General features: G+C 43.6%; 2 protein-coding genes across 14 annotated transcripts; both read left to right on the forward strand.

Moving 5' to 3' along the window:
* Positions 1-397: 397 nt before the first annotated feature.
* On the forward strand, positions 398-36,703 carry GPATCH2L (G-patch domain containing 2 like). 5 transcript variants are annotated; one of them, XM_054067438.1, is made up of 10 exons: positions 398-536; positions 1,349-2,019; positions 8,172-8,236; positions 11,551-11,727; positions 12,098-12,177; positions 14,269-14,336; positions 15,224-15,278; positions 17,287-17,372; positions 26,967-27,058; positions 31,177-36,703. In XM_054067438.1, the coding sequence occupies exons 2-10, from the start codon at positions 1,361-1,363 to the stop codon at positions 31,347-31,349; spliced, it is 1,455 nt and encodes a 484-aa protein (XP_053923413.1). In that variant the 5' UTR covers positions 398-536; positions 1,349-1,360; the 3' UTR covers positions 31,350-36,703. The 5 variants fall into 5 exon arrangements, with proteins under 5 accessions (XP_053923413.1, XP_053923411.1, XP_053923410.1 ...); XM_054067435.1 differs by lacking the exons at positions 14,269-14,336; positions 15,224-15,278; positions 17,287-17,372; positions 26,967-27,058; positions 31,177-36,703 and adding an exon at positions 921-1,239 and having other exon boundaries at positions 482-536; positions 12,098-12,245; XM_054067436.1 differs by lacking the exons at positions 14,269-14,336; positions 15,224-15,278; positions 17,287-17,372; positions 26,967-27,058; positions 31,177-36,703 and having other exon boundaries at positions 431-536; positions 1,352-2,019; positions 12,098-12,245.
* Positions 36,704-43,069: 6,366 nt separating this feature from the next.
* ESRRB (estrogen related receptor beta) lies at positions 43,070-210,810 on the forward strand. Of its 9 annotated transcripts, XM_009556837.2 has the most exons (9): positions 73,444-73,650; positions 82,092-82,259; positions 110,302-110,402; positions 170,751-171,160; positions 182,673-182,789; positions 194,332-194,442; positions 195,085-195,246; positions 201,140-201,409; positions 207,857-210,810. In XM_009556837.2, exons 4-9 carry the CDS (start codon positions 170,764-170,766, stop codon positions 208,099-208,101), a joined length of 1,302 nt encoding a protein of 433 aa, XP_009555132.1. In that variant the 5' UTR covers positions 73,444-73,650; positions 82,092-82,259; positions 110,302-110,402; positions 170,751-170,763; the 3' UTR covers positions 208,102-210,810. The 9 variants fall into 9 exon arrangements, with proteins under 9 accessions (XP_053923419.1, XP_009555132.1, XP_053923422.1 ...); XM_054067447.1 differs by lacking the exons at positions 110,302-110,402; positions 170,751-171,160 and adding an exon at positions 75,501-75,755; XM_054067443.1 differs by lacking the exon at positions 110,302-110,402.
* The last annotated feature ends 77,548 nt before the right edge of the window (positions 210,811-288,358 follow it).

Here is a 288,358-nt window from a genome sequence, read left to right on the forward strand (position 1 = left end):
CCCATCGCTCACTGCTTTCGCCCCAATGGAACCGTTTTGGCGGAATGTATAACGAGGGGCGGGGAGCGTGGCCCCGGCTGCGCCCCGCGCTGCGTCCCTTGCTTTGCTGACTTTACTCCACAAAATAAAGAGATACTTTATGCTCTCGGAATCTTAAGTTTCCGGAGTGTGTTTATAACAATGGGGCTCTGAGCCGCCTGATGGAGCGCGAGGTGTCCCTGTCCCCATGGCGGGGGGTGGGAACTGTATGATCTTTAAGGTCCCTTCCAACCCCAACCGTTCTGTGGTCTATAACACCGACGCCACTACCGGGCGGGGCCGCCCCGCGGGCAGATAACCGCGCCGCAAGGGCTCCAGCAGCGGCGCGGAGAGGGGCCCTGAGGCCGATCCGGCGCCACAGCAGCCTCCCGGCCGGGCCAACCCCCGCTCCCCGCCGCCACCGCCCCCAGACCCGCCCCCAGGCGGGGCGGGCGAGGAGGAAGTGGCCCGGGGAGGCCGGAAGCGCCGCCGGGGAGGGGCTGGCGGGGCGCTGCCCGGTGAGTGGGGCCGCGGCCGAGGCGGGAGGCCGGGCGGGTGGGCTGTGTGCTACAGCGGCGGCTTCTCGTCGGGGGAGGGCGAGGAGGGGTCGGTAGGGCGCTCGGCCTGCGGCGGCAGGTGCCGGGGACGGGTGGGGTGCGCGTCTCTGAGCCCGGTAGGAGAGGGGAGAGAGATCCCACGTCTCCGAGGCGCGGGTGGGGAGAGGGGTTTGGACAGGACTTTGGCGGCCCTGAGGCGGAAGGGGTGGGACTGTCTTAGCAGTAGGAGTTGGGGCTCAGTCTCGTTCACGCTGTTCTGAGGAGCGCAGGGTCCCGCGCGCTTGTTTTGTTGTTGAAGTGATGTTGGCTCGCAGACTCTCTGTTTACCGTCTGTTTTACTCTCAGCTTTGCTGCTTGTCTACTTTTTGGAAGGCTCGATCTGTTTGCTGAGAGGGCTAATCCTTCTCTGGGGCTTACCGACACCAGGTAGCAAACTAGCTGCAGGCTGTCATGCCCTTAAGATGCACAATAGAGCATGTTGCTTCGACGCAAAAGATGCAGCCTTAAGGCCTTTTCAGACACCGCGCTTGACTCAACTGCTGCAGCAGTGAGCTCTCTGCTGCCATGGTTAGAAGAGGGATTTAACCCTTGCAGAAGGAAGGAGTGAGCTTTAGCCCAAGAAGCAACAGTTGTCCTGCATTGGGTTTTCCCAGGCTACTCCAAAGTAAGTGTGTAACGTGGTTAATGTTACAAAGGCTGTAGCATACTGTAGTCTAGTGATGTGTTGGTAGCAGCATTTATATCTGGTGCTTATTGTTTATTTTCATTTTTAGTAGGCGTTGCCGATGGATGAACTAGTGCATGACTTGGCCTCAGCCTTGGAGCAGACTTCAGAACAAAACAAGCTCGATGAGCTGTGGGAAGAGATGGCCCTGAGCCCGCGGCTGCAGCGGCGTCAGCTTCGCAAAAGACGGGGTCGTAAACGACGCTCAGACTTCGCGCATCAGGCAGAGCATGCCCGCTGTTACAGCGAGGCCTCAGAGTCAAGCTTGGACGAAGCTGTTAAGGATTGCCGTGAGGTGCTGACAGCCAATTTCAGTGACTCTGATGACATGGCAGTGGTCAAACGACACCCAGCGCTTAGTGCCACTCTGAGGAGCAAGCAACACGCATGGCATGAGTCAGACTCTTTTACAGAGAATGCACCTTGTCGACCTCTCAGGCGCCGTCGGAAAGTCAAACGTGTGACATCAGAGGTGGCTGCCAGTCTCCAGCAAAAGCTCAGGGTGTCAGAGTGGAACTGTGAGAGGGGCTGCAGGTTCAAGTCAGCCAAGAAACAACGTCTTTCACGTTGGAAAGAAAATGCTCCTTGGCCATCATCCAGTCATGGCCTTTGTGAATCAGGAGAGAACAGGCCCTTCCTCAGCAAAGGGGGAAGGAAGGAGCGGATGGAGTGTGAAGCTGATGAACAGAAACAGGGCTCAGATGAAAACATGTCAGAATGGTGAGATTAGTTTCTTCCCTGTGCTAGTCAGATGGCCGCCTTGCTTGCAGCTGCTTGTAAATCCCATTTCTTGCTTTTCTTACCAAAATGATTCAGTGCTGTGCACTCTTTGAAGAGGAGAAATATCTCAGCTACTTCTAAACCGTAGATTTTTTCCAAGTCTTTCGTGTCAGTGCTGTATTGATGACCCAAAACACTTCCTTGAAAAGTTGGCAAGCTGATATGTTTCTGGTTTCTGTTACACAAGGAATCCTCTGAAATGTCTGTGGCCTTCCAGCTACAAAGTGTCATGCTTGTGGCCTGAGGTTTGGAATGTATGGGCCCTGGGCACTTGTGTTGTGTGATTGATGCGAATTGATGTCAGTTTCTTGTTTTCCATGAGTAGTAATAGAAAACGGTTCAGATCTCCCTGCTGTCATGACTGCTAGCCCTCTGTGCAGGTACTGTGTGAACCTTAGTCAAAACATCTTGTCTGCAGTTCTGCATCTCCACTCTGGGTGCGGAATAAGGTCCTGAAAGGCTAGCTTTGGGGAAAATGTAGCAAAATGATGAAATTGGGGGAAACTGAATTAGTATTTACAGGATAAGCCTGTGTAAACAGTAGAATCTGGCATATCTTTGTGTCCAGTTTTGGAGAACTTTGATGAATTTGTGGCAAAATCTCATATAAGAGATGAAAATGAGAAGTGTAAATGTGATGGTCTGAATTTGTTCGTGTGCCACTCTTAGGAGGTGCTTCCCTTGAGTGTGAATTATTCTTTCTGTAGAAGGTTCGGGGTTATAAAACTACTTCGGTATGAAGAGATTTTTCAGGTTAGACAAGAAACAACTGCTGAGAATTAAATAGAGGAGATTTCTTAGTGGCATAAAAAACTGTATAGGGTTGTTTATTTGCTAATTGTCATTGTGGGAGAAGCAGAAGACATCGAGGAAACATTTGAAACCAAAAAATTACTATTCTTTTTGTAAAACATGAGGTTTGGAACTCTGCTGTGGGATGTTTTGGAGGTCAAAAAGTTAAATGCATCCATAGATTTTTTTCAGGGGCTGTTAAGCATTACAGCCCAGATGGAAGATCCGGCACAGGAAGTCCTTAAACTGCTGACTGCTGGAAGCTGGAGGAATATACAGAGGAAATGTTTGGTCTGTATTTGTCAAGTTCTCATAGTCTTTCCTCAAGCATACACTGTAATAGGTGCTATCAGACAGAGGACAGTGGATTTGGAGAGTATAATTCCTCATATATTAAAGTTTGTTTAAGTGTTCTGGATGTCTAGCTCCTGCAGTTTGTCAGAGTGGACAAGTGGCACTTGTCTTTTGAGGGCTTTGTGGACAATAGCTGGAAGTGCAAACTTCTCAGTTGTATTTTCTGGGAGACTGTGAAAGCGAAGGTTGTAATATGCCCTCACTGTCCTGATCCAGGGGACTACTATTGCTTTTTCACTGAATTGGTGTGGTTTGTATGTAACCGTTACAGGGTGGAAGTAGCAAAAAAGTGGTCATTTTATTTTCCTTAAAAAGTGTCTATTGGTTGCTTAAGAAGTTGGTGCAAAGTGGGCCTTTGCTACTAATTGTTAAAAGCACTTTTTATCTTTTCAGAGCTATTTCCAGGTAGCCCAGGGAAGGGAATGTGCTGAGTAGCCCCTGAATGTTGCATGTCTGTGGTGATGGACTGAGAGGTACCCTTACTTGATGTGGCAGAGATGGACAGTGTTCCTTGAGGGTTTTTTTCCACCAGTCAGAGCCTGTTCCATCATGTCAAACTTGAACTTAAACCAGCAGGCTTTCAGCCAGCCTTTGTTTGTGCCAGCCTTTGAAAGAGTAAATAAACAGCTTTGTCTGTTACTTCAGGACCATGCTGGGAGATCACTTTGTTCTGTCTCAGTTGTCCCTTGCTCTCAAACTAATTATTGTGCAAGTGTCTGGATCAAATGACATTTACCATCTGCTGCCAAATCCTTGGGATTCTATTTGGGAAGCTGGGGATTGGAATATTTGACCTCTCCAACACCATATGTGTCATCTGTGCAATGACTCACGAGGGTCAAAGTTGGGGGGAGAAATACATACAACCCTCTTCACTGCAGAGTATCCCTCGTGGCAGCGAAGGGTTATGCTTTGGTCTCTGCTGTTCTAAATATAGCACTTTGCTGCTAACAGCAGAATGAAACTGGCTGTGCTTACGTCACTCTCACTCTGCTCTAGCAAGAGAAGTGCTTTGCACAGATGTATAACAAGGACATATCCTGAGGAAGGGAGAAGAAAATTAGATGCCTAGGGGAGCAGATGATACTGTTGTCATTGCAAGCTGATGGGAGGGAAAGGGACTGATGCAGCTTGTGGAATTTGGAAGCAGTCTGTGGTGATGTGGTGGTGATATATGAAACTCGCTCATACTGAATTGGTTCCACTACTGTTTACTCATGTAACAGTGGGGAGTGTCAAAAAAATTAAGTTTTTTTAAGAAACTAAGTTGTAGATTCAGAACTGATTTTTTTTTCCACCTTCTTTTTCCTCCAGTCCACTGACACTTGCTTTTCTTTGTTACGTAGGAATGAATCTCTGTAAATGCTAAAATATCCAGCATTTTCTTTGCTTTATAGAAGGCTCCTTATCCTAAGTCAGATCCAAATCTACTGTATTCAGTAGATAAACTCCCATTCACTGAGAAAGCTCTAGATAACGGACCCTTAACAAGGAGGTAGGTTTTTTTGCATGTGGCACTTCCCCCAGTCTTTTCTTGGAGGAAGATGTGCTGCAGTGGTGTGATTCAAAGTGTGCGTGAAATGAAATCTTTGAAATTGTTTGCCGAACGCGGCAAAAGGTGAACACAAATTGAGAGGAGGAAGGATGTGCAGCAACATGATCAGGGAACACTGATGGTTCTAAATCAGGTGATGACATGACTCAAATCCTGATGTGTAGATTGTAGTGGAAAGGACAGAGGAAACAAGTGGTCTTAGTTTAAGTAGCCATTTGTATATTTGTCTAAAAGCGACCATTAACTGCTAAGACTGTTAGAAGTAAAATGCCATTCTGTCCCTTAATGCTTTGAGATTCTCTGCAGCCATAATAAAGCAAAGGCAGATTATATATTGAGTGCTAAAGTTCCTTCTCTTGCTGTTCTAAGCTGAGTACTTCCAGATTGGTTTGGGTTTGACTTCAGGACAAAACAAACCACAGTACAAGAGCTGTCTGAAAAATCACTTTGAATGATGAGATTACTAGTGAGAGATGTGCAGTTTGTCTAATCTACTCTCAAGTACTCTCTTAACGTGACTTTTTAAAACTGGAAATTGCACTGACTCGCCCCTGTGGTGTGACTTCACTGGCTTGATGCTGATGTGTTTGTTGTGTTGCATAGGCAGCTAAGCCCTACACAGCCACACACTCACTCCCTCACAGTGGGATTTGAGAGAGAAACAGGAGAGTGAGAAAACTTTTGGGTTGAGATAAAGTTGGTTTAATAGTTAAAGTAGAAGCTGCATGTGCAAGCATCGCAAAACAAGGAATTAATTCACTACTTCCCATTGGCAAGCAGATGTATCACCATTTCCAGGAAAGCAGGTTTTAACAGTTACTTGGAAAGGCAAGTGCTCTAACTCCAAATGTCCCCCCTTCCTCTTTCTTTCCGCCAGCTTTTATTGCTAAGCATGATGTTATGTGGTGTGGGATATCCTTGTGGTCAGCTGGGGTCTGCTGACCTGGCTGTGTCCCCTCTCAACTTCTTGTGAACTATTAGTCTGCTCGCTGGTGGGACGGTAAGAAACAGAGAGAGCCATGGCACTGTTCAAGCACTGTTCAGTGATAACTAAAACATCACTGTATTATCAACGCTGTTTTGGTCACAAATCCAAAACATAGCATTATAGAGCTACTATGAGGAGAATTTAAGCCTACTCCAGCCAAAACCAGAACAGTATTCTGGCCTGGGAGTGTGCGCAGTGCTCATCCTCAGTGTGCAGTACAGTCGCTTTGCCCTTTGGAAGGGAGCCGTTTCGATGACAGCCTGCAGTGGCAGTCAAGAACCCAGCTAAGCTAATGAGTTGGAGGCCAATCTCTGTAAAGAAAAAATTCCTCTCTCTTGGAAGGCAAGTGACAAAGACAGAGTGTTCAGCTTCCCCTCCTTCTCTAGCCCAGCCTGACCTTCTGCAGCCCCTCGGTGCCTCTTGTTTTCTTATTTTTATAGAAAATCAATATCCCTCCTGACACAAACAATAGCTCAGGCGAAAGAATAAATGGAGGAAACCTGAGATCTCTGTCCATCACCTCTCACTTTAACTCCCCCAAACTATTTAATTATAAGTGTGCCTTGCTTCAGGTGTTTGCGACAGTGAAATTGCTAAATGAGGACCATTTTAACGAAAGATTGGGTGATCAATAACACTCTATAGCAGTAGCTTGTCGGATCAATAGCATTCATTATTTCATGGTTAAGGTAAGTAGCCTCCTTTGCAAGTGGAGGTCATTAATCAGTGCTTACTGGACCTGCAGAAAGGCTGGTGTAGGAGTCTGGTTTGTGTTTAGACCTGAAGTGTAAAAGGGGTGGTGAAGAGGGTAAGATCTGTGAAAGTTCATTCCAGTAAAGCACTGGCAGTAATGTGTAGCTATAAGGAACTAAAGAGCTCTCACTACAGCAGGATGCCTTAAGTACTGTTAATATGATCTCAGACTTTTCCTCTGAGGATGCTAAAACCCTTATGAAGCAGTCACTCAGTCCTCACATCTGCTGCTTGTGAGGACTATTAATCCAGGCTTTCAAAAGGGAAAGCAGACATGCTAAGAGATTTGACCGGGGTCATGCAGTGAGTTGGTAAGAGAGCTGGGAATGAAACAAAAGACTTGTGGTTCTCTGTCATTGGCCTAAGTGCTATGGTGTTTATGTGGGAGGGAGTTTGGATGGCGAAACTTTGTAATGGATCAATTTGGTATTAACTTGCAAGCTAAAATTTGGGAATGAAGTACACACAGCTTATCCGTTAAGTTTAAACAGCCTTTATACAATGATGAAGATGGGGAGTTTGTAGATACTCAGCACGATGAGTCAATTTGGCTGTACATTAGAGTGCGTATTCTAAGACCAATGATATGCTCACAGAATGGGGTTTTATTATGTGCCTGCAGTTCTTTTGGGTGACACATCTTGTGGCCCCTCATCCTTCAGGCTTTTGAATCAAGGGGTATCCACTTGTTACTGCTGTCTATTATGATATAATTTTGCTGGAAAAGAGAGACCTAGAGATGCTTTCTTACAGCGTGCCCTGACTGGAGTTGGATTCTAATGCCGAGTTATACCTGACGCTGGCATCTAAGGCCTTAGTGCTAAGGGGCTGGGCAGTAAATAGTTTCTAGTTGTTCTGCTATCTCTCAGCTAAATCAAAGGAAGTACTGCTTGAAGTGTCCAAGGGTTGATTTGATTTAATATCAGCAGTAAAGCCATCAGATACTGGGGACTGGCCTAACCATGTATTTCTGCTACAAATATTCATCCAGCTTTACAGTCAATTAATGGCTGTCTACACATTAATTTCTAGTTTAATTCTTTGGTTCAAGAATTAAGTCTCCTGTAACTGCTTCAGCAAATGCAAAGCGTGCTTTAACAAGGTTGCATTCAGCAGCAGCAAGTCATGCTGTGTTAAAGTATTCAGCTGAAGAGTTGCAAATGTGCCAGCTGCTCTTCTCTCCAAATAAAATAAAATTGCTAAAGATTGAAGGGGGGGTTATGTACCTGTATAACATTTTTGGAAAAAAGGAGTCTGAAATATAAGGGGGTTTTCAGTAGCTGTTAAGTGACCTAAGGACAGAGTTTTTTAACTGCACTTCATTGCCTAGTAAGTATTCCAGACAGTGTCATAGTTAGGTTATTAACTCTAGTACCTGAGGCAAAAGCCATTGTATTAATTACTTTTTGATAACTTAGAACTAGACTAGATACAGGATTCTGCTGTTTTTCAAGTAATGCAGCAGTGCGAGGTTTCAACAGGAGGCAATCATGTCCCATACTAGAGCCAGCCATGTGTCTGAAATGCAATTTCTGTGAGATGTGTAAGGTATTTCTGGGCTCGGAGAAGCTAGTAAAATGTAATAAGGTGTGGTTTTGGTTTGTGTCTGCTGCAATTGTAACAGTGAGTTTTTTTGGTTTTTTGTTCCAGTGAAACCAGCAGTGTATGCAGCAGCAGTGATACTGGCCTGTTTACCAATGATGAGGGCCGCCAAGGTAACAATTGTCCTGTAATTTTCCTCCTGTGTTGCTTGGGAATTTCTATTACTTTCTTTACAAACCCAAAGGAAGATCGATGTTTGATGAGGGACAGAGAGGGAGGTGTGGGAGAAAGGCCGGTGACTGTGAGGGGCTAGAAGTTGATACATGAGCTGAGGGCTACAAAAGTATGATTTTCTTAACAGTACATTCTCCCTGGTGAAATACTTTGTATATCAGATCCATCACACTGGAAATATAAGAAGCTATTATGGAAAAGCACAGAAAATACAAGAGGAGTTTTAGAGCTCTCCATAACAAAAGAGCAGCTCTTACGGTTTGTTTCTATAAGTGTTTTAATTTTGTCTACATACCATCGGGGCCTGAATCTGTTAGCCGTTTTCTTTATGGGCAAGAAGAGATAATGTTAAAAAAAAAACTGGTTAATACTGACAAGTCACCTAACAGACTGTTCTGAGAAGAAGACAGCAATTTGTGATTGATTTCTTTAAATACCCATTGCTGCCTTGCTCTTGTGCGCGTTAGTAGAACCTAATACTTTCAATGTCTGTTGTAGAAATAGTTTCTTAGGAGTTTTGAGTGTGGAGCGTAATCTGGGTTTATTTATCAGTGACAGCACTGTGCCCAGTTTATGGGGGATAAGGCAGAAGCAAGTGTGAGAGACATTGCAGTAAGCACATAGGCACTCAGGACTGTTATCTTTGGAGCAGGTGGAATGTGACCCTAGAGACCTGTGATTCCGCACAGCTTCTGCTGGTGTGTACTCTGATTCTGTCACATTTCACAAGCTAAGATTTGGATGAAATCTCTTCTGGGAATATGAGTGCTAAAGGAAGCAGTATCAGTCACTCACTAGGAAATGCTGCTTCCACTAGCTTGCTACTGACCCTGGTATCTGTGTGTGAGGCCGCACAGTGATAGCGTGTATGCTTTATGCATTTTCTGATGATATGCTAGGCTGTAGGGTCGATCTCTTGTGTTCTTAGGTGGCTATAATACTTTCTCTAAGAGTAGAGTTTTCAAGTATCGGCTTTGACCTTTGCTGAAAAGTAACTGTTTCCAGCATCTCATCCTTCAAAAGCAACAGAAAAGTTAAATCTTTTATCCCTTCTTTTTAGTGATGAGTGTTCCAGGGGGAGCTGAAATTAGTGAGTACTTGCAGGGTGGTGACTGAAGTGTTGAATTTTTACTTCATCACCTGAGGCAAGATTAATGTAGATGGGATAAGTATATGTATACTTGTCTGTGTGCTTTATACCTTGTTTTAGACATTAACTTTTGGCTGCTACTAGAAGTAGGATACCCAGTATACTAGACCATGTAGAATACACTACTTAATTAGTAAAATCCAACTACAGCCTTCCCTTTCTAGGTACTAAAAGAGATTTGACATTCTAGTTATCAGGCCTCTATTTGTTCAAACAGTTTGCACTATAATAGCTTTCTGGCCAACATATTTCAGCTTACAGTTATGCTTAAAAGGGTTAAAAAAATGTTGTTGCACTTTCAGTTTAAATAATATCTCTCTTTCCTTTTCTTAGACAATTTCAACTCATAAAGTAAATAATAAACAAGAGCTCTCCATCAGTGAGATGGAGAGAGCAGAAAACTTTTTTATTTTTGTTAGGTATCATAATCTTAGAAACATCTTTCTAGTACAATTCCAAACTGAATACCAGGAAATTTAAAACAGCAGTGTACTTAAATTGAATGTGTTTTTTTACCTCCTTCTTTTGAGGTTCTATCATGTAATATTTGTGCTAATGCCATTTAAATAGGTTGTCTTTTCAATTCCAGCTGCCAGTGCACTTCTGTGAGCAGAGAATGGTTCTTGTTCATAATTTGATTGTAAGATTTTGGGGTTTTTTTGGTTAAATGCATTGGGATCTCTCATGATGATTGTTACTGTGGTATTAGCATATGATCCCAATCGTTAAAGTTTGTCTTATGAAAGTAGTGGGTTGAGATGGGACAGTGCACTATGCTCATAGAGGCAGAACTGTAGGGATATTTTTATGCAAATTATGATCACTTAGAAAAACTATACAACATTATTTTGATTTATTTAATTTGTAAACATTAACTTAATATAAGGTAGGTAGGGACATTTGTATATTAAAATATATTTGTCACAAGCATGCTCAGTCAACCAACATATTGCAGAAATAATGTCAGAACTTTGAGATGAAGTGTCCGACCTTTTGCTGATGGGAGGTGGTTTTTTTGTATTCTTTTTTTATGTGCAGGATTGCGGCATTCTTACTAGGATGAGTTGTTGTTTTTTTTCCTTTTTTGTATTCTTTTTTTCTTTTTGTGGCACGATGTGTGGGTAGGCATAGTAAACTTCAGTGGGGGACAGTGGAACTTGGTGAGGACAGGAGAGCCAGTGAGGATGCTTGATTCGAGACTTAATGGAGGCAAATGAGAGTTTTCCCTGAGTCAGGTGTGTTCATTTTTTAATGCAAGTTGAAGTACCTTGCAATTACAAGGACATGTTTGTTAGTTGGGCTCCTGAAAGGCTGCCTGCTAGGTTCTTTGCCCTCTTCCTGCTTTTTTCCTATGCTGCTCACATGCTACTTCTCTCAGGGGATTTCTGGCCAGGCTGATTTACCATGAATGGTATCTCATGCAGTTCAGTTTTAGACTGCAACTGCATTCATTACAATAACTTTGCTTTAGGGAGGCTTTGGTCACGACTTCTGTTGCTGTTGCTCTAGTTTTGCACAGAGTTTATAGGTCTAAGAAACTTTGAGGTCTAAGAAACTAAGAAACTCACAGCATGGTTAGTTCTTACGCTCAGAGTGCCCATTTTTAATAGTTGTGTGTTTTCCTCTTAGACGCTGTCTTAGGAAACTAAGGAACTCTCGTTAGTGAGTGTGTTCCTTTTGCTTACTCCGTGAGCCCGGTCTTCTGTTGTGAAATGACTGCTGTGGCAGTCTGTAGTGTGGCTTCTACCTCTGTCACAGTAATTACTTCAGACAAAGAGTTGTGCATGAGACATTACACAACATTGAACTAAGGTTGATCAGTTGCAGTTGTAACAGTGCTAAAGCTGCCCTAGGCAGGTCTCTGACAAGGGCTTTGTTCTATAGAGAAATTCTGTAGACTGGTAAGTTGGATAAAGTATTTAGTGAGGCCTCGTAGTTACTGCAGATCATTGAAACAGAATACAAATACAAGGCTCTTCAGGAAGGAGTTCACAATGAGATTTCAGCTGTTTAACATCCAGAAGCACCTCCCTATAGTATTTTTTGGGACTCTCACAGGGCACGTTGTTGTTACTTGTGGCTAATACCATGCTATTTCTTTAGGAGATGATGAGCAGAGTGATTGGTTTTATGAAGGAGAATGTGTTCCTGGATTCACTGTTCCCAACCTTCTTCCCAAGTGGGGAGCCGACCACCGATCTGAAGTGGAACGGATTGACTCAGGCCTGGACAAGCTCTCAGATTCCACATTTCTCTTGCCTTCGCGGCCAGCTCAGAGAGGTGAGGTCCATAAGGACTGTCATATGTTTGAGAACTTCTGATGTGACGGCAAGAGTAGATTCTGTTCATAGGTGCTGCAATTTAAACTGGTGTTAGCAATCTGGTTTTCTAGTGATCCAATTAAAAATAGCCTTACTCCTGGAGAAGATACTAAAATACTCATAGCAGCTGCCCACATTCTTGAGTTTTATTTTTTATAAATGGTGATTTTATATGATCTGTGAGTGAACAGGCATATCTGCTTCTTTTAGATTGAGAAACAAGAGACAGAGGATCTGATTTGACCACTGAACTCATTATTTTTCCTGGTGGTTTTGTCAGGAAGAATCTTCTGTAGTCATTGCTAAGTTTTTCTGGGTTTTGTTTTCAGGGTTTCATGCTCGCCTGAATCGCCTTCCAGGAGCTGCAGCCCGGTGTCTCCGAAAAGGTCGGAGGAGGCTTGTTGGCAAGGTATTCCCTTTTTGCAAGATAATAATTTTGTCTTTTCAGTGCTGATCAGTCCTGAAGTACTATTCTAACGTGCAATTCACATGAGTTCTTTTCTGCAGAAAGGTGCCCTGTACAGTCATTTTTTTGTGTATTGTTTGATTTGTTTAACTGCTTTGACTGTTGATTCGGTGACTGAGTGAACTGTAAGGCAGGTTTGGAGCAGCAGTTGGAAAACAGTTGATCGGTGCTAAAAGCAGTAAGAAAGGAAGTCTGAAGGTGAATGACAGGATAAATATGACGATGCTGTGAGACTTGTGCATGCTCATAATCTGAGACTACGAGGGCAGAGAGGTGACTCAAAGGTGAAGGACAGCCAAATTTTAGATAGGGAGGGAGACCCATATGAATAACAGCAAGGGAAGATGATTTTAGCAGTTGCATTTTTAGTGGGGAGACAGAATAATAAAAGGGTATATGCAATAATGCAGAAAAAGTTACCCAAACCAATTGACTACATGTACATATATATGCATTATACATACACATACGCACTATGCATATACACGTATACATATGCATGATACATTATACACATAGGGCAAACAACAAACAAAATGTTAGTCCTGTTTCTAAATGAATAAGCAAAACTTTGCAGGCACATGTCTAAAAGAAAGATGGGTGTACCTGATTGGATCTGGATCTTGGAAGTGTTAAATGCTATTGTCTCTGATACAAGATGTTTCTGAGAAGGAAGGTGTAGGCTGTGTTTGGCTTTACTTTTATCGGGGTGTGCTTGGTGCTTTTGAAAATATTGGTATATATTCTGAGCTAACTGTCTTTAGGAGCCTCTTAGCAAGGTGCGTTTGAGGGGCCTGGAGTCTAATCAAGTAAGACTTCATCCTTCTGTTCAGTCACACTCAGAAGATCCTTATTTGCCCCTTCTTTCTTCTATTCACCTTGCTTAGTTTTAACCAGCATTTAAAATATGAATCCTCAGCTGGCAAGAGACTGGCTTTAGGTCGGATTCCTCAGGCCACCTGCAAGTGGCTGGGCCTATTGGCAGCACCTCTAATGATCCAAATGAGAAGGATAATATTTACTTGTTTAATTCATCTTCATCACCTTAAAGGGATCTTTGTCATTTGCAGCGGAGGTCACTGCTCCCCCTTCCCCATCTCTCTCTAAATGTAATCATAAATAATGAGTTTCATTCAGAGCTCCCCGCCAGCGAGCTGCTAATTACCAAAAGTATGGCTTGTAATTTACACAGTAATAAACCGTAAATTTAAACATTACGGCACTTTAACTTAATAATTTTCCTGCTGTAACAAATAGCCCATCTTTCACCCCTGCTGCTACAACTCCTCCCAAACTTTGAGTGCGTTTTGCCTGTGTACGTGGCACAAACTGCGATGAATCTTACCTGTGAAAGCCTTTTACCCTCATCTTCAGACCATCATTGCAGACTATATTCCTTTCTTGGAGGTAGCTGCTATGCAGCTTGCTTCAGGCTGTGTGTGTACACATATGGCAGCGTCAAGCCCATACACAGGGCAGTGTCTCGCAGGGAGAAATGTGTTCCCAGAGAAAGACTTTCTCCTAAGAACTACCATTTCTTTAGTTGCTAGAAGTTCTGCTGCTGAATTGCTGCTTTCGGAAAGGGCAAAAGCTTCATGCATACTCCCAGTGCTTGGTGAATTGCATCGTTAGTGGGATAGCGTGATGCCCTGTCTCTCAGCCTGTTTCTGGCCCTGCTGATGTTGGCAACCCAGAAATAAGCACTTCTCAGCCATTTCCCATTCTTAACTGTATCCTTGTGCTGCATACTTTGGTCTGGTACTTGGTGTGCCTTTGTGCAAGTAGATATCATCACTAGAATAATAAAAACAAAGCCCCATAAATAAAATAGAATTATTTTCTGCAGTTCTAATTAGTTAAATCAGCTCAGTTGTGGCTCTAAAAAGAGGGAATGAATGTGTTTACCTGACAGTGGGTTGGGAAGGAAAGGATGTGGCCCAGGGGTGCAAGATTTGTTCATATTGGCAGCAGCAAACTACTACGTCTGCTCACTGTGTGGGAGTCTGCAACTTTTTACCTGTCTTTGTGTTTCAGGAGACCTCCATGAGCACTCTGGGCACCGAGAGGCTAGGTCATATTGTTAGTGATCCGCGCCAGAAAGAGTAAGGCCCTTAACAGCTGTTGTGTAGATCTTTGGGAGGGGAGGGAAAACTATAGAGTCCTCTTCCCTCTTGAAACTGAAGAGAATGAAGAACTGGGTATTAACTTAAGCATGCAGTGACCTGTGGAATGACAGACAGTTCTCTAATGATGGCTCCTCTATTTTCTTATTTGCAATTGCTGACTTCCCTTTTGTTTATAAGACTGCCTCAGTGTATGAACACTGCTCAAATGCCCTTTTGGTTACAGGCAGCTTTTTCTTTCCCCATCCCTTATAATGTGCCATTGCAATAACTGCAGATCTTCTGCACAGTATGAGAAGACGGAGTCCTATGTGTTAGTTTTTGTGTAGAGTCATGCTATGGGTGCCTACCCAGACTACAGAAATGATGCTGACAAGGCAGCCGCGAAATTGCTTTTTCTTTCTTTGGTGTTCTGTTCCTTCCCCAATTAGTGTATTTAAATTGCAGTCAGCACTGGAGATAGTCATAGTCCTTTGGCATCGCTCTAATGCTATTCTTGTTGGGAAGTGGATGGGTAAGAGTGGCACCTCTTGACTGTGTGGTGCGGTGGGCCCAGCTTTCACCACCTGTTAGTATTTTGTTTTCTTCTTTGGATCTGAAATTTGTGTTTTTAATGAGTCCTGCTGATGTTTAATCTTTCTCCTTCTTCCTCTATCTTTATTCTTTTCTTCCCCTTCTCTCCTTACCCTCAACCCTCCTTCACCCCTGCCCCTCTGTGTTCGTCTCTTCCTTGGCATTGCTTCCACCTGTCCTTCTGACTCTGCTTCCTGCCAGTTTTTGGTTACCATCCACGGGGAGGAGAGATCGCAAGCAGGTAAGCTGACTCTGCTCTACCTTTTTTATTTTTTTGGTTTCCTTCTCTCTAGAAAGAACAAAGTGCTGGCTTCTGATTTCCCCCCCACTGTGGCCTGTGCACATGAGGTAAGGCAGCCCTGTCCCTTCTCATTTTGGTAACTAATGCCTTCTGGGCTTTGAACACAACCTGTCTCAGACATTATGTTGTCTATTTAAACTGAATAGTTCAGGAACTCTTTTTGTTTATCTCCCTGTTTCAGGTTAGCGTAAGCCTTGCTCTCTGACATCAAGTGGGAGGGAAAATGCCTCTTGACAGGAGGAGCTTTGGCCTCTCAAAATTCCATAGGAATTAGAACATTTTTCTCTTTGTAAATGCTTTGTTTTGCCTTATTTGGCTCAGGCTTCTACCTGATAGTCTCATCAATAGAAAAGGAGTAAAAAATGGTGAGCTGAAAGTGGTTAAATAGTAGCCATAACAGGAAAGTGTAAAAAGTGGTAAGCAAGAGAAATAGACATTCTTGTAACTGAAACTCCTGTGTAGGCACTTTTATATTCTCCAGTAGGTCTTTTGTAGCTTCAGTGCTAGGCTTTTTTGCTTAAGCTATAAGAGCTTGGGTTCTTGATAGCAGAAAGCAAAAGGGATCTTCCATTTGAGCAGTCATGTAACAATGTTCCTAGCTATACACACTCCCTTCTATTCCTTTGTGAGTTGGTTTTTGGTTGGTGGGCAGTTTGGTTTTTGGTTGGTGGGCAGTTTGGTTTTTGGTTGGTGGGCAGTAGGATTGAAATCAGTTGTACCCTTCAGGTGATTAAATATATATACGGTAATAAATAATTTTCAGGCCTTCGTGCAATTGTGTTTTTTCAGTTAATGAGAACGTTTCACATACCACTTTTCTGTTGCTAAAGATAAGAAAGATAACTACATGAGCTTAAAAATGACCAAAATAAATTACTTTTTCTTAAATGAACTTGAATCAGCTGCAGAGGGTTACTGTGATTCTCCCCCTACTGTGCAGCTGCAGTGTAACTTCACGGACAGTGAACTAACAGTGCAGCTTAAGGAGGAGCTCCATGATAGCAGCAGCTTTGTGGTGCATAGTGCCCCTTCTTTCTAAGAAAGGTTGAAGGCAATGGCCTAGTACTGAGTTCTAGACTTGTTGATGGCTTTTAGGTGAGTCCTGCTACAGCTGTAGTTTATTCATTTGTCCTTATTTAAAAATACCTCAGTAATCCTAGTAAAATAAAGAAAGCATTCTGGACATTGTACAGCACTTTGCAAAGCAGATGAAAATTAATTTCCTGCTTGTGGTGTGAATTATAAATAAAGAGGAGATACTGAAGGGAGGTGTAATGCAGGTACCCCAGAGAAACTACCAGTCTAAATCTTCTGTTTGCATATTGACCAAAGTTTGCTTCGTGCATTGATTGACTAAGTTATTCCATTTCTGTCCTGACATTTAAAAAAATTGTAGTTGCGTCTTCTACAGCAAGCTGTCTTGTACTGGTTTGATACCTTAAAGATTGATCTAGTATATGTCTAACAAAGGATCTAAGTTTAGCCTAACCACGCAGCGTTTCAGAAATTTGTTTTAAGAAGTTTGCAAAGAAAGCTTGAGAAGTGTGTTGGGAATGGGAGGAGCTTGCTTTGGAATGAATTGGGAGCTCATTGTGAACTGAACCTGGTGGGGCTGAGTCTTCTAGCAGTCTGTTTCAGTGATACATACTACCATGGAGAATATTGGAACTGCTCTGTGGGAAGTTCTGTGCTTGTACCATTCATAACAGTGACTTTTCTCTCTACAGTGTAAAGGTAGACAAGAGGCTTCCCAGAAGGGAGGCAGACTTTTTGTGCATGCCATGCAACAGTAAAGCTCTTTGAGTATCCTCTTAATCAACCAGCATTTTTAAGGAGTGTGCTTATAAGGCTGGCTGTTCTGAGGAGATGGTGATGAGGTTTGCTGTTGCATCACGTACTCGCCTGTTGTCTGCAGTGAGAGTCAGTTCTCACCTAGTCTCAGCCCTTGATGTGTTGGAAAGGTCTCCTTAAACTGTTGGAACAACTATAGGGAATATATGTCTGGAGACTATTTCTTTTACTGCTTTGCTTAAATAAAATCTCTTGACTTTCCAGTTCAATCCATTATCTCCTCTGTACTCTCTGGATGTGCTTACTGATGCTTCCCACCGAAGATGCTCACCAGCACACTGCACTGCCAGGTAACTCTCTTGCTCTGCTCTGTTGGGGTTGTCTCACTTCCGTGCCGTGGTTATCTTCACTAGTACTGTGTGGCCTGAACAATACTCAGGGACTCGGTAGTTAACACACTTTTCCCTAGGAGGCCTGTGTTCAAACTTAGCATAAAACATACCGATGCAGATTATTTGAGAGTCTCAATACACTAAGCACTTCGAGTGTATGAAACAGCGTGTGACACACTGGCTGAGTATACTGTGCTTACAGAAATAAATGTGATCTGTTCTGGGCTGTGCAGTGAGTTGTTGCAGGTTTGTTGTATAGGTACAAATGGGCATAGTATTGTTGCCCCCTATTAAAATTGGAACAAGATGAGAGGGGAAGTGCTGACAGGCTCATGTGGGTGAGATGCTGAGGCATTTTGCTATCCTGAGTGCTTAAAATAAACCTGAGCAGATTCAGAACTAACCTGAGGTGACCTCTAATGACTTGATGTGGCCTCTCTATCGCTGTTGCTGAAATTTGGATCTGGTCTGGCCAAACACTGAGGTATATTTGAGTATGCGTAGTTGGGGTTAATATGCTGTTCAGGTACCTTCTGCTGACTAATCCTAAATTAATTTCAAGTATTGGTCTTGTAGCTGACTCCTGTTCTTGTGCTGCAGGTGACTACCTAAAGGTAAGGTGCCCTTGAGCTCTTTCCTTGTGCAAGGAGACAAAGACTTGCCCAGGACACGGTTCTGCTTGTGTGCTCATTTGAAGGACCAAATCTGAAAGAAATGTCTGGACTTTCAGCTTCATGGCTTTCTTTCCCTTGTTAATTAGCAAATAGAGCATGAAAAATGTACTGAGGTTGTATGTGTCTGAATGGAAGCTTGGCACTCACCCAGCAAAGCCTCTCCTCCCACTGGCTTCTGCAGGGAATTTTGTGATGTTGCACCATGACCTCATGCTGCTGTAGCCAGTGTGTTAAAGCCAGAAAAGGGGAGGGAGGAAGAAATTAGCTCTTAAATGTGCAACTGGATGAAAATAAAAAGAATTCAGAAGATTGTGCACCAGCAAATTGGTTCCTTTCTGTGCTTTTGCCCCACTCTGGGGATGTTTTGTGCCTGTGAAGCAAGAAGATCGATTGATCTCTTTATTTACAGCTAGGATAACCTTTCTTGTGCCTGAGATTTTTTTACTTAGTGCTGTACAGAAGCTTGTCTTCCAGAATGGAGAGCTAGGCAAATCATGCTCTCAAATTCAAACAGGGCAAAGTCACTACCTTTGTGATGATCGGTGAAGGCCCTTTCAAAGCCACTGATTATGGCAAGGAGTTTCTAAACTTGGAGGGATCATGTTAGCTTGGTTTTGCCTATGTACTCTGGATAACCAATGAATATATGCTTGGTTCCTTCCTCTAATGAACAGGTGATTGGTGTCCTGACAAATGTAATCCCCGATGAATTGTTACTGAGTGTTGGCAGAGAAGTTGTCCCGTCCTAGATGCAGCTGAGTTTTTAAGTGCCTGTAGTTTGAACGAGTAGTTCCTATTTTAGTGTGAAATGTGCTCAAGAATCTTTATAGGAGAAAGAAATATGGAAAGAATTAATGTGTTATGTAGCCCTGTGTCTGTGGCAGGGATTGAAATCTTTGATGTAAGGTGCTTTGCTTTATGTAAAGATGCTACCAAGGGCTCAGAAGGAAATTGTTCCTTCACAGAAATGTTTTCTTGACAATAGTTGTTCTTTGGGTACTTCAAAAGCCAAGCCAATTAGTAGTCCATTCTCTTACAGAAGTTTCGGTGATCTCTGTAAGCACTGTTCAGTCATTGCTGCAGTTAACATCTTCCTCCTTTACCATGGATGGAGTAAATTGCAGGAGTTTGTGCTATAGGAAGCTTCTAACAGCTTGCACCTCGTCTTGGAGAGACTCTACTCAGGAATTTGTCAGAATGGTATATGTGTGTAAGGAAGGTAATCCTCTGAGAATGATATAAAAAGTATAAGAGAAGAAACTGTCTTGGTGTTGTGGACATACACTTTCTTCAACCTGATGTCCACCGTGATATGCAAAGTTACCTCTCTTGGCTTAATCACAAATGTGTCCTATGGAGTATCGTTACCAGCTGGAGTCTTTTCTCTGCCGTGGAAATGTTTTCTTTGTCTCAGTGGTGGATTTTGGCGCGGTTCACCTAGAAGTGCAGTTCATCAGGAAGACGGGTAACCCAGTGCTTTGTTTAAGCAGAGCTGAAGGCCGGAATAGTGAGTGCAGTTGAAGAAGAGCTTTTCACTGTCAAGGAGGAGGTTCTATGTAGAGGGTTCCTTGAGAGGTCTTATTTGAAAGGCTGTATAAATGTACACTACTAAGATTACCTTTCTTGCTTTATGTCTGTGATAAGAAGAGATTTCATTCAAAGTGTATGCACAGCACTGGGAATTTCACACCCATCATTAGAAGCAGTTTTGTGTGTGTGGTGACTGTTATCATTAGTGGTATAATTTTATTTTGTGAAGCGAGGAGAGTTTCCTGCTTTCTTGCAGTCCTCCCGAGGGACAGCTGGTGTATTAATTTGCTGTATTGCCTCCTGGCTGTTCCCAGGCTGTTTTTCCTCTTCATCATGGAATTTTTAATGGCCCTGCTGCCTCATGGGAGTCATGCAAGGAAGAGTACCTCAGGGATCTCTTCCTCTTTTCACATACCTATAATTACTCTCCTTTAAGAGCACAAAGCGTTTGCTAATCATGTCTTGTCTGTTAAGGTTTCAGCTTCATGATACAGGCTACTAAAAGCAGGCAAGTAGAGACATGCATGGACAGCCCATGTGATCTTTCCCCTCTTTTCCCTCTGCCCATTTACCTCTCTGGAAGAAAGGAGTTGTCTGAACAGAATATTCTTCTTGAAGTCCTTCTACTTCAGGGGATTTTGTACAGGCTTAAGCAGAATATCTTGTTAGATTTTGGTTATTCAATAGCTTTATCAGTGGGAAGATACTGTAGGTTGTTGGTTGGTGGAATGTTATTCCCTTGAGGCAGGATAAGAGTTTCAGAAGAGCCTAGAGTCAGTGTTTCCTTCAATTTGAGTTTGAATAGCAGGTAGAAGATAAATTGTCCCTAATGCCATTTATTTTTTGCCTGCCCTTGAAAATAGGATTGTGGGTGAAAAACTCAATTAAATGTTCCTACTAGAGGTCATAGGAAAACTGGACCTCAGATGGCAAGTGGATTTCGGAGGTGGAGATTTGAAGAGTTATGTTACAGAGACCTCTGAATTGAAGAAAATAGCTCTGCATGTACTCTCAGTAAATATTAACAGTAGAGCTAGAGTTAATTTGAGTTTAGAAGCAAGTATCTCACCTTGCCTGGAACGCAGGGTAAAGATGTAAAGGTGTGAGTGACCATCTCCTAGTAAACTGACAGTTGCTCCGTACCCTTGATTTGGTGGTGCTGTTAGAGTGAAAAGACTTGAGTGTCTCATGATTCTAGTTCCAGCTCTAGAAATATGCTTGTGAAAGTAGATCTTGTTCTTTCTTTTCTATATCTGTGCAGAGATTTTGACATTTCCACCTCTTACCCAAGCCTGTGGATATGCAGGCAATCACTATAACGTCAAACCTTCCTCAGGGACCTGAAGGAGTGAATGAATGTTCATAACTTCATGCATTCCCTCTTGAGCAGGACAGTATCCAGCTCATTCCATGCAGCCTATCCACATACCATCATCTTCATGGAATTGCCTTTATGTAAAAATGTCTCCTGTCAGCTGCTTTAGGCATCTTTCTCCCTAGTTTTTTTAAAACCCTTTTCCGTTTAGCTGGACCACTTTCATGTTTTCCTTTGCAAAAGCCTGGCTAATGTTCCAGTTGGGGATATAACTGAATTCTTCTGACAGGCATGCAGTGAATAGCAGCTATCAACCTAGTGTCACATGCAGTCGTCTGAGGCCTAATGCTCCCATTTTGGTGAATCCCGATTCTCTGGAGTGAAACATAAATTCCCCTTGGCTTCAGAATTTTGTTTACTTGCTATCACTTTCTTTGCCTATAAAGCGCGTTGCCAGTATCGAATCTGTGCACTCAGCAGGTGGCAAATTTAAGACTCTCCAGCAGATATCATGTGATTCAGTATGAAAATAGAGAATGTAATATATGGGATGACATTGTCTCTGCTTAGAATGCTTACATGGAAAACTGGAAGAAAAAGTGTCCACTTGCATTTGCCACACACAGACTTAGGAATGAAATTGGTATTTCATTAGAATGCTTATTTGGGGAACAAACTGCTGCTGCATGAAGACCTATGAGATCTGGATAATTTAAGAAGTGAGCTGACCTGTTCATTGTTTTGGAACCTGAAAATGTGCTCTAGAAGCTCTCCCATGAGGCTCTACAGGGCAGAAGAGACTCCTATGCACAGGAAATATCTGCACTGTGATGTGATAGCAAGAACAACTTGCATACGGGGGAGCTTTGAGTGCAGATTGGATGAGCAACTTGTATTTATTTACACTTGTTATGTGCAGATCAGGCTTTGGTGCCCACCTGTCTCTATAGTCAAAGAGGAGGAAGAATTCTGCTTTTGCTATTAATTTTGTGAAGCCATCATCAACAGCCTCAGGTAACACCTCAGGGCTTGGAGAAAACCTTTTATTTGGCCTATGTTTGCTGGGAATAATAGCATCACAACAGCAACAGCTGGGTTGTGTCGAGTCTTAGTAGCAATATCCTTTTTAGAAGGTTGTCTCTGGTGAACATTTACTTTAACATGAGGATTACAGCACCCCATGTCTGTATGGCAGTAGATTTAAGGACTGCTCTCTCTTTCACTGCATAATCCAAGTGCTTTGCTTCCTCCAAGGATAGGGTTACAATAAAGACAGTCAGCAGAGAAGCTGGATAATGTGAGGTTACAGGAAGAGGCATACGCCGCTAGGTGTGTGATATGCCCTCTGCCTCCAAGAAGGCCACAGACTGTCACAGCTCTGTAGGTTTTGCTCAGACACTGCTGTTGTGAGAGTGAGGTGTTTTTTTACCCTGGATTTTGAGACAGTGGACATCACTTCACAATCTAGACTTTTCTTCTCAGATAGTGAAGGTTTCAGGGGCCTGATGCTGTTCAGTAAGTTTCTTTGTGGGCTGCTGTCTGCGCTCTGTGTTGTCTTCTGCAGATTGTACTGCCAATCCTAGTTTTCTGTTGAAACCCTGTGGTAGATGTAAAATAAAGGCAAGCTCCTGTGGCTGTGTGGTCCGGCAGATAGTCACCTTGAACTGTAGGAGTGAGATGAGAGTCCAGTGTATGCAATTATAGTTCGTTTAAAAAAATATAGATGAAGTCACAAAAGCGATATGTGGAAAAGAAAAGAAAGGAAGCATTCCTTCTGACACGTTAGAGACAGCAGTGAATCTCAACTTCCTATGTTAAGAACAAGAGACACATCCATATTTCCTGGATAATTCCTTTAGCTTGTCATTAAAAAAAAGAAAATCATCGCTGTCAGAAAGACACTGTAGATTTTTTCATATAGAAAAAATGGTTTTATATGTATATAATATTTCATTCACTTAACTCCTGGCAGTGAGAGGCTGCAGCGTGAGATGGTTATATTGCAGCCATCAGCATAGCCGCACTTTCAATCCTGCTTTTTCTCTCCAGATGCATCCTGGTTTTTCTCTTCCCAGGTTAGAATTTCAGTCCTCTTTAGACTGTAAGCTGTTTTCACATTAGTGTTTGGTCACCTAGCAGATCCAACTGACTGTGCACTGCGACTTTTTTTTTTCTTATGATCATAGAATGATTTGAGTTAGAAGGGACCTTAAAGCCCAGCCCGTTCCACTCCCCTTGCCATGGGCAGGGACATCTCCCACTACATCACACCACCCAAGGGCCCGTCCAGCCTGGCCTTGAACACCTCCAGGGATGGGGCATCCACAACTTCCCTGGGCAACCTGAGCCAGTGCCTCACCACCCTCATCATGAAAAATTTCTTCCTAATGTCTAAGCTAAATCTTCCCCCCCTCGCCTCCAATTTAAAGTCATTCCTCCTTGTTCTTTCACTACATGCCTTTGAAAAAAGTTCTTCCCCAGCTTTCTTGTAGGTCCCCTTCCGGTACTGGAAAGCTGGACCCTTCTCTTCTCCAGGCTGAACAGCCACAGCTCTCTCAGCCTGTCCTCATAGCAAAGGTTCTCCATCCCTCTGATCATCTTTGTGGCCCTCCTCTGTTCCAACGTTTCAGTATCCTCCTTATATTGAGGATTCCAGAAATGGGCGCAACACTCCAGGTGGGATCTCAGAAGTGTGGAATAGAGAGGCAGAATCACCTCCCTCAACCTGCTGGCTGTGCTTCTTCTGATGTAGCCCAGGATACAATTGGCCTCTTGGTCTCCAGCGTGCATTGGTGGCTCATGTTATGTTTCTCATCAGTGAGCACCCCAAGTCCTTCTCTGCAGGGCTGCTCTCAATCACATCATCCCCCATCCTGTACTGAAACTGCAGATTACCCCAACCCATGTGTAGGACCTTGCACTTGGCCTCGTTGAACCTCATGAATTTCACACAGGCCCACTTTCTCCACTTGTTCAGGTCCCTCTGCATGGTATCCTGTCCTTCCGGTGTGACAGTTGCATCACTCGGCTTGGTGTGATCTGCAGACTGGCTGAGGGTGCACTGGATCTCGCTGTCTATATCATCGATAAAGATACTAAACAGCACTGGTCCCTGTGTGGACCCCTGAGCGACATCACTTGTTGTGATCAAGCAGCCATAGTCCAAAAGTAACCAAGCAATTACTTTCTCATTACTGTTTATGCAACATTGAAGAAAGTATATAGAAGTCTAGCAGAAGAGATTGAAAGCCAGTAAAGACAGAGTAAGTAACATTCTAGTTTTTCAGTTTAGGCCCAGATCTTTCATCCCACAAAGCTCTGTGCCTCAGACTTCTTCACAGATGGGCTTGTGACAATGCACAAATGCGCATTTTCTGTCAGCCTTTCCTCTCAGCCCTGTTCCATTCCACTTCAGAGTCATTTTTAACTGTTCAGAAGGATTGTTAAAATTCAACTTTGGCAGAAAAACTAATTCACGGTTGCAGACTGTCAGTGAGATTTTTGCAATTTATAGTTCTGCCTGTCCACTGCAATGTTGTGTGCTGTGCATACCCATGACCTGACTTTCCTGGTGGTGGTGTTCCTAGGAGTCTGCTGTTAAACTGGGTTTCACCAGTTCTAGTCTCTTACCCATATAGCACCTGTATGCAAGCTAGTGATTAAAAATTTAGATTGAAAAGTATAGTATCTACCAAAAATGCATATTCTGCAAATTATACCTGTGTTTCCATAAGGTCTATCATCCCTGCATGCATCCTTCTGCTCCTTTCTCTATCAAGTTACCTACCACCTGGAGATTCTCTGTATTCGGATTTATGGTGCCCATAAAGTGCACCAGACACTTGAAACTGACACTTATACCACCAGGTCAGTCAGAGCTAGTGAGTAATCAATAGGTTTCTGATTTACTAACTGAAGCTTGGGTGATCAATAAGGGATAAACCTGAATGAAATACATGTTACAGAGACAATTTATGACCTCTGAGCCTTTGTGTGTTAGAGGCAGGGCTGCTAGATGCAGCGTCCTTGCTATTAGTCTCCAGCTGGAGTATGGTTTGTCTTTACTTTCATTACAAGAAGAGATTTTGAGATTATCGTAGTCTGTTTTTATATTTCTTCTTTTTAACCCCTACAATTGTGGGGTAAAGGTAGGTTTGGTTTGAGCGTGGAGCTGGGGGCCAGGAGCTTTTGTTCAAAATCTAGCTGTAACATTTGTGACATGGGAAAAATTCCATAAAGTCTCTTGGAAATGGTAGTGCATACTTCTTTCCCTGTTCATAGTGATACTTCACCAAAGATAAGCTGATTAATGTTCGTGTAAGTTCATAAAATGAGAAACGGGACGTTATTATTATTATGTGATAAAACGAGTTGGATTTATAGATATAATTCTGTAGTCATCTAGTTAGTAATCTATTACTATGTCACTGATACAAAACAAAAACCCTTAAGTTCCACTTAAGACTGTTTCCTTGAGCTAAGTGTGCCTAGATATTTCAGAACACATGGTAGAACTGTGCTAAAATAATATATAGCCACTATCACCATCATGTACTAAAGCAGGTTTTAACATATGTGAAGTCACTTAGAGGTTAGTCACTTATGTGTGAAAACACACAGTTTGAATATGCAGTCTATAGGTGTGCTGGTGTTTTTGAAAGCCTTTAGTTTGTGTTTTCAGGAGACTTCTGTTTCTGGTTGCATTAATATGCATTCTGAGATTTGAAAAATTGGCTATCAGTGAAACGTATGCCAATTTAAAAATGTTCAAAACTATTCGTTAATATCCAACTTAGATGAGTTTTGTGTGAGTTCAATATCTAAAATTGTATGTATTAAAAATCTGCTGCTTTTTTTTTGGACATAGAATTTGACATGGAAATATGAAGTCATGAACTTCTCCTTTTGTTACATGTAAAACATTTCAGTACTTGATAAATGCGTTTGTTAAACTTTCAGCTCTTTTTTTTTATTTAAATCACAATAAGCTTTAAAGACACAGAAGCTTTTTATCACTTAATCATCAGAATTTATGTGGTTCCAGTCTTTGCACCATATAAGCACCTCACAACCCTTAATGGATTTTATTTGCACTGAGTTTTGCATGTCAGATCCGATACAGAGAGTAGACCAAGGAAATTGCCAAAGAAACTGTTATCTCAGACAAAGCAGAGATTTGAACCCAACATCATTGCTAATTTATGCATTTGAGAAAGTTCTCTGGTTTGCTGCCAAGACTGTCTTTTGTGAATTAAACTTCTCTTCTGACGTCTAGAACTTGGAGGAGCTCTTAGTTCAAATCAGTACCAATTGTGCAGGTTTCTCTTTAATTGGCAAATGGTTAAACTGAAGTGGTTGTCAGTAGGCTTCAGACTTAATAGTCGATATGACCGGGACGAATTGTTCCTTTTCAGCCAGTTTACAGGAGCAGCAAGGCTTTATTACCGTAAACCAGATTCAGCTGTTTTCACAGCACTTTGATAAGGAAATCGTGATTTTGAAAATGCATGAGACAGTATTGCATTCCAAACTTTATGAACTTGATGCTGTAGTGGAAACACTATGCATGGACATTCGGAATATAGGTATATTCTAAGATGACCCTGCAACGCTAAATAGGTTGCAAGATAGTTTCTGAATAAAGGAGCAAATAGGCAATTTCTTTGAACAGCAGTCTCGCAGGCATTTGTTATGCTTGTACAGAAGTAATGGTAGGACACGGGCCGTATCACCGCTCAATCACGTATTTACTTATGCAGAGAGTTATTTTGAAGTTAATACAAAACCAGATCATTTAAAGGCTAAGAAATAATTATTCTTCTGTGCAGTTTGTGTGCATGAACTCTTAAAAGAAGTGGAAGCATAATGATGTATTAATGAAGAATGTGAGTAACACTTCTCTGAGAAGATCTGGTTTGCAGTGCCTGCTAGTTAAGGAGCTGATGGAAAAGCGGGATTTGGAGGGTCTTTGGCCACAGTCTTACGGGAAGGCAAAACCAGAACAGAGTTTAATTTGTTTGAATTTCTCTGTAGGCAAGCACATGTACACCTGGGAACACTGTGCTCAAGGGACATCAAGAGGAAACGAAAGCCAGCTGCAGCTTCCATGTCCAGCCCAGCATCAGGTAACATGGATTTATCTATGTGCCACCATTTCTAAAGTCATGTCCCTCTTGAGTAAAGTGCCACAGTCACAGAAGTAAAAAATAACATTACCTTGATTTGAAACAAAAGTAATTCGTGTGAGAGAGAATATCATGTGGTTCTGCTTAGCATCAAAAGCTACCCAGTGAGCAAATCTTTGATGATGCAGCTGTGACGAGTTAATATGTGTCATCTTTTATTGACTGTTTATTTACTATATTCCTTACTGACTTTTGAGCATTCTGTGCTAGGATATTCAAACTTCTGTCGTGAAAGGGTTAGTAAAATCAAATTGTATAGTGCAGACTTCTTGAAGAGTCGAATCTGCATCTGGAGTGGAACTCAATACTGGAAAATAGCACAGAGGTTTGAAAGGTTTTGTTTGTGGTTGGTGTTTTTGGTTTTTGTTTTTTTAGGGAAAAGGGAGAGAAAATTAGATTACGTATTACAGAATAAGGAAGAAGAGTTACTGGAATCCAGACAGGATGCTTATGCTGATCAGCAAGAGGTCTGCAAGGTCAGAAATGGTAAAGATCTCTTCCTTAGAACCTGTTCAGAAATATCCCCAGCAACATTAACAGCTATGGGCAGGGTTTGCTACAATACTGACTTGTGGAAAGAAACTTTTATGGTCGGGTAACTGAAGCTGTGTCTTCACTGACTTTCTACTGCAGTCTCCCACTTGTAGCTGGAGCACAGCCTTGACATAGAACTTGGAAACTTCTGAAATCTAACATTATTTCTGTCAAAGGTGATTTGACTGTGGAATTACTAATGCCTAAAGAAATATGTAGGATTACTCTGCAATAATGTAGAATTAACTGAAGACTCTCATGCTTGTTAGACATTGATGAGATAGAAACAGATGTTTGTCCCATGCCATGCATCTACTCGCCCCTACATAAATGTTTTATGCTGGTGTTCCCCTGTACCTGATGAATCATGGTAGCCTCATTTTCTCACTACAGAGATTTTTTGTTTGTGGCGTTTTGCTGCTTCTGTAAAAGATGAAACACAAGTGAATCGGAGCGCAGGCCCATGCATGTTACTGCAGGCACACAGAGTGCTGGATTTCTTCACCTTTAAATAGCTCCTTAGCTGAGTCCAACTGCTCTCGTCTCACTTGTTGACCGGGTCCTGCTTCAGTGATCTCCTTTTTTGCAACCTGAGTGCCCCATGGAGGTGAAGGACACAGCCTGAGCTGGCTCCATCAGTCAGCAGAACAAATGGGCTTGCTCTGCCGAACATCGGGCCATCTCGGATTCCACCTCTTTTATAGAGATGAGTGATGAAGAGGGGCTCGTTCCGCTTTGCCGCTGTATTAATACACATCAGGGGCCAGCTCCCGGCACTAAATCACGCTACTGCATACATCTGTTATCGGACTCCTCACCAGTGTGATGAACAAGACTGCAGATAGAGGCTTCCTCATGTCATTCTTTATAGGATTTTCCTAAAAGAATAAATAGCTCAAATCTCTGCCAACACTCTCCCCTGTCATTGTGATGAATTTAGCTTCTCTCTTAAACATGCAGCTACAAATCTTCCCCTGTCACCTCACCCCCACCATCCACAGAAAGTTTTGAGTTGAATTTGGCTGAAATCAGAAGATGCTAATAAAAGGCATGTGAGATGCAGATGCTATCTCCCTTCTAGCTGTAGGAATGAGAGAAAGGAGCTAAACATCTGTTTATTTGGGAGCTAAGCAAACCAAGTTTATTCCACGTCTTCTCACCTACTTTCGTGAGTATGAATATTTATGGGTGCTGGTAAAGCATCTTTTGTCAGAGACCCTGATACAGAGATGCTTTGTATGACCATCAAAAAACATGCATTACTGTAGCAGAAGTTTGTAGGTCTCTATTGTATTGTTGTAGCGTCGAACTGCTGGTATTAGTCCTGCCCTTTGAGGCTAACCTGACTTAAATACTATAACTGACATAGCTGTCAAAGAGTAGCCTTTTGGAAAAAGGCCTGGCTGTTGAGAGCAACAAAGAGTGGGTAGGAATTTCAGAATTCATTTGCACTTCAGGAAGTGACTGTCATCAGAATTAAGTTGGACAAATTTATGCAAATGTTGAGAGACTGAAAATGAAAGTTGGTGCTTTCCACACTACACAGTTGAGCAGTGTGTGAGCCCTAAAGAATGAGGCTTTCACCAGGTTAGAACAAAAGTCTGGCTGGTGTAGTTTGGCAGTAGAATAAGGAAATCTGGAGGACGTAAGACTGGCTGCGCTGGAAGTTCATACAACTCGGTGACCAACAGCCAGTACGTAGGGAGAAAGAAGGTCTGTAGTGATAGAGAACTTTGAACTTTCAGTGATCTAAGACTGAATGTACGGGTAATGTGCTTGTGTTTAGTTACTTTCTGTTGCAGTGCAATAGATGTAGAATAGTGTCCTCAGTGGCATAGTAGAGCTTATCTGAAAAACACTGTATAATAGTCATGTCTGTCTTCTGTTTGTCAGAATAAGTCATAAGTATGGATGGTTGTTAAAAAAGCGGTGAACAGTTATGCAGCTTTGCATTCATGTTTTTGATGTTTATGTGGTCCAGTCCCCTATATACGTAGCTGTACACATGGTAACTGGCATGTTATTCAAGGTATTGCAGTGAGCCCGGGGTAAAATTCACATAAATAGATTTTTGTCTGCCTTGGCATGCATTCACACTTAGCTTGTGAAAAATAATTTCTAAAAGGTGCCAGTTAGCAGCCTCTGAAACAGTCGGATGACTATTAGCAATTTGATGAATTTTCCTTCTCTTATTTCTTGCTAATGCATTCACTCTTTGTCTTGGCATGATGGTACCCAGCAGCAAGCAGCCTGTTTCAGTCCTTTGTGTTTTTTCCTTTTATGAGCAAAGATGGAGAGCCTGAGTGGGGAGGCTGCTAGCAAGGGGGCCGTAGTGTGGTACTGGTGGTGATTATTAGTCTAAGGACTTTAACATAAGCTTTTTTTTTTTTCACATTTCGTATGACCTTCAGACGGTCAAAGAAAGTTGATGTGCTAGAGGTAAAATATGCAGTGTACTGTTATCAGCCATGTTGTTGTGGTTGCATGGGAATGACTTACTGTTTTGGAAGCAGAATCATTGGGGTTCCATATCTACTGAGTGTGGAACCTCAAGCATTGAACCAGCTGTTTATTTATATTTCAAAGCAATCAGTTTTCTAGTTGAGGCTTGTTATGGCCTCTTTATCCTTCATCCACTACAGAGCAGCTGGTGGGACTTGTAATAAAAACACACAAACAGCTATTATCTGTTAGGAGAATACAATGAAAAAGAGATGTGTTTTGTACTGGGGCAGTTACTTGTTCAAAATATTCTGGTTGCCGTGAAGACTTCTGTGGCAATTACACTCTTTTTATCCTGCCCTGTTCTGCTTGTAAAGATTGAGAATGAGAGTAAACTCTCCTATCTCTTGGTTTCCAACAGTCCTTTTGGGTGACTGTTGGATTGAGATATGGATCTGCATATCCCTCTTGCTCATTGTAGCCTGTCCTATTTTGAAGCAGCGATTTTATTGAGAAAATGAGAACGGATTCCAAGCTAGCCTAGCAAGTAGCTTCTTGATATAATATTCTGATTTACCGTATTGGTTATCTGTGGAGATTCATGGTAGTTCACTGCCTTCACTGGGTAAGGAGATGCGCTTTAACTGAGCTTCACAATCTGAAGATTTCCCAAATCTTCAGACACTTTGAAATTCTCAGACACAGCATTAATTAAGTCTTTGAAGAAATCAAGTTATCTTCAGTGGAGTGATTATGAATTGATTTGATTTAAGTATGGGACAGGTAAAGTCCTTGATTTTCAGCGGGAGCTTTGACTAATGGAACTAGTTTGTGGACTGGGAACTTGGAGTTCTGAAAGTGAGAATTGTTGGGGCAGAGATGTTAATGCTGTCAAGAATGTGTATTTCAAAGGAATTTGGCAGGGGATGAATGTATGAATTCAGTAAATAGCACCTTATTATTATAAGAAATCATATATATGAGGCATTTGCTATCCAGCCACTTGTTCTAACGTTTTTTTTTAATTGCTCTTTCCTGCTTTTCTTCCTATATTCCCCCTTTCCTGCAATTTTATATTCCAGCAACTTTATCTATCCACATGGATGCAGCAGAGTCAGAGCTACCAGCAACACCATCCGTGAGATCCCAGAACTCTGAGTGGACAGGAAAAACACCAACAGCCGAGAAAGCCACTATTGCTGCCTCCAGTAACTTTTTTAAAATGCCACCAGAGAAGAGTCCTGGATACAGCTAAAAGGAAGCACTGCAACTGTAGAAGCTTGCTGGATTTTAAAAGTGTTTGACTCTGGTGTGTGTCTTCAGTGTTGGGACCGCAGTGGCTTTTAAAAATGTTCTTGTTTTACTGCTCTATTTATTATGCATTCATCTCTTTTCCCTGATGCCAACTCCTATACGCTGGGTCATGTACAGATTCTTTTGGGTTTTCAGATCTTTATTCACCCCCTGGACACGTTGCTTGTTTGTGCATTTGGCGTTTTTTCAGGTGAAAGTCCCACTGCTTCTCAGGCAGGTGAAAGTCTCCCCCTGCATTCTTCCAGGCCAGGAGAATTTCTTGGCTGGGGAATGAGGAGGGAGTGCAAACAAGCTGAAACACAGAACCTGAATCCTGTATTAGCAGAATGTTTTCAGGCTGTGTACTAATGGACTCGAATGATGTTGCTTTTAGCAAAGCAAATATGGTGCTTGTCCGTTCAGAAATTGCCATTGGCTCACTGGCAGCATGGTCCATTAGACCTTTTCCTTCTCCCTTCTTCTGAATGTCTCTAATCCTGCTTGTGTATTGCATGTTCTTTCCTAAATATCCTACTGGATAAGGAATTGGGAGAGCTACTTGAACATAGATGTGCAAGCTGGTGTCCTGGAAAGGAACCCGGGCCCTTGAATATTCTTGGGGTATGGTAGAGGATATACAAAACTTCCATTTCTCAGTGTATAAATTAAGAAATGACTGTCAGTGTTTCTAAAGGAGATTTATTGTTGAAGTTAACATGCCATTGAATAAAAAAAGCCATTTAAAGTATCACCTCAATTCAGAGCATTCTGAGAATCTATCAGACCACTTCTGTCTCATGTTTTCCCTACCTTCAAAAAGTATTGTCTACTCTATCTACTGGAGGTGTCTCCACCTACTGATGATTGTACTTTACTTTGCAGCGTGCATGCTTCATAGCACTTCCACTTGGTCCCTTGTTGCCTTCTATGTTGCAGAATATACGGATAGTGATTTCTTCCCTCTCTTTTCTTGAATTTTTATCACACTTTGCTTACTTTTCATGAATTAGTCTGTCTAGAGCTTATTTTGGACTATGTTTTTAGAATATATACCTGCATAGTGTGTGTCAAGGAACAGATGGCCTTGTGGCTTATTAAGCCCTTTAAAAACAGGATATATTTGCGTGCATAGAACTCTTTTTGCTTTCTTCACCGAGTGAAGCTTTCAGACAGGACCATTTAAGCTTGTAAAATTAATTTTGAATGTGGAGGTGCAGTTAGCACTCCTAAGTAGGTAACAAAATTTGCATGGCTTTGGTGGTTTTGCAGTGTTCTGCTCTCCCTTATATAGCTGAGGGACAGATTTCATTGTGAGGATATAAAGCAGTGATTTATATATAACTCTGTATTAAAATGTTAAATGGTCATAACATACACAAAACAAAAATTGAATGACTCACTAAATCATGATTGACAAATACAGTTATACTACAGACACACTGTCCATGTCTGATCCCCTAATATCTACTTATTCTTGGGGAGAGATCCAAATTGGATTTGTATTTCGCCGCCCAAGCAAACTGTCAGATCTGTCATTGTAAATCCTTCTCAAAACCTCTTTTTTTTTTTTTTTTGTGATGATACATTTTAGAACTAATTAGAACAGGGAAGGACTTTTTACCGTGCTGAAAGAATAAGTGAGAAGCTGTAAGGGTTTTGTGGGGAGAGGAGTGTTCGTTATTTAAAGTAGTCATCAAATTGCCTTATTTTGCAGTTATTTTGAGCAATGGTGCTTAAGAGGTAGTACAGGAAGTCTCAGCACTGGAAGGCCTGTAATCTAGAGCTAATAAAGAGAAGTTAAATCTGAAGGCAGTAGCTTGACTATCTAGTACCCATGAACGGTGAAGGGAAAAGGTGATCATGTTCTTCTGACATCCTGCAGATAAATTTTAGGATTAGAGGGCTTGTAACCTAACTTGCAGGCTGTTTCGGTGACAAGGAGCAATTCCCTAGAAGAGCGTTTTTGCAGCTGACTGGTTTTGACCTTGTGAAGGATCCTCCCTTGGTTTGGGTCTCAGCCTTGCTCGGATTAATGATCATTCAGCTAAAATTTTAAATTTTGGTGTTCATGTCCCTCTTTTTAAAACCGATTCTGATATATCTTGCTACATTCCAGTAGCTGAAGGGTGCATACAAGAGAGCTGTGGAGGGACTTTTTACAAAGGCATGTAGTGATAGGACTAGGGGGAATGGCTATAAATTAGAGAGGGGCAGATTTAGACTGGACATAAGGAGGAAATTCTTCACCATGAGGGTGGGGAGGCCCTGACCCAGGTTGCCCAGAGCAGTGGGGGCTGCCCCATCCCTGGAGAGGTTCCAGGCCAGGTTGGATGGGGCTTGGAGCCCCTGATCCAGTGGGAGGTGTCCCTGTCTATGGCAGGGGGTGGGACTGGGCTTTGAGGTCTCTTCCACCCCAAACTATTCTATGATTCTGAGTATTGTTCAGAGTAGTTCCGTTTCTTCTGTGTTATCAGGACAGTTTTGAAACTTATATGAGCAAGATGTTTGAAGTGTTAGGGAATCAACAGCCTTCATCTTGCTCATTGCAGGGGGTGTTGCCAGACTTCACATTTTCCTCTGAGGGCAAGGAAAGATAATTTATCAGATTTTCTTATTGAGGTCAGTAGCTTTTGTTCATCTGGTTAAGCCCTTACTTAGGTTGTAAGCTCCTAGGAGGTCTTCTTTGCTTTTAAAGGTTGAATGCACTTGTTGCATTACTAAAGGGTAACTATGTAAGGCCTTGTCTTGGTAAGCCATACTTCCTGCCACGGCAACTTTCTGGAAGTGCCAGGAGACTCAAATTCTTGCAGTCTTTCCTCTTTCTAGGTTAGAATCCATCTGCAGGTCGGTCAGGCTCTCAACCAAATAAGAGTCTCCTGTGTGATAGACAAGCTAAATGAATCATGTATCTTGTTACTCCAGGGTATTTATCAAAAGTTATCTTCAGACTTCAGTAGCTTGATACAGATTTGAATATCTACAGCATTCTTAGATGAATGAACTAGGAGCATTTTTTGGTCTCTTTTCCTCTAAGGGAGATTCCTTTGAACTCAGACTGCACTCACGCAGTACTTGCAATGAAGGACACAGTGCTTCAGATGTGAATTCCTAGGGTAGAAAGGAATAATACTGGGCCTTCATTTGGTTGCTGTGCTTCTACTAAAGGCAGTCCAGTATGTGGTTATTGCTTCGAAGATATGCAACTCACTCACATTCCGCTTCTTGTCTACCAGAACTCCTCATTTTTTTTCCAGGTTTGTTTTCTCTCCGATTGTCTTCTGTCCTCGTCCTTACAGGAGACTTCAACTTCCCATACATCAACTGGAAATACCGTACTGCTATGGCAAACAAGTCTGGGTAATTCTTAAAGTATGTCAAAGATAATTTCTTGTCACAAGTACTCAGTGACCCAACTAGGAAAGGCGCCGTCTTAGACTTGTTTTTTGTGAATAGAGAAGACCTTGTGGGAGATGCGATGGTAGGCGGCTGTCTTGACTACAGAGATCACAAAATGGTCAGCAGAGTTGCTGCCCTGGATTTTGAAAGGGCTAACTTCAAGCTGCTCAGCAAGCTAGCTAGCATATCCCCGGGAATTCTACTTTTTGAGGGTTTAGGGGTACCTGACTGCTGCTCAGTTTTCATCTTCTAAAAGCCCAAGAGCAGGCAATCCCTTCGTGCTTAATGTCGAGCAGGTGCTGCAAGAGACCAGTTTGGCTGAACATGGAACTCTTCTTGTAACTCAGGAGGAAAAAGAAATTGTACAGTCTCTGGACGCAAGGTCAGGATTCACAGTAAGATTGCAGAGCTTGGTTTGCATATGCAGGGACAGCATGGAAAAGGGCAAAGCTTAACTGACATTGAAGGTGGCCAGTATTGTGTCAGACAAGCAGAGAGGCTTCTTGAAATGCGTTAATAGCAAGAGAAAGTCTAAGGAAAACATGGGACTGATAGTTGTTGGAGATGACCTGAAAAATCGTGATGAAATAAAACTGGAGATATTCAGTGGGGGTTTTTTTGCCTCAGTCTTTAATACCACTGGCAGACCTTTTTCATAGATGACAGAGATCAATTTTATAAGGACATACATTTGCAAACAGGGCTTTATTTATGTCCAGGGAGAAGGTGGATATTCAGTGAAAGAAATCAAGAGCTGGGAGGAGGACATTTACTAGTTGTTCTTTGCACATTTTCACTGAGCTCAGTGAGGCTTAATGTCCAGTTCGGTAGGTACTGGAGAAGCGTGAATTAAAGGGATGTGGTTTCTGGCCTGATGGATTTATGGTTTTAAGCTAAGCTATGATAAAGTGTGAAGAAGGCAACAAAACAGTAGCTGGAGAAGAGGCTGGGACTAGTGCTACTGAATGATAGATTAGCTTCATGATTGTGGTATGCAGAGGTGTGTCTTGCCAGCGCTCCTGAGTAATGACATTGAGATGGTTCGTGCTGCCTTTCGAACTGTAGAAGCTCATGCTGTTACTTCGTGGATATTGCAGAGACCTGCTCAGTGCCTCTTTTATTGTAACCACTTACGTACTGAAGAAAGTAGATGCTACAAAACCCAGTATCTGTGCCTGGATATTGGAAAGGAATTATGTAAAATGGATAAGAGCTTTGCTTTGTTGTCTTGAGGAATAGTTTCATGACCAGATAGTGTTTCAATGAAGAAGAAGTAAAGGATGTCAACAGTCATTTTTTTCAGAAAATGCATTTTAATAGTCTGTTAGGAGACTATCAGAGGAGGATAAACTTCTTGTCCCTTGCAATTTGTTCCAATTTGTGTTTTGTGCTTCGAGACATCCTTCTCTTGTACCATCAAATATGGGAGAGATACTTTACATCAGTCCTTCTTAAGGCATAAAGCGTAAGGGGCCATTCTGTACAGAAGGCAAGACAATTACCTTAGGCAATTTTTTTTTTCAATCCTAACAAGGATTGAACTCAGCATAGAGAACATAATGTCTTAATTATAGCAGAGCATCTTATTCTTAAGAAAGTAAACTGTGCTATAAGTAAGTGCAGGGAGGCTAAAGCGTCACCAGTGCCTGGAGACCGGTGCGTGACTGGCCCTCATTCAGGTGACGCGCAGGCTTATGTTCTGGACACAGGGGAGACTTTCAACATCCTTCTCAGCTTTGATGTAGGTAAAATGCCTTCCAAACTGCAAACGTGGCAGTTAGTGTGACTCCAGTGAGTTGACAAAGGTGTGTTAACTGCCATACCTGCAAAAGCAAATGCTTGTACCAACTCAAAGAATTGCTAAAAGTGGAAAATGGACTGGCACAACCTGTTATATCAGAGAAAGATGAGATATATATATATATATATGTGCATATATACAGATATATATACATCTGCAGACAATAATCAGAAAAAGTACTACTGAGCCCTGCAGGTATGACCTAGAGCATTCATTGTCTTAAAGCAGAGTTACCGGCATTATGAGGATGATCAGGGTTTTGCAAAGCTGCTCTCTTTTCCTTGTAACCTCTGAAGGAAATGGGATGACCATCATAAGAAAGACTGCACTGGGTCAGACCAAAGGCCTGTCTGGCTTGGTAGTCTGTCTCTCGCAGTGGCTGGATTTGGATGCCTAGAGGTTACTGTAAAGACAAAGTAGTTACATGGTGATAGTGCCTTTTATGTTCTCACAGCTCAGTTTAAAAAATTTTAAGAAATCTTTCTTCAAGGCTGGAGAGAATTTTTGTGAACCTTTTGGCTACAGTATTATCCTGCAACTGAATTTAATATTTTTAGAAGGACAAGTATCTGACTTCAAAATTATCAAGTAAGGATTAGCTCATCTCTCTTGGTAATCGGTTTTCTTGTTAATTACTCTCTTTATAAAGAAATTGCATCTTCTCTTGGAACAGAGTTTTCCTAATATCAACATCCTGACATTGCTTCTTGATGTGCTTTTTTTTCAGCAAGGTTGAAAAGTCCCGTTCATCCTTTACAATTAGGTGTGTTTGTTGTGTGTAACTATCTGTACCGAGTCCACAAGTCTCTGTCATCCACTAACCCGCATAAGTAATTTTTCATAAGCTTTGTGCTGTTGAACTTATCACTTAACTTTTAGTTATGCTCCTGCAGGCAAATTCCCAGTATTCCACATCCACCTGCATTCAGTTCTAGCGTCTACACTTAAAGTATTCTTTACAGGAGGAGGAACGCTGCTTTCCTGTTGCTGTTGAGGCTTCGTATAATCGCATATCCAAACATCATGCTAACCCTTACTGAACAGACACTGCTGTAACACTACCATAAAGGTGATATTCGGGCAATTGACTCCAAATATAAAGTTCTTACCACTGCTTTTCCATGCGTAAGATCCTAGAAAGTACGAATAATCCTTTTTTTCTTTTATTCCAAAAGGCACTGGATTTCCTTTAGCAGTATTACAGGCCGATTTTAGACTGGCAGTTTTTATAATTCGGAATACCTAAGAGCTCAGTCTGTTTAGTTTTATCAGGAGACGATCAGATGTGTCTTGCTTGTGTGGTAGGAAGTCCTTTGTAGAAAAGGAAATATTAGGTAATAAAGCATCTGTTGTCTTGTGCAGATGGGCATAAAGATGGACTTGAAGGTAAAGCCAGAGGAACTCAAGTTAGAAATGGTGTGTGAGCTTTTTACAGTGATGACAGATTAACCATTGGAACAAAGTGCTGTAGGAAACTGTAGCTTCTCCATATCTTCAGATATCAAATTGAAGACAGCAGTTTTATGGAAGAAGTGCTAAAGCCAAATAAAAGCCATTGAAATAAATACAGAAGCATCTAAAAGACATCGAATGGTCAGTCTAATAGTGAAGACCAGTCTACACGAAAAGGTAGTTACTTCTGGTTTAGAACCTTAGAGAAGACGGAAGACTTCTACAGTATAGAGATCTATTGAAAAATGGGGGGCATTTTGGCAAACACAGGGAAAAGTCATGCTGATGGAAGTTTTATGCTGTTACCAAAAGATTGTAATGAAATTTGCGTGGCAAACTGAGGTGAGAAAAAAAATGTAATCTGTGCCAACTGAAATGAAGCATCATTTCTGTGTGCCAGTTTATTTGTGAGTAGTATAATCACGTATGAGTGTGCAATCTTCAGAACTTGTGCGATCACTCAGTTGAGAGGCATCTTTGTTGACAATTGCCCCTTCCATGCTTTGCTGGCAGGCAGAGTTCTGCTGTCTTAGGGTAGTGTTCCCTGTGTACGCGCTCAGCTTCAGCGGTTCTGTCTCGATTCCTTTGCTCAGCTGTGTGAACTGCCTGCACGTTGCGCTGAAATCAGAAACGAATGAGAGCATCAGTGGGCCCTACTGCCTTGATAGGATACTTGCCAAAAAGGTATGCAATATCTTTCTTAATCTGTATAGCAGATGCTTTTGCTTTTCTCTCTCATGGCATATAAGGAAGACACCTCCATGTAGGAGTGCCCTTTGGGTACCCCGTAGCCTTCACTCTTGGGCCGAAGGAGCAGGCGGTAGGTTTCTCCAAGTGAAAGAGCTCTTCTGCACTCATCTGAGAGAAGGTGGTGTGACTGGAGGAAGCAATTTTCTGTTAGTGCGTCCTCTAATATTAGAGAGCAATGACTTGTTCAGCTTTTTCGGCTTTAAAATACATTATGCTGTACTTCTGTTTCAAAATGAATGTAAAATTCCATTGATGGAATAGTGCCACATTTAAATTGTTGCTTCAGATCTCTGTGTCCTGGACATAGCATCAATGTCCCGTGCTTGCCTTTGGTTTTATTGCCCACGTTGTTGTATGTGAGACTTCATTGCTGGAAGCTCTTCTAAGAGTGCCCTGAGCTGAGGGTGCTCCAGCCTTCCCGGAGCACCTCCAGCCTTCCCGGAGCACCTCCAGCCTTCCCGGAGCGCCTGGCGGCTGCTGAACCTCTCCAGTTTTCTCTGAAGCTCAGCGACACCAACCAGTTACCCAGAGCTGTCATTGCTTGCGTTGTATCTTCCTTCTTCCGTCCCAGAGGGCTTACCTAGAGCGAGTTCACAAACAGATCTACTCAAAATCTTTATAGATCTGCATTGTACGTGTCCCAAGTGTTTTATGTGGTCGTAAGATTTAATTGTTTGGTAGGAATTAATCCCTAGGACTCTGGTTTTGGGGGTTAACATGCAAATAACGAAGATTTCTTGCTTGTATTCCTCTGTCTTAAACATGATGTGTATTCGCCGAATGAGACTCTTGCAAAATCTTTGTTCTGATTATAGAAACTGGAAATAAATCAATATATGAAAGAAGCGTTTTATCTGATATAAAGCGAACTGAGTTGAGAGTGAGAGAGGAGGCTTGGCTGACATCTGCCTAGATTTACAGTTTTGGAATGTCCATTAATCTGCATGCTTCCTTGACCGTTTCCTTAAGTATAAACTGTAACCTGGAGGTCTATACGGAGTTAAGATGCTTTTCTTCCTTTGAATTGCAAACCGGAGTGAAAGATTTAAGGTAATTTATCATGTCTATTCTTTGGGGTTTTTTTGCGATGATTTTATTTGTTTCCCAGTTTATCATGACTTTGTCTCTAAACAAGAGAGATGCCTCCTGTTTGGAATTTGTAACAATTCCTGAGTTTCTTAAGTAGCCTTTCACTTCCAAGTCACTGCTTCAGATCTGCCCGATCCCAAAAGGGATTTCATTTAAATGCGCAGGTCAGTCTCAATTGTTTAATGGATATCTATTCATTTTGCCAATGCAAACATCCTTTTAAGAGAGATTGGCACCGTCCTTTTTTAGCAGTGGCTTCAAAGATCAAATGAGCAGTGGACTTCGCGTTATTTTTTGCATGTGTTTGTGTTTCAGTATTGATAGCTGCATACTTGCGGAAGGGAAACAGGACTCCCTCTCCACTAACTGTCTCAAGGGATAAATCATAAAAAAATTGATCCCGAGTTGATTGAATGCTTTTAAAAAAAAAAAAAAGAAAAATCAAGATACTTTGAAAATTGCTTCAAGTTCTCAACGCTCTGCTGGGGGGAGAGGGGGTCCCCAAGTTTTTAAGATGATTTTCCTTTCATCTGCAGGCTGCACCTGTGGGAATTGGGAAGTGTTGCTGGTGAAATGTTCTGATTTTTATTGGGAGCAAGGAGAAAAGAGCTCTTAGCAATAGATTCTCTTATGGGAAATACCCAGATTTGGCAAACACGATCAACTATGGGTAATAGTCAAAAATGTCAGAAACCTGAAAATCATTATGAGGTGGTTTAGCCTCCCCCTTAGTAGCATTTTTTTTTTTTCGAGGAACGGAACATTTCATTTGATAACTGGAGGCATTTCTATTTAAAAAAAAAAAGCTGAATTGTTCCTGTTCAGACATCCTTTTATACCCAAAGGCTGAGAATGTTCTCGGTTCAGTTTGAACAGGTGGTGTTAAGTTCAGTAACAGGGCTGACTGTGGTGGCTTTTTACTATTTTGATGGTTTTCAGACCATGCTCACTTCCTACTTTTCCAGCTTAGAGAATCAACTGAAACTGCAAACGAATACAAATAGACTTATAATAGTAAATAGTAATGGAGGATTTATCACATCTACACAAAGGGTAATTCAAATCTAGGGGTACAAGATTTGTTCTCTACTAAAGTAAAGGTATTTCCCAGTAAGAGCAGATACTTGATAATAGATTTTTAATAAAACACAGTGTAGAGTTTCAGAATGCTGAATGACATTAATTTCATTCATTTCTAGTGGGGGAGCAATAGATACCTGGAGGGAGAAAGATGAGAACAAGAGTAGATCTTAGTCAGGAGCGGCTGCCGTTAGGCAGGTGGAGCACACACAGTTTGCAAAACACACTTTAAAAATTGCACCTAGTTGGAGAAATCTTACTTTGAGAAGTGTCATAGCTTCTTCCTCACAGACTGCCTGCAGGGGCAGCGACGGCAAACCAATAGTTCTGCTAAACTGATGCCAGCACTGACACTGATGTTGTTCTAATAATTTTTGACACCAGCTTCGAGAGTTTCCCCATCATTGCCGTAGGGCTCTTCTTCATCCTCCTTTACCACGTAATTTGCAGGTGCTGGGACTCACCCAGACCCCACCATGGGGAGATGTGCGTTCCTGTTTTGAAAGAGCCTGAGGTGAGGACGCTCTTAGTGCTGAGTGTTGTATGGGGAGTGAAAGAAGTCTCGTGTTTTCTTTCCCGCCTATCCAGGGTCACCATGAAAGGAGCTTATACGAACAAGAGCAACAAGGGGAGCTTTCACGAGCCTTTTATCCATTGCTGGTTCCATTACCCCATTCTTTCAGGTACTGGGGAGACGGCAAGGAGTGAGGAATGCGGGGTCTGATTCTCAGGAGGGGGACCATGAGGTGCAGGTGGTGCGCTGCCCTCAAGCCGCGCGGGGGCTGCCGCGAGGCCGTGCTGGGCAGGGGGCATTTCCCACCCTCCTGACCACACTCGTAGGCTGCGTGGCTGTTAAGGCACAGGCTTCCTGGGTTTACCTATTTATTTAGACATTTAAACGAGTACCACCTTTATCACACACATATCCCACCCACCCTTAAATAAAAGGAAACAAACTGGAGAATTTGCTCTCCCTCGGCAATTAAGGCTACAAACCAAGCGGTCAGTGTTGCTGTAATCTGTGCCCTTTTGCACGCACAGCACAATGCAGTCAAGCAGTTGCATGGTTTATTGTTGGGTTTGAGGTTTCTGTGTCCCATCCCATTCCCTTAAAGTCCTTAAAGTCCCCATCTTTCACGCTGGGTTCTGGCCTCAGTCAGCGTAGGAGGGTTGAGACTATCTGAATGTACAGCTGCTTGGGTTTAGGTTTTATTTTTTCCCTCACTTAGACTGACTTCAAGTTTTATTTACTGCACAGCATCCAGATACCACTCTGAAAAGGGAGGAAAAAGTTTCCTTGTTTCCGTGTCTTCAGGGTACCTCCTGCTACGGCAGCTTAGAATGTGAATGAATTTATTTATGTGCTGAGAATTTAGATGTTATTGTCACCCTTATTTATATAGATGGGGACTTTAAGACATAATGATTGAAGCAAAAACCCCAAGTTATCTCTGAATTTGAGGGGCTCAAGATGGGATACGCAGGCACTGGTAATTCGCAGTGGGTTACTTTGTAGCCGTTTTTAGGTTCAAATCAGAGTTCCTACAGAATCCCACAGCAGCTATGAGTGCTCAGAACTTCTGCAGGTCCAGCCACAGTCACCAGTGAGGTGAGGAGCACTCTCCTCATCGCTGAAGTCTCTCTCCAGCTTCTCTGATATTGGAGGGCGGGCAACCAGCAGGAATCTCTCCCCAGGGCTGGTGGTCGATTGCTTTCATTGCAAGAATCTTGCTGTGATAGTTTCCTGCTTTATCCTTTCTGTCTTTAGCAGCAAATTAGTCAGACCCAATCTCCGTTAGCTCTCAGCCCTCCCCTCTCCAGAGGTCCATCGTCTGTGCTCTGTATGAAGCCAGAGTATTGCAGAAAATAAACTCTGTGATCGTTCGATTTGCAATTATTGTAATGTATATGCAAAGGGATAAATTAGGCTGGCAGTTAATTTCTTTACTTTTAAGTAATTTTATCTGTCACCAGATGTGTATGTATGGATAGACAGATTTTATATATTTTTTAGCTAGGGGTTTCTCGTATGTAATAACTTTCCTTATAGAGTATTTTAGCTTCCCAAAATATTCTTTGTCTCTGGAAATGTCTGATTCCTATACTTCAAAGTGGAGGAGCAGCCCCAATACAGAGGATCTGCTGGGAAATAGCTTGGTCTACAACTTGAGAGAGAGCAATAGGTAGGTGAAAACTTGCTCTTGGACAAATACACTTTATATCCTTTACCTGAACATCGTACGATGATGTGACTATTAACACATGTCTTGCACTGATATTTTCAAGTCTTGTCCTCTGATTGTCTTCCCTAAACTCCAAAGTAATGACTATCCGGTACAGAAAACCTGGTTATTATTTAACAAATGACGGGCTGCCTGTTAAAGCCCAATCCAACAGTTTTAAAGAATTGAAAATCTTAGTGTGTATTTTGTGAAGAGTGCCCTTGGGCCAGGGACCCTCTTTGGAACCAGAATCAATCACCTGACTGAGCTGTATGAGAAAGAAGGGGAAAAGGACAAAATAAAAAAATGGTATCAAATTTTGTCTTTATTTTCCTGTGTTTCGTTGTTTCTCCCCATTGACTCTCAGGTGAGGATCTCAAGAAATTAGTGCATCTTTTAAAAAATGAAACCACAACCAGCCTCCCTCTCCAGGTTTCTGTAGGATTCTTGCATCAAAGGTGGGTTGACAGGCTCTGTTCGCAGCTGAATACCCAATTTCTGACGCAAACAGATGCCGTTAACCTGAAAGATGAAAATCAGAATGTGTGAATTTCTACGAATACCATCTCGAGACTGGGCAGGTGGCTGCGGTCGTGGTATCCTCACCCTTGTAGTAAAGTATTGTGGACCACGTTATTCCTCTTTCACACAGTGCATTTTTACACCTGTGCTAAATAGGCATTTTCTAAGCAAAATGCTTTGTTTGCTCAATAGAAGCATAAAAAAAAAGTCGCACGGTGCGCTGCTGTCTACCTCCTCTTCTGCCTGCTAATTGCTGTGGGTAAAGTGATGATTGTGCACTACCATGTGACTCAGAAACAACTTTGCTGCGAACCACAATTTTCTTTTGGGTAAGCTACGTCCCACCTGTATGTATACTTAAATATAACTGTGTATTTGTTCCTAGGAAGGACCCAAACGCGTGTCACAAACCGCTGGCAACTGGAAGCACCAGGACTGGTGTATTTAGAACAGGAGTGCTCTCTACCACTCAACACCTGGAGTGTTTACAATATGGATGAATACAACTTCTGCTGGCGCTGAACTACTGCTGGTAATTGAGAACTGGAGTACAGTGTTCCCGGGAGAGTTTGTCTGTCATGGAGCTCAAGAGGTTAATATGTAGTTATGTGATGATACTATAATTTTATATGCATCCGCAGGTACTGGTAATAGACATTAAAGTGAGCATTTACATCCTTATTATGGGTCAGTACTTGATGTCATAATAAAAAAGTCACATCAGAAAAGTACAGGATAAAAATCTGATTATGCACCTTTTGGAGTATAAATGGCTTTAAAATTCAAATTGTCACCTGATGGGAGGATCAGGAAAGAGTCAGAGCAAGGGCAAAGGGGCAAAGCTGTGAGACACGAGGGGCAGGAGAAAGGTGGGAAAAGAGACAGGCTGGACTAGACCTTTGCTAGGGCAGTTTATATCCATAGGAGCACTATACCCCATTCCTTAGGCAGTTCATGTCATCTCATTAAGCATAAGCCTGAGTGAAAGGTGGACTTGGTGATGGGGTGTGAAGGTCAATAGACTCCAGATCTTCTGTCTTTCCACAGAGTTAAAATCTGCTCAGTGTTTGGAGGGCTAAAACTTCATGTGTCTTAATGCAGGGTGTTCGTTTGGAAAATAACAAACGGCATCAATGCTAATAATGTTTCTAAGGCAAAGGAACAGCTAAAAATCTCTCATGAGGCTGTAACGCAAGTAACTATGCACCTCCCGGCCCCGGAGACTGAGGAAAGGGCTGAATATTGGGGCGGAGGGGGGAGGAAAGGACTGAGACTCTGAATCGAGAAGGGCTGTGTAGGTTAAAATCAACTGAGAAGCACAGAGAGGATTAGAGGACAATGTACAATTGATGTGTATGAAGAGCACCAGAGGCAGCCCAAGTCCTGAAGGCAGGACTGGGTCTGGGAAGATGGGGGGGGCTGGAAGGAAGTCCTCGGGAATAATGGTCTGAATGAGGGAGACTCACCCAACTGTCAGCACTTTGTTTCAATTGCGTGTGCCCACTGCCCCACGGTCTCCAGGGGTTCAACAGGCTGCGGGAACTCCGCACAGTCCAAGGCTGTAAGAGGTGTTTCTGGGGGTTGTAAAGTCACTTGAAGCAGCCTTGCCAGGCACGGTGTGCGCTCCTCTGCTCCCAGGTGCTCCTTAGGGATTTTGATGCCATCTTTAGCTGAGGTTACATTTCCTGTTAAATAACCATGTATGCTTTCTAAACAGGGACTATGGCTGGAGGGGACTTGCCTGCTCTGGAGAACCCAAAGTGTCTCTTAAGTGGATCTCTTCTGTTCTGGGAGCTGATTTGTTTACCCATATGGAGTAAGGAATGGATGGGGCAAAATGATAGAAAATTCTTAGTGTCTCTGCACCACGTTGCGTGTGATGAGAACCCCTGTTTCTGGCAAATGAGCATGGTATCGAAAAAAAAACATCTATAATTTGCAACAGCTTTCAATAGAAGCACTGAAATATTGAGGCTCACAGACAGCATGCAGCGTAGCCTTCTGGGGTGGGATATATTGTCAGGAAAATAAGAGGCGCAGAGAGAAGTTAAAACTTTGCAGAGGTTATAGGGGAAATCTGTGGCAGGCTGAAAGGCTTTTGAAATTACCTCCCTAAAGGCCTTATATTTCTGTGTCCTTGCGCTAAGGAGGCGCAGATGGAACTCCGAGAGGCTGTCTATGCATTCAGTGGCTCTGTCAGACACCGAGCGGTCTGGTGGCAGCCAGTCAGATAGCGAGCAGGGGGCCTTTCAATGATTAATGGATCCCGGTTTGTGAATGGGCACGTCTCCTGGCTCAGATAGCTTTTGGCTGCTGAAAGAACAAGGATGGAGAACTCCATCCCCCTGTTCACAATTAGTGTTTGTTATTAAATGCTGACAGTGTGTTCTCTCCTCTCATGTATCTGGTCTTTGTTTATGCCCTGGATGTTGGCACAGGCTTCTGTGCTGTAATGCTCTGCATTAGCTGCTGTTGAAAGGAGTCCAAGAAGCAGCGTGCTTCGAGGAGGACAGAAGGGTGCCTTGGCAGCAAAAGAGCAGGAGCGATTCGGAGGGGAGGATGAAAATGTGTTTAGTTAAGTGGGAGGCTGGCAAGGAGCAAGCAGCAATGAGTCCATATACATATCTGCTCTCAAATGTGATACCGAGCACTTTGCTGGGAATGAGGAGTTAGCTGGGAGTTGTAACTGATGGCAAGAGGGTGAGACAGCCTCGGGAATGGTTTGGTAAAGGGCGATTTTAGCAGACGTGATATCCTCAACTGGATAGGCAGTGCCTGAGATAGGAAGCAGGGGACGGACCCAGAGGAGGAAACTGCAGACACTGGAGATCACGGTAGGGGTAGAGGTACATAAAGAAGTGATAGCAGAACTCAAACTCTGTGGAGGAGGAGGAACAGATTAAAAATGGAGAGAAAAATAGACAAAAAATGGAATGTAATCTGTGGACTCCGAGCTAATTTAAAGGGCACAGTAGGTGTGAAGGATAAGAGAGTGGCATCAGTCTTCCTGTCGGGGAGAGGAGACTTATTGCAACGTGCAGGGTTTACACAGCACCTGGAAGGTCCAGGATGCAACGTCAAGGCTAAGGCAGGTACGATGGCCATAGCTCCCTGCTCCTCTCTGCGAGGCTGCAGCAGTGTGTGGCACACCAAGCAGTCCGAGTTGGTCATTTTGGAATTCAAGTCTTTCACCTATTCATACGATGAGAACTTGAAGTTTGGCTCAAGACTAAAAATGTGCCAGGATCTACAAGGAACAAATATAGTGTGGTTATGAGAGGACAGCACTTTAAGAGCTCTGTCTTCTGCAGCCCATCTACTTGGAATGGCTTCAAGGGGTTATTTAAGACCAGAAGTAAATCCAAAGTGAGTTGAAGACCTCTGTCGCTCCTCCTGTTCTATCTTCAACAAGGGGATGAAACATTAAATAGGAATAAATAATGCACTTTCTTGGGGTGCTGATATGAATAAAAGGCTTGTTGTGTTTCTTCATGCAGTGGGAATGTGCAAGGAAGGGAGTCACTCACTGCATCAGCCTGGGGCCTGACTGGTCACAGACTGTCTTTGCCCATGTGAGCCACATTCCCAACAGACAAATGGCTTTAACGGTTGCACGAACTGGAGCTTTGATGTTCACTGGTCACCAGGAGTGGGATGAGCAGCATTATCAAGTACTATTTATTCCTCACTGGGGACTGCCGTGTATAACTGCCTATTTGTGTGTTGCAATTTCATCCTGTGAATATTAATATTTTGCTGGAGTTTCTGCAGACTTTGCTCCAGAGTATCTTTGACAGCGCAACTAACTTCTGCTAGTTGTTTCACATACTTTGGATACATAGCTCTGTTAATCCAGAGCTCATTTGTTGGAGCAAATCGAGGTCCTCATCATCAGAAAAGTACTTTGCTCCGGTCACCACTCATCTATCTATCTATTGGAGTAAGCATCTTTATTTTTTTCCCATCTCTTACATAGTCTTTCCTGGTCTTCCCATCTCTCTGATGCTACTCTGCCACTACTCCTCCCCCATAGCCCACATTCAGGTGTGGCTGTTTAAAAGCAATCTCTGTCAACATTTGTCATTAATCTGTTTCCATTTTTATTTATAAAAGAAAGAGAGAGAGTGAGAACGGAACAGCAGCAGTAGCAGGGCAATTGCAGATGAATAATGAAAGGATTCATCACAGCCATACCAGGATATATATATTTTTTGCAGCCAAGCGAGACGGATTCCCATCACAGCTCGGGGACTCGTTCCACACAACCACTCATCTTTCATGCTGGGGGGAAGGGAAAGGTGGAGACAGTATCATTATGGATATAACAGGGCTCTGAAGTGACTGGTCAAGGTTGCTGCTTCAGTTGCAAGGAATCTGCTTACAGGAATTTTCTCTCCATCCGGTGCTACTGCCTGGTAAAGTGGCCGCCCTCTAGAGCAGACTGCCGCTTGTGAAAGGAGAGAGGCTGAGGGTTGGCTAACGGGGATGCTGCCAAACAGCTGAATCTCTAAAGAAGGACGAGATGGCCAAGTGAGAATGTCACAGTAGTGACAAACTTGTCTCAGAAGGAATGAGGGACACACTGGGCAATGCCGAGGTCACTCTTTCACCTTCTTTTTTGTCTCTGGAGCCCACCCTGAAGTTCTCTGTCATAGCAACAAACAACTCTCAGCTTACTCTGCCCCAATGAGCTTTGCAAACCTGTCTGTGCTGTTGAGAACCTGTAGGGAATGAGGAAGGATTCTGGAGTCCTGAAGGTCTCTGTGAAGTCAGAAGAGAAAGAGCAACTGTTTTTAAAAGGAAGAATTATTTTTTTTTAAAAAAAAGCCCAAAATAGACCCGGTTGATGGAGTTGTGCACTCATATCCAAAAAAGTTTCTGTGTTCTCTCATCTGCCAGGCTCAGGGTAGGCAGGCCACGCACATCCTGTGACCGCAGAGCTAATGCTTCAGTGCTGTTTGAGCTCTGCATGCCTGGTGCACACGGATGCAGTGGTTGTGTTCCCCTACAGCTGAAGACAGAGTCCGACTCTCCGGTCCTCTTGTGCTTGTGGGGAGGTGGGCTGTGCTGAGTGCTTCTCATATGCAGAAGTGCAGTTCCTCCGTCTGTTCCTGGGGTTTGGAGGGTCTGGGTTTGAGGAAAAAGCATGATATTTGATTATGTTTTTCCACCTAGGAATGCACTAAAGGAGGTTGATTTGAAAGGCAGGATGGTCTCATTTTCAGGTGCTGCAATGACCTGTTATTGCTGGCTATCAGTTCCACTTCCAGTTGTGAGAGTGCATCAGCCCGTAAACAGCACAAAATACCTTCTCCTAAGGAACTGTATATTTGTCAGGACTCTTGGCAACCTGGAGTGCTTCATGCACCTCTGGCAAGGTATTAACATTGGGTCATTCCTGTATTAAATCCTTCCTCCTCTCAATTGAAGCGTAAGTGCCGGTTGGATGGGGGGATGCAGTACAGTGCCACAGCTGAAGTGATCCTTGAAAGAATTAGACAAGCAGATATGTTGCTTTTTGTGTCCTTAGGGCTGTCACCTTGGCAGGGGGGGAAAGAGCTGTGATCTTTCCTATTCCAGACACTTCCAGGGCTCTGTTTTTTCCCATATAAAATCACAGCTTTGCGGTAGTAGATGGATCAGGAAAAATGGATCTGTTTCTCAAGCTGCACGTCCGTTTCCCTTTTATACCCAGGGGATGCAATGGTCAGAAACTTAGACTCGGTCTGCTTTTTTTCCATTCCTCCTCCAACATATATCTCCCTTTGGGAAACTGGTCCATTTCCCCATATCCTGGAACAGGTTTATGGCAATATGAAATGGATGTTTTTCAGCTGGCTGCATGACCTTGCTCTATTTATGCATCCTCCTAGGTCTCCATTCCTTCCCCTAGATAAGGATTCTTCGTTGCTCAACATAGAGATGTATTCACAGAAACCCCTTTCCATCATCTACCAGCAGTCCCAGCTAACTGGGCAAGTGCCGCTTGACTGGAGGCTGGCAGACATTACATCCATTTACAAGAAGGGCCAGAAGGAGGATCCAGGAATCTAGAGGCCCACCAGTCCGACCTGGCTGCCAGGGAAGGTCACGGAGCAGCTCATCTTGAGTGCTATCACACAGCACACACGAGACAGATGGGTGATTGGGCCCACTCAGCGTGGGTTTATGAAAAGCAGGTCCTGCCAAACCAGCCTGATTGCCTTCTATGACAGGGTGACCCTCCTGATGGAGGAGGAAAAGGCTGTGGATGTAGTGTACGTGGACTTCTGTAAAGCCTTTGACACCGTTCCTCACAGTATTCACCTTGAGAAACTGGCTTCTGCTGACCTGGACAGGCACACCCTCTGCTGGGTAAAAATCTGGCTGGATGGCCGGACCCAAAGAGTCATGGGAAATGGAGATAAATCCAGTTGGAGGCTGGTCACAAGTGGTGTCCCCAGGGCTCAGTGTTGGGTCCAGTTCTGTTCAATGTCTTTATCAATGACCTGAATGAGGGGATGGAATGTAGCCTTAGGAATGTCGCAGATGACACTAAGCTGGGAGGAAGTGTTGATCTGCTGGAGGGTGGGGAGGCTCTGCAAAGGGATCTGAACAGGCTGGACCGATGGGCTGAGACCGATGGGATGAGGTTTAACAAGGCCAAATGCCGGGTCCTGCGCTTGGGACACAATAACCCCGTGCAGCGCTACAGACTGGGGGAAGAGTGGCTGGAGAGCTGCACGGGGGAGAAGGACCTGGGGGTGTTGATTGACAGCGACTGAACACGAGCCAGCAGCGTGCCCAGGTGCTCAAGAAGGCCAATGGCATGGCCAGCAGGGCCAGGGAGGTGATTCTGCCCCTGGACTCACACTGGTGAGGTGCACCTTGAATACTGTGTTCAGTTTTGGGCCCCTCACCACAAGAAGGATGTTGAGGCTCTGGAGCGTATCCAGAGAAGAGCAACAAAGCTGAGGAAGGGGCTGGAGAACAAATCTTATGAGGAGCAGCTGAATGAACTGGGGTTGTTTAGCCTTGAGGAGGCTGAGGGGAGACCTTATCACTGTCTACAACTACCTGAAAGGAGTGTTGGTCTGTTCGCCCAAGTGAGAGGTGATAGGACGACAGGGAATGGCCTCAAGTTGTGTGAGGGGAGGTTCAGGCTGGATATTAGGAAAACCTTCTTCACTGAAAGGGTTATCAGGCACTGGAACAGGCTGTCCAGGGACATGATTGAGTCACCATCCTTGGAGGTATTTAAAAGACGGGTAGATGAGGTGCTTCAGGATATGATCTAGCAGTGGACAGGTACAGCTGGACTTGAAGGTCTTTTCCAACCTAGGGATTCTATGATTCTGTGAAATGGTCAAGTGTTCAGGAGGTACCATAAGAAGACGTTTCTGTGTAAAGTGCTTGCGCATTCAAAAAAAAAAAAAATATTGTTCTAGCCATGATGGTTCTCATCCTTGAACAACTTCAGAAGTTGATTCACTGGTTAATGGCTTCTCACCTTTCTTCTGGAGGATCTTTCTTTTATATTCCCATAGAGTCAGGTCCCTGAAGCTGGTTTTGCTTCTGTGGAGGCAAGACATGGTTAATGCTAATGGTCATCTCCTGGCCTTCCTCTTCCTCCAAAACTTCCCAACCAAACCAGGAGCTACTCAAACAGTGTTCTTCCATTTTCCATTTCCACTTTTTCTATTTCACATTTAAATAGCAAAGGCAGATTTTCTTTAGTCTCAAACAGTCTGTAAAACGTTGCAAGCAAGAAAATCATTGTTCTTGCTGAAGGCTTGTGATGCAGCAGCATACAGTCTTTTACAGAGGCTGTCTCCTCCCAGCCATGTAGGCTCTTCTCAGTTGGAAATATTTAACACCCTATTAGTTTCTGATGTATTCTTTAATATATTGGTCATCTCAATGTTCCCTGAGAGGCCTCTCATTATGAGGATATAACCAGGCACAGGTTTGTATAACCTGCTTTGAAACTCCATCTGATAATTGAGTTATTTTAGAGTTGCCATGGTGTGAGCAAGATGAAAAATCTGCAGTGTCCAGAGAATGGTGGCTGAAGAGCTTTAAACTTCTCCAGAAAGGGTCACGTGAAGAAAAGTCTCTAGTGGCCTCCTGGAAAAGTATTGCCTCTATCTGGGAGATGTAAGAAGTGTTATTTCAACAAAGCGATCCACAGACCAAGGTGATGCCCTGAACAACTTCTGTAGCTGTGCGATCATTGTAAACTCTGTCTCTCCTCACTTTCTATACTGCCATAGTCTCTAGAAGGTTCTGATTAATACTGAAGCCCAGCTGACCCTGAGGCTTTGACTTGGAATTTGACTTTAGACTTGGAATAGGAACGTTTACTTTCCAGGGGCAAGATGTGGGTGTAGGCCACAAGTAATAAAGGAGAGGAAGAGCAGGATGATACATGATCTGTGATGACATCAGGGTGAAATAAAATGGCAAAAAAGAGACACTTCTGAACTGTTAATTGCTGAATTAATTGTCCTTAATTTTCAAGGCTTGAGCCAGGGTATCTCAGGATAGCAGCTAAAACCTGTTGAAAGGCATCAGGGAAGATACATGTGTGAAGGCACGTGTAGGCAGGAAGAAGAGGAACCAAGATAGGAGGCAGATGTGTCTGGAGTAGAGATCCAGCTGAGGAGCAGAGCCAAAGCTTTGGAGAAGTTCTCAGAATAATATGATTTGGATTGAAGGCTGAGTGAATTATTCCTTATATTTTACCTTATTGCCCACCTTCTTTGGATTTCTTTCGTTTCAAAAGCCAGGTTGCCCTGCTGACTGTGTGCATGCATTTAGTTCTGTGTGTACCCTTCCAAAGCAGTGGGAGCCAGCTGGAGAGTGAGGTCCCAAAGCTTCCTCCTTTGTGGTCTTTGCTCCAGTGAAGAAGTGCAGAACCACCTATTTCAGACAAGTTACCAAAAAAAACTATGAACAACTTTTCTAACACTTTCAACCTGAATACACAACATCAAAGCAATATTAGCACTGCAGTTTCCAAAGTGTGAGGAAGGACTGAAATGCAGCTGTTTGCCCCCAGTTGTTATTAATGGAAGTTGCCATCATTTGTTACTCCTTTCCTCGTGTCCATTGCAGGGGTACTGAGGATGATTCAGTGACAAGGCTCTGGATGTCTCAATAGAACCCACGGCATCATTGGGAATCAGCCTAGGACAAGACTAAGACCTACTTAAAGGTGCCTGTGCTATATCCCTTTTGAGGATAGGTAGAGTTTCACCTTTAGTATTTGGAATTTTTCAGGAGTGCTGATTTTGCATTGAAATTGCAGGGAACAAAAGTGTTTTCCATAAGCTCAGTTAAGTCTTACCAAATACTCCAGCTCTCCTAAATAAAGCTCTTGCCGGTCTGCATCCAGAACCAGAGACTGCAATAAGCATGTGTAAACGCGGTGTCCCAATGAGTTACCTGTCAGTCCCTGTATTTCCATATTTGCCTCAGGAGAGCGATGAGGGGAGGGAGAAAGCTGGGCTGCTTAGTTTGACCTTGCATTTTAGGTTTTTTCCCTGTTGTTGGTTGGTTTGTTTGTTTTTTTTTTTATTCTCTTTGCACGTGCCTCTAATTGATCTTGAAAAGAAGGGGCAGTTAAAGAAGACGTTAAGGTGAAATGAAGCCATAACTGCGACTGGAGACTTTTATTAAGTGTGGCAAAGTTCCCTGGGCTGCGTAGAAATTGTTTATTGATTTTGGTATGGCTGGGTGCTCTGGAGTAATCGCCCGCAGAACCGCTAGAGAAAGAGCAGAGAGGAGAGTGCTTTGCCAGGTCTCTGCTGCCTCCTGCCCCGGCTGCTCTTCCTCCTGCACGTGCTGTTGGTCTCCTCTTTCACCTGTGAGAGAGCAGTCACAGCCGGGGACGCTTGTTGTGGCCATCTCCTGCAGCCCATGAGATGTCCTACTGTGCCCTACTGCTCCAGAAATGCCTGGTGAAGGGATATGGTAAGGGAGGAGGTGACTTTGCAGCATATATCGTACAAGCGAGTGCGGTATTGCTGAGACTTAAACTGCCCTTTGGCTCTTCCCGCTGTTGGTTGTTACAGACAAAAACCTGCCTGTGATGTTCAGCGATGTTAGTCATCTCTGAACCTGCTTAACCATGGGGCAGCTCGGCTTTGTGACAGGGCAGGGATCAACATGTTCATATTTCTCAGTAGCTTCCATGAGGTTTTGGCCCGGTATCCACTGCCTGCTCTCACAAGCCATCCCCCTCTGTGCCAAACGTGCAGGATGCTTGGGAAGGGTTAAATGGCTTTAACCTCCCAGTCTGCCTCCCCTGTGCCTGCTTGTAAGCCCTGGAAAACTTCAGTCCCTCCTGATTTTTTCCTTTGCTTTTTGTGACAGCGTTAGGGTGATCTTAGTGCTGTACATTACTAAACCTCCCTATACAGAGATTTTTCACATCCTATCTGGATGGAATCCCAGGAATAAACTCTTATTCCATTGTCCTGTCAGAAGTGGGATTCCTGCTTTGTTCACTTACCACAGAGGTGCTGCACAGCATCCTTTGCCACATTTCTTTTGCAAAAGGGCAGTTAGTTCTTTTGTTGTTTCTCATCCAGAGTGCTATGACTAAAGTGTGCTCCTAAAACACACTGGCTCTTCAGCTCCAAGGAGGAAATGGAAAGGGAAGAATTTTTATCGGCATTTGATTGGATAAGTGTGTGAATTTTCCGAGATATGTTGCACAGTTCATGGTAGACCCTCTTCTACAGGCAAGGTGCTGGTAATCGGTGGGAAGTTTTATTCTATGTCATTCAGAGAGCTTATTTCTCCCTCCTGGCGGCACAGGTTGGTTTACTCTCCTTCCTTCTATAAAAGACTTCAGAGGCCTAAAGTAGTGCGGACATTATTAGGTGAATGATACTTCGATGTGAATCTTTGTGTGATGAGGAAAATTGGACTTGTCCACCTCTTAGGGCCCCTTTAAAACCTGATGATCTTTACTCAGAAACTCTGTTGTTAGAAGAAGATGAAATAACTAACGGGGTTTCTGAATACTGTGTTCGGTTCTGGACCCCTCACCACAAGAAGGATGTTGAGGCTCTGGAGCGTGTCCAGAGAAGAGCAACAAAGCTGGTGAGGGGGCTGGAGAACAAGGGTTACGAGGAGCGGCTGAGAGAGCTGGGGTTGTTTAGCCTGGAGAAGAGGAGGCTGAGGGGAGACCTTATTGCTCTCTACAACTGCCTGAAAGGAGGTTGTGGAGAGGAGGGAGCTGGGCTCTTCTCCCAAGTGACAGGGGACAGGACAAGAGGGAATGGCCTCAAGCTCCGCCAGGGGAGGGTCAGGTTGGATATCAGAAAAAAATTCTTCACAGTAAGAGTCATTGGGCACTGGAACAGCTGCCCAGGGAGGGGGTCGAGTCGCCTTCCCTGGAGGTGTTTAAGGAATGGGTGGATGAAGTGCTGAGGGACATGGTTTAGGGAGTGTTAGGAATGGTTGGACTCAATGATCCAGTGGGTCCTTTCCAACCTGGTGATTCTGTGATTCTGTGATTCTGTCTTGATCACCTAACGTGTATATGAGAGTGGGAATACGATGCCAGAGTAAAGGTAAGATCCTCTTGTGCGTCATCGGGAAAGACTTTCAGGAGATCATCTAAATGCTATAAAAAAATGTTTTCCGTTTTGCATGTACATTATGGGTTTTTAATGAAAAAGCCAGGTAAATGTGTATCAGTGTAAAATTTAATTTCCTGAAGGGCATAATGTTAATGGAAGGCAAAATACCTCTAAAGTGGTGGCAATTTAACTCCTGTAGAAAAGGTTTTGAAATGATGGAAAATAATATAAATAAAAATTTGCATCTACCTAGAGAGTTCTCTGACAAAAGTGACATGTGGACATTAGTGTTAGGAACAGCACTTACAACTTCAGCTCTGATCTTATTAATTTTTTTTTTTTTAACCCCTGTAATAAATTTTAAAATTTTAACTTACTGTGGAATAGGGACAATGAATTATGCTAATATTGGCCTGTGTGCTTTGGCTAGGAGGTGTGAATGCGGTAATAGAAGCTGTACCAGTCTGCACTGGTACATCAAAGCATTTGCTGTGTATGTACATCACGTAAACTTTTGTAATGCTTAGTTGCTTGAATGAACTAAGACGACTGATTTATTCTCTCTCTCTTAAAAAGGGGAAAAAAAAAAAGTCTTTTAGTTAAAGCTGCAAAACCCTCTGCTGTGGCTTCATGACTGCAAGTTCTTGTTCGTAACTGCTGTAGCTTACTGCTCCTGTTGCTTGGGTTTGGAGTTTTTGAACCCCCACCCTCGGGAAGAACAGGCTGGCTTTAAATTCCTCAGTCCTGAACCTCAGGAGTTATTTTTAACCTGACTTGACCTCTGCCTGAGCAAGAATAAAACAGGGATTGGGCAGAATATGACACAAATCAATAGGTTATCCCAACAGATGTGATCTTTGGCACCGTTTTGCCTTGGACACTTGCTGCAGTAACGAAGATAAATGGTGATTTGTTAACACTGTGATCTTGGGACTGGGTGGCTCAGTGGATCGTGTGGTGGCCTCTGACCTCTGGCTCTCCAGACTCTGAACGTCAAGATGAAATCTCATTCTGGTAGTAGCAAGGGAAAAAAGGCCCACAAGGGTTGGGTGATTTTGGTTCAGTGCTAATCACTGCTCCACAAAACAACCCAACAAGGACCCAGCAGACAGTACCTCCTGGCAAAATGAAGCATGAGAAATAGAATGGGAACTGTAGTGACAGAGAACTAGAGATCAGTTACTGCAGGCTAAGACTTGCAGTGCTTTTATGGAGTGACACTGGAGTACTCAAAGCTACTTTGTCTCTTAGCCTACCTATCAAAGAGGACTTGCACCAGGGATGATTTGTGGGGCCTCTCAGTAGAAGAGAAAATGGTTTTATGAAAACAGCCTCCCTTTCATTTTCTGAGACAGTTTCTGCATGTCTTTTGACCCTTAACTGATTACTGAATGGTGGTGATACAGGGTTTTTTGGGAACTGAGCTATTGGAAACAGCATACACGACTGGGATAGCTGTGAGCCAGTCATGTCTCCATTGACCTTGTGTGATCTGTTCCATATTTCTAGTCCTATTGTGGGTCCTCTGTAGATAGCTGCCTTTTAATACCTTCTCAGATATGCACAATTTGTCTTGCTTGTCCATGATGGTATATTCCACTTAGGGTGAAAACAAATTCCTGCAACAGAATTTCTTCCAGGACTGGTAAACTACATTTGAAGACAATCCCATGTTGTAACTAATCTCATGCAAACAGGCGTAAACTACATTGAGCTCTTGTCTCCCTCGGCTGGTGACGGGAGGCGGTATAGCAGTATCTTATTCTGAAGGTGAACCCTTCAACTTTGCCTTCGTGGCTTTGGATGTCCTTACAGTTCTGCCCACAAGAGTGGCATCCTGCTCTCGGGTGTGTTACCATTGTAAGTACGTCCTCAGTCTTGAAAAATCAAGGGAACTTAAAAGCTTATGTCCACTGGGGAAAACGGATCTAGTAACTGTCTTAGTTATGCATCTTAGTGATGCATGTAAGATGCTTACATATTGCTATTAATCTTTCCCATGTCATAGATCTGAGGGCTACATGAGAGCTGTTGTGCCTCAGATTCCCAATTCTGCTTTTAAGACAATCCCCTGTAGCAGCAGTCCCACTTTGTCCTTTGCACTGGGATGTGCTTTGCTGGGTTATGGGGAATGATGTGAGTCATGTCATTAAGCATAACCCCTTTCCTCGTTTTATCTCATCTCACCCATCTGTATGTTGTATCTATACCAAGAATGAGCCGGAATTGCAGTAGGCCACTGCAAGCTTTTCCTGCTGTCTCTATTTAGTGCTGTATTAGCATTGACAGTTTCTCTTGACTTTCAAACGTGGAGCTAGTTTTTAATCCGTAGATTGCATGCACTATAGGTTGCTTGCAGCATACATTTGTTACTTGAGATGTCACAGAAGGAAGCTTGAGCCAAAGAATGTTGTCCTTCATGTTGCTCTCCTCAGAAGCAGGTGATGGTGGGAAAGATTGCTTACTGAAAACTTTGCACAGTTTCTTCCTTGCCACAGACCGAGGCACATCTCTGTACGCTGCCCAAGTGCCCATTCTGGCTGGGAGTGCCCCAAGCGCCTCATGGCAGCTGTTTCTCCAGAGACAGGGGCTGCAGCCTATCCATACCCGGGAACAGAGCTCGTAGCCTCCAGCTCTAGCCTTCTCCTTCCATGGGGACACAGATCTCACTGCAATTCTTGCCTGCCAGTCCTTGGGCAAAGGTCTGTGTCCTTTCCCCCTGCAGCCAAGCCCTGGCTCCAGGATTTGCAGAGCAGAGCGCGCCGGAAAGACCGAATGAAAGCAGCATGTCCAGCTCTTCGTGCCCCTGCAGTCAGCAGACGGCCACTACCACCACCTTCACACCTCCTGCTTCCTTGCTATATACAGAGGATATTTGGGGCTCAGCTTGTTGCTTGCACTGAGCAAGGGCAGCAGGATGGTTTGTGGGCCAGGAATGCGCACGGACCTGCACAGTGGGTGTGAAATGACACCTAACGTGGCTATGGCCGTAGCAGTGCTATGGATGTGCAGGTGTGCTGCACTAGCGCTGCCGTCTTTACCTTCCAGGACTGTCATCCTTTGAAAAAAAAAAAATGCCACAACAAAAAAAAGAGAAAAGTGCTGGAAAGAGAAGGTAACAGCCTAACAAGACCTACTTTCCACTATATTTTTAGCCGCTGATTTTATTTTTCCCAGTATAATTCTGGATTAACTGTTTCAATGTTTGTCCAGGCTGAGATCAAGTTTAACTGATCTAGAATTCCCAGCCAACATCCCTTTTGTCTTTTTCAAAATAACAAGGATCTCGCTATCGTTGTTTCAGTCTTTGCCCAAGTTTCATGTTGTGGTTTGTTTTTTTTTAAAGAAGATGTTCTGTGACATCACCCGTGAGATCTTTGGAGGCCCTTTGAGGTGTTCCAATGGGAAGGTTTTACATTCAACAGATAGTTCCTCATGTTTCCCTGGATTGTAGAAAGCAAAGGATCTCCTCCATCATAAAATATATGGGAGGAACCCTCCTGTGTCCTTCCTCTTTTGGAGAGAATGACTGGCTTCTGATTTCTGCCTTCTCTCCAGCTATTTAGGCCTAGACAAAGCCATCCCTAAATTTAGTTTTATGAGGAGACAGCTCTGTGCAGGCTACTGGGAAACAACATTCTTTTAAAGATATGAAGACGGAGGGGCAGTAAACCACCTGAACTTCTTTGTGATGCTGCATTGCTCAGAGCCTGCTTTATTTTTCTTCCATGGAAATAGCTTTGCATATTTGCTGGTACAAATCATCTTTTAGGGGTTTTCTTCTAAAGGATTTGTATTCTTATGGAGAGACATGCTGGAGAAGTTGTACTGACCCAGAGTACCACCTTACTCAACCTCCATCCAACTTGCACCAGTTTCTCAATCTCTCTCTTGTACTGGGGCCCCAAATCTCGACAACGTATTCTAGAGAGAGTCCGACAATTGCCGAGTGAATTGGAATAACTACATCTCTTGACCTGCTGGCTATGGTCCCACGGATAGAGCTTAGGGTGCTGCCGGCTGTTTTTGCTGTTAGGGCGTGCTGCTGGCTCATACTCAGCTCATTACCTATCAGCCCTCCAGGTTCTCTGAGAAGACCCGCTACCTAGGCAGGCAGCCTCTACTGTCACAATGGATTATTTCTTCCAAGGTGTGGGACTTTGCATTTGTTTGAAGGGGACTCACTGTGCCGTTTTCCCAAGGACACAGACGAGACTGACTGGCCCTAATTTATTGAATTTTATAAGGTTCATGTTAGCCCAATCCCTACAATCTGTCTCTCTGGATGGTAGCCTTGCGTTAAGCATATTGACTGGTCCCCCCAGTTTGGTGTCAAGTGCAAATTTGATACACGTATACTTCCTTGCAGCCTCTAAGTGATTAATACAGATGTTGAAGAGGACAGGTACCAGGGTATACACCTGCATACATCTTGTTACCGGCCTCGGGGTAGTGTATAAACATTGCCCTCTGAGCTTGATCATCCAATCAGTTTTTAACCCATCTGATAGTCCACTCACAATAGCTTTATATCAAACTTGAGACGTTCTGGGAAAGTATTGAATGCTTTGCTAAAGTTAAGGTAAACGGCTTCCATGCCTCTGCCCTTGTCCACTAGTCCCATTTTTATCACAGAAGAGAATCAGGCTGGTCAGACATGATTTATCCTTGGAACATCCACGCTGACTGTTCCTAATCACAATCTTCTCCTTTTTGTGCCCAAAATATGTTCTAAGGGGACTCACTGCATCATTTTCCCCTGGACACAGGTGAGGCTAACTGGCCCTAATTTATTGATTTTTGGACCTCTTTTGAAAATGGATCAGAAGGAAGTTATAGGTCAGGGAGAAACCCGTAGTCTGTAAGGTCAGATTCTTTCTGCTGCTTTTTTTAGTAAGCTCACAGCCAGCACAGTGTAGTTGGTAGAGTGCATGGATGGGGTGACAGGGCTTTCTGGCTGCCTCAGATTTGCTGCCAAGGGATGTGAGAAGCCAGGAAGGAAAGGCTAAGATGCATGTTAGAGTGGAGGTGGAATCTCAGAGGTGGGGTTTAATTGACATGGAGGTGCTAGCGGAGAGGTGGAATGGAACATTGGACAGAATAACTCATCTGCAATGCTGAAGTACAGAGAGCCCTGTCACAGGCGGGCAGGTCCTGGGAAACCATGGTGGGAACAGAATATGGTGAGTTTTCTCATGAATTGGCCTTTAAGCAATGACTGATGAAGCTGAGGGTTTGCTACTTGCCCCCTAATCATAGGCTCTGGGTGAGTACATGTATTTCACAGAAATACACATGTCTCAGTGATTCAATTAAGGGGCCTTAAAGCCCTTTCCATGCACCTCCATGCAGTGACACTCCGCCTCTCACTGAGGGTGATCTGCTTTCATGCTTGGGCATCTGCCCTCACCTTGTCTGTTCTTTCTCCCTCTCCTTCCTTAGGGAGGAAAATGGACCTGTACTCTAACCCCAGCAAATGTTATGTACAATGGAAGGACAATTTTGCCCTGCCCTCTTCCTTGAGAAAAGTTCAGATAAAAAAAAAGGCAATTGTTTTTTTTGCAAACCTCAGTGTGAGAGAGCTGGAGCATTGGTCTCACTCTCCTGGAGGTGTACCTGTCAGCATCGGGATTAGTGATTCACAAGCAGCCTGAATGCAGCAGTTGCAATTGAAGCTACAACGTTCCTCTGTATGTTGAGAGCTTCCTGTGTCCACTTCCTTCTTGCAAGAAGTCTGGAGAGACAATTCCTGCATCAGCAGGCCAGGAAGAAGGGAGATACAGCCGACAGAGGGGAAGAGGTGGCCATTGGGAGCACCTCTTTTGATCTGCTACTGGCCTCAGAGCAAGAAGGCAGGTTTCAGCCCAGTATCAGATGTTGGTTTATTTTTTGTCAGCTCACTTGCAGTGGCCCCAGGTGAGAGAAGCAGCTCTGCTGAGAAGCTGTCCTATTCATGGTGCTTTTACAGTCTGAAAGGGAGATTTCCATGTGCTCTGTCTTCTAAATGGGAGTATTTGCAGTGAGAGACTTTCTAGGGCACAATGTGACCCCTTGCATCCACTGGCATGACTACATGTGGAAATGAAAGACACTTTTATACAAATATTTATGCTCTTCAGCATGTACCCTTGTATTCCCTACCCGTAGCTTTTGTGTAAGGTAACATCTGTGGGAGAAATGTGCTCAAGGGAGGCTGGAAACAAGGGATAGGGATGGTAGAAACACTGAGTTCCTTGCAGTGGACATACCTCATTGGAAACTGAGGTGGAAAAGAAAGGAATGATTTGGAGGTCTTGAGAGCAGGTAATGACATCTGTAGAGATAGCATGGAGGGCAAACTAGTTTGGGCAAGCGCTCTTGGCTTTCAGTTGCTGTTTCTTATTCTCTTACAATTCCTTTGTCTGATGTTTTACATGAATGTTGGTGAAGCATTTAATTCTTCTATATGAAATCCCATTAACGTTCTGTGTTTGTTGTCCAGGTAGGAAAGGATACAGGGAACTTAAAACTTGTCAAGCTATGATGATTGTGAAAGAATCATATAAGCTTGAGACAGAAACATCTGGTCTTTGCCATTGAAATCTTGGTGTTTAATAGCCTGAAATGGCCAGTGAGGTGGGACAGGGATCAGTGTTCCAGCTGGTATGATTAATCCTTTTCATTAGATATATGGAAGAGGAGGTAAACAGACCATTAATTAAATCTTCAAAGAATACTAAATTGGGAGCACTGTAACCAGTGACTATAGTGTGGAGATGCAAAGGGATTTGAAATTGGAAACAAAGGTAAGAAATAAAGGTCCCTGCCCCCAGGACACATGCAAGTAAAAGAAAACCACATTGCACGTGCTGTGTCAAGAGGAGAAACATAAAAGACTATATAGTACCAGAAGGTGGTGCAACCATTTGGTGTCTGAATTTTGGTGACTTGCTGCCCATTGGGGAAAAAATAAGATTGTGCTCCTTGGAGAGAAGAATTAGTCTGATGCTTTGTTTGTGGAAGTCTATGCAAATCCTCCAAGAGGCTTCAGTGAGGTTTGGATATGGACTATGGACTGTGTCCGATTGCTGATGGATAAGCAGGTGCGAGAGAGGTCAGAAGCACCTCGCTGAGTCAGCAGGCATGCTCTGGAGAAGATGACCCATGACCTCTGTAAGATGCTCCATCTTTAGGATGTCCGCACGCCAGTGTAGCCAATGACAGTGTCAGAAGGCATCACGATGAGGAGCATGGGTGGGAGCAAAAGGATTTTAGTGCATTGCAGGAGCAGGAGAATGACAGGAGAGGAAATGAGTGTAATCAATAACCAATGTAATATAACCAATCTTCTCTGGCTTGCTTTAGTGCTTCCCTCACATGTCTCCAGAGAGCTGCTCAAACATGGCCTCCTGGTCCACACCATCCACAGGAAAACTTCCAGTAGAGAAGCAGGAATGTAATGAGGTTGGTGCCGGGGAGTTGTTAATGTGCCAGCTCAGGCCTGACAGTCCCAGGTTTTTGTTGGGACATTAGACTCCTACTTTGTGTTTTGTCCATTTGAAAGACAGCAGGCAGCAGCAGAGCTCTTGGAGGCTAGCATCCACCCTTGTTGCTGTTGGGGAACCTGCCCTATTGCCATCCTAGAGTGTGTTGGACCACTGCTGCAGGTTGTGCTCAGTTATTCCCGTGACATTCCTGCTCAGCTGGGACATGTGGTAAATATGCCCCCACATCTCCTGCCAGGAGTAGGTGGCAATTCTGGACAGTGAGTGATGTAAGAGGACTCTGAAAATCCATCCCTTGAAGAGCAGTCCTTCATATCTCCCTCAATTTATCTATAAAGCCTATAGGAGGCTCCCTCAGCTGACATCCAGTCACTGACGAGGGGCTGGGTGCACCGTTATTCTCTGATGTTCAGGGTCTTATGAGTTTTGACTGAATCTCTGACTGTCAGAATGATAATTTTATGGGAGGAAGTAGACTATCCCAAGCTACTATGGGGTTTTATGGCAAGTTTTGGCTGCTGTCAGTGAGAGAATAGAGGGCTGGAGAGCCAGTGTAGATCACATCATAATCATATACCTATCTGATCCTATTTTTAATCCTGCTTAATCTGTATCTTCAGTGCTACCATGGGAGGGTTAAGTCCCATAAGCTAATGTGGCTTCATATAGTCTATATTCTTCAAGCACTGTTTTCTCCCAGCTTTGCACTCCTGTTTCTGCTCTCTTCCAGAAGGTATTCAGTGCTAACTGACTATGGAAGCTCTCCTTGAGGGCACGGTTGCCTTGTGCTCTTAGATACTACCATACCTTAGATATGGTGGTATCCAAGGAAGGAAAAGAAGGAGGGCAGAGACATTTCCCCTAAGAGATTCCTCCAGCATACAGAGATAGTGCTACTATAGAGCAAGTAAGGGGACAAAAATTCATATCCATTATCACTCAGTATTTCCTTCCTGGTGTATCTGAATAAGTCTTATTGCTTTTTTTTTACTTGCCACCACTGTAGAGTGAAAGGTCATTTCCATTGAACTGTGTATGTTTCCTGTATTCATCTGGAAATTCCAGCCCTATGGAAGTGCTGTCTGAGGGCAGGCTGCATTGCCTGGCTTTGGCTGAACTGGATTTCAGCCATAATTGTTTGCCTTTCTATCCAACTTTGTCATTCTGAGGTTCTCAGTCCACTTTTACCCCGATCAATTTAAACACAGCTGTCATCTGCGGTTTTCTACCACCTGTTCTTCTCAGTTTCGAGGTGACTTACAAAATACCTCGGTAGTCCTAACATAGACGCTGGGGCGACAGAGCTTTTGACCTGGTCTTGGGCCAAAGACTAGCTGTTCGTTCTTTACTAACATTTTCAGTTTCATCAAGTTTCTCCTTTGTGACAGAACCTTCACTCCGTAGCCGCTGGTTTTCCAAGAGTGTCTCTGAAAAAAAGCGTTACTGGAAGGTGTAGACTGTCAGTTTGTTACCTTGCCGACCTGTGTCAGAGGCACCTTGAAAGGAGTCCATTAAGCAAAGGACCAACCCTTGTTCCAGAGTTTGAGAACTGGCTTAACTGGTAGCTGTAAATTAATTATTTATGTGTAGTTGTATGTAGTTTATATGGTTGTGATTAATTAGGCTTGTAAGTGTAACTCCAGCTTGCACAGGTATAGGGATCAGGCCCTTGAGTGAGGGAACCATGGAGATTCCCTTCAATATGGCATTTTATTCTATCACATCCATCATGGGTGAGCTCAGACTTTTGTAGTAGGGATCCATCCAGGTGCTTACTGTGACATACTGGGAGGAGGCATATTCCTCTTGAGCATCAAGTCACGTTTAGGTGCCCTGACTCCAACCATGAGGAAGTCAAAGGCTGCTACAGTCCCCACCCATGGGAAATGGAAAATGACGCTGGGTGTTTTTGTGGAACACCTCACTCCTGAGTAGTCATTGTGGAACTGAGGTTTCTCCGGGACTTGTGGATGAATGCAGTTGGTGTATCCCACTGCCCGATGCTTGACTCACTCCTTGTCCCAGCGTTCCTAGTTCCCCGGATTACCCAGCCTTACAATACCGCTGCTATTCTCTGCTCATTGGCGTGTTCTTCCCAGGTGCTCATACCCTCCTGCTTCTGAGGCTGACTCTGTGATGACAGCTCCTGGCTGCCTATCAAAGGCTCCATTTAGAGGTAGTCCGAGAGGAGACAGAAAGCTGCAGTGTTAGACCCCGAAATCTGACACAGTGTGGCTTACCTGCATTTCAGTGCGCCCTTGACAGCCTTTCAGCTCATGTCTGTCAGCCCCCCGTGCCAGGCACACAAGTTCACTTCCATCTTGGAAGAAGGGGGAGAGAAGTGACATTTCACCGAGTGGCGGGCACACCGGGGGATGTAGGGAGATAAGGCAGGATCACAGAAGCAGCTGAAATCCCCAGCGGATATTGCGTTGCTGGCTGGATTGACAGGTTAAAAGTATTGCTGGGACAAGTCTCCCTGCTCCCTCAGTCCCAGAGGAGGGGGCAGTGAGAACAGCACTCAATCCTAATGAATCTTTGCCTACACTGGGACAAGTTCTGCCATAGCCTGGCATGAGGATGTCCATGGGGAATTTGTTTCCAACTTTCAACAGGAGCTGCCCATACAATGGCTTTTAAAATAAATAAGTTCACTTAGCAAACAAAAGCATTAAATGAATAGAAACACTGACGTGGCCAAGGATGAAATATTAGCATTTTTCAAATCCGTTTAGTGAAGACAGACCCTGGGCACTGGTTCAGGTCCTTGTGTTAGCGGACTGTTTGCAAAGCACAAAGCTAAGTTACAGCCAAAACCTGTCAGCTTCTTCCTGGACCTCAGGAGGGCAAAATTTGCCTTGGTTGACAAACTAAGTCTGCTCTAAAAACATTATACCTTTGCATTGTTTTCATCCCAAAGTACTTACAACATGTCAGTCAGAGGAGAAGCTTCAGGCAGTGTTTTGGCCTCTCCAGACTGCAGGCAGGGAAAGGAGCAGTTTTCTTCAAGCCTCACAAAAACGATACATAGGCAACTGCAAACTGAGGTGACTTGTTCAAAGAGCACCACTTTGGTGACTACAGATAGTTGTGATACACTGAAAGGGCTTCTTGTCACACCACAGTAGCAAGCAGCGATCTTAAACAGTCCTTGGAGAACCTCCCTGTGCAGTTATGAACTGCATCCTGCCCATGGCTGAGTTTACTGGGGCAGTGATTTGTCCAAATGCTTATCTAGCCTTGTGGGTTGCAGCACAAGATGGCATGGCTGAAGGCTACGATCTGACAGAAGTTTTCCACTCTTGGAAAGATGAGACTATGTCCTTGGGTAAGGAGAATGTTGACTGAAGAGACTGTTCTTCAGGGTTGCTTGATCCAACCCGATCTCCACCAGCAGAGCTGTGCCAGCTGTGGATGCGAGTGGTAGTTTCATCCCAGCATCCACGAGAGAAAATCCCATGTGCAGAAGCTAAGGCTCCTAACCTGGGGAAAGAGGTGTGAAAGCTCAGGAAATGGATATTAGAGTGGGATAAGGGTCTTCCCAAGGAACTTTTCTGTGCACAGTGGGGAAACAGTGACTAACTGTCATGTCACCCAAGCTGCTACCTGTAGGTCCCAGACAACGGCACCTTCTCAGGCAAGTGAGGGGTCCCAGGAGAGGGAGAGTGCTGGAGGATGTGGGGGATAATCAGTCCTTCTGGATTAGCAGAAATGAACTAATCCCATTCACTAGTCAGTGACTGTCTGGGAGAGCAAAGAGCTGTGAAAAGGGTGCCAGAAGCTAGGCAGGTTCCAAGGGCAGGGAGAGGAGGATGCACAATGCCTAGGGATGCAAGGCTACGGAGACAGGGGATACAGACAGCAGCAGAGCAGAGTCATGCTGTCATCCTGCAGCTGGTGGGAAAGCACACAAAGGAGTATGGTGTGCCCTGCTTGCTAACCTCCCCACGTCACTCTCATTCCCTGCCCACTCCTACACATGTCAGATGAAGGCACTGCCTTTGGTTTATCCTGTGACCGGTGTCCTTTCTTCCAGGCACTGTGATTCTGCAGTACCTCCTGCTTGTTGTTAATGTCCAGACTATTCAGCACCAATATCTAGGGCCTGTTGTCCACTTCCTTCCTGTTGTGTAACCACAGTTCCATTCTGTAGCCCTATTGCTCTGTTCTGCATGCAGCAGTGCCCCTTGCAGTCCCTACTGAGAGGTTAATAAAGACCTACTGCCTGAGTTACCTTTAGCTTTTATAAACCGAAAAATACAAACAGCATGTAAGCAGCATTCATTACCTTGCATGCCTTCAGCTGCTTATTGGACACACATCCCCCTCCCTCCAGCATCTCTCTCTTTTTTTAATATGTTTTTTTTAATTTGGTTTGATGAATGAGTGACAGCCCTGACACCCGATTCGCTGAGATTAATAGAAACGACACAATATTTACGTCGCGCCGACGAGCAATTATCCTGCCATCTATCTTTGAGATTATCTTTCTGATTGAAAACTACTCATCCGTGTAATCGGAATTATTTGGAATTAGAAGGGAATTTATGGCCCCTCTCACTCTCCCTCCTATTTGCCTCTGTCTCCATCCTTCTTCGCCTCCTTTAAGAGGGATCTTTTCTTCCTTTATCCCTTCCATCCTTCCTTCTTTCAGCCTTGTGGATGGAAACGTGTGCTTTGCCTTACACAGCTTTGCTGTACAAGGATGGTTGTTCGTAGAGATGGGGGGACCGGGCAAGACTGTGGCTGAGCAGGTACTAGGGACCACGGGGATGCAATGAGGCTTGAGCAGCAGCCAGGGGATAAAAGACTCTTCAGAAAAAGGTTGGCTTGGTTACATGGATTATATGATGCAGTGGAGGCTGTGCAGGTAGTACTTGAGTGAAAATAAGTGGAGGCTCCTCACCTCTCTCCCTTCTTTATTCTGTTTTACAGTTCCTTCCTTATGACTCTGTTTTGAAGACATCTTTCACTGTCCCACTGCTTAGTAAATGTGCTCCTTGTTAATTTATTTTATCTAAATGCTTATCTGAAAGTATTCTTCCACCTCACTCTGTGTGGAAGAAAGACCCATGCTCGTGGGCTGGTTCTTTCTTTCTGTGAACTTCTCTGTAGTTGCTCCTGGTGTTTCAGCTATTTCAGCGGTCCCGGGAGACAGCCTGCTGTCCTCTAACGTGTCAGATTGGGTCTGGCAGCTTCACTTCAATACTGGTGTCCCCTAACACAACGCTGTCTGTATAGGGCTTCTCGGAGGTACTCTTGCTTATTTGTGACAGCTTTAAGGAGCTGATAGATAGTATAGGACCTCTATTGTTTTTCCTCACTGGGAACAGCTCTGACTTTTGCATTTTTTTCAGAAAGACTAGTGTTTCCCACTCTTTATTCATTTTTCATTCTTTTGCTGGGCTCTGATGCTGAAGAAGCAACTAGTTGCATTATCTCAGGTTACCTCTAGAGGCAAGAGGCACAAGTCTCCCCTTTTTTGTGATTCCAAGATAGGATAGCAAAATTCACACATGCTCCCTTTCTTTCCTGGAAGCCCATCTCTGAACACATTCCTCAGTGAAGCATTTCCTACCTTTCCTTTCTCCTATGTAAAGACAGGACAGAAAACATCTGTGCTGTGGATCAGTCAGTACTGAGAACCACTCTTCCTCTGTAGACACGCTACGAAAACAGTGCTTGATTTTTTTATGAGTGGTTGTGGCAGAAACAGTGTAGTGGCTCTCGAGGGATGTCAAGCCACAGAGACATTTTAAATGCATCTGGAAGCATCAGTGTCCTTTGAGAACCACAACATGTAAAGGTCCTTGGGTCACGTGAATCCTGCTGGGGAAGAAAGAAGGGAAGCAGTGTAGGTTTCTGAGCAAGAGCCATGTACTGAGCGAGACAGGAGTTCAGCCTGAGCTCAATTGCAAAGATACCAGCTAACAAACAATCCAGTCTGAGGAAGATGCTTGGTAAAGAGAGCAGTGTAAACAGTTAATGACACATGGATTTGAAAGAGGAAATGTGCTTTGAGGTACAATTGCTCCGTCAGCTCGAGAGATCTAGGCCCAGATGGGATTCCCAGATCCTTCCGCCCAGAAATACCCGATGTTGTTATTAATTAGTATGGAAATATTTTCCTTTCTTGAGAGAGAGCTGTTGAATTGCCAGTGGGATACTGGGGGGATGGGTGTGTGCATGTGTGGGATAGGCTATCAAGGAGCTATTAATTAGGTTACTTCCCACTGCTGTTGACATGCTGGGGAAGGGGATTGTTTGTGGGCCAAAATAAAAAGGAAAGGGAAATGGAAAGACTGGGAACAAGAATGGAAAGCATGAGCTAAAAAAGCAGGTGGGTAGGACAATGCACACAGGCTGAAAGAAGATGTATGTGTAAAAAGACATTCCTAAGATTCCTGAAGAGGAAGAAGGGAAGAATGAGAAACCAGGATATGGTTAGAATGAAAGGGAAAACTCCTTTGAGGCAGCAGCAGCGTGGGCTGGACACAGCCACGTGAGGACTGACTGATCCTCTCCTGCCTTGTCACTGATTTTGTTGTTCATACTTCACAAACTTGGCACCAAAGCCTCCTCATGTCAGAGTAGTGGTATTTTATGCCAACAGTCACTATGAAACAGGAGAAAATTTGGATGAGAAACTTTTTCAGCTGTAGGTTACCTGCCTTTGCTGACTGGATCTATAATCCCATTCCTTTGGAATGGGATCTTTTTCAGCTTTGATGAATCATAAAAATACTAATAGGTATTTTTACATGACTTCCTACATAATCTTTCAACCACTCACTACTTTTTCAAGCTCTCCTTGCAGTCTCTAGTGCTTTACTTCTGGTCAGACACAAAAAACAAGAATAAAGTGATAGTGTAGTCCGGTATCTAAGCAGTAGGTGCTGCATTTACAGTTCTGAGAGAGAGACAACACAAGAAAGAGACAAGGAATGCGTCTGGCAATACGAGTTAGAAGAAATGAAGGATCTATTCACAGAGGGGAGAGAAAACTGAGCAAATGGGTTACCTAAAAATATCAGTCCAGGCTCTAGGCTCCCTTGCAGAGGGAAGAAATCGGTGCGGTGATGATTATTCAGAGAGTGTTTTGGGTTTGTGAAGGGGGAGGAGTGGAGTGATAAGAGAAAGACAGAGCATTGATACCTCATACGGGACCAACACAATCCAGACCTATTTATCCTGAGATCTGACTCTAGAGAACATAGCTGTCTGCTGCTTTTTATTCCAAGAAATCTGTCTAGTAGGAAGTTGGATTCTGATCATGCAGAGGACCTATCCAGCCTCCTTGGAGTAATAAAGGGCAGAAAGAAAAAGGCTGTCCAGGTTGCAGCTTACTATCGTCAATTCAAATCTTGAAGTTCTGTATGAGACCCAGAGTGAACAGAGCTGGGTTGAAACAGAGAAACTGGTAAAAAGAGACACTAAACCTGGAAGGATAACTTGGCTTTCAGTTCCAAGGGTTTATGCACAAAACTGGCAATTTATCAGCATGGGAAATATCGCTGTTAGCCCATGCACACCTGCTGGGCGCCAAGGAAATGGTTGTCCCTAAATCTGCAACTAATCATAGAATCCAGGAGCACTTGTGGAGCCTTTGCCTGCCCTCTTCCTATGCTACATGTAAAGCAGAGCGGGGTCGAGGTGGGACATGCTTGTCGGCGAGGAGGAGTATGGCAGTGCAAGAAGCGTGGAGCAGGATGAAGCTGAGCGCTGCACGGGTGAGGGCTCCAGATTCCATATCCAGCTCTTTTTGGTTTAAAAGCGGGGTGGAATTTTTTTGTTTGGTTAAGGTTTGTTTGTTTGTTAGTTTTAAAGAAAAAGAAATTCAGATTATATCGCAACATTGTGTTCCTTAGAAAAAAGCCTGGTCGGTCTAAGTCAGACTTATCACTAGGCCTGCTTTTCGAAGGCAATACTGCGTGAGTCTGTGTAATTTTTGAGCCCGTTACCTTATTTCCAACACATTTTGCACCCGGTCAGAAGTCTGTCAGGTATTAAGTTCACACAAGTTTCATGAAATAGGTGACAGGTAGAGAAGGAAGACCTTATTATTATACCTTAGGGAAAGACTGCAGAATGAGCTCACTCTTTATTAGAGTCCAGGAAATCCATATGGGACGGGGACTGTCCAAATGCCCCAATTACTAAAGAGTTCAGTTGAGGCTCACATCTTACTGTATGTGCATCAGAGGATCCATTGGCTGGTCAGTGTCTCTTATAGATCCTCTAGGGATGGCATGAGCATCCTTCTTTCTGGATAGTCATAATGCTGCTAATGCATGCGGATTCCCTGGATTTTAAAAAGAGGTGAGTAACATTGCAGCCTCTGTATAACACAGTTAGAAAACCAGTCAGACACAACAGAGAAAGCTATTGAAAACAAGGCATCTTTGTTTCAGGTACCTGAGAAGGCAATGCACACCCAAAATTTTCAGTACAAGATTCTTTCAGGAGGTAAATTGAAGTGCAGATGTGAAATTGCTCAGGTCTGTACTAACTGTATCTTCTGTCCTCTTGCTTATGTGTGCCCCAGTTTTCTTCATCCTAGACTGTGTGAGTACTGGTTTCATTGTGATTTTGGATCCCCGTATAGTTAAACTGGTACAGTTCTGGCATGAATATTACTTCAGTATGACATACTTAGTTCAGCATAGCTTCTTTGGAGATGTAAGCTAGGTTAACATAAATGTGACTATACTTATATAACTTTATTCAGTGCAACATTCTTATAAAATCATTCCTGTGAAGTGGGATAGTTACATTTATAGGAAAATCATGTGGACTAGGCCTCAAATTACAAAGTATTTGCAGTAGAGACCATATTTGCATATTTACATATGCGTGGTGTGTAGTGTCAAAGGGCCCACGTTCTGAACGCTTCTTATAATAATAATAACAATAACATAAAAGGGTTACAAGTCTGGCTGGGGAGTCACCACAGTGTGCCTGTAATTAGTTGTAGTAAAAATTATCATTTATGAGGCATCTGGAAAAACGAACTAACTCTCAGAGGTGAACAGTAACTATGTAGTCATCTCTGTCGTGTCACAGCCTTAATGACTTTTTTGTCAGGGAACTTCCTTACTTTTTGTTTGCTCTGTACCATGAAGTAAAGGTGAACGGCTGAATAGATTTTGTTTGCCATCTTGCCATTATGTGGACCACTGAGGCTGTCCATCTTCACGACTCATTTAACAATGTTTGCAAGGGGAACAGGTAACATTTCCCAAGTATAATGGAACAATACTGAAGCAGTTTCTCCACACAGACTCACGCATTCCAGAGAATGAGGTGAAAAGCATTTGCATTTATGGAGAACATGGCTGAAGAAATCACCTTTGAAAGAGGTACTCAAGGTGCAGGTCAGGGAAGGGGCTGCTTCGTGATATCGTGGCTTTTGGTGTCAAGTCTTGTTAGCTCTTTGATTAAAGTTTTCCAGAGTAAGTAATAATTTCTCCAAATTACCACTGCTCAGAACAATAGTAAGTAATGTAGAAGACTTCAAAATAATTCTTCCAATACTCAGCCTTTTGGTAAATTTCAGGAAAGAGCGACTGAGATTTAAGGAAGTGTTTACTTGGGGAATTTGCCAATACAGCTGAGAAATGTGAAACTTCCCGTGGTTACAACCAGCAGTCCACTTGCCTCCTAATTAGATCTTTGCTTTTTGCCTGGACCCGAGCTAGTGACCAGTGAGAAAGTGAAGAATAAAACAACTTTCTTTAAAACATAAACTGTTTTCTTTGGAAACTTAAGGAGACATGAAAAAAATTCCACAGGCTATAGATTTTCTAACGTTGTGTTCCTACAAATTTAAAAATGTGAATTGTGTTGTCTGGTACTGTGGCAAAAAGAAAATTCTCTGGAGGAACGATGGAGGTGTAGCACAGCAAGCTCTGGAAAACAGGCTTCATTAGAGCAGAAGACAGTCTGTCCTGCAAGTTTCCGTGAGGTTTTGCCAGGCGAATGAATCCCAGGATCTCTTAGCAAAGCACATGATGTATTCAAGAGAGAGCAGTTCTGGTTTGTCTATGCTACTTAAAGGTGTGTTTACAGCACACAGGAGAGCACCATGCAATGATAGCTTAGATACAATCTCACGGTGCTCTCTATCTGAGTTAATAAATCCTGGTTCTCATCTGGATACGAAGTCCATGTGAACGAAGCTATCTTTCTGCCAAAATCCAAACCAGCTCGTTCAGAGCATGCTGAGTTAGCCCTGTACAGCTCTGTTTTGCTAACTTGCTCTTATTTGCTGTGTGACATAAAACCAGAGCTGCTTCTCCTGGAGTTTTTGTTGCTGTGGTGCCACTGCCCCAGCCTTGCAAAGACACAGAGGGCTGAATCCACCACTTATTGCCCAGAGCTTAATGCTGCACAAAGGTCCTGGAGAAAGGTTATGATTTCATGATGAGAGCTCTTTTTTCCCAAGTTTGTGAGCACAGGAGAGCTGTGTGGTATGTGACGTCTTAGGGAAGAAGGTACTGTGATCTCCTTGTCTGTGCTCAGTGGGCAGCCACAGCCTGGCCATGTGTGAGTGAGTATAGGTGAGGCCATGCCCGTGACACATTCCTCAAGGGAGGGGACTGGGAAGGAGCTGGGCCTCCCCTCCCAGCAGCAGCAGGGCCCCAGGCAGAAGCGATGGAAGGGACTGGTTATTCCAGGCAAGGACAGGTCCAGGTGTGGCAAGAGCACGGACTAAAGCGGCAGCGAGGGACTGAGCAACCAAATGTCTGCATCTGAAACGAAAACTCAACCGAGACCTTCCTCAGGCTGCTGTTTCGAAGGGGCTTTGGGTAAATACACTTGAAGTTAAGAATTTGACAGACTTACCCTCCGCCCCCCATCAGTCCTCATTGGATGTGACGTCTTTCTACACGGGGTAAGTGGGGGGTGGAAAGGAGGTGGGGTGGACAGAGGACAATGTAAGTTCTTACAGGCTGTGCTACCTCTGAGCTGCAGCTCAGCTTCCAGCAGATCCGAATATCTGTGATGGATGCAGGGTGCATTTCTGCAGCTTATAGCTCTGCCAGGAGTGTGAGAGGGTGGCTGCTGTGTGCTCCCCATCGGCACCTCAGAGGCATTGCAAAGGGGGATACCGTCTGGTGGTATATGCCAAGGCTGTCAGTAGGGAAAGTGTTGGGATTTTGGCTCTTTCTCAGCCGTGAGGGCTGTTGGCTCCAGCGTGTAGCTCCAGCTGGCTGAGGGGGGCAGTTGCGGTACTCTTGCCTGAGCGCTGGGCACATTATCCTGGCATTCCCTGGCACTGCCACCTCTGTTTGGACCACGCGTGTGGCCTCTCCTTCACGTTCTCTCAGTGCAAAGCGACCTCAGAGCAAACCCTGAGTGACTGAAACTAGCGATGAATCTCAGCAGCACCACAGAGAGACCCCACAGCTCGTTCCCGCACTGTGTGCTGTAACCCTGCTCCTTTACCTGGGATGAGCTCAGTGCCGGGGAGTTTCTGACTGCCTGGGAAGCAGAGGAAGGGAATGCTAATTTCTTTTGCAAACCCCTTCTTTCTTGCAGATATGAGTAACTACTTTTGTAATTACTTTCAAAGAAAAGGCTCCTGCTCTTTCCCCCTTCCTTCTCTCCACTCTCTTGGAGGGGTAATGCTCTGAGTTTTGAGGTACTCCAAACAGCAGGGCGGGAAGGGTCTGGGTCGGGAGAGGTCTCAGAGATGACTGGCAGCACTGAGATGAAGAAGGACTTGAGGGGATGGGGTGAGGTGGCCAAGGAGACTGTGCAGAATCGGAGTGAAGAGGGAGAAACTCCCTCACTTATTGCTAAGGTGAAGCTTAGCCAAAGTTCAGCAGAGCTTGCTATGGTTAGCCTGAAGAGACAAGTGATGAGGGGGATTTTCCTGGGGTCTGTGCCTGTTTGCCACGTTACAAGTGCGTACAGCGCTCTGCCAAGGGCCTGGCAGCCACAGAGTGGGCCCAGAAGTGATCTTAAGATGCCACAGAGTTGAGAGGCATTAGCTGGAAACATAGATCCCAGCCTCGCTTGGGGTGCAATTGAACCTTGCTGTTGCTTTATGTGCTGGAGAGGCTTTTGTGAGGGCAACGTTTTGTCCGCCATTTCATGTTTGATTTACTGACAGTGAGGGAGTGATATTATGGTGGCAGAACTTCACTGCCAGCGAGGGAATTGAGGCAGGCACCCGCAAACACACTGCCATGTCTGCAAAAATCACGTGTGCCCTCAAGTGCCTCCCAAATACCATGGTTTAATGCCCTCATCAGTCAGGAGTTAGCTGTAGGTAGGGTTTTGGTGTGATCTGTGTGGGAGAAAAGTGTCTCTCACAGGAACACAACAGTTTTCTGTACAGTTCAGGGTTATTTTGGTGGCCTGTCTCCTCCTGCCTATTCCTGTGGTGTATCCCGCCTGGAACAGGAGCCCGGGCTGTGTCAGCTGGAGATCACCTGGCTGGGAGCACTTGTTTGGGTCTTGCGTGCACAGGCAGAGCTACTGAACGAAGCAAGTTATTTTATCTCTTGTGAGATGCTGTGGTGGGCTGACCTCGGCTGGCTGCGAGCTGCAGTTCCTTCAGGAAATATCCACCATCTCCACTGTGGTCTTTGCAGCGGCTGCAAGGACTGTCTGCTCCCGCACCTGGAGCACCTCTTCCCCTCCTCCTGCTCCGACCTGGTTGTCCATGGGGTTGTTTCTTGGTCCTCACTGCCCATGTGGCATTATCTGCCCTTTCTTAAACCCATTTTCCCCCAGGTGCTACCACCCTGGCTGTGGGGCTCAGCCACGCCCTGCAGTGAGTCAGTTTGAGCCTGAGGGGAACCAGCTGTGTCCCGGCCGGCAGCTCCAGCCGCTCCGGACGGAGGCCATCCTGCAGCCACCCCACAGCCACCACCTCGCCAGACACCCGATGCAGATACACCGAGAGACACCTGACTGGTGGTATTTTGATGGGGGTGAGAGCTACGCCTTCTCCTTTAGATCAGCAAGAGTCCCAGCTTTGGGGCAGAGGTAAGGGCTCTTCAGACACAATTAGCTTGACTGGGAGATGAGGAAGGACAGGAGATCACTGGTATTACTTTGGGTGGGGGCTCATGAGGCATCTGCTGCAGAATTTCCCTTCTTTCCTCGCTTTAGAGGCTAAGGGCCTTGTGTGGAACCTCGCTTTCCTCTGAGATCTCCGCTGGGTTGTGCTGACCTGCAGGCATGTCCTCAGCGGGGCTGGAGGCAGGTGAGCAGCCCTGAAACCTCTCAGCTTGAGCACAAAGGGCTCCTCCTGGAAAGGCTGATTCTTCACCTGTGTGTCTGCAGCAAGGAACCTCCCCTTCCTTTGAGGAACTTGATCAGTTATTTGCCTTCATTTTCAGTTTGTTGAAAATATCTTTTAATCAAGCAAGACACACCATCAAAGAGAATGGAGCCTCTCCGTTGAGAGGAGAAGAGGGAGCGGTAATAACCCCCATGACACAGGCTTTTGGAAAGCAGGGATGATCTTCTGAGGAGCTGAGCTAACAGTCTGCCTGTAAGGGGTTTCGATTTGGAGCCAAACCTCATCTGTGATTATAACGTAGTCGTTTGAGTTTTGTAGAAGTTGGTAAAGGAATCTGAATTAAAACCAAAACCAAAACATAAACACAAGGGGAACCTGTTTCTGGCAATCCTGGACCCTATGTAATCTGGCACAAAAACTGGTTTAAATCTGACAGTCACCATGCTTCGTCTCCCTCCCCACCCTGGCCAAGGTCACTGAGAACATGAAACAGTATATCTTGCCTGAAGCTGACTGAAGGAGGCTGCAGGGCTGCTTTGAGATTTGTCTGAATGCCCAGCTAATGCCCTGCCAGCACAGGTGTGGACTTGCTGGTACTAAACAAGGTCCTAAACAAGTGGTATAATAACAATGATGAGTTTCTGCAAACCATCTGCAGCAAGTCCAAAGTTCAAAAAGTGCCTGCCCCAAATGATGGAATTGACAGCCCTGTGTTGGTGAAACACATTGCAGCATGTGATTGGAAGAAAATGATGGTGGTTTCCAGAGAGTAAATATGGTTACACAATTTAGGCAAGAGTACATCCAAGAAGTCTTATTCTGTTTTGTTGCTTTTTGTTGTGTGTAAACACAGAAGCCCTTTTAGGCAAAGGCTCTGCAGTAGAAGTGGAAGTTTAGGATGGATCTAGATGACATAGGGGTAGAAGAGACTGTGTACTCTATGTGATAGACTGGCAAAGGTTGCATGTTTAAATGTAATGCAGCATGTAATTGTCCAAGTGCTTGCAGGCTTCAGTTAAATCTTTACAGATTTTATTTCTCTGTGTGCATGTAGAACTGAATGCTCACTCTGGATAGTCTCTGAATGCACCCTGGTATGTGTTTTGTTGCTTAGACCAAGCCATTTTTCATTGGTGCATTGTTATTACTAGTGGACTCAGAAAAACATGGGAGAGTAGCATTCTGTGCTCACTCTTGTTCTCATTAAAGCCTCATTATAACCTCTGCTGAGCAGCCACAAATGGTGCATCTTTGCAGCCTAACTCTACAAATAGCTGTGCCAGGTAAAGACTTTTCCCTGCCCACAGCTCTGAAAATGGAAGAATAGATTTGTGTGCTGCCTGTTGCAGGAAAATTCCTTAGTCCTAACCTGACGTGCTTTGCTTGAAGCTATTCAGAAAGTTTTTGTGGGTTCTCTTCAGCTAGAGAGCTTTTGGAATCCTAATCTCTAGATGGCATGCAGCTGAAGGGTGGTAATGTATTAAGCTAGAATAGCTAAATCTAGTAGAGAACTTCTAGATCTTTCACATTCCTGAAAAATAATTAAATATGTTGGCTAAAGAAGGAGCAAAGTTCACAAGTATATTGACTTTCCCTGGTGATGACAGAGACTTGACATGGCAACATGGCATGCACCATCCTGGAGGGTACATGAAAGAACTGGATGCAGACATATGAACTTCGGATTCAGTGAGTGCCAAAAAATACCCTGTTGTAGATACTGGTATCACACAAAAAGAATGTTGAAGTAATATGAAATTTGCAACATTAAAATCAATTAAGGGAATAAACTAGCTAAACTTCTAGCAATAAATCAGCATTTCTCTCTTGAGCATTTGCTGTTTTCCAGAGGACATGCTTTGTATCAAAGTGCATAGTATACCTAACTACTTATCATAGAATCACTAGGTTGGAAAAGACCTCTTGGATTATCGAGTCCAACCATTCTTATCAACCACTAAACCACGTCCCTGAGCACCTCGTCTACCCGTCTGTTAAACACCTCCAGGGATGGTGATTCCCCCCGTCCCTGGGCAGCCTCTGACAGTGTTCGGTGACCATTTCTGTGAAAAATTTTTTTCTAATGTCCAGCCTGACCCTCCCCTGGTGGAGCTTGAGGCCATTCCCCCTTGTCCTGTCCCCTGACACTGGGGAGAAGAGCTCAGCTCCCTCTTCTCTATAATCTCCCTTCAGGCAGTTGTAGAGAGCGATAAGGTCTCCCCTCAGCCTCCTCTTCTCCAGACTAAACAACTCCAGGTCCCTCAGCCATTCCTCATAAGACTTGTTCTCCAGCCCCCTCACCAGCTTCGTTGCTCTTCTCTACGTGTGCCGAGCATCCAGAAGAAAACTGTTAGTCTAACTTTTTCTTTTGATTATCTTTAATTCCTTATATTGCTGCTTATATTTTTCACGTTCATGGAAGAGGGGTTTTTTGACATTCGTTTCCACAATGCGAAAATCACTTTATATAATCTTCTTTGGTGTTTAAGCAGTCCCTGTTTGAAATCTGAGCAGTTCACACCTCACTAAATCCAGCAGGACACTAAAGCATGTCTGGTTTGTGAGAGTCTTTCAAAGTAACGTGACTCTGCTGAAGAAACTTCTTGTTGTGTGTTACAATTATTCTTCTTAGTTTGTGCCTAGCCTTGGAGACTGTAGAGCTGATTTTCTGTTTATATTTTAAAACTTATATTCATACCTGCATTTCATGGCACATAAAGCAGGTGTGCATAGAAGCATCTTGAGGCTCATGGGAGAAGGGACAAATATTATCCGTGTGGTTTAATATGGGGAATTGGAAGATTCAATTGATTGGACCAATATTTTCAAGCTTCAACTGGTTTTGCTGTGTCCCTGTCTAAAATGGTCAGCTGTGAATTTTTATTTGTTTTCATCATTAGAGGGGAAGTATATTTTGCATTCTTCTGTAATAGCTTGTATGCAGCTGAGCAAATTCTGCCGAGATTTATATGTGCAAAGCTCAAACACTTTGTTTGAAGAAAATTAAGCACTGAAATTTTACCTCCGCCATAGACTTGAAAATCTGAGACTGAAATAGAGGCTTATGATGAGAGTGGTCCTAGCTAGAATCATTTCAAAATATACCTTCTCAAACAACAAGTAGAAAAGACTGTAAAGCTGCACTTGCACTTTACAATGTCTCCTACTTGGGTGCCTCAAGGAAAGAGTTGAGCCTTCATACAGTCTACAAGTCACTGGCGTTTATCTTTTTTGGTTTGCTTTTTTTTAAACTATGTGAGGGTGCTTTTGAAATCTTCTTTCTTTTTGCATTGTTTTGAATTGGGCATTCAGTCTCACGGCCTTTACTGTTGGATTGTTTCCCTGCCTCACTCCGAGTCCGGAGGCTGGAATTAAGGGGTGTTCGTGCACAAGGGTGCTGGCAGTGGGAGTAGGTGGCTTGTGTTTGAAGTTTTACATAAGGCAGATTTTCTCTGGATTGCTGGATACCCTGGTGGGGAGCAAATAAGGTCACACATCCTGGTGTCCAAAGGCAGAGAGGAAGGATGGAGGAATGCTGACTCCATTCAAGGTTCACCCACACTAGCTGACTATGACATGCTGGCAAGTCCCTCCTCCTTCTGTCCTCCAGGCAGAAAGTGGAAGGATAGGGGACTAATGTGTGGATATGAGATGCCAGTGATAATCACTGGACCTGAGTGCTGAATAGAGCTTCCCAGCTATTGGATTGAGATGTGCTGGAAGTGTCCTTGTGATCTAGACTACATTTTGGTGTTTCCCTGGGTCTCAGTTTGGCTTACGGTGATATAATGGGGCAAACATGATGCTGTTGTACACAAGACAAGGCTTGATGGAGTGGTACTTGAAGAACTTCGGATGTCAGCGATATAGAATTGCAAACAACAGTCTGACAGTGGTAACACATTCAGGATCTATGTGACTATGCCTTTGTTAAAGCTGAATGTTTCAAAAGTGACTGTTGGATTTAGGTGCCCTTGTTTTAGGACCTTAATCTGGTGTGCCTGATTATTCTGTGTACTGAGCTTCTAAAATTCCTTCTGATGGCAATGGGAAGTGTAAAATGCTTCACAGCTCTCTGTATTTAATCCCAAAACATCTTCTACTTGCCAGCCAAAATAAGGGGGCAGAAATTCAGACTTTTCTTTGTTTTGTCAGGTAATTTGTTATCTGAGATCTGACTCTACTAGATGAAGGTGAAGGACCAGAAACTGGCAGGGAAGCAAGGGTGTGCTTCTCAGCCTGTCAGATAGTTTTCTTTTCAATGCACAAAGAAGGAGAGGGAAAGCACAACCCCTTCTCATTTGTAGGTCTTCATCTGTAGATATGGAAGTGCTTTGAAGTGCAGTGTTAAGTATTGTTATCTCTGTTTTTTTTAAAGCCGGGGGATATGCAGTAGTAGTAAAGTGAGGAGCCAGCCTTCACACAGGGCAGTAGCTCAACTAAGGAACGTGTGTAAATGTCGTGAGTCTTCGCCCAGTGCTCCATCAAGCCCCTGTCCTGTGAGAAAGACATTTTTTTGAAGAACTTGTTGACTAAATCCTACCAGTGTAGCCACAAAGCATACTGACAAAGGGTGAATTATGCACACAGCAGGATTTGGCCCAAAAATAGGAAATGAGTCTATCTTCCCACATATTCAATATCTGCAGTTTAACTGAGACCTTGGCTATGATGTGGTGGGTCCTTGTCTTGCTGCCTCTGTTGAACCAACCTTACTCCAGCAGCAGCAGTAGCTGCAGTGCAGGGTAGACATGCCTCAACTGGCTTGAATAGTTCAGGTAGTGTTAGCCACGGAGCCAAAGAACCGTGGAGTTCAGCATGGGCTTGGTGCCTAGGGATTTTATTCTGTTCTTTACAAGTTCAGCGTTTCTTTACCATCTCAGTTCAAGCAAGCCTAGCGATATGTTGAAAAGAAGGCAGGTGGATCTGGTACTTTGTCTGCACTCGTACTTTTGCCTGGAGAGCTGAGGATGGTGCTAGAGATGATTGTAGGAAATACTGCCAAAGGTAGCAGTCTAGCAAAAGCTGTTATGCCTCTCACTGCCTGCTGTTCTCCCTCTTCTTCCCCACCCTTCCTCTAGTATTCATGAAGAATTGCCTTGACTTTGAATCCATTTGCTATGAAACTGCATAGCTGTCAAGGTTCTACTGAAGATCATGAATATCTAGGAGTTGGTGAGGGCTCGGAGAACCAGCTGCCTCCTAGAAAAGCTTTTGGCCTTGCCTGATTGTGGCTTTACCATGAGAATCTGTAGAGATGTGGAAAAATCCGGGGCCATTACCCCTACATCTGTTAATGGGGACCAGGACAGAGGCATTCCTGATGGGTTCTCTCAAATCATTGCCCAGATGGTGAGCTCCCAGCTCAGCCTCTGCAGGAGAGCTGTGCTGCTTGCTATCTATAACTCATCAGTTTTCTACTGGCATACAAGGACATGAGCAGGAATGATTGTTCAGGTCCCGGAGAGCTAAGTAACTTCTCCCAAGTCAGTAGGGGAGGTACTATCAATGCCCTAGGTTTTGTTTTCAGGAACAGCTTCATCAAATAGTGTTTGTGGGCAGAGACACTAAGTAGACTGCCGAGCTGTTAAATTGCTAACCTACCCGCTAGCCCGAGTTTATTCTGCAGCAGAAATACAAGCGCGCCTGGACCAATCCCCAGAACTTGACTCTGAACTCCTCTTCCATTCTGTCAGAATCCCCAACTTGTTTTTTAAATGACATTTATTTTTGTTAAATGGCAAAAGAGTTAGATGCAGTCTGCTAGTTGTTCTTTCCCTCTCCTTCTTTGTGCATTGAATTTTGTTCACTTGCTTTAAATGCCTCAAGTTGCTGTAATGCTGCTGGGAAAGTAATTGCCTTGCACTTTCTCTTTCTGATGCCCACGGGTGACTGTGGGGGACTCCTCCCTGGGCACAGTGCTGAGTTAAAAGCTCAGCTTTTGCTGCTTTGCTTAAGACCTGGTTATTTCTTTTATTATTTTTTTTCCTTCCTTACCCCCTCGCCCCCCCTCTTTTTTTTTTTTTTTTTTGTCAGCTGCCTGTTATATCAATCACAGAGCTGGGATCTATTTATAGGTCGGGACTCAGAGTACTGTGTCCTAGTCACAAAGAGAGGCAGAGACGCAGAGGGGACTGTCGGCTGGTGCAGGCGGAACCAAAAGATATTTAATCAGCAATTAGAAACACCTGAGGGCAAGGGAAATTCTACTCCAGCCTCGAGCTTCAGCTCTCAGCCTGCAGCATGTAAGTAGTGAACTTCTACCTTTTATTGCATTTATGGGATTGTTTTTTGTTTTGGGTTTGTGTTTTTTTTTTTTTATTTGATGTTACTCTGTGCCAATCTTTTATCTGGGCTAAAAATTATGGCAGCATCTCAATAGGGTTAAAGGTAATTTTTTTTGTTTTCTATTTTTGTGCTGTCAAAGGAAGGTCAGTGTGACCCACAAGGAGAGGAGTTGGTTCAGAACTTTGTAGAAATCAAGTGGTTTCACTATTTGAGAGTGGCTTTTTCCTCTGGAAATAAGCAAATGAAACTTTGAGTGGAACAGTTTTGTTTTGGGAATAGAAACAGTCAGGTTTGCTGGCATTCCAAAAAGGTCAATGTATAACGTAACTCTGCTTAAGGGCTTACCAAGGACAGGTGCTATTTATCCCATGCTGGTAAAGGCAAACCTGGAAACTTCAGCAGTCCTCTCTTAAAAGAACCAAGTGACACCCTTTCCTCTATTATACCTCCCCCTCCTTCTCCCCCCCAACCTCCGCCAAACCTTCTCTTAGCAGGGCGAGGAAATGAAATTTTGGTTTTACTGAATGCATTTATCATTGAGCAGTTGATGTTTCTTTAATTTTAAAAGTCTAGAAGCATCTGAAGTCTCTTCAATGACAAAAGAGGGGTGCAAGTCTTTGCAAAGTCGGTGCAGAGGCAATCAAAGAGAGAGCTTGCTCTCTCATAGTCAACGAGCTGTTTGCTTTAAAGCAACTGAAAAGCAAAATGTTTGAAAAATTATGTATTTTTGGAATTTTTTTAACAGAAATACGAACAGAGAGAAGACAATAATTAGATTTTTTTTTTTTTATTAACAGCTTGTAACAATGTTTTTGTCAAAACACAAAAAGGTTTTTCTTCTTTCATATTTTTGCCTTAGAGGTTTGGATTATATCTTTCACAAAATTTTGGTTTTATATTTGTTTTTAGCTATAGAAAAACTTTCTTGATTTCTTCTATTTATAATGTCTACTCCCCTAAATGCCTATGTGCATTTGGGTTTTTTAGTATACATTACTCACGAAATACATGTTCTAAAAACTTTTTTTCCCCCACAATTCACCATTTTTGAAAGTAAAAACAAATAAAAGAAAACTAAACTTAAAATAATTTGGAGGAACAAGTGTCTAATAAAAATAGAGTAATAAACCCAGAGCTGTTTCACCGTTAAAGTATCAAGACCTAAGAAATACATGATAACTTAATTGCTTGGATGACTGTAGAAAGGTGACAAATAGGCTTCTTCTTTATTTTGCATTTCTTTTATGTACATTTTCTAAAGCTCAAAGTTTTTATCTTAAGTTCTAGGAACAAACACCACAGACTGCAAATTAATTTTTTCTGTTAATTTATTTTTTCTGTTTAACTATTGATATAAATTCTTCTTTCAGTTAGAATTCTAGATATAAGAAAGGCTTTTAGGACAATATGGGTAAACATGGTGAATTTACATACACAAATAATACCCCAAATGATCGTTACAGTATACTGCTTGCTATGAAACTCCCCTCCCCCCAAATAAAACAAAACTGTCAGCCTGACCATTCTCATCACGGGAAGCTTCATTTTGACTATTAAGTCATTTTGCTTTACTTAAATAATTTAAATGCATTCATTTTTAAGTCCCTTTCCTGTTTGTGTTGGCATGATATTACATTTATTGCTTCTCTGTGACAATGCAACATTATTGTGTAATAAAGGGAGGACAGATTTTTCTGAAAGGCATTAAAGAAATAAAATTGCTGACTCTGTAACTAACAAAGAATCTATCGTATAGGTGGTCTGAGGTACCATAAGAATTGAAAATTAGGGAACATCTTATAGCTTGCAAAATAAAAACTGAATCTTTTTTGTCCCTATACAGAAATATCAGCATGACTACACTTGGGAATTACTGTAAAAACTCATTTACTATATATTTTTGCAGAAATCAAAACATTCCCGAAGAAATTCTTCAATTATAAAGCTACAAAAGATATAGTCTTAAGAATTTGTCAGTCTGTTTAATAGTTGTGTCCACTTAATTGCTAGGCTTTATCCTTCTATTTCAACTGCATGTAGGTCTTTTCCCCTGTTAAAACTGCCTTATCTTTTTTATTACTGCATCTGGAAAAAATTGCCAAGTGTCTACTGTCCTGTAGCAGACCAATCAATAGTTTGTGGGACCACTGCTATTTGGAGGGAGGTAACTGTGGTTAGAGGGCAGACTTCGATGCATTATGTGGAATTCTTTGTTATGTAGTTTCTGCTTTGCTAATTTTTCCTTTTTTGTGGACTAGGCACCTATCAGTCTCCAAACACGCTTATCCTACATAGCACAGTTTGTCATAGGGCTGTTGCATGATTTTTTTCATTCCTTAAAAAGCAAGCAAAAATAATCTTTTGTTTCATCTTGGACTATTTGTTTCTTTGACTGCAAAGTAATGATTGGCATGCAGATTCTCCTATTTACGCCACTCCTTTCATTGCTGAGTATGACATCGCTTGGGAATTATAAATAAAACCTGTGCCAAATCTGCTGCACAGGTGTCTCGAGTACAGCGTACTCAGGTGTCTTGCTGTATATCCCTGAGAATATGGAGTAAATACCAGCAGGAAAAAAAAATACTCTTCTTGAAACAGTTCTGTGGTTTTAGGGGCCTTCTGAATAAAACCCCCAAAGCCAGCAGCCAGTTATTAAAGATTGTGTAGCTATCTCTCTCTCTCGCTCTCTCTTACTTCTTTTATCACTTCACCTGTACATCTGTCCATCTATTTCTCATCTCTCTATTTTTACATTTCATTATGCTGTGCTTGCTCTCCCAGTCTCTTCTTTTCCTTTCCTGAAGACACATTTCTATCTGGCACAGAAAATAAACTCAGATTGCGGGTAGTTATGTTAATCTAATTCAATCCTCTGTGGGTTAGGAGAGAAATTCTAATAGTGGAGCTGTTGAGGGCTTTTTTGTTAATGGCTTGGGGATTACATTGAGTTAAAGGCTCATTTCCTAATCAAACAGAGAGGGAGAGAGTGACTCCGAATATTTATGAGTCTCCCAGCGCGAGTTAAACATTGAACTCCAAAAGCAGGATTGCAGAAAGAGTTAAAACCCCTCAGGGCTGCTGTGAAGAGGAGGGGGAAGGAAACCAGTTAAGCCATCAGCATTTTCAACTGCTGTATAACTTCGGTTTGGTGAGAGAAAATAATCATCTCGCAGAGCTAAAATGGAAACTGTAGTGAGATATTTAAAACAAAGTCAAGTGATGCTTCAAAAAGGCTCCTCTTTAGTGAAGAAGGATACATGCAGTGCATGCAGCAGCCTAATAGAAACCGCAAATAAATACTCTGCTAAATGAGAAGGATTGAAGGGTGGGCTGACTTCTTCTTATTAGTGCTGGGAAGACCCCATTTGATTTTTTAATGCTTTTTATTTTTGGTTCTAATTAACTCTTAGGTAACCTTTTCTTAAAAAAAAAAAAGAAAGAAAAAATGAGTAAGGAGTGTGGATGTGGATGGGTCAACAGCTAAATTGTTCTACTTCTGTTCTGTAGACCGGTATCTTTAAGCCATTTTTTCTGTCCTGCAGTTTAGCTGGAGTCTTGTGTCAAACGGTGTAGTTGGAGAACTGGCTTTGCTGTCATAGGAGTGATTGACCAAATTAATGCCTGATTGCTTTTGTGATGACTTCATCATACATGCTTGAGTAGACCCTGCTGTTGCTGAAAAAGAGCAGGCTGGCCTGCCTGGAGCAAGTAGAGGACCTTTGTGTTGCTAAGGCCCTGCGTGTTGCGTGCTAGCCGGCAGTAGGCTTTCTTTTCACCAACCTTGGACTTAGAAAATCTGTCTGCAGCAGGTCAACTGCACAAAATCAAGACTGCACCATGATCCTGCCTCTCTCCTGTAAAGAGGTCCTGAAAAGGAATGGAGATATAAAGCTGTTGTCTTCTGACACGTAGCCAAGTCATATCCATATTCCTCAGTTTCCCTGCCTGTAAAACAATATGTGGCTGCCATCAAAAGTGCTCCATGATCTAAAGAGAACAATCGTACATAAATCCCAAATGACTGGCTCAGCCACTGCAAATCACTGACACAAAAACATAGCTTGAAACAAGAGGGTTTTGTGCTGGTAATGAGTTTACCCCACTTTGCCTTTTTTTTTCTTTTCTTTTTTTTTTTAAATATGTTTGGTATGGTACAAAAGTTTTTATTATTTTGGTTAAGACAAATAGATGAAAGGCTGACGTACTCTTGGTATAACATTCAATGGCATTGTCCTACACACTAAGTCTGAATTTGGTCTTGGTGACTCTTGTTGAGATACAGTTCCAGGCTTATTACTCAAAAGCGGGAAACTTCGGCTAAAAATGTAATCTACTGTTTGGTTCTGAAGCCATGTGTGTTGATGGTCATCCTGTATACACTGAACTTGACATTTTTGCTGACATGTCTGTCTGGGTGCAGCACCTTGAGGTATGAATTGGCACCTTGCCCTAGTTGAAAAATTATTTAAAACTGCAACCTGATGTGAATGCCTAAGGCTCCTTTCTCTTTGTGCTCTGTGCCTGGACCTGCTGAGGAGAGCACCATCAGCTAGAGTGTACTTTATTAAATGCATTTGAAATACATAATAATTGTGTTCTTTCCCTCTAATATTTGGCACCCAGAGCAGATCAGTCTCAGGTAGGAGCTTTCACTGGCTGAGCTGAACACTATGACATTTTTTCCTGCCTTCCTCTCCTTCCTATCCCAATTTCCTTTCTGTTTCCCACAACCTTTTCCTCTCCTGTACTGTTCTGCTGTGCCCATGGTCTAGCAGTTGATACTCAGATTTGCTCTGCTGACCTTTCAGCCAAAATACTCTTCCTCCTCCTTTGGTCCTTTCCTGTGCTATGCTCAATCCTATGTTGAGCTGCTGCTGTTTACCCTGCATTTCAGTGTGGCATTGCCTGGCACATATACATTTTATAAAGAACTGGGGAATAAAAATAGATTTTCAACTTTTCCAGAAGCTGCATAGAAAGTCACCGTGCTCTTGTCCTCTGTGCATGCCACAAGTACTTAAAAATGATTTTATAGTCGTATAGGTAGTTCAGGGAAGGAAATACTGCAACTTTTTAAGCTTTTAAAGCACAGTTTAGTTGACTTGAAAATAATTACAGTTTTAAGGTCTCCAGACTCCTGAAAGTCTCTAGAAAAAGGGCTGTGTCTTTAGGGGAAATTACCTTTTCTGATGGGTAAAAACTTGCAACTAAATCTTCTTATTTGAGTACTGGAAAGCATATGCCCAGCATGTATAAGAGAGAAGCATAAGTGGCTATTTTTATTCATTAAGGAGTCTCTGCCCTTTCCCTTCCGTCAACTACGTGAGATGTGAATGATCCTGCTCACAAGAGTTTCATGCTGCTCTCAGAATGGATTCTCTTTCTCTTTATAATTGTGTTTGCTGGATCAGCAGGAAATGTACTCCAGAAGTTCTTGTTTACCCAGCCTCCTGTGATCTCCCTTTTGTAGTAGGCCTGAGCAAATGACCGGTAGCCAGATACTAAAACATAGGCATTTCATTGACATCCCTCTAATGCTCACAGGACCTAGAGGGTGACTTTCTGGGTGAGAAGAGAGAGTACGTCTGCCACCAAGCCTGCCAGACAGCTTTCTTTTTGTTTGCTTTGTTCTCCATGCTCAGACCTTTCTGTTCCCACAGGTCTCCTGGGCTTTTTAAAACTGCAGTTACTCTCATTGTAAGATCTTTCTACTGCTTCTCTTTAAATAAGAAGTTCTTCCCTGTTGCATCTCATCCCCATGGCTCGGTACAGGGGATTTCAACCTCTCTCTGTTGGTGATGGGAACTCATGTAGATTGGGGAAGAGCTAATGTGAATATGATTTTCTCAGGTGTACTTTTTGGTCCTAAAGTCTGTAGCAGAGAGTATGGCAGCTCTTAAGTTGTAACCATTGGCTAATTCTGTCTCTGCGTGAGGGAGGACAGAAAGGATTTTGTGAGTAAAACATAGGCTAGGAAAGGATTCCTTGCATCTGCATCCTCCCTAGTGCTTTGCCTGAAAGTCATTCTAGAAGCCTATTGCAAGCCCACTGCTTTTTAGGTGGAAGCTTCAGCTTAAATTTATTCATGGCTGATCTTTATATCACACTCTTTGTTTCACTGTTCTTTAACTCTAACTCTGACACAGACTCCCTGCTCAGTTTAAGGTGAGTCCCTTTGCTGATGTGATGTGTTTTGCCCACCTTAAATGGGGTTCCTGCTTGTCTGTTCTCCATGGTCTATGGAGAATTGCATGATCACAGCAAACCACTTTGTGTTACTGAAGGCTCCGAGTACAGTCCTGTGTTTTGCCTCTGATTAGCCCCTATTATGGTTTTTGCATTGCAAATAACCACGTGATTCTTCCATTTTTCTTGAGCTTTCACCCCATCCCTCTTACTCTCTTTTTGCCATATGGGATTAAACTTCAGGTTTGTGTGTCTTTAAATAGTCTCTCCTCTTGTAGCTCTCTGTAATGACTGCCCATGTCATCTACTGCCAATGCATCCTATACTCCATGCACAGAGAAGTAGTGGGGGATAGAGAGCGATGGTTTCTTTCGGACCCTCTGTCTTGTACAAAGAAATTGGATACAAGATGTTTCCATGCACTCAAAGGGCAGTATATAGACATGTTATTGCTGCGCTGAAGCAATGGGCCATACCTCTCTGCACTACCATGGTCACCTGGTTACATTACTTCCCACTCTGTAGTCTCTTCTGGCACATGGTCTCATGAAATGTGTGTTTAAGGAGAACAGAATTAATGGGGCTGCTGCTATGTTTGTGAAGGGTTAAATGACAGGGGATGAGAGCCACAGCTTCTCCTGGGGAATAAGGACTAGCCAGAAGAATTGATTGTCTTGGCTTATTGATCCTTCAGGAAACAGCACTGAAGTGATAACGCTGTTCCTGCCACTTTGAAGCACTTTGTACCAGCAACATCCTCTGTTTATGTAGGATAGTGCAAAGGAAGAGCTGCTCTGTTGCTAACCCACTCCAGAAAAACCCCATGCTGAACATGTCGAGTTTACTACTTGTCTGTCTGCTCCCAGGGATACGCACATGTGCGGAGAGGTTGCTCAGCAAGTGGTGTTATTGTATAAAGCTTAATGGGCATTGGCTGCAGATGGTAGTTTGTGAGTTATTGTACAGTAACTGTCTTTGCTGGCAGTGTCTTGGTCTGTAGCACCCTGTGAAGTCTCAGGGTTATCGTGTCACAGGGTAACTGTCCCTTGCATTCTTTTACCTCCCTTTTCCTTTTTGGCCAATTGGCAGTCATCCGTCAGTTGCTTGTAAGTTGAAACAGGGTAGTTGAGCGTTTTTCTCCTGTGAACCCAATGCTAACTTCTAGCCACCATGTGGACTGATGGGAGATGGATGATGAAACATCCTACCTGCTTTGCACTGCAACTCCAAACCGACCCTGAGAAGAGAGGCATTTCTTTCTGACCTGAGGCTGGCAGAGAGAGAACCACCACCTGTACACAGGACTTGCTGGAGGAGCTGTGCTTTTTGTTTGCTCTGCTACGCCATTCCTATAGATGGATGAAACGTGTCCAAAGAGCACAACATGCAGAACATCAGCCATAAGGATCTGTTGGGTGCTTCTGCAACCGTGGCCCTGTGACAGGTTTGGGGGCATACATTCCTGCCTGTTTCTGGGCTCTCAGTTGTCCTTGTAGCACTGTGGGCCTGGGAAGACCTCACACTGTTCCCCCTGAGGCACCAGCTGCAATTGGCTGATGGACTGGGCATGGCATACACCCTTAGCTGCACCGTTGCAGATAACCTCAAGATTTGGACTCTCCCCTGTAATAAAATAACAGAACAGCTTGCTTACCATGGCTCCTATCTCCTTTTCTCTCTGCTTTGTACTCGTACGTGCTTTGCACCCTTTCTCTTTCTGGATGTGGTGTTGCGTTTTGAGGAATCTCAGGCAGGTCTCTGCAGCTTCCCGTGGCAAGGTCAGAAGGCTGAGAGAGCTTGGGACCATTTGGAGGGTATTGCAGAATCTTGCACAAAGCCAGGAGGGCTAAAAAGCTGTTGTGAAATGCTTCTTTATTAAGTCAGGCCATTGTACATATAGATACGCAAATAAATTACAGAGCCGTTTAATTACCCTACATATAATTCCTGTGCTTCATCTTCTTTGATGTTGCCAACAACTTTATTGCTGTACTTGATATTTGACTTTGTTTCCACCACGTGAAAGCAAATGATGAGAAAAATTGTGGTTTTGTTTTAAAACAAGGAAAGTGTCTAGACCACAAAATTTCAGGGAAAAACTGAAGAACAATGCCAACTTTTTTTTTTTATTATTATTTAAGGAAAAAGGGATAACTGTCCAATGTATCACCTAGAATATAATTATATTTATTTTGGGACTTGATCAGTAGTTGAACATTTGATCCTCGCAGTACTGGGTTTAATATAGTACACAGCATTCTGCATTATCTAATGTAAAATTATTATCTACTACTTAATAAATCTCATGCTCTGACGGTTCCACTTCTTTTCAACTGGCTCTCAGGCTATGGCTCCAAGTTACATCTTAGGCTGTTGCTTCTGTTTTGCCCACATTGTTTATATCACGACACATTCCCTGCTGCCGGGGCTGCTGCATTTAGCAAGGAGACATCTGTCTGAAGGAGCTTCCAATCCAACTCAAGACAAGAGACTACCAGGGGGTAGGGTCAGTCATGAAGTCTGGGGCTAGAATAAAGATGAGGGTAACTGAGACAGGAATTTGTGGTACTGCATTGCTGCAAGTGTGGCTTGTTTGGAGAACAGGTGGCTTTACTCGCTGCGCACTTTAGTGAAATATAACAAAAAAATAAGCATAGGCCTGTGTAAAACCTGCCTAATTTTTTCCTTTGTGAAGTTATTACCCCTGCTTTCTCAGCTAAGAGAGCTCTGCTAGGCATTCTCGGTATCTTTATACAGGCACCTGTGTTTTCACTCTTTTTTTTCAATGCTGTGGTCATACTTTTAAAAAGTGCTTTAAATAAACCAAAGGAAATATTATTTCACATAACACAAAATTAAAACTGTGGGATTTATTTGTCTCTGCATTCTTCAGTGGCAAAATTATGGATAGATTAAAAAAAGATAACAAGGAATTTCTGGAACATGTGGACTCATCGGTGGCAAGGACACATTATGGTCTAGAGGGAACAACCTAAGATGCTGATTGTGAGGTCTGCAAAGGTGCAGCAAGATGAATGTCAGGGAAAACTCTCCTTTCTTATAGTCTTTCCCCGAGCAAGTGCTAGTGGTTGATATCATAGAATATGGGGCTAGGCTGACTTCTTAACTGGACCTGACATAGCTGTCCTCACAGCTTCTCTTGCAGCTGAAGCCAGTGTTGTCACTCTTTGCAGTCAGCTGAGTTATTTGTATACGTGTTACGCTGTTACCCACATGCAGAATTTGTATTTTGGGGTACCTGATCTTGTTTATGCTGAATGTTTTTCTACTGTTATAAGCAGCAGCTCTAAAGCTGTGGAAGTCACTAGGACAGATAAGTTATGCCACTGTGAAAGTAACACTGAAGACAAGAATGCAGCCAGGGAGCAAGGCTGAGCTAAGCAGAAACGATGCTTCCTGAATTTATCCTTCCTGGTTGGTGCTGTGTTCCTTCCTACTGACTGGGTGACTCTTGCGGTGGAATTTGCAGGGCAGAAGTAGGGCCACAAGGAAAGAGGCACTGGGTTAGAGGATGCTTTCAGGTATTTAAGATCACATTATGAAGCTCTGCAATGCACAGGTCTGCAGAAGGTTTAGTCAGCTGATGGGTTTTGTTTTGGTGGTGTGTTGAGTCAGACGAGCATTGCATTCTTGTAACACCAGTTGGTGAAAGTTTCTTGAAGTAAATGGGCACTACATTATAGCAACCAGCAGGGCCTTTGGCATGTTGGTACTTGTTCCTTGTAACTTTGACAATGACACCTGGCTTCATCTTTCCCACCTGTGAGTCAGGAGGAGTGATGTGCCTGTAGTACCTTCCTTCTGCAGCAGAGCATCGGGAACATCTTCCCAGGTTTTACCTGACAAAGGAGGCATTTGGACAAAACGAAGATATTTTGCTTTTAAGATGAGAGTCCAATGTGAGAAAGAGGAAGGACAACGAACATTTATGCACTCAGTGGTTATATGGAGCAGCCTGCTTCTTGTACAACACTACTACTCTGTGAACTCAAAACGCTGAAAAAGTGCCCTGTTATCTGTTGAAAGTTGTAGATTGATGTTTTGGTCTTTCCCCCCCAGGATTTCATGGGCCTTACCCACTGCAGCCACCTGTAAACCCGCAGCTGTAAACTTGTGTAAACTTGGAAGCTGCCTCGCGTAGTTTTGCTTAACATACTAGTGCCGTGGGTCTTCCAAGTAAATTTGCTTTCGTGGCTCAGAATTCACTTCTGTAGTGAGAGGACAGCTCTGCATTACCTTTTGGGAGCTAGAAGAGACCAGGTAAGGGGCAACAGTGCCTCCTAACTTGCTTTAAATGTAGATTGTAATCTTTCACATGTTTCTTAAGAATTTTGCATTGGCTGTTACTGACCCACATGGGAATCAAACCCCAAATCTCTTACATTGAAGTCCTGATAAGCATTCAGCCCTGAAAAACTCATGACTGGACTGTTGCAAAACCATGCTAGTTTTAGCTCTCCGTCCCAGCCAGAAATATTCCAGATTTTCCTTTTTTTGAGCCCATCAATAATGTGGGGCAATTTTCTGACTGTGGATACTGAGTTGATATTGTACAAACATCTTTTTGTACCATTTTCTATTTAAAAGTGGAGTCATGCAGGAATTTATGCTACTGGGTTCCTTTTCATCTGGGAACTGCTGCAACTTTGGTAAAGGAACGCTTCTGCTCAGAGCGGACTCGAGTTGCTAATTTGACTGCAGGAGTTTTTCTGGAATGCAGCAGTATTTCACCAACAGAGCAGCTGTCCTGGAAGCACTTACCACATGGGGTCATTTTCCTCTCTGTGTAATCGACAAAGCCACCCCAGTTAAACTGAATCCTTTTAAGTCTTCTAAACTAGACCACAGGGAGTGCAAAGAAGTCTACAGGACTCTGACCTCCTTCACTTCCTTCTCTTATCATTAGGGAAGAAAAAAAAAACCTGATGCTTAAATGTCCCTTAAGGGGGAAGCCTATAATCTTTTCTGAGTATGGAAAACTGTTTCTATTGGTATTGTATTACTGATTTGGGGGCAGGGGCGTGTTGGTCTTCCATTTTCTGCAAATATTTTGTGATAGTAGCTATGCCTCTACTAAGTTTACCAGCTAGTCCAGATTGTGGAATCACAGCTGCCAGATGTGGGAAAAGCTTCTCAGTTTATTCAATTCTTTTTGTTCTGTTGGATTTGGTTTGCTTGCACAGCTTTCTTCCATCCCCGTTCCCTTCTGGGGTGGCTGTTCACAGCTCAGTTCCTTCTGCTATGAGAAAAATTTTCCTGGTAATTCAGATTAAATTATTTCTTAATCTCTTTTCTTTCTTTCTCCCTCGTTCTCTCTCATGTTGCTCAGTTCCTTCCTCACAATTTCCACTTTTCAATACTTTTTGGGTATAAGTCCTGTCTCTAAATACTTCTTGCCTCCAGTAAGCTCTACCTTGCATCAGTCTCTTGAACTGCTGTGTAATCTTTATTGTGATTTTATTGAGAAGGTTTTACACTTTCAGTTTAGCAATTCCCTTTTGTCTTAAACTGTTTTCTAGGCCAGGGCTTAAGGCCACTTACAGGTAGCAGTTGTTTGTGGGTAGGAGGACATTCTCTCTCAAGCCTAGAGAAGGCCTTTTCTGAGATGCTACCACATGGCAAGTCCTGCATCTGTGATCTGGGCCAGCCTTATGCAGCCCTCATGGGTGCATTGCTGGAGCTCTGCAATGGCAGTCTGCATCTGCCAGGATCCGCGGACTGCTTCTTCTGGTGGGTACTTAAAACAGAGAAGAGAACACGAATTACTCTGGGTGGCATCTCCTTTTTCCCCAGGGTGTGGTAGCATACATTTTCAGTTGAGTAAGCATGACTGGGACCTCCTAAAACTTAGTGTCATCAAGGATTTTTGCCCCTACTATAAGTTGTTTCAGAAAGTGATTTTAAAAAAAGACACCTCACTGAATTCAGCTGGAATATTTAAGAGTTTAATTTCAGAGTGAATAAAACTCTAGAAAATATTCAGTGGATGTAAAATTTCTTTTTTTAAGCTCTTTGCCTTTCCACATGAGTGATAGGGTGAACATAGTCTTGGGTCAAGACTTGTGGAAAGATAGGATCTGGAAGGTGTAAACTTGGTGTGATCCTTTTAGAGAAAGGACAATTTCCTAGATTTTCCTTAGTGAGAGCCAAGGGGCAGTAAGCTCTAGTAGGGATATGTGTCTTCCTGACATTGTTTTAGAAGTTGAAGCTGAGGTTTAAGGTGTTGTAGAAAGGACAGGTGATCGGGTTTTAACATCAGCCTGCTATAATGCAAATCGGAGAGGGGGTTGAAGAACAGCAGTGTGTGCCTTTTAAGAAGCCCTCAATAGGCAATAAAGAAGTAATGTGACATGTAATGGAGAAGAATAGAAAACAATTTTCCACAATACTATGATAGAGTATCTTCTAATGGAACATGGCTGTATTCACTTTAAATTACATGATGGATTTTTTTTTATCTGCTAAAGCTAGAACAGTGTTTAGTTAGCCAAAGTGTCTGAGAAACTGGAAGAATAAGGATTTTCCTCTCCCATTTATGAGCAGACACTAAAGCAGAGGTCATAATTTGACTTCCAGCTTCCAGTCCACCCATACTGATAATGCGTACTGGAGTAGTGAAGGCAAACTTAGACAGTGAGGCAATATACTGAGGCTGACTGATTGACAAGCAGCTCTCTTCACTCATCTTGTAACCATCATGTACTGGATGTATAGTATTTGTTCTCATTGGCAACTTACTCTATGAAACTTGAATAAGATTTTAAAATCATAAAGGAGATCCTTGAAAAAAAAAAAAAATCTTATTTTCCTCACTTTCACACACCCCAAAGATTACTGAATTTAAGACATGGGCGGATTAAGCTGACTGCTTTGCCTCTTGTTTGATCCATGCACTGCACAGTCCTTGCTTTTAGCCTTTATACATTCTTTATATATGCCTTATACATTCTGGTAGATGAAGGATATGTCCTCTGGCAAAAGTAGGTAGTTTTTCATAGCAAGGTTACTATAACGTATAAGAAATTGTCTTAAAAACCCATATATGACTCTTAATTGAAGTTTATTGGGAGCAAAGAAGTATTGGATAGTAGATACAGTGCAAACACTTCTCAGTGAACGGTTTCAGCAGACCAAAGAAGATGGCACATATTTGTCTTGCTTTCTGCAACTCATAAAGAACCACAAGGAATCTAAGGAGATTTTAAGGCATTCCTACACCACTCCGATGTTTTAGGCCTAACTGCATAGCAAAGGCTAGTAAACCCACCTATTAACTCCTGCACTTATCTGGGCAGCTTCTCAACATCAGTGTCTTCTACAGAGACGTACAACCTTGATTTAAAGACATTGTGATAGATTCAGCGTCCCTCACAGCAAGTTGTCTCATGGCCAACTCCAGCTGTTTAAAAATGTCTTTATGGCTAAGCAAAATTTGTCTAGTTTTGGATACTAGGGATAGTCTTGTTTTATATCCTCTTAAAGCTGCATTAAAGAACTTTTCACTATTAAATCTTCCCCCACTTACAATTAGATCAGGTTACTCCTTAGCCTATACTTGGAATTAAATTTCTTATGCTACTCGGATCTCTCACTGGATAGATTTTGTTTCAAGCAGGTATTAGTCTGACAGCACCATGGTTTTCAGTTCAGTAATTTGTGTCTTACAGTCTCATTTTCTCTCCAACATATCGTCATTTACCTACATGAAAGGAGTAGTTTTCAGAGAAAAATACCTGAGATGTGAATGCTTTTAAGAAACCATTTGAGATTGCTAATTGTTTCACAACTTTTACAATTGCTGTAATGTGATGGTCATACGTGATGTACCGGTATTTGTGTGCACCTGGACTTATAGTAATCCTGCTTGTGGTCACTTTGAATTAAACTAACCTTTTAGCATTCTAACCCAGATCAGCTGCTGAATCCGGGCAGTACAAGCATATGTGTTAACACAAGGGAGGAAGCAGGACAAACGTGGCTTGTGTGGGAAGCATGGTGGGATCTCCTCTTTCAGAAACAGAGGTGGATTAAAAATATTCTGCAGCCTATGTAGAGAGACTTCATTTTTTTTCTAAAATCCAACTTGTAAAAGCTAAATTCCTGACAAACAAATAGGCAAGAACAAGGTACTTTTATGGGTTTTGAATGTAAACACATTTTTGTATCAAATTAAAGGAAAATCTACACTTGTGCAGAGGGGAGGAAGAAATATGATTCTTTCATTGGTAATTCTTAAACAAAAATCTTATACTAAAAACTCCCAGAGAAAAGAAAACTTAATATACTCTAAAAGCCTTTGGCTTTGCCTATACTGTGTGTGGCAGAAGGTGGTTGTGTAGCTATGGGAAGAATTTGGAGCAGAAATCCTGGCTTGGGTGCTTCTACGTTCATGCTTTCCCCACTCTGCACAGGACTTGATGTTAAGAACAAAGTTAATTCAAGGGAGCTGTGCTCTGGAAGAAAGCAAGTTTCACATGAGGCCAGAACTAGTAGCCTGTTAGGGGCATGAGAAGGTCAATCTGAGAGGGAATGGGCTCTTCTTCCTTGCAGCATTTTAGAATGTTTGATTATTTCTTCTGACATCTCCCCTGACCTGCCTGCTATAATGCAATGAGAAGACCACCTCCTTTCATTCTGCTTTGCTAGGATATTGAGGCTAGTCAATATTGGACCCTGTGAATGGATGTAGGACTGAAACCCATTCATCAGTCTCAAATGTAGGTGGTCTGTACATCCATAATTTTACTATGAGTTTTATTCCCTTGCTATTAAATCAGAATTTGATTAAAAAAATAGCAACTTTAAGTGCTTTACCAAAGAATTCTAGAACCAGTTTGTAGATACATTGAATTGCTTGTTCATTCACTATAGCTGTATCCCTAAAAAGAAAATACATGGATTATGATATTAAGGTAATGGGGCTCGTACATCAGAATTGCAGCTGCTGGAGTGAAATGTAGCCTTCTTTGTACTTTCTCTGAATATTGTGCTTCTTTGCAATACGGGCACTCTAAGATTTATGGAAATAGCTTCTCAGCTGGTGTAAATCAGTACACCTGCAGTGAAACCAAACATGCTCTGCCACTGTACCCCACGTTCCAAATCGGCCCTCAGTGTTGTTAGGTAAATGTTTTCTTTCTTTTAGGTGGTCATGATTTGTATGTGAAATACATCACCACAGGATTGTCTTCAACCTAAAACAAACTTAGGTGTGGTTCTAGCAGAGGGTTTTACTTTCAGTCTGTACCTACATGAGGGGAAATGCGAATCAGAGAGTGGGGGAATGGTAGTAATAGCAGGTCTGATCTGAGTTGGCATTGCAGCACGATGGACCAAGGGGACAAAGTGGGCACGTTGATGTTTTTCTGTGAGACTTGATTGTGCTGTATGCAGTTAGGACACCAAGAAGCAATGAGGTAGTGTTCTTGCTTGGTATTGTGCTGGTGAGACTTCCAGCTCTGGGCACTAGCAGCAAAAAATGCAGAGGAAACTTGGAAGGTAGTAAGAAAAGAACAACAAAAATGATGACAGAGCTGGAGGGATTGTTTTTATGAGGGAAGATCAAAAGAACTAAATATGTGGAGCTTGGCTAAGTGATGACTAAGAAGGGAACATGAAAACTACCTACAACTGTTTGAAGGATATAAACACTAGAGGTGAGCAAACAGCAGGGAGAAATAGTCTGTGAATTTGAAAGTCATTTTCAGTTCAACTGTTTCCACCTTTTAGCACTTATTCTCTATGAAGACTTGTGCTTTACTGAAAACATTTTCAGGGAAAAGCGCTCTTGTATATTCAAGTGCTTCAGTATCTGCAAGGGAATTCTGAAATATAAATTCAAGCTTAAAATTGGAAATTTGCTTTAGCTTCCATAAGTCACCCAGTGTGTAGTACATTATGCTAATCAACAGTGTGCAAATTTTCTGTGTGGCAAGTCTAATATGTGGTTGAAAACTGTACTTTCAGTTTTAACACGGTACTTGTGTGCTTCCCTGGTGGAATTGCTTAGTTAACTAAGCAATACAGGATAGGTTCCAACTGCTTTCTAGCAGCTTTGCAGAAAAAGGTGAGGCATTTGCTTTTGCTGATAGAGTGTATTTTATAAATCATATGATTTGCATGTTGATCTGTTGGGGGAGGTATTTTTTCCTTTGACAAGAGTTAAAAGTGACTAGAGCCCAAAACAAGGGCATGCTATGTATATAAAGGCTGTTGGTGTGGTTTTAGGAAGTTGCCCAGATACACACGTGCACTGTGAGATAGATTTTTCTAATTTTTTTGGTGCAAAAATAGTCATGAGAGGACCTCCTGTGACCTTCCCCTGCCCCCCCGGACAGTTAGAGCAATTGAATTAAGAAGAAATTTCAGGATGCGTTTAAGAAAATGTTGTGTTAATAGTGAAATTTTCTCCTCCTGGAGATCCATTTGTCATTTAAAGCACTTGGGCAAAGCAGTGGGAGCGTTGCTGGGCAAGCCTCAGGTCAACTGACTAATTTGGTAAGTCATTTTCAACTTTGGTGATTTGTGAACTCGGGCATTAAAATTCTGTGTTAATACTCGTCAACAGGCTTTCCTCAGTATCTTTCCCTGCTAATGCAGGATTGATGTGAGCTGCCCAGTGAATGACAAGAAATACACGGTCAGCTGTGTAGATATACTCTTTAAGAAAACGCCTCTGGAAAGGACTGTGTGCATGTATGCACGCATGCGCCGATCCATACTGTACACAGAAACTACAGGCATTGACCTATGCAAACACACAGCAAATTATCGCTTCCTATAAACAAATTAGCATGCTTTAAAAGGTGAAAAGCTCTATAAAATTGTCTGCCCTGTTGTTTATGGCGCAAGGAGAGGATGCGCTACATTACAGAGGCGCTCACATTTCTCTCCTTTCCCCCCCTCTCTAAATGGACGTGTGCTCCGTCCGTTTCACCATTGTTCCTGCCAGCCCGATCCCAGCAGGGGTTCCCTAATTAGCAATCTCTTCATTTCCAATCAAAGCACAAAGCGGCCCCAAAAGCCTCTCTTTATGAGGGAGCTGAGCGGTGGCTAGGGACGTGGAGTGGGATAATTGCCTTCGCCACTGGCAGCAGTAAGCAGCCTGGCTAATTCATTATTGTAATAACTTTGCTTGTCCTTGGGGAGGGGGGGGCTAGGGTGAGGAGGACTGAGCCTGGCGGTGCTAGCTGAGGACAGGGGGAAGGGGGAATCCAGCCAGAATCGAGGTAGAAGGTGGGAACAATTGGCAGGAAAGGAGAAACTATTCAGGATTTTTTTTTTTTGCCCGGCCCCCCTAAATAATTTGCAGATCATGTTAATGTGTGGCATGACAGCCAGCACTCCCTGGGCAAGTCTGTAAGAGTACCCCTCTGCTCTGCCCTTGTCATGGTCAGACAGGGCCATCTGGAAACACGTGTAACTTGGCCCCAGGACTGAGGGGCTGGGGCTTGGTGGTAGTTCTTCCTCTTCCTTGAAGGGAAATCTGTGCTGTGACACACTAAATTTATTAGTTTTTTTTGGTTTTAAATAGGTACATAATTTAAGTAGGTAACATGAGTAATATATATTCAGGCTTCCAAGTTGTTCTTTTTTGTTTCTTTGTACTTATCTCAGTTTGGTGTGGCAAGATCTTTGCTACTCCAGCTGACTGATACTGCTCTGTGTCCATTGAGCCCATCCCTCTTTGACTGTCACCATTCCTGTTTCTGCACTAAGATGTGTGGTAATGTAGCTATGCATTTTACTGCCAAAATTTTTTCACTGAAAAGTATTATTTCTGACATAAAACAAAACCAAAGAAATGGTAACAGCAAAGTGCAAGTGTCAGACATACAAATTTGTGTGTAGCAGGAGCAGTGGGAGCAGATTAGCATTAAACTATGCTACTGTATTAGCGAACATTTCATTCTGAACGTATTTGTGTTATGAAGAAGCACATGGAGCAAGTCCTCATCCTGATAGGCGTTTCAATAAAACATAACAGATCCTTTGATGCCCAAAGAGTTTAGCCACTTAAGATGTAAAATGCTTACAGGGAGCAGGTGGTTTTGGGGTAGCTGAATGAGGCAATGGAGAATTAATGTGTGTTTGTAACAGAATTTATAGTTGGCGTTGTCCTGATTCTTGTGACCAGTGCTGTTTTCCCAGCTGCCTTATGCTAGTTGCTGTCTAGCAGGTTTCTCTACCTCTCTCTTCTCCACCTCTCGATCATATGTTCAGCCTCTTGGAGGCTTTGCTGCCTACAGCCAAAGGAATGTCAGCTTAGTGAGCTGACAAGTAAGAACAAACTTCCTCTGCCTGGTACCAATGTGTATGAGCAATCCACAGTGGTGATGCTAAAAATCCCAAGAGAAAATGTCTTATGATTTTAATTTTTCCATGGACAGTGCTGCAGTCCTGGTTGCATTGTGCCTCTTGCTGTCTAATGTAAAAACCATAAAGGGAGGAAGATTCAAACAGTGTGAGTGCACTGAGTGACAATTGTGGGGGATTTCAATCACTTGCTGCATGTCCTACATCATTTCTATGCTTTTGGATCGTTTTTATTGAAGGATCATTGTAGCAGCGATGGGGGAACTGCACATCTCTCACTGAACTGCATCAGTAACAGCACATAGAGTTGAGGTGAGCTCATGTAGGTAACCCTGTCTGCTAGAAATGGAAATATCCCCATTTGAACATTTCTGGGATTCTCCATCATGTGCTAAGTCCTAACCTTGATTTGCATTTATCCCTCCAGCCATCTGAGAGTACGTTGACTGTGTGGAAAGTGTGGTGGCCACGAGTTGGAGCCATGCAGTGGCTAAACTCTTCAAAAAAATTTTCTTTCTCTTTGTTTCCAACTGCTCAGGAATGATGATAATCTTGAATCCCTTTCCTCATGAGTGAAGAGGCTAAAGACCTTTTGGTAGATAAATTGGGGATAGGCAGTTCAAAGGGCTGAAAGATACCTGATATACAGCACACCAGCATAGCGTTGAGGGGATGCTAGGATATGGGCGAGGGTGGATGAATTGGGGTAAAAATAGGCAGTTTGGTCTTGACTTCTCTTCACTTTTAGTTTGAGACCCTCAATCACTGCATTGTTAGCAATTGCTTGTGGAGAGATAAGAAATTGTGGCAATGGGCATGAGAAGGAATATTAATGACCCAATTTCCGCTGGGTTCCACTCCAAGGCCTCGCTGGGTGATGTGCATTTTTAATCATAACAAACCAGAATGAGAAGGAGTTGTTTGCCGCAAAGCAGGCCTGCGTGTGGAGCCATGGAGTGTGACGCCATCCCAGGCCTCCGCCTGCTTCTCAGAGGAGGAAGTTGCAGAAGGATGCTGTGTTTGAGTGCCACCACAAACTAGGTTGGACTGTGACCACAGTAAAACCTGTATCACTGCTAGGATCCAGGGAGGGAGTCTAATAACTTTCCTGAATAGCCTAAAGCTCTTGACCAGAAGAAATCACTGAATTTGACTGGAGCTTTGGATCAAAACTGTCCCTGATCCAGAAAGGTCAGAAATATGATTTCTAAATGATAGAAAGCATTGTGCTGTAGCCACACTCAGTTTTGTGGTAGCTAGTTTTTACAGTCTTGTTGGTTTCTGTGGTAGCGTCTTCTCACTTGTTTGTGTTTTTGGAAAATGATTTCTCCAACTTTCAAGGGCATGCACTCTGGCTGAGTGATGTGCCCAACAGAAGGACTGATTTGATCCTTCTATTCTTAGGGACACAAGGTTTCAGAGATTTTAGGAGAACCCTGGAGGTTTTTGTTACTCTCTGAGATGCTTTTCATTCTGAAGCCAAAGAGGGCTCTTCTATCTCCACCTGTCCACAAAAAGGGAATTGCAGTTTTCTTTGGGAGCCTATCATCCCACAGTTCAAGCGGCCAATAAGAGTTGCTGCTGAGGGACATGAAGCCTCCCTTTCGTGGGGCTAAGTATCCTGCGATCATTTAACAGTGGAGCATTCAGCACTGTGCTTGATACGTGTTTGAGAACACAGCAGCTACATACCCTAACTTACCTGCTAAGCTTCAAGCTCCACGTCTCAGGACAAGTCCTTCTTTACTTGTCCTTCATCTTTTACTCTGTCTTGGTGACTGTGTAACTGCTTTGTTTGATGGGTTAAATGGCTAGTAGTCACACCAGTGTTTTAGTCCCAGACTTGTCTAGTGCATGTCAGAATATGGTGCAGAAGTACAGCCTTTTTTTGGCAGAGATGTCTGATACACCTCTGTAGCAGAAGCAGCAGCAAGCTTAGCTTTCTCAATATGGGACTTAGAGTACACATTAAGTACAGTCATTCTGTCTGGCACAGGGCAGAAGTAGCACAGGTACTTTTTCACTATAATGCAGGAGTTCTAGGAGGAAGAAAATACTTCTCTTGCATCCTTTCAAGTATATATTAAGGCCAGAAGTGTAAGTACTGACTTTTCTCTTGGAGTTCTCGGCAGCCATTCAGTTTCTCCCCTGCGTGTTAGTGGTAACCCAAATTAGGGAAAAGGGCTGAAGTTCTGCATGCCTGGCCTTTGTAGCATCATGCTTTATGTATCTGGCAGATGAAAGGTGTCTGGTGTTTGGTATCCCAGTACTCTTGCTCATTATTTTCAAGTAAACAAGGTGGGGAATCTGGAAGAAACATAAGAAAACTCCTGTCCTGGCTTTCAACCTCTCAAACTGGGAGCTAATGTTCTCTGGGATAGTCTGTGCTGACGCAACCACCTGTATTGTTAGAGAAGGAGTTTCTGGAAGAACACAGACACCTGCAAAATTGGAGCCAGCCGGTCCGCTTGTGTCTGCCCCAGCTCAGGCCTGCCACAGTGCCAGGGGAAATGCCAGCAGCTTTACGACTTCTTTTTGGCTTAGGAACAAAAGTTACATGATTTGTGCAAGAGCTGTTTCACCTCAGGAAGGGAATTCACTGAAGTAGTTAAGGAGGGAGTGGGGAAGGGATGGAGGATTTCTCTTTCAACATCCACAGCAGATGCTTCCTCTGGCGTGAGTGCCATGGTAGGAGGACAGAGTGAGGGATTTGTACATGTTGTGTTTGTGCAGCAAGTCCGGCCCTGACAGAGGCACCTTTCCACTTGGTGAAGCTGACTTGGTGCTGTCACTTGACACTCGAGCAGTTAATATGCCTCCTCCACAAAAGGCTTTGGTTTGAAATGTTGAAAACTGCAATTCCCTGTGTGTGTCTGTTTGTGGAGAGGTGGAGATAGAAGGGGCAGCGCAGTGGTCCCCTGCTGGTGGGGGGAGGAGACTGCCAAATGGGTATAGGTTGCTATGATTTTACAAATGATTTTTTGGGAAGATGGGATGCCGTTTGCTGAGATAGGTGTTTGTTGCCCAGGCAAAACTCCCAGTGTATTTACAGCAGCTCTACACGGTCTCTGTGTGTGGTAGGTATGCATGTGTGCATGTACATGCTTGTGTATGCCTTTATTTCCATGCTCCAGCTGCCTGCCTCTGATTTAAGGGCAGGTTTTATTCCCTAGCTGCCTCAGGGCTCCTCTTTTCTGATTGCATTAAAGTCTCCGTAATTCTCCCCTCATTAATGATTGGCATATTTTTACCTCTCACTAAAGGAGCTTGGAGGCAACTCCCGTGGGGCCCTGCTCGCCAAATGAAACAATTTCATCCTGCTCCAGAAACGCATTAAAAAGGGTTTGTCAGGATCTTATCGCTAGTTAGGGAAAGCTAATCAAATTACTTCTATTTATTAGCTGCTGCAGCAATGTGTCATTCCATCAAGTACAGGTACTGGGACAGGCAGGGATTGCATGGAGAGCTCTGTGCATCCAGCGCTGCTGCCTTGTTCTGCAGAACAGCATGTCTTGCCAAGGGAGGCTGCAGGGGCTAAGAGAGGCTGCAACAGTGCTTCTGCCACCATTCCCACCAGGAACTTCCCTCTGTTGCCCTTCACTCATCTTTTCCATAGTACTCTCCAAAGTTGCTTCTCAGTAGTGCTCCTGATCTTTTACCGTTGGAGCCCGTTGCTTTTGCATTTGATTGATCACTTCTTGCTGTTACTGATAATATTTTGCTATTGACTATTTGTTTTGAGATGGTTTGGGTTTTTTGACAAGTTTAACTCAGTATTAAATGAGTCCAGGAATTTTTTGTTACTTAGTTCATATTTGCACCTGGGCTGAAAAAGATGACAGTGGAGCAGAGTTATGGCAATTTAGAAAATAATAAATACAAGTATTTCTTTGACTTTGAGACTTCTAGGAAACATATTTTTTCAAGCTCTTTTTTTTTTTTGTTTTTTTCTTCTTTAGTCCATGTGGTCTGGAGAAATAATTAAAACTGGGGGAGTGCGAAAGAAAACTGAGGCTTTACTGAATAAACCAGGTCCAAAGGACCTTGCTGGGACTCTGAAAAGAGCACCAGCTATTACTGGACTGATGTTGATTGCATGAGTAATAGTGGTTTGTGAAGAATAGAGGTGTGAATTCAGACAGAGAAATGCTTACTCCTTTATTGATTGCACACATGAAACATGCATTTCCCTCATGCACATATGCAATGCAATTGTGTTTGCAACCATGTATGCACTCCCATTCTTGCACGTGGTCCTAATGCCCAGGGTGACAGTATGTCCTGTGAACTTGCTCAAAAAGGGACATGGAGGCAGGTCCTGAGATGCACTTTGAGACTTTAAAAAGTATAAATCTATTTCCATCTCTTTACTGTTGCTTTCATCTTGAAACTAAGAGCAATGACATCTCTGGTGTTTTGGATAAACATGAGTTTGCCAGTGAAAATGGGCTTGTTTCCATTTAAAGCTGATCTCATATTAGAAAAAAATAAACCCCACAAGAATCAAACCATTTAGTGGATATATTTGCATGAAGTGAAGTGTTTCTAAATTTAGTTATGGTGATTCATGATGATGACATAGCCGTGCACTTCACGGAAACCTTTGCTGTTTCATTTTCTGCATACTAAGATTTTTTCACTTTAGCACAAAATCCTGGGAAAGCAGTGAAACACACCATTCCCATGAATAAGTGTCCACATAAACACAACGGTGTGTGCGCATCTTATGGTGTTGGTTTCATTTAGGGAAGGTTTGTGCTGGCTCTCAGCGTTTTGCAGTGTATTTCCATGCAAGCGCACACTGTGTTCGCACAGAAATGATGGAGTGTTTTAGATGTTTGACAGTATTGTGGCTCTACAAGCAGTGATTTCTGGAGGTGGGGCTGGTGGGGACGGGCTCTTGTAGCCGTGTGAATCGGCTGTGGGGTGTGATGGGGCGCTGGGTGCCGGTGCAGCCGCCCCCGCCCCGCGCGGCTCCAGCATCCTCAGTAGCCGCACAGTTCAAAAGGCAGTCCTGAGCGGTCCATCACGTCCCGCAAAAGGCTGCATCGATTCGTCTGTCGGAGCGTTTCCCGGGGTCCTTTATATCTCTCTGCCTCGTCGCCAGTAATGAAGAGGCCGAGCGCAGGGAGAGCCGGCGGACTCCCAGCTGCTGGGATTTCTTCATCTTCTCATCAGGATTTTAATTAGACACGTCCGAGAGGGCAGCACCGTGTGAGGGCGGGCGGGAGCTTTATCAAGCAGGCCACATCTTTAATTACTGTTTACTGACAGATAACGAGGGAGGGGAGGTGGCAGCAGAGATGGTGGTAGGAGGGAGCGGGGAAAGGACGGCAGAGTCCCCGGAGTGTGCGCTCAGCGAGGAAGGCTTTTGCAGGGGATCCGGTAGCAATCGCTCCCCTCTCCCCATCCTGCCACGCTGTTTACCTGTGGCCAGACAGAGGAAGGTTCCCTCTTGCCTCGGGGGCAGAAGATAGATCTGAAAGGTGTTAAGTGGTAAGGGCCAGAGACACAAGGAAAGAAAAGCATACGTTGGGTCAGAGAAAAATGAGAGAACTGTCTCCTCTAAGCTGCCAGCATCCTCAGCTGAGCTGTCCTGTGCCTTCCCAGCCTTGGGCAGCCCTGTGGGTTTTCTGACACTGCACAGTAGGAAGTAAAATTATTTCCTTCTCCTTCTGTCTAGGATTGGCAGCCCTCCTCCCTCCCACCACCACCACTGCTGTTTTGTCTAAAAGAAACCTTCTGTCTTTCCGTGTGTCCTCAGCATTCGTGGTATGAGAGCAGTCTGGTCTGTACAGACTTGCTCTCTGCTCTCTCATGGGCCAGTGTTCCACCTGCGGGGAATCCTATCTTCAGCCCTCCCTCTTCCTTCTGGCCCTATAATCTACATCTCCCTCCACCTTTTGTCTCCTTCCTCTTAAGGTGCTTTTTGGACAACGTTTGTAACCCAGCGGCTGCATCTTGCTGGACACTGTTCCCCAACTTAAGAAGGATATGGAGCTGTTGGAATGGGTCCAGAGGAGGGCCACAAAGACCAGCAGAGGGCTGGAGCACTTCTGCTATGAGGGCAGGCTGAGAGAGTTGGGCTTGTTCAGCCTGGAGAAGAGAAGGTTCTGGGGAGACTTTATAGCGACCTTCCAGTACCTGAAGGGGGCTACAAGACAGCTGGGGAGGGACTTTTATACAAGGGCATGTAGTGATACGACAAGGGGAATGGCTTCCAGTTGGAGTAGGGAAGATTTAGATTAGACATTAGGAAGAAATTCCTCACAATGAGGGTGGTGAGACACTGGCCCAGGTTGCCCAGGGAAGCTGTGGCTGCTCCACCCCTGGAGGTGTTCAAGGCCAGGCTGGATGAGCCTTGGACAGCCTGGTGTAGTGGGAGGTGTCTCTGCCCAGCAAGGGGGGGGGGGGGGGGGGGGGTTGTAACTGGATGATCTTAGAAGTCTTGTGTCCTTCCAACACAAGCCATTCTATGATAATAGCCCTCATTTTAGTTTCTTGGAGTTACATCCTGATTGGTTTGTATTATCACAGGGGAATTATGTTCACAGTCCCCACCAGATCAAGTGGTTGGGCCCACTGGTGTGGTGGATCACTGCTCCCTGGCTCTGCCAGCCCTTTGGGACATGGGATGCCTGCAGTGGAGCACAGTAATCGTTGTCCACATGAGTGGTCCTTGCGTGAATTGAGCTCAGCAGCCTGTCACTGCAGAGTTCTGCTCTGAAGTTCATGCCACAGTCTTGGCTGTGTTTCTATCTGCTCTAAGTCTGTTGACGCTCCAGCATGGAAGATAGACTGTGCAAGAGCTTGCTTTCCCTTGGTGCCAACAGACTTGCATGTCTCTGAGCAGAACACGATCTGGAGGATGTGCTTGGGATCAGCAAGGACTCAGTAATTGGACTGTTGTTCTTTCATTTTGCTACGCAGTGGCGAGCAGATTATATAGCCCACACATTATAGATTTCCTGTCATCCCTCATGAATCAAGCTCCACTGTCTTATTTACTGTCGGCCAAGGCCTGTGAATAACATCACCAAGGGATGCACTCTCACGCAGTTGTGCAAACACAGTACAGAGCAGTTGCATGTGCCTTTGAGGTGTCAGTTCACCTTGCCCCATTACAACACCTATGATAGAGAAGGGGCCTCTGTTTCCGATCTGCACAGATTGGCTCTTGACTTCCCAAGAGCTCACAGTTCGTAACACTGGTGGCAAATCTGTGTTATCCAATAATGTTAAGTCTCATGTTTTTAACATTATGACAATTCTAGTTACAATGCTGCTCGTTCTGTACAATTTCATACACACATGCACCAAGAATGTGGAGTTCCAGTTTCCTGGGAGCTGTTTCATACAAAATCTGGCAGGTCTTTGTTGCTTGTCAGTGAGAAAAGATTGGTTTGAGCTTAAGGCGCAGCACAGGAAGTCAGGACCATGAGCCCAGCTCTCAGCTTCATCAAAGACAGCTAAGAAAATTTGCTGCTCTAGCTAGTAGCGTAGTGAATGTAACAGATGATAGCCTTGATTTATCAGAAGATATTTCTCATATTTCTCAAGTTTCCCAAATTTCAACTCAAAATTTTGAAAGAGCATGAAAAATTGAATCCACCTGGGGTATTTGCCTCAGCTAAGGGCTAACACTCTCTTTTTTTTCTTTTTTTTTGGGTTTTTTTTTTTTTGGTAACTGCAGTGAGGTGTTACTGCTGAATTAATTAGAGTCCCCTACAAGTGAAGTTTGACTTGTCTACCACAAGACAACCTGCAAGTTGCAACCTTGTTGTAGGTGTGCCTAAAAACCTGTGGCCTCCCAGGTGATAAGCTTGGAGACCCAGGAATAAAGTTAGAGGGACTGAGGTGCTAATATGTGTCTGTTAGGCTGGTTATGTTTTGTCATGGAAATCTAGGTATTGGGCAAGGTCTAGTGAATACCTCTTCAAGTAGTAAGAAGCTTTGTCCAAGAGGGAGTGATTAAGCTATTTGCTCTGTTGGTTGTTGATGGAGCTAGAAGTAAATGGGCTCTGATTGCAATGTGGGAGATTTCAGTTTGATGTTACAAACTTCTATTAGCAATGATGTGACAGCATTAGAAGACACTGTCTGTGAAGGGCTGAAAATTTTTCAGAACAGGCTTGAAACATCTGTCAAAAACAACGCTGCTATAGCTGCTCCTCCGTTGGGACGCAGGGATGCACCAACCACCTGACGTGGTCCTAGTCGTATTTTTCGTGGCTCTGTCAGATGTTAAGGTGTGTATAGTCTTGTGTCCAGCTGATGCAAGCTGGAAATGGCTGCAGGTGCTTATACCAAATAAGTGTTAGCATCTATAAGCTACAAGGATAGTGTACAGATGAGTACAAGCGCTCCAGTTTCCTTCAAAGGCTTGCAATCCAAATGCTGATGTACTCAACCATGATAAGTCTTAAAAAGAGATGCCAGCAGCACTCTTTCTTGCTTAAACAAATTCCTTAATTTTTATCTTCATTTTCACTGCCATGTACAACAGACTTGTTGCACCACCTCTTTTTACTAGTGCTTCCTGTAAAATTTAGTTCCAGTCATTCATACCACTGCCAAGATTTAATCATCACTAGAAACATTTTCTATGCCTCTCATAGACTTTTTTTTTGTGGAAACTTTTATCAAAACCAGAAATTCCTTTTTTTTTTTTTAAAGAGAAAATATAGAGTAGGCCATGTTCTTGAATTATACTTCCTTCCATTTAAAAACGAATCAAGAAGATTCTTCATTGCATGGCTCTAAATCAGCTTGAGTTTTGGAGCCAGACTGCAGGAACAGCTGGGGCTGTGTCAGGGCAAAGGCAGTGTCAGTAAACGGAGCTGCTAAACACTGATGGAAAGACAGGGTAAGAAGAGCTGGGCAAAGACGTGAAGAGGGGAAGCAAATACTTATAAGCAGCTGTTAAACAAGGAGCCTTGGGCTGTGGAGTGTTGGGAAATAGTACTTGAAGGTGTGAGATAAGAGCAAAGGAAAGGGCTGAGGTAAGAAGGCAAAAGTAGCGAAGAGAAGAAAGTGGGCTGTGATGGTCTGGAGAGGAGAGAGCAAGGTACCTGGACTGAATGGTTGAAAGAGCCCCTGAATTGTTATTCCTCAGCAGTCATCAGTATCTAAAATTCACCCAGTGTTTCATGCTCTTTGTGTGAGTCTTCACAAAGGAGATGAGCTACTCTTACAGCCCGTCTACTCCATTACCGTGGTTGTAGTGGTCCACATGATGGATTTGTCTCCTGATAATCCACAGAAGTGTCATCGTGATGCTTCATGAGGGAATCTGTTTGATGTAAAAAATCAAACAAGCAAACACTGTAAAAAGGGCACTTTCAAGAGTGTTAGTGCAAGAACTAGAAGCTGGGGAAAGACCAGGCATCCTCTGCGTGCACTTCTGTCTACCTGACTGTGTGTCTTACATAACTCATGTTTTAGCTACCTCACCATGCACTGTTTCTTCCATAGGACCCCTGCCTCGTTCACTGCATGTGATGGACGTGCTCTGAGATAAATCAGAGTTGCACAGTGAAAGAGACCATCTGTAGGACCCCTGCCTCATTTGTCAGGTGTGTACTGAGTGAGACAAGGGATTGGAAGAGAGGAAGGGAAGCTTTTTATAGCTGAGGCAGTGAAATTCTGACCTGCCAGTTGACTGTTTTTCTGTGACCATTTCTGTGTAACAGTTTTCAGGTTTTATGAAGCAGCTGTTGTGCCAGTGGTTGTTTAATTGTATGTTCCTTATTTTATAGGGACCTTTTTATCCCAAAGGACTGCTTTACAGAAACACAGAGTGTGCATAGATGCAAATTAAGTGAATGGGAGTCCACTGAACCCAAAGTGCAATGCAAGCACAGATCAGTATGGCTATTGGTGTCTCAGACTGGGCAACTAGAATTAGCGAATACCTTTTAATATGCTCTTCAGTCATTCATCTGTAAAATGGGAATAAAAATACCCACTTCTCTCATAGATGTGTGTGAAAATAAGTGATCTTGGGCTGGTGAAGCTCTTGGACAGTGTAATGATAAGCTCATAGACAAATACATAAAGAAATAAATAAATTTCTAGAGTGAGGTTTAAATAATATGCTTTAAATAAGGCCTGAGGCCACACATTGAACAATAAGCAGAAACCAGCATCTCAAATAGATGCTTATTACATGGGAACAATCCCTTCTGAATGCAGTCTGAGAAGGGGTACTGTGGAAAAATATGATCATGTAATTAAGGGCTATAAAATAATGCATATATACGTGGGAGCTAAGAGTATTTCTCACAAGTAAACACGATCATGGCATTTCCTAATTCTTGATTGCATTTGTAGTCTGCCCTATTTAACGTACAGATTTTCTGTTTGTCATTGTTTCATGGGTCCTATCAGGCTTTGCACGTTTATGCGCTGTAAGATGATGCTGTCCCATCCTCTCCATTTGGAATAAGTGATGCCATTTGATGCGGTTGCGGATCAGTTAATTGCAGGTAGTCAAAACCTGCTCATCTTATGTATTCCACAAGCTGTAATCTCCACTGAGGTACAGAGTTGTGTGGGTGAGGTAGATCTGACCCTGCAATTTGCCATTATGAGCAAAACTGACACCCAGATGCTGGTGTTCTTAACAGTGAAGGAACTGGGGATTAAAACAATAAAAACTCCAATAACTTTCTTATGCAAGCAACATGCAAGAGAGGAGAAGGTCATTAGGACTGTGAAATGACTTTAAAAATCTTTGTTGTAATAGATGGAGAAAAAATGGCAAAGCTTAAGCTCCTAGTGAAAGTATGTGGAAATTGTAAGATCAAAAATATTTGATCTTAAGAAACTACTTTTTTGATGACTGATTCTGTGCATGTTTAAGAACAAATATGTAATGACTGTAATGGTAATGGAGTAGTGCTAAAATCTATGGAGTCGAGAAGTTAAGTGTTAATGGTGCTAGGATGATCAGAGTCCAAACCTATTGCTAGTTAACCTTTCTGGTATTCGCTATAGTTCCGTGGAAGAATATTATGAGTAGCACAAGAAGTGGAGCTGTGACGTGTACCCCTAACGTGTTGTTTGTAGGAAACAGAATTGTCTGTTGCAAATGTCTAAGAAACGTACCAAAAAAATCTTTCTCTCCAGTATTTCCTCCTTCCTCATTCAAAATCTCAAATACTGGAAGAAGAATTCATTGGCTTATTTAGGCTGTAGCTTGTGATGCCTCTCTCAAGGATGACTAGTATCACTCTAGGCCAGTTGAAGATTTGGAAAGCAGTGCTTCCCGCGTGTGCTGCAGATAATGGTTCATTCTGGAAATGAAGTAAGGCTGCAGATAATGGTTCATTCTAGGAATGGAGTAAGCCAAACCTGTCAAACACATTTTAATCTGTGTAAGAGACTGAATGATTATCTTTTGTGTAGTGGTTTAACTGCTCAGTTTTAACAGTTTCATCAGACAAATGTACTGTATGGTAAACCAGGACAGACAAAAAGTCATGCCAGAATATCCAAGAGCAGGAACTCTGACAAAAATCCCCTCAGGCAGCGACTGGCACTACTGGCCAAAGGAGAAAGGAAAGAGCAATTAAAAGAATACAACAATCTGTTCTTGTAGTGGTCAGATAGCGATACGTAGCACGCGTGCTGGGTGGGAGCCATCAATGAGAGCTGGTTTCCTCATGGGATACGCAGACCTGGGCTATCAAAGTAAGCTGGGGCTGGGACAAACAGATGTTGTCCCAGACACGTCAGCAGAGCTGGTCTGTTTTGCATAGGTGCCTGATCTTACTTGGCGCGCTTTAAATTCTTTCTTTCCTGAATCTCAGGGTGCAATATAACCATTATGATTTAATCTTAGCTGCTCTATTCTCTGCGTATGATGCAACTCTGGCATATTACTTCTGACCTACACAAATGGGAAGCTGAGGCACAGGGTGGGGTGTTGCCAGGTGCAGAGCTCCTGAGCATTCAACCTTAGCCGCGCACCTCTGCTTCCCTCCCGTTAGAGGAGGAGGAGAGGCTGTGGGGGAGCTACCAACCTGAACAGTCTTTCCCTACAGGTGTCTCATTGTCAGAGTGAGCTAGTGTAAGTGCCTCAAAAGTGATGTTTCAAACCCACCATCCTGAGGCACCTCTGCACAGCAGGCACGGTGCCCTCTGGAAAGTCATCTTGGGACAGGGTGGGGAAAACCCCCCCGGACACGCCGGCTCGTGGCCCCCTCGCCACGGAACGGGGTAAGGTCAGGCCTTGGCCGTGCAAAAAGCGTCTGTGACCGCAGGGTGTGATCCTGACCGTGCTCAGGGGCAGCAAGTCAATGTCTTGCTCTTCACAGACCTGCCAAGTGGAAAATGTTTATTTGCTGCTCTGGATCTGTGATCTAGGAGGAAAAATAAAAGTGATTTAACCTCCAATGTGAGGAAAATCACCTGACTGAGTAGGATGCAGATGATAAATAGGTCAGAGGGCCTTACCTTGCCTGGCCAGGCAGGGTGGGGAGACAGAGGTGAAGCACCGGATCAGATTCGTTTATTATTATTTATTATTAATGTTCTAATTTTTCCCTCGCTCGGATTCCACAATTGCTGGAAATAAAAGCTCCTCTGGCTGCCTGGGCGCGTCTGTGACATTGACTCCGTCTCTGAGATGGGGAGCACCCTCTGGTGGTTAAGGATAATCTGACATTTCCCGGGACTGGCACCCACCCCCCCCCGAACCCCGTTAAACGGGCGGGAGACACCGCTGCCTCTCTGTCGCTGTCGATGGGTGTTTGGGGCACAAAGGCGCTCTCTGATTTTCTCCTCCAGGAATCTGAATTTGACCCCTTGGAAGCCTTTTTGCCTGTGAAGAAAGTGCAAGGCATGTGTGTGTTCTCCTTGCCCTGATGCTGGGCAAAAGCTCACGTTCAGCCCCTTCTTGCTTTCTCCCGGTGAGAGGGGAAGGAAAGCTCACTTTGCTTCATTCGTTCCCGGCGCTGCCCCTCTCCCCGGGGACTGCTTTGCTTTGCCTCTGCTCTTGCTCCTGTCTCCCAAAAGCACCAGTCTTGCACCCAGAGCTCTCCTCAGCCCGGCTCTGGGTGCCTTTGCTCTGCCTGGGTGCTAAAGCCAGCACAGTACAGTCCCTTGCAGGGAGCGCAGGAATTCAGCTCAGGTTTCCCTTCTCCTTCCGTAAGTGGATTAAGAGGCTGTGGGGATCGTCTCTGCCTGCTTGCCTCAATCTTCATTAGCTAACATGTTTCGCCAGCCGCAGTCACATCCTGGGCTGGAGAGCTGTTTGACAGGAGTGGATTCTGGCCCCAGCCCTCCACAAAGGCTGTTGTCTTCTGAGAGGGTTGTTAGCAGCGCTCTGGGCTGCCCTGGGTAGAAGGGCTGTAAGGCAGGCGCGATGCAGTATGTGCATCCTTGCTCGCTGTTCACTTTGCAATAACTAATCTGCATCCTTGGCTGACCGAGACACCTGAACCCCTACGTAATGCCCACGCTATACAAGTGTTACAAAACATTCTGCATCTCTGAAGGTGCACCCACATGTGTGGGTTTTATTTCCTTGTGTTTTCCAGCCAAAGGAGGATCCTGAGTATATTAAGATGCTCCTGAAACTTGCGTTAGTTGGCTGTCAGTTCTGGATGACCTTTCTTGGGTGCTTGAAGGTAGTCAATTTTAATGCAGTATTTCCTAACAAGATGTGTGCAGGCAACTGACCCTATCTCCTCAGTCCCTTCTCCTCCCTGCTACTTTGTGGTAGTCATTAATGGGCATTACACCCTTGCACAGGCAGTCATTTATTTTACAAGTGCTGCTCTTTTCTCAGAAGATCTTTTCTACACAAGGAAACTGTGCACTTTAAATTTTATTGATTTTAAAACAATCCATTTAAGCTAGTCAAAATCCAAACTGTGGATGCTCTCCTGCCAGCTTCAGGATGCTTCATTTTTGCTCATTAGATGTCTAAATAGATTTAATTTCAGTAGTAATGAGTGCCTTTTGCACCAGCTTAAGTTAATCCATTTAAAAGTGTACCTTGAATTATACTGCGGTAACATTCTCATGCAAAGAAAGCCTGCGAGGAGAGGAGGCATCACTAATACTGACCATCATTGGGGGATCCCTGTGCGCAGCGGTAGGGAGACATTTGGTATCTGTGCAGAGCCCTGAGTGTACCTTAGCAGTAAGAAGAGGCTTCCTCCTGGCTGTCAAATATGTGTAAATGGGTGCAGATTAAGCCTTGTATTTCTGCAAAACCGAGACTCTGTGAAAGCACGGAGCATGCTACAGAAATTTATGTGACTGAAAAATTCCAATGGGAAGTGTTTCACAAGGAAGCAAATGCTCTCCTTTTGTTTTCGTAACCTGAGCATTGTGGCGAGGGAAGGTGGTGTGTCAGCCTGTGAAAGCAAGGTCAACTGGCTAGGAGCAAAATCAAAATGGACCTTTTTTTCTTTTGGCAAGTTGGAAAGGAAATGAAAAAAGGCAAATGAGCATGAAGGGGCAAAGAAACTTTAGACTCTGGAGGATTTTACAACCTAAAGCTGTATTTAGCAAATTAAGGGATCAATTGAATTTCCCAACGAGTGTGCATTAAAGCACACAAATTAATAACCCTAGCAGTTATGAACTAGCAGTGTATTTGGTTTGGCCCTGTAAAGATTTTTCAAGCCATGGTCAAAGCAGAATAGCTCACTAGAGAACCCTGGGTTGTGCTCCAGCTCCCTGGGGGATGCAATACTCTCTAGAGCAGTCTCCTCAGAGCTAAGTAGCTATCAATGGTTAATGATGTTCTTCCCAGAGTGGGGAAACTAAGGTCACACAAACCCTGAAAATGTAACCTGTCTCTGAATGGGTAGCAAAGGAAGTTTCCTTTGAAAGACTAAATAAGACCTGTTTCATTGAATGGAAAATGGGTCCTTTTTATACTGCCCTTTGTTTGGAGGAACACAGACTGGGAGAACAAACCTGGTTCTATATATTTACAAGTAGCAGAAATCACTTTGTTGTGTGTGTGGAAGAGCGGACTGAGGAGGAGGTAGTCTGAGTTAGGACTTGACGAAACACTCTCACTGCTAGACTTGTGCCTTTTTGATGTTGAGGCTACGTTAGATCACTGATCTTGAAGATGATACTCTCTTGTTCTTCAGTCTTTTCAAAGGTTTCCCAAAGCGCTTTATGCATTAATGAGTTATTTTGCTACCACGACTGTTTTTGCAGTAGCTCTAATGGCACAAAACAATGTACTGATTCGAGACCAGAATTGAGGAAGAATTGGGGAGTAATGCAAAATAGACTAGCAGAGGCAGAGCAGGAATAAACCGGGAATGTGCAGTAAGATGTATCTCAAGCAGTAGTTCACTGTCTGTTCCTGCCCTTTTCATCTCAGTCTCTGGCATCTCATCAGTAATGAATTGCAGGGAGACATGAATTGACACATAATCTCTTCAGTGCCCATCAGTGACCCCTTACTAACTCCATGCTTCTGCAACATCTTCTAGTGAAAAAGTCTGGTGCTATTTGATAGTTTCCAAGCCCTAGTTCCACTTTGTGGCCTTTTAACCAAAGCCAGAACAATAGCATAGCTGCCAGGTCTGTCAGACTGGGCAGATCTATCTGTCTCTGTCCCTATCAGCTCTATGGTGGTTAGTGGTGAAGGATCAGCTCTGAAGGGGAACCCTGTGATTTTAGAGAATGACTCCTGCTTGTCCTTCAGTTTGGAAGAACAATAAGAAATTGCATCAGGAAAGACAGTACTGTTTCTTGAAAAAGGAATTCCTGATACGATACCAAGAATTCTGTATTTCCATGCTGGCTTTTGCAATTCTTGTGTTTCCTCCTGTTAAATCTGCTAGTCCTTCCCTCCCTCTTAAGTTTAGGATGTCGAGATGAAATTTGGATAGAGACTAGACTGGCATGCTTTCAGTGCGATTAGGATCTGGTTGCATGTAAATTCAGGGTTGCTTTATTAGCTGTGGTTTGAATTGAGGATGTCTATTGGGAGTTTCAGGTCTTGGTTTTCTCATTGGAGGTCCTTCCATCAGGCAGGTCTGTTAAATGCCTGCGTAGTCCCGAGAGACACTTGATCTGTGTTTAAAGGGAAGCAGATGAAGCACAAGACGAGAGAAACGGCTGTGTACTAAAGCACTGTTTCTCTGAAGGGATCTTACTGTAAGCTGTGCAAAGCTTGCATGGCAATCTAGATGCGTGGGGATTTCTATGTGCTCCATCCCAGCAGAGACCCATGTGATGCTCTTTCTGGCCTTTCCTGCTCTGAGAAAGACAGTTGATGGCTCCTGGATGCTTTGGGCATGAACTGTGTTTAACTCTCCTGAGGCCCAGGCCAGGAAAACCTCTGGAGGATTCCAAGCAGTACCTGCCTCCTGCTCCCCATTTCTCTTAAAGCTTCCCCAGTGGAGACACCCGCTCAGGGAGAGCAGGAAGTCCATAAATAAATAATTCCCTCTGTCTCTCCTGATCAGCCCAAGCAGCCGTGATTGCTCCTGAATGCCCGGGTTGCTTTCTTCTAAATGGCTTTTAAACCAATTTCACCCTCATCTGATGACCCAACTTCTCCCCCTATTTTTGGAGGAACAATTTTTTCTTTCAGACAGAGTGTTCAGGGCAGTATTTATATTGTGTCAAGAGTTTTGGCTGAGGTGAAATAGTATGTCAGTGCAGGCAAGGTTACAATTTACTGGTTCTACTGGGCTGCCCCATGCCTTATTCTGACAAACCTCCCTGGGTATTGCAGCTAGCATTGACCCTTGCTTGAGAACACTGGACCCAGGATATTCATGGACATGACACAGATATTGAATAACTCTTATACTATGCTAAGACACTGCGCTTTTTTGGGTATGTTTTGCTGTTGGGACAGCTGATCACTGAGACAAATGAGTGGCCTTATCCTTTGCCTCACAGTGTGTAGGTATAAATTTGGGAACATAAGTTAGGAGTGCAGGCTCTCACCTGTCTGTTCAGCTGACCTACGGCTTTGTATTACTGAGCATTTGACACCTTACCAAATATTTAGGGCTTATATTGGTGCTCTTCTTTGTATATATGAACTGTAGTAGCTCAAAAAAAAAAGCTATCCTAGTATAGCAAGTATACGGTCAAGGTGTTTGTTCGTCTGATGGGCATCATCTAGGTTTGTCTATGCACAAGTATTCTGTATTTCTGGAAGTATTAGCACTGCCTCCACAGGCAGAACATATCTGCTGGGCGGCAGTAGGACACGCACAACACGTTATTAACATCCTTACAGTGCTGGTCAGGTGTCCTGTGTCCCAGCACAGCCTTGTGTTGTGTTGCCGGCCAATGGTGTAGTGGCCCTGTAGTGCCTTCAGGAGAGCTGTTAGTCTAAGCTGGAATGCAGCTGCCGTGCATGGGGTTATAATGCCAAATGAGCTGATTCAACCCAAATGACTGTTGGCTAATAAAGCCTGATGACCAACATTTTTTGTTTGCTTTAACCATCTTGCTTGACCAATCAGTTTAATGACTCTCCTCGTGAAATGAGCCCTTGGAAACAAAGTGTTCTGTCAAGGTACTCTTGCCTAGTACCTTCTGCAGAAGCAAGGCAGGGCCCTCCTTGGTGCCATGTCACTGGCTGTTTAGCAGACCTCTGTATCTGAAGCAGTGACAGTATTTCTCTCCTACCATCTTCATTCTGTCCTGCTTCTGTCTAACTTCCTGGTACTCTGAAAAAGCCGTGGGTTTAACAAGGAGAAGCGCTGTCTCCAGACTGTGTGCTTCCCAGGACAAACCTGGTAGCAACAGCTTCTAGAAGTTACATCATAAAAGCCTACGTTTTGCTGAGTTGCTGACCGCACGAGTTAAGGAATGCTGCCAAATGTTGAGGAGCAAGGTCTAAAACATGAGTTGGCTACTACTGAGTTCAGCTGATTGTTAATATTTAATGGAAGACTGGTATGCTCAACAGATGAGCAGAGAGAGGAAGCATCAGTATTCACTGATCATCATTAAATTAAAGGTGTTCAAGGGATGAACAACAGACTGAAACTGGATTTTCCTTTATAAGCACTGTGGAGACCAAAGGGACCTGTTGCTAGGAGGCTGCAGCACCAAAGTCACCCTCAGACCACATGAGACTAAGATTTGAGTTTGCCTTAACAATGATACTGAAAAGTAATCTTTTCTAATGCTGCCCCAGGAATGGTGAAGCTGGCAACATGTGACTTTGAAGGATGAAGGCATTTTGCTGAAATCCAGTGACGCATGTTCAGGTCCATCAGGAGATGGCTTTACCACTGCCCACAACTGCCTCTGTGTCTGGATCTTTAGGATACTTAAAGACTTGCAAATCACATCAATAAGACCTTTTCAAAGACATCTAGGGAGTTGTACTTTTACATACGAGAGAGTTTGCCATCTTTTGGAGTACACAGAGCTGCGTAGTAGGACTGAGCTAGTGAAGTTTCTCTTTTCCTTTCCTTTGTGTAGAAAAGCTTTATTTCTGTTAACCAGCAGTTACCACTCTCCTTGTCACTGGCGACCCTCTTGATACTGTATGTGGATATATTGCGTAGCTAAAGCAGACAGATCCTGAGTTGCCCTGCCACTTCTAAATGATGTTTGGTGGTATAGGCAAGGATTGTTTTTCTTGTCCTTTTTCCATCTCTTGTTTGAAAATGTACCACAAAGCCATGATCAGTCATGGTCTGTAGGCAGTGTTTGAATGTTAATGACTTGCAGACAGAGCAGCAATTTCCTAATGTGTTTTACTGCATGTGTCTGAATGAGATACTGTTGATGGAACTCAGAAGTTGAAAGTATGTTAAGAAGCTTGGGATAAGGTTTGTTGGCAAAGCTGTCTAATCAAATAATCTGGCACGCCAATTTGCTCTTGTCCAGAAAGTGAAATAACTGTAGTTCAAGTAATAAATAAACTCAAGAGGGACTTGTGGAAAAATCTATATTGTTGTTCAAACACTAAAGTTAGTATAGAACATATCTTCAAAATGGTCATGTACTTAGCCGAGCTGTTTGGAGATCCAAAGCAGAGGAGACATGCAGATGTCGTACTGCTGATACAGCATGTCAGAAGGAAGCTGCCCTCTGTGATGTCTGGCACTAGCCAAAACCTTACCATGAGGAATGGGAATATTCTGAGGCTGGAGGAGGTGACCAGGAGAGCAGTCCTGATCATCTGATCATCTATGCTTTTTCCAGACTGTTGTGCATCAGGTTTCCTAAGGTCATTTGGGACCTGCAGGCTTATCTCACTGTTAAATACTTTTGCAGAGATCCACTGTTGATGATCTCTGTATTTGGCCTGGCTGACCTGGTGTAGTCAGTAGAAGACTATGCCCAGACGAGGCCAGATGGAGGTTCCTGCAGGGAAAGGAAGGTCTTTAATCGTTGCTTTCTTCATCCCTTATACTCTGGATGGAAAAGTCCTTTCACTGCTTTCCTTTGAAACTGCCTGCATCACTTTCCGAAAACACTCTGTTACCTACTCAGAGAACCCAGCTAAGAGCAAATTGTACTTACCCACTATTTTTTGTCACATCATAGTGTTCAAATTGTAAAGTCTGGGCCACTGCAGGCAACTCATCGCTGTTGCTGGGAAATGTTATCTTGTACATGTTTAAGTTCCTGTTTCCATCACAGACTTGGAAAAATCCTCTGTGTGCACTGCCTTGCCATGTTCCCTAACAGTAATAACTCTGAAGCTTTTTGGCTCTTTAAGGCCCACTCCTTTTCTGGGATGAGACAGTTAGCAATATTAGTACACATGCCAAAAGTGTTTTAATCCTTTGCTTGCAGCATAACAATAAGTAACTGTTATTTGTCCTGGCAAGACAGATATTTCTTTTGATCAGCTCAGTGAGTAGGGCTGGTACTGAGAATATTAGGGTCCTGAGGTGATGAGAAGATGTGGGGTTACAGAGAAGCAGCAAATCGTCTCCCCAGATCAAGAGGAATTAATTAGCATTCCCTGTTTTCCTGGCCTTCCTCCTTGGCCTTCTGCAATACAAGACTCAAAGCTAGTGCACTGAGGTAGGAAAGCTAAAGGTGAAAAGATGCTGTTTGACTCGTGCCATATAACAGGATGAACCACCATGCTGAGAAAGCCGTGCTTGTGATGGCTCTGTGCTGGAGGATTAGCAACAGCTAAACAAAAGTATTTCCAGGATTTTTTGATGCCTTGTGTTCCCTCCTTCCTCCTGGTATCTGAGCAAATAGCCCAGCTACTGCTCTATGGACTCCTGGGATCATGAATGGGGAAGGATTCATTTCTGCTTTACTGCAGTTTGGAAAGAGGATGGGAAATAGCAGTGAGTGCGCTAGTAAATTATGTGTAGCTGTCAGTGTGAATAAAATCACTTTCCAGTCAATGTTTTGGTCATCTTCTGCCCAACCACAGTAGCCCAGCTGAGGGTTAGTGTAATACATCACAGGAAACAGATCAACAATAGGTCAAAATCTGGAGCCAGATCACAGCTCTCCATTAAAGTCCTCTAAGTCTACGAGATCCATCTACTTCTATAATTGCCTGTGTTTTTTGAGGAAGGTTTGTGTCTGCTCAGTTAAACAACAGTTAGGCAAAGACTAAGAAGCAGACTGACAAAACATGACAGCAAATACATTGCAGTATTTCTGGGCAAGGAGGGTATAAGCTCCTATCAAATACCCCAGCTAACTGATGATGCAAGAAAGAGCAGAAGACATAATCCCAGCTATATAGCTTCATTACTGTCTGTCTGTTTCTTACTACAAGCTCTTCCAAAATACAGAAAACAGTAATCTCTCTTCCCATTGTCGTTAGCGTTTCCCATTTGATAAAATACTTTGCGCCTGCCTCTTACTCTGATGCCCTGTTTTGAATTCTACAAAAATTTGTATGGCTTTGCCTTGTTTACCTCTGTGTGTGTCTGAACGTGCACTTTCATCTAAGAAGTCAGCAGGAACATGTTCTGCTCTGGAAACAGAATCCTGCTATTAACACTGCAAAGACAAAAGCAGGTAGAGAAAGAATTTTCATTGGCAATGTAAGGACTATGTCTTAGGGCTCCCGACATTTTTGTATCCAAGCACAGTACTTAATGAAAGGCCATGTTTTGGGGACAGAGAATTTTCATTCAAAGTGGGGCAGTAGGGGTTAAGACACTTGTACTCAGACTTTCTCTGCTACAGACTTGCTGAGATTGGTCTGGGGCAAGCCACATAACCTAGTTATGATATGATTTGGCAGTCTATAGATTGAGAATTATTACACGGGTGTTTTAAAGGCTAGTTAGTGCTTGAAACATGTCTGAGGATGTTCAGATGGGCAGTTATTTAAAGACTACAATGTGGCAACTATTACCTGCTTAAATAGATGTTGAGCTTCAGCAAAGACAGTGGTGATACCTTTTATATGGAAGCATTTTGTTTGAGTTTGATAGAAAACAAGGTGTCATCTTTGAGACAAACTGTTTTGATCTCAAAAATGGGTGTAGTAAGAGAGGATAGAATGGAGCCCAAAATAAAGAACACTGTATTGTTCCCATGGATAGAGCTGTATCTAGGATAGCTATTGGCTGTGGAAGGGGATAAATGTGAAAGTGGTGAAAGCCTACCAGTGATCAGAGTCCTGTGCTCAGGAGCCCTAGGTTCCTCTCCACGGTTACATTTGCAAAGCAGAAGGTTGAGAATATGCAACACAATGCAGTGTGAAGTCCAAGCAGTACTGTTGGCCTCAAAAGTGTGAAAGGGTTGTCTTCTAAACTCATCACAATGACCGCTCTGTAATTGTTGTTTCCTGAAATGAGACAGGGGCTGGGAAAGGTCTCTTGTCATTGAACTCTTTCCTGAGCAGACAAGATAAAAATGTCTGTGCACAAGTCTTTTCTGCCCAGCTTAGGTCTCCTTATTATTACGTATGGGTTTTGCCCTGTGCAGACACCACTTCACTGACTTCCTTGTGTGACTACAATAATAGGGCCTTCATAAAAGGGGAAAAATGCTCAAACCCTTGAAAGTAACTAGATCTCTCCCTCTGCTGCATTTCTTTATTCACAAAAAAACTAGCCTTATCAGCAAATGAAATCAAGTTTGTTTGGCATGATTTGCAGGTTACTCCTATATTAGACCAAATGAAATTTCTGTCAGTCAATCAGTCAGCTTGCTGGAAAGTTGATCATTATTCCATTATAAAAGTTTAAAAAAAAAGTAAAAAAATAATCTATCAAAATCAGATGAGTCATTAAAGGATTGGAGAAAGTCTCCAAAGAAAGTCTCTATCCATCATCTCTTTGAAGAGCCAGCAAAAGTAGAGATGTGTCTTGACAATTTTTGTTTTCTTTCTTCAGAGCGGGGTTGCATGTCTCAAAGAACTGGTACTCCCTATAGTTCCATCAGCCAATAGCACTCCGATTGTGCCCTGTCTGAGGCTGACGTTGATGAAAAGTCATTGCTCTGCCTTTGGACCAGGTGTGAGGAGAGCTGGTGACCTCAAAAGCCAGAGGCTGCCTTAGGAAGGGCACTCCAACGGGTAGCACCTACCAGAGCACCTGTGGGTATGTTCTGTTCAGGGGCCACAGACTGAGTGACCAGGACTGTTGCTGCCCCTCCTGCAGGGAGAGAACAGCAGTTCCAAGGCAAGATTAATTCAGGTTGGAAAACAGCAGTTGCGGTCACAGGGTCTGCCTTGTATTTGCCCAAACTGAAGGATTTGGCTTCCAGATCCGCCAGCCTAATCTTACGGTCCTTTTTAACCTTGTCCTGGTACTTTTTTTGAAAATACACATATTGGAAGGATGGCCATGTTGGGATCAGTGTTTCCTTCTTCATTCTTTGGGGTGGGAAGATAAATTGGCTAAAACCATGAGAAGAGCTCAGCAAGCACTGTGTGTGGAGGGGTTTGCAAAAGATGAAGCCTCCCGAAGTTCCATAATCAGCCTGCAGAGCTCTTGTCCTCTTTCTTAGGGAATTCAAGTTGGCAGATTGGGCCCAGGCAACAAAAACTATTCCTTTCTATCCTTCTCGGAAAGAAAGAGCCAGACCTCTGCAGAGCTAATCTTAAGGCAAGGGAAGCCCCATTTGTCCTTTTGCACTGGGTCAGAAGAGATTTATGTTACATTTCTGCACCACTCTGTAAATACGCATCTTACCCAGGGAGTCCTCTGTCAGCAGCAGCCCATTTCCAGAGTACAAACCCATCATTGTACTGTTTATATCAGTTAATTTGGCCCTGTGGACCTTGTGCCAGGAGATCATGTGGCTCCCTGCTTGCCTCACCTCGGCCTGGATAAACGTTAAAGTGCAAAAATTAAAACATCAGCTGTTGGGAGAGCAGGACCTGCCTGCCAGGCCATTCCCACCGTGGTCCACACTAGAGCTAATCTCTGCACAGTCCGGATCCAGACAGGGAGCATCATTCTGGGGAAAACTCTTTTCCATCACCATCTGCTCACTGCAAACACTGCTCTTGAACTGTAGCTTCTCCAGGCCCTGACCCTGTGTGCATCCTCCATCCTCTCTTGCCTACTGTGCATTAGGAATGTTCCTTGTGGAGCAACTAGGTCGTCACTGAGGCCCTCTCTGACCTCTGATTTCTTTTGGAAACACAGTGGTGCTGGTTTCGTCCTTCTTGCCTCTGCTTGGGTCAGGTGTTCTCCGATGTGGTCAGTGAGATTCCTTACTTACAATCTTGGGCTCTGCTGATGCTAATGCCCTACTAAAGCTCGTCTTCTGTCCTTTCCACATCTAAAGCATCTTAGAGATTCTGCCGGGCTGACATATCACTTATACACACATACTTTTGTATACCTATGTCCCATTTCTGTTAATTATGTTTCCTGGAAAGATGCAGAGTTGTCACCTGCAACATTCAGGTAATCAGATTCTGCCATAGCCTTAAAACTGTGGATAAATCTGCTCTCTGACTTCTGTTTTCTAAACTAACCTGTTTTCTGTGCCATCTCCATAGGTACCTTTCACCATAAAAAGATCTCTGTTTTGATATCCTTAGGCTGTCCTGTCTTAAAGATAGTCGATCTGACTCACACAGTTTGTCCCCACAAGGCCTGGGGACAGGGTAGGGCGTACTATTAGTCTGTATGGCATTTGTTAAGGTCTCTGGTAAAGGAGGTAGTGAGGAATTTTCACTGATAGACTTTAATATAAAGTCAGGATGGTTTACACTGGCTATAAATTTGGCCGTTTCTCTTTTCTGAATGTTACCAAGTTTCTACAAGTACTGAATGTATGAAAAGTTTTAGCCTAATTTAGTCAGTGTGTATTGCCAAGTTTATAGTTGAACCACGCTGCATTTCCTTTTATGCTGTATCACTCCTCTCATCTGAAAAGCTCCAGGTTTATAAGTATCCTCTTAGCTCCTTTTTCTTCTTTTCTTTTTGTTTGCTTGGTATAAGAGAATGAAACTCTTATTCACGTGTGTTTGTGTGTTTTCCTTTTTAAGAAGGCTTCTGGTTCTTATTTATATGCTAAGGATATTTTTATGTATTTGAGCAGTAGACATCGAAACACGAAGTAGAAGCACAGGAGAGAGACAAGAGAGGTTTGCACGAGTGTGGTTTGGAAGGAGGAGAGCAGGTAGTAAGGGACAAATAGACCCTGTAGGGCACCCCTGTGCGAGTCAGGCTTTCAGAGCAACACTGCATGTGCGAGGCGTGTGCCTGAGCGGCTTATACAGAGAGGAACCTTCAGGCAGGTGTGGGTGCGTTGCTGTAAATATGCAGTGGAATTGTACGAGTGCGAAAATGTGTGTAGGAATTGTGAAAGCACACCGACTGTAACGGCAGCCACTGTGTATGCCAGGGTTCGACAGCGGTTCCTACACGAGGCTGATCGTGTGTGCCCTTCTGACAGGTTTGTGAGGATTTCGGAGAGTGTATATCTTTTGTGCCTGGGAATACGCACCGTTCTCCCGAGTGTCAGATCCTGATCTCATGTGCCGGGATTTATTCCAGTGTGGTTTTATAAGCTGTGCTGAAGTGACATCTGAATCACACCGCTTTGAACGGGGACTCGGACGCTGTTCTGTGTGCGTGCACGGCAGAGTTTGTGTGCTTAGGGCAGAGCAGAGGTGCCCGAGCGCAGCGATGCCCGCGCCGCGCGGGGCTCTGCGTGTGCACAGAGCGCACGGATGCGGAGCCGCTGCGATGCGTGCGCTGTGCCGTGCGGGCGGGCAGGGGCCGCCGGGCGGGGCAAGGGCACCTGCCGCCCGCCCCCGGGCTTTGCCGTAACGCTGCCCGCCGCCCGCCACGGGCTCGCGAGTGGGTGAGAGGCGAGAGGAGCGGCGCCGCGATCGCTGCCGCGCCGGGACCGGCCGCAGCGCTGCTCCTGAGCCCCCCACCCCGCGCTCCCCCCCCCCCTTCCCCGGCGGCCAGCCCGGGGCTCCGCGCCCGTCCCGGGGGATCGCGCTGCGGGGCCGCCCCCCCCCGCCTCCCCGGGCCGTGCCTCCCCCGGCCGCGCTGCAAGCCCGGCCCCCGCGCGGGAGCCAATAGCCGCCCGGCCGTCTCCCGGCGTTAAAGCTACAGCGGGGCTCGGGGCGGCGAAATCCCCCGTGGCCGTGTCCTGCGCGCCGCCGCCGCTGTGTCCGCACGCGGGTGCGGGAGCGGAGCCGAGCGGCGCTGCCTCCCCGCACGCTGCACTTTAGTTCTTCTCTCCTGCTGTTTTCTTTCTTTCTTTCTTTCTTTTTTTTTTAATAGCTTTTCTTTTTCATTTTTTCCTCCTCCACCCGGGAATGCTCAAACTGGACTGATGGACATTTCCGAGCTGTGCATCTCTGACCCGCTCGGTTACCACAACCAGTGAGTGCGGCGCGCCGGGGGCGGGACGGGCCGGGGGCGGCGGGGGCGGCGCGGCGCAGCGATGCCTTCTTCCCGTGTAACTTCTCCCTCTACTGCTTCATCCCCTAGGAGCGGGCAGCTCACAGGGAGCACTGGCGGTCCTTGCTGCGCAGTTTTACTTTCCGTCTGTGCTGGTGGTGGTCCTTTTTTATTGCATCGATTACTGGGTGCCTGTAAAGAGATGCGCATATAAAACTACGCAAAGTAGATCCGTTAAAGCACCGTCTTTTATAAAGAAAGGTCCGGTTTTCACCTGAAATGCCCTATGGAAATTGAGTTTCCCACAGCTTACTGTTTGGATCCCCGGGAAAAGAGAGGAATGAGTCGAAGGGCTGGCAAGCAGGCGTCCCGAGCGGGGACCGGCGGTGGTACCTTAGCACCTGCTCCTGCTCTTTGTATTCCGAGCTGGGCTGTGCCTCGTAATGCTGCGCTTACAATCACTGTACCATGTTAACTTCGGTTTGATCCTTTTGGGGAAGTTAGGAAACGAGGCAAAATCTTCTCGGCTTTTTGCATCCAGCTGCCTGGAGCAATTAATTTTCAATGCATTCCTCCTGTCTGATAAATCTCACCCTGAGCGGAGTCTCCTTTTGTGTGTTTGCATGTTAATCCATGTGTCACCTACACAGGTTCTGTGGTGGCATCACCGGGGGGGAGTGAAGTAATTTCGCTTGTTTCATTGCTTTTGTTTTAAGAACACATTGTATTTAGTAAAATTAAAACAAGTAAAACCAAACAAAAAGCCCACGATGATGCTTACTCCTCTTTCCTAATTACAGCTGTCTTTTATCTGTCTTTCTGTCTGTTGTTTCCTGATATTCCATCTGTCTTCACACTAATTTCTTCTTCCTTTAATCCCCTGCTTCCAGCAGTTTCATTAAAATGAGACTTACTATTGTTAATAGAAATTAATAATCTAACCCATGTGATTTTCTTTTCCCCGCTGGTGCTCACTTGTGGCTGCTCCATTTTGAATTAAAAATAAACAAACAGTTTCTTAAGGGAAATGTATTCTGTATGCCGCTGGGAGTCTTTTAATATTAAGGCAAAACCAGAAAGCGCATTTACCTTAATTAAAAAAAAAAAAAGAGCAAAATGCCATAATCAAAAGCTAGATCTTCATTGCTTACTATATTGTCTCTTAACTTTTTCTTTCTATTTTTTCTACTTTTGGAATTGAGAAAAGGAACTCAAACAACGTGAAAATAGTAAGAAGTAATCTGCATTTTGTATTGCTGTTCAGTCCTGTTGCTTTTTCCATGAACTCTCGGTCATTTCTCGATAATGACAAGTACGCCTTACCCATATTCACATCTCTGGCTACTGAGTAGACAGGGGAAGGTGGCCTTGGGGGAAGTGGCACTGAGCCCCTACGGTTTTACATTAGACAGAGAGTGCTGCTTTTTGAGGTGAGAAACAGTTGGAGAGCTCTCTGTTTAAAGAAGTGCCTGTCTGGGTTCTGTGTGCCAGCTAACCGTCTCTTTAATATTGTTGAGGTTGTGGGTGAGAGACAGAGAAATGTAATTTAAAGTATCTCAACCTTTATTTATTTACTTATTTATTTATTTAAAGAAAGGAGTTCACTGATGAAGGGGAGTATGACTAAGTCTGGAAAAAGTTATTGAGAGAGGGAAAAGATGTGAGAAGCCTTAAAAGATACAGTGTATTTATTTAAAGGTATACCTACAGTGTGTCAGGTACTGATTTGATTTAGATTCTGGTTTTGTTAAGGTTGGATTTCAGATTGCGCTCCTGTAACTGAAGATAAAAGTTGGGCCAATGTATATCCCCATAGCCACTTCTTTCTTCCACTGTAACACAGTTATATTGTGAAAATATAATGTAAATGCAGGTATTGTATCTGTGCCTGTATCACTACCTAGCCGTGGGAGCTATCCTTAATGTATGGATTTATGCTTCTGACTGTTGGCCATTGAAAAGATTTTAATAGCTGTTTTCCTTCTTTTAAAAAAAAAAAGACTGCCTTTAATTATGTGGACAGCATTTTTTGTTAAGCTAAAGCTTAAATTAGGAGTTAAAAATATTGAGGATCGCTCTCTCTTGTTTTGTTGCTTGTTAAGCCATAGGAACAAATAGAAGGAAGAGTAGAATGAGGAAGAGAAGCGGATGTGGTCACTCAATACCTGATCCATACAGTTACCTGGAAACTGTATTTCACCTCACAGTTATTGAGAGAGAGAGAGAGAATGAACAAAACTAAGGAGAGAAGAGGTGACTCCGTTCACCTTGGAGTTTAAATAGAACTTAGTTTTTGTAACAGACCCAAGAAGAGTCTGAACGAAAACTAAGCAAAGGAATTCATTGTCCCTAGTCCCACTCTTCAGGGTTTGGATTTGTCTTCCTCAAGCAGTAGAAGTTCCTTTTCCTTCACCCGAGTGTGTTGATCTGAGCAATTACACCGGGAACTTGTGGAAGTTGTAATCAGCAGATTGCGGGGTTTCTCTCAGCGCAAGATCTTGCAGAGAGAGTAAGAAAATGCTTTTTCCAAATTTTGACCCTCTGCGTGTGTCCTAAGGCAGTGTATGTATTTCATTTCTTGCGGAGGAATCTACTCTTCAGCAACCACTTACTACCTTTTGGTACTGACCTTTGGGAGAATTACTCCTGTGGTAGGTGATGCAGCTCCAAGGAAGATGCTTTCGTATAAGTTCAGATTGGGAAACTAACAAAGACAATGATTTGTACCTGCAGTTTGTCTCTCAGGTGAGGGCATATTGTAAGAATACATTAATTACACTGTACTGACAGTGTCTGTCTGCAGTACAGTGGGAAGGGCATACGTGTGCAGAAACCACGAATGTTCGCTCTGACATATAAAAGATGTGATTGTATTCACGCTCCGAGACGTGTGCATCTATAAAAATACATGTGTCAAAATAGGCATATACATATGTGTGGTTGTACTGAATATCGGGGTTGCATCTGTCTCGTGTGCAAACCTAAGGCTGTTTCAAAGGAGAGGGAAATACGGCATTTTTAATCTTCTGTATTAATTTCCACATCCCGGCAAAATTTTTATAGTTGCCACTAGAAATGTTGATAGGACTACAAAATTGCCGTCTCTGTTTATAATTAATATTCTACGTGGCAGACAGAAACTGACCAAGGAACCATCAGGAAGGGGAAAATAAAAAATCATTGGCAAATGAGGGCATCCTGCCAGATGTTATGTCTCTTACGCTGTTTCCTCTGATGTACAAGACACATGAGTCATTGATCTGATAAAAATGAAAATTATTTTATGAACAGAAGGAAAAAGTTGAAAGGAGTAAGTGATGTATTTGATAGAGAGACGGAAAGGTATAACACCGGAATTTTAAGTCAGTGAAGGAGCGAATTCTGGACCCTGCAACAGAGAATGAACGGAGTTGTCACCACTCTAATGCACAGACTGAGGAAATGTGACTTGATTTCAGAGGTTACTGGAAATGTCCATATTCCATGAATGGGAGGAAATCTGAATCAGAGAAGCAGAGTGTGACTGTCTGCTCTGAGTATCTCTGGAAGTCTGGGATAGGGAGGAGTTGTTAATTGGGGAGAATGGGGAGGAATTTGGTTGTTTTATTGACAGAATAAATTGAAAAACTTCTGTAAGGGAAATGGCCTAGTTACTGGGTTCGTGACAAGGTTCCCATCACGAAATTGGGGTCTCGGTACACTAAGCTTATTAAGCACAAGGATGATGAGGAAACTGGTATTGTCAAAGTATTTGTGTTAACTTTTCCCTCCTCTACCAGTTCCACTTGTAAAGATGATCTAATCATTATCAATTATTGAGAAATATGGAAAGATCAATATATTTAAAAAATAGGATTTTTTTCATTGTATTGATTGGAAGTACTCAATAAATATTGCATTTAGCCTGAGAGGGGAAAGACTTTGGAGAGAGTGCATCAGAGGAAGTTGCTGTGACAGATTTCACATCCCGTTTTCTTCCTCTTCAAGGGAATGTTGCTCTACTCTCTGTACCCTTTCTGCTGTTATGCCCCAGCCCTGTTTCGGTGCTGTTACTGCTGCTCAGAATTTCATGTCATATGAAAACACCGATATTCTTCCAGTAATTTTAGTTCAATAAGAAGTTTTGTGCACTGTGTCAGTGGGTGTATCTACAAAATTTTCCAGGGCTCAAAGGATACAGACTCTCTTAGGGAATGGAGGAGGGGAGAAGGTAAAAGGTTGAAACCTGAGACAGGATGAACTTTACAGGTTCTTTTGGAAGCACAGTAGAATTTCTCCAAAGGGCGTAAAATGTCTAGAAGAGTTTTAATTAAGGAAAGAAATAGCAGAAGTAGAAAAATATGGTGATAAAGCTTGGCTATAAAAGCCATAATCCTTTCCCCATCTTCTAACTTGTGCTCCCCAGTTTAGGAGTTGGTGGTCATAGCGGCAGCTAGTATTGCTTGTCAGATATTTCACTGTAGATTGCAGAGACTGGGAATTTTTTTCCCAGTAATATCTGTTCTTTATTCCATGAAGCTACTGATACTAACTTTACAGCCAGGGAGCAGAACAGAAATTTTAGTTTGTGCAGTGTGAGCAAGTAAATTTAGTGTCTGTCCAGTACCCAGCAGTGAGGTTCCTAGGTAATGCTGCTATAGAAATTGGGGGGGGCAAGGGGGGGGCGCTTGGAAACATCAGAGCTTCCATGGCAAACATGAATCAGATTGTTGTTTTTTAAGCAAAAGGACTTAAAGAAGATATTAGCAGTACTCTGCTATGGTGACCTTGCTGAAAATGGGAAAATCTTGATTTCTTTCTGTCTTCCCAGCGTCGGCTACATTTGAGTTGTGAGTATAGTGCTCGCTATGTAGTTTGCATGTGTGAAGTGCTTTGTGCCCGTCATTGGGAAAAGAATATAATATAGTATTATTTATTAGTAATAGCTATTGACTTGGTGAGTTTTACTTTTTAGGAATCAAATTGTAGCAACTCATTCTCTGCGTTTGTTTCCATCCTTGCTGTGCTGCCTCTCTCTAAAGCTTTGCCCTGTCTCTCCAGAGCAATAGAGATGCCCACAAAATGATCCTTGCAGCTGGAGCACAGTGCGCTTTGATTCTTCCAGCGCTTGAGTGCCTGGCTGCTGGCAGTGACTGTCCGTGAGGAGAAGCATGTCTGCTCAAGGTGGAATGCACTGTATAATAATATATTTGTCATGTTTGTAATTGCAAATGTAATTAGCAAACAAGCTCTGGGGGATTGAGGACTTGAAACTTTCACTGCACATCATTTGACCCTATCTTGACTGGACCGGAGCTTGTATGCCACTTTTAACCCTTGCTGCTCTTGCAAAGAGACGCTCCTTCTAGTCTGACTGGTGCTAAATTTCCTTTTTTTTTTTTTTTTTGCTATGAGCAGCATTGTACCTATATTTGCTTATACCTCCTTTTATTGTGATGGCAAGTGCTTATGTTCCTTCTGCAACACATGCACTAATATTTCCTCTCCTAGCACTTCTGACAGAGGCTGGAAAGCGTTCTGCAGTGCCCTTTGTGAAGAGCACTGTGTACCAGTAAGTGCTTTTGCATACTGAGCTGTTCGGTGCATTCCTATCACCACAGGCAACGTTACTATTCAGTGCCCCTTGCACTTCGCAAAGACAACTTGCGAAAAGCAGGTGGCAAGCTGTTATCACACAACCTGCGATGGCTCTGTGTCCCTGCTGAGCTGGAATTTTCTTGCACTCCCTTTCTGAATGGGGGAGGAATAAATATGTGAGGAATACTGTTCTTTTTGTGGGATCCTGGCAAATCTCAGTCTAGTCATCCTTAGGATGACTTTGTCATCCTACAAAGAATACTCCCGATCCATAAGGATTTAGCAAACAGCACAGAACCCGTTCATAAAGTCACAAACTTATGAGTGCTTAGGAAGCAAAGAGAGCTATTTTGCTTTTTTTTCCCCTGTGAATATTATTGTTTATTTGTTTTCTTTTTTGTTGTTGTTTTTAAGGTAGAACTTAAATTGCAGTAAAATTTGTGATAGGACTGTTCTTGTTTTGTTGAGTTAATTTATTCTTGCATTTTTGTGCATGTGGAAGGAAATAGCTTAAATGTAGAGAGAGGTGGCTGTTTTAATACAGTTTTTATCATGACTGTAAGGGTATCTCACAAATATTGCATCCTGTTGAAGACTTGGGAAGGAGAAGGAAACCGTTCTTGGTAGGGTAAGAGCCTTTGAGTACCCCTCCCTTCAGTCCAGATTTTCCTTTTCCATTCCTGGAATTTATGTTGGATTTACCACATATTTTAAGGGTCATACATTTTTCTTAAATCAGAATAGCCTATAATGTGGGTGATGGAAGCGGGACCTCCAGCTTAGAGTACCTTGCATAACAGGAGACACATTCTCATAGCACCTTTTGTTTTGAATTGATTATCTGTGTTTTACTGCAGCTGTTTTTAGATGAAGCGTTCTTGTTACTCTGTGTCTACTGTTCTGAAAGGCTTTTTATGCATTCGGTATATTTAGAAGCGTTATTTTCTAATTTTTTCCCCCCTTTTCTCCTGGCACTCTAAAGTTCCCTTTAGTAATAATGGCCCTCAATCTCCGGTGATGGAGCCGTCACTGTGAACAATGCTGGTGAGTGTATTGTCTCGCTGTCCTTTTACTCAAGAGAAAGGTCAAAAGAACAGCTTTAAAAAAAAATGTTCAATTCTCCTGTTATGATTTTGCATATGGAGATGATCATTTTAATAATGTGTAAGCACTTGGGTGAAAATAAGACAGAAATATGATTTTCCATCAGTTGCTGCAAGTACATTTTTTTTTTAAATGTGCTGACATGAACGATTACAAACTAAATTTCTCACTGAGGTTTATGCCATTTTATGTATTAAAAAATGAAACAGCTGAAAATAAGGACACTAAATAATTATCCTTCAGCAGATTTTATTTTTCAAAAGTCATCGTGTTGGTTTTGGTTTTATTCAGGCAATCTGACAAGTTTCTCATTCTCAAACATATTATTTGTTTCCTGATGTAAGAAATTATACTTATCTAGATGAGTTTTTCACAGATGGAGCAACACAGCAGTGGAGAACAGAGTGTTACTGATTTCGGGGATTTGCTTTAGAGTTTTTCTTTTTGTTGCACATACAAGAACTAGCCAATATGCATTTTCTATGTCTACATTTTCTTCATACTTTGGTTTTTATTTTTTTTAAAGCAATCTTTGATTTATACAGCAATTTTGAGAGTTGCTGCCTGTTTATTTGTTTCTGGACCATGTATGACGTGATTGCTACCTAGTTAGAAGAGTTCAGAAGGTGCTGTAGAGGAAGAAGAGTGATTTAATTTTTTAGCGCACACAGATTCGGTCCTTCAGCTCCTTTTCAGACATACGTGATATTGCTTCTACTTGGATCTGTTAAGAATTTAATTAAGTTTCTTTTTGGTTTTTGTATTTCTGTTGATGAGGGTTTTTTGGTCATTTTTGTAGACTACAGGGGTAATGGTATGGGGAGATGCTGAAAACATTCTCCTATGAAACTAAAAACATTGGTGCCTGTTGCCTGACGCTCTTTAGTAGGCAATTTTTGTTATCGGATTCATCGGCGTTGTGAAGGTATCTGGCTGGATCAGGGCTCTCCGTACACCTAACTGTGTTAAGCAGTGATTTCGAGTGATGATGTGCAGCCTGAGCAGGGGCTGGGGCAGGGAGGGGGCACACCTGCCTGAGGAAACTGAGGCCCACTTTTAAAGCCAAGGAAATTCCGACACCGCAGCTTGCATTTTGGTGCTGGAGCTCCGTGAAGGATGTTGATTTACTTGTTGTGGGTTCTTTTTGCCTTACTTGATTGTAGCAAATAACCTTCTGAAAATGATGGCTAAGTGTATGAGTGTGTCCGTCTGTATTACTTCACGTAGATGATGCCGGATGCCTCTCCTTCAGAATAATTGATACAACTCGCGTGGTGGCACCAGGCATGCTGTGGAGGACTAGAATGAATCAAAACTACGAGAGAAACAGTTTTCTTGCATACAGAGATCTGTGAATGCACGGATGGATGTATATCAGGGTGTTCGTGTGCTCACTTATTTTTAAACACATGTGCACATACTATAAATTAACAGCATGCACATATATGTGAAAGATATAATTTTATATGTAACCACATGTCCATTCGATATTGCGTGATGTACTGCTTCACTTAGATGTTTATCCATACCACGTCTCTTTGTGCACATACCTAAAACCTTTCCGCATGCGTATTTCTGTGCATGTATGCTTGTATGAATGTATAAAAAGATAAGGATGGATGTGTCTTTCTTCATCACAAGGTTGTTCTGAGTCTTTGTTAATTAACGTTTGTAAATCTATAGATAGCCTTAAATAGAAGGTGTTCTGTAAGGGTAGGAATCCGTACAAACATGCCATATGTAATAGTTGTGCTTTAAAAAAATTCGGTGTTTCTCTTGGAACGTATATAATTATGGGTTTTATAGGATTAGGTGTTGTTAAACAACCACAGTTGAATCTTCTCTTTATAAATCTATGCACATTCAACTTTGTAATTTTTGAAGAGGAACAGAGATTTTCCTTAAGTAAATTATCGGAGAGGAATTTGAAAAATGGTATAGAGAACATGAATCCAGGCATGACATTGTCTCCATAACGCTGGACTCATGTACCATAGCCAGAAAAGTAAGTGCTTTGAAATTTATTTTTTCTTTAAATTGAATTTTATTTATTTATTTATTTATTTATTTATTTATTTTCTATTTAATGTGATTTTGGTTTTAGAAGGCACAAAATATAATTGCTTCCCCTTATGAAACCCCGTGCTTAGAAAATTATTTGACGATGACTTACTTTGTTTTTTTATTTCAACACCTACAGTGTTTCCGACCATTCTTTTAGAAGTTGTTGTTTTGTTGCTGGTTTTTTGGAACAAAACAAACAAAAAAGTCAACCAATTCCCCCCCTCTCAGAAAAAAAAAAAAAAAGAAAAAAAAAAAAAAGACGTCCCCGAGCATTTAATTTTCTTTTAGCAGTTACGGCCAGGGGACTGTCACTGTAAAGGATGCTGTAAGCCCTAATCACTGCCCATGATCATTACTTCTCTAATAATACTGACCATCTCTGTCGAATTTCCTCCCTTGAGCTGCTATTCTAACATGGAATTGTTTTTAAAAACATGAACAGATTTAATTCTACAACCTTTTTAAAGTAATGTAACTATGAAACAAAAAGCAAAAACTCTCACAGTACAGGGATTGTGGTATTTCTACATATTTTAATACACTAATTTTCCTCGCAATTTTCCCTTCAAATCTTTAGGGAAAAACAGATGCAGCCTGTGCCCTCCTCCATCCCCACTTAATTGGTGGTTGAAAGAAGAGAAAAAACCTTTTTTGTATGGTGTGTTTGGCTGCTCCGCTTTTTCAACATGCTATTACTTTGCTTCAGTCTCTGAAAAATGTTATAGATTCAATTCCCCTGTTGGACCAAGAGTTAAAAATTAATTCATGAATAATAAAAACCAATCAGTCTTGTTGAGTTTAAAAAGGATTAGAAGAAAGGTTTTTGTACAGGAGCAGTTATATATCTTGGTGGTGATGTTGTTGGACTAATAGACATTGTACCAGGTCTCGTTGGTTATCTGATAAAGGTAACTGATTTGCAAATAGGATTGTTATCCTGATGACTAACGAGTCTAATATTGGATGGATTAAAAGAGGTTGGGCGGCTGGTGTCTATTATAAGTTCTCGACTCCCTCTAAGGAGATAATTTATTTGATTCAGACGTGTAGATTGAAAAGGGACCGGGTAGCTGCATACCGTAAAGGAATGGTTCATGCTGCCTTCCTGCAGCTGGGATTTTAAAGGAGGGTGATGCGATCTGGACACCGAATTCCACCGCGTCAGTGTGCCTGTGACGGTGAGCTGTTCACAGCGCAGCGAGGGACCTGTACAGACTCCGGGCTGTCCTGCGCTCCGAGCGTGTAACAGATGGAAGTGAACACAGAAAAGCTCATGATCACCATGAGACAGAGAGGATTTGAACCCAAAATTTTGTGATGCAAAACCTGACTCTGTCCCTACATAGATCTGCTGTGTACCACTGGAAAGGGAGAGAAGAAAATACGAGACATGGCTTTAGGGAAATGAAAGCATCCAGAGGGATGGAGATCTCTGTTCTTTTAAAAAATGGTTCAGAACTAAAGCTAGAGTTTAAGGGAGGCTGATGGGCAAAAGGGACTTGTTTCAGGGGCAGTGCTTGAGCCTGATATGGGATACAAGAAGAAGGCTGCTCCTCTGCACCTGCCAGCCATTCCGCACAGTTAGGAAGGGGAAGGGAGGAAGAGGACACGGCTGCCATGGGCAAGAGGAGGAATGGATAAATCTTTTCAAATAACTGCTCCATAAGAGCTCCTTAGGACTAGAGAGCGTTGGTGAGAGAAACTACTTGAGTGACAAATTCTCCTCCTGTAAGGCGAGTTCGCTGTCGTGCTTAAGAGCCGCAGCACCTCTGTCTTGCAGTTGTCATTGTAGGAAAACTTGCAGATCTTTGGGAGGTTAAAGACAGTGTTATTCAGCCCGTAGGTGACTTACTGTTAGATCTGGGTAGAAATTAAGTCAACACAGAGAAAAGTGTCCTCCTTTTGAAAAGAGAATAGTTTTGTTTCCTTCTGTGGGGGACTGGGCAGTGGCTTTGCGTCCACCTGCCCACCGCTCCAGCGCAGGTAGGAGCTGGAAGAGCTCTGCAGCCATCTGCAGGGCTCCCCGCACAGTGCGCCAGGCACCGCGCTGTGCTCGGGGTATGCGGGGATGCCTGGGGAGCAGCCACCGCACCTCGCTTTTCATGGGACGGCTGTTTGGAAGCGTTCAAATTACTTTGTCCTCTCAACAGTTCATGCAGGTTTCTCCTGGGCTTCTTGGCGGCACTCTCATTACTGCATTAAGAGGTAGTTTCCGTGTTTATGGACTTTGTGGAGTCTCCAGAGAGGCTCTCTGTCATCCTTAACAGGTCCTACCCTGCGCGCTCCCTTCAGCATCTCACTAGTATATGTCTGGATGCTGTCAGCACATCTCCTGAAGAGCGATCCCGCTGTCTGTGGAGACCTCGTGGTAAAGAAGCTTGAAAGAAAGGAAAGAGAAACCTTAGTGTTTCCCATATGAGTTTCATGGAGTCTTCGAGAAATACATAACTGTCTTTGAGTCCATCTTTTGTGTATGCGCACACTGTTGCCTTACTTGAAGCAATCTCTTGCTTTCTCACAGAATCACAGAGTAGTTGAGATTAGAGGGGACCTCTGGAGGTCATGTGGTCCAAGTTCCTGCTCAAGCAGGGCCACCTAGAGCCAGTTGCCCAGGACCATGTCAAGGCAACTTCTGAATATCTCCAAAGATATCTTCGCAACCTTTCTGGGAAAGTGCTCAGTCACCCTCACAGTGAAAAAGTGTTTCCTGATTTTCAGGCAGACCTTACTGTGTTTCAGTTCACACCCTCATGTTGTGCCCCTTGAGTTTTTTCCCTGTTCCTGAGTTTACTCAGTCGTTTCATAGTATCCTAAAAGTCTCTCCAGTTTGTCTGTCTCTTCATAATGAAGTGACACAAAGAAATTTTAGGTACATTTAGTTTATACCTGTGTGGAAGAGAATGATCTCCTACCTGGTTCCCTGGGAATGTATCTTCTTGTCCTTTGTGGAGGTGTTTGATGGCTGGGAGTACAACTCTGTCACTGGGTTCTGAACTGCTGGGCTCTTGCAGACAGAGTTAAGAATGACAGGTATGTTGTCTTAAATTCACAATTGGTTCATCAAGTGCATCTCATCAAAAGATACAGGAGTATCTCATTTAGTCTAAAATATAGCTTGTCCACATCACAATATGATGAATACATAGAGGTATTTGTTTCAAATACCCTCTTTGTCTTTTTTCTTAGTAGCTGGTTTATTTGGGTTCTTTTCTTACCAGATAAACTGAGTAGCAGCGAGCAACACTTAAATACAGATTTGACAGGGAACGACCCATTCATTTGGGGATTGCTGTTATTTTGACCGCTGTGCTCTATCCTCATTGTCTCTGGTTTCTTCTGGGAGAATGACATCTGAGTGGTCTCATTGTATCTTTGATACATCACCAGTGTGAGAGCTAGGATAAAGATTTGACACTGTTCATGATGTGGACTGTCGAACCAAGGAAAAAACCTTTAATAGCCATAGAGAAAAATCTTTGTGGAAGATGCCATATTAAAATGACTTCTACCGTGATAGAAAACCTCCTCCCTGTAATAATGCAGTCCGTACCTGCCGCCTTCTAGGAGCGACTCCTGTGCAAACAGGTTCTGTTTCACTTGCAACAATAGGTAATTTATACCAGGTTACTTCATCTTCTGAGAGCAACTAACAACCGTTAAATGCTGTCAGTGTTGTTGAAGGAAGAGGCTGGTGTTAAGAATTTATATGAGAAACTACACAAGCAGAAGCTGCAAGATGAAGCAGCCATCGACAAACTTTGAGCGTATTTGGGAACTTGCTTTTTTAAAAGTGTCTTCTAAGGTACTTTGGATCCGAATCTGCTGTCATTTTTACTTGTGTAAATGGCAAGTAACTGAAAATTGTATGGGATACACCAATATAGAATTGGCATAAGGTTAATATTAGCCCATTCAGCTCAACATCACCATAGAGGATGATATACCTGGAATTAATAATTTTGAAGTGGAGGAATGGGGGGAAGGACTGAAGCTTTGTATGGGAAGGGCAGAAACTAATGATTTCCCTTCTGTAAAACTCTGACAGGTGCTGTTAGTGCCTCAGATCACCGGCTGCTTCCTTCAGAGTTCAGGTTTCGTGCTTCTAATGCATGAAATGATTCTTTCAGCCCTTTGGGAATAATGTGGAATATGTTGGAGAAGGCTACAGTAGTGGTGATTGGGGAGCAGTTTGATGCATTGCTAAAATGCACAGAGGACAAAATGCCAAATGAGGTGTGAGAGGAGGTGAAGTGTGAACTCGCTGAAGTTGCAAAGAATATTATCAGGGTAAAAACATAGCAGAGGTGAGTAAAGCAGGACTCCAAAGAAACGTTCCAGCATGTGGAGAATTCCAGAGAGTTGAAGAGAGAGAATGTCTTTTGCCAAATGAGGATGAAGCCCATGGAAGAAGGCCTGTGCAAAGGAGAAAGAAGACCAGAACAAGACAGCCGTGGAGAAGAGACTCGACTCTGGTTTCAGGCTCCTATTGAGGTATCTGTATAATGCTGTCCAGCTGAGCAGCAATTGCATCTTTATAGCAATAGATTAAACCAAGAAAAAGTGGAAAGCAAGTGTAACAAATTGTGCCTTAAGCAAAAACCTCCCTGCTATTCACTTGTGGGTAGGAAGTGTAAGTTTAGCACTGTCTCCTTCTGTAGTATCTTGAGAACTTTGATGCTGCAAGGAAATGCAAAAAGCAATGCCAGGCAGTACTCTGCTGCTCTAGACAAGAGATCCAAAGGAGAGTTGATGATTCAGAATGATCTTGAGTGTTTTAGATTGTAAACAGTATAATTCTAGTGGATGCTGCTGGAGCTATGTTTGATGGGAGACGGTGAGCTGGAGGAAAGACAAGCAAGGGGTAGAGCCTGTGTTGTGGAGCTTGAGGAGAGACTGACAGAGCAATGGTGAGTGAAAAGCTGTGGACAGCAGTCCAGGCACTGTGGCTGTGTCTTGCTGCGTGACTAAAATTTCTGTCTGAAGCATGATAGGAAGCAACTATTTTTCACCACTTTTCTCATTTAGCTTACTGAACATACACTGAAAACACACAGCCACTTCTTGCAGAAAGTCAGAATTTGAATACATCAGCTTTAGGAGAAGCAGAGATCACAGAAGAGAAGAAAGATTTGCTAGCACATGCACAGGTTTAGGTTGCTAAAATTGAAGGAGAATTTGCTTTAAAGTTGAGATCAACCCTTGCAAAACTACTGCTTTGTTTCTCTCCCGGCTTTTTAATTCAGTATGCACTGTACAGCCACTGGCCTGGAAATGGACTTCCCTTCAAATTTGCCGACTGTCTTGTTTAGTGTCTCTGCTACAAGGTGGAAATTGTCAGCGACATCCTTGTGACAGAAGGAAGAGGCACATATGTAAAGCGCACCCACACGAACACACGGGTCTCTTCTACCTAACAGTCCTGTCATGGCCCCTGTCACTGGTTGAAAGCAGAGCCTGCCCTCCTGCACCTGAGGAGGGGAACCTGAGAAAACAGGTGGTGCAGAGAGCAAATTTCGCTGGGTAGGGGTGGTGAGACTTAGGGCAGCAGGATCTTTCAGAGGGCAGAGGAGCTTTGAAATGGAGCTTTTGACATTGGAGAGAGCTGCTGTGTGTAATGTCATGGGTCCTGGAAAAAAGATAACTGTTCCCTTGGGATGTGGAGATTTATTACAGTGTGTTTAGCATCCCTGTGACTAGAGGAGGAAGATGCACATTAGCAGCTGGTTGGAGGCCTGTGGTGCACTTCTGCTCCAAGGGAACAGAGAAGGCAGGAATGACGCATTACTGTGAGGTGGGATGGGAGTGGAGTCCTGTGCATCAGCTCAGACAAGTTAGAGGAGCACTCGCTTGGCGTGGAAGAAAGAAAAACTTAGCTGACCTTTTTGACTGTAATAAAAACATTACAGAATATCCCCAGGACAAAAAGCTCACAGTCAGTGAGCTGGAAAAGGTGGGAACTGGCGACCACCAACCAATTTTAATTTTTTTTCTGGGCTGTACTACTGGGTACTGCTGGGTGTTAATATGGTTTCAAATCTTTGCGCTATGTTTCAGGATTATAGGGTGCTTACCTGTTGCCTTTTTGTTGGCTTTTGGCATTGTGATGCAGGAGATGGTTTCACTTTCTCCAAACTTCTGTTTCTATCTGAAGTCCTTTCTGCTGAGTGGGAGAGAGGGAACGGAGAACCAAGCGTGGCAATACCTCTTAGGCGTGAGAAGTTCATGGGCTGATGACATTGCTTTGTAGTTTCCATTCTGGTGGCTCTTTACGTTTCTGCAGTTCTTTCTCTAGCAGATGTACGTAGCGATGGGGAAGCTCTGTGTTATACCTATTTTTTGAGGGATACTTTGCATTCGTATTTCATATAAATACTTTGTATGCCAATGAACTTATGGAGAATGACATGGTGTCTTCTCTTACTTCTTGGTGTAAATTGATTTACTGCCTTATGCATGCTGTGCCCTTTACACACCTCGTGTGTGTGTCCATCTGTACTAAAGCAAGCAAGGACGTCTCCTGTGAAGCCCTGTCTTGGTTGCAGGAGCCCCATCTTGCTGAACTGAGTTTTAAAGCATCTCCTTGGCCTGAGGAGGGTGCTATTAGGACTTCTGTAAAGTTAGTATATAAAACAGCTTAACAGAAGTGTGAACTTCCTGAGTGAACATATTAAATCTCTGAAGGAATTTCCGATGCCAGAAAGTGATATAGGTTTGGAATTGGGATTATTGAGCCAACACTTATGTAAAGTGTCATCAAGACTAAAGGGTGTTTTGTTGAGGTAGGTTGAACAGCGTTTGCTCTGAAGAGCTACAGTTTTAATGGACAGGGAGCAATGTAGTGCTGGACAGGAGAGTCTGGCACCTCAGAAATAAGTTTTGGATAAGCCAGTCCATGATGTTGCTTAAACAAAGTTGTTGCCTATCACCTGCTTTCTGCAGGGATTTAAAGGTGCAAAGTGAAAGATCTTCAGAGGCGTAGGAGGTAAAAGGTGAACCATGTTTCCATGATGCTGACCTTCTGTCAGATGTGTCATTTCCCTGATGTGCATTCTGACATTTGCTTATCACTCAGGGAGCAAGGACGCATCTTTTTCCTCCACCAACCCTGCTGCTGGGATGGAGTAAATATTGTTCTGTGGCCAAAGAGGCCTGTTAGCCTCCAGGAGACACCAAACGGCAGCACTCAGAAAGATTAGCAGCAGTAAAAGTACATTATACAATTCATCAATCTTTTGTTTTCAACACTGAAGCAATCCTGCTTGGGGCGTGTGGGTTACACCAGGCTCAGCACTTTCATTAGGAGATCCCTGGTACCCCACCCTTAGCTCATCAGCCATCCCCAGGGTTGCAGCAGAATTACGTGCAGCAGTGGGTGCAGACAGCTGCCTGGTGTGGGTAAGCGAGGTTGGGAGCAGCCGTGCCGTTCTAGGCAGTGTGAAAAATCAGAGGCAGTTAGGTACGAGTGAAAATATTATAAGTTTCCCTGGTGTCAGCACAGGCCAGTTCTGATTTTAAAAAATGAAATATGGCAGCTAATTAATCTAGATCACAGCTTAATCGCCTGTGGTGGGTTTAAAAAAAAAAACATTTTTGTGTGAATTTAGCACTCATGAAAGTGAGAGGCTGAGATAACTGCATAGACCAAAGCACAGCACGGATAAGCTGTCTCCCGCCAGCTCTGTTCATGCTCCTCTGTGATGGCCTGCAGTAGCCAACGCTTTTACCGCCGGAGCTTGCCTTTCCTGTCCTCCTCTGCAGCAGCATCCGCACACCTGGGATGACGCACACACTCCCCATTGCCTCTGCGTCTCCTTTCAGGAGCAGTCAGAGGTTCGGAGGCACAGAGCAGCAGGTTTGCAGGTTCACCTCCGGATGGTACGGGGAATGCCTCTTCCCAGGGCTCGGGCTGCCACGTGTTACCTGCTGTTAGGGGTGCAGTGAAACATGGCACTGCCCTGGAAGGAGTGGTGTGAACAGAGGAAGGAAAGGGATCAGCAGAGAAGGCAGCAAAGCGGGAATCGGAGAGCTGAGAAGAGGAAGGGTCTGCTCGCTCTGTTCCTTCCCTCAGACCCCTCGCTCTGTTCGTCTCCCTTTTAGCCTGGAGAAGAGGAGGCTGAGGGGAGACCTTATTACTCTCTACAACTACCTGAAAGGAAGTTGTGGAGAGGAGGGAGCTGGGCTCTTCTCCCAAGTGACAGAGGACAGGACAAGAGGGAATGGCCTGAAGCTCCGTCAGGGGAGGGTCAGGTTGGATATCAGAAAAAAATTCTTCACAGTAAGAGTCATCGGGCACTGGAACAGCTGCCCAGGGAGGGGGTGGAGTCGCCTTCCCTGGAGGTGTTTAAGGAACGGGTGGATGAAGTGCTGAGGGACATGGTTTAGGGAGTGTTAGGAATGGTTGGACTCGATGATCCAATGGGTCCTTTCCAACCTGGTGATTCTGTGATTCTGACCAGCAGCAGGCCAGCGCAGGGGGAAAGAAGAACGATCTGTCCAGGTTTATGGACTGTGAGTGCCTTTCTGTTTTGTAACGATTTTGAAAAGGCAGAGCGTGAGTCCTTCGTTGCACATCTTGGCCATCGTTAGAGAGTTGCTTTCTGCCAGTGTTTTCAGTCGGTGCAGGGCTTGCAAAGGGATGTGTCACAGGCGCTGGCTGTGAGGCAGTGTCAGCCAGCAGCTTGTTGCCTGACGGGAGGGGCGGCGTGGTAGAAAGACAGGAGAAACAGATGGACTAAACTGAGTGCATGTGATGGATCACAGAAAGGGCCAGAGCAACGTGAGAAGAGAATCTCCACGAAATTTTGTGGAATGACTTTAAAATAATCCATCAGCAAAGCCACAGTCTTCTATTTTGTTCAATCAACTTTTTTTAGGAAGAGTCTCTACAGTTAAGAGCAAACTATTTACTTTCTCCTTCCTCTTTCATTCACGCTTACGCTAAATTGTGATCCTGACTGTTCTTGCAGGTTAGCAAAGCTGAGCAGGAGGCAAACAAGCAAATCTGGAAGGCTGGGCAAGACCTAGTGCTGCTGATGGAAAATTCTTTGCTCTGGGAGCTGGCACCTCCACCTGGCACCAGGGCTGTCTCGGTGTCCCTGGCACAAGTGGTGGCATTGCAATATTGGTTATTTGGTAGATACTGACGTTCTGATTAAATTTCAGCTCAGATATTTATATTATTCCTTATTTTCTATTATAGTTTCAATAGGACAGACAACTATTTTTCCACTTCTTGAACTCTAAGTGTACACTGCAGAAGAGCTGCTGTGTTAGGCTTCAGAGATGGGATGAGTGGAACAATCCCTTAATATATGTACAATTTTGGCTAGCAATTTGAAGTCCTTGTGGTTGAAATGCTGCATGTCGCTTTTTATTCACCGTAAATCATATTTTTTTTAATATTTTTTTTTATAGTGACCTGAGTGGATAAAATAAGAACTCTTCTATTTTGTGAGGTAATAACTATATCCTAGGTGAAATAAAATATAATGGCTAAAGCTTTAAACAAAAATGTGTTGTTAATAAAACAGAATAGTACTGTTTTATATCTATAACCTTCAGTGGTTATACTGAGCTGTGTAGGAGCAAGTACTTGGTGCTTAATTGGAATAAAAACATTATTTCTTGTTTTGTCACTTAGATGAATTGAGAAGATGAAACAGTCACGTTTACTGAGGGCGTGGGGATAGTGAGGCCAGAGGGCAAGAGAGATCTGAAGAATGCAGATCCCATTCAGTCAGTGTTATGATGAGCGAAGAAAGTTCTGTCTCAGCATGGCAGCTGGGGAACAAACATGATTTTCAAGTTGAAAACGCAGTATTAATGGGTTGTATTTTGTTGTGCAATATTTGATCCATGAGGGCCCTGTGGCCAGAAGCCCATAAAGCAATTTGAAAAATGTGAGGTATATTTAACAAGGTAAGAACTCGGAGAAGAGACAGAGAATTCACAGCAATGTGGAATGGGTTGTAGTGAAAAAAGGGAGAGTTGCACACATCAAAAGGCACTTTAGAGTGATTTGAGATATACACGTGTCCACTAGGTCAGAAACAAGGAGAATCTGCTTTGTGCTCTTCAATTTACCCTTGTTGTTACGCAGCACAAATCCCCACAGCATCTCAAATCTTGCTGTTTTGTCTGAGGAAAAATAACACATAAATGAGTTTTAGGAATACCTGTGATTTGTTCTTGCAAAACAAGGCTTTGAGAATCCTTTGGGCACACAATTAACTGTTTCATTTTAATTCAGCCCTGTGGGAAGGGTCTAGGGTCTCTCACTCTCTCTTTGAAATGGTTCTGTAAAGGAGATGGTTAGTTAGCGTGAACTGAGCATCTGCCGTCGAGGCTCAGTGAATAATCACCCAGTCCTACTCTGGATTAGAAGAGGAGAAAGAAATCAGACAGGGCTAAACACTGATGATTAGTTAGCTTTACTGCAGCCTCGGCGTGCATGCGGGCTAGGTAGGATTTATTTATTTATTCTCAGTTTTAATTTCTGTGATTATCCATGAGCTAGTCAAGACAAGGCAACCAGCGGTCTTGGAGGGAAGAGAGTGGAGCTCCTTTTTATCTTTCTTACTTTTTGTGGAAATTCTTCCCTTTTTGTTTTCCTTCATTTGTAATTTTGGGTCACAGAAAGATGAGAGCATCCCTGAAGATGGCAGCACAACCTCCCCAAACTCTCGCTGTGGTGCTCAAATAGTAAGGGTTTAAAGCTTTCTGGCCTGACAGAAGAAACCTTCCACTGTTTCCTTCCTTCTGCACTCATTCAAGCAGATGTTTCTCCTCTCTAGGACACCCTTCTGCCATCTGGTTTGTGTTTCCAGTGAGTGGGGGTAATTCCCACTAGGGCGTCCCCCCTCACCCCGCCAATGGTAAACAGTAAAATTTTAACTTGAAAAAATTGACTTTTTTTTCTTCCCTAGCTGTGCTGAAATGAAATGGATTTGTCCTTGCGTAGTTGTGATTCATGAGAGAAAATTATCTCTCTCTTAAAATAAATGAAAGAAAATCAAAGCAAATATACATTATAAAGGAAGAAAAATCCTGAAAACTCTTCAAATTTACTTATGCTATATGTTTTGGAGAAAATTGAAAAGACTTCGCAGATGTGAATGGTGTTTTTTATTATTGTTGATTTTTACTTAAAAAGAGGGTTTTTTACTACCAATAAATGAAGTACATCCATAGCTCTTGGAAGCACTCACAGTAACTCCTGTGATTAAGTCACTCTCCCACTATCTGTTTCTTAAGGAGGCTGGATGGTCTAAAGCTGGGATCAGGACTGAAGCCCGATTCCCAGCTTTTCTAACCTTCCTATATGAACAAATACTTCGAGTCTGATTGTCTCCTCTGCCTGTAAATTGTGCATCAAAAAATTATCTTCCTTTTCATCTGTCTCTGGAATGCAAGTTCTTATGGACAAAGACAGATCTTTAATACATAGTACACTGCCTAATATTTTGGGTCTGCAAAGTGCTTTTGTGATGAGAATAATGCCTTTAATAATACAACCTGCCCTGTCTTAGTAACCATCCCTCAAATTAGATTGTTCTTCGTTTTTGCTTGGGTGGGCAGGAAGTTCTTGAAGATGGGTGCCATGTGCTGAGCCTTCTAGCTTGAATTTCTGTAGTCAAGATGAAAACTTATGTGCTATGCAAATACACCGGTGTGACCTTGACACAGACTTTTCTGCTGAAAAGCAGACTTGTTTGCCTCTTTCCCAAGCATATTTCTGTATGTGTATGTATAAACTTACACTGCACATGGCAGTCCTGATTTGCACACTTGGATATTGGAGATTAGCACATTTTGTAGTTCTGGAAAATATCCTCCTTTGCGAGGAGGTCTCTTATGTTGCGCTGCATGCATAAGCACTAATTTAGGAGACGTTTTTACCTGGCAGCTTCTATATCACACTGTCTGTGTCCTGCCTCTAGTCATGCTCTGTGTCAAAGTCATGAAGGACAAAGCGTTTTTCTTGCTTCTTCCACTTACCTTTTGACTGTCTCCTTTTGAGGCAGATCTGCACACTCTGGTCCAGATTGCCTTCAATTTTAGTCAATGAAACCTATTTTTTTGTTTTCCTTTTCTGCCGCCTTTTGGAATTTCCGGAGAGTTAATTTCTCTTCTACCCTATCTCCCATTGTTCTCATCTTCTTCTGCGTTGGCTCTGTCTCATTAAAGAAATCTGGGGCTTTCCAGGACAATAACACATGACTTTTTGAGCCACTGAAGGTTAATTTCTCCTCTCGCCTCATCCAGGCCTCCCCCTCATCTGCAGTGTTGCTTTGCCCCAGATTGGCTTAAGTTAAAGCTTTTGAATTCTACCAATGTGAATGCTATGTGCCTCTGCTATTCTGGGAAGCTTTGTAACTTGAAGAAGGGTAATATTGATGGGCTAATTACTTCCCAGGTCAGTAAGTAGAGCAAAGCTACTATTCAGGTTTATCTCCCAGGCTGTTCTGCAGTATCATCCTTTGCTTCTCAAATTTAGGATCCGAGTGGCCAAAGGTTTTGTAAAATGAAGGTTTCAGTAAGGAAACTTTCCTTGGCACCAATATTGGAGAAGGCCTGTGGATGGCTAACACTGCGTATGTCTGTGCTGGGAGTCTTCAAATATCTTCTCTGATCGCTGTCTATTTGTCTGATGTGCTCTGCAACCTTATGGCTCTGTTCAGACCTAAACAAAGCTTAGTGGTATCTGCAACAGAAATTTTACTTCTTCCCTCCTCCAGCACCTACTGGCTATGGTTTCAGTACTAACGTTGTATCTTCACCTGTTTGGAAACTGCAGCTACCAGCAGCGCCTACCTTTTATTGTACAGGGTACCATTCAGCAGCCTTCCCTCAATTGCCCAGGAAAATGGGACTGCACAGCACTACCTTGAAGTGGAACATTAGGTGTGTGAAGTGTTTTGGCTGGCATTGTAGGAGATCCTTTTCACTGTGTTGGATTCAGTTTTAGCTGTCCTGAAGCACCTGCTAGTGTTTAAATGTGACAGTCTGTTTCTGTAATGATGGGGCAGGGCGTGGAGAAACTGCTTGTTGAGAGTTGAGATGGCACTGACCATGCCAGGTATTGAGAATACTTGTTGTCTTTTCGCGTGCAGAGGCCTAGGTTTCTTCAGCTCCTCTTTCCTACAGCCAAGAGTTCCAAAAAACCTCGGTGATTTCCATCCAAAGATTGTAGTCTTGTGTAACGATAGGCTCCAGACCTCCAGGTGAGGGAGGTGTTACTGGATGTCACACAGAATGTGCATAGCCCAGAATTGTTAAAGGTGTTAACAAGAGTTAAAGTTTATTCACAATGTGTTTTCCGTACGCGTGTTCTGTCTCCTGCCCATCTGCCTTTGAATATTGAGATTCTGCAGGAAGTGTACGCTGCTGCATGAGGTCTACACACAAAGCCAGAAAGTCTCCCAGTGGAAGATGCGCATGGATGACATATCTCAGATCTTCTAAGGCCAGCTGGTTGGTAGCTTTTCTTTGCTTTGTTTATTTTTCACTGAGTATACGGAATGGAACTAGGATTTCATGTAGGACATGGAGCCGAGTCGTGAATGCGTCCTGGCTGTATCTTCATCACATTGGAATATTGAAAACATTGCTGGGGTCATGAGGGTTTTGAAGTTTGAGCCAGATATGTGTTTGAAGGATGCACAGAGTATATGAAAAATACGACATCAATTGGTAAAAGAGAATGAGCAAGGTGTGTGAAAACAATGCTAAACAGTGCAAGCCAAATCAGGCTTTATTGAAAGAAGAGAAACAACAAAGATAAAGGAGTCTGTAATCTTTCAGTATTTGATGAGGCCTCTTTATTGAAGCTAAGTGATGCACCGGTTATGATTTTGTTTCTTAATACCAATATCTAACCCTCAGCTTTGCAGAAGGAAGTTTGATATAATGGCTCGAGAGCTGCTGGTAACCCAGAAAACTGAAACAAACACTGAAAACAAAAGATATTTTTTTTTATTTGCAGAATTTCCTGACTTAAAAGCCATTTTAGTGGTTTTTCAAGGGTGTAATTTAGGTTCTGATATTTTGGGTGCTTGAGTTTGACACCTCTGTGACAGGTTTGAAATTAAGGAAGTGGAATGGACTGAGCACTGCAGGGCAATTCTCAGCAGAGACTGTTAGTCATAGGCAAACGTGGGTCAGGTTTGTACTTCTCCAGAGCTCCAAGACTGAATTGGGCCGTATTGGCAGCAAGACTTGGTGTAGGAGACAAAGGGAGCTGTTGCTTTCTCCCTCCCTCCAGACACAGTGCATGTTTGGGGATTTATTGTATCTCAGATTTGCACCCCACCCCTTTCCCACCAGGACCACTTCCTAAAGCTCAGCAGCTAGAAAGGAGGAAAGTGACTCAAAAGTGTCAGCCCTCAGGGTACAGTAGTTGTCACCCATGCTGAGAGGGATGTTGTGCCTGTCTTATTCCAGCTAAGGAGAATAAAACAACAGAAAAGCCTGAGGCTCCCTCCTGGATCTGGTTCTTCCTAAGCCACAGGGCAGTTTGCTGCTTTTGTATTGCCTCTGGGGTGGCCCTTCTGCGGGATTTTCCCCTTTCCTCCTGGCTGTGTGCTTTAGCTGCCTGGGGTACATTCCTGGAAGAATGCTGCCTGTGACACAGCAGATCAATGGGCCCAAACCCAAGTCCCCTCTCCCAGGGATCAATATGATGTTGGAGTACGATGTTGGGGCTGGCGTTGCCTACTCCTTTCAGGTCTGGCATTGATTAGCTGCAGCCCGCAAATAGAAATGGAGCAGTAATGCTCTACAACCTCGATAACCCATCTTCCGGAGCCTGCCAGAGTCAGGGGGCTCCTTGCTCCCACCACAGCCAATAGAGCCATTTCATTAGGCTGGAAAGGTTAATTGCATTGAAAACTGGCACCATCCTCAGCAAATGACTGTTGCAAAACTCTGTAGTGGTGTGAGGCCTGAAGATGTCTTGGGGAAGGTGGAGCCCATCTGAGCTCCGTGAAATTTTGCTCAGCAAGGCTTCTGTGTAGGGTGGTCAGACCCTGTATCTGCAACAGTTCTCTTGCTGGCGTCCCCTTACTTCATTCGGAGAAAGCTGGTGAGGGGGTGACTGATGAGGATGGTGCCTGTGGTCATAAGGACTCTTGCTGATTTCACACAGCCTTTGGATTACATCCTACATGCACCTGTGTAGTAAATATGGAGGAGCAGCTCATACAAACCACAGTGATGAAGAAAGAGGTAGCAGGCTAGGAGTCATGGTCTCTGCATGCTCAGCTCTGCACTGGAAAGAGACCTATCATCTTCTCTGTTCTGTGCTAACAGTGAGCAGAGCTCAAGTTCCTGGAAAATTGTGGCTGCAGCACCTTAAAAAAGGTATTAGTTGGAGTTTTCTCTGCTGCAGGAGGCCACTTGTGTCTTTCCAAGCTCTGGAAACTATCACCTGTCCAAAAACCAAGGGCAAGGCTCTTTGTGCTGAAGGCTACCCGTATGAAAGTTCAAGTGGTCTCTTCTAATGCATGGTTAGGCTTGTATACGCTTTAGCTCGTTGTTGGTCAGAGAAATTTGTCAGTGACGTACTTTTGTCAGGGTTTGCAGGAGAATCTGCTGCGTATGCAGAATGTCACAATTCAATTTTCCAACCAGAGTTTCAGAAATTAACATTCTAATCTCTGAGAACTTTTGAGGAATCTAAGCAGCGTATTTGCTCCCAGCTAAAGAGGAAATGTAATTTTTGAGGTGATTTTTGTTAAGACGCAGGTTTTCTGTTACCTTAGCAAGTGTCCTCTCAGCCTCCTGTTAGAAACACCATCTTGGAAAGCAAATAGGCTGGTGTTGAGTTCTGAGGTTTAGCTTTCTAATATGTGTGAAACGTTCTGAGGTGCTTTTACTGAAAATATTAGAGCAGAGGATTGCTCCCCAATCTGGCACAGAAAACCTCACAAAACCAGAGTCTTCATAAGTTGCCTTCTCTCTGTTTTTTGGTGACTGAACAGCTGGGCTATCGAATAATCAATTGCACTTTCTTTTATAAACTCTTTTCTGCCTCCCATTCGTAGTCACCTTCTGTGGGCAATCTTACCTAACAGTTTTTTTTCTTATGTCTTCATTTCCTGGATGCAATATTTCAACCAGAGAGGTTGGTTTCAGAGAGGGAAACATTATGCCATAGATAGGAAATTTCACTGCTAGACAGAGGTGAGGACAGAAGGATGTGAAGGTGTTGGGTATGCCCAGCTGCTGCTTTTTAAAGGGAGCCCTTCACTGTGCACTCAGTCACATCTCTGTCAGAATGAAGCTGTTGTGGCATCCCAGTTATGTGTCATTCGCCAGGACGGTAGCCGGTGTCTTGTGTGTGACTGTAGGGCACTTATCAGAGAATCATAGAATAGTTTGGATTGGAAGGGATCTTAAAGATGATCTAATTCCAACCTTCCTGCCTTGGGCAGGGACACTTCCCACTAGATCAGGCTGCCCAAGGGCCATCCAACCTGGCCTTGAACACCTCCAGGGATGGGGCAGCCACAACCTCCCTGGGCAATCTTCGAAGAGCTGGAAGTCTGCTTTCCTGAAATTTAGGGTCCTGACTATACTCCTCGTCTGTCCCATGTCCCTCTGGACCTTGAACTCCACCAGTGTGTGACCCCTGCAGCCCAGGTTGCCTCCAATCCTAATGTCACTGGTGAGTTGACTTGTATTTAGTGACCATCGGGTCTAGTATTGTATCCCCTCGGGTGGGGATCTGTATTAGCTGGACTAAGAAATTATCTTCAATGCACTCCAGGAGTCTCCTGGATTGCCTACAGCTTGCCATGCTGCTTTTCCAGAATGTGTCAGGGTGGTTGAAGTCCCTGAGTAGGATGAGAGCTTGTGAGCGTGAAGCCTCCTGTAGCTGGAGGAAGAAGGCTTCATCAGTTGCCTCTCCTTGATGGGGTGTAGTGTACACCAAACCACAAGGTTCCCATTGGTTCCTGTGTCAACTGATGTTGAAATAGGAACGCCCCTTGAGCCTGGTCAGCTGGTTGTCCATCTTGGCCACTTCTTTATAGACTTATGGGGAAGGTCTGAAAGGGTTCATGTGTCCTCATTATGTCTAATTCTTAACACATAGCAGCGCTCTCTGTCTCCTGTCTCCTCTGCCCTCTGTGCAGGCACCTTCTGCTGCAGCTTGACAGGAAGTGAATGAAAGAAAGGGCTTAAAGGACTGTGGGAGGAAAACAAGAGGAGGACAGGAGGGAACATCTCAGGTTCAGGAGAGCTGTTTTGTGTTTTGAGGTGCTCTTCCAATGTGGATGGGGTTCTTGGTGGGAAGGGCACAGTGAAGAGCTTTTTCTTTAATACAGTGTGCGTTTTATCTCTGCAGACTTCTTGCAGACTTAGTTTAAAGATCTTAGCTCAATACCATTAGTGTATCTCTGCTGAGGGCTCTTTATAAAATTGATTAGAAAGTGGGCTTTTGCATGTGTGTGTGTGGGCTCTAATCTGATTTGAGTCCGAGATGGTATCTTTAATTCAGTGCATCGCGGCAACTAACTCACGAACTTCACTGAGAGTCAGAGCCCCTAATTTGGTTTGAGAATACATTAGCAAAACGAGCTCAGAAGGTCCCTTTTCTTTGGGGGGGAGATGACGGGGGGGACGGGACTTGCAGGGGATTTGGGGGAGGATGGGAAAAATTGACTTGACAGAGAAGAGTCATGAGTTTAAACAAGATCTTGGGTATGATATTCCTGCAGTGGTTCTCAAGCAAAAAAAGGAGGAAAGAGAGAAGATTGATTGATTGCTAGTCTTGCACAAACCATGGAGAACAAAGTGAACCTCACTTAAGGCTTAACCCTTTCTTCCCATGAAAACAGAGAGAACTTGAGGTTTATCCAGAATTGTTTCTTATCTTCCCATTCCTTCATCTTGCTTTGTGGGCTTGTGCCTTAAGCAGGCACTAACGTTGCTGAGGTAAGAGTATGCTTTTGCCCTGGTAGATGATCCATATTATCAAAACTTTTCAGGACTGATTCAACTTGAAGTAAAGTATTAAGCCACGTCTCTCCTTCTTTCTTCCTTATTTCCTGAAATAGAAAAAAAATGTTAGAAAGAAAGAAATAGACCAGCATAGCTGGTGTTTGCAGCAGGGCGGTGAAAGCAGTGTTTTCCTGCAGGTGATATGTAAAAACCTATCCTAGGGATCTTTAGACGTAGCAGAGTAGGTATGTACATGCACTGCCTGCTTTACAGCTAACTTTCGCTCTTCAGATTTCTTATTCCTGTATGGTATGTCCTGGGAGTTGTGTAGCATTCTGTATGATCCGGCTCTCTGGGGGGATGGAGGGTGAGAAGAAGTCTCCAGATTCCTCCTGGCCCCTTTCTATTAAAGGATTGTATTGATTTGAGAAATTGTTAGAGTAAATGGGGAGTATCTCTTCTGTAGTACCCAACAGAATCTAAGAAATACTCAAAATAGGAGTAAATATTTAATTTGAAAATATAATTAGTGAGCTGTTAAACACAAAGTGTTTGCTGTGTTAATTCAATTTTATGGTTGAAGTCTTGCACACACAGGTGTCAGCGGACTCCCAAGTTCCGCCACCTTCAGCAGCAGTATGGTATTCCCCTGGCAGCTGGATGATATTTCGTCCTGCCAGAAGCATAGTAATTTTAGGACTTGCTGCCTAATTTTTTTACCTTAGTACATTTCCATTTATTGCAAGGAAGCTTTACTGGTTTAGACCCAGTCTGGGCATTAATATAGTCTGACTTACATTTTCAATTAAAGGCTCCTAAATCATGTTTGCAAAGTACTTGTGAGATGCGCATGTGTTTGTATAGACAAGGCACTCATGGACACAACGGACTAATATAGATGCACCTACATGTTTATGAGTGAAGTTGACTGAGCCACTGTTTTTGCAGTAAAAGTGCATGTTTTGTAGTTGAAATTCAGTATTTGTGTTTGAGAACATGACTGTCTCTGTGCAATGCCGTGTAACAGTTGTTTTAGGCAGACTAACATCGAATTTCCAAACTTGTATATATTGCAAAATGTTCAGTATAATGGTCCTTTGTGAAGTATGTTACCTGTCCATTGCTTGGTTATAAAGTCAGCCAAGACCACAGCTACACAGAGGACACAACGGATTCAGAGAAGATGCCCTTCCTCTCAGACATTGCGTTTTGGAAGAGAGAGCTGACTATGCTTTCAGGAACGAGGAATCACAATACCAGATGCCTCATAAATGGAAGGCTTTGGCTGTAGGTCTTACTGCTACCATTTGGATATACAACTGGATAGGTGACTTGATTCAAATGCCTGAGCTCAGTCACCTTCCAATAACTGTATTTTGTCAGCCTTCGTGCTCTGCAGATAGTACACCATATGCCTAGTCGAGGTTCCTTTTTCCACCTTCTCTGATGAGCTGATGAGGTCAGCGATTTTATTTCAGTAGCTTGCTCTGATGATCTTTATTTCTACACCAACCTCCCCATTCAGACAACACTGCAGTGCAGAGAAATAATCCAATTTTACTTGATTATTAATAATTACTCTCAGCTGCTATTTTTTCAGTTGATTGATTAGAATAAACACTGCTCTGGCGGGATACACCAGAATCCATAACTTCCCTTCCTTCTCTACTGCGACTTCAGCTACTGTTTCTCCAGGCACTCTGTGAAGTGGGGTGCTGTAATGCAGAATGGCTTTTTAAAATATGCCTTCTTGCTGGTTTATAACTATCTTTGACCATTTGTCTGGATTGGTGGAAGTCCACAAGCCCTGAATAACATGTCTGGTTTGCAAGTAAGTGTTTTTGCTAAACAGATACGTTTTCCACTGTTCAGGCTTGAAGCTGGAGGAAACAACTTCGATCTTTGTTTTAGTCTTCTGAACTAATGACACTATAGGTTTGTGGGAAATGTGCTTCGTATGTACATAATTACATTGTCGGACTGGTGGTGTATCCCTCCAGCAGGGTTTCAGCCCTTTGGAGGGATCTGATGTTGTAATTGTGAGAGTTTTTGCTGTACCATATTTGCTATTTTCCTTCTAATACTTGGAAAGAGCATATCAAAAGACATCTTCTCAACAACTCATGGCCTGACAGTTCTGCAGGGACAGAACTTTAAAGCATTTGCAGATTTGTCAGGAACTTAAACACCTTGGCTAAATTATGCACACACACAAAACTGGGAAAATGGACTTTGAAGTTCATGTTCGCACTATCTTTGTGCACCGTCAGGGACAACCTCTCCCAACACTGCAGTCCAGTCTCTGTGGCTTCGTTGCTTGATCCATCATGTTTTGTACCAGATTTGCTTTGAATGCCAAGTGGTGGGCAGCATTGCAGCCAGTATCTCGGGAAATCAGAACAGGCAGTTCAGGTGTAGCTGCGATGAGCAGTGATTTTCCTACAAAATAGCTGTTAACCCTTTGGACTGGAATTACCTCTGAGGTGGTTGATGCAGCATGGGAGGCAGTTTTGCTGCTTGTAGCTGTTTTGATTTGCAATCACATGTCTAAAATCATCCTCTTGAAAACAATGCTGTTTCCAGGGTGGGAAGGTGGGAAGTGAGAAAATTGCTTGAACGTGGACAGAATTTATCTTTTCTTTGCAAGCAGGACAGTTGTCAGAGGCACCTAGAGCTAATTGTCTGCTTATGATGAATCCTGGAGCAGATTTAGGGAGCTGCTTCTTGCTGATTTTTTTCTTTGGAGTGAAACACACGGGGTGGACAAGCCTGTCACAGCTGGCAGCACAGTGGCTTCCAAGGGCTGCTGAGGTCTGTGAAAATTACACAGAGGTGGGAGATACGTGAATGGGTGCACTGTACCCCATGGTTTGCAGTGGTTGAGTAGGGCCATCAATCTCTGCAGTGTGACTGGCAGGAGAAGAGTATTTATTAGTGTAAGTGGGGATTTCTGAGAAAGGCCCTGTATTGGGAAAGATTTCATCATCTTGCTTTCCTTCCCAGGAACATTTGAAATAAAAGTGTATTTGAAAAGGCGAATTGAAATACTAGAAGAAATGTCTCCAGAAGTCCAGTGAAGGACATGGGGTAGCTGCGGTGTTCAACATTCAGATGACTCTTCAGATCTTCAAGTCCAGTTCCTGTTCAGATCAATAGAAATCACTATTTCATTTCAATAGTAGTTGGATCAAGGCTTAAATTAAGAGATAGGATAGTGTCCTAACTCCTTGTGATTTACTTCTTCTGTAGCTACAAAATGCTGGGTAGGGCTGAGGTGACAGTGAGATGTTTATACTCGGTTCCAAAAATTTTTCTTCAGCAGGCTGTAAAATGAAGCATTGTTTTGTGGTGCACAGAAGAAGCAATCCTTGCCATGAGTGAATGAGAAAAGCTTCATTCAAGGGCTCATCAAAATGGATAAAATGTCCAGGGCAGTTTATGATAGGGAGCCACGGTTTCGTAGCTTCTGATCACATGCCAGCAGTGATTTCATTGTGATGCAGAGGAATGGGGTAAAGTTTAAACAGCACCGGATAGAAAAGCAGAGCTGGGTTTCTCCAGCAGCACTCAGCTTTCAAAACAAAGGGGATGAGTTTTGGCTGCGGGATGCTCCTTGACACATGGATAATCCCCGAGTAGTGCAGGATGACCATTTTATGTGAATTGATGACACAGCTTCCATACTCTTAGATTTCCAAAACTTTGAATGTTTGTAGAGTTCCACGTTTTCAGATGATTTAGATGCAGTTTGTTTGCTGGTATCTGTCTCTCTATGCTGCCTGCCTAAAGAGGATGAAGTGTCAAAACATTTCTGTGTATGTTAGAAGGTACACGTTTCTGAATGCATGTAAATAGAGAAAAAAGAACTGTTGAGTGAAGCGTGAGCAGAGGACTGTGTGGATACAGGGAGTGGAGCTACTTGAAAATTAGAATCTTGCTTCACGGAATATTTGTTGTTTCAAAAAGCTGGCCACAACCTGAAATTTTAAGCAGAGTGGAAATTCCAATAAAGTGAGGAAGCTTTCAAAAATTTTATTCATTATATACTTGAAACAATGCATGATTGGTCAGTCAGAGAACACATGAGGCAGCACATGGCAGGCTAAACAAAGTGCTAGGAACAAAGCAAAATCAAACATCTCACTTTGTTTAGAGTTGATTTAGAAATCTTACCTTACAAAACATCACCAAAATTAATTTATTTCTATAATGAAACCAAATAGCTTTTTTTTTTTTTTAAAGAAAATTAATTGCTGATTAAAAACTTACAGTGAAGTGCAACTGTGAAGGAGAATGGAAAAATGCGTTGGATGGAGGTGTGGTCAAGGAGGCAGCTGGTGTGTGAAACAGCACCCTGGGAGATGGAGATAGGATTAGGCGGTATTGAAGATAAGGTTATTGTGTAGACTGGGTCACAGGGGACTGGGTTTAAAGTACAATCAGGTGTAAGACGAGGTCAGAATTATTCTGTATAATACAGGCAGGTTTGTGAAGCCAATGTTTTATTCCTCTAGCTAGCTTACATGCAGGAAAGCACTAACTTCTCACGCTACTTACACAGACAAATCTCTGAGCTGCAGTCCTGAAGAGGGGTTCAAATTTTGCTGATAATCTGGAGTAGAGGCCATCATGTGAGCACAGGGTTTATCTGTTCGTTGTTCTGTTTATGTACTCACTTGCACGCTCCATTCTTTCAGTTATAGTTGCTGACTACTCTCGTAATGTTCCTGAGAGGTAGGTCATTCAGGACCCTGCTTTTGAGTTGAAGAAGCAGAGCTGCAATGACTTGCTGAAGTCTACAAGAAGATTACTGTTGAGGCTGGAATTAGACTTTGAGAGATTTTGACTGTGTTTTAAGGGCTCAGTACACTGTACTTCCCTGCCCTTGGAGTTGTAACACATGTATGGGTCCTTAGGCTCTGTTTGGGACATGGATGCCTAACAGTTGGTGAGACATGTGATCTAGGTGCAGAATAGTTCCTAAAACCTTCACTTCCAAGAGTGGGCACAGAGACAGATCTGGGAGAGCAAGGTCCCCAGCATAGACCTGGCCAGAGAGAGGTGGATGTGGGACACAGGCTTAGTTTGCCAAGGGCAGAGGGAGCTGAGAGGCTGGGCACACAGAGCAGATGAAGTGTGAGCGTGTGGAGTTATGGATCCTGTCTTTATGCATCACATTGATTTCATTCAGTGTGTTATACTTAGCATTTTGTTTATATAATGTCAGGGTGTTACATGGGTTTATTTATTTTTAACTCATGGATGACTGGCAGTTTCAGACTGTGTGCTGTCTGATAATGAACTGGGAGAAATTTGTCCAGGTTTGGTGAAAGATCTTTGTCAGAGGATCTCTGGAAATTGAGAGAAATGCAGAGAGAAATGACAATTTATATTACCTTGTCACCAGGGAGCCAAGTGCAACACAGATACAATGTGCAGGGGGTGGTGACCACTATTTGCATGCATTGGTTGTGTAATTTTGTGGTACATGTTACGTTTCATTTAGGAATTTAGGCAGGAAAAAAAAAAAAAGGGTCGAGGTGCACTCTGCATCATGCAGTAGGAGTCCGGTGCAAGACCAGCCACCTGGTGAAGTATTTTACATGTCCAGAAGAGCTTGGGACTTGAAGCTGTCTCATAACCATATGGCCATGTCTGACCTCACTGATGTGCTGTTTGTGCTGTGTTTCCCATTGTAGGCAGGGTTTGAGTGAAACCAGTTCAGGGATTTGGCAAAAGATTCCATGATGTAAAGAGTGCTGAATTAATAGACACCAACACTTGCCAAAGATCCATCCCTTCCCAAAACCCCTGGATAACCCTTTCTTTTTGCATCATCACCAGATTCTCCAAAGGTAGTTGCATTTCCCACTGTACTGAAGAATCCAGCAAGGACTAAGAAGGTTTCGTTTTTGCAGGCTCTTGCACAGCATCTTGCATCCAGCTCTAGAGCTTACTGAACCCCAGTGGAGCTGGGCTGCAGAACTTGCTTTAGAAATGACCCTGATTGCCCTGACGAGTTTGCAGTGCTCACTGCTGGCTTGTCACCAGACATTGATTTCCATTTCCTATTGCTCTGGACTCTTGCGTGGCTCACACACAGTGGGCTCAGTATGTCTGCTGTGAGCTGTTAGAATTGTCCACTGGAGAGATCGTCGTTAGATTTCAAGACCTCCCACCATCAAAATATTTGGCAAAGCAGTGTTGTAAATGGATTTATGCTTCTGCCTATCCCTACCCTTTGTCCAGGTTGCTCACACCTTATGTTCTGCACGTATCTCTTCCCCATCAACCCAGTGCTGTCTGTCTATATCCTTGTCTTTCTATGCATCTAATGGAGGCTGGTAATCCCGTTAGGTGCTTGCAGCAGGCGCTGCCGAATTTGCTTGCAAACGCCTGTGCCAGGTCGAGTGTCATTGCCAGCAGCGCTCTTGGCGGGATGAAGGTTGCATTAGTGAACAGTAATTGAAATGCAAAATAACATTTTGATCGAGCGAGCAGGCTGTTTATTTATCAGATCAATAGCCAAAATGCCCCATCTGGAGAAGTCAGCGTGATAATAAGTGATAGGATTCCAAGGGCAAAGGGAACAAGCGCAGTGGGGAGGGCATGTCGGCAGGGTGAGCTGGTTTGAGTTGGGTCACACCGGGCTGTCGTTTGCTGAAACTTGCTTCTTTTTGGGTCTCCTCTTTGAAGAGGGAAGCTCCCTCCTAGTAGCATCTGAAAAGTGTTTCAAACCTCTGGACAGAGAACAAACAGTCATTAAATATGAGTGCAGGCATATGTAAAATCATGTGAGGTCCTCTCCCTCCAATGCTCTGGTAGACGCAGGGCTGTGACTCAAGGTTCAGACTGTGGATGACGTAGCTCAGTTAGACAGGGTTTGTTTGATTTTTTTTTTTTTTGTTTTTGCTTTAGTGCACTATGTTTGCCATAAAGGTCTGAACACTCACAGTGATGATCTGGAAATATGAAGTCATAGTCTGGCTTCTATAGCAAAGCTGCTGGAATGGTACCTGGGTACATTCCACTTAATGAAGAAAGGAGAGATGTGGGAGGGTGCGTGTGAGGGAGGAGTTTGTGTGTATTTGCACCATAAATTTACTGTGTTTATACAGACCTCCTATACAAAGATACCTCACAGAATAAAGCTATGCAACCTTTAAGACCGTCTCAGAAAGGCACTATATGAAAGTGTAGAAGCAGCTGTATAGCTTCTTCATGGATGCCTGTCTGCTTGCCGGCTTTACTGTGTCTTTACTGTATGCTTTTGCTTGTCCTTTAGCAGGGACGCTTAATTAAGACAGGGAACATGAAGTTAAACTTAGCTTGAAGATCTTACAAGGCTGTAGTTTTTTTTCTTTCATGTCTGAAAATATTAACAAGGAAAAGTGAAAACTTCCTGGGATGAGGAGATAATCTATTCACCATGACAGAAAGGAATATTTGGAGGGGAGGTGGGAGGCCGGGGTGTAGTCGCATCCAGGTACATTTTTGAAGAGTGATGCACATTTGAGAGGAAAATGGAGGTAATTTCAAAGTAGTTTGCTTTAGACTTTGTTTGGGGTGGGTTATTGTTCGTGGAGATTTTTACCTAAAGAAATGAATATGCAAGTTATGCAGAGTGTTGGGGAAAAACGTGTACTTGTTCTCTTACACAATTTTCTGTCTAAAGAGTGGTTTGTGGGCCACAGTCTCCTCCTTATCTCTTGATTCAGGCAAGTAAGAAAACAGGGCACTCTGGAGCTGGGCTTGAGTGGAGTGGAAGCTACTTTGTCAGTCAGAGGAAATGGGGACAGTCTGGAGGATGGATGAATGAAGTGGATTTAGAATGGGTCATAAGGGTTTGAAGCTGGAATTTGGGTCAGCTACATCTGGGTACTTACTATATGCAGTTTATGGTAGGAGATCTGCTAAATACCCACCAAAGGAGGGGGTTTGAAGACTCATCAAAACTGAACCTTGAGGTTATCTTAAATAGAAAGCTAAAGATAATCCGATGTGGTGCAGCAGTCTAAGGTGTACAGAAGGAAAGCAGGTGTTTCCTCGTATCATTTATTCTCCTCAAACCTGATGTTTTTATTAGCTTGAGAGGACCCAGTTCTTCGGTTAACTCTGTCAGGTACTCCATTTCTCTACTTTTTCAAGTGCTGTGTCTCAGCTGACCCCACTGTGTAGCACAGGTTTCTTGTCTGTCCTTGACCCCAGGCAGTTCTCCTCTTGTGCTTCTGTCCTCCCTGACAGCCCAATTCACTCCCACTTCCACACTTTTCCAGTGATTCTGGAATATCTCCGCCGTAACAGAGCCAGTGTTTGCTCTCACACTGTTATCTTGCTTTGCTACTGTATCATCTTAGAAATACTTTCCAGAGTCAGGGATAAAAAAAGATTTCAAACTGAAAAGCACTAATTGTCCATTGTTATTTTCCATGCTGTAATTTATGTTAAGCTAATTTTCAGTCAATTTTTCAGGGCCTGTCTGGTTTTGAATAATGTTTCTAATGATGAGGCACTTAATTATAGATTTCTCTGAGAGCTACAGGTGGAATCTCAGCAAAGCCCATCTATTCTGTTTGGATCGTCTTAGCAAGGGTGGGAGAAGGAGGCAGAGTCCCAGTACAACTGGAAGTTTCGGAGTGTAAGAAATGGAAACCTCAAAAAAACTGCCAAAAAAGCCCCCAAAATATCCCCCCGCCACCCCAAACACCAGGTCAAGTTTGGAGAAATCCTAAATGTATCCGTGTTGGAGAACACACAAGTTCAAATTTTGACTGAATAAACCTAGAGTCCCCTTTCAGTAAGCTAGTATTCATAAAAAAATGTTAATTCTTAAATCTCTTTTCACGTTTCTAAGATGATGTCCCTGATTTGTAAGTGTCTCCCATCTCTTTCCTCAAACACTTACAGGAATTAAGTAATATCTCTGGGTTTCTCTTTTTTCCCTGCAATTGTTAATTATAAATTGTAGGCAAGATTGAAGTGAGGGGTGGCTTCAATGGATATCTTGAAATGCAAGGAAGTGCAAGGTGAAGAATTTGCACTGCTGGCAATTTTCTCTCAGAAATGCTAAGATGGTACTCAGTGAGAGAAAAGGTCTATATGAGATGAGATGACATCAGGCTGGGATGCAAAAATAAATGTGATATGAATAGCAGTGCTGGAGGTTTTCCTTTCCTTGCCCAGCTGAAAAGGTGAAATCAGAATTCTGATGTACGAGTGTTTGAAGTGTACTTTACTGAACATGTTGTTGTATGAGTCTCATTCACAAATGTCTGAAGGACACTAAAGGTACTAAGAGAGATATAGATTATAAGTGCTCTACATAGGCAGGGTATAAAGGCAGACATTCAAGAAGAAATGAAGGTCTAGCTGGACATTTCAACAACAATTCAGATTTAGCTTTGCTGTCTGCAGGCAAAATTGTTGAACTGGTGTGAGCAGTTTTGCAGATGTAGAAATAGTAAGGTAATAGGGGGGAAAAGTGGTGGTAGAATGTCAATAAATAGCAAACAGCAAGTCAATCCTTATTTTGCTGTGGTATGAACAGTAAGTATAAGCAAAAAGCATTAGCTCAAGTGCTAAAGCAATTCAACCAAGGGGGAGTGCCATTAGTACACCAGAGGGCAAGGTACCTTCAAAAGGCAGTGTGCTAATAAGAGGGTGAACTGGTAACATATGTTGCACCTCCAGATTAATTGTCACTTCATCTATGCAATACTTCTTATCATTTACTAACAAGAGTGTTGTCCTAAGAGTGAAGAGAAATTACAAGAATGAGGAGAAAGATGAACACTAGTCGGAAATCCGTAATGTCTTCTGCTCATGAGAAGTCTTTGTTATTTGTTAAGCAGTCTCCAGACAGTACGCTGCGGCAGCTTTCATCAGCATGAGCTAACTTGGGCTAGAGAAGATCTACTGATATGTAACTGGGCTCTGGTTATGCAACGGGTCAAAGGGATAAAATATCTCCTTGGCATTAGACAAGCAAATACTATTTGTGTAAGAGCCAGAATATGAGCACTTGCTGTCTCCATCTTTTCAGCTTGCAGAGGAGCCCGGCTTGGGCATCCATCCTCCCTGCTCTGCAAGGACTGTGTTCTCCCAGGCTGCATGGCACAACTGGTCTCATACAGCAACAGACTTCAGTAGATCTCATACAGCCCAGTTCTCTTCAGGAATACCAGTGGAACTGACCACTGGAGGCAGGTGTCTAGATAGGCTCTTGCAGTTGGGGTCTGTGGGACTTTGCTGGCTTCCTTACATATTTTGAGTGACTCAAAAGTTCTTCCCCAACCCATCATCAAATTATAAAGCAAATTAAAAAAGCTCTATCTCTCTTCAGAACACGGGTGAAAGACAGGCCAAGTGTGATGCATTTTTACAAAATAAGCCAGGTCCAAACGCTCAGCAAAGCCAAAAGCAACAGAAAATGGTTGTAATTGGATAATTACAATAGAATGTAATAGAATGTTGTAGCTTTTTTAGGCTAAAATGCTGACAGTTGGACCTTGTTACAACCTGGCAGTCCAGGTTGTGAACTCCAGATTGGTATTCACGCTATGGAGTAGAAGTCACACAGTGCTTTCCACTCTAAATTGGAGAGCAAGCTAATTAGCCTTTTGCTAAGCTATGGTTTATATTTGTTTTGATGACAAGTATATAGTATTTCTGTGGACATATTACAGACAAATGTCTTGCAAACAGGCTGTCTGGGGTTTCCTGTACTCTGCATAATAGAAGCATAACTCACACAAGCCAAAAGGGGCCACCGCTATCAAATGTGACAGAACTCTTATAAATCATATCTGCACTCCAAAGAAAAATATTTAGATTGATCTGAGGTTCTGACTCTCTTGTCCTTTATAGCAATGCAAGATACTGTGATTTAAACAAAAAATTCTAAAGCCTGGTAACTCAGCAGTTTGTGTTTATGACCATGCCCATCACACATGTACTACATAAATTCTTGCCTACTCCCAGAGAGAGTTTGTCTTGGGAATACGATATGTTAGGGATTGTTAGGAATGGTTGGACTCGATGATCCAGTAGATCCTTTCCAACCTAGTGATTCTATGATTCTATGTTCTGGGATGAAAGAATAAGCCCAGAACACCTTCCTGGACTACGGCTGGGTGATCTGCAGTTATCCTAGAGCAGTGAAGTGGCTGATCTCATTATTCGCGGACTGTTATGTAGAGAAGAGCTGTCAGTGGAGATGAGGAGTCTCCAGATGATGTCTCTCGGATTCGAAGTCCATATTGAGTAGGAGGGCAGAAGCCGGGAGGTGCACTGACCCCTTCCTCTGGGCGTGTGTGTGGTGTCCACGGTACGGGCAGGTTGGCCGACAGGTGTGGGCGTCTCAGCTCCATGGCATTAACTCTTTGCATATATGACCTAAAATTACACTGGATGTTATTGCAGCTGTCACGTCTAGCCTGCCACTTGGAAAACGTTATTTATTTCAGTCTCCTGTATGTAAAAAAATAACCTGACAGAATTGGGCTTGTTACTGGAGTTGCAGCCAGTGTTTGAGAAGCTGATCTATTATATTGTTTGTCAGCCAGCTGTAGGTTGCAAAGCTCTCTCGTGTGGCCTGCAAAGGACACAAAGCTTGTGTTGCCCAAATGGCATCATGGCATGATATGCACACCTCATTTACACATACAGTGCAGGTTTATGCCATCTGGACTGACAAATACTGATAGCAACAATAAGCCTGTACCAGAGAAGAGGTTGGATGCTTTATCTCTGTTTAAATCATTGGTGTTTCTGCAGATTAAGGCTTCTTTGGTCTTCCATGCTTGGTTTAAAAATGTCTATGGAGTCCAAAGTGTGCTTTTGTGACAAGCTAAGGCCTGAAGTGAGCAGGCTTATACTGGGAGTCTTCTCAGGTTTTGTCAGTAAAATTTGAATATACTGTGAGGACTCCCTGTTCATGAACTTCAGGGCTAAAGTGCAGTTCCACAGCACAGACGTGGGGCTCCTGGAAGTTACACACTGTGCAGGCATCTCTCCTGCAGGGGTTTTCAATTTCATGATAGATCTTAAAGAACTTTAGAAAATTAAGATTTCATTCTGTCTGAAATCTACATCCAGCTGTGAGAATTTCTGACCTTGAGCCCAGAATAGAGAAGGTTTTGCATGAGTAGAGCCTAAGTGTTCTCTCTCTCCCGTCTTCCCTTGGCTGATACTAGTCCTAAAACTATATTTCAGGGTTCATTTTAATGACTATTTCAGTCTTACTGTTGGAAATCTCCACTGTATTGGGCTGGTGAGTTTGTGATTTTATCAGAAAATACTAGTGAAGAAACTGGCCTACATGGCAGAACTTCTGATGCCCATTCCTTACCTTCCTTCAGGAAACTGGAGTATAGCACTGAGCTATCTTTGCCTTTCCCGTTGAAGATCATGTAATGAGGAGCAGCCGCTAGAGGAGCTCAGCAGTGCTGCCTCTAAACTTTCCTTGATCCGCTTTGGAATAGAGAGTGCTGCATGGAGAAGGTCCGGGGTTAAATATTTGGGTTTCCTTCAGCACTTGGATGTTTCGATGGTATTAAGTTACTGAATTGTGGATAACTTCAGCTGATGGAGAGCTCTTCTGGTAGGGAAAAGTTACCTTCTGTTACAAAGCTGGATATTTTTCTGGCTGTCTTGCTAAGCAGATGTGAGTAGTGGGCTTTGTTTTCTCTCGAGTCAGGTGAATGCCTGTAGATAGAGTACTGAATTCCTTTAATTTTCATATCCAGAAGTGGGGTAAAGAAGTGAACATACCTACAAAAATTATTATTCCTGGCAAAAATAATCTCAAATATTGTGCAATAACATAGTCTTATCTGCACCAAACTCAAATTTTTAATCCTTGAAATTTAACAGGAAAAGAAGTTGAGGGCAATATTTACTGCCTTGATTTTATAATTTTTTTAATTTATTTATTTTTTTCCCCTTTCTGATCCTGTTCATCTAGCAGTCTTATTGTCATAGTCTCTTATCATAGCTGTTGCTCTTAAGAGAGCATAAACTTATGAGCAGTTTAGCCTTTATAGAGAAATGGCAAGAAAAGGAAAGGCTGGAAAGAATTGGAGAAACTTGTAACGTTAACTTACCGTCACTGTCCAGGGGAGATAACGCTAATGGATAAAATTACCTAAAGGGCAATCTTGACTTGCTCTAAACCTGTTATTTACATCCAGAATGACTGAGATCAGAGCATGGTTCTCTGAGTGTAGTTATAGGCACGTAAAGGCTAATAACATTGTTAGTGATAAACAGCAGTGGGTTTATGAAACAGGAGTACAGCAGACAATAACCTTTCTTGATACAATTAGGTAATTAGTGGGCAAAAGGAATGCAGTGGATAGACTGTCTCTGACCATGAGCTTTTGACACAAAGCTGTACAAGATCTTATTAGGGAAATTAGATCATATTGGTTTTGATACAAATCCTGTGAAATGAATCATGGATTAGCTGATGGAGTGTCCACGGAAGGGTTAGAGACATTCTTTATCCTTCTGTAAAGGTGGTGTCCAAAAGGCCAGTGTTTTAGTTTTAGATATTTATTAATGACCTGGAGGAAAATGTAAAAGGCAAAGTTCTCAATCTAACAGTTGTCAGATCTGGAAGATAATAGAGAAAATAAAAGAGAGAAGCTAGGCAAAAAAAAATAATGTATTAATAACAGGCGTTGCTAAAACAACGCTCAATTAGCAGTGTGTGGTTTAAAGATGTTACTGAATCTACTCTGGAATAAGGAGAATCTCTGAATTTCATGTTCTGCAGAGCGTGGTGGCAAAAGCAGCTTATATTCAGAGAGGTCCCAGTGAGACAGTGGCTATCAAATGATGTAAGCTGATGTGCAATATAACGTCTGGCAGAGCTACTGCTCAGTTGGTCCATATGTCTTCCCGGCTGTGCACTTTCCAGAGTGACTCTCCCCTGTAGTGTTGTGGCATCACACTGTGCAGTTCGGGGCACCTTGCTGCAAGAGACACAGGCAAGTTGGAATAAATCCAGAGCGGGGCCACAAAGATGCTAAAGGGATTAGAGGGAATGACCTATGATGAGGAAAGGTGAAAAGAACGAAATGTTTAGAACCTCTAAGCCTGTTACATGGGCACAGAAATAGTAACGGAGTTTCCTGTGCCAGCACGGAGGAGAGTTGGATCAAGTCTCTCTCCTTTTACATTCCTATTAAGGTAACTAGAGCTGAGCAAAATGGCTGTTCATCACTTTCAACTCTTTGCAAAAAACATTTAGCTGTTCTTGAAGTTCAAGATGTTGTATTTCATTCTCAAGGGACACTGTATAAAAATTACCATGGGATCTCCATGGGACTTGCAGAAAGTCAGAGCTGGTGAAGCTTAACTCAATGTATGCTGCTTAGGAATAATCAACTATACAAGTTGGTCCAGAGGCCAGAAAAGAAAACATAAGAGCTGGAGTGGCTGGGATCATGTTAGCTATGATCTTTGATTCATCGTAGTATTAAGGACCTTTGCCTCTAAAGCATGCGTTCACATCTAACCAGAACTCAGTATGTATTACTGTCTCCTGGAAGGGACTCTAACAGTATAGCTCACCTCCTTGTCGTGACTTTTTCACAGCATTGTCCTCTGTCTGATCTAAACCTTACAATTAGAACTCCTTTCACTGTGGAGTTCCTCAGTGCAGAGCAGTGTTTTATGGTGGTTTCGCCTTTCATTTTGACACTAATCCCATGTTACTGTGCCCAGTGATCTTCAGATTTTTATTACAAAGGTACTTGTCAGGTAGGGAACAATTCTAGAATCTGGCCAGTACAGCAGTTTTCAACTTTGCTGTGAGGTGCTAAGATGTGGTCTCTGCTAGGAAAGCTTCGTCTTCTTCCACACAGTCAGCTGGCATTACCCCAGGAGATCTGTAATCTTCTAGGTGCCTGCAGCAGTTATTCCTATAGCTACTCCATGGCCTCTAGTCCAGTGTGACCCTCGAAGCAAGGCATGGACATTCGTCAACTCATCGTGCTCTCTCTGAGAGGGACCAAACTCTGAATTCCTCTCAGGTAACACCAGGCAAAGCAGCTGAGGAACACGAGATGCCTGCTCATGCTCTCAAGGTCAACAGTCTTGCCAAATAACAAACTTGGCTGATCGATCCCAGAGATAGGACATGAGGTCAAACATCAAGGATGAAATAGAGAAGGGAAAATTAGGAGATACTTGGGTCAAATGAGATCATAAGGATGCAGTACAGTGAAGTTGCTGCATATCAAGCATGTACATTCATATCAACAGACACACAGGTGTGAGATATATGCACGTGGCCTCCTGCCTTGCTGTATCACAAAATGTTTTGTCCTGTCCCCTGACAGGTTTGACCTCTTGGCAGAAGGAGTTGCCACAAATACCAGGTAAATACACTGAAACTGAAATAGAAATAACCCACATGATCATGGTGTGGTAACTTTAAACCAACAGAGCTTCCAAGAAGAAAAGTCAAGCATTCCCAGTCAGTCAGAATTCTTTGGATATGTCATCAGGAAAATGTGTGTATTTAGGTTTTCTTAAAAGCCTTTGACAAATTATCTTGCTGAAGGGAAAATTTAACCTCTCAGATTAATACTATTACCAATTAAAAAGTGTCTGAGACAGAAAATAAAGGGTAGACGTGCCCTACCCAAAAAAGAAAGAGAATTCAATTTTCAGCATGATAAAGGGTAATGTGAATCACCCACAAAGATGAGTGTTGTAGTGTTTGATCCATGTGTTAATGATGTGGGAAGTGAGTGCACAATGAGACTGCACATGACATCAAATTATCAAGGAAAAATGAAGAACTCCAGAGGATCCTAATAAAAGTGGGTGCACAAACAGCACAGTGTTAGATGAAATACACTGTTGACTATTGCAAAACGTTGCACACCAGAAGGCATTAATTTGATTTTTTTCATACATCTTAATGGATTCTAAATTAACTGTAGCAACTCGGGAAAAGATCTGGGGATTGCAGTAAGTAACTTGCTGGTGTTCTCTGTTGAGGAAGTGGCAAAAATTTCAGTTTTATTTTAAAGAGAAAAAAGCAAACGGTGTAAGGAGTTATGTAATAGGTAGGCTGAAAATAACATTGAAAATATGGTAACGTCAGTAGGCAATTGATGGTGTGCCTTTGTCTTGACTACTGTCCAGACCTTCAGCTGGAGAAGTGTTGGAGTGGTGCCCGGTTCATGCTGCTGGAGAGCTGGCTCATTGAACTCTGTTCTGGACTGAACAGAAATAACCAGACTAGAGAAAGTTCAGGGATGGATAAGGAAGCAGATAAGAGGTCTGCAAAAACTTCTGCTTAAAGAACAGTTATGCAGATGGTGAAGAGCTGAAGGAGGAGAACATGGCAAAAGTACATTTCCTGAAAAGGAGGGTTAGACAGTGTTCAGAGAGCCTGAAAGGCTGCAAATACAGTATAGAATAGTGAAAGTGAGGTTTTTTGTTTGTTCATACACCACAAAAGTAATCCCTGGAACTCATACGATAACTTAAAAATTAGCAGTGTTTGAAAAACATACTGACCATTTATATAAGGACGAAGATTATCTGTGACTAAAATAAATAAGAAGAGCTTGCAAATTTGGTAAAGATGCAATACTTTCCATATACTTAAGGGTATAACCTCTTTCTAAGAAGTAGAAATTTGAGAGAAGCATCTCCATGCAAAAGCCCTATACTAGTAAAGAGAAGAAAGATTAAGATTTACGATCGAGCAGGGTGAAACTTTTGATCAGATGATTTACCTTCAGTTTCTAAGCTTCCCTTTTAAAGATGATAGTGAAGCAGAGGAGGGGCGGAGAAGGAATCCAACATGAAAATTAATTAAAGACTCATCCGATTAATTAAACATCATCCAGGTTGGATGAGACTTTGAGCAACGTGTTCTAGCAAAAGGTGTCACTAACCATGGCAGGGGGGCTGGGACTAGATGGTCTTTATGGTCTTCCAACCCAAACCATTCTATGATACTTTGACTTCTGTATGTATTACCAGTGAAAATTCAGTCTTAGCAGGTGCTTTCTGCAGGATCTGCTCATGGACGTTTTGCCAAGAGACAAGGTGGTACATCTTGGGCTAATCAAACATCTTTTCCACCTGGCCTGCCAAAGACAGTACCATTTCTTTCGTTTTTTGCCAGAGGTAGATTGTGCTGTGGGTAAATTGTGCCTCATCAGCCACTTACCAGCACTGCTACTTGTGAACAGCCTGAAATTATGGTCTACGCAAATAGCCTTGTCTTTATGTTAGTGGGAGTTTGTGGGAGTAGACGGGCTATACTTAGAGTGTTGTACTGATGTTCCTGAAGGAGAAGGACCAGGGTGGGGTTAACTGCCTGAGACAGCTGGAATTGGACTGAGGTGGGAAAAGGAGGCCTCTCTTTTGACCAACCTAGAGCTGGGTTTGGCCAGGAGGCCGCTGAGTGCCTTTACTCTCTCCCCGCAGGCTGCTCGGCAGAATGGCCACGGAGGAGCGGCACCTCTCCTCTAGCTGTGGGTCCTTCATCAAGACCGAGCCCTCCAGCCCATCTTCTGGCATCGACGCCATCAGCCACCACAGCCCGAGCGGCTCCTCCGACGCTAGCGGTGGCTACGGCATCGCCATGGGTGGTCATCCCAATGGCCTAGACTCACCACCCATGTTCAATGGCACGGGGATTGGCGGTGGGTCCTGCCGTAAGCGCTACGATGACTGCGCCAGCGCCATCATGGAGGACTCGCCCACCAAGTGCGAGTACATGCTCAATGCAATCCCCAAGCGGCTGTGCCTGGTCTGCGGGGACATTGCTTCTGGGTACCACTACGGCGTGGCTTCCTGTGAGGCATGCAAAGCCTTCTTCAAGAGGACTATTCAAGGTATGGTGGGAAGGGAGGGAAACTGAGACATTCGTTCCATAGCAAAAAAGGGAGGTGGCCACAGACATTGCTGAAACTGTAGTGTTTCCATGTCATATAAAATGGGGTAAAGGGGGGGGTGAATGTAGTGCACCTAACCATCCATCCTTTTGTATGTTTCGTCTCTCCTCCTGCTCAGCCGTGGTCCTTCCAAATCAACCTGCATGTGAAGTTAGGCTTTGTGGTGGTAGGAACCTTTGCCAAGTTCCTCACCTGGCTGTCTACCACGTCTGGATATCTGGCCTAGTGGAGCTTCCTGCCCCTGCTGGTGGCACTGATACCCTAATAATGTGGCTGCTAGTGGAGTTAAGCCTGGAAAGGAAATGTTTTGTGCTATGAAGGTATTTTTAGGGCCCGTTAGAAAAGAAGATAGCCCTGCCTAGAGGTGTCATCTCTTTCGAGATATTTGCATCTTGAAGTGAAAACTCCAGCATTATAGGAGTAGAGAGGTTCTCCCTCTGTCTTGCCAGTTAAAATTTGTGGCCGTGGATTCCATACAGACCTCAACGCAAAGCTGGACAGGGCACTTGGATGCGACCAATCCTGTGTTCCTTCTTTCCCACTAACCCTTTCCATTAAGATGCAACTTATTTGAAGATCTAGTATTTAGGCACCAAGAGGGAGAGAGAGACCCAGGTTTTGTCAGTCTTACCAAGGAAGAGAAAGTTCTCAGGTAATTTTGAAAGCCTCAGTGCATGTATGTGTAGATGAATTGCAGTGCATTGCTCCTGCAAACACGATCCACATGTGAGGTAAATGACTGCCTCCTGACTGCCAAAGGTTTGCTGCACATGTGCACACACGCAGGTACAACGGTACAGCCAAAGGTGCGGGTGCATCCAGGCGAGCTCCAGTGCCCACAGGTACTTGGGTGTACTTCACACAAGCAAGCCCCATGTGAGCCAAAACACCTGGATGTACAAATACTCTTTATTTCCTACACTCTGTAACTGGGAAAAAAGCAGGATCATTCACCTTCCATTGTAAAGCGTATCGAGTTTACCCAGCCATAGTGGGTTGACTGGAGACAGATGTCCAGTGAGCAAGCTGCTGTGGCTGTTGGCTGGGGTCAACCCACCGCACCAACACTTTCTTGTCTCCTGTGAAATGAAAGAAATCCATGTTTGGGGAGAGTTTTTGTTCATTGAATGGGCCTTTTTACACTTTGGGGATGTTCAACTCGATGGACAGAGCAGCATAGGGTTCAGTTTGTCCCAGGTCTCTGCAGAATTCACTATTTCTGACTTAATTTCTTAGATTCTAGATTATCTTAGATTCTAGATTATTCTTAGATTATTAATTTCTTAGATTCCTTATTATCATCCAGCTGTGGAAATAATCACTCTGTATTGCCCCACTGACTCTTCTGAAGCCATGGCCATCTCTAGGGCATTAGCCTGTTCCCTGGTAGGGTTTTTGTGGTTTGTCATTGCTGAATCTCCCGTGATTGTACGTGAACTTTTATTTGCACTTCTGACTGTCAGCACTGACTCTGTCCCTTCTGCAGTACTTGGACCCATTCCCAGTGTTTCTTTTTAGCACATTCAGGTGCTAAAGGAGGGACAAGGTAGTACTCCCAAGCAAAGCCCTAAGGGCTCCTTATATAGGAAGAAACTGAGAAACTAACCCCTCGTGGGAGTGATACTGGAACACTTCTGTGGCAGAGCAGAAGAGAGCCCTAACCTGGAGAGAGATAAAAAGACCTGGGAACTTTGGAAGTGTGTTTAGAGAAAATGGAAAGAAAACTATGCAGGACAGCAGTACCTAGAGCCTGGGTGATATGTCAGCTGACTTAATCCCAAGAAAGAGTGCTTCCCTCCAACCCCCTCTTCCCAGCACAGCCCTATTCTTCTTGTGGGTCCCTACTCATTTGCCTCTTACTGTGTAACAGGTGGGGGGAAGGAATAAGTGGAGATTTCTTGTCATCAGCTTGAGCTGGTGGCTGAGGTACCAAAATGCTTCTATTCCCGAGAGTGAAGTGTGCTGTGCCTGAGGAGGAGCAATTTCAGCTGTGGAGCTGAGGACTGAGCTCAGCGGGTGAGCAGCGGATAGGGCTGCAGAGTTTGGTTGATTCAAGAAATGCACTGTTCTTCGGACTCCGCTGCAGTGCAATATCCGAGCACAGCACTGAGTGTGCAGAGGAAGAGGGTTTAAGGATCATGTGAAAGGGACAGCAACTGGCAAAAAGCATTTCCAAAAGTTGTTCATCTTGCAATTATTATCTTCAGTGGATGTCTTTAAGCATCTTAACTGGAGAAGTGGGAAAATCTTAATCCAGGCTGCCTAACATTGATGTAGGCTGTGCGAAAGCACCCAGATGGGTATGTTATACAATTACATTCCTTACTAGTATCAAAAGATTTGCCATGATTCTGGTATCTGGGTATGGTGTTGTCTCAAAGGTTTGAGCAAAGAGATGGAGCTACAACCCCAGTATTTCCCATGTGCTTGGGAGGTGTAGTAGGTAAATTCATCATTAGCCTTTTGTGGTCTCAAACCAGCCACTTCACTTCGCTGTGTTTGTATATTGAAAGATGGAAAACTAATGACTGTTATGAGAGTACTTAATCTGCTAGCCCTACATTTGGTAACTTCGTGAAGTAACAGGTGTGCATGCTGCTGTAAAATGAGTCTAAATCTAACCTGCGTGGATAGACTACCACAGCCCTGTCTAGGTACCCCTGATCATGAAGCGAAACTTCACACTAAGTACCCCTCCAATTAGTCCCCCATTGCCTGCTACAAATGACCCCAGTCTGCCTGTTATTTTTCTTTAGCAGCATTAGCTTAAGTAAAACCTACATGTCTTGAGGCAGAAAGATCCTGCAATAGCTTCTCCATTCTCCCTGATGCTGCTACAGCAGTGGGAAGAATGAACATCCAAGCTATAGGCCTTTTCTGAGCCTGACAGCTCTCCAACTCATCCCCCTTGGCCAGGTGAGGCCAGACTCTCCTGGACAGCACAGGAGCTATTGCTTTTCAAGTAACAGGGAGAAGATAGGCTGAAAGCCAGCATGGACATGGCTGGTTATCTCTGAGGTCACTACTATTATTGTGTGGGACTTTACCATCATTAGGATTATTCCAAAGAGAAGCAGAATTTTTACCAAGTCAGAATTCCCCAAGCCAAATTTTGATGATAGGAGAAAAGAAGAAGCTGGGAAAATCCAAACTGGTAATTGACTTCAAGCTGAATTGGAGTGTTCGGTTTTACTGAACTAAGCCAGGATCACACAACACATCCTAACCTTTACCACAGGGATGGTCACACCTGTGACCTCTCTCATGTTGTGCTACATGGCGCAAGAGAGCGATCAAGGTCTGGAAACTTGTGTGCTACTTCCACTTTGCAGCACTGGAAATGCTTGATGGAAAGGCAAAAACCTGAGATGCGATGGCAGCGTGTGCCACTGGGCTGCAGACCTTTCTCTCTGAACATGTTATTTTGAACGTGAGGGCTGGACTTCCCATGCTTTGAGGCAGTTAGAAATTCTGAACTGCCTTTTGAAGCCTTTTCGGTCAGCCAGCGTTGCTTCACAACACTTCAATCCTATTTCTCTGTCATTGTATTGCTTTGTGGGAATGTTATGGATCTCCACTATATACTAGCGGCAGTTTGCATTCACTTCCATAATGCAAGTGTTGTCCACAAAACCTGTGTCATGGACATCACTGACCTTGTGAATAATGTGGAATGTGCGATCTAGTGAAGGCAGCAGAGAATTTGAATTTGGGCTGTGTTGTAATATGCTGCTCTTGGTGCTTAAGAGAGGTCTGATTTGAAACCTAGAATTTCATGTTTGTTGAATGTAATGGAATGAATCTGTTATGTGAAAGGTTATGGGTATTTCTGAATTAAAACTTTCTGAATTCCTATTCCATGGAAATCCTCTCTAATCCTTTTATCTAAATTTAGGACAAAGGCTAAAGCTGGATTTCTTACAGGATACAAATTCTTAATCTAAGTCTACTTTATACATTTTTTAATAGTTTTCTCAGTAGGTAGAACATTATATATCAATCGAATATACTGTTGTTATCTTTTGTTCATCAGTCAGTACAGCTAGTAGGTAGTTTTGCCTGTCTAGATATTTACTAGTAACAGTGCTATGTAACCACACAAGTCCTTTATTGTTCAACATATTCTTAGCATCTATTTTTCATCTTCAAATGGTGAATATTAAGACTATTTCTGAAATGCCCCATTGATATGAAAGAAAAGCTTAAAGCTCAGGAAAATAAGTCTGAATTAAGATTTCTCTCTCTGATCTTTGTGAATCGTCTCCTATTGTGCTTGGAAGGTGATACAGCAGGACTTGCAAGGAGTGATTTTGAGGAGAACTGGTTGTTGGAAGAGTCAGAGAGAAGAAACACATTTACCATCATCTTCTGAATACGTCTGCCTTTGTGGGTTTCCTGCGTGAGTCTTGGAAGTTTCAAAGTCAGTGAGTGTAGCAACACAACAGCTGTACTGGGATGCCCTAACACTAATAAGGGATTTAAAATGTGGATAATACAGCTCAGAAGACCTGTAGGGATTTATAACAGGCTTGTTACAAAATCCATAGCCTTCTAGGGCTTCCCAGTTGTTATTACAGTGGTTAGAGTGGCTCCTGGGAAGGGAGGAATGGTTGAGAGAGTTTGCTCCTTTTCTGAGGCAGAAGAGCATTACCATCTACAGGATCAGCAAAGGGCCCGTGAGATGCAGACGGGAGGCTTTGTGTCCCTACAGTAGTGGCCACGGCAGCCAGGCACTGTCCTATCCTTCTGTCCTTCTCTGAAAGGTGTCCATGGCTTTTCAGGTAGGAGTTCACAGTCAAAAACTAGGAGATGTCCTGAGCTTTCAAAAAAAACTTCTGAAGCGTAATCAGGGGAAGTGCAGTATTCCCTGGATATAATGCCTGGGTGCTGCTTACTATTCACAGCTCTAGCACCTGGGTTCAGGAAAACACCTTCAGTGCAAATCAACTCTGAGTCTTGTGTTTTCTTTTTGCCTCAGTACATCTGTACAGAGAACGCTGTGCAGAAGGATCTTTGCTGTGGAGCTTCAAAATTTCTGTGTCAGAAGCCCTACAGACAAACTTGCTGCCCATAGGGAGCCCCGGGGCCCAACTCCTGCATCCTTGTGTGAGCAGGAGGCTCGTTTAACTGAGGTTGTGCAAAATGTCTTAAGTCTTTTTTTTGTGGAGCAGGAGCCAAGCGTGCCACCCTGAGGAGGCAAACAGGGCAGGTGTTATGTCTGTAGCTACGCCTTTTTCCTCTCATAGCATCAGTAATCCCGAAGCTTTGGTCCTCGTATTTCTGCTTTTCTTACTGTATAAACTGGATAAAGTAAAATTTTGGTTAATCCAAGCACTAGGGATTATCTCACCTGCTTTTCCAAAATCTCATTTTCCTGCAAGTGATAAAAGCATTCACTACAGTGAGGAATTTTGGGGGTTTGTTTTTGTTGGGGTTTTTTTGTTTGTTTTGGTGTGTGTGGGGGGGTTGTTTGTTTTGATTTTTTTTCTTTCCTAAAACAGGAGCCTCTCTTGATGCTTCTGTATACTCAGACGCCTAGATCAGGGACACGTACCTGGAAGCAGAACACAGCACTGCTGAAATTCAGGTCACTTATTCAAGTGCCTAAATACAGGTTTACAGGGTCAATATTTGAATCTCTTTCTTTGAAAACCGTGGCTTAAAAAATAACCTCTCTTGCTTTGTACGGATCATTGGAGAGATTTTCCTCTGATTTCTGCAGAGTACCTTCCCTCACACCAGGCCCAGGCTACGATGACTTAAGTTAGAAGGGCTGATATGAGTGGGAGGTAACAGAGAATCCATTCCATGCATAGTAGCAGCGTTTCCCATCCTGACCGTGCGAAGCGGTCAGACTGGTGCCTGCTGAGGGCACACAGAATTGCAAGGTTGGAAAGGACCCATTGGATCATCGAGTCCAACCATTCCTAACACTCCCTAAACCATGTCCCTCAGCACTTCATCCACCCGTTCCTTAAACACCTCCAGGGAAGGCGACTCGACCCCCTCCCTGGGCAGCCTGGGCAGAGGAACTGTTGGTTTGGCACTGCACTCGCTGAGGGCCTTTTTACACTTTTCAGGTCCCTTTTCACTGAAACACCCAAATGATCTGTTTACCTTTGGAATTGGAGATAAAAAAAGATTCAGGACAAAAGCTTGTGGGTACTGAAATGAAAGTGTAATCGGAGATAGTGGCTTCTTGAAAAGTCAGATTGTTTTCTCCTGCAGACTGTCCCAGTCATGCAGAAGCAGTACACGGAGGCATTGACTGCCTGATGGGACCTTCCTAAGGCTGCGGGATTGTGCAAGCAGTTCTTGTTAAACAGCAAACAAACCAGAGCCAGAAACCCCCAACCAACCCACAACAACAAAACAACCCTGAGGGCAGTGTACAATTATTACGAAAATTGGGATAAGATGAAACAAATGCATGAGCTGAGGTGCTTATGTAATAGGTTTCCCTGGGAATTCCTTCTCTCACATCTCTGGCCCCGTAGGTCCAGCAGAAAGTGGCACCACATTGCTGGGCATAACTGTAGCACGCTGTGTGAGATCACCAAGGTGAAAAACATGATCTGAATGAATGAGATTTGAAACTTAACGGAAGATATGTCTGAATCTGGGTTTTCCCCTGAAATTCAGGAAAAGCTGCCCTCTGAGTCACCAGAGAAAGAGATGAGAGGTCTGTGTGCAGCAGTGCAGAGCAGGACAGAGTATACAAGGAAAGGTGAGGAGAGAGAAAGAATGGTGAAAAGCAATGAAGAAGAAACCAGAAACAGAGGAGAAATAGGGAGGTTTCTTTAGGAAAGAGAAGCTGAAAATGTTTTAGCTTTAAAGATTTTCTTGGCTACATCTATTTAATCTTTCTCGAATTTCCCTATCGAAAGGCCAGGTCAGTAAATGGGGGACAGTTTGTACTCTCGGTGTTGTAGTAATTCTGACCTCAGATACCCCGAGGAGACCTGTCCATGATTTAAACAGGAGCTGGGTGGGACTTTACTGTGCTCCCCAAGCTCAGGGAGCCGTTGTCCTCTTCCCAGTCCCTCCTCTTCTAGAGAGGTATGTTGACTGTGGGGTCTCCTGAGTGACCAAGCTCTGGTATGCAATTTTCAGGTGCTCCTATTATTTGCACTGGAAATTATATTCCAAACTGTTTAACAAACGTCTAATTTTACAGAAAATAGGGTCATTTGATAGTTCTCCAGCATAAAAACCATGATCTGTCACTTTAATAGTCCTTCGCTGTTTCTTAGCATCTTCTCTTAAGGTTTAAAATACAGTTAAACCTTAGCGAAACAAGACTCAGTCTCCCCAGAAGGTAGGTTTGGTGCTCATTTCATTTTGCAGACAAGCAATATAAGACACAGAGAGGAAGTGATTTGTGTTCCAAGGCAACGTGTGAAGGCTTAGAATAAATTCAAACTCTGATCTGGTCACCTACCACTTGATTTTTGTAAGCTGTTTTTCAGGTAAATCTTGTGCATTGGCATCAGTGAGGTCCTAGCAGTTTTTTCAGATCGAATGTAAATATTGTCTGAGTCGAAGAAATTCCTTTTAACAAGGAACAGTTCAAAGCAAGTCCTTGTCTTATCCCATTTTCTGCCCTCTCTTTCTGGGTCACATAATCTACAGTTCCAACACAGAGACTTGACTCAAATTTTCTGTTTGCATACAGACTTGTCCGTGTGCAGCCTTGTGTGCCGATGCTCCCCCAGCTGCTGCAGCGAAGGGGAAGCTCTCTCTGAGCCCCCTGTGCTGGCAGCCAGGCTGGTGGTGTGACCGCCAGCTGCTGGGAGCCTGCTGGAATTTCGATGAGTTAATCTCATCACTTTATCACAGGGCACTTATAGAAATTACAGGGAGCTGTGAGCAGCTCACTGTGCTGGCAGCCAGCCCCAGGACCCATAAAAGAAATTGAGACATACAAAAAAAAAAGTCAGAGAACTTTGTTAAAGTTTTCAAGACGATACTTTTTCTTGGACGAGTTCTGCCTGGGTAATGCTATTGTCCCTTCCCTGGTGATGTCCCTGCTTCCTGCAATAAGGGCAGGTCTGCCCTCAGCTGTAGCTCTCAAACCATGCAGCACAGAGCATGTTTTGGGGCCTGATATAAAACTCCATTTACTTTGGCACATTGTCTTGGGTAAAAAGGGTACAATGGGCCTCACCTCTAGAATTTGAGTCTGTAGAGAGGGTTATAAGATGCAGCTGCTGGTGCTTTTTTCTTTTTCTCCCTTCTCCTGTGGAAGGTGCACATGAGTCTGTTTCACATGTGAAGGCGATAAGCTTGCTGAAATGGGATGTCTCACCAGTGCTGGGTGTATTTTTTCACCTGTGCTTACCAGCAAGCCACATGGCTACTGCACTACGTGGTGGCCACTGCTTTGCCATCCAGGAAGTGCAGATTGCCCCGTGCTCACCCCTCCTCTGACTCTGCTCCTTTAACAGTCATGATTCCAGTACAATACTGCTTTTGAGAACTGTTTATTCAAGCTGTACATACAGGGTGTATATGGTAACCAGTACCTACACTTACTCTGATCTTATCACAATTATTTGTGTTATGGGTTTTGTAGACCATTTCCAGTTCTTTGCTCGTCAAGGATCCATGGGCTGGAGGCATCAGGAAGCTGGAGAACCTGCTTGACGCAGTGTAGAGGGACCTTGAGCTGCTAGATGAGGGCTGTCACTGCCTGCTGCTGATGGAAGGGCTTAATGCCCTTGGTGTCTCTATGTTAGGGGGCACATTTTTGACTCTTGGGACCTTAAAATATGAAATCTTACATCTCTCCAGAACTCTGATCCTAGCTTTGGTGAGAGAAGTGGGCACTGAAACTAAGGCAAAACCTTCCAAAGTGAGACTGTGTTGAGTTTTATCCCGTGTTTGTTCCTACTCTGTTCCTTCCTGTGTGGGGCACAGCAAAGTGTTCGGTGATGAGGTCAGGATTCTGTACTCACAGGTCTGTAATGTGCTGAATCTCTATGTCTAGAGCAGAAGTTTGTTTATTACCTTGAGATCAAGCCTGAATCTCAATTTCCAGCTCTCTGAGAATGTTGATACATTGCTGGCTATTGAAATTCAGGTGCTGCACAATGACGAAATACAGTCTGAATGGAAGCAACTTGTGCAGCACACACTGCTCCTGCAGACAAACTGTGTTTTGGGGGCAGATGAGCAGTGGTGGAGAATGGGGTGGCTGGGCTGGAGCTTAGGGGCAAGTTGCAGTTCTTGTGATAAAACAAGAGGCAAGAGGTAGAAGGTTTATAACTAGCAGGCAGATCACCTTTAGGCTTTGGGGGTTGTGTGCTGCTGGGATTTCACCCAGCATGGACCAAGTATAGCAAGATAAATCAAATGGTGCTTTCTTCCTTTTGAATCTGTGCTATGTATTTCTACTCAAATTCCCAATGGGCTTTCCAAATGCTTGGTTAGCCTCAAGGTCTAACCAGCACCCCAAGAGATTGATATGTATCAGATTGTTGGTCTTTATTTAGAGGAAGGAAGGGTCTTGCACACAACATCGAAATCCATTACAGAAGTAGGAACAAAAATCAAGTCCTGTCCCGGTGCTGCTAAATTGTAAGCTCTACTTCTAATCTGATGGTATACAGGGTCCATAACGTATGTTCTCTTCTCCCTACAGCACTGATTGAACTCTTGAATCTCAATTTCCTGCTCTAAACCACCAAGCCAACTTTTCCTTTCTTCTGAGCTGACTGTAGAGATTAGAAATCCTTTTCAGAGCTGCCTGATTTACCCACTTGCTAGACTGCCTTAAATATATTGTCATGGTCAATGCATCACTGTCAAGCTTAGATTTTTAGTCCTGCTCCACAGCAGACTTTGAACAGCCCTTTTCAGAAACATCACCTCCAAAGTGAATAGCAAAGTGGACACAGCCGTTTCTGTTTGTTGTCTTCTAGGGCTGAAAAAATGTCGCATTACACTGTGATCTAGCATAATTCCACTTACATCCTTGTATCAGACCCTTGCATCCATGTTTCAGTTGCATGCATAGAATGGTTTGGATTGGTAGAGATCTTAAAGATCATCTAGTTGCAAACACCCTTCCATGGACAGGGACACCTTTCAGTAGCCCTGGTTGCACAAAGCTTCGTCCAACTTCGCCTTGAAAATTCCCAGGGATGTGGCATCCACAGCTTCTCTGGGCAACCTGTTCCAGTGCCTCACGATGCTCACAGAGAATAATTTCTTCCTTATATGTAATCTAAATCTACCTTCTTCCTGTTTAAAGCCTTTACCTCTTGTCCTATCACTGCATGCCCTTGTAAAAAATTCCCTTCCAGACTTTGTAGGCACCCTTTAGGTACTGGAAGGCCTCTGTAAGGTCCCCTCGGAGCCTTCTTTTCTCCAGGCTGAACAACCCCAACTCTCTTAGTCCGTCCTCATAGCAGAGGTGCTCCAGTCCTCCGGTAGTCTTTGTGGCCCTCCTCTGGAGTCGCTCCAACATCTCTATGCTGGGGACCCCAAAGCTACGTGCAGCACTCCAGGTGGGGGTCTCATGAGAGCCACATAGAGGATGAGAATCACCTCCCTTGACCTGCTGGCAGTGCTTCTTTTGATGCAGCTTAGGATGCAGTTGGCCTTCTGGGCTGCAAGTGCACATTGCTGGGTCATGTCCAGCTTGGCCTATGATAAAGTATGATGTGACTAGAAATAAGTTTGAGATACTTCTTTCCTTGTTTTGTCTCAGAGACAGTGTTGTGAGGTTCTGTGAGGTGATCGTAAGTGAAAAGGAGTGAGGAAAGAAATGCTGATACTCTCTGGAGAGGGATGAAAGACAGGTTCACAGGTCCTAATAAAGTAAAACTGGAAAGATTTTCATAGAGAGCCTGTGTTCTTTTTACATACTGTCTTATCCATCTTTCTCAATCTGAACCTACTGCTTCCCTGCCACCTGTAGTGCACTAGCTGGCAAGAGGAATCAAAGGAGGGAATGCCATCCCTGAGCTCTCTGGTCCTCAAAGGAAGGCAAGAAAGGAGAGGTGACATCCATCCCACAGACATGGAGCAATACTGGCGGCAAAGGGAGTGCTGCTAATGTCTCAGCTGCCTCTACTCTGAACCCTGGACTTCAGTGGATAGGCCAGGTTATAAGGGATGCAGCACAAGAGATGGTGACGTGCCTGGAGGACACGTTATGCCTGAAAGCCCAGCATTACAGTGAGCCACATGGATGGACAGGTTTCTCCCAATATTTAGAGCATTATTGCTTTTTTTTCTGACATGTTTTCTAATAAGTAGTGCTGGGCTCTCTGAGAGCCATCATCAGCTGGCCGTGGTCTCAGAGTATGTGTTGTGTGCAAATGAGTGAGCAAACACATATCATGTACAGACTGATGGCAGTGAGAATGTCTGGGCACTACAGCCTGTCCCAGGATCAGTGGGGAGCACATGGTTCCTGGGTGACCATCTCTGTGTTTGATTGCAGGGAATATTGAATACAGCTGCCCGGCCACCAATGAATGTGAGATCACGAAACGGAGGCGCAAGTCCTGTCAGGCCTGTCGCTTCATGAAATGCCTCAAAGTGGGGATGCTAAAAGAAGGTAAGACAGAGTCAGACTGAGAATTGTTCTCTGTTGCAACAGCACCTGGGTCCCCAGGCCTTGCAGGATCTCTTAGGCTATCTACATGTTTGTCCTCGCTGGCTTTCTGAAGGTATCTTTTTACAGGTTTTGTAGAGGAGTCAGAATGGCCAGTGACCAAGAGGACTGTCCAGAGAGGAGAGTGGTTCTAGTCAACACCCTCATGCTAGTGTATTACTTCTAGCACTTGTAAATTTGACAAATAACATGAAACTGGCTGTTCCAGACTTTTTCCTTTCCCAAAGGAACTCCAGGCTGGAGGGTGTTGTTCTTCTTGCTCCCCAGGTAATTTTGCAGTGTGGGGGAGGAGAGGCTCTTGCGTGATCTTGACTGGGTTGGCTGGGCTTCATAAGGGAAGGGTGGAGTTAATGCAGAGTTACGGCATAGTGTGCAACGAGGGTCTGCCCATATTCCCAGTCAGAAGACTTTCTGACAATGGTGGGTAGTAGAGGTTTGTCTGGAAACTGTGGGTCCCCTGCCCTGCATGCTCAACCTGCTCTTTGCTCAGCCTATTGATCTGTTTGGCACTCTAAGATCAGTGTTCAGCTTCTCTCCTGTGCTGCTTTTCCTCCTGCTGTGCCCTTCCCCAATCCTTGTCCGTTGAAGAGGAGCCACAGGGAATTCAGTGGCAATTAAACACATCCTTATGGATTGACTTTAAAGCTTTGTTTCTCTTGGGTCCCTCTGGGAGAGGCATGGAGGGGAGGAAGGGGAAGGAAGGAGAAGTGTGTTGCATGTAACCTTCTGTATTGCTGTACCTGGCAGAGCACAGTCCCCTCAGTTTAAGCAGAAGGAACAGCAGCTGGCTGTGGTCTGCACAAGACCTGTACACTGGAGCCGTGTTACCAGCACACAGCTTACTTCCAGGCCATCATAACAGCTAGTGATGAATTTTACAATGTCACTTGAGCATGTATTGCTTTGCGCCAGGGCTCTCTCATTTCTTGAGAGGCAAGTTGATGGCAGCCAGTGTTGTTAAGAATGTAGATTAGATTTAAACCCTGTTTACTTAAAGAGGGACCACTGGAAACCTGCTTCTCTGCATGTGTTAGTTCAGGGAGAGGATATATCCCCTCACCCATACGACAGTTCTCACTAGTGACGCTGGCTTTTGTGGGTGTGTGGATTGGTGGTGCGCTTTAACCTGCTTATATGAATCTCATAAAACAACCCTAAAAGCCTGATGTTGCTCCAGTCATCCTGCAGAGCAGCAGCCTGGGTCCCGGCTTGCTGGCTGCCTGTGCCTATGTTGCCCCGCATCCAAGAAGCTGAGCCTCTTGGAGCTGGCAAGTGGGGGAGCGTAGTCACAGGAGCCGGCGCTGGCATGCCTGACTGTGTAGCCAGGGCATCCTGTGCTTCCAGTTCTGGGAGTTTGACACAGTCTAGAGCAGGGTCCTGTGAAGGATTTTGTGGCTTAGCCTCCAAGTCATGTGAAAACAGTTAACTCCTTCCAGAGCAGAGTTAGGTTGGAAAGCACTGTAGGTTCACTCGTACCATGGGGTGCGTAGACTCCTGAACCCCATGGGATACTACTCATGGCAAACTGAAATTTGACTCTAAGGCTGCTCTTGTGCTGAAGTGTATTTAGTTATTCATATAGGGATTGATTCAGCATCATTAAGGCCGCTGGGGAAGGGTGGTTTGCTATTGATGTGAGTGTATCTGTGATCCTGCCCGTAATGTTCAAAGCTGTGGAATATACAGTATAAAGATTTATTGATAGTAGTGGGATGCAAGAGCACATGACTGTATGAAGAGGAGCAGAGGAGACTACACTAGCAATCTGCAAATAGGACTCCTGAGTCCTAACACAGAGTGGTCAAGTGATGTTAGAAAGGCATCTTCTGTACTCATTCTTCTGTTCAGTTTCCCAAGCTGAGTAATGAAGGTCATACTGCTTTTCTTTGCAAAAGGATTGTGAGGACTGGTTAGTTAACCTTATGTGAAACCTGGTGGAAGCACAAAGTATTAGTATACAGAATTCAATCAATACACATCTTTAAAAGCAGAATCCAAAAAGGGAGGAAAATGGTTTTATAGTCTTTCGTCTCCACAGAGCCAGGAGTTTCTGGAAAGAATAAATCCGTAATTGTTTGACTTGCTCAAAAATGCAGAATTGACGAGGGACTTTGGATTAGAAAAGGTTCATTGGTCTTTTCCATCTCTGCTCTGTCATCCTATTTGCTAATCCGTCCTTTTTCCCTGCCAGGGCAGGAATGTTCCTAGCTGTACATTTCTAGTAGTTTAACTGTTTTTAAAATCCCTGATGTCTTGGTTGCCCCAGAGAGCCTAATCTGCCGTCTCCAAGCACTCATTAGGACACAATGTGTCTTGATACTTGAGCTATGATTTTTTTCCTTTCAGTAGTTCCCTTTCCTGCTTCACCTCAGTGTACCTCTCTCTTTTCTTCCTTGGGTTCCTCCATGGTAGGAGATTGATAAGCTAGGTTCTTTCTCCTGCGTGATTACCAGGAGTTTGAATGGTCTTGTGGTTAAAGGTGAGATCTAGAAACCAGTCATTCTCTTGATAGGTTTCTCCCTGATGTCTTTGGCACTGGGCTGCTAACAGTGAGGGCATTTCTGCGTAAAGAAACTGAAGGAGTACAATATTCCATTAGTACTTCATTATGGGCTTCATGATTTCTTCTCTTTAAGGGAGGAATGATTTTCCTGGTTATTGTCATCATACATGAGGTACACACCGCGTCCTGCCCACTGGGCATATGGTGTGAGCCTGTTCTTCCAGCAGAAGGCCAGTATTCAAAGGTGGTAAAAACAGGTAACCACGACCTCAAGCTTCTGCCTTATGATTGAAATGCTCAGCTTGCTGCTGCAGGAGAGACTGAAGTCCTCCCCTTGGGGAATGTGTATGAGAGTCACCGGGCATCTTCTCTCCTGCCTGCATGGGGTACAGCTGGGTGAGTAGTTGTGAATGTAGCCCTTTAAGATCTGGGGTGACTGCCCCTAACATGGAAGTGTAGGTTATTCAGGCAATGCCGAGTGAATGAGGATCAGGGCAGGAAGAGAGCCAATGCAGCAATCAATAGCTGTCTCAGATATCCAGGCCACTTTCTTTGAGAGAGCTCCGATCAATGCTTTGCAACAAGGAAACTGCATGGACACCAGAGCTTTGCTGTCTCAGGTTCTCCTGGTGTGACGCTGCAGGGCAGGCGAGACTCGCTGGGGAAAGCAGCAGGCAGAAAGCTCTGCTCACGGAGCCCAACTGGCTCAGATGTCTGAAGTGTTGGCCTGTCTGGCTGCCTGTCTCTCACTTTCACCTTCCATCTGGAGTGTGCCCTCAGAGAGCATTAATTAGACCCTCACTAGCAGGCTCAGATAAGAAGCTGCTGAATCTGGAGTCCGGGATTCCAGTCCTAGTGCTCCTATGAAGACGCACTGTCCTCGGAAAACCTGTGTCCTGTTACTCTTGGCGTAGCTGAAGTACAGCCTGCAGGTAGTGGGAGATGGGGCATCTTCACATCTTCATCCAGTAGAAGTGCATGCCTCCCTGCTCTACAAAAATCAAAGAATCCTGAGCAACCCATAATACTGCTGACCCCAAACAGAGATATCTATACGTGCCTGGCCAGTGGGCATGGCCAGCGAAGGCAGCATGCCCTGCAGCTTGCGGAGGAGAGGCATTGGTCAGAGCTGGGCATCCCTGGTTTTGGCCACCCCATCGCCTCTCTGGGCTCCCAGCACTGTTTGTCTTGTGCCCACAATGACCAAAACGTAGCTTTTGAACTCTGGGCTTTACAGAGTAGATCTTGCTCTCTCTTCATCTCTAGAATGATAGATAGAGAAATTTCAGCAATTTGGCAGGTCTCTTTTAAAACCTCGTTATATCTTGTCAGTTTTGGGGAGAACATACCCTTGCCATTCACGCTTTAGCTACTCATGGCCTTTCTGTTCTACAGCAATTTGTTTACCTTCAAGTGGTAGATGTAATTTCAGATGACACATGGCTTGTGTAAGTGGGCTCAAAGGTTTGATTTTGGATGTTGGGTGGTTAAACACGACCTCACAGCCTTGCCCTCCACACTGCTGCTGCTTTCCCAGGCTTTGTTCCTTTGCTCCTAATGCATTTCTGTAAGAAGTACTGGAGAATGTGTTAAAATTCAACAGGGCACCCAAATTCTTTGTTACAAATCCCCCAAGCTCTTGGGCTCCTATCTGTCTAATCTAATTTTTGATGTAGTAATTTCTGGAATGTGTGGATACTGACACTGCAGGTAGCGAAATACGAATGAGAAGTGAGCAGAGGAGAGCCACAAAGTTGATTCAGTTAATTTTCCCCTTAATTCTTCCCTTTTCCCTTCTATTTCCCATGTCCTTGGAAATACTCTTACCTCCAAAGAACTTGTAACAATCTGATAACCCTTGTGCCGCCTAAGTGCATGCACCTCTGTGAATATTGGAGGTGGCCCCACTTCAGAGATGGCGAGCCTCTCATCTCCACATTTCAGAAGTGGCTGTCTCTTAAATCCACGCTCCTCCTGTTCAAGACGCTGGCTGTTTAGGAAGCCCTGTAGCCAGTGGAACTTTCCTAGAGTTTACTCCTAATTCTGCTTTTTCCCTTACCAGCTGCAGCCAGTGACTGGTGGTGTAAATGTTTCCCAAGGAAACAAATCTGTCACCCTGGAGAGGCTCCACTCTGCGATGTTACAGATTGGTGGCAGTCATCTAGTATCTAAACAAGGGATTCCAAGTACTGGCAACCTCAAACTACTTCCATTTAGTAACTTTGTCGTCATCCTTCATTAAAATCCAGATAACTGAATCAAGAGCAGAGCTCCTTTTCAGCAACATAACCAAAGGGACAGTGTTTCATTTCTGTTTTCAAGTGGAAGAATCTCTCAATGGAGCAGAGTGTTTCCAGCAGCCCCTCCCTCCTGCCCCCATCCCTGCTACAAGGCCATGTGTTCTCAAGAAGATATTTGATTTCAGTGAAAGCTCAACTGACATCCCTGCAATATGCTCGGGTTCTTGCTTTGTGCTTCCTGGGAAGGATGAGGGCTCCTCCAGGGATTCTGGGTAATTGGGTTAGTGGCCAGCTCATGTCAGGAAATTAAAAGGCAGCCCTGATCAGGTTGCTGCTGCATGTGATTTAATGGTTTTGTATTTATAGAGTGAGTATTCTGCCTCCAGCCGGTGCCAGAAATATCACTATTGGAGGCATCCAAACAAAAAAAAAAAAAAAAAAAAATGAAAAATTATTTTTCTTTCTCTAAAATACCCCTGTGTTTAAAACAGTTAACATTTCGCCCTTTGAAAGAGAATCTCCAGGTGCAGTTAGTGGCATTTTGATGTCTATATCATCTACACCCAACTATCTTCCAAGGCATGAACTGAGTATTTGTGATGTGGCTGAGTCTGGGCTGCGTGGTGGCATGATGCAGAGCACGTGCTGCTTTTGGCAGGGCAACGGTTAGGTCTCCAAAGAGGAGGCTTCCAGTGGGCGAGCTGTCCTCAAAGTGCACATTGGGCTAATGGCATTTGGTATCTGTTTTCTGGTTGTAAGACTGGTGCATCCAGGACCCTCCTCACACCTTCTGCCGTATCCAATGGATTATCAATCTGTTTAGTTTGGTTCCTCCCATTTATTTTGAATTATTGTTTGATCTAGGTTCTTGTCATACCTAACTAAACCTCCATTCTTTTAAATATCAAGTCCAGGCCCCATCCACGTACATCTGTGTGGGTTTGTAGAGGCATCACTCACTTCTACACAGGTTTATGATAAACACTTTGTGCGTTCTGTCACCAGGATTTGTGCTTAGTGCTCTTATAACACGTACAGAAAAGAGGAAGCTGATAAAAGCCGCAGCCATCCAGGGGTGTTTAGACCCCAGCCGTTGTGCTACAAGTTTTTATGCAGTTAAGACAACACACAAGGTAAGATCCTCCGAGGTGAACAAGAGTGGGATAGGACTGAATGTATGTCCCACTGCTCGATGGTAACTTAAGGCATGTGCATCAACATTTTCACAGCCTCTGGTGACCTGCCCACCTCTCCAGGCTGGTTCCCCACCCTTCCATTACAAGTGTCATTCCCAGGCTTGCTGATCTGCACCACGCTGGTCGCTGGGTTTTTCTGGTCATGCTGACCTGCAATCTTGAAGTTACTTTTGTCTGTTTCAAGTGAGTAGGATAATTACACCAGTCATCTGCCAGTAGATTTTTCCAGGGTCTGGCCTCTTTTTGCAGCAGTATAGGATCCTAATAGTATAAAGGGATCTTTTTGCCTTTCCATGCAGGAATCTCAGAGTAACAAAAGAGAGTCTAGGCAGGTTTCAGCATCTCCACTCATTAAACAGAGATGCCTTCCCCTTTAGGCTGTTTCTTTTCCCATCTTGGCAAGCCCAAATTTTATCATCACTGCTCTCTGTTGCTTTGACAGGCCTTCTCCTGGCTCACTCATCCCATTGCCAAATCCTGTTGTCCCTCCTGAAGTTCAGAGCAGAAAGGAAGAGGGAAATTCTGTGAGAGACAACTTGGGCACCAACTTTCTCCCTTTTTTCTCTGCTCTTAGCCTATACCTTCCAGCTTCCTTGAACAGTGCCAGTCCTTGTACTTTAGACTGCGGCACCTGGGGACAAGGACATCTCTGTTACCTACAGAGCACCATCCCATCTCAGACCCTGGGAGAACAAGCAGGCTGTATTGATGCAGAAATGGCAGATCAAGGATTGATGCAGAAATTGCAGATCAAGGATTAGGTGGGCAGTGGGCACAGGACTTGGCTGCTGTATTGGTGAAGCTCAGCAAAAGCAGCCCCATGAGCGTTGCTCCCTGGGCAGCACTTACCCTGCATTCCCTTTGGTTGTCCCTTTCTTGGTCTGGACACATACTGTACCATGCAAACCCTGTAGCTTGGCTCCTCCGTTAACTCTTTTGGCGAGATAGATCTTTCTGTTCCTATCAATTCATGGGCATGTGACAGGACTTGATGGAAGGTGAGGTGAGGCTAGTAATTTGATGCGACAGCTGATATTGGGCCTAGACTGCATTTCCCACTGGCCAGGGCTTAGCTTCACAGGGCTTTTAAGTGTATTTTTAGTCCGCAGAAAATAAAAGAGAAACTAAACCTGACTCTGTGTGCTGTCGCCTCTGCATACTCGGCTATTTTTACTTCCGACAGACTCGGCCTGGGTCCAGCTTTTAAAAAAAGCTGGAATTATTTTACTCCATTAAGGAAAAAAACCCAAAGCCTGATGCTATCAAGTCAGCAAGGGAACATCTGATCCCAAAGTTGTCAGGCAGACGTCTCTCTGAGGGGCACGTCAGAGAAATGCAGGGAGCTTGAACAGATCAGCAGATCAGCTCTCCCACTGCAGAGGCTCAGTGCTGGCACAGATCTCTCTGCAAGAGTGCTTGGAACACGAGTGGCACCCACAGGACGCTTAGAAAACTGACATCCCTACCCCAGGCAGGATGCTGAGCTGAGAAGTCCTGCAGAAGTCCTGGTCCTTCCCTCCTCCCTGCTAGGTCAGAGGGGGCACAGGCAGGCTGGGGAGCGGAGAGCGTGCTGCTGGGGAGCTGGGATTCGGTCCCTGTAGCGGACACTGGGCTCAGCTCCACACCTGGGCCAGACAGGATGGCAGGACTGTTGTGCAAGGTCCCCCAAAACGTAACAAGATTCAATGAACAGCAGCACTTTCTTGCAACACAGAGGAGTGGGAGGAGAGGGGATGTTTCCAGCACAGATTGCCTTCATTTGTGAAGAAACAGCTGCTAGAATGTTCAGTTATCAAGGGGTGGTACTTCCCAAAATTTGCACTGCACTGTTGCATCTCGCAACGTGTATGTGAGCCTTCCCTTCTTTGTTGCTCTAGCAGCCCCTCCTTGCTGATACTGTCAAGAAGAGGGGGGTCCAGGAGTGTCTACGGTGGTGACAACTTTGTAGGATGACTGCCTTCTCTCATGGGAACTGGCCGATTTGGATCTGTGTGAGAAATGTGTTTGTGCAGGAGCTGGAAGGCAGCTGCTTTCTTTTACTGCTCTCTGTTTGTCAGGCTGTCACACCTAATGCTGTGTAAGAGACTTCGTTATGGACTGGGTGCATCTCCTAAGTGGCTGCTGCACCTTGCAGTTAAAGCCGAGGTTGACTGCGTGTTTGGTGTGAAATCTGCCCTTCGGTATACAGTGTATAACCACGCAGCCTTGCTCCAGACATCTCTTTCATTTCCCTTCTCCTTACATTCTCCCACTTCAATTCATATCTCAGTTTACGTCCCCCCTCCGTTTCTTCTCTGCTCAGTGCTTTCCTTCATGCTGCTTCTCTGAGCTCACCCACTGCACCGCCCCATTGCATTGGAGTGTCCTTTGGTGCGTCCCCAGAGCTGCACGGTAACCAGCCTGCCCGGCTGAAGATCCACCACGGAGCAAAGTACCGCAGGAGGTATTAACAAACCACTTGAATACCACAGCTGAGTACCAGGTCCTGATTTTTGGCCATGTTTTTTCCTTCCATCTAGATGTGACTTATTAGGCTGTCAGATCTTTGGAGAAAGGATTTTTGCAATGATGTCATGATGTCCAGAGCGTCACAGTCAGGAACTCAGGGTTTGGCATGCTTTGTCCTGCTGCAGCACCTGCGGGTCGCTGCACTCAGCAACTGGCGCTGGGATGTGCTCCGTAGGGGTCAGCTTGTTCACCGGCTCTGCAGCGAGAGCGATGACGACAGGGTAGAACAATGGCTCTGCAAACGCTGATTGAAAACATTTGCCTCAAGGAGTGTCGTACAGGATAGGGAACAAGAGGAGGACAAACAGTTTTTCAAAATTAGCAACCCAAAGTCCTTGGGCAAACAGACCTCTATCTGCTCAGTGAGAGAAGGAGGGATGGAGGGTAAATCTCTCTGCGTCTCTCTTATCTGTTTTAATGCACTTAAGTCCTTTGTGTCCTTATAATCTGATTGAGGGTCCCTAATACTGCTGCAACCTGTGCAGCCGTACCCCTGCCAAGCACTGGAGGATGGCATGCTTCTCCTTGGGAGAAGGAAACGAGCTGTTTCCCCCGTCTCCTCCCTACCCCTCCCAGTCCTCTCCTCTCCAGCGCTTATCAAACTGCACAGCAAAAGCACCTTGAAGGGCTGTGTATTGGTTTCTCCTGGGCTGAGAGTGGTGTCTCCCTGCACCAATGGCATCCTGCGTACTTGTGTGAGGGGATGGACCCCTCTGTGACCCTCCTTCTGTGAGGGTCCTGGGGAGCTGTAATTCAGACCTGAGGTCCTGTTCTGGATTCCTCCATGATCTTTGCACAGTGTATTCCTGATGCACAGCATATTCCTGAGCCTTTTAATTTTCACACCTTTTTACTTGGTTTACTTGGCAATTCCTGAAATTGGTATCTCTCTGTCCCCTTCTGGCTTTTCGGTGGGTTTCATTCATTCGGCAGAGCATGGAGGCCTTCTTTCTTAGGAAAACAGGGCATATTTATAGAGGGAAAGAATTAATGTATGGAAATTAGGTTTCCTGCTTCATCCAGAACTTTGTTAGTACTGGTCCTCAGGGGTCTCCCTACATAATGTCAGGTTTGGGATTCCTGGCTGCCCTTTCTGAAGTTACTCTCTAGAATGTGTGGGGGCTCCCAGAAAAGAGTCTCGCCAAGAGGCTACCTGCTGCGGGGAATGGAGATAAAAGAAGCGATGGACAAAATCTGCAGAAACTCTGCCTTGTAATGGAGGAGAAAAGTGGTACTTACACTTGGGGGTGTCGGTGAATTCTCCAGACTGGGTCAGAACTAGAAAATGAAGCAGGGGAAGGAAACTACACAGTTTGATCTGAGTTCACCTATTCGACTTCATGTCTTTCTCTCCATCTTCAACATCTGCCATCCTCCCACAGCAGCCACAGTTCCTTTGCTCTGGATTGCTCCAGCCCTGCTCATTCCTGCTTCTCCTGCTCAATGGGAGCAGCAGGACTCTTAAAAGGAAGCAGCTATATAGCATTAATAACATCATGCCTATGAACCTCTCTCCCCACACACCATCGCTTACAGGTAATGTCAGACCTCCATGTGGCTGTTGCTGCTGCCAGAGAGATGTTGTTGTCAAACTGTGTAACTGAGTGCTGTCACCCTGCTCGATGTTGGGTATTCTTGCTGTTGTGAGGCTGTTGATACTCTGTCAGAGAAGCTGGTTTAGGTGCTCCAGCCACAAAGAGTATCAGGATCTTGATGTTCTGGCAGGTAACAGCTTCATGTGGTGCCAGTGGGGCTGGTGTGAGCATTACAGTAAAAGCTTTCTCTTTTCCTCGACCCGGTGAGCGTATGTGGGCATTGCAAAGCACAGTGTGACAGACGTACTTCTTTCTAGGGCAGAATATTTGTCAGCAGACTGCAGGTTTTTTCAGGTGTACAAGTTGTTCAAGAAATGTCACTTCAAAACTGATTTGGAGTGTTTGCTTTTAGTTGTTTGTGTTTATATAGTGGATTGATTGCAAAATATTAATGGCTCAATGTGATTAGCAAGTGTATCGCATAATTGATTCCTATGATCAGACTAGATAAACGCATGTTTGTTTCTAAAGAAGTACTTGTATAGTGTAAGTGCAAATTTTTATTCTATTTGAATGCTCCTACATTTACCTTGAAAGATTATTTATAAAGTCCTTTGCAATAGCAGTTTCTCCAAGCAAGATGGAGTTACCCCTGTTTACAAGAACTGATTACCAGAGACCATATGACTGGCCAGAAATAGCTGACAATTGGACAAATATCTATGGCTTTTTTCGTGATTTGTTTTTAACATTGGGTTTTGTACTAATACAAAATCTGTCAGTGTTGCACTATGTTTTTTTTTGCATGCTGACAGTCACTGGTGCTTTCCAGTCGCTGGGAACTGTTTTCAGCGTGCTATTTACAGTTTGATTCACTGCATTTTGAAAGAGCTACAACAAATTATTCAGTGTCTTCCTACTTCACCTTTATCTTTGTTTTATTGTATCAGAGGTTGTCTCTATTTTTGGGGGTTCTACTTTTGTTACTGTTGTCTTACTTGATCAAGGCTGAAACATCTTTGTTGAATTCATAGTTCATAATCTATTTGCTGTAGGTCACTTTTTCAAATACAAACAGTGAGAGGTCATGGAACATTTAACTTTTCATTTGTAAGAACAATCTAAAAGTTTATTTTTGTAACTGCAGGCTTGTTTGCCTTTTTAAGTCTTGCTTTTTAAAAGAAAGATCATTTAGGGGGCACTGAGGTCTGAAGCCTTTCTTTTGCCTGTCAGATTAATGGCAATTCAAGAGTTTGGATGGGTTAATTTCTGTCTTCATTAATGTTTTGAATAAAAGTAATGCTCACAGCAGCATAGTTAGAGCTGGAGGCATTCTAGCTGGTATTATTGGGATTGCTGGGTTCAGCTGACATCTGAAGTGTTTGGGAGAGGAAAGCTCCCTGGAGTGCTGGGAACCTCTTACTTAGCAAATTTTAGCATCTGCATGTCAAGGATCCCTGTGGCACTAAGTAATCATGAGGATTTATCTCTTTTTACCTCCAGGTGTTCGTCTGGATCGAGTCCGTGGAGGCCGCCAGAAATACAAGAGGAGACTGGATTCTGAGAGTAGCACTTATCTGAGCTTACAGATCCCTCCTCCAGCTAAAAAGCCACGTATGTATTGGTCTTGAATTGCGGTTCTTTGAGCAACCACTAAGTTTTTTTTTATTGGGGTCCCAATACATACAACAGAGCAGTTGGCACTTTTGATTCCTGTAGTAATCTTCAGCACTAGCATTTTTTTCTTATGATCATAGTGCAGAAGTAGATTGGGTACACCCAAGGTACAGCCCAGGTCTGTATTAATCGTACCTGGGGTTAAATACCAGACTTTTCCTAGGAGATGGTGTAAATCCATTTAGTGATGTCCTGATCTTTTCCTGTGTGCAAGCTACGTTAACAGAACGGGTCCCATGCTGATTTCTCTCTTCCATATTCCCATAGTTCTCTAAACTTTTCCACATCCAACTGGTTATTCATGCCTCATCCTCCCCTTGTTGAACCTACCTGAGAGAGTGGCTGACAGCCTACAGTAGCTTCCTGCCTTTGTCATCCCAGGGCAGAGCTGATTTGGCATAGGCAGATCACTACAGCCTGTGTAGCTGCAACCTAATCTTCTCCTGTTGTGACCAAAACCATTTCTGAGGTCCTATGGGCTCTGTAGGCACATCTTACCCAGGAAGGTTCTTCTAGAAAGGGCTGTTATGACACCTTATGTCATGAGAGATACAACAACTTCTCCTTTGAAATGTGCAGTGACTAAGATCGTCTCCCACTTGCTGGTGGCTGAGCCAGAGAAGATTTATGCCATGCCTGATCCAACCATGCCGGAGAGCGACATCAAAGCCCTGACAACCCTTTGCGACCTGGCAGACAGGGAGCTGGTGGTGATCATTGGCTGGGCAAAGCACATCCCAGGTAAACGGGGAATTACAGGGGTGTAAGCATGAACAGCAAAGGGAGCTCTAACTGATCACTGTGCTTATCGGTTTTGTCTTTAAACAGGATTTCTACATATAATGAGGGGCAGAAATTACTGCTTGTGGGGGCTGTCATTGGTAACAAACTCCAGTGTAGCCTATGGTGCAGATGCATAAATTGATGAACTCTGTGTGTGCCGTGTATTATGCTGAAGGCTTTGAGATTATATGATAAAGTTTTCAGTTGTACCTATTATTGACTGGCACAGCAAAAGCACTCGGGATGGGATGGGATGGGATGGTGGACTTCAGCAATATTGCACTGCATGAATGTGACCTAGGCGTGATGTGTTTATAAGTGAATACATGTTGTGGCAGCGACTGTACTTTACTGCTAATGACAAGGCCCTGTCTGTAGTGGGCATTCTTACCCGGGCTCAGGAAAGCTTTTGTCATATTGGATTCATCACAGAATAAGTCCCATTGAGATGGAGAACATACCCACTATTGTCATTGAATCTCCAGGCTTCTATGCTAACAAACAGTGAGCAAAACTTATTGGCAGTGTGACTGGCCTTGGAAGGCTCACTGACTGTGTGCAGTGAGTACCTGTATGATTGAGTGTCGCACACCTTCAGGTAGGGTGGACTCAGGCTGAAGGAGCAGACATGGCCCTCAAGGGGATTCTGGGAACAAAGATTTGGACTGGGAAGGGGAAATGCACCCTCTGTCTATTTTTCTCCTGCCCCTGCCAAAAAAGGATAGGTTGGATTTGGGTATGGGGAAGGTTGGCCAGTGAGCTTAGAGCATGTCCGTGGGGTTTACATGGCTGCTTTCCAAAGACTGGTTCAGATGCTCACTATGAACAACTTACTACAGCTATAAACAGCTCACTGCAGCTATCTCCTGGCTTCTGTCCCCCTTCCTTGTGTCAGGAGAATATCTGAGGCTCAGCCACAGGATAACAGGTTTTAACCCATGTTACATATTGTCTCTGTCTTCCACTGCACAGGTCTGTGTTCTTTTGCTTTGCTTCTTGGCTTTAAGTTCTTCCTTGTTTGGTGAGGCATGAGTGATCAGACAATTTAGTTCTCCCACGTATTTTGTTTCTCTCTGTAGATCCTCTTTTGGCTATTTGGTGGCTGCTTCTCTTTTTTTTGGAGGGATTATTCCTCTGGTGACTCAAGGGTTAGTGGTTTCCTGGGCTATATGGAATATTGACTGTTACGTGGTGGACTGTGAAGTCTGGAGAAACTTGTTCAGGACCATGTTTCTGAGCAGAGGTTAATCTCGGTGGTGCCCTTCATACACGAGATCTGCAGTACCTGCAGGGATTACACTCATTGCTACTGCTGGAATCCGTGTGGGGCTGATTCATCACAAGTGGGGTTACAGTGGTGATTAGAGAACTCAGCCTGGATTGCTCTACTAACCCAGTACTTTGGGTGTTAGCAGGAATGGCTTTAATGCAGTGCAGTTCGTTGCTACAGCTGTCCAGTGTGGTGCTCTTAGGTTCTTCTAACCCTGCCTATTTCTGTCTGCACAAGGTGCCCTGCTGTAGCTCCCTAGCTTGCGCCCGTGGGATGAGCGTGGGATGCTCAGCTGGGAGTTCCTACAGAGTTTTCCAGCCTGCCGGGGTGATATTAATCCAGAACAGGAGCATAGTAGAGATTACTCCTATGCTGTGAAAGGAGCTCTTCCTCTCCTTTCTGAAAGGCAGGACATACCTGCCATAATCTCAATTTTATCTGTGTATTTTCTTTTCCTATCGAAGCCCAGCAGCTCAGTAACAGCCGCCAGCCCCGCACAGTTCAGACGAGCAGCAGTGTTATAATAGAGCTGAGTGCACGGGAGAGAGTTCAGGGTTTGTTATACAGTGCTGAGAAACAAACATTAATAATAAGACAGTTCATAAAAAGGGAACAAAATCACCTATAGTTCTGAAACGAGTATGAAACATACTGAGTTAGGCAGCAAGGGGGCAGAGCAGGGCAGGCCCAGGAGCCTGCCAGGTGTCTAGATTATCTGTGCCCTGTACTTCTGCCTTCTAAGGATTTTGAGCAATATAGCACATTGCTTCCTGTGTGCATGAACTCTTGGACAGAGAGGGATAGAGAAAGGAACAAAAGTCACATATTTCTGCCTTGTAATTGCACTGGAATTAGTAAAGAACAGTGTGACATTAAAGTCATGTCAACCCTTCAGGATCCCAGGTGTCAGCACAAACTTCTGCCCCACAGCGTTAGCAAAAAATAAAAAATCAGTTAAGCTTAAAGAGATTCTCCTATGATAACAAGAAAGCATTATTTAGTGGTGTTTATCAAATATTTTTAGCTTAGTAGCCTTATTAGACATGAGCTCAAAAGCCACACGTGGCCAATGTGGAGTTTTCCCCTTCTGTATAAAGCCTCCGCTCGGCTACGCACCCTCCCCCCTGTGCTAATTGTCTTTGAACAACATCTTACCTTTTCTGCGCCTTTATGCAGGGAAACAAGACTTCTGTTGAGGGGTGATGATGAAGGCTCTCCCAGGGTAGCTGTTGTGCTATTCTCACTAGGAAGACGATAGTACTAGCACAGAATGAAATATGGCAAGTGGAGTGACAGCAGCTGTGTCTGGAGTGGCCTCAGATCCTATAATTACATCTCCCTTTATTACCTCTGCTAATGGCCCTCCAGGATGACAGAAATGATAATAAATTAACAGATTATGAACTCCACTTGCTACAAATTATGTGACTTTTTTTTTTTTTTGTAATTCTGGGAGCTCCCACTGCCAAACCACTGAAATAATAATAATAAAAAAAAAAAATCACAGAAAATAAAAAAAAACCTGAATGTCACATCAGCTATTGCAAGCAGAAAAGGTTTTCTCAACCTGTACCTGGGAAGGAGGAAAACATGCATACAGCTGCATGCGAGAGACAGAGGCTCCTCTTTTGGGAGCCTAGGGATGGCAGGGTAGCCTTCAGCACCTTCCAGGATCAGACCTGAGTAAAGCAGCAAGAAACAGATCACCGGAAGCGCTTCCTGGATGCTGTTCTGTCAAACAGCTTAGGAATGCAAAAGGACTGGTTTCTAAGATGGTGAGGCACTTGAATAGAGGTTCTCTAGTGTTATAAACCTAGACTAGCAAGCCTGTGATTTTTGCCAGGTGAAATTATAATTTACCTTTCCTGATCTCAGCTTTTATAGCAAGGGACACCCCAGGTTATATGATCTTACTTTGTCTGTGCAGACTGCAATGATGCAGGCACAGCTCTTGCAGTCTACGTGTATAACCAGTGGAGGAGAAGGGGCTCAGTTCTGTCGGGCGTTTCAAGTCCAGGCTTGGTGTTGTAGTACTCCCTCCCTTGCACCTTTCTGCTTGAGCTGGAGCCGCCTGCTAGGTGGGAATGCCTCTTGGAAGGAGCTTTCCCAGGTGGGAAGGGCAGTTGCAGGTAACGCTTCTGCTCTCCTTAGCACAGGGTAAAGCATGGTGTCTCCTGTGCAATTCCCATCTGCCTCTGGGAAAGAGTGATTAACAGAGATGTTATGTGTACAGGCTATTGCTAGCATTAAGTCAATTTTTATACTTTATTCTTCAGCAAAAAAAAAAGTATGAGCCATGCCTGTCGTGGATCCTCTCACTGTACTACATGACCGTGTCTCGCTCTTTAAGAAATTTCCTTGGCAGACTGCAGTGTGGCAATGGCATAACCCCTTTTGTAATCCAGAGGGGGAATGAAGGTTCAGAAAGGCCACGTGAGGGACTCAAGGCAGCAGCCTAAATGCTGGGCTGTTCTCCATAGTCAGAACTAGGAGAGGGCTGACAAAAGGAGAGATTCCAGGTGCTGGAGACAGCGTGTGTGCACAGCACCATTACCTCTGTGTCAGGGCTAATGTTATCAGTTCCCTGTGCAGCAAGCAGGAGACCTCCAGAGACAGGATCCCAAGCCTTTGAGATGCATCAGCCTGTCCTTGAACTCGGTCAGGGGCTGCATTCACCAGCAGCGCATTACTGACTGCAGGAAGCAAAGGACAGAAGGGTGAGACAGGGGACAAAGCAACCCTGAAGTACGCACACCTTGAGCAAGGAGTGGGCTTCACCAGGTGCAGGTCTACGTGGGGCACAGGCTGTGCTGTACAAGAATCAGTCTCACAGTCGTAGAGCTGGATTTGCAGCTCTTCTCCCCAGTACCATGGACTCTTCTTTAGCTGTTCCCTCTGGCTCTCCTCACCAATGGTTTATTGATTCTTCCCTCCCACCCACTGCTCCCCTCAGACCTTGCACACACAACACGTGACAGCTGATTGGTATCTGTTAATTAATGTGGCCTGGGGCCTCTTTTCTATTCAGTGGCCTGATAAGGGAAATTGGATGTCCAAGGGCTGCCAGGCCATTATCACCCTTTGCTTCCCCTGGCAACACAAACACAAAACATGGCGTAGTGATAAATAAATACCACTAACCCACCCTTCTGCCTTCCCTTCCCCAGCTGAGATAGTGCAGATAGAAAAAGAGAACCCGCAGTCAGTCAATACAGCAATCATCAGCTCTTTTGTTAATTGCCGACTTGATAACAAGAGAAATCAAATGATGATCATGGTGGCTGGCTACCTGGGTCCCGATGCGGGGCCAAGAACTGTGAGCAGAGAGGGCTGTGGTTTATCCCGCGGGAGTCCCGCTGAGCCTCGCACAGCCGCAGCAGGGCTGGGAGGCTCCTGCACAGAGGCTAACGAGCTCTCGGACCTCTTGGTAAGCCCCAAGGTTTAATAAGCATCTAGGGAAAAACTGGCAGAGGAGGCCAACAGAGCATTGCTCCACAAGCTGAGAAGTACTTGGGTGTTGCATTCTCTCGGAGCCCTGGGAACCTTTAGACACAGGAGCTGCCAAAAAGCATGGTCCCTGCTCGTCAGCGGCGGGCAGGAGCTGCCTCGGTGGGACCAACACACTGCGCTTGGCATCCCTGTCAGTAACGGCTGCTGCACAGTGCCCATCTCCCAGGACCTTTTCTGATTTAGCCTTCAAGAGTACCACGTTCCGAGTGCACAACAGACACAGCTTTCCTTCCCATGCACTTTTTTTTTTCCCCTCAAGGCAGACTGTGCCTCTGTGTTTTGGCCTCTTTCTCAAGTGGGCTCTGGGGCTGTCAGGGGCTGTCTCCAGATGGTGATCGCTCTTTCTGTATTTGAGAATTTCTTGGTTCACTGCTGGGTGCTGGTGCCATTGTGATAGGGTTTGGCTGGGATTTAGGTACTTGAATGGCACCATAAAGGTATTTTTGACACTGGGTAGGATTGTTGGCTGTGAGTGCAGAGAGGTGGTAGCGTAGAGCCCAAGGAGTGAAGAGGAATAGAAAAGGATTCTGTTCACAAATGCAATCAGGTTTTTTTTAATATATTTCATTGCTTTGTTGTGGCAGGACCTTTTCTCACGTTGCCCAAAATGAAAGATTGTGGTATGCTTGTAATTCAAGCCTGCGTCGTTCCCTCCTATCCCATCAGAGCCCTCTGTTCTGCCGCCTGGAGCTCTTCTCTGCTTTTTGGTCAGCTGGGCCAAATAGACTGCGCTACAAAACTACAGAGGAGCAGTGGAAAGGACAATAGGGTACAAAACGGTTGCTGCTATAGAAGAAGCAGACAGAGATCATAGAAGAGAGGTTATCATTAACCTTGGGTTGCTATAAACGCTGTCAGAGCATTAGAATTTCTGTTTGAGGCTGTGAGTGGGCGTGGGATCAAAGAGAAGGTCCACGTGTGCTGATGGCCACAGACACAGAATCACTTTAGTAAGTTTTTTTTTTAGTTTTATTTTGAAAGCAGCAGGCCAGTGGGGGACACAAAGAACCGTAGGCTCCTAAAAGCTTTGCTGCATGGCCATTTGACCTTGCTTGTCTTTTACCCTGTCAGGGTTTTCCAACCTCTCCCTTGGGGACCAGATGAGCCTCTTGCAGAGTGCCTGGATGGAAATCCTCATCCTGGGTATTGTGTACCGCTCACTGCCATATGAGGACAAGCTCGTCTATGCTGAGGACTACATCATGGATGAAGAGCATTCTCGTCTGACAGGGCTGCTGGAGCTCTACCTGGCCATCCTACAACTGGTGCGCCGCTACAAGAAGCTCAAGGTGGAAAAGGAGGAGTTTGTCACGCTTAAAGCTCTGGCCCTTGCCAACTCAGGTACAGCCCCGGCCCAGACAGCCTTCTGATCAGGGAGTCGGGGCCCACGCTGTTGTCTGGTGTGGGAGGGAACTAGAGCGAACTGCCTGGGACGCTGTTCTGCCTTTGTCATGCAACATCCTCTCCTCTGTCCACAGAGCAGTACCTATGCTGGGGAGCAGGGATAAATGAGGTTTGTTGCTGCTAGGGCCCCAGCTACGCTCTGGCCCTGTTACAGGGAGTGGAACCAGGCAGAGATGGGCTGCCTGCTGGTTTCTGGCAGTAAAAGAAAGGCTCTGGAGCCCATCTTCACTAGCAAACTTCTCCAGTGCTGTGAATTCAGAAAGGGGATGTGGGCCGCACCTGCATCCACCTGAGTTGTGTTTGTCAGTTACAGCAGACACGGAAACCTTTGTCCCAGTTGGAAATGCTACAAAAAGTTGTGGGGTTGAGGGTGTCTGGTCCTGTTTTGGAGTTCAGTGATGACAGGCACTGAATCTCCCTTTCACTGGGAGACAGTGTGTGGATCTGGATGGTAGAAGGTAAGACATGCTCGCAGAAGCCTGATGTTGCCTGTTCTGTTTCTTCTTGTGAAGAGGATGAGAAAGGCCAGTGCCCTCAGCCCAGTGCCTTCCATCTCTGTCTGGGGAGGGCTGCAGCCCTCGATCCAGCAGGCTGTGGGCTGTGGGAGAAACAAGAGGTGCTGTTTGCTGCACTGTTGTAGCACAAGGACAGGCATGTGTTTGCTCAGGAGTCCCTTCTGAAAGGGAAACTGCTAAAGCTACTGTGTGACAAGGGCTCCCTCTACATCCCTTGAGTCTCATTGTCTCACGTCAGATCTGCGTGCAGAACTGTGTTGTGCAGGTCACGGAATTCACCCTTGCAGCCTAACAGTGAGTCCAGTATCTGTGTTTGGCTAAAGCCACCTTCCAGAAAAACAACCTGCGTGAAGCTGAAAGAATTGAAAGATGGGGAACCTACACCTTTCGTGATACCTGACTGTAAGAATTAATTGTTCTCTCAGTTTAAAAAAAAAACAAAACAAAACAAACCATCATATCTTTAATGTCAGTTTGCTGGAGTTCAGCCTCCAGATACTGGTCTTTGTTAAGCTTTGTCCATGACCCTAGGTCCTTTTACACCTGACAGCTTGACATGATAAAGTTCCTGTTCCATAACTGCGTTTCTTGTCTATAGATACATTACTTCAAGTGTAAGGAGGTGTTTCAGAATGCTGTGAGGCTGCCCTGTCCTCACCATTTTACACAATTCTGTTTTCTTTGCCATCTATACTTCTTCACAGCAGCAATTTAGAAGAAAACAAGAAAGAAATTACTTACAGCTCATTGATAAAGATGTTGAGTAGCATCTGGGTTTTTTTAGTGATCCCTCTGGATTTACAGTAGAAAACTCCTGCTTCAGGGATGATTCACCACTGATAGCTACTTTGAGATCTGTCATCTAGCCAGTTACTAATCAATTGGAAGTGTGCTTTATTGATATTGCATAGTGCTAATTTTTTAATGAGAATGTCCTGTGATGCTAAGCCTTATAAAAGCCTAAGTCTATTATATCTATGCAGTTAACTTTATCAACCAAACTTGTAATCTCATCAGAGAATGAAATCAGGTTTGTTTGACAAGACCTCTATTCCCAAGTATTGTGTTGACTGGCAGTAGAATTACAGAATCGTAGAATCACTTAGGTTGGAAAAGACCTTTCAGATCATTGAGTCCAACCATTAACCTACCACTGCCAAGTCTACCACTGAACCATGTCCCGAAGTGCCACATCTACACATCTTTTAAATACCGTCTTGTAAGTCTTAATTGAATGTCACGAGGTGTTCTTCCTTTATTTTCCCCTCATCCACATTAGGTTAGTGTGGAAATTGTTAGATTAAACCTAGGAAAAGTCATGCATCGTTAGAACTTTTCCAGTCATCTTGAACTTCTCAAAAATACCAAGACTTGTTAATCATTAATCTGCCCTAGATGAGCTTCAGCCAGCAATTTTAGAACTTTTAAAGCCAAGTTATCCAGCTCTGCTGATATCTGTGAAGTTTGTTCCTAACAGATGTCTAAAATCGTCATGCATAAAAACAGACTGAGGAGTCTCCATCATCTTCATATAACACAGGTACATAATGCTTCTCTTTCTAAACAGGACAGAAATGCTCACTGGGGACTTCTGTCTTCTCTGCACTGCTGTTGATAGTTTAATCGTCTCCAGGTGAAAAGAGCCCTCATACAAATGGTCATTTTTTTCTTCTATTTCTTAAACGTGTATAAAACTTCTTTATTGTCCTTAGCCCTTCCAGCCATGGATTTTCCTCCAATGTCCTTCACTTCCCTTATCGATTTTCTACACTTCATAACTTCTGATTCATATAAATTGCTATCTAGTTCCCATTTTCAATTTCTCATATATTGCTTTTTTAGCTCTACTTGCTGCCTTCGCTTTGCCACTGAACCAGGATGGGCAGATGGCCAAAGCTGGCCGCTCTCAACTGTGGGACAGTGGCTTATGGCAATGTAATCAACTCTTGTTAAAGAACCCGCCTCCTGTCTACCAGGAAGGTCACAGGATTAAACAGGGAGAGGGGCTCCTCAGAGCGGCAGAAGTGCTAAGGTAGTTGTTGTGATAGGGTGACAAAATAAGTGCCACACTGGGACATTTATATGGCCCATGCAGTGAGCAGAGACACTGCAGGACCTCAGCCTTGGTGCTGCCAAGTTCTTCACAGCCCAACAGAAGCACTGTCTGATGATGTCACTCACGGTGCTTTCAGGACTAAGCCCAGGCAAAGCCTTACGGGACAGTCTGTATCAGAAAAAAACACTGAGAGAAGACAGAGCAGAACAACCGAGATTCATCAGCTGCTTTGGGGTTCTGCTTCCAGCGCTGTAAAGTAAAGAAACCAAGGCACAGGTCAAAGCGTGTTCTCAGCTGACTGGGAAAAGCCATTCTGGCTTCACTGGTTTCTCCTAGTGCAGCCAGAAGCGCAGCTCTGTAGGACCATCATCCACAAAAATCCCGCTCTGATATTCATATTGAAACATATGAAAGTAAAGCATGGGATCTCATTTTTTCATGTAATCAAAGCCTCTCACAACACGCACATAAGGGAGCTACAGTAACACAAGTGTATGTTCCTAATGTAACCTTCACACTCCAACATTCACATTCTTTGAATATAGGTTATTTTTCTTAGATTTCTAGAAATCTAGAAATCTAAATTTACTAGATTTCTTAGTAAATCTGATCTTTTCTAAGATTAGATTTACTAATCTAATCTTAGATTTTAGATTAGTGAAATCACTTAGGTTATTTTACTTAGTGAAAGTATTTCTTTCACTAAGAAATACATTTCTTAGTGTATTTTTGAAATGGAGTAAACTTGCACAGCCTGCGTGTAGGTGCTTGCGTACAAACAGCTGATTCCTAAACCTGTAAGAATGCAGAGTACCTCTGGGCCAGACCTCAGCTGCCTCGGCTCAGAGACAGTGTTTAAAGCTGAGCACTTAGGTGAGCACCTGCACTGCCTGGGACTGCTTTCTGCTTGCCTCCTATGTAGGTATATTTTATAGATGTGTATATATACATAGATTTCTGAATTTCCTTTATCCTTGCTGGATGTAATTGCTTATGCAACCCAGCTTCCAGGGACTTCCCTCTCTTCCATGCAGCCCTGTGTATATTCACCTTTTGTTTCTAGGAAAAGCTGACAATAGGCTGACCTTGCCACAGCTGTGGCTGATCTCCGAGTCCTCGGTGTAATGCACCAAGGACACACCTACTGGGACAGGCAAAGATAATTCAAGCAAACTCTGTCTTTAGTAAGTGCGTTTTAGAGAGCTGAGAAATGAAATCTTAATGCCCAGAGCAGTGGGCACATTCCAACAACACGATCATTATTTTTTGACAGAGTATGAGTGCTGTGGAGTTAACTTGTTACCCTTCAGAGCTAGCAGTCCATTCTTAGGCATTCCTAGGTTCTCTTTCCTCATGAATACAAATTGAGCTGTATATTGAAGAGCCCTCCAGGTTAGTATACAGCACGTGTTCACTTAAGGATTTCCCAAACTAGCCAAACCTTGTTTCCCCATTTTTTTCCCCAATGCATTTTAGTGAACAAGTTCTGGATCTAGCAAGAGGATGTGTAGCAAACTCTGTGCTAATAACTCCTGTGAGGTCCCTGCTCCTCCTGCCAGACGCTGCAAGAAAAGATTTAGGTGAGGAGGCAGTGGGCCTTGTCCACTCACACCTGCCCTGTACCTCATGCCGGTAGTGCTGGAGAAGGGCTCCTGCCATGAAGCCCGGCTTCTGGGCCAGCTATCCGCAGGGACGTGGTCAGGCAGCCTCCCTCCCCCTCTATGCCCTGACAGCTGTAAAAATTCATAGCTATTGATTTTGTAATTAACAGTTTATCAATGCCATCGACACCAGCTCACTGATGGATTGCAAGGAAATTAATCCTGCAATGTTATTTTATTTTTTGCAGTCAGCTGCCAATTTTGAGCTTCTTTCAGCAGAGTGGGGGAGTGGGGCAGGCTTTGATCTTTCTTTCCCCAATTCCTCCCTCTGTACACATCTAGTTATTTAGTGCTGTTAAATCGTGTCGCTTTATAGAAGTCAGGTGGCAAAAAGGCACAGTTTTGGGATTCTGTCCCCTGTACAGCAGCAGCAGTACCCAAACCCAGAGCGCTGACTTTGACCAGAAGCCTGGAGCTTTGCAGCCCCTGCCAGGATCTGCAGACTCTGCTGGGCTGTGATTACTTCTCCCCATTCTGCCCTTAACCAGAAGGAATTGGATAGAAAGTTTGGATGACATTTGTCTCCAGGCTCTTGATACTTCCAGTCTCCAAAATGACCTCTATAACTTGGCAGGAAACAGGTCCCACTCGCTTCTCCTGGATGGTGTATGGAAATTTTCCAGAAATGCTACCTGGCTGGTAGAAGCTGCGTGACTGACTTGGCAATGTGCTTCTCCCTCCCTGCTTTTCAGAATCCACCTCTGTGGCTAGCTTAGGTCACTGAGATGACCTACCAGCCCGTCTCTGAGCTTCTTTGCCTGGTCTCTTGGGTACAAAACACAAATGCAGCCAGAACAATCCTTCATCAGTAGGCTTCTTGGAAATACAAGCCTTTAATAGCCTCTAATTAGAGCATTCCTCCTAAACAGCTGTCTTGCTAGACCTAATATTTTCCTGTTGTACTTTATAATGCATCATAAATAGCATTTATTGTACACGTATCTTATGAAACTCACAGTCTCTAATTTGTGTTGCGCTCACCGTGGAGAGGAGAGGCTCTGGCGTTTCAGCCAGCTTTCCTCCCCTTCACTGCTGTGACACCGAGGAACCTGTGTCCTCGCGTGTGGCGGTGTGTGGGCTGAGGCAAAGCCCAGCGGCAGTGGCAAATGGTGCAGGTATGTGCTTGCTATGGTGTCCCCTTGCTGCAGCTTCTGGATTCATTGCCCTGGAGCAGGAATCCTTATCAATGGGTACAGTATTGATTGAAACTCTCCGAAGGATGAAGAGAAGGCAACAGTGACTCCGGCACTATCCGGGTTGTAAGAAACAAGCAAGTATCAGCACGATGAAAAGCAGAAATACTTTTAGTGATTCTCTGCCTGGTTAACTTCTTAAATCTAACCTCTCTGCTCTTTGGTGCTGCCTCCCATCACCATGATTTACTCACAAGTTTTGTAGCCTGTGTTCACTTCATGTTCCCCAGCTCGAGCCTGGACTGGGTCACTACCAGCTACCTTTGCCTCAGAGGCACACAAAGGAGCTGTGCTGGCCTCGCAAACCCTGCTAGTCCCTTCGGCAGCCTGTAGAAATCTAACCGGCAGCCGAAGGGAAAAGCCTTGCAGGAGGTGCAGGTTTCCTCTACTGAAGCGGGAGCTCCCTGAGAAGCTGCTGACAGTCTCTGAAAACAGGGGCATATGCGCAAAGGTGGGGCTGGCAACATCCCTCCGCACACTGGTCATCACCTACTGGGGCTTTTCTGTCTTGCTGACACCCTGAGCAGCTGCATGGCAATTAGGCAGTTTAGACAGATGAAGTGCTATAGCAGTGTTAATTATTCTTGATGAGATTGCTCCCAAGCGGCAGCACAGCAGCTGCTGCCCCTTGCAGGGTGACTCTCCCCATAAGGAGCGTGGAGGACAAGCGAATGTGCAAGTCACAAAGGCTCCTCACTGACCGCTGCCCAGCCTGGGGGTGGCTGGCAAAACGGGCAGCACGGGGGGCACAACGCGTCACCTCCCCTGGTGACCTTGCTGTCCCTGCATCGCTAGGGCCGACCCGCAGGACTGATGCTGAACATCACAGCAGCAGCACCAACACCTGCCAGCACGGAGAAAACAGAAAAGGAAAGAAAGCATCTTTGCTTCAAAACTATAAGGGATTTCCTTCCTCATGTCTGACTTGTCTGTTTGCTGTCTTTTCTCCCTCTCCCCAGACTCCATGCACATAGAGGACATGGATGCAGTGCAGAAACTCCAGGACCTTCTCCACGAAGCCCTGCAGGACTACGAGCTGAGTCAGCGCAATGAGGAGCCCCGGCGAGCAGGCAAGCTGCTCCTGACCTTGCCCCTCCTGCGGCAGACGGCCGCCAAAGCTGTGCAGCACTTCTACAGCATCAAACTGCAGGGCAAGGTTCCCATGCATAAACTCTTCCTAGAAATGCTAGAGGCAAAGGTCTGACAGCCCCAGCGCCAGCCGACAATGGCCGGGGAACAAACTAGAAACAAAGATGCAGACAACGGAGCAATCCAAACAGCAGCAGCAGCCACCGCCGGCTTTTATCTCCAATCATTTATTATGGAAGAATTATTTAATGTCTATCTGTCGGCGTGACTGCAGAATTTCATGTACAGGAGGGGGGAAACTCTTTTAATCAGTCACCTGTTTCTCTTTTTTTTCGTTTGTTTTCTCTGTGGGAAATACCAGAATATGCTCTTGCACTTGTTGAGGCGGTCGCTGGGGCTCAGCCCCTCTGAGCAGTGATGCTCAGTGCTATCCAGGCCGCCTGCTCCCCAGCTCCCTTCACCAGTGCTGGAGAGGGAGTCGGGACAGAAGCAGGAAGAGAGGAAGAACAGAGTCAATACAAACTTTATTTGCTGGTGTTGTGAGGGGTCAGATAGAAAGGGAAGCAGCAAGGGTCCTTCTTTTTTGTCACCTTTCTGGCTCTTAACTATAGAGCAGCTGCTGCTTTGGAGAATAGCATTACTGGACTTCTACTGATCAAAACAGCCGCTTCCCAGGCTCCTCTAGCAACAGCTAACACTTGTACATACAGGCCCCACTCTGACCGGGAAAGATGCTCCTGACTGTGTAAGATATTCTGCGACCTTGTACAGCGTGTCATTACGCCTGGCTAGTCCCTCCCATGTACAATCCCTGCAGGCCCCTGAAGAGGTAGGATGTATGACCCTGAGAGAATGCGAGTCTCCTGGCCCAGATGGCAGGAAAAAGATAATGGCCCAGTGCTGTGCTTCAGTGCTGGGTTGACCTGGTAATCTCTGCATCCTCTTCTATGTGGTGCTAACTACAGTTCTTCCACAGGTTTCACTTCGTAGTGTACCAAACCTGCCTCTTCAGCTCAGCTATGTGCCATTCTCCACTTGTTCCGTGTGGCAGAGAACACAAGGCTTTGTCTGCATGGTTACTGCCCAAGTTTAAATACACCCAAACCCAGGGTTTTCCTCAACTTCATTAAAGTGATAGCTCTTTGCCTCCACAGCAATTTTGGCTTATTGCCAGATGCTAGTTAGGAATCAAGGGCACTGCTTTTTGGAGGAGGCAGCTCTTGAGCTTGAGAGACTGCTTTTTTTGTGGTAGCCTAGGGAAATAAATTAGAGGGTGGCACGAAACCCCAGATAGTCCAACTATCATCATCTTCTGCCTCATCCCATTATCGTCAACAGCAGCAAAAGAGCTAGCACAGGTTATCCCTGGGCCTGGTAAGAGGTTCTCTTACTGATGGGAGAGCAATACTTGACCTTGAGATGATGGGAGAAGAAGCAGGGAATATTTACTTATTTCTCTCATGTAACCAGGTTCCTGCTGTCTCCGAGCCTTGGTTTAGATCTGCTGCCTGAGCCAAAGCTGCCGTGTTTCCAGTAGCCAGAGGGTGATGTGGGTGACTGACAAAACTGGCTGCTGGCATTCTCTGAGATGATGTTTTCTAAGACACTTAGTTTTGAGCCAACCTGAGCTGTTGAAACCTGAATGTATTGTCTGGGTTGTGGTCAGTGGTATAGCAGTAAAGGTGAGAAGGAGCCTCTGATCTACATTTGAGACATTGCTAGCTCTATTATGTGTTCCCCTCAAGCTTCCATCCCTTCCTGGTTAGCCCAGGAGAAAGGCGCTGTGCCAGAGGAGTAACTTACCCCCAGCAGGACGCTTTCCAAACCAGGGTTGAGGCGCGTGATCACGGAGACACTGGGCGCTCGTTGGATCAGAATGTGTCACAGCAGAGCTGTCAGTGATGCGGGACAACGCCCAGGCCAGCTCAGAGACTGGAGCCACTAACCAATGCTGACGTCTCAGCGATTCTAGCCAGCCTGCTCCTGCTACTTGGATTAGTTCAGTTCCATCTCCTTTGTCTTTTCCCTACATTATACAGTCGTAGCTACTCTCACTCATTTTGTACTTACTTGATAAAGGAATTCTGTCTTGCTTCAGGCACATTAGTAAACCAACAGAGACCTAAGGGGCAGTAGGTGCACGGGAGCTGGGACTGCTTCCATGCTCACAGGAGTAGCAATTACACAGTGGCCTTGTGCTTTGAACAGATGCTTGTGCTTGTCTCCTCAGCTCCTTCCCAGAGGCAGCTAGGGAGAAAATAAGAGGCTTTCGGTTGCACTCATGACCCCTGTACCCACCTGTGACTGAGAGGGACCAAAGTGAAATACACACCACTACTATAGAGCCAGCCTGCCACGTGCTGCACCCTGGCAATTCCTTCTGGTTCTGGCATAAATGCTCTCACAAAGGTGCTGGGTTGCTCTATTGCTTGTAAGTTTGGCTAATTTGCCCACTCTTGCTTCCCTGCCAAGTCCCACCCAGCTCAGCCACAGCACATTGTGTCCAACCTGCTGTGCAAAGTTAGCTGTCCCAAAATGGGCTGAAAAAAATCCTAAGCAGCAGTTCTTACTCTCTTGGGCCATGGGTGGGAAGAAGGGAAAAAAAAAAAAGGCTCTTCCAGCTTTGTTGTATTTGGATTTGGGTCTGCTTTCCAGAGCAGAGAGCGAGAACTAGCTACAAAACATGATTATGGAGAGCTGCTGAGTTCACTTCTATCCCCCAGGGCCTGCTGGCTATTTCGAGTAGGGCTGCACTATGGGGGTATGCCTTGGTAGAACAATATGAAAATATCAAATGCATTTTTTTCCAGGACTTACTTTCTCCATTACAGCTGCAGAACCTTGGATCCCATCTTGATATCCTCCATTGCTTGAAGATAGCACGCCTGGAAATGTTTGCAGTGCTTCTGAAATAGGATGAGAACTGAACCAGACAGTAATTAGCATATATTGATCTCTTTAAGCAAAGAATGCAAACTTTTTCCCAGGAACTGGGACAGAAACACCAGTCTAGATTTAACCCTTAAAAGGCTTGTTCCATCTTAAACTGGGAAACAGGTCTTGGGCACTATGCTTGGAATCACACACATCTCTTCCCAGTTATTCTGATCTGCATCACTAGTATTACCACACTGCCACAACTGAGGAGCATGTCTAGCTATGCAGTGAGCTGGGCTTGCAGAGAAGGATAACATCTTCGTGTAGTCCTCTCAGTGCACTTTGAAGTAGGAAATTGCTCCAGCAGTTGCTTAGGTCTTTGAATGCTCACAGGCTTTTACGAAAAGGTCTGGGGATGTGGAAGCTGGGACATGAACTCGGAAGTTGGTTCCGAATCAGTGCTCTTTATGCGGTTCATTTGTAATATAGGAGTCACAAAGTCAGCGCCGTACAGCTGTCCTTCTGCACGGGGCAAAAGATGCTGGACCTTGAGCCTTGGGACACAAATAGGCTCTAAAGAAAAGCAAAGCTGTCGAGGTAAGTGTTTCAGTGACAGTGGATCGGCCCACATCCAGCAACTATGGTAAAAGCAAGTCCATCCCCTGATTTGCATCTGCAGATAACAGAAACCACGCACCCGTCAGCTACTACAAAAGGCCGCTCTCCCCAGGTGGCCACCTTTTCTGTTTCGGGCACATTCTTCTCTGGGAACAGCAGTGTCTGTCCTGTAACGCAAAACAAATTTCATGGGGATCAATTAAAAGAAAAGGTAAAATACCACACAGAAATAGGTTTCCGGGGAAACTTGGGCATTACACCTTGCAGCAAAACTGTGAAGCTATAAGAAACTCCGCCACAGCAATCAGAACCTTGCAGTATTGCTCATGCTAAGGGGGCATTATTTTTCTCTTCGTAAGCTAAGTCATCTTTTTTTCTTTTTTTTTTTAACTTTCGAATATATAAAGTAAAACATGCTGCACCAGAACCATGTAAGCAGCTATTAGAGGGAAAAGTAATTAAGGAAGACCCTAGAATGTAACTTGTTGAGCTTTTATCACCAATTAGACCTGAGAAAAAGAGCTTCCACTTTGTATTCACAAGCTGTAATCAATCATATGGCCAAAGGCCACTCTGTTGTTCTTGTGGCTGGGCTATATGGAGAAGCCAGAGAGATGGAGGCTGTGAGAATGATGCAGGGAGTTATGGACAGTCAGTGAAATACACAGTATCTACTTAACTATTATCTGCTCCTAAAAAAAAAAAAAAAAAAAGGAAAAAAAAACCCTGTTAAATAAATTGTATTCTTGTGGTACGGGTCATTTCAAACAAAACAAGAAATAAAACACAGAAATATAAACCCTAACCTAGACAGAGTAATGTTTATTGCGTTTAGGAGCTGCTCTGTTTTGTCCCTTAGCATGTACATAGTCCCTGGAGGAGCCTGGGATGGGGGAAAGCGTTTCCTATGTGTGGCAGTAGGGGAGGAGAGCCCTCTCGCGTGTAACTGCTCACTTGGTGTCTTCCCATATCCAGAAAAAAAAGATTTCTAGGCAACGCTCTGAGTTTTTGTGAGATTAGCTTTGCTGGGTAGGCAGGCACTGCTGTCAGTCTCTGCCAGGGACTGGTCTGTTTCTTCCACTCACCTGTTTTCTTCCCACATTCTGCACTTCACTGATGTAAGGAGCAAACGTGAGCTAATGATGAAAACACTTTGAAGTTGTTCCAGCGAAAAACAAAATCTCTAATCATAAAATAGACCACTGGCTTAAACCCAACAGTGATATCACAAGTGTTGCAAGCATTACAGCATCTGTCCAGGGCTTATAAAGTGGTGCAAGTGCTGAAGTCATGGCATTTGCATTGATCTGGTGGTCAGGTGGGTGAGCCCACGTCTGCTTGAGAAAGCAGGAAACGTGCTGTGGTAATTGGGGCAGAGACATAAGAAACAAGGACCTCAGGTTTTATTCTGCCTCTCGTTCTATTGAACACAGACAGCATCGCGCCCTGTGTGGGCATCACCGTCTCCACACACCTCACTTCGCCAACACTGCTAAGGTCCTTCCACGCAATGGCACTCACTGGGATGATGCCTTCAAACCTGGCAACAGGGGCCTCTCGGCTTCCTCAGGAGGGAGGAGGCAGCGGCGGAATTAGTGGTAGCCAGAAGGAAAAGCCATTGGCTAGAAATTGGCTTGAACAAAATGAGATGAACACAGAGCTGGAGAGGGAGGTGAGGCGTGACAAGATTTTTCTACCCTTACGACAGCTGCTCCACAATCCCCACCACTGTGCCAGTGACAGGCTCCGTCTGTGAACCAACCCAACTCCCTTCCAAGTTCACTCGCGCCTCAGTCTCCCCCACAGCCCACCTGCATCACCTGCTCAGCTCCCCTGAATGTTGTATCAGTTCACAGAAGGTTTGGATTTGGCCATCGCAAAAGGACTTTAAACCAGACTTTGCTTTGGATGAAATATAGCTCAGACTGTCAATCTGTAGCTTTGCCAAAGGCAAAGAGGTTCTGAAAAGTTTGTGTGGCTGAGCTGCTGGGGTGGAGAGATTGGTGAGGGTACCCCGGCGACTGCGGGAGCCCCGGCCCTGCCGCTCTCTTCTAACGCCATTCAAGGGATGTAAGATTTCCTTGTTTCCTTTTACCTCTGAAGTAGCAACTGCCTTCCTTATATTTCCTGGGAACTCCTCTGCTTTGTCTAGGTTTTTTCTAGGCTTTCCTTACCTTCCTCACTATAATTCATACTGGAATTTAAAAAAAGAACATGGGGAGGGGCGGCAGTGTCCTCATAGTAACCACACTGGGCACGAGGGGAAACTGAGGACTACCTGAAATGTCCTCTTACAGAAGAGTTTCACAGGAAATATTAGAAAAATATTTTATTTTCTTTGATTACCTGGGGAGGGAAGGAGAGCTTTCTTGACTAATCAGTGGTCAGTTCTCTAAACATGTTTCTCTCCCCCAAGTCAAATACGTGTTTAACTGCTGGGATACGTTCTTACGGTTCAAATGTTAAAACACGATTGCGGTAGTTGTGGCTACCTGCACACAAAATAAAACAAAACCCAACAAGATCTTTCTTTTTCAGGCTAAAGGAAACAAAGCAAACATTAGCTGAGGTACAGAAAACTTTAAGTGTTCAACTTCCCAGTAAGAACAAGCTGGGGAGGCTTTGCTGTGTGCATACCTTTCTTTCCAGAGATGTACTCTCCCGTTGCAACCAATCTGGAAGGACACCACGGCAAAGCCTGAACACGTGTGCCTGGGGAGCAGGAGGACCGTGCTTGGGTGGCTGGAAGAGAAAGAGGCTGATAAGCAACTAATGCCAGTTGGGTTTAGAAAGCACAAGAATGGTTCAACCAAAAACAACAGCCTCGATGCAAAAAAGCTGCAGACAGTGAGTTTCTTCACATTAGTGCTAATCAGCTTTGAGAGCTCCACTGTGCTTCTGGCCTTTGCTTGCTTCCTTCCACAGGGCTTGGCTGAGGCTTGGAAAGTCTTCAGCCCTGGGAGTAGCAGCATCCAAATAATTCTAAGTAGTAGTGAAATCACAGCAAAGATTAGAACTGGATGAAGACTAAATGCACCTTTTGGAAGAAAAACTGAGAAGAAAAAGAGCAGCTTCCACTGACACATCACAGATTTGCTGAAGACTTCAGCGCTTCACCAAGCCCTCTGTAAATCCAGACAGCCGCGTGCCGATGGTGGTGACCACCTCTTGGCAGCACACACAGCGCACGCAGGAACAGCTGTGCTGGTTCGGAGCACTGCCCTCTCTCTGCTAAAGTGGCCAGGAGCAGGCGACTAGAATGTAAAAAGGAGGTATTGGTCTCCTAGCTCGTTCAAGATTGAACACTACGTGAGCTAGAGATGTGGTCTTTGCATTTAACAACGCCCAATGATTTTTCTTACATTCAATTCTCCATTCCCTTTTCCAACCTCCAGCAGTATTCAGCCCCCACAGCATCCTGCAGCAATGAGTTCCATGGATCACTCCTCAAAGTATCTCCTTTGCCTGCTCTGAACACGTCATCAATGCATCCTATTTGACGCTCCTACAGTTTGTATTAGAAGACACAACAAGCAATCCCCTGGTCGCTTTTCCCTGCCATTCACAGTCTCGATTTCACCCACAGTCATTTCTTTTCAGAGAGGGAGCAGAGCTGCCAGGCTCACCCCCTCACTGGGTACCCACTGCGTCAATTAAGTAAGGAAAATGTGATAATGAGAAAGGCAAACAGCCTTCCACCACTTGATCTTGATGCTCTAAAGATGAGCACAACCCCCTAGTTCCTATCTCAGATACGGCCCCTCCGTAGCTACCTATCCACACGTGTGCACACACTCATCGCATTTCTTTGTTACGCTTTCATTCACAGCACTACTGGAGTTCATATTTACCTTCAAAATAGCTCATAAACAAGATTAGCCAATTTAAACCATATTTTGCTAACAGTAACAGATTGCTTTACATGGATGCAGCTTTTTCCCCAATGGATTTCTCTTTTTCTTTTATCCATCTCAAACAAATAGAGGAAACTAAAGAGGCACTTTGGCCTTTCCCTGACATAATCCTTTTATCATAACACAAGCGAGTGTTTTGGAAACAGAAGATTTTAGCCTTGATGCATTCAATAAGAGATTTTTTTTAATTTGTTCCTTCCTATTGCACAATAAGAAGCCGGTTTCTGTTTAGAAATCCCAGCCTACTTGATTCAGAAATACTAAACTCTTGCTTTTTAAATGCCTAAAGTCAGCACGCTGACCATTCTGTGAGAAGTCTCAGAATTAAGCGCATTATTTTGATGAATTAAATTATATGTTTTGCTCTCTGATTTCAAGAAAGTGGCATTACATTTTCCATAAACTGTATCACACATCCCCAACATAACTACAATTGTTGAATAATAAAAGGCAGTAATCAGATAAGGAGAGAAACAAACAGCAACCTGAAATGCCTTTGCCTAAATTGGCAAGAATCAACACAAAACAATGCTGCATTTATTAGATCAGTTAGAAAAAGCACATAAATCATGTTTTTGAGAGGGGTTAATTTACACCATATGCCAATTAAGTCAAGTGCAATGCATAAGTTATGAATAATCTCATTGGAGTGAAGAGTGTTATATTTGGAAGGAAAACGAATTAACTGAAGCCAAAATTTTAATCACCTTCAATAATTACATTACCAGCATTGTAAATTCTTTTCCATCGCAACACTGAAAGCAGTCAATGCTGCAAGTAATTTTCTATTACCATTTACATTATTAAACTCAAACACGTTAACCAAACTCTTATTTATATTTTTTTGTCAGTGGTTAATGCTACAACAAATCGCTGATCCTTTGGATCAGTCTTAGGAAGTACAATTTGATGAAGGTACTTTTCAACCTAATGAACCCTTGTAACCAACTCTGGGGTAATAACTTATTTCCTTTGCTGTTTTTGTCATCACATCATAAAGATTCAGCAGCGTCCTAAGGCAGAGATGCTCATGGGAACATCAGCACAGTCATCGGGTTTTTGGGGTGCCATCTCCAGTTCTACCACTGCCTTGAGCACTTCTAACTCAGACTCACTTTTGCCAGCTGCAGAAAAACCATGCGAGAGAACATTGCTTGCAAAGAAATATATCCTAAAAGGTGGCTGAGACATCACATAAGTGATGCCTGGAACCTCTCAAATTCTAGGATACTCGATCTCTGCATTGGCTGAATCATCTTGGACTTGACCTGAGAACTGTCTCTGGTTTTTGCTTTTCGAATGGAACACGTCCACAGAAGGTGGGACGATAACTCATTCCAGAGCTTGTGATTGGCGTTTGTCGCAGAGAACGTTGCTAGGTTGCTTCTCTCAGTTCTCTGGACGTTCTCACAAAGATAGCACTAGCTGCCTACGGCTGCCTGACCGCTGGCAGCGTTATTTATCCCAATACAAGGAATAAATAAATTACCCCCAAGTTGTCAGCAAGATACCAAGCTCAGTACAAGCACTGTCACCTCCTTGGCATCAGGTTCCATACTCTGCTGGTTACATTTATTCTCACACAGGTCATCAACAGCACATGCCCTCCTTCATGGAGTCGTGCTCTCCACAGCACGAATTGTTCGTCCAGCAGGTGAGCATTACTCTTTTCAAAGATCAAGAGAGTCAAAGAACGGAAACCGTTGGGGCTATGTGTGTGAGTAGTTGCAAGTCAGCTCTGATAGACCAAGGGACAGGGGCTGACCTGCGCCACAAATCTTCACGAGGTGAGCAGAGCAGAGATGTCCTTCGTTAAAGCATCCTGGTGACTTCCCAGATATGATTGAGAAATGAGATAATCATCTTGTCCATGAACGCACATCAGGTAACTAACCAGGTAACTAGCTACCCAGCAAGTCAGAAACATGTAATACCTCCAAAATAAGGAGATAAAAAATACAATATAACAATAACACAAGAAGAACATTAAGCAGCATCTCAGCAACTGCACTTCAGATTTGGCTGAGGAGTCCAACACTCTTTGCAGTTAGCTTTATGCTTCACTGCTGGTAAGCTGGTTAAAAAACAATCTTTCTTCTGTTACTCCTCTCCCTTCATAGTCCTCAACCTTCACTTCTTAATGGGAGGAGGAGGATGTGGGCATAATATTATTTCCATGTCACTCCACACCATAGGTACCACTTACTCCTGCTGGACCAATTTTCATCACTAGGAAGGTTCCTGCCTTTATGCTCAGACGTATTTCGAGATTTCACAGAAAAAAGAATGAGAGAAGCAGGACAAAGATAAGAAAATATGATATGGTTTGTTCCTCAACTAGTTGGCATAACTGCCCGTTTCCCATTCATCAGCCTGGCAGGAAACCATGACAGAGACAGGAAGGTTTTTGCCCTACCGTCACCATCAACCCTTGCACCAGTGAGAGCGCGGAACACAAACTGGGGGCTGACATGCTCCTGGCAAAGAAGGGGAGAAGAAACAATTAACAATAGAAAATACTGATGTTACTTTGTTACTCACCCCAGCCCCCCACTATGAATACTCTCTTCCTCCTCTTCCTACTGTGAAACCTGAATGATTTCTCCTGGTTTGCAAGTAGATGCAGGAAAGGAAAGGGAACTAAAAATACACAGCGGAAGGGAGAATGTGTCCATTTGGAGCTTCGGCACCAATGAAGCTTAATCAGACTCCTGCATACAGGAGGAGAGGTGACAGGCAGCTATTATGTGTTTTTATTTCATATTCCATATTTCCAAACGGGACAGTAATATTAAGCATGATGGGAAATGTCTATCTGAATAAGAGAGGCAGAGCCCAGAACTCTTCAAAGGCAACAGAAAAGTTGAAAGATATTTTTCCCCATCAGCAAGAAATTTTCCCATAGCCTCACCGCGTGCTCTGTTCTCTGGGAATCATTGTCATTTGACTTGAGAAGCAGAATTCAACCCATCGCCCTGACTCTGGGGTTTGATAGCCAGGAGCAAAGGGAATGAGAGGCATTAGATTCAGAGTAGGGAAGCTCAGGGACAGCTTTTAACAGGAGTTAGAGCAGTAAAATCTACGGTTACCTTTGAAATGCAGCTCTACCTGTAGACACCTGTGTGAGCCACAGGGTCCCTCCCGCTCCCAAGTTTGTCCTAGTACTCTTCTTTATAGAGAAGAGATGGCTCCAAGTGTCACTGCAGCACACAAGAAAGTCTTTCTTGGAGAAGCCGGCCTTAAAGGCAAGTACGTACCCAAACATCAGAAGATACTGCTTCTCTGTGCCAGACCGCACCAGAGAGAGACCTGCTGGAGAGACCTCTCTCCTAGAATCACCCTTTCCAAGTAATGAAGATGAGACACCTTCTGAGGCTGAAGCGTCAGGAGAGCAACTGCTGGAACAAACCGCTAAAGAATAACAAATCACCAGCACAGTGCGCTATGCACACCCAAGAGATCCGTAGGGGTTTGGGATGGAAGTGGCTGAACTGCTAAAAACATGAATTCTCTCATTAGAATCAGCTGTTCTGCTGGAGTAATGAAGGGTAGCAAAAGCCGCAAGATGTTCTAAAAAAGGCATACGGGGTCATCTGGGAAGTCACAGACCACTGAGCTTTACTTTGAATCAGGTAAATTGGTTGAATTATCAAGTAAAATTAGAATCACAGGAAGGGACTGGCACAATGAATTCAATTAGTTTTGCTCCATTGTCCTTGCTCTCTTTCCACTGCTCCTCAGTACCTTAGAAGTCCTGTTGATTCCTCTGAAGTGTTCTGCTTAGATCATTTCTCACTTCTTTTTGTGTGTTTGGCCATGTCAAACAGAAAATCACTTTTCATCCTCCCACATCCTATCTAATGCTGCCCTGGGAAAAACTCCAGAAGCAAAATATTTGTATTTGTTCATGTAATAACTGTGCTGCCATTGCGGGTACTACAGAGGAAAGATACAATAGCAGAAATCATACTTGAGGTCCTAATGATCCAGCATTAGTCCCTCATTTATTCCAGTCTTAACAGATGAGAACGCTATACTCTAGGAGGTTAATTACTTTAATGCAAACTGGGCTTTACCATGAAAAGCCCACGCAACAACATGTAAGAACATTTGAGCAAACAGTTTTCTACGTGAACTGCTATACGGTGCCTGATCCATATGGAGCCTCGGGAAGGAATGAAAGGACATTAATGTCTCCAGAGTTGCACCTACCTCTTCTCTGGGCAACCTATTCCAGTGTTTCTCTATCTTCGTTTAAGAAATTCCATCCTTATATCCAGTCTAAATCTACCCTCTTTAGTTTACCCCTTGTTCTCTTGCTACAGGCTCTAATAACAAGCTTGTCCCCGTCTTTCTCATAAGCCCCCTTCAAGTACTGAAAGGCCACAGTAAGGTCTCCCAAGAGCTCTCTCTTCTCCAGGCTGAACAACCCCAACTTTCTCAGCCTGTCCTCCTCGGAGAGGTGTTCCACTCCTCTGATAATTTTGAGGCACTCATCAGGACCCATTCCAACAGGTGTATGTCTCTCCTGTGCTGAGGACTCCAGAGATGAAGACAATACTTCAGGTGAGGTCTCACAAGAGTACAGTAGAAGGGGAGAAGCACCTCCCTCGACCTGCTGGTCATAGTCCATTTGATGCAGCCCAGGACACTGTTGTCCTTCTGGGCTGCAAGCACACATTGTCTGCTCATGTCCAGCTTTTCATCCACTGGTACCCTCATCCACTGGTACCCCTTTCTCTTTCTCGGCTCCCAAATCCCTTCATCCCTCAGCCTATATTGATACTGGAGCCTGACCCAACTCAGGTGCAAGACCTTGCACTTGGCCTTGTTGAACCTCATGAGGTTCACATGGGCCACTTCTCTAGCACGTCCAGGTCTCCCTAGGTGGCATTCCACCCCTCAGGCATCTCAACTGCACCACTGAGTTTGGCATCATCTTCAAAATTGCTGAGGGCGATGACGGCTAGATGATCTCTTCAGTTTCTTTGGCAAGATACGCAGAAAAGAGCAATCCAGCAGGTGCCTGGAAACCCTTTCCCTGGAAAGAAGCATTACCATCGACACTCGTGTACCCCTACACTGACTGAGGATTTTATCTATATTGCAGCACAACTCCTTTTTCTGAACAAGTAGTGGGGAGGAAGCAGCAACCTATGAAAGATGCGGGACAAGGTATAGCCAGGCTAGCGAGGCTGCAGTCAAGGTGTGACAAGCCGGGAGCAGAACAAGTGATAAATACAAAGTGCGTCTTAAGGAACTGGAAGCAGCAGAGGGCTTGAAACAGAAGACACAAATCAGCTTGAGCTTCTTCTGGGACAGCCAGGCTGTCAGTGGGATAGGTAGGAGAACGAGGAAAAAAACAAAACCTCGTGGGTTGAGATAAAAGACACTTGAATAGGACAGAGAAAGGAAGGAATAATAATAATAATAATAATAATAATAATATACAAAACAAGTGACAGAATACAATTGCCGACCACTGGCAGAGACCAATGCCCAGTTCATTTCCGAGCAGTGAACCCTGTCCCCCAGCCAACTTCGTGTTTATATACTGACCATGGTACCAAATATCTCCTTGTCCAGCTCGGGTCAGCTGCCTGGCTATGCTCCCTCCCTGCTTCTTGTGCATCTGCTCACTAGCAGAGCATGGGAAACTGAAAAAGTCCTTGATTTTATGACAGCAACTAAAACATGGGTGTATTGTCAACACTCTTCTCATATTAACTCTAAACACAGCAGCTGCTGGGAAGAAAAATAACTATTCCAGCTGAGCATAAGCATTACCCAGCAAAAACTAAAACAACAGATGTTATCAACCTTGTTGTCATAGGAAATCCAAAACACAGCAGATAGTGCAAAGAAAATTAACTCTATCCTAGCCAAAACCAGGACACCAAATACCTCTTCATGTAGTCTGTTGTCTGGAAAAACCACCCTGAAGCTGACACAGCAGATACCAAAGAACTACGCTGATCCTGTACTACTTTATCTCTCTTGCATGTTCATTTGCTAAGTACTTAAAGTTTCTAACATCAAATTCTGCGAGTGCCAAATGTCACTAAGTGGTAAGATTAGTGAACAAATTAGACTACCGTTAATACCAATTACCCGCATCACTTTCATTAAACTAACCTTAGGGTTTACTCAGACACTACCATAGTTAAATTGTTATTAGAATTTCATTTCACATTCTGTTAAACATTGTGACTTAACAACTTTCAAAACCATCAGGACTTTCTAACTAAGAAACTGGATTCCCAGAATTTTTCGGAGTAGACATTAGCTTCCATGCATCCACATGGCAGCAATGCAATTCACTTGCAAACTCCTGAGGTCTAAATATCCCTGTTTGGATTTCTGGAAAATCGGAACACGCTCTGCAAGGTCACTGCAATGCTTCCTTTTCATTTTAGTCCTAAGTCCAAGTGGATATTAGGATTTACAGCCTCTACGGCCTGAGAACTGGCACATCGCTGTTCTGGCCTCTGAGTCACCACACACCCGATGCCTCTCTGTCCCCCGAGAGGTTTGGTGCACTGCAGCACTGAACCGCTGGAAACGACTTCTGCAAGGCAGCTGCCAGTCAAGTGACAAAGGAGTCTGCAGAGCCATTTCCCCCAGCTCACGTCACTGAGCACTTGGACCATTTTAATACAACATTAAATAGAACAAGACATGAGCAATATGTTATTTTTGCAAAGCTGAGCTTGTCACATTTGCAAAATTAATATGGTGTGGCAGGAGATGAAAGGGCCACCTTCTACATGGAGCTCTCCCATCTATGGAGCCAGACAGCATGAGCACAATAACGAGCTGCCTAGCTTAGCAAAATCACCAAGTTTTCAGTCACCAAACGGGCAACCAGCAGTACATTGCAAGTCCTCTGAAATAAGCACAAATATGAGAAAGGAACGACAAGAATAGATGCAAACAGATAATTTCTACGAAGTCGAAGCAAAGCAATTCTGTGTCTCACAGGAGCACTGTGCCACAGCCCTCTGAATCTTGTGGAAAGCGTTAAGCCCTCGCGGTGCAGCAAGCCATGAGCACTTGGAAGGCCATGAGCAGTTGGAAGGCAAAGAGCACTGGCAGTTTCTTGTAGATATTCTTTCTGAGACCTTTGGTCAGTGTTGTGTAAATGATTTTTGTTTATTTAGCTTCCTCAGTGATCCCTACACTTCATGGACAAAGGGGAGGACTGAGTCCAAGGAAACTTGCAGCCTAATTTACAGATAAATCCCTACTACTGTTCAAAGGTTACTTTCAGGACAAAATTCCTTTTGCTTTGAAGGAAAGAAAACACTTTGGATATAATAAAGAACTTCTGCCTTTGCAAAGCAAACCACCTTCCCTTGGTAAATACCAGCAGCATCACCACAGATTTAATTTTGATCCTTCTGCCCTTCCTTCAAACAGAAGTTAAGCTTATCCATTTCCTCCTTTGCACACTTTCCTCTTCATGGCTCAGGATACCACCTCCAAATCAGAACAACACTTGGACACTTCTTGCCAATAAAACCCCCAGCAGAAACCGGAAGAAACCATGGCATCTTTTGCTTCTCTGGACAGTTTGCAAGCTGGACTTTTTTAATATACATATATGTGTGTTTGTGTGTGTATACACACATACTATATATATATAATACATATATAAAATATATACATACAATATATATTGTACATATGCATAACTCACGTGGATAATACATACATATATTCAGTACTGAATGGATGCCAGTTAGCTCACATATTCCCAGGACAAAGAGACACCGGTGAATGTGGGGGGAAGCCTTCCCCAAGCCTGAAACCTAACCAGTAAAGAGCATTTAGAGGAAACACAAGCATCTTCAGACTATGCATCCCATTCAAGCTTGACCTTCTTGGTGGAAAGCGCATTGACTACGCGGCACTACCCACACAGCCCACAACTGTCCACACGCAACTTCACAATCCAAGACATACAGAAGGCTTTTGTTTCTCCCTCTCCAAATAGAAAGTTGGGTCAGTGACCTCTTCATCCCACATGAGAGCCCTCTTTAGGAGAGAGAGGCCATTTTTAGAAAGGGAAGGTATGTCCTACGTTGGCACTGGGAATCCCACGGAGCGACAGGGAGCGGTTCTGCAGCAATTGCTTTGTTTAAAATGCAAAACATGGATGCGTTTAGAGGACGTATCGGCATCAATCACTGTATGCAAATACTGCCTGTGGAGAAGAGACCTGTAAGTCACTCCTCACTGCCCTAATCGAGTTAGCGCTAGTGACCAGGGCATGTTGAACGCTGAGGGGCCGCCGATAGTGCTGTCCCACGAGAAGATTAATAGGAGGCAGCAGAAATGCTTAGCCCCAGGCAGGGCACAAAATCAGAGTGGGAGGCGAACGGGGAGGACAAGGGTGTCTTTCAGTCATTGCCCATTACCACAGACACACACAAAAAAGCAAAACCTCTTCCGCAATCACCAGCACGGTTATGAAGGAAGGTCAGCACAGACGACATACACTGACTTGGACAGGAGACATTGCTGACTTGCAGTCCGTAACTCCCTTCACCGGGGAACACGGATCCATAAAAGAGAGGTTAAAAAAAAGCAACTCCTCTGCTATTAAGCTCAGATTTATCTAAAACAACTCTTTAAGGATCTTAAAGGCCCCCTCCAACCCAAACCATTCTGCAATTCCATGATTCTATATGAGTTCCTCAGGTTCAGAACCAGCTACCATCTGTATGGGATAAAGATCAGCTATCAAATAAGCTTATTATCAGCTCTCCACTCCATGACCAGAGTTGCTCCTCTGAAGCCCAAGAGCTGAAACCCAATCAAAGTATCACCATTGGCCATAGCAGTTTCTTCAGGGAGCAGAAAGGATGCTGTGTCTTTTCCAGTACCTAGCGGACAGACAGTTTGTTTCTGGCATACAAGCTGTTTCCCTACCAGGGCAAGAGAGCACGGGGAGCAGAAAACCTGGCATAGAGGGAGGGTGGGTGAGCAGCAGGTTCTGGCTTTACAAGAGGATGATAAATGATAACAGCGTTAGGAACAAAACCAAACATCTTTCATGCTGTCAGAGCAATGAAGCCAGCACATAACAAGACATGGGCACAGGGCAGTGCAGTTGCTTTCCAGAAAAATGCACAATTATCAAGTTACTTCTGCTCTGAGTCAACAGATCAATTCATCTTCCTTGGGTTCCTGCAGGAAAGGGCAGGGGACAAAGGGGTAGTAATTTCTCTTCAGCCACATAAGAGCTTCAGCTGTTCCACAGCGCATTGAACTCCACAGACAGGGTCAGGTCAGCCCAGGATGGCAGTGCAGAAGAGCTGTAAGAGGATGTAGGTTGGAGAGCTCTAGATGGTCAGGGACTTCTCCCCTCATCGCCCTAGGAGTTACCATAGGGTACCATGGTATGCAGCACAGGAAGACAATAGCATTGGGACTGGAGACTTTCCCTCCTCTGAGGGGTGGCCGTGGACACAGAAACTTAAACACAACTAATTGCTTTGTTAAAGACACCCTATGCTCAAGACACAAGTAAAATGGGAAAAGTGTGGATATTCAGTGGAAAAGGCCTTTGGAGTGCAGCATGAATCAGATGTGTCATGACAAAAATACAACAAAACCCATAAATCCAGCCTGGAAGAAGGCAACCGAAAGGAATATAGAAATTCACATACCAGATAGAACTGAGCATTTCTGGGGAATCCTGAAACCACCTAGTGAACCCATTAAAAGTAGCTTTGTGAGCAGTGAGATGAATGAATCCCCCGCTTCCTATGGATTTGTGTGTTGTGCTGAATTTACTGTGCTGCATATAGAAACAGGTGAACTCCAATGAGAGTTTTTCCCACAAATAGGACATTCGTGCACTTCTTCTGCAGGATTGTCTTTTCTCCATCTAACAAGGGGTGAGGCTAGGAAACTTCCACTCAGCGCAGACACTGAAAAGTTGTCTTCTTTGTCCAGCGAAATTCCTGGGTCCTAGTATATTTCAGATCTCTGCATCTCTTTCAAGTAAATTAATTTGAGGGTAAGAGGTTCAATTCAACAGTAATTGAGAAATGAGTGAAAATATATAGACAGATTGACAGTCACAGACAGACAGGATGTTCACTTAAGCCTTGTTCCATTTGGAAATGAGGCTTGAAGGAATTCAAATCTTCTCTATATGTACTGGAAAAAGAAAGTCTACCAGTAAGTGGTAAATTAGGTCTTCCAATTATGAGGAGATTTGCATTATAAAAGGGGAATTAAGGAAGACAACGACACTATAAGAAAAGAGCACTATTTCTTTGGCACGCAAAATTTTGAGCAGAGATCCAACTTGGAATTATTCTTTTCAGATGATAAGGATGAAGCTTGGAAATAGCAATACTCACAGTAGGAATAACTGGAAAAAAATAATAAATTGAAAGGAAACAATCTCCCAGGATTTTACATCATTTGCTTGGCACCACTGAAGAAAAGGAAGAACAGAGCAGTCTTGCTGCTGAGACAAAGCACATAATAGAAGCAGAATTTGCTGCTCCACAGAGTGAATCCCAGCCACCTACCCAGCCTCTACAGCACCGTAAAATGGCTGAGGTCACTGGAATTAGCGAGGGCAAAACTGGGCCCTCCCAAAGAGAGAAAAGCTTCCTCTAGCAACCCAGCTGTGACGTCCAGCATGCCTGTGCATCTCCCCGCCGCTGGATACACGCCCATTTCTCTAACCACTCCTGGCCTTGTTATTCTAAATAAGGATGAACAATAATGAAGATATCTCCTCTGCCAGAGGCCTGAAGCTTTGAATTACTTTTTTTCACGTTGGCCCTTTATCCCTTCGCACATCAGCTGCCTATTCTGCATCCTGTGTGGCGCCGTTGAGCTCCTCCTTTTGGGGGACACTTTCTCCCCAAGTCAAAGTGATTTATTCAAGGCCTGCACATGCCCTGGATGGCTGTGTGAGTGTTACTGTATAACGCTATCATTACTTCCCAAGGTCACAAGCAAGCCTCTGAACTGGAAAAGAGGGAGTAAGAGACAGTTGGACAGTAAGGAATACTGGTCCTGTTGGAGTACGAGTCAACCCACTGTGACCCCTACTGTGACTGTAAATAGAAGAATATCTATGACAGGAGTCAAAGTCTGGGGTGAAACAGTTGTTTGGGAAGTAAGAAAAGTCATCCAGCTGTGTCTGAGCAAAATCTAGGACCTATAAAAGCCTAAGCTGTAAGCCAAAACTTATGCCATAAACCATAACGGTTCTTATCTCTCAATAAATTCCTTATGGAAGAACCTTCAAGGCAAGCACCAGTGCTCCTCCACAGGGAATGTAGTCAGTCTTGGCCCACCATCCTCAGTGCCATTCCAATGTCATTCTAGCCCACATTGCTGGTCTATCTTCCCTATTGCCAAGCACTTAGATCCTCTAGCACCTTGCTACCTCTTGGTCCAATTCTGGACCTTCCTTGTCACATAAGATGGATTTTTTAAATGCGTATTTAACTTCATAGAATTTATATGCCACTGAGGAGAAATTCACACCCTCCTCACAAATGAAAGAAAGAAGAAATAAAATCCTGTCCTTGACTTAACCTTTTGCATACACTGTCTCAGCAAGGATGGAATTCATTCATCGAAGGTTCATTGTAGCTTTATTTCTAAATCACAAACGACCAGTGCTCGCCCCACAGGCCAATTACAGCCTCCAGAATCGTACAGCAGTACAGGATAACCTGGTGACTCTTTTATCACTCAAATAGTTTCCAGTGATTCTTCCTAGATATCCCAATATTCACTGCTCAACTCTGACCACTTGTTTGAGTTCTACAGAGGACAACATGGTTTGCTGTGTAGTTTTCCTGGGTTGTATCTCTTTGTCCAGACACGGAGGACCTTTAATTTGTTGCACCATGCCTATCATCAATGTGTTCCCCAGGAAAGAAGCGATTTATAGTTTCAGCTATCTGCAAGGTCGCCAACACAAAGCGGTTTGCTCCACCGAACCAGTCTCCATTAATTGTCGTTCCCACAGGAGGTGTTGTATACCCCACAGGAGCACACACAGGGTTAACATTTTTGAATTTCTTCCCAGAGACAAATGGTTTGTGTTGAGGAACTGCTGCTGGGAAGGAAGGAAAAAGAGCCCCTTTTTTATTATTCCAAGGTGCATTTTAATTTGCACAAGCGACATTGTGTCTGTGATGGATTACACGAAGGGAAACATTACAGCCCAGCAAGCTCGGCGAGGAAAAAAATAAGGGAGATATGGGAAGGATTAAAAACAACCTATTGCAATGCAGAATTCTGATAAGGGGTCCACAGTGCCTTCAGAGCAGGAGCGGCTGGAGCTCAGAGTACCAAGAAAGAGAAGGGGCATGGTATTGGGTGAAGAAAGGGGTGGGAGCACAGGTTGGAAAAGACTCCTTGGTCATGTAGTCTGCTCTCTTCCTGCTACCAGCACCATCACAGATGACCTTTCACAAAAGATCAGGCTCTGTCTTAAGATTCATTCTGCTTCTCTTCCCTTGGAAGGATGTTACAGAATCTTACTTTCTGATGGTTAGAAACCTTCGTTTCTTTGCAAAAGGGACAGACTAGATGACCTCTAAAGGTCCCTCCCAACCCAAACTACTCTATAATTCTATGAATTTACAGACTAATTTATTCTCATCCAGTTTATACCCATTTGTTCTTGTGCCAACGTTGTCCTTAAGCTTAAATAGCTGTTCTCTCTCTTGAGAGTTTTGTGGTTTGATGTATTTATAGACAGAAATTATATCCCTTCTTTCCTCATTTTTCCTGACTGAACTAGCAAAGCTCTTGATATTGTGTAAAATAGACCCCTCTACAGCACTGGCCGTCCTAGTACCTTTCTGTGCTCTGTTTCCCTTCATATCCATCCTTCTGGAATATTGGTGGCTGCAACTGTATGTGCTATTTCAGGAGTGGTCCTAACAGGCTCTTGGACAATTGCACTATAGATGCATTTCTCTACAGAAAGCATGTCAATGCCTGCTAGCTTTGGGCCATTCATCAGCACCATGCTGACCGTTTGGCCAAAGCCATTATTCATCAAGACAAGATCAGTCCCAAGAAAAGCCTCCTTTCAGAATACTACATCAACTTCCAGCACTACCTGTTGCAATCCCCTGCTTCAGTCACCCTTATGATTTCTCCACTAATCAACACGCAGCACCTTATCTAATGATTTTCTGAACTCACGATAAAAAAGTCCTAGCCAGTTATCTTACCAAGGTTAGCGATCTCATTGCTTTCTATCCCATCTTCTATTTTGGTCTTGTGCAGGCCCCTTTCCTTTAAGAGAAAAAAACTACTGTACAAGCTGGAGAAAAGCCCCTATCGCCTGCTAATGGCATATGGTTTATGGCACAAAGGTAGGTAATTCTGTCCCCTCATTGAGGGGAGCAATGGTAATATACAGTAGTGTCTTTACTACAATCTTATATTTTCTTACACACTCTTTGTGGTCTCAGCAACACAACCATACTCCTTGTACTCCTCCTTTCTGTTTTTCTCCAGCCTCTTCTTGTTTTGAACTAATATTCAAAAAGCATTTTTGCAGAGATATTAGTGCCTGGAATTAAAGAAGATAGATTTATAGAAGTTAGAGATGGAGGCATTTAATAAAAGTAAAAACGCAGCTTGGTAGGTGGTCTGAGAAATGCCCTAACACAGCAGCAGAGACTCAAGAAAACAAGCTGAATTAGGAAGCCTGATGGTAAACCAAAGCATCACATTTTTGTACTGTGAGTCATGAGGGGTATTTGAACTGACCCAAATAAAAAGTTATCTGTTGATTTACAGGATGTGTCTTACTATGAAAATCCAGGCACGTCCATAAAATAGAATGAACAAAACCCAACCCAGAACATCCTCGTAAGCACATAAATAAGAAGAGCCAGGCTACTCCAAAATCTAGCTAAGCCTCAATTCAGAATAGTACTGAGCACCTGGAAACACCAGCTACTTCTCTGGAAGATATAAAAGTTCAAAATCTTTCCTAAACAGAAGTTACGAGTCTATTGCTGTAAGCCCTGGAAGCTGCAGGACCCTTAAGGTCACTATAAATTGGCTCTGATGCACCACATGAATGCTCCGTTGAAACGATTTGGCCATCAGTGCATGTATATACGTGCATACTGCAATGTAAACACGCATCTATTTGCCTCTCCTGTACTTCTACAATCATGGCTAAAACCATAGGGGAAGGTGTGAGTACTTGAAGCCCATTGACTTCAGACGTAATGTGTTTGTTTTTACGAGGCTATCATTACTTGTCATGAGTAAACACATACCGGTCTTAAAAAAAACATGCTGTATTCTGATTCCTTGTGCCTTGTCAGTGAGAAATGCTTTACTGCTCAGGCTACAGGCACGGTACAACTGCCCCCTGCCTCCCTCCACGTGTCTTCTGTGAAGTCAGATTGGACCTGTTCAGCTGGGACGGGAGGAATAGAATCCTGCACCCTCTCCTACAGCCCTGCTGCCTCAATCAAACTACAAAGAAAGAGATCACAAATGCTTCTTTTTTATTTCAGAGGCAGTAAGATTAACTCTATATATTACTGCTAACAAGAAGGTAAAGTATTCAAAGGCTGTTTCCAGTATGTATTTTCCCCATTATCTGGGGCACCTCAGTATCATTAATAGACAATTAACGAAGAGCTGACTGCGAGCACTTTTCGGAGGAGAGCTAAACTCTGCTACTCAAAGACTCTAGAAAGGCCAATGTTACACTTGCACTTGGTAGGTCATAAAAGTAAGAAATCCCAGAGTCAAATTCCCAAAAATGCTAAGTGAAAAAATTTAATAAAATTGAGTTTTGCTTCCAAAATCCGCTTGCCTCTCTGTGCCTCGCTGTCCTTCTGGCTAAACGTTTTCCAAGCAGACGTCTTGCTATGTGCTAGAAGAAACGGTGTTCTCTCCTCAGAACGTACACAAACTCCACTTCCTGCTCCGGGGGAGTAAAATGTGCTGCTTTGAACAAATTCATGGCAGAAATTAAGAAGTATAATGCATCATTTGGAAATTTCAGTGTCAGCTAATTAGTAATTAGCAAACAAGTCTTGAGGTAGGATGAGACTGAAGGCATTAGATAAGTCATTCAAACTGACTGTTTTAGGCAGCTCAGGTGTTAAGTCCTGTTCCTTTACACTAACGTTACTATCACTGAAAAACAACAGAACTATAAAGGGTATCAATGACAACTTCTAGGCAAGGATTCTGAAACGCAGCCATTTCCCTCTCTCCCAGTGCATCCCTAATCCTGCCAGACACTTTCTCCCGTAAGCGATGTTTAGGCAAGCAGGCAGCACAGCCTAATTGGTTTTTTGATGTGATGGACATATGAGGGGATTGGTTAAAGAGCTCCATGATAACCTTCCTCACTGAGATTTGTTTTCAAGACACAGCAGATGCGGCAGGTAGCATTATTCCAGCCTGAAGATCTCTTGATACGGGAAGCATCCTTTCTCATAGTGATAGTATCATAAACATCCAGTTCACCATCCTTCCGCGGACCTAATAGGCAGTACTCGACCCCACTCCTGGTGCACAAACACACACCCAAACAGGAGGGACAACCCTTCTTTCCAGACTCCTGAAGTAAAGTGCTGTCACAGGCAGGGTGACGCTGCTGAGGAACAGGCAGCGGGGAGAAGATTAGCAGCCATTGCTCCTGCTCTGCAGAGCGCCTCATCCACACCCATTCCCCCCATCAAATGTGGGTTTCAAAGAAGATCGTTCTATCTCAAATTCACAGGTATTCCGCCACTGAAGCTCTCAGATTTGCTGCTGCCCGCAGCTGGCACAATCGGTACTGTTTGGAGCCGCAAATGGATGGCTGGTGTCACATAGAGGTTGGGAGGTAGTAAAGAGGATCTAAGGCTTTTCCTTTTGTACGGGGGGCCCTTGGGAAAGCTACCTCACAGATCCAAAGGAAGGTGAGGTGGGTGCGAGACACTCCAGGCAAGCCCAGAACTCTCTGCTCAGTTTTACAGAACTCTGCCAGGTTTCAGACGACTCAAGGTGATTGTCGGTCTCTCTTGCACAGAGAGCCTCTGTGTTTACTTACTGCCTTGACACTGTAAACTGTGTTTTCCAGAAAAACACAAACTGCAGGAAGGAAACCGGGATTTCTAGCAGCCAAATCCTGAAAACAACACAAAAGCCCCTTTTAAAAGTTCTTTCCGTGTCAAATTTTGTATTGCAATGAAACAGCGGAGCTATCAGAGCATCAAAACATTTAAGTTTAGAAAAGCTTGATTCAAGGCAAACTAAGGTCACTGCCTCTTTCTCTAGAATGATACTGCTGTGAAAAAAAGTAGGGATTTCTAGGGAAAACGCTGAGTATTAAATCACTTATACAGTTTTTCAACAATGAGAAAACAGAGCAAGGTAGTGGATCTGTCACATCAGTGTTTGGTATATGCCAGGTCCTTGGGAGGAGCCAGCTGGAAAATTAATCTACTATAGAACCTATAGTATTTTTTAAAGTATGTTCAAAAAATATAGGTCAAGCTTCAAGAATCTTTACCCAAAAGAGACAGTCGGTGTCACCAGCCCAGTGGTGTGTCAGATGCTCACCCAGTGCCCATCTGTCTGGGTACAGAGTGCATCTCGGTTACCCTACAATTCATGAAACAAGTTGTGGGTTAATTTTACACGTAATGGATGACTTTGCGAAGGTTCAGTCAAATCCTTTACATTATTAAAAACAACAGTGTCAGATTACAATTACTAAAGAAGTTTCAAATCACACAAGGCTTTATAGATCATAAAAACTTCGGTGGGACAGAGTTTATGTATTCACTGTCCTCCTGAAAAAAAAGCAGTTCAAAGATTTATTATTTTTTTTTCTCTCACTAAAGTTCTGGGGGCTCCCAGCCCCTCCCCAGCCTCCTGGACTGCTGCACTAGTTCTAGTTCTGCTGCACATTTTAGGAACTATGACATGTTGGAAACACCCTGCACAAGCACCATTTGCATAACTTTCCGATTCCATGCCCGCACCTTTCCTGCACAGCTCTGACAAGAGAAGGTCACCATTGTCACCTTCAGGCCTACAGAGGCAGTCGGCCTGGGATACTCCCAAGTTAGAAATCATTCCATTTATTTTATAGTAGTTTCCACTGCAATGTCAGCCCACTGCTGGACACCTGAAAACATGGTATCCTTCCTTATGGCACAAATTCTTCTCTCTTTAGTGAAGGTAGATTTATAAATAACAGTATCAACAACCCCTTTCTCTGTTACGCTTTTAATGATAATAAAGTGACCGGAGAACACTTCATCCTGGCAAATCTCCGCTTTGAGTCAGCAGCTTTCCCCTCCCGTCAGAAGTGTGGCTTTCTCTTTAGTCTCTATATTCATGTGCACAGTCAACAGCAGAATTAAGATTTACCTTGTATTGCTCCTCATGGAAAAATATTTCCAATGTAGAGTACACCATTGCAACCTTTCTGGATGCACTTAACAGTGCCCAACATAATACTCGGTTTTGGCCCATAGGAAGACGTTGAAGGATGAAGCCAAATTTCCACCATCTCTGGATAACTCTGCCTTGTGCCTGGATTGCCCAGCCTAGAGTACACTGAGCTCAGAGCATCACTGGGCTTTAGGGTGATGTGGAGCAGAATTATTGATTACTGAGTTACATAGTGAGTGTCAGCCACCATTCTTTGCCCGACAGGATGGAGGGCGTGTAGATGAATCACGAGAGATAGGAATGACTTGAGTCATGCTCAGTTAGCTCCTCTGTTTCTTGATTGAAAGATGCCTGCAATACTCCTTGGTCATAAAATAACACTAAGGGCTTTAAGGAATAAGAATAAAGAGAAACGGACAATTAAAAGGGAAAATGAGAGCACAGATGATTTCCCCTACTCTTTCCCTCAAAGAGGAAAAAGATAAACAGCTATATAAGCATGAACTGACACGTTCCTTTTGCCAACCTTGTTTTGCTGTAAAGGCCTTACGTCAAGAAGCTACACTATAATTAACTCCCGGGTTTTTTCACTGTTTATGCATAAAGGCATGTCCTCAGATGGAGATGGCAATACCCACTGCAATGTATGCCAGCTATCTTCTTGCTTGTGGCTTCTGGCACCAACCAATCGTTTTGTGTGATTTATCACTTGGTAATCCATCTCCTCCATCCATTATCCTGCACAAAACCCACCTCTGGACAGCCACTTTCTCTGCAGCACAGAAGGCAGAGCTGTCACTTTGCCTCCCCTGCTCCCAGCAGGGCAAGAACATTCCGTCTTTTGAGACTCAGTAAGCCCTGCGGCGATTTGGCTGCATGTGTTACAGGTGGAAATAACAGCTCTATGCACATGAGGGGAGAGTGATGACCTGGGTAAACATTTCTCTAAAGCAGAGATGGCCCTTCTAACCTTCTTGGCACCTGCAAGTGTCATGCAAGTTAGCCCTCATGAGCCTTTTGTATTTTCCACAGGTTATTTAAGCATAAATTAATGAAGCCTCCAAAAACGACTTCACTGAAATCAAACAGATCCGCTGCCTCTGTGCTGAACCGACAAACGTGACGTACAGTGATCTCAAATGCTCCAACTGTTATTTGCGCAAACATTTCTGTTATGAAACAATGCGCATAAGCAAAACACTGTATATTACTGCAAACCTAACCATTGATGTCTGGAATGGATTTCTAGGATTTTTATGTATGCAATCCATGTGTATCCATCCGCATGTAAATAGAGCGCCAGGCTTACGGTGCACTAGAATATTATTCATAAGCAGTATCAAAGGGTTTGCTATATACGTATAGCTATACTAATAAATTACTATTATTAGGTAACATTATTAATATTAACTATATTAATACACATTCTCCTAAAGTAGGCATTTGCTTATTAGTACAAGCTTGGTTTAAATTGACTTCATGTATGGAATCAACGAAGCCAACAAAAGTTTCTTGTGTCTACCTAGTCTAAATTATCAGGTTTTGGGTCCAGACCAGTGCCTCCATATTCGTATGACAGCGAGCGAGGAACTACTCCTATGCAAACAGTAGCACTGGTGAAGTATATGCAGAAAAAATCATACACTACAATAGAAATTAAAATTCTCCTGCCTGCAGCTGCGCAGCTCACAAATCTCTATTCTGCAAAAACCTCTGTGTACAATAAAGAGAAAGGGGAAAAAGGAAAAAAAATATGTTTTCCTTCAAAGGCTCAACAAAAAGCAACACATCCTTTCAAGAACAAGACTTTCACCTTTGATACAGCTCTACTGGATCTAGAATTTGGCATGTGCTTAGGGAGGGGACTCACAAACCCAAAGAGAGTTCAGATTGGGGAAAAAAATTAATTTCTATTCCTTTCCTTCAGCTCAGACAATCTTATGGGGGGAGGTGCCAGGAAACATTACTGCCCTCCCTTTCTTCAAATTAAAAAAAGAAAAAAAAAAGTAGATGAGGAGGGAAAGGGGAAACAAAGGTACAGAAGGAAACTGGGGAGGGGAGGATTGAGGATGGGGAGCTGAGAAGCAAGAAGAAAAAAGCATTTGTAAAATTAAAAGGCAGGGCCCCATCAGATTGTGTCGGGCAGGGGAAAGCGTGTCGTAGGCAGGAGTAATTGGTAATCGGAGCAGAAGTGAAGAAGGGGATGATTTATGGGAGCATGGAGACAGGGGTGGAATAATTTTTGGAGCAGAACGGGGAACTTACTGAACGCCTGAAACTCAGCTACTTATCCACTCGTTCTCGTGATAAATTAGCTCTTGTTTAAAGTAACCGGAGCTCCATTTTTCATTCTGATTACTACACTTGATATCTCTCTCTCTCCTGTTTCTCTCTGACCACTGCCCCTTAGCAGGTTCTTTGAGCTGAGGCAATGGGTTTATGGAAACTCTTCACCCCTCCATTACGCTGTTTGGTTCCCCCCCTCCTCTTCAAATCACTGTAGGGTTAACTCTTTAAGTGGTTGTGTGTTTCTCTGACCCGATTAAACTCTTTTGCAGGGTTGACCTGGGAGGATATGGAACATGATCCTCCATTTATGCTACGGCAGAGGGAAGGGGGTGTTTAGGAGGAATGGGGGGCCAATTCTTGCGTGCAAACAGGAATAGAACAGTGGTATGTCATGGCTTCCAGCATTTGCGTGCGTGCTTGCCACGTTTGGAAAGCAGCAACATGTCAGGCCTAGAGCACATCAGGTTATTACTAGGAATTATTTATTTTACAGTACCACCTAAAGCCACCACACTTCCTTCACGGTCATGGTCTCACTGTTCAGTTTACCACCTAAATCCACACGAAGACTCAGGAGAGACTCAATGGGCAAGAGTGAAACAAGTGGCAGAAAGAAGGGGTTGGCATACGGTGGCAGACTCTCCACAAGCAAGAATGGATGATTTTAAGGCAAACTCATTTAAAAAAAAATGTTTTTAATAAAAAATTGTAAGACAAGTAAATACTAATAAATATCAAGTTTCTTACTGACATCAGAATCAGTTGTTTTCCTAAAAGCATCAAAATACTGAAGTGGATCACAAGGAAAGATTTGAAGGACAAAATAGCTTTTCCAGTCAGTTCAGGGAATACAAAAGAAAGTATAAACAGTACCACAGGAGACAAACCAGCTAGGTTTCTGCTACCTTCCCTTATGAGCAATAAGGACACAAACAGCAAATTACTGAGAATACTGAGGAATGAAGTACAAGACCAGACAAGCCGGGAGCTGGCTTGTTATTACCGTCAGTCTAGAAGAACTAGCATATGAAAAGAAGAAGGGGTTATTCACTGAAATTAAAAGATGACAATGTAATTTTTCCACACACCAGTAATTAGCTGGAACAATCTTGATCTCGGCTGCTATTAATGCCAGGAGCTTGGTACAACTGAAAAAGATAAGGATGGTGTAAGGGCACAGGTATCTAGACCTACGTTGGGTGGTGTGGACACCAACAGCTGTGTCCCTGCACAAGAAGCCAATTTCTACGTACACAGTTTCATTAGATGTGATGCCAGAGTCCAGCTGTTCCATAACTGCTGCCTGTCTGGAGCCTTCGCACCTTCTCAACTCATTTTGTGTCAGTCCCAGTAAATAACAAGATATCAGGTCAGCAAAAGCCACCAGATCTGACACATCACAGCAGCACATAACCTCCTAGATAGGGCAGCACGACTTGCTGAACAACTACACTGACCAACACAGCTTACACTCAGTGAAAACTATCACAAATGACAGGACACACCGCCAGTCGATCCACACATTCAGTTCTAGCTCTTGTCAAGAAGCCATACTCTGATGAGTGTGGTCTGTCTGATTTGCTGCTACTGCCCATCGTGCGACCTCCTGTACTGCCCACCTCAAATCACCATCCTAGATACAGTTCAGTTAAAGCACACTGAGCCACACTCAAGATTAAGTTAATAGCATAAACTTAACTTGGGTTTCTCTTGTACTTCCACAGCCAGCAAGCAGTATAACTACACATCATCATTTTTATGCCAGAAAAGATTAATATTACGGACAGGTAGATTTCAAAATACAAAGACACACCTCAACAAAACGTATTCATGCTACTGTTTCTCAACACAGAACATTTTCGCATGGGTTTTTAATGCTTATTCTAAAAACAGAATGATATCCGAGTTCAAGCCTCCTTATTCATACTACTACAGAATTCTGTCCCACGAACAACCAGGAGCACTGAACTCCTGCTATTACCTATGTTATTGTGAGAGACAGTCTTTGAATAAGTAATTAAAGCTTCAGTTATGAGGAGTTTAGAAGGAAAATCTAGGTAAAGTAAAAAATTAGGGGAAAAAAAAGCTATAAGCATTACCCTTACCCAAACCAGCAAGCGGGCAGGTTGCTTGGAAGCACCGATGGGAGCATCTGCCTCAAAGGAGTCACAGACAGCGTAGGAGCACAGCCCTCCTCAATGCATATTTACAAGTTCACAGCCTGATGTGGTACTCAAAACTCACCAAGAAAGGTATCTTGGGAAGATAACTGGGACCACCAAGTATTACACCATTAGTATCTCGCCAGTAATGTCAACACAGCTACGCTGTGCAGGCAGAGACTGCAGAACGAGGCCCGGAGTAAAAAGCAGCTCCAAGAGAGGCAACAGGCAAGGACAAGATGTGCACTAAAAGGGTGAAGATAATGAACGCGTATTTTCTTTGAGGTGACTATACTGCACATCCTCTAACCTTGGAGGATCCCAGGGGGATTTGGAAAGGGGATGAGGGTGGTTCACAGTTGTTAATACATTTTTATTATATATTTTATTATATTAAGTAGAGGGCAAACTGATCACTATGACCAGACAAGGACAGGGAGATTAGCCTCACTGCAGCGATGGGCAGTTTCTTACTTGGAGTCCAGGCAGCTAATCTACCCACCAGGTTTCAGACAGCACTCACTTTATCTATACGTGGGAGCCCATCCCTCCGTCTCATACCTTTGACAGAAGCAGCTAGATTTTCAGAGATTTCAGAAAACCACAGTGTATGAAGCAACTCGAGGCTCTGAAAGCTTTGCTTTTATACACAGTAACATCAATGCAAGAGCATCCAGCACAGTCTTGGAGAGGAACAGTGACAATGTTTAGAATCTAAATATGTATGCTTTTTTTTTTAATATACTTAAACTTCCCCAGTCTGAGGCAAAGAAGTAGATATCTCTGTTTTCAAAGAGAGATTCCTGGAAGCTATGGAATAGGAAATGCAGCCGATTTAAATAAATAAATAGAAATAATAAATTTTTAAAAAGGGATTTTTCAGAATTGAGGAGTCCAGAATTGGAACAATCTGGTTTCATAAAAAAAAAAAAGACAAAACCATCAGTTGAAACAAATGTCTACTCCAGAAACAGCAGCATTAGGCAACAGAACAGAACCAGTGGATTTCAAAGAACAGCACTGTTATCTCTTACCCTCCTCAGTGCTGTTGCACAGGAGCGTATTTTACACCTAAAAAAAGAGACATTTGTCCGGCAGGTTTCATGTTTTGGAAGACTTAAAGCTGAAAAGCATAAAGAAAGCCTGTAAATTTTCTCTGGGGAGATCAGTTTGTTCCAGAAACATCAGGTAGTAATCTTGCATCCCTTACTACAGTCCATAAGAAGATAACTAGAAAATTAACCGTGGTTTGGTTGTTTTTTTTTTTTAATTGTAGAGGAGACCTACTGGTTTTACTCTTGGATCCCAACTAACAGACTTGTCATGTGACACATGGCATGTGAAAACACAAACATGACAAAAGCAGAAGGATCATTTTATGGAAAATTTCAAAGGTAATAGGCTACAATCCTTCAGTAATAATTTTATGCATTCTTCAAGGAAGAGAAATAGATGGAGCCTAAATGAACTCTATGGCTCACATCCAACCCGCATAAAATTTAGCACACCTGTAGTTTTAAACTGGCATATAGGGCATCTTGGGTTTGGAAAAATAAACACACACTTATTTTTTCCTGAAGGACTCTCAAATGGTCAAAACTTACTTAGGCAGGTCTTGCTATGGACTGTACAGAGGGAACAATTCTTTTGTTAGACTGTATTATATTCCCTTGGGATTATTTTCTAAATGACCGCTGTCGGGGGGGGACTACAGCAGTGGCTTCTTTCTTCTAGAACTGCCTGACCAACACCATGCTAAGATAGCTTATGGACAGACCAGAAGCTCCTTAGCACAAAACAGTGTACTATTCACCGCTGCCATCTGACTCCCTTTTTATTGGCTCCAATCTAGTCAACAAACTGCAGAATTAGAGTCAGAGGGTCATTTCCACCTCAGTCTTCCTGATGAGGCTGCCAACAGAGAAACTTCCCAGGGCAACTCTCAACCATTTTCTCTGTAAAACACTAATTCAGGAGGACACTAAGTCACGGTGCTGGCTGTGAGTTAGTACTGACTGGCTGTGCTACTGCAGGGTGAAGCGCTACTCAATACGCAGCCAATCAGCTGAGCAGATCTTATTTATCATACCTCGGTGTATCTGATTCTGTAACCCAAAGCTGCACATGCAGCAGCCGTCTCCCTCAGTGACCAAGGCTACCATGATACAAATACGGTACATTCCCTCATGTGATGGCAAATTCATCCTGTTTAGCCTAGAAGCTCAGAGGAGCGAGCGAGCAAGCAAGAAAGCATTATCTCTGCAGCCACCACCTTCCTGTCTCTGTCCTGCAAAGCCTGCTGTCCTTCAGGGCAACAGCCAGCACTCAGTGGGAAGGAATAGCCTAAATATTCAGAGAATGTCAAGACATCCCTTCCTTACAAAGAAAGCAAGCATTCATTTATGGGATAGAATCAAAATTCAAGAGTTACAGAGGTCATTGTTACTCAATGGACAGTGAAAATTTCTCCCCACTTATCTCTAATGCCAAGCAAACGGAGGAAAAACTTTTATGGAAACTTCTTTGAACAAGACCTGAAGTTCTTAGAGGTTCTTCCATTTCTGTTGGCCTTCTAGACCATATTGGAATTCAAATAACCTATCTGATTTATTTGGGAGATAGCAAAATACCACAGGTAGAAGGGAGAGCAAGGTGGAGAGAAGAATCCTAAGATACAATGGTTATATTTATTTTTTTAAGAACTATCGTTCTTCTATGCTCCCTCCCCTGGCAAAGGTGAACTGCATATCTTTAGTTAATAATTAACTTGTCATGAGCTCCATCAATATCCCATCATCTAAGTGACAGAGGAAAGGGAGGCGATGGGGGAGGTGATCAGCGCGACGTGCCAGCTCTGCCCGCAGCCTGTGATCTCGTCTCGGCCATAATAAATAGGATGAAATGCACTCCTGATAAATGCCCATGTCATGAAGAGATTTTACCTTCACTCAGAAACAATGTAATATCTCAGCTATTACCCAAAATAATTTATCAATGTGTAATAGCTTTGTGCAGAGCTCAGATAGGAGGGGAGCAGCGCTGCCTGAGATGGATGGATCCTACCTTCTGCTTTTAATTTTTAATGCTCGTAGGCAGCTTCACATTAAAGGCCAGGTGTCATATATAGACTTAATGTAAGAATGGAGTTCATGAATTCTAATCAGGAGAGAATCTCCCTCTCACTTCTCTTGCTTTAGTCACTTTTCCTTTTTTTTTTTATTTATTTATCAATTTTCCCCTATTTCTATACCCCATCTTCTTTGCCTCTCTCTTTTGGTCCATTTCTTCCCCCCTATTCTTATATACAGTTTACTCTCTGTCTTGGCAATGAAACCATTTAGGTAGTTATTTGCTGCTTAAAAAAAACTCTACCATCACTTAAGAACAAAACAGAAGAGCAGATCTTCTCTGCTTTGATCCTGGTGTCATTATTTGAACCTAGAAGAACAAACTCAACACAGGTACCAGGCAGAATATTAGCGTTTTATATCCAGGAAAAAAAGCCCAGAAAAAGAAGTAGTGATCAAGAGTGGAAAAATCTGGACTGTGGCCATCAAAATTCATAGTCAAATTGCATTACTGAAAAGATCCTGGTAAAGGGCTGGTAGAGAAGCTCCATCCCATATGTCAGCCAAATCCCATAGCTCTGCAAAGAAACGTTTTCCTTTAATTGTCAAGAATACAGCACTGGGATGAGTGGATCCAAAAAATTGCTGCATCCCAAGCTCTCATTTTCCTAGGATTTCTGGTCTCCTTGTAGCCATGTCAGACACATAATTGTTCTCCTCTTTTCTTTCACCATGAAAACCCAGCTGGGGCCCATCTCATCGGGTGCATCAGAGGAACACGTTCAAGGACCTCTGCAGAAGTATATAAGATCTCCAGCACGGATAACAGGACAATGCCAGGAAGTTCTATCATTAAAAACACACCATTAGGGTCCACATTAGAAATACCATTGTTTTAATCAATACACTGCATCAAAGTATGATATATCATATGGGTGAGACATAGTTGAAAGCAACAACGTATGGCGGTGCTTCCTAGCTCTGCACAAAGAATGAAGCTGCAGGACGGAAGGGGGGAGCACCACTTACTGAGAATGTGCATCAAGGGTCAACAAGGCAGTTAACTGTGAGCAGACATAAAGATCAAGGAAAAGCCACAGGCTGCGAAAAGGAAAGGATTGACTGTTTCAACAGCTTTTGTTTGCATTCCAGTGTGAAGGAAAAAAAAGAGTATGCTAAGGCAATACTGCCCACAGGAGGAGCACAGTCAGAGCTCCGAACCCTTTTATAACCACTTACAGACTCGAAAGTTACGAGGACACCAGTGCTGAGAGGAGTTTGGGTTTGATTTCATGCTTTCTATTAGATAAGGTAACATTAACAGCTCCATTTGGTGGTTGACAATGCAGCGACCACAGACTGAATGACTCAGGAATTCCTTCAAAGGAGAAGGCTCCCCATGGGCCTAAAGACCAGGATGGCATAAAATCCGATGTCCCTTTTAGCAGAGAAACAGAGGACAACCACTTTTCTGGGTTGCATTGTCAGAGAGCTAATTCTCTTTTCCTCACCACTGAGATACCTTTCTTTCCAGAACATCAAGAACTTTAGACACAGGCCATTAATTCTCATGTGGTACTTAGCAGACTTCTCAGCCTACCTGAACAACACAACAGAGTTCTGTTTGCAAGCACCAAATTCACTACAGGAATAGTCCTTAGGAAACTTTCTTGTTTCTTACCTTCCGCAAGGATTGCTCTGAGAAGATTCATCTATTTTCACCTTACTCCACCCGAGCTCTGCATGTCACACAGCTCTGGAGGTCAAATCTGTTCCAAGTAAAACAAGTAGCACACCCAAAATTTCACTGCCTTTACATTGCTTCTCACTAGGTGGCTGATCAAGGGAAGAGGAAGGCTGGTGTCCCACTGTGATAAATCCACTCCGCATGCCAAGAAGTCATCTCAATGAAATATGTTAAAAACAAGTTATAAGAAAAAGTCATTGTATAATTGGTAAAAAAGAAAAACTTTAGCTTTGTATTCAGCTTTGTGAGTGTCAGAATAAGAGACTGCAAATCCATGGACAGCAGACCTGAAGAGTAAGAGGACGCAAAGCCAAAGTTGTAATGTACTTCAGGGTATAGGAAGCGTGTGGCTATTTGTGGGAAGATCTGTGAACTTCAGGCTGTTTATCGAGGTCCTCAGTTTTTATAGGAACACTTTACAAATACTACCTGCATGCCCATGCCTCACTGAGGACATTTTCCTCCTCTGCATGTATAAAAGTAGCACTGCAAAGGCTAGACATGAGCATCTCCTTGCGCAGCAGGCTTAGGAGACCCCTGTGATATACTGTTATCTGCACTAACAAGGAAGAGAGATTTTGTTTGAAGATGAACAGAAAGATAGACTTCCCCCAAACACGGCTCACCCAGTGGCTTTGGCCTGGCTCCAAGCCAGGAGGAGAGCAGCACGCCCTTGTCTGCGTCCAACGAAAGCCCTTTGCTGGCTGCCAAATAGCCTCAAGCAGACAGTGACTCCAAACACCAAACTAAGGGCTCTGAACTCATTCACTCCTGGGCCAAGATCCTTCCCAGCCCTAGTAGGGGTGTGTGATGGAGAAAAAAAAGGGAGACGTCCCCCAGGTAACAGTCCCTCGCATCATACAGCCCGAGCCTAATAAGGGTCTATTGCTGTCTCATTCCATTGCTAACACTGTGACTCTAACTGCCGTGTACTACAAATTAATTCATTCCTTCAGGCCTTGCTGTTCAGTAACTGGCTGTCACAGCAATCTCCCGAGGAGCTAATTGAGAGTTGTGATCCGTGCAGTATTTCCATTAGTGCTGTAATGACAGGCAGCAAGACACACACACACATGCACGCTCACGCACACGCAGCACAGGTTCCTCTGCCCCTATAAAGGGAGGCAGATAATCCAGAGCCAACTCGAGTGCTAAGCAGCAGCTGGGAGAACAGGACAAACAACTGCCGTGATTCAGAGCGAGGTCACCCAGACTTTGCCTGGATGGGAGCAAGTTGCTGGAAGCTCAAGACAAGCTCCTAATTTATATTAGTGCAGTAAAATCCTTGCCACACTCCTTTTCTGTACAGCGGCACTGTACCCAAAGACTACGAATCCCACTCAACAAGTCACCTCCATTTGAATGTCCTTCCTCATTGCATGGTGGAACCTGTTGTCTCCATTGAGATGCTTCTTCAATAAGGATGATTACAGTTGTCTTTGTGTGGAGCATTGTAGAAGCTACTAATATTGGAGTCTTACAAGATCTACTTAAGCACACTGGAAGAGGTGTTAATTTGGGAAGAATGTATTTGATCAGTTATTCATTCAGGAACCTGGATAGCTCAGGCAAGAAGCCTATTCACAAACTTCATCTGTTTTTTATTTGTTTATCCTTTCCCACCTGGTTTCCAGAGTATTAGCAGGAAAATGTTAAATACAGCACCTCCTGTAACTGTGCCACCAGCTGGTGAAGACTTAGCCATCTCGAAGCACACATTTTATGTCCTACGTGACTGGAAAGCACAGGACATGCAATTCTGTGCTGCCACTGATGATTATTTAAGCAGAGTCAGTTAGAAGGCGAGACACCTGTGTTCTCTTGGGGGTTTTGCCCACTTTTTTGAACTAACTCTAGAATCAACCCTACCATATCTGAGGTCTTATCTACGTACAGATGAACAAATCGATACAGGCCAGTTCAGTAGGCGCTTCTCTCACTGAGTGCTATATTAATTCCAAAATTGTGACCAGTTTCTTTATAAATTAAAGACAGTTTCAAAGTCCATTATCAACGGGAAATTAAATCACAACAATTATTTTGAACAATAACGAATAAATCCTTTCAAAATGTAGGTTTGGTGCTGCTTTTTTTTAGTCTTAAAAAAAAGACTGTTTAATGTTTCCCTAGTAGTTATGTTCCTGTGACATTTTAAGTATCTAAACAAAACGTGATGCATTTGTAAGCGAGTTATTTCAAAGCAATCTGATCAATTATCATAGCAGTCAGATCTAAGTTGACAAATCTAAGTCAACAGCTCTAGTCACCCTCGAGCTGATGCTGTTGCAACGGCAGAGGTAACTCAGACAGCCACGTGTAAAGAAGTGGCTCACGCCAGGGAAACCTCAGAAGGTGAAGATACCCTCCAGTTGGGCCTGGACTGCCCTCAAATAGTCCCAGGTAACTTTTTAGCAAGGGAACAAGCTGTACCTTCTTCAGAGCATTCCAGAAAGCACAATATGCTGCTCTGACTATCAGTGCAGTATGGCTTTATAAAAATACCTGGGGAAGACACCTATTTGAGGTACACAGCCCTTAGGGCTTAGATAGAGGATTAAGTTATTGAACCTTAAGAAGTCATGGCATATAATCTTAGCTTGATAATTGAACATGTGCATATCCCTGGCATGTGATAAATGCAAGGTCATTTGACTTAAGCTGGGAAAAAGCAGCATTAAGTGGAATTACCCCATGCCTGCTGCAGGCTACTTGTTCACACAGCTCTGTTACCATAGTTCAGCTAATACATCGCAATTTGTTCAGCTGTGCTAATAGTACTGCATGTACAAACCCTGGTTCTGCCCTCATGTGACAACATCACAGGAGAATAATGTTCTCTTAGAGGTTATAAAAATTTGGTAAAGGAAAAATAACAATTTCAAAAACTTTCACAGCAGTGAAGTGCCTCTTTAAAGTGGGTTAATGTAGGATGTTCTGAGATACGCGGGTAGACCCATTTTGTAATGTGTTTGGATTCACGTATATAACTGTAATGAAAATTTTGAATTGGGAATAGCTGTGATAGCTATAAAATAATCCTGGAGGAACACTGCAGGAGACAACAGATCAGGCACATTTGCCTCTTCTGCAGACAGTCAAGCTGAAATCTCACACCACACCAAGAACAGACTCTACCATCACTCATTGCAAGCATCTGAAAAAAGACAAGAGGACGTCGGTGAAGGAAGTTCACTGACAACGGCAGAGGAGATCCTGGCAGAGACCATGCAGCCTATTACGCTATGGTGCCCCCTCGAGACTTCATTTCAAGGATAATTCAGGGTACGCCCAAGGAATATGTCAAGTGGGCATAAAGCTTATCTCTGTTATTGATGTTGGGGAAAGCTGTGGTATAAACGGAAAAGGTCTGGAAGCTGCTGAACAGCTCTTGCACACATGCTGTTCCATAGTTCTGGCATGGGCTGGGGGGGGGCAGAAGCGGGAGCGCCCTTGGACCCGCTTGGCGTATTGGCAAACAAAGAACACTTGTGCACATAGGCTCAAGGAAGTCTGGTAAGTTCTTGCAAGATGAGGTGAAAATCCGTTCCTAGAAAGGTTGGGTTGTTTTTTTTTTAAGCTAAGGCAATGTGGACAAGTCTGGGCTGTACCTCCACAGACCACAGTGTGAACTCTGGGTGAGTACTCAGCCAATGAATGCACAGTTACTCCAAATGAGTAATGGGATGTGCAGATCTACAGAACTGCCATGTTCCCTCCCGGAATAGCCTACACTGGCAGAATACCTGAGAGGCAGCTACGTAATGTAACAGTGTGGAAACATCCAAGTGCAAAACAACAAAACAGGTCTGTGATGTAATAACCGGTCTCGTATTCACTGGTCTGTGTAGTGTTGGGTACAGCCACACGAGGTCAGCCGGTGTCCTTGCTTTTATCTAGCAAACTCAAGATGAAAAGTAGAACACAAGCCTATATGCAGCCTTGATAATACACCACTGCGGTGAAACTCATCCCAACAATTCATTATTATAAGCTGGGCAGTGGCCGGTGAAACTTTTTCATCCATGTAAACCTAGTAGTAAAGTCCTGAAAATAATACACAATCGCTTGTATACAGGAGAAAGTTTTACCGATTAAACCTAAATCTCATTTTGAACTTGTTCTCTACCTTCACCAGACAAAATATAAGGAGCTGCTCTCACACAGAAACAAGGATGTTATAGCGGAACCAACACCAATTTGACTGAGCAGTTTTAGATATCACCTATCAGCTTAATTAATTCAGTTCTCTCCAACACACAGGTCTTAGGAGCCTTTCCATTATATATTCATAGAATCATAGAATGGTTTGGGTTGGAACGGACCTTAACGATCATCCAGTTCCAGCCTCCTGCCATGGGCAGGGACACCTCCCACTGGATCAGGCTGCCCGAGGCCCATCCAGCCTGGCTTTGAACACCTCCAGGGTGTTTGAACACCATATTTATGGGTAACATTTCACTGCAGCACAGTTTCCCTATGGAAGTTTTACTGATGCCTAATTTGAATGTGGTACTTCAGGCACAGTATGTGCTGTTGGCCATAGCTGGCAGAAAACCAAGACCTATCTAGGCTACTACGGTAATCATAAAATGAGTAAAAATAGCCAAACGTTTGGAAACAGGCTCACAAAACCAGTGCACAAATGCATTTCTTATGCTACCTGAAACTCAGCACTAACTACAGGAACTCCTTCAGGATTTCTGTTTTCAAAAGCTCTCTCAGTCAGCAGAACTGAAAAAAGATTATGGTACTCCAATACTCCCTCTGATAGAATAAAGCTGTATGAAAACAATCAAGAAGACATTAAACAACGTCTAACTGCAAAACCCAGCTTCTACAGCATTCTTTGTTCAGCAGAGCAGTTTACAGAGCGGAGACTTCAATCTCTGCTTATGGCCCCCGATTTATGCTGCTCAGTTCTCTAAGGTAGTTATCAAATAAACTCACAGGGGGACACTTGCCTCCTCTAGTTCTAATTAATGCCACAGAAACTCATCATTAGCTAGGTGTGCGAGGGCAGCTCATACATATGTAACCACAGATCAGGAAACACCTATTGTATGATACCAAACAAAGGGTTTGTTGAGTGAAGAGAGCCTTTTCTTCAGGAGATGCTTCCAATTCAGATAAAGAGAAGGCTAAAGCTCCAAACCTTATGTTGCTCTGCCCAATTTCTTGCTAAAGCAATGAATTGGTTTTATTCTGGTCTGCCGTGTTCCAGGTTATCTCACTGCATAATTTATTGTAGCTGTATTATAAATAACACTTAAAATGACAGAACTAGGATTGGAAAGGACCCCTGGAGGTTATCTGGTCCAAACCCCTGGTCAAAGCAGGCCCAACTTTGGACTTGGATCAGGCTGCTCAGGGCAAATTGTGACAGCTCCTCTGCACCCACTCCCACTACGAAGAACTTTTTCCTTATAGCTGTTCTAACTCCCCTTGTTGCAGGTTGCAATCATTGCCTCTCAACCTTTTGCTGTGCTCCTTCAAGCAGAAACTGTCTCTGTCTTTTATTTAACTACCCATTAGGCAGTTGAAGACTACAATTAGATCTCCCTTAACTTTTTCTTCCCCAGCTGAATAAACTCAGGTCTTTCAGTCTCTTCTTTTATCTCAAGTGCTCTAGTCCTCTAAACATCTTTGTCATCTCTGGCTGGACTTGCTCCAGTTTCTCAATGTATTTTCCTATCCTGGGGAGCCCAAGTATAGTATCTTTGCCACCTTCCTTCCCTATGATTTAAATGAGATGTGAATTTGTGATGAATGCAGACACATTTACAAGTGATGCTAACACGAACTTAGTCATATCTTTGGAACTGCATATGGTAGAGCTTACCAGATGTGAGCTTAACCAAAGAAAGAAACTGCCACCAAATACAGGAAATCAGAGAGACCTACTTACTGAAATATATCAATCTTATATACCAGAAACTATCTTGTAAGGGGACCAGCATTCTGTAAGGATATGTCCTTGGCCATATGAATCCACAGTCTAAACAACAGATGCATATAGTAATTGCAGGAGCATATGCTGACAACAGGTTCCCGTAACACGACAGGGTTTTAACGAAGAAATGATCGTTTGTACATATCTCTATATTTATGGTATTTATTTTGTTTGTTCTGACCATATATAAGATAACATCCACTAATGCAAACTGAAAGAACTCCATGGCAGATTTAGTATTAAAATATCCAGTCCTAGAAAACTAATTGGTAGGATTTTGCCAATTAGGACAGTATTAAAACAAAACCAATAATTAATAACATCCTATTGCTTAGCGTTTATACTACACTTTACTTTAGAAGTACTACAAAAAACATTACCTGATTAATCAATTAGTCAAGAACCTGTAAAATTAGCTACATTAACTAATTAATTAATCAAGAAGCTATTAAATGCCTGACTGAAAGGATATCGATTGCTGCTAGGAATAACAATGCAATTGCAATGTTGTGGTGCAAAGATAAGAATTTCAGAGTTGCAAAACAACAGTTCATGGATCTATTAGGATTCACGTGCATGGATTTGAGATGCACCCTAAAGTTATGTGACGTAGGAAAACTTAAAACAGCTAGAACATGTATCATCAAACGTAAGTGTAAGGGGTTGTTTAAAATGGCATCGCTTTCAAGTACAAAAGAACAAGCTACGGCTGATGTCCTGCCTTGCAAGAAACTCCCACCCTGAAGAAAAAAATTGTAGGGAAAATTAAGAGAAAATGTACTTCTACTTTATTTATAAGACTCTGTATCAGCTGCTGCCTTTATAACAGATTTCCAGAGACCTATTGAGATAACTAAAATAGGTATTTACCAATTAATCAATCAATCTCTGATCAGAAGATGTTAGTAGCTTGCACAACACATACTGCTCACTCTACGATGTGACTCAATTCAGTCTAAGAAGTCTTCGCGAAAGCTTTGCTGTTACCCTGTAACATCAGAGGCAGAGGCGACCAAGAGCTGCACCCAAATACAGGTAAAACATACAGCAAATGTGATGGCCATCCATTAGCAGGGCTGGAAGGAGGGTCTGGGGAACCACAGGCACGTCAGCTTGAACGGGGCACTACAGACTGTACAGAATCTGCAGGCTGCTGCATGGCCATTACGGCAGCAGAAGACCTGAGGGGAGTTTCCCATCCTTCCTAAGCTGACCCGTGGTGAGACAGGTTTTATGAAATGGCATCATTAATCCCTTCCTCCCCACTTTCTTATTCCAGTTTTCACCCCCCCCTTATATTTTATTAAATTTCAATCTCTCTTTGGTAATAGCGAACAAACAGAAAATGAGAGCAGAATATTATATCCCATAGTATCACAGCAGCTTAAGAGACAGACACGTCAGCACAACTGAAGGGGGAAGGAGGGGAAGCTCACATCAGGTATCGCCTTCCCTCAGATGGCAAATATAAAGACAGAAAGAGCTCTTGTACAAGTGAAGAAAGCCCTCAGCTTGTTTGGGTGTTGAAGCAGAGTGCTGGAGCAGCCTACACTACGACTTAATTGGCATAAAATGAGTCACATTGTGACAGTCAGTGTCTCCAAGGATGAGCAGCAGAAACTGATTATACACGCTGGTATACAAGAGGCAGTCTGGTGTCAGTCCTCGCATCCTATGAATCCTGTGGTATTGTGCATATTGTATTGCAAGAGCCTTAGATACTACAGATGACACCCAGAGTTAGGTGACAGGGTTAGGTGTCTGGGCTACAACTTGGTGCAAAAAAATGAACAGCATCTCTGTGACTCAATGTAGAACAAAGCCTAATATTTTCTATACAAAACACTTCCTATTCCATTTCCCAAATGGAAAAAGCAAAGCCAATTCTGAATGCATAGACACATACATTTTTAGTTTAGCTGTAGTGAATGTCTATATAGCGTACTGCTGGTGAGGAATCTTTCCTTTCCCTGCAAACACAAGATTAGTAATTCTCTCTTTCACAGTGTATGGCTCTGGCATCAACTCTACTGTTCAGGAAAAGCCCGGTCTCCCCGACCGAGATCACTATTTATACTGGATGTCCATTAATTGCATTGCTTGGAATGATTTGCTGTGGGTTTTCTTTTTTTTATTCTAGCTGCATTATGTCGTGATCTGATGATTGATTCGGCCTTGTGAGCAATCATGAGCCCAAGCCTATTGCTGCTAGCTTGATAGAGTGTATATCTCTCTTTCATATTCAATAATGATGAATGGTCATGGCTTACATTTATATAGCGCCTTTCATCCAGAAAGATCCCAAAGCGCTTTACAAATTGATTTACTGTGCAAACTATAGGGTTTATTCTCCGCTTCATAAGCTCGTATAAATCCCATTGAGTTACTTGCACTTCATCACGGTACTTGGTATTGCCCAAACAAAGCACAAGCACTCTTTATAATACACCTAGGAGAGAGTCAGGGAACACTTATAAAAATGTGCAAGTGTTCAGAACCTCAGTTTTATGTCTAATCCAAAAAGCAGAATCTTTAGCCGCAAAGCATCCACCTAACCCTGGGAAAGCGCTGCTTTCTGCACTAGTAACAAGGATTCCTGCAGCAAAGCATTCCTTGGAGAGGACATTGCCAAGAGCTGAGCCTGTCTGCTCGCAGGACTGCACCCTGAGGCAGTAGCTGCTAAAAACAATCAGATCCTTCTGTTTAAAATAAAGCTACCATTAAACAGAAAGCTACTAGCAGTTGAAAATCAGGAGCTATCAATACAAGTTGCACGGGTTTCTTCCAGGAAGGCTCAGGCAACCTTGCTGGCAAAAATTTTGAGCAAATATTTCGCCGCAGCAAGATGCTCTGCACTAATGTTTGGAAGCAATCACCCCATTGCCTTCTCCTCTGTTTAACTTGGAGTGGGGAAGGAAATGTACCAGGTACGTGTCTGGCTTCGGCAGCTGCTGTTGTTCTTCACCTTCAAAGCAAGTCCTAAATCTGCAATCTAGCCCTCGCATCTTCCAGGACTGAGGGATACAGAGTGAAATCCAGCACTCCTGACTGAGACAGAATGTAATCACTTCAAGTATTTTTCCCCACGTTCTCCACTCAGTCTAAAAGCTTCAAAAGAGCAAGAACATCTCTACCTGCGTGACTTTGGCAGAGTTAAACGAGATGCATAAAAACAAATGCAGAAATTCTGAAATATGGTTCCTGTGAAAATCAGATGGCAACAACAGCTCTTACCAGAACACCTTGGGTGTGCGCTGAACAAGCTCCTGAGTACCATTTTTCCCTACTGTATCACTTCTGAAATGGCTGCAGTACCAATGCTGATTCTAATCTGATCAAAGACAAAGTCATGTCAAGTTATTCAATGCTTTTGTGGAAGACTTGCCTCCTAAGGGATTTTAATCTAAATATATTCTCTGGGAACCTAAAAAGGAATAGCTTACAGATATTAGAAGGTAAAATATATCGATCTAGTGCTAGAATTACACATGATTTCCAGTTTTTGACTACTGTCTTGTCTTTCTTGGCCTATCAGAATTACCATCCTGACGTACTACAGCAATAAGTACAGCTCGAAAAATAAAAAGAGAGAGAATAAAACCTTCCCTCTTTTCTTATATTATGGACTGTTTGCCACATTCTTTATTAATGTCCAATCAGAAAAGGAAGATGACAAATGTTAAGTCAGGGGGAAAAACCCTCTTCTTGAAGACATGTGTATTTTAAAAATAAATCTAGCAGCAGGATTGACAGCATCAGCCCGAAAGGCTCCGTGTAGGATACATTCCTTGGGCAGGAGGGAAGGGGAAATCACATAGGAAGCACAGGAGAATTTATCCAGCAGTTTCATAAGTTCAAGCCAACATAACCACAGTTGCTCCCTCAGTCATGTATGTCCCACATCTATTTTAGTCAGCTCTAGCAACTTGCCCCAAACCAGTAAAATGTTATGGACAACAAGCGATGTTTTAAGGAAGATGTGGGTAGAGATGTCCTCCTATCTTCCTCAGTTGTGAATATCCTGCCTGTTTGATACTAGCAGAAAGTGGTTACAGTGAATGTCATGGCAAACAGGACACTGAAGCACATGGAAACCATAGAAATTTCCTGTGATATAGACAGAGAGAATGTAATGAAAGCATTGCCCAACAGTAGATATTAAGGCCAGTTAGATGCAGGGTACCTGCTCCTACTGCTCACCGCAGGCATGAGACCCCACTAACCACTCTGAAGACTGCTTTCCCACTTCAATTAACAGAGTAGCATTCTGCATTCTACATTTCCATTTGTCATCTATATTTTAAGTGTGGATCTCAGTAATATTTAATGTACAGTTGCATTTAGCACAGATGTTAAGTGCACTATCAGATTTTTCTTGGACATCTCCCTTCTCATACCCAGATACATCACAAACACCAAGAAATTTCTCTTCAAAATATCTGCATGGGAGCTCATGGTCATTTAAAAGGAAAAGGAGTCACCCCATGTGAGGGGACACTGTCCAATCTAACTGTTCAGCAAGCAGCTGGAAAGATTTTGCGATTTTCTGTCCTTAGAAAACTTGCTAACAACGACAGGACATCTCATCAACATTGAAGAACAGGTGACGAGAAATGCAGAAAGTAATCATAAAGTAAGGAAATCCCATCGAATTAGTTAAAGCAACTGGGTCAGAGTCTATTTCCTGGCAAAATAGCTTTCAATCTCACAAGAAACATCAACAGAAATGACATAATCTGGACATTAACTACCACTCAGCTGCAAAGCCAAGGACTAAAAAAATTCTGGAGGCTGAGATTCTCCTGGTGTAGGAGGATCCTATCCTTCTATAGCAGGAGACGCATTCACAGGAAGAGAGATGCCAGGGAAGCCTGCGTCTCTTTCCAGACCTTCCTTTATCTCAAGGATAGAAGATTTTGACAGCCCTCCACGTGCATCAGTCTACACTTGCTCACCAGCACTAAGCTCACATCATATCAGCACTGTAAAAAAAGAAAGAAGACACAGGTAGCGGCTCCGGAAATGAGAGCAACAGCTTTTAAAAACTTTGCAAGAAGTCAGTGTGACTGAAAGTGCTCAAAGACCTTAATTTTTATACACAGAAATAAGAATAAAGCAACGTGGCATAAAAATTCAACATTTCTTGGCGTTTGCAGGCAGATGAAATTAGACAGAATGTAACAGTGCTCAGCAAAGCCCATACCAAAGATCTCAGTGTCCAATTCCAAGAGCCTAAAACATCACTGTATCCACCTGTACATAGTGCCTCCCAGTTAGCCACCTTGCAGGTCCCCAGAGATGGTAGGACAGGAGCCCAGAGCAGCCAGAGCTATGCGTCTGGTAAAGCTGAACGGCACACGACAGCACCAAGGATCACCGCTAAACCAGGAAGGGAGTCTAAAAATACATATGAATCGGGGTCTGGCCTGGGAAAACGTTCTTTTACAGAAGTTTGTTACAAAAGCAAGTGGAAAACTACTGCACTCTTGGGTTTTTTTCCTTCCCAAAGCAAGCAAGTGCCAGAAAGCATGAATCCTGTTTGTACAGGAAAATACACAATCCTCTTCAGACTCCCAGTGTGGAGAAGCACATCGAACCACGCCGCCCCCCTGCAGCCCTCCCTCCCTCTCATCCACCGTAGATATACAAGGCTAAGTTGATGAGCTGTTCAGCTTAGTGTGAAATGTGTTACATTTTCCCCCCAGCTGCTTCCTGATTGCAGTATTTACTTTTAATCTCCTCTGCCTCAATGCCCGATAAAAACTTTGTCACATTAGATGGTGACAGATGGGAAGGAGAAGGGGGGGATCACTGCAAGGGAACGTCCTGGCTTCCCAATAATTTTTCACAACGCCAATTATGTCCTTCAGTGCTTCCCGGCATGTGCACCCATGTCAGCAGAGAAGGAAATAGAAAGGCATAAATAAAGACAAAACCAGGCACTGCGTGGCTTTAATCTGCAGAATAACATTTCTCATTTGGGTGAAATATTGTTGGATTCTCTCTTGTGCTGGAAATGGAGACACGCACATATATACACAGAGACACAGACGCACAGAGTTCACAGCTGCTTTCCTTATGCATGGTTAACACCCATCCTCACAAGCAAGTCTTTGGCATTGTGAACAGAAAAGTATAGGTTTCTCCTGCTTTCTTAGCGGTATTCCAGTTCAGTAAGAAAAATTTGTGCTCTTTAATCCATCCACCATTGATTAAATAGAGGTAATGTGAGGATTCTCATTTTTAGAGTATCAAAAGAGTTCTCGGAAAGTTTAGGAGCACAACATATTACGCTAGCTTAAGGCTGTGGTTTCCAAGCCTAACCCTGAATGACACTACATTTGCCACCTTTAGATGTTCCATCCACGGTGATGGGTTAACAAAGGCAAGTCTCTTGAATCTGAGTTAATTCTTGCTTAGGTCTCCAAAAGAAATTAAATGCATTAGTAACAAGCTGTATTGCTGGAGATGTAGCAACAGATGTATATAGCAACAGCTGAAAGTAATCATGGAAGCAAAGGAAGAAGACCCAGGAGGAAGGTAAGAGAGCTTTGGCCTGGGCTGGGATTTAGCCAGTCCTATCAGGACAAAAGAACCCTACTTTTTGCTTGCTTTTGCTATATTCAAGAAATAAGGTTTTAAGTACCTTCTTTGTAAACAAGAAAAAAAAAATAATCAAAATACAGCAACTTTCCAGCCATTTTTATTTTGAACCAGGAGAACCACACATGATTTGGACTATAGCTACTATTCTTTTCTTGACAAGCCTGTCTCAATCCCAAACATGGACAAGAGATTGGCGACTTCCAAACTGAATCACATTTTATTTCTCTGGTTCTTCCTAGAGATGGCCAATTAGTTTTACTTTAATTTGTTCTCATTTGCATATTACATTAAAGGAGTGGGACTGTCCTAGAAATCAGAGGCAGGAGAAACATTTTCAGACTTAAATCTGGTTTCCTTCTAAATGAGAAGAATAAAAAGCTCTTCATATGAAAAGCGCTTTCTCCTTTCACCCCAAGTTTATCAAGCAATGCTCACGCCAAGGTTTCTCCTCCCACTTTAGATGCCTTATCTTCCAGACACAACGTGAGCAAAGGCTTTTTCCCCCAGATATCTTAAAGCTTACGCTTAGACTGAGATAACTTAAGAACAACGACCAAGACATCAAGAATTATTTTGGTTTTCCTGTTAAGAAGTATGTATCATACATTTTCATATTCCTTCTCCCAAAATCAGACTTTCCTTCATTTAGACACAAACTTCCTAATGATGGGGAAAAAAAACAACTGCCAGTTATTCAGTGACTGTGTAGCCATGTACCAGGAGGATTCCACATGCCATCCCATTAACCTCATTCTCTAGAGGAAAGACAAAAGCTGAGCTTCAGTATGCACTCAGTTTTGCTCTGCCCTGACTTTTCCCAGGGAACATCACTGGTTCTTTTGGGGAAAACTCCAGCTCCTGAAAACAGCAGCAAATTCACTTGCTTTCCTCTAACCACATGGCCCATCAGAGTAACATAAGGAAACAAGGTAAGCTACTTAACCGAGTAAAAGATCTCTGTTCAACACAAAGCAATGCAGATTAGATAAACAAGATGATCACAGAAAATGAACGTGCAGGAAGGTCTTGCTTTTTTTTTGCCAGCAAACTGTTCTTCCAGGAAAAGAATAAAGAGTCCAACTTGTCAGCTAGCAACCCAGTCAGCTGTCCAAGAAATATCTATCTCACATTCAAGGGATATTCGGGAATTAACAAGTATGCTCTTCCTTTGCCTGCTGTAGGAGTGTGTACAGCACTTTATTCTGCAGCTTCACAGAGAATTTGCACTTGTACCTGGTACGGTGTTTGTCAAGGTACCCATCAACAATAGCACAAGAATATAGCCTATGCTTTTTTAAGTATTTCAGCAAGTCCCATCAGCTTTCCACAAGAATCACAGTGAGATTTACAGAGGCTTATGGAGGTTGGGTAACAATTCCCTAAGCAGCTTCCCTTCAGCCAGTTTGAACAATCCATCCCCAGTTTGCATAACTCAAAGCAATGATGGGGCAGAGGAGAAGGGAAGTAACCTGCAAATCAATTTTGCCTAACCCTTGCCATCTCAAAATCACAAGATGTTTACCATGGTCCTGTGGAAGACCCCGTGTTTTTCAGTAGTCACCCAGCCCCAGGGTGCTCCTTGCATGGCACTGTCGCAGTGGACGTGCAGCGTGTAGCCAACTGGGTGGAACTGGGGACAGCCCATTGACTCCTGAGCCGGCCTCGTTAAAATTTCCAGACACTCAGTGAAAAATGAGTGATAGTGGCTCAGAGTACCTAAGTAGTCCTATCAGCATCACCATGCGTTTTCAGAGTCATTCCCACCTGACACCTGCGCTTCCAAAGGACATATGCAGGTTAAAAGGATTAGCGATACTTCATTCGAGTGGTACTTTTGATGTATTGGATATAGTATATAATAATACCTGACAAGGAACAAAAAGCAACATTTTCCCTGCCCTACTCAATGTTGAAGTCCAATACTGCATGCTTACATTATCCCAACTAATAGCTTACAGCCTGCAGACCACCATAATTCCTCAAAATTCTCACAAGAGGACCACAAAAGACATCCACAAGAAGTAATCCCATTGTCAGGATGGTCTGTGTCACATGGAAACATGTTGGAGAGGTCCACAAGCTTAAAAAAACCATTTCAGCTGGACAAATTAACAGGCAAATCAGTATGTGGACACCATGACAAGATTTGCTGTGAAAGTCTTTAACAGCAATAAGTGAAAATCCTTCTCAGTAAATTCTATTTAAAGGATAATAACAAATGTTTACAAAGAACCTGTATTATTTTGTTACAAACAATTTCTTGTGTTCTTAAAAAATTACTAAACTTATTTAAGAAAAAAATCACAGTGATATTTCATGTGTTTCTCATTCAAAGTCTTTGTAGCAATAGCATATTTTCAAAACAAGAGCCTATTTTTCCCTTTTGTTCTCCAGAAATTTAGTACAAATAGGAAGATATTTATCTCTAGAGAAAAATAACACAATATGGCAACAGAAACCAAGAGAACTGGTTAGAGAGCAGTGATTCTGTGGAGAAACCTTTGGTGAGAGCAGACACCAAATTGCTCAAGAAGCAGTTGATTTTATTACAAATGCTGTTCTTTTAATCTACATACACAATGTTTGTGACACAGATGAGCGATAACAACTCCTTTTTATTCAAATTTAATGAGAATATTAGGTTTGTATTCAGTACTGGTCCTTTGCATGTCAGAACATAGGAAGATGGAAGAGAGTCCAAACAAGGTCTCTGAATCTGCTGAAGGGATTAGGTAGCATATTCCAAGTTATTCAGCATGGAATAGATGCATTGTGGAGTGCTTGGAAATAGACCTTAACTGTGACCAGGGCAACAGGAGAAAAAAAGCAGGGAAAAAAACCCCACACCCACAAAAATCACAAAAAGTTGTTGTTAGTAATTCTGGTGGAATGACCTAAACTGATGTGAAACGGCAACTCCCAGCTGTGAGGTCACTGCATCCAGCGGTCCTCAGTTCACATCATCAGACGGGAACATTAAGACCGAACCTATACACAACTCATCACCTCCTACTGAACAGGAAGGAACAGCACAGGAAACTACTGGATATGGTCTGTAGATCTTAGGTGACCAGTGAACCACAGCTGAGTAAGAGGGAGCCGCTGTGACACAGAGCTTGAAGACTGGACCCTACTCCCACAGAACCAACGAGCAGCAAACCCACAGGCTTCAGCAGGATCCAGCGGCGAGTTAACTCGGACAAGCAGGTCTGAAACATTAACAATAGGATCTAGGACCTACACCTTCATATTGAGGTGTGAAAAACACCACATCTCTTTAAAGAAGTTTCAGAAGTAAGTTTTGACCGCTCATTTTTGTCAGCAGCTAGTTAAGACGTGAATTTGAGCCCTGTGGAAGCACAACAGGGACCTATTTTGCTTCACAGGGTTTGTGAAGGCAAGGGTAGCGGGTTTCAAAAAGATTATCTCACAGTTCAAACTCATTAATGAAAGAAATAAATTAACCAAGCTCATTTTTCAAGGAATTCTTGTGTAAACTGGAAATTTTCCAGTCTGTGAGCCCCGCACTGTGCTAACCCATAAATCACAGCAAGCAGGTTGTCTGTATAGTGAGAGCAGCCACGTTCGGAGATGGAGGCGGCGGGGAGAAACCAGCATATGTTCATGGAGGAAAAAAAAACATGAAAGCAAAACAGGAAAAAAAAAGAATACCTCCCTTGCCCACCACTGGAACAAAATAAAAGGCTTGGCCTCAGGCACTGGAACATACGCTGTCTGCAAAGAGACCCCCAAACCAGGGGAAGGCACCCGAAACAGGTCAGCTTTTAATTGAATACAATATTAATTACCGCGTGCACCATTAACGGTTTGTGGGATTTGACTAATTAATGTAATAGTTTCTGAGTCACGCTCATTAAATATGAAAATTACGCCGGTGAAAGGTATCAGTTTCATTATCAATCTTGTATGGACATGAGCGGGGGCTGGGGAGAGGGTGCAGTGAAAAGATTCCCACCTCGAGTTATTATGTTATTAGCTCTCTCCTCTTGGAACTGTTTCAGGCAGGCAGGAAGGAAGAGCCAAGGCGAAAAGGAAGGAGCAAGGAGAACAGGAAGCGTTGCCTAGTGCCATGAGTAGTGGCTGCAAGTCAACACCCAACAGCCATCCAGCTCAGAGCGAATGTACGCTTCTGCTCAGTGGACAGAGCTGGCTGGTCTGCATGGAGCTCCAGCAAGTTCCTGTCAATTCCTTTCATAACACGTAGTGTCCTTCACCCCCCTGGAAAAAGCATAATGAGAGAGACCAATGTCACATAGGGTACTCAAATCATTAACCCGTGTAAAGCATTCAGTGGTACTTCAGTGGAAAACTACAGGGAAGGTAATCATCACTGTTAAAAGTCGGTTCCAGAGCAAAATTATGCACTAAGGATACACTAAGATATACCGCCACGGGACACACCCTTCACTCACATGGGGCAAAACTGCTATAGGAGTACCAGAGATGAAGTACCCCTCATTCCTAGTGGGGCAGCACTAACATACTCCAGAGGAAACTGCCCTCAGTCCTGTACGGAAAGAAGAGCCACCTGCGTGCAGAATGTCTGGGGAAAGAAAGAAAAGGGAACACCAGTGCTCCACAATCCCCTCGTGCCCTGCCCACCACAACAGAGTAAAACACGGAGGTCACCTTCTAGGCTGAAATTTGAGAATAAGTATACGGCTGAGACAGAGAGAGGGGAAAAAATAACCTGTCAAGAGTGAGACAGAAGTCTAGCATTGCTTAGGGTGACAATTTTTCCAAGCATGATAGAGGGAGGTAGGATGACCATCCTGTTAACAGCAATGTACAAATACTGTCCAAGGAACCCGAGGGGAGCAGGAGCAGAGATAATGCCAGGGCTATTATTTTTGTGGAAGTCCTCTTCACCAATTCTTAAGATATTTGGTGCATGCTGCGCAGGCAAAGGGGATAGCCTTGTGCCAGGGCTTTACATTCACGCTGCGGGTATACGTCAGACTGGAAGGCTCAGATACAGAGAAGAGAAACCAGCAGGTGAGGGAAAAGCAAGAAAAGGACAATAACACACATGTAAAACCCAACAAAGTGGCCCAATTTGTTGATGTGGGGTGAGCAGTGGACATTGTGTACCTGGACTTCTCCAAGGCTTTTGGAGACACTTTTCCTCATAGCTTTCTCCTAAAGGAGGCGCTATGGCCTAGACAAGTGGTCTGTGTGGTAGGTGAAGAACTGGCTGACAGGTCTCACCCAGATAATAGTTCTTTGTCACACTGGCAACCGGTCACAAGTGGGGTCCTCCAGCAATTCATATTGCTGCTGAAGCTGTTTATCATCTTCCTAAGTGACTTGGATGCTGGGATCAAGAGCACCCTAATGAATTTTGCAGATCACACCAAGTTGAGTGGGGAGGTTGACACTGCAGAGGGAAGAACTGCCCTCTAGAAAGGCCTGATCAGTCTGGAAAAGTAGGCTAGCAGGAACCTTATGAAGTTCAATGGAAATGAGCATAAGGTTTTGCACCCGGGAATACATAGCCCTGCAGTGCAGCTCAGACTAGGTTCCACATGGCTGGAGAGCAGCTCTGTGGGGAAGGACCCAGGGGTCTTGGTGGACAAGAGTCTCAACATGTGTGAACAGCACATGCTGCTGCAGCAAACGCAGCCAACAGGATGCTGGTGTGCATCAAAAAGGGCATCACCAGCAGAGATAAAGTCATCATCCCACTCTACTCAGTGCTTGTCAGGCTGCACCTGAAATACTATGTTCAGTTTTGATCCCCGCTATACAAAAATGTGGCGGATAGGCTGGAAAGGGTCCAGAGCAGGGCCGCTAAGATGACCAGAGGACCAGGAAACCTACCATACAAAGTAAGGCTGAGAGAACTGGGATTGTTCAGCCTTGAGAGGAGAAGGCTTAGGAAAGACCTTATTACCATGTACTAGCACACAAAGGGTGTCTACCAAGAGGATGGAGACTCCCTTTTTATAAGGAGTCACACGGAAAAGACAAGGGGTAATGGGTATAGGTTACTCCTGGGCAGCTTCTGGTTGAATTCCAGAAGACAGTTTTTTACTGTGAGGACAGTTAAATGTTGGAATAATCTCCCTGGGGAAGCAGTAGATTCCTCTACACTAGACACTTCTAAGGCTCAGCTTGACAGGGCGCTGGACCATCTCATTCAGACTATAGATCACCTAAAAAGGTCTGACCAGATGATCTTTGAGATCAGATGCCCCTTCCAACCTGGCATTCTATGATTCTATGATAAATTCTTGTTCAAACATTCACAGCAGCTTCATACTGCCGTAGTCCCCACAGATTTTGTCAGTGAGGTTAGAGAGGACGAAGATGGAAAGTTTCCCTACCAGAAGCAGAGTTGGAGTACTCTCCGCTAGGAAGCGTGCTAAGGAACCGTGCTTAGCCCCTTGTTTCTCACTATCACTGCAACAGATTTTATCAGCTCACAGTTACTTTTAGCTTCACTGACTGTATCTTCTACACACTAATTTGATCCTTTTCAGTACCTCTCACTCTCCGCAGCTTTTTTTCATTTGCCCATGCTGATGAAACACAAAGTACTTTCCAGACTGGAGTAAAGGCCAGGATTCCATATACAGAAGTTCTGCTTGGGAAAGGAAAACCCACACCCGACACAAAGCAGTTTGTACTGGGGGAAAGCCTTTGAAGCTATGAAAATACCCAGGTTGCAGCTACATAGTCATTATATCACAGCCTCCTGTATCTCCCTTAAATTTACTAATATGAGTTCACAGTGTTTAATGAATTTAGCACTATATACGGTTGAGATACGCCGTCACTTCCTGTTATCTCTTTCTATTTAAATGCTTCCATAGCTCAAATGTATCTCTGAATGAGAGTGGGTGTTCCCAAGTGAACTGGCATTGGACACTTTCAACATCAGTTACCAGAAAAGCACCAAGAAAGAACATGCAAGTCAATAGTTAAAATTTAAAGTGGGTAAGCATGGCTGTAATGAAGCTGCAACAAATTAAGTTATTACTTAAATACCAGTCAGACAAATGCAACAGCACTTGTCCTTTGGGTCAATAATGTTCCATCAGACACCAGAAAGTGAGCCATCAAAGAACGGAGGGGTTGGTTTCTATGTGGTTTTGTTGTTTTAGGGGTTGTTGTAATTCCACCCAATCACACATCACAATTATAAGTATGTGTCAGCACCTGCCAACAAATATATTTAGGAGATAAAACCTAATTGCTGCCAGTACCTAATTTAATTGTTACAACCGCACAGATTTTATTTATGATAGCGCAGCAAAGCAGCATTTATCTAAGCAAAGTTATAAGTACTTTATTCATTACCTCCACTTCTCAGTACCAGACTTGAGTAGATAAATTCAGATTGTCTTAGATCCCCCCTCAAAACATCCATTCTGTACTTTTCTGCATTAAGAGGACAAGAACTGGTGGATGTAACACAAAAAAAGGAAAGCATGGTAAAGCTAAGGCAATAAAGAGGGTTTTTTTTCTTTCAGTAAGGACTTGCAGGTTTAAAACAATGTCAAAGTTCTGCTTTTTTCAGCTTTACAAGAAGGACAGTTTAATTTTTCCAAGAAAAGATATTAAAAAATCATCAGAGGGATTTTTTAGTTTCTCCTTTATCATTCAGCCTTAGCAATTTCACTCACAAAACATTGCTTAGGTGGTTCTTCTTGCCTGAAGTCTTTGGAATGGTTTCAGAAGAAGGTATTGCTGTCCCATTAAAAAGCACAGCACAGAGACCAATAGCAAGTTCTCCAGGGCACAGGAGTGTCTGACAGATCCGGGAACACAGGCCCACAGCTGTGACATTGAAGCTAAAACAAGCACATAATTCTGAGCACAGGGATAAAAATAATGTCCTACCATTGAACGATGCTTCACAAGCAGAAACACATCAAAATTACAGCTCTAGAGAATTTAGAATGCCAGCATCTGTGACAAAAATCACGAAAAGCAACATGCTGATAGACATAACAGGATTTGTGGTATAGATGTACCACGTTTGGTCTTCTACTTGTTTGGGCAATCTGATTAGTGGAATTTCAGTATGGGAAGGGTGTATTGATCACATCATACATCGTATGATTTATGAACGTATGCAAGGAACTGTTTGTCCTAGCAAGACCAGGCACCAGTGAGCAGCGCGGTATGCCCTGTCTAAGCCAGATCTCTGGAGAGAAGTCTTCGCACAGCACAAACACAAGACGTGAAATGAAATTTAAAACAGAGAAGCAAGCCAAAGCCAGTGGGTCTGCAGTCAGAACAGTGTGCTGTCCCATGCAAGCCAGACAACGCACCATTTGCCGTTTACTCGTTAGTAGCATAAGAAAAACAAGAGTTCATTTGTATTCAATAGCTTCCTCTGCTGATAGGGAAACCTGAAGTAAGAGCCATCAGTAGAGCTAACACATTAAGAGGAAACTGATGCTTCTCTCCAATGTTTTACTTTTGTTTTGAATTACACAGTTCATGCATAACCCTTTCCCTAGTAGTATTCAGTATCTGGGCTGAAAATTAAGAGAGAAAGCATTCCTTTCCAAGTTGAAAGTCCTTGCAGAGGGTTGGCTGGCAGGACTCCCTGAACTTATCCCCCAGCAGGACTGATGAGTTCTCAGAGATTTAGGACGTGTTTTCTACCAAACGGAAAAGACAGATTTAGGGCAAGACTCCAAAAATTAGAGGGTAGCCTTCCTTACTAGGCACAGGGAAGCACCTTTGATAAGCAGAAAGAACAGCACAAAGGCAGCTTATACCAAGTCTGTTCCCAGACATGTTCCCATATAGGCAACAGCTACATGATGGGCCTCTCTCATACAGAGCTTTCTCTCAAGTCAGCTCTGTAGTCAGTCCCATAGACGCGCAGACACTCTTGGTGTCTGGGCTTGTATAGAACGTTTTCAGAGGGGCACAAGTGAGCAAGAGACATTAAACTCTTTGCTAGAGCTTTTTGAATGTTCCGTAATTATTTCTTCTACAAAATATCCATAGATGAAGGCATCTTCATCCTTTCATACCAAAATGGGAGGCAAGCACAATGGATGGAACTGACCTGCACTGCTGCAGTCCTACCTAATTTCTTTCAACAACCCCACCTCCAAACAGCTACAAATGGCAAATAAAAACATGACAGATCACTATAAATACTTGGAGGAATACATCTCACGTGTAGAATTCAACAAGCTCTCCTGACAAATCATTCATAGAAGGCACATAGTTCACCACTTCTACCAGATGTACATTTTCTAAAGATCTGTCCAGTCTAGTTTTATATTTATGCCAAGCAGCAGAGATAGTATCATCTGTCTTGAGAAAATGTTTTCGGGTTTGGTCCAAGATTTTTCTTTAGTTCCAATATACCTCCCAAGACTTGCCAAAAAGGATCAAATGCTAGTGGGAGATTAAAACACTCAGCTTGTTTGCAGCTTGTTTGCACTTGGCTTTCTCTCCAGCCCCCTTGATCAGTCCTTATGTTTCTCACCTGGACATACTCAGCTTCTTGATGCAGAAGTAGTGCTGTGTCTACACAGAGACAAGAGGTAGACATATTAGCAGCCATCTAGGAAAGCAGTCACATAAGGCAGACTCTTGTTCTGAGAGAGGTCCAAGGAATACCCTTTTCTCCTGTTTACGCAAAAGTATTGTCATTACAGACACACATAATAGGACTACTGCATCCAGCCAGGTGCACTCTGCTTAGGTTCAGCGCTCCTGGTCTTGTACACCACTTAAACTGAGGGGCAACACTACACATCCGTACTCTTCTGCTGGAGAAATGCCCAAGAATTCTCCTCTGCTTTGGCCCCCATTTACTCAGTTGCACACTCCATCCCACAATGGCAGCCTCTACCCATCAGGATCCCTTCCAAGAAGCAACCAGATGCTTTACCAACTGTGTGCTGCTATGCAGAGATATTTAGATCATTAACGCAAGCAAGCCTCACGCTTCACCGTTAATCACTATGTGGCTCACCTGCATTCTGCAGACAGCCTTCCCTGAAAAAAAGTTTGCAGCAGGCCCAGCTCTGGCTGAGCTTCCTCATACCTACCATCTCCGCTCTCCATTTGTCAATTGTAAGTGATAATTTCTATTCAATCTGATACATATTATAAGAATATAAACAAATGCCTCTGGCTGTATCATGGCTGCTATCACTTCCCTTTATAGCCATCATTTATTATAGGCGGACAGGTGGCCGTTCGGTGGAATGCCTAAGAGGCTATCACCTGGACAATCACCAGGAAACACGCTCACATTTGCATTCTTCCCAAGCAGACAGTCAAAAGAGGCATATGATTTCTGAAAAAAAAAAAAAAACTTCACTATGCTCCAAAATTCCTTTCTTTCCCAGCAATGTAAATCACAGGATCAAGTCTGACTATTACCAGCCTAGCCCATCAATGAATACCAGATTTCAAATTTAATCTTATTTAGGACTTTTGAAAACAGGGGATCCGAGGAAGATTTGCACCCTGTTGCTTCATTTAATGCCTTACAGTTCTGATACAGAATATGTGCTTTCTCTAAATACCATCTAGTTTATTTCAGCAACGTGTAGAAAACACTGGGATGGCAGCAGCTTTGTTGCTCAAATGGAGTTTGAAAGAAGGGTTAGTGTCTACTGCTGCTAGGCACATGCAGCGTGTTGTTTCAAAAACGCCTTGGGATTCATAAATAGGAATTATTTTACCTCCCCTAAAAATACTGTTGCTTCTAAAACAGATATATGTCAGGTTACTTCACAACTCAGACAGTAACAGTCAGGACAAAAAGTGAACAGTATTGCAGTAACAGCACTTACAGAATACAGACTATAATCAACACATTTGTCAAATTCCAGAACAACAAAGTTAACATTAGCCCTCGCATCAACACAAAAGGACCTTGGCCTTAAAGTCCCTCTGAAACACTGCAATCTCACAAGCACAGCATAGTCAGAGATCAGTGCAGGATAATTATTTCAGAACATATTTATATAATCACGGGCTGAGCAAGTTCCTGGTCTTAATTGTAGCATCCGATGAAACCTAGAGACTTATTCGCCAGTTGTACAGCATTGTACGTCTCAATCACAATTAACCACCTACTTCCCGTCATGCATACACCTCTGTCCAGCGCTCTCCTCCCAACAGGTACAGATAAGAGTTCCTTTATTACTGCCCAGCATAGCAAAGATATTATTCAGTGATACAAGAGTGTATCAGCAATGTACATTTTAGTCACATTTTAGGTCACAAAGGCAGGCACCAAACTTAAAATGTCAATGCTCAGTGACTTCTACCTGTGGGCAAATCACTTTGCCTCTTTTCACTTTTACTTGCCTACCTTCAAGCAAGGTATAACACTTTCTTACTTTGGGAACATGATCTGAAGTTATGCCACAAGTGCCTGAAAAGCATTTTATGAATATGAAAAAAGGTAACCATAAAAATACTAACTCCCCAGATTTCTGTGTACTACCAAAAGTCATTCCAATAAGAGATGGGTAAAACTGAAAGACATTTTTTTGGAAAGAGAGAAGAAACACCTTTACCACTTTGGCGTATGACCAGGAGATGAAATAAGTCACCTTAAAACAGAGCTTCACACAAGCAGATGGCATCTGACTTTCAGCATCACAGACACCTGTGAAGGCACTGTAATAACACCTCTGCATGTAACAACATAGTTGATCTCAGCACCTTGAGATGATCCTGTGAAATAAGCTTCCAGGATGAGCATGAAGCATGAGTAGGTGTCATGTGCAATCACATCACCCCGTGAGCAATCAGTGCTTCCACCGTGCTCCCCAGAGCCTATTGCACATCAATGCTCACTGCCAAAGGGACCTTTTAGAAAGCACAGTCTGCCCTCAGCCTCCTGAGCCACAGAACAAGCTCTAGGCTTGGTGCACACAAAGCATTGATGAAGATACTTTTCCACAGAGGGATGCTATTGGTGTCTGCCTAGTTTTATGCACCTGCCAACCTGGGATATTGGCGAGGAGAATTTCGGCACATAAATAATACTTTCAGTCAGCATCACCCTGGGGAAACAAGCGTTACACCCTCTACATGGCCCACAGATGTATTTGGTATTTGGTCACCCACAACATCCAGTGAGAATAAATGCTACCGCTAAATTCTGCTTGATAATTGAGAGTATCCTAAAACCTGCGCAGGCCACTAGGATCATAAGCTGTTGTGGTAACCCTCTCTTTTTAATTTCAACTTCAAATTTAGTCCTGCCACTACCAGTTTTCTGTCACACAATACTCTAAAACAGAGTGAGCCAAGCAGTCACATACCGTGTCTCCTAAATCCTCGTCTGGCAGCAGCACCTCTCTTCCTTCAGAGCTGTGACGTGCAGCAGTACCTCTTCACATTCTCTTTAGCATCCATTTGATGAGCTTGTTGTCCACACAGTTGCTTAGTCCCTCTTTGAACTTGCTCCTGCTCTCAGCTCCCACAGCCTCCAACAGTCGGGCACAGAAGCTCGTTACCTGTTTTAAACCAACCTCCCGACAGATCTGTGGAGCGCTGCCTTGTTCTAGTGCAGCAGGATTCAGCAAGTAACAGTCCTTCATTTCCCTTGTCTATTATCTTCTTCCATAAAGGCAACTTTTGAAAGCACTTTCCAGAGTTTTCTCCAGAGCCTACCAAAAATTTGCCATCTCCTCTGTGAGAGATCCCTCCCCCAAAGAGCAGTTTTTACCACAGGTGCCCTAAATACACACAGGTGCAGCGAGGAGAGAGGAACGAGCCTCCTCTTTCCCTTCCCTCCCTCAGTCTATCAGCTGCACACGGCAGCTTTTTACTTTGCAAAAGGGCGCTGAGTTCTTTTCCTCAGAGGAAGAAGCTGGGACAGTGAAGTGACTTGGCTGTACTGAAAGGGGTATCTAAAGACACAAGTCCTGGGCTTTCAGTTTAACGTGTAGCCGTCCCCCCGTGCACACGGCTGTGTGTGGGACCAAAGGACACACTAACTCCTTCCCAGAGGAATCAGCTTAGAAAGACTTCAGTAAAGCCTTTGACACAGTTTCTCACAGCATTCTGCTTCAGAAACTGTCAGCCTCTGGCTTGGACAGGCGTACACTCTTCTGGGTTGAAAACTGTTTGGATGGCCCAGAGAGTGGTGGTCAATGGAGTTCACTCCAGCTGGAGCCCAGTCACAAGTGGAGTTCCTCAGGGCTCAGTACTGGGTCCAGCTCTGTTCAATGTCTTTATCAATGACCTGGATGAAGGCATTGAGTGCACCCTCAGCAAGTTTGCAGATGACACTAAGCTGGGAGGAAGTGTGGATCTGCTGGAGGGTAGGGAGGCTCTGCAAAGGGATCTGAACAGGCTGGACTGCTGGGCCGAGACCAATGGCATGAGGTTCAACAAGGCCAAATGCCGGGTCCTGCACTTGGGGCACAACAACCCCATGCAACGCTACAGACTGGGGGAAGAGTGGCTGGAGAGCTGCACGGAAGAGAAGGACCTGGGGGTGCTGGTTGACAGCCGACTGAACGTGAGCCAGCAGTGTGCCCAGGGGGCCAAGAAGGCCAACGGCATCTTGGCTTGTATCAGAAATGGGGTCACCACCTCTTTTTGTTGCAGAGGCCTTCCAAAGAAAGAGGCTCCAGCTCTTAAGGCAGCAGTGGCACTGCGGGCAAGAGTTGCATGTGGAGCCCAGAGGTTAAGTGAAGAGCTAAGCTCATCTGCCTTTTGTGTCGAGTGCATAGAAGCATCTCTGAGCAGGGACACACCACATCTCGATTGCTTTAAAAGTGCTGGAGAAGGCATAGGCAGTGGACAGCAATGCAAATGATTGCTGCTCCATTGGCTTTTTAATAAAGCACTGGTCCAGACTGCCTTAGTCCCAGTTTAAATTCGGATTTTCCAGGCAGGAAGCAGGTCCAGGGTCAGACCAATCTTTTGAGAACCGTTTTGCCAAAAGACAGTAAATGGTAGAAGCCATCCTTTACAGCTGAGAACCCCATTTCACATGGCTGTTTGATTTCCTCTGCAGGGTTTTTTATCTGCCCCTTTCCGAACTGATTGTTTCCTCACTCTGACATTCCAAAACACAACAGGAATTCATGTACTATGACAATTATTATTTTACATACTGACAGCTGAAAGTTCATGCAAGCCTTCCCCCAAATTAATTACCTTTGACATAATTACAGTAACGGGGAATGTTTCTATTTCCTGCAGCAATTTCATATTTTTCATTTTAAAAAAAAAAAAACCTGCCGCAGTGCTCTGTAGTGATGGTCCGGATCCTCACCAAACCTTTTCAGTGGAGCAGTCAAGGTGCATGAAAGGAGACATAATCCACAAAAAAAAGTACAGCATATTGAGAAGAACAGAGAAGCACACAAGCTGTAATTCCCAGGAAGAAGCATTTAACAGTTCAAACCGCTCCAGACAGTTATTTTGGATTTAATTTTGCATGGAAAATTAAACTTTCCCCTCACACTTCCATGCTCTTCTCCAAAGATTTTCCCTCAGACAAAACAGCCTGTTTTCCAAACAACTCAGCCTGCTGCCTAGCTCCACAATTCTTCTGTTTCTGCAACAATCTGTGACTGAGGTGACCAGAGCTGAATACAATTCTCTCAGGCTATTATTCTACCATTTTTTGTGTTACCTATAGTCTGTATTTTTTTATTCTATTATAAACATCGGCTAGTGAAAGGTTAGGCTCTCTGAATTTCTAGTTGAAAAACTGATACTTAAAGAGAAACATTTTAAAGCATGAACTAAAAAACCAAGAAGAATTCCAAGACTGTTTGTTTGGTTTGGTTTGTTGTGGCTGGTTTTTGTCTGAGGTGATGTTTACAGCACTGAAAATCTGGAGAAGCAATGCCCACATCTGTAAAACTTAGGGTCTATAAAACTGCAGGCAAAACTGTGGAAAGTTGCAGCTCCCCATTCCAAATCAGCCTCACTTGGGACAGTCTTAGAACTGAAGGTCAAAAAAGCCAAGTTCAAATCGCAATCTAGTACAGAGTTTGTCATCACATTGCATGTTCATCCACTAGTCCACAAACTGTCTCTTATTTCCAGCCATTTTCCCCACTAGGGAAAATACTTTGGATAAGAACAAACATACATGAAGGTCTCAGTGTGTAATTTTCACATATCTAAATGCAATGTGTTTCACTTTGAACAGGGCACCTGGATTAAATAGAAGTTAATTAAAACAATCCCTCATTTTTTTGCTGTTTACAACTTAATATTTGGTAACGGAGGGTTAAGATAGGGTTTTTTATTACTCTTAGATGGTGCTGAGGACCCATAAATACATCTCTTCTTCCTGTGATGCCATTCATCTTGCTGCCTTTCTTACTCCTCTTTGCCAACAATCAGATCCCAGTAAACAACCTCAAGTGAAATTTGCAACTGTCAGATAAACATTAAAAATGCTCCTCTTGTCCTTTCCCATTGATAGTCCCATTAATATTGTAATAGAACAAAAAGTTATGAAAATGAATGCATGCTGGTTTTGGAAGTGAATGATGCAGACAGCAGCTGTGAAATATATACACTTGAATATGCATAGACGAAGAGATACAGTGCTCCCACAAAGAAGTGTGTATACTCTTACACGTAACTTTAAGCTACAGGACATAACCTCGTGCTACTGTACATTGTGAAGCAACTCCATTGACATTTTCTAGTGTAAATTCCACAGAAGGAAAATCAGAATTAAACTGCTCTGGGGGGGGTTTTTTGAGAAAAAAATCATATCTACTCAATTTTTCTGTGCTATTTTTTTAATCTTTATTAATCTTTTTAATCTTTATTTTTTGTTTAACCTTTAATTTTTATCAGACATTAGTATTACAACTTGGTTTTGCCTATTTAGTACTTCCTCACAATATGTAAGTCTCTAATTGTATGCCTACTCTTAATTAAGAAAATCTGTACCTCAAACTTAAGTGAAGGAGTATTGAAAAAAAATCATAAACATTAAAGTCAAGCTCTTTTATACCCTTTAGACGTACATTAATTCAAAGAGTATCCATTAAAGTTTCCAGAAAGGAGTAGTACAGTCCTTCCAATCCAACAATGAAAATGTAGTACATGGTGTCCTCTGTCTAGCTGAACCCTCACTGAAATCATTGACTGCTTTGTAAAATGAAAGACTTCAAATTTGACTCAGGTTCCAAAATAATCCTAAAACTGTCTTAAAAATTCATAAGGAACTGTCATCTTTTATGTATATATGTATATGTGTATGTATATATATATGTATATATATACATGTATTGGATTTTCCTATCAGGCTTTTACATTTTCTGAGCTTTTAACATTCTACCGTTTCAGACTTTTCTGTAGAGATAAAAGCTTTGCAAGCTTTAAAAAGAAAAAAAAAAAAAAAAAAAAAAAGGAGAATTCTTCAAGGAAAAACAGTATTTCAGAGGAATAAGTTTTAGGAATGCTCCCAGGTACAGAAGTAGCTGTGATGGGTCAGTAAACATGCGGGGAGACTCCACAGAGACAAAGTCTGCCTGAGAGGCTTTCCCTGCTTCAACAAGACCTTAGCTCTCTGAACGAAAACAGCTGTATTGTCCTAATTCCCAATTTAGAGAAATTTTGTTGGGTCATTTCATTATGTCAGGCTGCATTTAGATGATTCCCGTCATCTGTTTCTGAAGTCCCTTAATGTTACATGCCTAGAATTCTCTCTCTTCTGAGCCTTTTTCTTTTCAAATGCAAGTCCTACATGCTTATACCTCTATATGCAAGCCTAAAGGTTTCAGACTGGGAACACCAACAGGATCTTTCAAACTCCTGATTCTCCAGTGTTTAGGTGGAATGTCATTTTGCAGAGAAACCATTCCCTAGTTGACTTATGCTTATATTAAAGCAAGGTAAAACAAAACAGTAATTAAAAAGTATGTAAATTTTACAGTGTTTTCTAACATCATAGAAACAGACTGTCAACATTCTGAAGTTACCACCAATCTTGAAACGTGGTATATTTTTACCTGTCATGAAACACGACTGCAAAAGCAAAACTGTTTTTTGATGGCCCCATCAAAGTCACAAAAAGGTCAGGCAGTCTTATCAGATTTCAACTGTTCGAGTGTCTTTTGACCTGAAATTTGTTTTATTCATCCACTATGAAATACTGATTATGGAAAAATTCTGCGTTAGACTTCTGCTATTTTAATCACAGATCACTGAAAAGTAATCAACTTCTGGAATTTATATTAAAATTTCTCCTGAGTGGCAGTCAGGTTAGGTATAAGGACTCCAGTTGGATGAAATTAAAAACTCACGTGAGCCTGTCTACATGTCAAACTTTAGCTTGAAGTAGCTGAGAGCAAGGGACCGTACTGCAGTCTGGGGAGTCAAGAGGTAGTGTGCATCCTTCCACAGACAACATGTTCTACTAACCCAACATAAATACAACAACTACAGTAGGTCACACTTCAAGAATATTTCCCCAAATACCTCACATGAAATGTTCACTATGCTCTTGGTGCTTTTCTTTGTAATTTATTGCCAAATAATCTTTGGGTCAATAGCGCAGTACACTTTACAAACCTTCCTGGCTGCGTTTCACAAGCCACCAGTGAGCAGTACATTTCAACAGCAGCGTTTACTGGAACAGCATATAGAAAGAATCAAGTTCCCTTGCAATTAAAATAGTTTTTTAAGAGTTTGTTAACAAAACAACTTTCTTGTGCTAACTCTTTCTGATTTAACTTCATGACAATTTATACAAACTCTTTACTCACATTTGGTAACCAAGAGTTTGAACAACAGTTTTTCTTTCTGCACAGTTACCTCCATTTATTTTGTATACCATGTTACCACTGTCACAAAAATCTTCTTTTCTGATAAGGAGAAAGGCTAACTGCTTACTCTGAACTCTTGCTCAGTTACCCCATGATACACTACCAACCAGCTTCAGCTCCAAAAGGACTTTCTATTCAAATATTCATTGAAGTAGGTCATTTGAAGTGTCATGGAACACAGGATGAAAGAGCTTTCCACTGACTTGCCCTCATGCTGTCATTTGCATGAGGGCAGTAGGGCTATAAAGAGTTCCCCTCCTCAAATGGGATTTTATGCCTCTGTAGCATTGGTACAAATAAGGAAAAAGAAAGACAGATTAGGAGCAGGCTGCTGCTGGACATGCTCAGGAGTAATATTCATGAGAGCCTGTCATGGAGGGACTTTGATGAGCAAAGGTTTCATCGTGCCTTTGTTGAGATGGAAATGCAGCCCACAGCACCAACACAAAGTTCAGTCTGAATCTGACATTGTTTGCAGTTCGCTTTTTCTTGAGCCTCAGGGAAACAAGCAGGATAGAGTAGAAACAGAGTGTAGGGCAGAGCTGGAATCCTTCTTCTACTTACAAAATCATCATCAGAGAGCGAGCATCAAGGAAAATAAGCACTATGATGATCCACGTATTAACTTCCTGACCTCCAAGGTCAGCATTTCTTAAACCATCCTGGACATTACATTCTCTGCACAGTCTCCATCCATTTAGCAATGGATGGCAAAGGAAGCTAAAGCTCTAATGGGATGAAGTGTCAAAGAGAGCTTTTTATTTAAAGAACTACAGAAAAGAAAAGAAAATGGATATTTTAACTTTTATCTTGGAGCTAGTTAATATTCACACTTAACTGCTGAACTGGCTAAATTCTTTTCTTTTCTTAAGGACCTTTATAAATTTCATCATTAATAAAATCAGACATTCAATTAGCGGGGAATTTCTGATTGCTAACCGAGATTTCCCCCCCCTCCCCAGTTTCTCTTTTCCACTCTTTCTAGTCTCTCTTTTTATTTTTCTCTCCTGCCCCTGTGTCCCCCCTTCCCTGAAAAACCAGGGGAAAGTGAAAACTGACTCCATTAACCTCTGTCATTACCTAAATCCATCTCTTAATTAATATGAGTTAATATGATTAATCAAAATAATGAGACAAACCTATTAAATTAGGGTGTTTAAATTACAAATGGAAGTGGTAAAGGCAAAGGGGCTGATAACAAATAGCTGCAGTCAGAGATGGTGTTAGCTCTTGAAATGATATGTGACAATCAGCAAAGAGAATCAAGAAAGAGGAGAAATCAGCAAGATCCACGTAAGGAAAATATTCTACATGCACAAAAGCGAGGTTGTTCAAATATATAGCAGCATTTTGGAGGATCAGGTGAGTTAAGAAAATATTTTAATCCCTTTCACAGTGGAATATAATATAGACAACAATACGGTCATCAAATCTTTCAGCTTCCATAGGGTTGGATGGGACTTATTTTGCAAGTTAGATTGACCACTAGCAACTTGCTGACAACTCTAAAGCATTTGCCAGCCTTATTAACGCTGCCCCGCGAAGACAAGATTGGACAGATGATACATTTCTACACTGAAGGCATCCAGCCTGAGCAAAAGCTGCAGCCATGACACTCTATCTCCAATAATGACTTTCTTTGTGACCTCAGGCAAGCGCCATAACCTCCTCCGTCTTGCTTGGCTGATTTAGACACACCATTCCTAAACATAGTTTCATATTTTCAGTAAACCAGAATCTTGAAATTTGGCAAGATCTGTCACTGGGGTCCTCTGTGTGCTGAAGGGAAGTTATGCTAACAGTGACCTTTCCCCAAGAGCTCACTGATAGAGTTTTCCATTGGATTTCCATCACTCAAATACCTGCTTGAACTACAGTTCTGAAATTTAACTGCCTTTTTATAGGCCACCAATTAAGGTAAAAATAACGTCTCTATTATAGATCATTGTAACAACAAAAGTGATATTCGTTTGAGGAGGTGATTACATGGAATATGAAGTCTTCCCTTTGGAGAAATCCATTAGCAGTTTCTATTTCAGTCAAAACTATGAGCAAAGGAAATAAGCGTAGCACAGGACTGATGCAGACATGATGCCAAAACATTTGGACAGCAAAAAGGAAGAGGTTGATGGTGTTAATAAATATCTTTAAGGCACAAAGAACCCCTAAAACTAAGAAGTGAGGAGAAAACAATCATGTAGATAGAACATTTCAAGACCAATATCATCCTTTGTATCTTTAGTATATCATGTGTGATCTCTATATAAAGTTGAGAGCACACCAGAGGCTGTGAGGTTAATAAAACATATAATTGATGAAGATGCTTTGCAATATATGATTTATAGGTCACTTTAACTGCCTTTAAAAGGCTAACTGGCTGGGAAGTACTCCAAATAGCAAAAGAATCCTGTGTCTCCATGGCACTACACTGAAGCGGCAGCATGAGAAGAGTGGGATAAAAACAGGAGAAAAAGAAAGATCCAGCAGGAACTCAGCAAAGGAATAATAAGCTCAGAAATGGCTGTTCAAAGCTGGTTACCCAGGAGACATGGGAGTAACAGGAAAAGAAGGTAAAAGAAGCTTGGACTTGTTACCCCAGAACATCCTTTCTCAGCTGGCTCTAGACTGCATTTTAAAAGGGGTTGGTGAGGTTATGGCTGGTGGCATTATTTTGTGAGCACTGGTGCCTGACTTTTGGCACCTCAGAAGATGCTGTGGAAAACAAGGAAAAGAGTGCTGAAGCAGCTAAGAAAGAACATTATTAATTATAACCTCATATTGGGCATAATGCTTTATTAACACTGGCCAGCTTTCTAGCTTTGCCACTGAAACAGGCAAAGGTGCAATCTTTCTCCAGGAAGAAGCACAATTTGTTAAGTTAGCAATACCCAGTTAATAAGCCCATGAATACACATAAAATGATGGAAATGAAAATAAGGGAACAGAGGCAAGAATCAGAGAGTAGTAATAAACTGCAGTTGAGTCATTATTGCCATTTTCTTGTAGAACTTTAACATCCTACGTGAATGGCTTCATAAGACGACATGAGGGTTGAGAGGGATCACAAACATTCAAAGGAGCTTAGTAAAGAAGTTTGCAAAGAGCATTTCCAGCATATTATGTAGAAAGGCACAAGCATTTGGAGGTTGAAGGGCTGAAAGGCAATAGGATGAAATAAAAAGATTATCACATTTACTCTGTGCTTGGGGGAATGATCAGGAACTACCAGAGCGTATAGTACAACTGGTGTCAGCCAAACACAAAGTGGTTTTCAATCGATGAAGTGAACAAATATGTAATTTTTTGAAACACCCACTTCCGCAGAATTGATCTGATGTTCATGTATCAGCAGATAACTACCACCTTCTTCTCAATCCCCTTGAAAGGCAGCACAGCCACAGTGACATGGTACTATTCCCTTTCTGTAGCCAATGCCTATCTTAACAGACACATAGCTAAAGAACTTAGACACACTAATTCGTATTAGAAGAAAAAAGTTTTCATTGCCACATCTTGCTTTTCCAAACAACAGTGTCCTAGAGCCACACTTGGGCCAGTACAATTTCTCTCATTTTTGAGGAAATTTCTTTTTTGCCAAACACAAGCAGGTTACAATATCATCTTCTAGCAAGGACAACCTTCTAGACAGAAGGATCTAAATAATGTAGATGGCATATGATGGCCAGGCCATGAGCTGGGACAAAGTCGATGCCTACTTTTTGGTGACATAGGCAGCATGAGAAAAAGAATGAAAGTTCTTTTTAAAACAAAAGCAGAAAATTAATTTTATTGTCACTGGGCAGAAAATGTACCAGTGTGTAACTGTCCCTCTTTGGCGGAAGACTGAAGCAAATTCTTAAAGTACAGCTTGAATGCAAGAGAAATTTAACTCCATCTCTGCATACACATGCCAGCAAGGATTAGAAGCCCATAGCGTGTACTTCCCCTTCTCCCAAAGGAAGCTTTCGGGAGAAAACACTTGTCCTCAGGTATCCTGTGTACTAACAAATTGGGGAATAGTTATGTTCCTCCCAGTCTCCTGTTCTCTCCTGCACTGTCAGCTTCTGCTGCTTGAACAAGAATGTCCTCAGAGGGCAGTCACCAGGCAGCCTCATCTGAACCACCTCCAGCAAGCGCTCGTTGCCCACCCCGATAGAAGAATACTCTTGTTCTTAACATGTATCAGTGGTTTATCAATTCATAATTCACACAAGTGCCCTGACCTTTGATTTCCAATAATTTTTGAGCCCGTTAGTCAGGTTTCCTCTAAATTAGGATTCCTGCATGTTGCTGAAACAGCAATAATTGCTTAGTTTGCTCAGACTGATTCTGAACTGTGAAATGGTGCTAGCACAGCACAGAAGAGCTCTGACTTTTAAGAGGAAGGCTTAAAACACTCCACCCCAAAGCTTCATTCAGGGCTGCTCAGGTGAAGGCTGTTGCTGACTAGCAACTCTATTTGTCATCACAATTTATCAGATGAGCACCAAGCAAAGGACACAAACACCTCTGGTTTAGGAAGGTCTTCACTAAGAGGAAATATTTAAAGAAAATCCAGCTTCACTTTACAGTGTTAGTTCCAAAATGCCGTACGTGTGTAGGCACAGCTATAAATCTTGTTCATTTTCACAGGAGAGCAATAGAGAAGAGGAGGAATGGAAAAGGTTGCTGTTGCTCACCAAAAAAAATTGGCAAAATTGAGAAGGTTAAATATAGATGCTGTGATCAGTTCCCACGCTCTTTGTTTACTTAGAAGAGGAACTACTTCAATGTCCACTCTTCAGACAGATATTCATTTTTATATATTTTATATATTTTTATAAACTTTTGCAGGAACTCACTGTCCTGAGGAAACCCTTGCTGAAAAAGGCTCCCCAATTTGCATCGGGCAACACAGAAGCCTGCATGCAGAAGACGGCCTATGTGGGATATGAAAGTTTTGGGCTCAAGTTTCCAGTCTACTTTTCTGGACTTAAGACTTGAACTTGGCTTTCCCCCAGCACAGTTAAATTCTTTGATTGGTGTAATTTCTTCTTCTGGGAACATCCTCTCCTGTTGGAACTCTTTCACTCTGTGTGAATCAATAAATACTTCTTTGGCAACAGCTCCGTCCTACAGCTACTACAGAACCAGACTGTGGAAAAGCCCAGATAAAATCTGTTCCAGTAAATATTTGCAGTATCCCACACAAGAATCCTGACCACTTGGATACTGTCTATCCTACAGCAGAGATTTTTCTTTCCCTCTGACAAAGCCTCCTCATTTAATCACATGTGGAACAGAAAAAAATATGATTCACAAAACAATTGATTGGATTTGAGAAAATGAAACATATCTGAGAAAAAGTCTTGATCCACAGAGGCTCTGGTAGGCTTTACTTTCTTTTCTTGCCAACTGTAAAGTTGTTCTAGTCAGGTGCTGGCCTTTGTGAGGCCATGCTTCCTGCTTGCTCCAGGTTCATTGGCAAACAGCACGAAAGAGCTGCCACTTCTTCCAGCCAAATTAAGATGAAAGAGGAGGGCCAACAGGAGTAGAATGATCTGAGAAAGGCTTAACACCTTAATGCTATTAAATGAGTGGTAGTGCCATTACACAGAAAAAAGGCAAGGGTAAAAGGCACAAAGTGGTTCCAAAGATCAGCAACCCCAGCCACAACCACTGTTGGAATGCCGGGGTACCGCCAGGAAAGCAGCGCTGGTATTTACAATAGGATTGGCTGTTGCCTCAGCTCAATGAATCCAACTCCATTGGAAGCACAAAAAAAGGAGGAGAGAACATAAGCCCACATCCACTGTGAGAAAGCAGCAGGACGGTGCAGCAGTTCTTTCATGAGGGGGACACATAAGCTTCTGGGTTTTCAAAACAGCATCTTTGGCTGCAGAGGTTTTTGCTTAGAATCCTGAGATCTTCTAATAGGAAAACTTACTATAAAGACCTCCCTTCAGCTCATACCCCCTCCTCAGACTGTTCTTTCTCCTCCTTGTTTCTCATATCTTTGGCTCTTTGTCAGTTCCCCAACTTTGCCTATTAACTTTCACCCAAACCTTCTGAGTCTTTCCAGTATTTCCCCTTCCCTGGATCTACAAACCCGCGGTTGCAAAGAAGGGCCACACAGCAGAGCTTTTTCCTATTGAGACTTCCTTAGCACCCTTTTAATTTCCCATAGCTTCCCATATTGGCTCCTACCGGCGGGGAAGGCCAGAAATAGCCCACCTGCATTCTGGGTTGAGGAAGAGGGCTCTAAAGCAGTACGGACCAAGCAAAGTTTTCTGAATAGTCAGGAGCTCTGGGTGTTGGCGGAAGGGGCAGAAAATGAGATCGAAATACAGCAAGTTGGTCTGATTTAGCAAACTGACTGAAGGTGGCAGGTCGGAAATACAGCCTAAGCTGTTAACAGAAGCTTTCTTCTCATGCCCAGAAACACATTCATGGCTTAGGAGCACAAGATGGAAGAACAATGGGTTCTTGTAAGTTATGTAAATATATAAAGAGAGAAAGTGTATACATATACACAATATATCATTTGGTCATCCAGTTTGTTCTTTTTGAATAATGGCAGAGAGACACACAGCAGGATTGTGTACGACCTCAGTATGACTCAAGGACAAAGATGATGCTTAGTCAACAGGAATCTCTTCAGCATGTTGTTCACTTCACAGAGTCATACTTAAGGGCAGAAAGACCATGTGGATGCCCTCCTTTATATTTCAGGTCACAGAATTACATTTCGAGCATAATGGTAATGAGTTAATATGACTCTTTCATTAAGGCACTGGATAGATGCTGAGGATATGCAAAATGGAAAATATCCTTGTTAGTCTTCCCATTATTCAATCATTCTTCTATTGAAAGAAATTTACCTTATTTTTAAAATAAACTACACGAGCAGTTTTAGTATAAACTGTTTAGCTTCCAGATGTTGGTTCCTGTTGTTGTGAAAAGGTTCTTTGATCACGGTAGGGAAAAAAAGTGCACCTGGCATTTTTTTCTTCATAAAGGTACCTCTACAATGAGTCAGTTCTCAATATTTTTGAAACTGAGTTCTATTTGTTCGTTCCAAGTCATCTTGGTTGCACATTATCTGCTGTGCTCTCTTCAGTTTTTCTACCTTCCTTTTAAAAACTCTCCACTAGAGCTACATGCTTTATTATAACGAGCAGTCAGATAATCCCACGCACATAGGGTAAACAACACCCCCACTTCCTGCTCCTGTGGTCAACTCTAAGGAATGCCATAGCCTTTTTTCAATATACAGCTATAGAATGGAGAACTGTAAGATATAGTAGTTGCTCCGAAGTGTATTGCTTTATATATGTCTGCTAGTACATGTTCTGTAAGAATTAGATTTCCTTATGCTGCTAATTGCATTTTATAAAGTTTTTCTCATCACTTGTTACCTTATCTTTTGACACCAAGAAACTTAAATAAAACTCAGCTATGGTACACAGTTACTTCCAAATCATGGATGAAACTGTTGAGTAGCACTGAACTTGCTATCAGTTCTTGTCAAATCCCATGGACTCTCTTTCATTCAGCAATACTTCCCACAAACGGTGCCTTTGAGCTCTCTTAGCTAACCAGTTCTTAATCCATTTAACAGCCACTTTACTGATATCATGTAATGCTAAAATTTTAGCCAGAATGTAAGGCAGTATTAAGTCAAATGTTCTATAAAAGTATAAGTACATCACATCTATGCAATTGCCTTTAACAGTGCATTCTTTCAGATTATGTTCCTAAAATCAAGTCTTTTTGACAAGACCCAGTTTATTTGAAGCCATGTGAACTGGCATTAATTATATCCCTATTCTTTAGCAACTGAATTCCATATCAGATTTTCCATTACTTCTTTATTCTTTTCTGACTTCTGGCGTGCAAAGGCAGAGCACGATGAAGTCATAGCATGTTTGGGAATGGGAGGACAGGAGAGGTGTGAAATAACACAGTCACTCCCCGAAGTGCCACCAAATAGTACTAATAGGAAATTACATCTCTCCTAGCTTCCTTCCATTCCATGTCCAGGGTTAATCTTCTCCAGGGGATCTCACAGCCCTTGATATAGCAAAGAAATCATCAAATGGAACAAAAGCTAATATCAGTAATTCAGAGATTTCCTAAGACCTTTAACTTGCTCATTTAAAAGAGTTTCCTCATTCTGGACGTTGGTTTAACACTCCTTGTGGTAACTGGAAAGGGCTGGAAAGGCCTATGGATCCTCATGTGGTACACAAGCACATTGCCCTTTTCAGATACAGGGCAAAAAGATCTTTCGCACGTGTCAGGTTCGGCAGAGGTTAAATAAACAGCATAAGACTCAGCAGGATTTTTGTCTGGCATGTACAGCTTTGGAAGTCTCTTCCCACCATGGGCTAGATTATGTGATTATGTAGGGAAGCCTGCCCATAAGAGATTTAATTGGTTTACATAAGAAAAGTAAAGGCGAAAATCACAGAACCAGAGAACTGAGAAGGGATTTCAGCTTTGAAGCTTTGTAAAACCTTTAAAGTTTTAAGCCAGCAAATGAGAGCTGATAAACTACTATGACATTGCAACAATCCTGTAACCCAGTTCTATGCCTTGGGGCCCCCATCAGTCAATTCGGCACTTAAGACTCTGAGCCAGACAGCGGGACATTTAAAAACATAGCTAAGTACTTTGGGGCGTTCTTAGAAAGACCCTACAGGACTGCAGGGTATCAGGGTTCATGCACCAGGCAGCCAGAGTTTCCTGCCAGATTCATCCCTTGAACACAGACCGATAGCCTGGACTCGTTTCTCACTGTTTCTCAGTTTCCTGGTTTGGGGGAACAGAGAGTGGGGAAAGGCAGGAGCAAAAACCATGAGAATGGTGTCATCAGGTGCTCCATGAAGGAAGTCTGAATACTATAGTGCAGAACAGAGAGGGAGGATAACCGTCCCCCAAGCTAATTGCTGCACTCTTCTTGATGCACCCCAGGATACCATCGGCTGCCTTGACCACAAGGGCACATTGCTGACTTATCATCAGGCTGTTGTCTGCCAGGACTCGGGTCCATCTCTGCAGAGCTGCTTTCGAGACCGTCAACCCCTAACCTGTGCTAGTGCATGGGGTTATTCCTCCCTAGATACAGAAGTCTACGCTTGTCTTTGTTGAACTTCACTAGGTCCCCCTCTGCCCAGCTGTCCAGGTCTCGCTGAAATACAGCACAACGTTCCGGTGTATCACCCACCCCTTCCAGTTTTGTATCACCAGCAAGCCTGCAGGTGATGCACTCCACTCCCTCACACAGGTCATTGATGAACATGTTGAACAAGACTGGACCCAGTCCTGACCCCTGGGGAGCACCACTGGCCATGGGCTTCTGACTGAACCACCACCAACAACCCTCTGAGCTTTGCCACCCGGCCAGCTCCCAACCCATCTCACTGTCCGCTCATGTAACCCATATGGCCTTTAATGATGGCTTTTAACAGAGGCAAACCAACGAACAGTCCTTTTCAAAGGTGCAGAATTAGGCTCTCCCAACTGCCTTTCTGTAGAGCTGCAGGAGTGACACGGGCCAGGCTCATATCAGCAACTGACACATGGATTTCTTTGAGTCCGTGCCATGATTAAATTGGAAGAGTTATGCAGTTGTTTAACCCACTTGAGAGCCTGGACTGCTATTCAGAGTGTCTGCCATTCTCGGTTGAAAAGGAACACTGTCTAAAAATGAGACTTGAACACGCTCATCCAGATTTCTGAGAAATCTTTAAACGTGCCATCAAAACCAACACGCACAAAAGAAACAGGCTGGAGGCTGCGGTAGCCCAGGGGACGATGGTGGCAGAGGGCAGCACCCAAGCATCATGTGGGGTGACAGGAGAAACTCCTCAAGGCAGACACACTATGTCATTCAGCTTCTCTCCTCCCTGCTGCCAGGTCAGTAACCAAACGCAGGTGGAAGGCTGTGTTCCTGCACCCTGGGCTCCACCTGCACGCTCCAGGGCAGCACGAACAGACCTGGAACCACAGTCATAAACTCCTGGCACTCAGGCCACCGGGAGATGCCTCTCAGCAGAGCACCTGGAGCTCCACATGGAGATCCGCAGGAGGAGCCCTACCAGCACCAGACCCAAGTGGTGTCCATGAGGACTCAGCGCTGGGTCCAGCCCTGTTCAATGTCTTTATCAATGACCTGGGTGAGGGGATCAAATGCACCTCAAGTAAGCTTGCAGATGACACTAAGCTGGGTGGAAGTGTCAAACTGCTGGAGGGTTGGGAGGCTCCACAGAGGGAGCTGAACAGGCTGGACCGCTGGGCTGAGACCAAGGGGATGAGGTTTAAACAACGCCAAATGCCGGGTCCTGCACTTGAGGCACAACAACCCTATGCAGTACAGACTGGGGGAAGAGTGGCTATAAAGCTGCCTGGAGGAAAAGGACCTGAGGGTGTTGGTTCACAGTTGAGTGACCGTGAGGCAGCAGTGTGCCCGGGGGCCAAGGAGGCCAATGGCATCCTGGCTTGGATCAGAATTGGCATCGCCAGCAGGGCCAGGGAGGGGATTGTGCCCCTGGACTCAGCACTGGGGAGATGCACCTCGAATCCTGTGTGCAGTTCTCGCTCCAAGAAGGATGTTGAGGCTCTGGAGTGTGTCTGGAGAAGAGCAGCGGAGCTGGGAAGGGGCTGGAGAACAAGAGGAGCGGCTGAGGCACCGGGGGGTGTTCAGCCTTGAGGAGGCTGAGGGGAGACCTCATCGCTCTCTGCAACTGCCTGAAAGGAGGTTGTGGAGAGGAGGGAGCTGAGCTCTTCTCCCCAGTGTCAGGGGACAGGACGAGGGGGAATGGCCTCAAGCTGCGCCACGGGAGGGTCAGGCTGGACATCAGGAAAAAGTTTTTCCCAGAAAGGGTCACCGGGCACTGGCAGAGGCTGCCCAGGGAGGGGGGGGAGAGTCCCCATCCCTGGTGACAGGTGGATGAGATGCTCAAGGACATGGTTTAGTGGTTGATGGGGACGGTTGGACTCGATCCTGGAGGTCTTTTCCACACAGTCATTCTGTGACCCTCTCCCGCCTCAACCGTGGGGTGTTGGTGCCCCCCTGTGGCCGCGGCCGAGAAGAGCACGAGAAGAGCACGAGAAGAGCACGAGAAGAGCACGAGAAGAGCACGAGAAGAGCACGAGAAGAGCACGAGAAGAGCACGAGAAGAGCACGAGAAGAGCACGAGAAGAGCACGAGAAGAGCACGAGAAGAGCACGAGAAGAGCACGAGAAGAGCACGAGAAGAGCACGAGAAGAGCACGAGAAGAGCACGAGAAGAGCACGAGAAGAGCACGAGAAGAGCACGAGAAGAGCACGAGAAGAGCACGAGAAGAGCACGAGAAGAGCACGAGAAGAGCACGAGAAGAGCACGAGAAGAGCACGAGAAGAGCACGAGGCGCTCCGGTCTGTGCTCCCTCGAGCACTCCCGTCCCCCGTCTCGGGCTCCCGCCGGGCCGAACGCCTCCTGTGGCGGAACGGGCGAGCGCGGAGTTGCGCGTTTGCTCTCTCAGCCACAGGCGAGAGTAAAAACCGCAACAAAGAGTATTGGTTATTTAGGGGAAAAGGCTTCGACGACTGTGTCTCTCCCGAGGGGGCGGTGACTGCTCGGTCCGACGCCGCCGAAGCGCCCTCCGCCCTCCCCGCAGGAACGCGGGGGTTTGTCTGAGGGGGGAGAGGCGGTTATCCGCCACAAACAGAGCAGGAGCCCCATCCCGACTGCCTTCAAAAGCCTCTTTAAACACCACTGCGGGAAATAAAAAAGGAAAAGCAGCATGTGCTTGTAAATTCTGGTGCCTGAAGAGGTGACTGTAAAGCGCTCCAGGCATTAAAGGAGACAATTCAAAGGGAGATGGGGGAAAAAAAGACACCAGTGATATCCGTTTGCTGGGGCTGCGCGTCCCGGGAGCAGTAAGACACTGCCTGGACAGCAGCGGAGCACAGAATCATGGAATAGTTCAGGTTGGAAGGGACCTTAGAGACCACCAAGTTCCACTCCTCCTGCCATAGGCTCTGCTCCCACTGGATCAGGGGCTCCAGCCCCATCCAGCCTGGCCTGGAACCCCTCCAGGGGTGGGACAGCTTCCCTGGGCAGCCTGGGCCAGGGCCTCACCGCCCTCATGGTGAAGAAATTCCTCCTAAAGTCGAGTTTAAGCTCGGAAGGAAGGAAGAAGCGGCTCACAGTACAACGCAGGCATCGCCCGTGCAGGACAGGCATTTTGGCACAAAGCAGAGGGACAGCCGTTATCCACCAGGATCACTCCACGCGTATTCACTGCTGGGACCTACTCTCAACTCTTTGGTAGTATAGATTTATGAAGAGAGAGCAAACAGAGCAAAATTCAGCTAGCTTTATTATGGCAGCACAAGAGGATGACCTGGCACACGACACAAAGCAAAGGAGAATATAGGCTGCATATTAAGAAAATCTGAATAGGTTCTCTCCCTTGGTATGAATCAGTTTAATCCTCTTTATGAATGGCTGAAGATGAAAAAACAACGGAGAAGAGAGTCCTGGGCTGCTTTTATAAGACAGGGGTTTGCAGCATTTTTACCATTTATCGCCTGAATCCTTGTACCCTAATTTTAATCTAATTTTTAGTCAAATCAAGACTTATAATGTACAATGGGCTTCCTTAGTCTAATTCTCATGCTCTGCAAGGGAGAGTTAAAAAAAGGGGCAGAATTAACTTAGAGGAAAACGCACTCACCTCCTGGCGGAAAAAATATAATGAATTTATGAACACCTACCTGCCATCAATAACAGAATAGAGATTACAGTTTTACTGTTTTCAGAGTAAAATGTATACACATAACCTACCTACCTGACACCTGTTCCCATCATCAGCCGACAGTCACTGCTGCTGTCACAGGACAGGTAGACTAAGCTACCGATCTCAGCAGTTTGAGCTTCTGTTCGACTCTGAGCTAAAGCAGCCAACATGCAGAAGCATATTCCATTTTTATTTTATTTTTTTTTTAAGTAATTTGTTTAAAATTCAACTTGTAAAACGAAAGCAGTACAGGTTCTCAGCTGGCACTTTAACTTGAACCACTAAATTCATATAACCCACTGTCCAAACTTAGATTCATGGCTTGTTAAAACAAGAAATTTTGACAAGAGCCTTTTTTTCCTCAGTACAGGGAGATGTCTTGGTTTATTCAACTAGTTTAGTTTAAAGACTTGTTCACTGAAAGGTGAGAAACCAACTGGGACTTGAAAAACTAGGAAAGCTCATTTTTCTTTTTTTTTAATACAAAACAGAAAAATGAAGTATGAGAGTGTTAATTAAGCTAGTTTAAAATACTGAAAGACATAAGAAACAAACAATCTGTTCATTTTCCTAAGTATAAATGGATTTTTTAGAATCAGATTTCAGTAAAAAATATTTTACTGAGCTTAAAGTAAAGCTAACTTCAACAGTCTGGATAGATAACTAAGAAAAAAAATTAAAGCTATTCGTGCATGGTAATTTAATTCCAGTTTCAGTCCAATTAGATCTTGACACAAATTAATCTTCTGATAAAAATGAACCCATAATTTTCTAGTATAATAAAATGTAAAAATTAGGATCCTAAATGCATGCGCATTAAACCACACCACTGCTTGATTCAAACTAGTACATCCTCCTGGTCAACAGTAGTATCATACTTAGCATACCAGCCTGTATTTACTTGACAGAAAGAAGAGGGCAATGGTGCCAAATAAAATCAGTAAAATAAAATCAGCCAAAATAAATTCAGCATTTCCTTCGGAATTTAAAATGTAAAATTACAAGACAAGATTAAAACAGATAAAAGATCAGCTTTCCTGTTTCTCAGCTTAAGTCTCCGATCTGAATTCATACACCCTTGAAAACTCCTGGAGTGGAAATTAAATTGGGCAAAGAAATTGGATTTTAGCTAAATTTGTTAATCCAAAGAAGAAGATAATTAATCCAATGGATTACATTAATCTTCCTGGAGTTACATGGTACTCAATGGTGAGAAAATTCTTGATTTGCAATGGATTTTCAAACTCCTACTCAGAAAAACAGAAGCGTAGTTAGGAAAGCAAATACAGAGGCCTTTTCCTTTTCTTACTCCAGACAACTGAGAAATCTTATGAAGTATTAACCTTAACTCTGTGCACATAAACACATTAGAAACCCAATGGGCTGATCTCCCAGACTGCTAAACTAAAAAGAATTCCTTGAAGTCACTTAAGTGCACTTTTCAGATTGCTGGCATTTAAAAAGAAATCTTGTCACTGCTAAACCATCACACAACTCAAAACCACAATTTTGATTAAATATAAAAAACCCCATGAGGTATTGCATTTTTCAGATCATGCTGGAAATTAATTAATTATACACTCCTAAGACTGTAACAGGATAGAGAGAAAAACTTCCAACTTCCAAAAATCCCTTCATTCTGAACCCTAAACTGTCAAACCTTTACTAGTCCAAAGGCTGAGTGCTGCTATTTTTGCTGAGTTTGTAATAGTACATTAGCTCATAGATTGTGTTCTAATGAAAAGTTCAACATCTTTTTTTAAAACCAGATGGAAACATTACTTTCAAATAATTGTTACTTTTATGTCTAAATTATTATCTATTAGCAGAAACAATTTTCATTTCTCCATAGATTCCAACAGTGAAAACATTTCCTAGGAAACCAAAAGAGTTTGGAGATGACTTCACCATAAAACCAGCACTCAGTATCCCTCATAGGAGCCATATACCTTTACTGCAGATGGTGAGATACATCACATAAGGACCCCTTTGCCCATATTATCTACGTGCAAACACAAGCCAACGCTTAATAAAAATCTAGATACATTTGTTTGTGCTACTTTATTAGCAACTGCATTGAGAGCGTGATTGCTGGGAGCTCTTCCTTTTCTTTTCTGATGTTGTTATTCTTTAAGACTTTTTCTCTCTTTGATGTTTTGTCCAAGCGAGTTGAGAAACTGACTAGATGCAGTGTTATCCTCAGCTAATATCATCCTTCTGATCTACTGAATAATCTACTTTTTCTTCCCCTTACAATCCTCTTACAGTATATAAGAGGGTTTATTTTCCTTCTGCTCTTTACCCTAATTCTGTACATTTACAACCTTCATCTTTTCACTACATGTTTCAGAAGCTCTTTCTTAATTTTAGGCTTAAAGTCTGTGAGCAAATTTCTGTTGGATGTTTTATACTTCTCTGCACTCTCTTCTTTCAGGGGGTGACTGTGATTCATCCAGTCTTAATTTGACAGGTCTCTAGGAGTCTCTTGACTCATTCATAGGTAACTTAATACTTCCTCCCACTGTGCCATCACTAAATTTTTTTCAGTCCACATATTTTGATTTCTGTAATCCTATTCCACTGGACTGATGACAGGAACACTGATCTGACAAGAAAGTTACCCATAAACAGTTAAGGAACAGTGGAGTTTGTCCTCTTGAGCAAACTGGAAAAGGTTCATCTACCCCAAAGAAATTTGTCAGTTACAATGAGATGGGAGTTCAAGAATTGACTTCACATGATATAGTTATAGATTCACTGAAAGACCAGAAAGCTTCAGCTATGGTCAGGTCTACTAATATTTCATGAGCTGCCTTTTGTGTGCGCCCTTCTGATTGATGTGCATTTGCTATTTGCCAAAATGAACAGATACTCTCTTAGGATTATGGTTCTGGCTATAATCCATTTTGGACACCTACCAGCTGCTAAATTAGAGGAATTTTCTCTCCAACTGTTTAAGCAAGTGAGCAGAACACGTATGACAACAAGAAAACGTTTTTGTCCCTTATTACAATGCAGAAATCAAACATAGGGTTATCAAAGCAAAAAGCCTTCCTGGGACAGATTTGGGCAATAAACTTAAGCTAGTGTGGTCTTTCCTTAGTTCCTGGGAGGAGACTAGAAAGTATAGCCAGCCTGTCATTTCACTGACCATACTTTCCTCTCTG

The sequence above is a fragment of the Cuculus canorus genome, chromosome 5 (assembly GCF_017976375.1).
Source record: "Cuculus canorus isolate bCucCan1 chromosome 5, bCucCan1.pri, whole genome shotgun sequence".
NCBI classification, from domain to species: Eukaryota; Metazoa; Chordata; class Aves; order Cuculiformes; family Cuculidae; genus Cuculus; species Cuculus canorus.

Coding starts and splice junctions, on each gene's coding strand:
- GPATCH2L (XM_054067438.1), top strand. CDS start 1,361: ATGGATGAACTAGTGCATGACTTGGCCTCAGCCTTGGAGCAGACTTCA. Junction 8,237..11,550: donor CAATGATGAGGGCCGCCAAG/GTAACAATTGTC, acceptor CTATTTCTTTAG/GAGATGATGAGCAGAGTGAT. Junction 14,337..15,223: donor AGTGATCCGCGCCAGAAAGA/GTAAGGCCCTTA, acceptor CCTTCTCTCTAG/AAAGAACAAAGTGCTGGCTT.
- ESRRB (XM_054067440.1), top strand. CDS start 126,535: ATGGACATTTCCGAGCTGTGCATCTCTGACCCGCTCGGTTACCACAAC. Junction 126,585..170,750: donor CCGCTCGGTTACCACAACCA/GTGAGTGCGGCG, acceptor CTCTCCCCGCAG/GCTGCTCGGCAGAATGGCCA. Junction 201,410..207,856: donor TCTGGCCCTTGCCAACTCAG/GTACAGCCCCGG, acceptor CCCTCTCCCCAG/ACTCCATGCACATAGAGGAC.